Source organism: Diadema setosum, chromosome 6 (genome assembly GCF_964275005.1).
Source record: "Diadema setosum chromosome 6, eeDiaSeto1, whole genome shotgun sequence".
Taxonomy (NCBI): domain Eukaryota; kingdom Metazoa; phylum Echinodermata; class Echinoidea; order Diadematoida; family Diadematidae; genus Diadema; species Diadema setosum.
Window position 1 is genome coordinate 16,397,595 of NC_092690.1, and position 272,746 is coordinate 16,670,340.

Sequence of the window (272,746 nt, forward strand, 5' to 3'; positions counted from 1 at the left end):
GTGTATAGTCAATCTTTTTGTTTTATAACAATGTCAGTTACATGTAGATAAACCTTCTTATACATGTTGCTATATACTGCTTACAAGGACAGTCACTTCTATGCAGTGCTGCTGCTTGGCGATGCCAGTGTATTCCCCACTTCAAATGTATTATTTCTTTCCTTTTCTCTCTCTCTCTGCTGTTTAAAAAAAAAAAAATGTGGATTGATACTTGGTCAGGCACCATCTGATAGAGATGAACATTGATAAACATATAAGTGTCTTGTAAACATGCACATGATATCATTGTCTGAATTTGTTTAAATACAAAAATGTACAGATTTGTTATTGTTCTTGCTATATACTAGAATACACAGACATATTACATTGAAAATCAAGTTGTATCTTCTCCAGTATTGCTTTCTCTATGTGTACACACATGGTATATGGAACATCAGAGAATAATATACTGTAATGGAGTGTGTGTGTATGTATGTATTGGTGTGTGTATGTCTGTCTGTTTGTGTTAGTAATGGGAAAGGGTGATGAAACTTGATTCCAAAATTGCGAAGTTAATGTTGACAATTTCAAATACTACTACACACACATACTCTTAAAATCTAGGATAAAAATGAGCGTTTACCCATTTCTGATTGCTCATCAGTAACTTCTATTTTAGTAATAGTTTTCATTTTATTCAGTACACATTTGGCAGATGTGATTGATTCACTCGTTGCCTCATATTAAGACATGTGGAAGTAACAATTAGACCTGAAAGACACATACATGTACGTGTTGTGATGTTCTGTACAAAATGGTACTGTAGTTGAATAGTTGCCAGGGAAACACCTCGCAAAGTCGGAATATCTGTGTTGTCAAACCTGATCGTGCATTTTCTCGGTTGCATAGGGCCAGCATGCAAAATGATTAAAGTAGCTCTGTGGATCAAGAGAGTATTGTAGATTCAGGAATCCTCACAACAAATCAGAATAGCTACAGTTTGTATCTACAATGCAGTGTACAATGTACTGAATTCAGGCGTTCAGCTTTCAAGACGGATGGATTATTGTTTTGAAATGAGATCTTAATTCTACTTTATGTCAGGAACATTATGAAAAGTACATTAGAATGTATCTTTTTTCAAATGTCAATTCCAGAATAGAACGCTAAACATCAAATAGAACATTTATGGCATAAAGGTTAAAAAGAAAAGTATTACATCTACATGTACATCTCTTACCATAAATAAAAAAAAAAAACATGTACATGTACACGTACATTGAAGCAATAAATATATGTAACTGTAAACTTGGAAGAAAGTCGTGTATCTTATCAACATTGATACAATGCTAGCCTACAAAATCGAAATAGTATCCATGTCACATACGCTTGGCTATACATGACCGCCATGCCTCATTCGATGGCTACACAACGTCACCTGGCATCGTGCCATACGTTTGTAGTTCATAACATTGTGAGACAAAATGCAGTAAATTGATTATCAGTAGCAGGAATAATTTACAACTAAGAATGGGGGGGGGGGATTTTACACACTGCCTCACATATACAGGAGGTACACACACACATGCACCCACACAGAAACACAAATGTGTACATTAAGTTTTTCTTCTTTTTTTCCCATTACATGTCTGATTATAACGCCCATGTTGCTGTCTTCATTGTAGAAGTAAAGAACCTGATGCTGCGTTTACGCCATGTTCCTTTAGGCCACGCCGGTCACCTCCTACAAGCTTCGTTACGGCCTATACAGGGTGGCCCAAAAAGAACGGAACACCTAAGATCTTTAATTTTAGCTGTATTGTTGCTAACATGTCACTATTTTGCATACTATTGGAAAGGCCATTCCTTTTCCAATATAATGACACCAAGTTCTTTAATTTTGGTCAATGCATTATGATTTTAGAACAACTTTGTCAACCCTTGCAATTGTCAAAATGTGATCATTTTGCACTCTCAGAGATCTCAGAGATAGCGAAACCAGCGAGAATTCGGCTTGCCATAGAACCAGCAGCGTTCACAATGTGCGGAATGTGGGGCGGACGGTGTTATTGTCGTCAGGTCGTCTCATTCACAAATGGTAACCAATGACAACTACATTCCACACATTGTGAACGTAACTGGCTCTATGGCAAGCCGAATTTTCGCTGGTTTCGGTATCTCTGAGAGTGCAAAATCATCACATTTTGAAAATTGCAAGGGTTGACAAAAATGGACCTAAAATCATAACGCATTCACCGAAATTCAAGAACCTGGTGTCATTCTATTGGAAAAAGAAATGACCTTTACAATAGCATGCAAAATAATTACATATCTGCAACAATATTGCTGAAATCAAAGATCTTGGGTGTTCCCTGCGTTCATTCTGGGCCACTCTGTATTATGTGCTGTCGCGCTTTGTTGCGTACGCCCGTTTTATTACGGTCTACAAGGTTTCTCATTAGCACCGGGATTGCCGTGGCATTTTTTTTTTTGACAGTTTAAAAATTTGACACCGCATCCATGGCAATCACAGACTGTCACGTTTGCCTATCCCGTTCCACCGCGTTGTCTCACGTCCATTCCGCTTTGTTCACGGCGGTCTGAAAGTTCGTAGTTGGACGTGATGGAAAATATTTGTGTAGTCTAGCCTGACCAGACGCCGTGAGATCAGCGTCTGATAGCTACATGTTCACCGCAGCGAGGACTGGAACAAACAAGACTAGAATACGGAGGGTAAAAAAAAAAACAAACCCAAAAACAGAAAATCTCATCTACCCACGTCGAACTACGTTTCCGGCAAACGGGGCTGCCGTGGCTGCCGGGAACATGACTATTGTGTAAACGCAGCGTAAAGTACCTATCTCACCAGAGAAATTGCCGCTACCGCCCCCCCCCCCCCCCCAAAAAAAAAGGCTTGCGCTTCTCACCAAAAAGTCGACCCACTATATAGTCAAAAGCGGCCTAAGAGGAACGCTCTTCATCATGGAGCTGTAAACTGCCGCCATTTCTATTCTTGTTTTATGAGGGGTCCAAGTGGCTATTTTTACTATCCAAAAGAGAGATAGGATCGCTCACTTTTACGACACGCAGTAGTAAGTTTTGCTTTTAAAGAGGAATTTCAGGGCACATACACTGATACATGTTTGAAAGAATTAAATTCTATCGACACAAAATTGACGATTTGCCCGAAATCGGATGGATACACAGTTATGAAATTACAAAGTTTTGCTAATATTCACGAAACACTCCTTGCACAGTTCATATGAACACGCAAATGAGTGAGTTATGTCATCGCCTCAAAACATGCCATATAGTTAGTAGGCCCTACATGTATACAAAATCTTGAAAATTTCTAGCTGTTCAAATGCCATTATCCCCTTAGTCTCAGATTTTGATATAAGTACATGACTGTAATCATTATTTTTTCACCTCTTCAGCCATGACAGGAATAACAATGACACTATCGGAACGGAGAATTTGATTTTTTTTTTTTTTTTTTTTTTTGGGGGGGGGGGGGGTCAGTTTTGTTGTCTACACGATCAGTGGTACAGCAGCATGTTAGTGAGGTGATGACATGAGCAGGCACTCTCTTTGGCATGTTGGAATAGACTGTTCGATAACTGTTCTGCATGAATCAGCATAACTTCGCTATTGCATATATATATATATATTTTTTCAAATTTTCATCAAATGTTAATAAAATTTTCAATGTTGTGCTCGTTAAACCGCAGTATAACTCTTTCTTTTCAGACAATTTTTTTAACTGGTCCAGAGTATACCAATTAAAGATGGTAGTGTATATCTAAATAAGCATCACCTGATTTCTTGCCGGCTATATTTTGCCAAAAGGCATGTAACAAATAAATGAAACGGTCATTCTATTATGGAATATGCTCTTTCCGTTCACTGACATGCTTAATAAGTCTTTCCTATGATTACCATACGATAATCATTAATCTCACGATCTTGTAGGAAAAGGCCTAGTTCATTCTGAGAACCGCAATTAATTAGCCTATATTGTATCATGATTAAACGGAGTTTGCCTTCAGGTAGCCCTACTTTTTTAAGCAACATGAAATGGAAGGAGATGGAACATTTCGTAACTTTCACCTATCTAGCAATTACGTTGTTCCCCAGCTATATACTGTCGCTAAGTTCAACAGGCGATGAGGGGGATGTTTTCAGTAGGTATGCATTCATTTCCTCTCCGTCTCGTTACCGTCCGGACGCATGGCACTGTTAATAAGTCCAATGCTTTAGAAGTGATTTTACGGGACGTTTCTTGAGGATGAAACAGGAAAAGGGGAGAACAAAAATGAAATGATGTAAATGCTCTGCATAATCACGAAAATATGTACACTTAAGACATTCTAATGCAGCTTTACTATTGAAATTTGTGTGAAGTGTTGTGGGTTTCCTCATTTTCATTTTCAGCACATTGTATCTTGAATAAATATAGATGTAAATTCCATTATATATAACAAAGTTTATAAGAGAACAGCTCGTAAAAATAGCCACTAGATAAGAATTGTATTCACGAATCAGTAATGAATTAATTATTTTACGAACTCTAAAACCTTTTTCGGTTTAAAGATTCCCCCTAAAACTTAAAAAAGGTTTCGTAAGAAGTTGTGATACTTACAAGGAATATTGGTAAATCCGTATGGAACCTCTGTGGTTGCTTGGTCAGAAGCGCTTTCACTGCTCACTGGGATATGAGAAAACAAAGGTAAAGCTTGTTATTAGAAAACAAAAGTCTTTCACCGGTTCATTCCTGAATGACGAAATACAGAATGTACTATACAATGGGAAATTATAATATACAATGTAATTATACTTTGCCTTGAGAGTTTCTGGTTAAAACTATGGGCAGAGGTGACTCCACAGAACTATTCACTGAGCAATGCTGAGGGGCGCAGCCCCAGAGTGAATGGTTCTCCTGGAGGCACCGAGGCCTATCTAGTTTTAGTTTTTATATAAATATATAGATATTTTTATATTCTATTTTTACAATTTTTTGATATAAATATAAATATAAATGTATTTATATTTTGGATCAAAAATTTAATCAAAGGACAAAGAAAGGGGAAAATGGGGGAAAATATGCGAGGCGATAAGTCGTATGGTGAATGCGATGCTGTGAAGGGACCCTACACTGACCCTGCAGCAGCGCACGATATCAGAACTGTTTTGTAATGTTATCATTGTTTTATTCGAAAATGTTTATTTCACAGAGTGACGAAACGAAGCAGTGCGCTATGTCAAAATTGTTTTTGGCGTCACAACTGTTGATAGAAAGTGTTGCATGTCACGCAGTAACAGTGCGCGATGTCAGTATTGCTTCGTGACGTAATTTGCAAATAGTATACAATTTGCAAAATGTCGTCACAGAAGTGATGCAAATAGTACTTCATGTATGCCAACATTCAGACATAGCTGAAAATACATATAATGACCTTAGACTCTTTCAACCAATCACTAGAGGGTTATTTTTTAGATCCACAACATAGTAATGATTATTGTTGTCATATTGATACCCAGAAGCTTCTTTGCAGAGTATTATGTTTTCAAATTAAGCCATGGTTTTGCCAGAGCTTAATTGGAAGATGCCTTATAATTATAATTAGTGCAAACGTAAAACTTCTGGATAATACTTTATGCCTCCATTTCCCATTCCATACAAGCCATTCTCTGATTCTCACTGGTATGTTACTTATACAGTTCATTATTCTTATCGTAATTTGTTAAGTAACATTAATTTTCTACTGTTTTCTATACAAGACAGTTTACACCATGCACAGTGTATTAAAGACTCGGTAGCGTGGAGACATTTTGGAGTAGATCGAAGGCTAGCACGATTCGGATATATTAAGGAATTTTGTGCAGCTTAAATCACGAATCTCTACGTATTACAAGGAAACACACAGCCGAACAATGTCGACTGGAGTCGATTGTTACCGATCAGCATGGCGCTCTTGGTGATTTTCGAATGCCCTTTATGGGCAGAAATTCAATCGCACCACCCCTATTTCCCCACGAAACCGGGGCTTTGATGGTATCTGGTAGGCCGTGGTATATATCTCTCAAATGTGTAACTGGTCATCAGCTGTTTCGTTGCTAAGCAACACTTACCTACAAAATAGAAGACAAGCGTGACAACGATGATGGCAATGCAAATAAAAAACATTGTCATGCATAGTGGTGCCGCAGAGCATTTTTGTCTGTCTGGCCCGCCCTCTGTAGGCTGTATTTCTATGATTGGTAGCTGATCAATGTCTTTGCCGCCATTTATGGCGCCGCTATCCTCTTTGGTGATTTCATCCATGTTTACTGTGACTGAGTTGTATGTTGGTTGTGGAGAGGGTGGTGTATCGTCTTCGGATCCGTGGGTGGATACCGGTAGAGTTGCACTACTTCCGTCGGTAATTGTGTCGAAGGACGACAGTTGTGCTATCACCTCACTTTCCAAAGCTGCAGTGTCGTTCTCGTTGTATGGCGGTTGTGCGTCAGTTGCAAGTTTTTCAGGAATGTCTTCAGGATTTTTACCCTCTACAGTCTCTTCGGCACTGTAGCTTTCCGTGTCGCTTATTGCTGCAGATACTGCTTCATCTACTGTCCCGTTGGTACTGCCAGGGTCAGCTTGCGGAGGGTTTATCTCTTCTGTTTCTAGCGATTGCGACGACTGCTGGGCGCCGGTTTCATCAAGGGGATTTTTAGGAGGTGGCGGCGGGTCCTCTCTTGACTGCAACTCCAGATCGTTTTTACTGTCCTGTACTGATGCTGTATTAGACTCGGGGAAAGGAGAGTTATCTTGATCCTGAGAATCTGAGGGGGAAGACATGAAGTCCTTGTTGTCGTCGGAATTTCCGTCGTCCGGCTGAGCGTCGTCCGACTTGAAATCATCCGTCTGCTCTCCGCTTTCGCGCTCAGAGTTTGGAGCAGTGTGTTTTGCCGATGAGGAGTCTTCCTCTGACGTATGACTGAAGGTGGCACTAATGGTCTCAGTATCTGGTGGAGGTGGAAAGCCAAAGTCATTGACTATTGCCTCCTCATCTAATGAAGTCTGTCGCTCTAGCGAAGGGACAGTGTCACTTGCAGACGACTGAACATCTGGATCGCCGTCTAATCCTGAAAACGCTGGGTCCGCTGAGGGCGGCGTCACTGTTTCGCTCGGTTGTTCTAGTGCAGCCTGCGAATTTAAGAGCAAAACATGAAAACTTGTCACCATTCACAAGGGTATGTCACAACAGAAGTAGTAAAATAAGCAACAAAAAAGCTGACGTTCCTTCTCGTATTGTTACATTTAAAGTGGCCAGCGCGGTCTGACGGTAACCAGGAAATTCGTCTAAAAAAGAAAAAGAAAAAGAAAAGGATGAAAAAAAGAAGACTAACCAGTTAGTAATGGGATTCTGTAATTAACACTATGACGGAGTTCGTGACGCCCACGGTTCAAGTGTTCTCACTCGTGCATTTTTGGTTGATAATCACCCCTATTCTATTTCAGCAGACACTGACTGTAACTTGTTTTCAGCATTTGTCAATACTTGCCTGATAAAATTTTCGGTCTCACAAACCGAATTACCATACATTGTGTTGGAGAGACTATGATTTGTCTAACATTTGCTAATTTACAATTTTAGAAATATAACACCAAAAGTTAGAGTTCACCAGATCCTTGAATGAAAATCATAAATATGCAAAACTTCCTCGTGTGGGAGGGGGTATTACCCCTCGAACACACCCCGCATATTTCCCTAAATGTATGTTTCTTACTTTTTTGATACAAACAAATGTCTAATATTTTACCACAGGAGTACACTAGATCAATCTTCTTTCGAAAGTGATATGGTATCCCGAACATTTCCCAAAATATCTACTTTTCTCGCTTTTCATAGGAAAAACAAACGAACACTTCACAAAACGTGGGCAGCTAATCTCTGAATTTCAGGTCTGAAAATGCAAAATCTCCCTCCCACACCCGCCCATTTCCTGGAATATATATTTATTTAGCGCTGATTTTTCTTTTCACACACACACACTCACAAAATCGACAATTTTATGAGGAGTGTGCACCATATATATTTCTGAATTTCAGGTCTTCAAAATGCAAAATCTTCCTTTGTCCCCATCCCAGACCCACACCTCACCATTATCAATTTTTTTTTTTCAGTTTATAAAATATAAACAACAACCAAATATTTTACCAATATTACACTACATGTTGGAATGTATACATATTCAGAATTATTCTGAAAATGTAAAAATCTCCCTCATGATTGAGGCTATCCCCCTTCCACACCCCTCCCTGGCACATCAACCGAGTTTTTCCCCTTCCCCAACATGAAAACGGATCTACGCCCCTGAAAATGGTTGTTCTAATTAACTTTATTCAAGAAAGTTTAGAAAATAAGGAAATATCCACTTTATATAGAAATAGATATCGAAATTATCGATTTATATATTTCATTTCATTAAACGCGTGTGTTTGTGTGATGTTTATATTGGATTTTATTCATGTTAGTGTGTGATGACTATATCCCCGATCATCCTCCCACTCCTCGGTATGGATTTACGGCGTTGCTAACATTATTATTTGTCAGAATCGAAGCAGCTATCACAATGATTATCTGAAAACATTTTAATGAGTGTCGTCGGTATGTTTCTCGAAATTTCTGATTGTGCTACATGATCTGTGGAGAAACAAAACTTGAAAAGGAGACGCTTTCAGTAGTAAGACTATGCAGATTTTTAATACAAAGTTGAGAATGCAGTTCTTTTGTAAGTAATTCAAGTGTGCATTGCATTATTTCTACAGTTTGGTCTCAGACAGGAGCAAATCATTCTGTCTTATTAATCTAACACGTTCCGCCAAATACGAATTGCCCGTTTTGATGATTTTGCAGTTACATGTATGTATTTTGATTAGGTATGGAATGCAAAATATAGTGAGCGAATACTTCGAAGAGGGTCTGAACATCTACATTGCTCAATTGTTTTAGACAAGATACATGTACACTGCCCATGATTATCGGCATGATATTTGAAAATACATTCTACGAAATGATTGAACGACGGAAGAACTGACGGCAAACGAGGAAAAGGCGTTGGTCAGTGTTCTGCCTAAACTATCAGTATAACTGCACTTTTATGCATAATGACTATGAATAACTTTTTTCTTCTCCCTCCTTATTCTATACCTGTCTTCCTGACTATACTGTCATAAAAGGATTTTATTTCTTATTCACTGATATATTGATGATGTGAAAAACCCAACACAAAATGGTGAGGAAGAGAAAGTGTACTTGTGAAAGACAGTAACCTTCTTCCTTAAAAAACAACTATCTGGCGGATAGTTATTACAGCACTCCATCTGCTAGATCTACACTGGATATATCTAAGTACACATACATACACACACTTACACAGACAACATCACACCACACACACACCTACAGAGATATATGATTATATAGATACGTATTGATGTGTCTAAACATTGCGAGAAAAAAAAATAACGTATTTTGTCGCTAATGACGCAGCAGCCGCAGTACTGCCTTAGATTAAAGGGAAAAAAGAAGATATTTCTGACATAACTATACTGTCAACAGCCATGCATGTTGCAATCGAAGCGCAAAAGCAGCAAATCAGCATTCCTGCATGAGCAGCCTGGTGGTGATGGCTCACCCCACCACTTCCAGCGCATTAAATTGTGCTATGTAGGACAACTCTACAATGACGCAGAAAGTTGACATCGCAGTGTGTCTTTGCATTGCAATCACCAATTTTTGCACTAAATGCCTGCCCTTCAACGAAGGATGACCGAAAGACAGCTTAACATCTCCAGATTGTGACTTACCATGCTTTGGGAGATAGTAAATCTTTTTGGAAAGAATCTTGAGATATCTTCAACGTGTAGGTCCTCATACCATTCAATGACGAGGAAAGTTTGGGTAGCTACCTCATCTACACCACTAGACTGGAATTTGACTCAACTTCGTGGGAATCACTTGACGGTCTTACATGGGGGCGATGAAAGCTCGACGGGGAGTACATGAATGAAACGCTGCTGGTTAAGTGGAACTGTTTGCCGAGCTTTGTGGTCTTGGCTATTGTTATCAACGGAGCTTGAAGGTGAAAGGGTTTTCTCAGCCAAGTCATTAGTCTCCCGTGCTTAACCAAACAGACACTAACAATAAACACACATTCACCACGCACACCCACTCTACACACTAACACTCTCTCTCACACACACACACGCACACACACACACACACGCACACACACACACACATCTATGTTTAGGTACTTACATTAATGTTTATTGTCGTATGTGATATAGAATGATACGAGCAGCCTTTGTAGCAACACTGAAGGTATTTGGATTTGCTATAAGGACGCACGCATCATACACACCCATTTTTATGAGCACTTTTCAACCATGATCATTATGCATTAACCTAAAGTAGGAATGTGACGGCTTGATCTGCACTGCAGATCGTCGCTAGATTGCTATATTAAGAGAGAGAAAGAAAGAGAGTGAACAGACGAAGAAGAAAAAGAAGAAACTTCCTGAATGACAGTCTGGTAAAACAAAGAAAGAAAAAAAAAATGAGGGAAAAAAGAGCAACCAGTTAGTTTGTACTCCTATGCAGGACCCAACCATTTCAAACAGTACAATAGGTTCAATTGGAATTGTCACATGATCTAGTGGACTTGGAAAACTTTTGGAAATGAACTATAAGAGAAAAGAAAGAGGATCAAGGGAGAAAATGAACAGACACGTTTGAATTTAATGGACAGAAAAACAAATACAGGGATCAAAACTAAATCACACATCAACCGAAACGAAAATATGGAGGGAATAGACTATTGAGCAGCTCGCTCGTAGGTGGTAGTAAAGTGGCGTCTCGACGACATCGCCCGTGCAGAGTTACGGTAGAAAAAGGAGAAGGTTTCAGTCACAGTGTTAGCATGAATAATTCGGCCGGGTCAGCGAACAAGAGCAAGATAAAACGAATATTGGAGAATTGATAACTGTCTTTAAAAGGTGCAATATCAGGGTTTTATCTTAAACGCCAAGAGTAGGAAAGAGCTGATATCTTGAGTTGAGAAAACAAGGTATCATGTCAGATCAGCAACGAAATAGCACAGAAGGAAACAAAGATAATAACCATGTATCTGCATTAACGATGTAAAACTTTCCGTGTAGCTTGTTCATATTCAAAGTGAATAAAAACATTCTCGACCATTATCTCAATCTTTATTTCCTCCTAACACTTGTAACATGGACCAATATTAGCATACTGACGCCTTTCCTGTAGATTTATTGTATTGGTGTGTTTGATACAGGCTATGAGTTATATGATTCTATAGCTGCAATGAGTGATATGATGCGGGTGCTACGAGAACTATCCCTAATCGAATATTTCATGATTGACACTGTGGGCATACATCATGCACAAACGCGATGAAGAAAAAATGTCAGCTTTTTACTTCACATACTGGTGATGCACTTATAGAAATCGTCAGCTTTCAAATTTCTCTATTACTATCTGACTATATTATAACAGTCTTGCAATCATTTGGCGAAAGATGCAAGATTGCCCTCACAACGTTATTTATATTTCTTACACATAAATGATCATTTTGGAATGATTGCGTGTAGTCTCCATACATTCTCACCCTTTTCTGGAACTCGGATCGTCTAACCGAGTTAATCCCAAAAAGAAAAGCAAAGACTTTCAATTTAATGGGTCGACATCAAGCACATTAATAATGTAGCTGTGTAATTGCATCAATTACACAAATCAAGGCCAAATTACTCTTCGAATCCAAACGAAACAATCGGTCATATCCGAACTTACCTTACCGAATGACGATAGACAGGTACAGAACTTGTGCAAGTGAAGTTCAGTGTCACTAATAGCGTTAGATTTTACCCCCCATACAAATTATATGCTTGCACTGCAATGACACGTTCCTTTGCAATAAAAGTATAATGGTGTAAACGAACACACTGCATTTTTGCACTGGGCGTATGCCATTTGGGACATTAAACTGTAAGTGCATTTTTTTTTTTAGTTTAGTTTAGGTTTAGTCAAAAATTAGTCTGTGTGATGTTCATATGACAGCATTTGTTGAAAACCCCATTTAGCATTTAGTAATGCTTTACCAAATACGAATTGACATATTTTCTGTGAGAGTGGTTTGGCAAAAGTGTCACTATACACCCCACATTAATTGTCTGTACGTTTTCAGAAGACATTGACATTGAAACGTTCTTGTAAAATCTGCTAGAATCAAAGACTACACATATGTACTTATTCAAAGGTTTGGTATGCCCACAGTACAAAATGAAAAGCCAGATTTAAATGCCAATAGACTGGAGCCGGTAAATCTTGTTTGGTCACTGGCCCGTGAGAATATACGTGGCCCCCTCCTTTCTCCTCGATTCTAAGCAGCTTCATGCCAGTATTGTGTCCCTCTGTTGACCCTTTTGAACAGTATACCCCACATTCCATCTACACTGGGCCAAAATCATAAACATAAGCACGGTATTGTAAGGCAGTAACCTATAATCATGCAGCTATTATACACATGTATATAGTAGCTCCATGCTGTAAACCAGAACTGATCAGTATGCTTAATTCAGCAATCAATACCTGTGTATAGTATTCAAATAATCCAATCAGCTGAAACCTGTAGTATTATATCTCATTATGACCCGTGATGGTACTTCTGACGTGTGACCAAGGAGGCGCGTCCTTCGTGTGACTATGTACCCTTCACGTATCGACATTGGACATAAAGAGACAAAGGAGTTTTAGACAACTTGACATCAAATTTTATGTGTTGTATCTCAAGAGATGCCTTGTTGTAAGACGAGTGATGGCGCTGTGAACACAGATACTCATTTCATTTCAGTTGTATATTTATAGAGATACTCGGTAAAGATGAATAGAATTGAAATAAACTGTGCATGAAAACATATCATTTTTTTATGTTACAAAAAGATAAATCGCCATATATTGCATTGGCAATATTTATGAGATGAAGAATTATTATTAAAAAAGCCAGCAAAAAGGACAATTGGGTTTGTGCGTTTACAAAAATGGAAACAAATTGAAGATTTTTTTTTTTTTTTCACTCTAGTGGAATTGCTTTCTTTCTTGATGTGGAGACATATGAACCAGACCTGGATGAACGAATTTTCTTCCTTTGGGGTGTAGAAGATATAGGGGGCTTGTAATGTGAGGTATACCTCCCTTATTTAGGTATTGGGATGAGGAAATATGAGTTTACATCTTCCTTGACTTTGATTGTGTAAGTTATTTGAATTTGACGAACATTAATTAAGTAAAAAAATATATTTGTTATGATCATGGAATGATATGATTTATAAAGGTATATTGTGAGGGGTTTCTCAAACAGTGAATTGAGTTAAATTATAACTTTTTCTCGATAATTAAGTTAAAACCATAAAGTGCTTTTAGATTTATTCTGTATCGATGATGTTTCTTGTTTTATTGGTAACATTTTTTTCTTTTGTGTGTGTTGGTGCCTATTGAGAATGTATGTACTGTAAATATAATGGCAAGAGGAAGGAAATGAAACAATGTCTAAAAAACAAGAAAAACAATTTCATCTCATTTCATCAATATATTATAGTTTTCAACGAAGAATAGTGTGCAAAACACGACAAAATAAGAGCAATTTACATATTCTGCATTCTCCAAATATAACAAATTGTTAAGCTCAGATGCGTAATATTTCCTAAATCATGTTGAAAAAGTTGAAAATGAAGGGGCCCCTAAAACCATTACTCAAGGTACATAAAAAATGTCACCATAATGTAACAACACATCGGACTTTGAAGACCCTACAAAATCCTTCACAAGGTCGCCCTCTTGCTGCAAGAAATGGGGGGAGGGGGGGGGGGGGGGACTCGTCAGTTGACTTTGAAACGGATCATTTTGGTCTGGGCATGGACCTACGTCCATGGTCTGGGACAGGAAATTGCAGATAAAAAGTAACAAATGTGTACGGGAATGGCTCTCATAAGCGCTCACATACCCAAGAGCAACAGTGAATGTAATTACTTTCACGACTGCTGTGAACCCTAGCCCATGACATGTTGCTTCCCTCTTCATACCATTTGTGTCGTATGTCGTGTACCGCTTCGGAGGGAGAAGAATATTCATACCGGATGGTATCAGAATTGCGTTGGACGAATTCTTTACTAACCAAAGTACTAGGGTGCCAGGTAAAAATGTCAGAGGTAAAAAAGTCAGAGGTAAAAATGTCAGAGGTTAAAAAGTCAGAGGTAAAATGTTAGAGGTAAAAATGTCCGAGGTAAAAATGTCAGAGATAAAAATATCAGAGTACAAAATTTAGACGTAGAAATGTAAGACGACGAGGTAAAAGTGCCAGAGATTTTTTTTCTTCATGTTTCTGACACCCTTCTCTCAACACGCGCTTTCCGTGCCTTCTCCTGAAAAAGCATAGGGGAGACCGGGGAGTTAATGGGACACGATGAGAAATATGGGACACTCTTGGAACTTGAATAATGCTCGGCTAATCAACAATCAAATTATATCAGTAAAAAGATGAGCCTCGGTACACCTCAAAATAGACATATTAGCCACTATACAGCTCTACAGGTAAGTTGGAAAAAAAAACCACACAATTGTTTTATAACCCATTTTTGTAACTTTTTCATTGTTTCTTACTTGTCAGTAAAATATCAGACTTACTGTATAGATCTGGTAGGTCCTATACTATGTTAATTGGTAAGTATGCAAACTTCTGAAAAAAACAATACTTGGTAACAGACATGCAGGTATGAAAAATTGGCAGGGATTTTTTTTTATTGTTTCTGTTACCACTGGGAGAATTGTTACATTTCTTCCCGCGGCACATAACCCTACTTGTGTACCGGTAATACAAATTTTATTGCTGTGAAATAGAAAACGTTAGAAAATCCTTATTTGGCACTGAAGATTTTTTCCTGCTTAAAGTATTCGGAGTTGGCCTCATTTTTGTCCCAAATATCAATTTACAAACAAACCTACCATTTCCATGCAATATTTAGTCAATAAAAATATGCAGGCATCTTCAGCAATTTATTATTCTATCCCAATACGTGTCTTATAAAAAAGCCTTGTGTTTACAAATTATTCTCTTTTAGTCTTATATCTTAATTAAAATGTGTTTGTTTTATCACCAGTCTATTCTTTGCGATAATGTTACGGATTCTCCCCACGTTGTCCCATTTCCCCCCAGGTTCTCCCATTCCCCCCCCCCCCCCCAAAAAAAAAAAAAAAAAATAAGAACAAATCGCTAATTACACGAAAATGCCTGATGTATGTAGGGGTGTCACTAAATAATCAACTATAAACTTCAGAATATATAGTACATAATTATGATCATGACCTAGCTTGACAATTGTTTTAAAAGTTACAAGGAATCTTTCATGATGACGCAAAAATGCCCCATTTCTCCCCGGTCTCCTTTACACTTTCCTGCATTTTTTTTTTCTCGCGGACACCCTCTGCGTTTTAATGGAAGGGACCACACCTACCCCCCCCCCCCCATTATCTCTAAACTATTGCAAATGGAGCATGTACAAAAATTGTCCAGAATGAAAACTGCATTCCTTCACGTCCAGGACCTACATGTACAAAATATTTCCCTCGTTTTCCTCACTTACAGGTATATAGAATGCGTATCGCCTCACGTGGCCTCTTTCTTGTATATCCGAAACATATCCATCGGGTTATTATGAGATAAGAGTGCATAAACCGTGACCTAAATGATGTACGTTATTATTGGCATTAAGAAAAAATAATACATGCGCGAGAAAACACGCAGAAAGGTTTTATTGCACGTGTCATGTAAAGGGTGGCAAAATTGTAGGACTCGCCCTGTTCTCGAAAAGATGATCCTCATGCGATTAGCAATATCGACCTATTTATATCTTACCTAGCATTTCAAAATACTACAAAAAATGTATAATAGACCCGCTTACTTTTTGCAAACACCTAATATACTTTTCACTAAAGCGGTTCCAGATTTAAAAAAAAAAATCATTTCAAGGGCCCCGTTTCATAAAACTTGTTATCAGTGACAAGTTGTCATAGATGTGACAAGCTACTAAAATCCTTGCATCTGATTGGCTGAGAGCAGTTTGTCATAGAAATGTGGCAGTTGTCACTGATAACAAGTTTTATGAAACGGGCCTCTGATCTGGCACTAGTCCAACTATTAGACAGAGAAGATTCAAATTACTTCATACAAATAACACATGCTAGAATTTTTTTTTAACGGATTTATGGAAGACGTTGATACGCGGAAGCACAAAGTAAATCATGAATTAAATATTAAATGCATAATATGCTATACATCATACTTCTATATAGGTCCTGACGTGTGGATCACCTTTCCTGAATCATCAAAATCATTTCATGAATTATACTATTCAATAGTTATCATAAAAAGTGCTATCCAAAATGCAACTAGTATAACTATGGTCACACATAAGCGAAAACCGGTCGCCGACTATAATCGCCGACTACTGAAATGACTGGAAATCTGATCTGCGAAAGCATGAATTAAGCCAAGCAAGATACTCTAGCAACCGGTTGTTGAACAGTATCAACATATTGGCCGTCGACTTCAAGAAGCCCTTTTCAATCTCTGAAAACTATCTGGAGATGAGGTTATCATTAGTCGGCGACCAGTCGCCGACTAATCACTTTTACCATAGCAATGACGTACTTGTAATACAGTAAAATATTTTGCAAGAGCTTACTTACCTGCCGGCACATCTACTGTAGTTTGTTTGTTTGCGATTTGTATCTTTTTACTTGTACATTTATGTCGTGATCGGGTCTTGCGAGATGAATATGAAACCTGAATTTGAGAAAATAACATAGAACAGGTGGAAAATTAGAGCTTTGCTTAAACTATGCCTCATTCACTTCTTCACACTAAACAGTTGAAAAAACCTAGAATAATAATGACTATATACTAGCCTGGACGTAAGCAGAATTCGTTTGTGTAAGAGTGCGTATATGTAAGAGTAAGTATATCTGTAAGTAAGTATACATCTATATCAAAAGTGGGTTTGTGTGTGTGTGTGTGTGTGTGTGTGTGTGTGTGTGTGATAACTTCATTGGGCCTAACAACGTAGGATTATACTGTTTAAGGGGTTTACGGCATTGTTGGAACCCCCTAATAATAATAATAATAACAATAATAATAATAATCATAACAGTAATAATTATAACAATAATGATGATAATAATAGTAATAATAATAATAATAATTCTCCAAAGGCCTACTAGGCTCTTAGCTGGTTAAATATTCCTCCGAACAGACAGATTACGTCTCTGCACTGGAAACAAACTCAGAATATTGAGAGTGCTCTAATTTTGAAACACATAATTCCCTAAATATTCTCTGACATTTTTACCTCTGACATTTTTACCTTTGGCATATTTGTCTCTGACATTTTTACTTCTGACATTATATTGAATATTACACGGAACCAGTAATAAAGTGGAAAGATTTGTGTGACTGAAAATATTAAGGCTGGTAATGGTTCTTTAAAGACCCAGTATAGGAACGTAACAGAAAATATTTCAGTATAGATTTAAATGACGGAATACTTCGTGCTAATTCAACACTGTTATCAAGGAAATTCTAAAATTTAGGACCAGGAGATACTATGTCGGAAAATAGAAGGCAGAGTTTAATCTAGCTTTCACATAAATGATAATAACTTGTAGGTTACGACGGGAAAAAAACCCCACAGTAACAGGGTATCTTCATTTTCAGTCGTCTAACTGGAGTTTGACATTTTGGGGCTAGCTTTGTATGAAACATTCTTTTTTTTTTTTTTTTTTGCCTCAAGACAGTGCAGCTGGCATTACTAATGAGAGATGCCGTAAATTTTGAATAGACCAGTTTATTAACGCATATTTGTACTACTTTTTTTTCTAATCACAATGCATTATAACCGAGAATTTTCCCTAATCCTCCTTATATAGTTCTATTTCCGTTCTTTCATTCATAGCGAATAGTTGTATTTTTCGTGAAAGTAATCCCATACGAAGATCTGTGAGCATACATAGACCTATAGGAGAGAGCGATAGGTGCCGTTTTAACAGGCACGTATATAGGTCTATACACCGAAAACCACCTCCGGCAATGTCCGGGTAGGTTTCCATTTGAAGCCAAATATTGCTAGCTAATCAGTCATCTTGAGTGTGGCTGCATCATGTTACTTTGTTAGTAAAACTCCAACAGAAGTTTATTCACAAATCGTTGTTCCTTGAATTTAAATGAATGTATCAGCTTTATTCAAACGTTCATAGTTGGAATGATATGCTTAGCTGCGCGTCTATGACAGGACCTAAGTTGCATTTAAGTATAGAGGTTTTAAGATACATTCTGTAAAATGATGAAATAATTGAACGATTAATATCAATATTCATGTAACGTTTTAACATTACAAATCTATGAAATCTAAATAAACGTATTCACCAATTCTAAATTTGCCTAAATTATGTTACTTATATGTTACTTACTTCACATCACTTTTGATACCTTTACAAGCTTTATAGATCACTATTTTGTATTATAAACATGCCATAATGTTCACGCAATTATCCTGAACAATGCATTATTATATTGAATAGTTTTATACACAGCTATCAACTAAAAATCTAATTGTCAGTTATGTCTTTAAACTACATCGATTAACAAATAATAATCCATAATATGATTAGTTAACGTAAAGTTAAGCTAAAGAAATGTCTTTTCACAACATCATAGGCCTATATGGTTTGTGTGATGCGTCTTTCTTGTATACAAATAGTTATAAGTCATCGAGATCTAATCTAGTCTGAGCTAACTGTATGCATGGGACGCAGAAGTATTTCATTATACATTGTATAACACAATCAAAGTCAACCACCCTACAAATTTACATAATCGTTACGCATACTGACCTATATTCTACACACAGCAGCTATATTGCATGTAATTAATCATGAAACTTAATGACTTTTGATAAATCATCTAACACACAAAGCAATAAACATGTTTGTATACACGTATTAGCACGAAATGACTCCCCATCTCCTAGATAGCAATTGAACTGAACAATTACATCAACTATTCCTCTTAGCTCAATTTGCAAATTGATACAAATTACAGTCTCTAATGTGACATAGTTGCAACAATCACTACAAGATTCATTTCAATTCTCATCATAAACCAATGTTGAAGAAAATGTATATAATATGAAACTTACCAATTAGGGCATTTAAACAGTCTGTAGTAACTGCAAAGCGGTCACTTGCTGGCTTGAGAGCTTCAACACGGGCCACAAACAAACACGCCACAAAATGCAGGGTTGCCTCCGGTGAGCCTCAGGGTAAGATTGTTACCCGGGTAAGATCGTGTCTATTAACCGCAACAAGGTGGTCAGTATCCGGTATGGGTAGCTTACGAGTAAATCTCACCCTGCGATCGGCAAGGGTAGAGATGGCTGCAGGAGAACATACAGCTAAGGTGTCTGTTAAGACCCTCGTGGAGTGGGTCTTACCTGGATATACAGTTGTAGATGTATATACCTAAAAAAAAAAAAAAAAATGAATTTATGTTGTTACTCGTGATCATATGTATTTTCTCAATGTATTTTTTTTTGAAATTATCACAAATATGTTTTGTTAATGCATTGTTTATTTCCCTGTTTATTTAATAGAAATGAAAAATAAAGTTGAAGTTGAAGTTGCCAGATCACTTCATGTGGACCAAACACTGCGTTACATATATCCTGTGAACTCTCCCTATACAGGCCTACACTCCTCGAGTTCTGCGGGTTCAACGGTGTCGAATACAGTCGCGTTTAGATTGTAAAATACGTTGCTGATTTTCTGATCAACCCAAGGCAGATATGTTACGAACTGAGCCACATCGCTTGCCCTAAGTTGGAGATAGTGATTGTGCAGTTGTAAGATATAGGCGGTAGGTGGAAGAAAATGTATCACACTGAACCATCCCACTTCCAGGATGCTGGCCACACTTATTGGTGATAAGGCATTTTCATCTGCTGATCCTAAACTGTGGAATTCACTATATACCCCAAATTCTCCGCAACCAACAATCCCTCATCATCTAAAAAAAGCATCTAAAAACTCACTATTTTCATTAATGATATCTTTGTAAAGCCCACTTGAATATGTATGTGCATGGAAAATATATGTTCTTTCGATGAACTGTTATTATCATGATCATCACTATTATCGTCATTATATTTATGATTATTATTCTTATTAGATTGCTTTTATGGGAACTGGAGGCATACATGTGGACAGGTGGTCTCAAAGCACTTTTACTATCTCGTTACGAAAGAAAGACAAATTATTTGTGTCTGCATGATAATACAACATGTTTTAGAACCATGTCTGTGATGTTATTTCGGAACGGTTAAACAACATTTGGTAGCATTTCAAACCTTTCGGCTGGGTACATTCTTTCAGTTCCCTCCCACATCAATCATAATAGCTTTGTGACTGTATTATTTGCAGTAACAGAACTTAGAAAATATCTAAGAAAACTGTTCTTCTTTGACGAAGACAAAATAAGTAGCAGGCGTGGATTGAGAAAATCCGATTGCAGCTTATCACAGGTGTTCCAGAACCAGTCCACCTCATTGCCAGCTTACACATTCACAATATCATACACTGGATATATCCTGCCTAAACAGGTATTCAAGTTTAGAAGATCAGCTCTCGTTAGCCTTCTGCCATGTCTGTCATACCTACATTGTTTCTATGAACACAGTAGTGAAGAGGGATATTAGTAGTTTTCGTGTTTTTAACGTTTATGCCTATTTCAGAACAATACGTTAAAACCAACATGCTCGAAGTATAAGTTAGAATACCTGTCACTCAGTATAAATCTACTATTTAAGATTGGAAATCAATGTGCCTATGAGAAACGCGTATGATACTGTACTTTGAAATTTGTTTCCAGGCTATGTGTAAGTCATATCATGACAGGAACAGCAATGCATTACTTTTCGTTAATGTCAGTTTTGTAATAAGGCGGTTCCCAGTGACACTATTCAAGGAGGAATGTGATATCGCCTATCTTATGAGACATTATGGATTATCTTCTAAAATTTGAAACGATATAAGATAAATTCAATGGGTACATTGTGGCTGTAGAGGGCACTTACCCATTAGTTACGCTATCCTTGTTATTGCTGTTTGTTTTATTGTTGTTGTTGTTGTTGTTTTGTTTTTTTTTGGCGTACGATTTGTGTGCCGAATACTAGTATTGACGCCTCGTATAGAGGTTTCTGTACCTTTTTAATTTGCTTTCATTTTACTTTTCATGACGGTCTAAGGTTTTTTTTTTTGTGTGTGTGTTAGTCGGTCTAAGGTCTGGAGTCAGTCACGCTATATTAGGGAACTTTCGCAATTTGCTCGACGCGGCCGCTAGTTGACCGTGCCGTGTGCAAAATTTGGCTGCGCATGCTCAAATCCGAAAAATCTCCCGTCTTCCCGTCATGTAGCGAAAGAAGAAACATGATTTACACTCGTGCTCAGCACTTCAATAGTGTGTATGCAATATTAACTGTGAAGCATTACATTTAATATCCCGAACATCCTATACGGTCGGCCCAGTAGACAGAAAATACGACTGACAACGAGGAGGAGGAGCGACTTGCATCACACTATGTAATCACAGAGCGCAACAACTATACCGACAATATACAACCAAGGAAGAGAGAGTGTGGACTCCGTTTACCATGTTCCCGTTCAAAGGGGGAGGGGGTAAAATATCCACCATGTTTAACACAGGTTAAGTTTCCATTCACAACTCCACACGCGGACGCAGGCACCCATCACTACCCACGTGGACATATTATGTAAATACGTTCAGATATCGTGCAGGAAAGGATACTTAAAACTGGGGGTGCATGGGGAATCAAGTGAAAAGCAGGAGTCGTAGTATTTTAGCTCATTAATTGTAATCATCGAAGTGGAAAATAGTTCACGACGTATTGCGAAAAACACAAATTACTACTCCTATAATTCCTCCCCTCCTAAAGAACAACAAACAAATGAGGCGAACGACAAGCGATATCTTGCCCGCATATCGGAATTTGATATCATTGTATCTTTCATAAAAGCTCATTGAACTTTTGACCTTTGACCTTGTTCGACTTAACAAATATTCGAACTTGACCGGCATGTTTTTGTGATGTACCTGTGATGTGAGTTTTGTGGTCACAGCTTTAAAAGCTCTGGAAAGTTATTAAAAGCAGAGAACGCTCTCTAAGGGAAGGTTCAGTGTCATTTTATTTTTGACATCTGACCTTGTCAGGATTCACCAATATTCCAATTAATGGGCATCTTTAGGTTATGTAGGTCCTGCACATTTGGTGTTACTTTGGTGATTATAGCTCAAATCTGGGGATAGTTACTGAGAGTGCACCACAATACCATGAATACAAAGCTAATTAGAGCAAGTTCAGCAGCCGTGCGACCTTTGACCTCTTCGGACTCCACCCATATTCGAATGTGACTGGCACCTGTAGGTTATGTACCGTTGGTGTGAGTTTGGTGTCCATAGCTCAAAACTGTCAAAATTTAGAAAGAGTAGGGACTTTTCACAAAATTGTTGACGACACAGACGACAGAAAAAAGAAAGTAGCGACGCGTAAATATGTCTTACTTCCGTCATGATGGCAAGACTTCCCCTAAAAATAATAGTTAGATAAATAACTTACTTATCCATTTAGGCATATCAACTCTGTACGGTTCACTGATGTAGGACAACTCAACAAAGGAGAATTTTGGCTTTATCCTATCGTTCTTCTGATAATGATATATCGCTCTAATAGTGGATACTTTGTCGGATAGTCGCATAGTCGGATTGTAGTTGGATTGCAGGATGAGAAAGAATGAGCTGCTTTTGCATACACGTTATACAATTATGAAGAACAATGTACTGCTAATTAAGTTAGGTCATTGTAGGCGGATGAAATGGAGAACAGTTCTATATGGTTCACCAGAAACTGAAATTGAATGTCTCATCTTCTGAAGGGTCTATATCAAAACCAGCATGATCTCATTGTTGAAGAAAAAACAAACCCATAAAGCTCGTTTACGACAACACCAAAATTGAATAACCATTCGATTCTGTGACGCCAAGGCAGGCATATTACAGTTCTGCTGGTATGTCGGACGTTTGCGCCATGACCGTTCACGTAGTACCGTCATTTTCCATCAGAGTTCGTTCTACTTCCACTGGAATCCAAAATGGTTCCAATATCTATAAAATACCCAGTCTGCCATTATATAGCCTTGTTCGATTTTGGTGCTCTTTTTTAATTTAATGTCAATTTCAACTTTGTAACGGGGGTTTCAAGTATGCCTTAAGGTAGTTGATTTATGTGCTGACCGGTGTGCTGACGTAACCAATTAAATCAAAACTTCTTGTTTTGAAGCTCCCTAGTTTAGGTCGAGCTACAGCTTTTGATATTTATAACATTTTCTATAACTTGTTCATTGACTAATACATCGAATATCAGAGCTCGCATATTGCAATGACCCATCACAATGTCACACAAAAAGACGCAGTTTTTAATAAACAAACATAGCAAATGTGGCAGGAATGAATTTTATTTCATTAATGATCATAATTAATAATAGCTTTAAGAAAAATGTCGACAACTCGGCCAAATTCGGGATTTTTGTCTGTTGATGTCACTCAGTCCATACAAGTCCAGACGTGTACAAGACCTGTATGAAGTCGCTCTGTGCGATCTTTGGATTCTACGTAAAGAGCTCTCTATTGCTGACAAGTCCCGGAAGGTAATGTGAATTCTCGAAAGGTCAAGTCAAGAGGCATCGTAGACGTGCATGAGAGAGAGAGAGAGAAAGAGAGAGAAAGAGAGAGAGAGAGAGATCGCAACTATTTCTACTTTAAATGAGAAGTTACCGTGAAAGAAACGCTGGTTAGAAGTAACTTCACCGCATCAAGGAGTCAAACTTCAAAGAGTGGTTATGATTAAAATAGTAATCTGAATAAATATATTATAGGGAGCTGTGTGTTTATATACAGTAGTCAAGGGGAATTCTTGCTAGACTTGATAGCTAGCAGACGCCATGCTTTGCACGGCGTATGGTCAGACTATTGGACCTCCTATTATGTCTCCTATGTGGACAAAAAATTGTTTCCTTCCCAATCCTTCAGACATAAGTTACATGAGCACACAAGACCAAGTTGAGCACTGAAAATTAAAACTAGTTCACGGTTTGTTTGGCTAGCATTGAACTAGTACCGGTAGTTAGTCAAGGATGACGGACTATTTTCACAGCAGGCATTGAAATATGTCTGTCCTGCTAGACAAACTCAAAATGTGTCCATCATGATGACGAAGGAGGATGAGCTGGGCTATTGCCCACGAAATAACATGAAAGTATGCCAGCAAGTAATACACAATTACGAGAGTGAAAGTTATATATTCAGCGATATTTTTATATGCGGGTTATAAACTTATTCATGATTTCTTTCTTTCTTTTTTGACGGGAGTGGGGATATCTAACCCGTTTGTCATGCCTCGTGGCTTATTTTTGGATTCAACATCGTGCGACTTTGTCTTTACCGTCACGATATGAAATGTGAGCCTACGAGATTACCAGGAAATATTCGTCAACATAACATTGCCACGAAAACGCGGCGCGCACACACACACAACCCCCCCCCCACACACAATGTTGTATAATTAGTAAATTCATATCAAACAAAAGCCTGAATTAGATGTGGAATTATGATGGTCATAGAATATAACAAAAGCCTCAATGTTTGGATGGTCTTGCATAACTCAGCAAAATAATGTTGTATACTTCAGTGGCGGATCCAGGCGGGCCCCCTTTATTCTTTTTTGTTTAAGCAAAAGAAATTAAAAGAAATATAAGGGGGCACGTGCGCCCTCTTTAACTTTGTAAAGGCGCCTCCACTTCATGGAATTCCTTGATCCGCCCCTGTACATTCATCCAATGATTAACTGCCGATTGTAAGGAAACTGCGACATAACTATGCGTGTACCTTCTTGCTCTACCAGTAGATTCAGCAATACACATCGATCTATTCCCATTTTATTGGAGGCGTTATCCTTGGTGCTTCGCGGGAAACGAAAGCACTGTGAAACGCATTGTGTAAAATGCCATACAAATACAGTCAAGACACTCAGAGTGGTACAGATATACTGGTATTCATCTAGTTCGCTTTTAATAAGTAAATGCCAGGCGTTTGATTTTAGCTTCATTGTTGCTCCTTCCATTCTACTTTTGCGAGTCACGTGGAGAAGGTAAGATGGACGCTTCACAAGACGGCAGTAGTCATGAAGGCCCCATAGCCAGCTCACCGACACCAAATGAGGAAGCAAGCTTAGATGCAATGATTGCCACCAAAAGTAATCAGGCAAATTCATCCCTGGCTCTCAACATTTCCCCAGCTGGGTTATCCGAAAATCGATGGAAAAATCGTTCGGACCATGACCGCCCATGTCTCGTGTGCGGAGATCGTGGCACAGGTAGCCATTACTCGGCTTTTTCCTGTGATGGTTGTAAGAGTTTTTTCAAAAGGTCTCTTCAGAAGAAAATGTCTTATTCTTGCCGAGGACCATCAAATCTGCAAGGACGATGTGAAATCAACAAAGTAAGCAGAAACAACTGTCAATTTTGCCGGTTCCAGAAATGTCTAGACGTGGGCATGAGACCTGACGGTAAGATTCTCTTGGTTTATTTAAGTGCTTCCCATCAATAATTTTGTCTTTTTGTGTGATGAAGATAGTATAAATATAATACAGTATATATTATTTCAAGATGTATCCGAGGAAGCTGAGAAAAGATATTGTCATTAAGTACAGATTTGATCTATTATTCATTGTCGTTTCATAGATCGTAAGATCGAATAGCAATCAAAGAGTAAGTGCAATAAAACACGTCAGTGAAAAAAAAAAAACTTCAACAAATATGAATTCATAATGATGATAAAGTTACTCTTTACGAGTGATTTGCGAATTTAATATCATCTCGTGATGATCATCTGAGTTAGTTAAAACAGTTGCGACATACACTTTTCAAAATGTTATGGCTTTTGTGCGGCGTTTGCATGTCCTGAATCTGTGGCTGTAAGTTTGAGAAATACAATTTATGCGTGTGTGCGTGTTTGTTCACATCTATAAAAGAAGAACTCTCACTGACGTGGTACCGATACATTGCAGTAGTTTCGAACATATTATTTTTAAAGATGATTTATTATTGTGTATATGATTATGATTATAATGACTCGAATTTGGGGTGTGGAGCAGTACTATGTATAATCCTACATAAATGTTTAAGGTAACCATTCGTCTTCTTTCAAACATCTTCACATAAGACTCTATTTTATTACTAAAAAAAAATAATAATCTAGCGGCAGTACATGATGAATACACTTTCATTTTTTTATAGTCCTAAACAAATACCACTACAATACGACCAAAAAGGTTCAACAAGAAGGGATTTTTAATCGCGAGCTATTGCTCAACAAGCAGTTCATACTCTCAAGAAAGGTAACGCACATCATGGCAACAGGGCAAAGTCACAAGTGAAAATTACGCCAATTTTGAAAGCAAGCGTTGTCTAACCCTAACATTATTTGCTGGTTAACGTGATAAGAAATGTAAGACTTCTGCGATTTGATTAAAATATACGTGGTTCGACTTCTGCACGACGTTACTATCTAACCATGTGCTTGATTGAGCACTTCTACGTGCGATTAGAGCTCTAGCATCTGGTCAAGTCGGAAAGCAAACTATAGTTTTCGGAACAGCGGTCTCTAACTGACCTCCAGATGTTTTCACATTAAGAGACTCGCTATCTTTGTCCCACTCATTGTTACACTAAGTATCAGCTGTGTTACCCCCCCCCCCCTCCCCATCAGATAGCAAAGCGAGCACCCTTTGAGATAACTTGTCATAACTCTGTTGGCTGCCATATAAAGTTGAGTGCATGAAGCTGATTGGTAAAGGACGGATGACCAAACTTTACATCAATCTGAAGGTAAGTTTATCAAAGGCGACACACTCTTATCTGTACCACTATGTGTGACTACAATGCAGTGTTTAACTATTGCTACAATTGCTTGATGCTCTCTTTCAGCTGTAAGAGTTAGTCGTGTGTCGGAAGTGAACTCCAGTACCAAACGGTCACTGTCAGACTGCCAAACCAGCCCACAGCCCCGGCCAAGGTCGCCGCCTGATGTCTGCCAGAAGGGTAGTGAAGCAGCGGGAGCAGTGGGGTCCAGTCCTACTGATGTCTCATTCTATCTCAATCTGAATGAAGCCGAGGCAGAACCCTGGCAGCTCACCGTTAGGGCCCTTATCAATGCTAGCCCACAGACCTTCCCGTACGACGCCACCAGTAGGTTTGAGACCTTGCTTTCTCTTTAACCCTAAAAAGACTGGGCTATTTTGGTAGCTCGAAAGACTGGGGGGGGGGGGGGCTAAAGGGCCCCCCCCCCCCTTAAGATCTCGGCCGTGGATCACGCGATCGCCGCGAAAATTTGCACAATGGTAGTGTGCGATGTAATCTACAAGATCGTATATTCAAATTTTACAAAATAGTCTTCTTTTATTTTATTTTGATTAATTATGCTAATTTATGAGAGAAATCAGACTCTTTGATCTAAATCAGTAAATAAAGCTCCAAAAGTGCTCATTTTTGGTCTAATTATTCTTAGTGGCATTCTTAGCAAATGTACTTGAAAAAAAAATCGGTATAAAAATTAATTTCTTATCTATTTTATTGTTTTATGAATTTCTTATGTATTTCTCTGTTTTTTCGACCTTTTGTTTTTGTTGTTTTTTTAACAAAATTTGTGGCAGACACTCTTTGAAGCATAATACTGCTAAAACAAATTAATTTTAGCCATTGAGAGTAAAAATAAGCATATTTATATGAGCCATGTGAAAAAACTCAATTTGCATTGACTTTGTACACAAAATCACATTTTTGAGCCATTTTCGGCCTCACGTGCATGTACAAAAAGTTATGTAACTTCAGAACCGTACCCCCGGGCATCACAAATTTGGTGTCAAAATGTGCGGGAAACTCAAAAGAAAAAAGTCATAGAGCATCGCGGCGAGAGCATTGCGTGTTGCAGAATAATCGCGCGAAATGTCGAGGGGGGCCTTTTAGGCCCCCCAGTCTTTTTAGGGTTAAGTTTATGAGTAAAACCTGCTGAATAGTGTAATAAAGCTAAATAGCAAAATTTGACATACATGAACCATGTTACACCATAACGTCAAAAATTTGTCGATGGATTTAGAATTGCGACAATATTCATAATGCTCCCTGGGAAAGGTGATTTAAAAATTTTCCAAGATATGAAATTTAATGCATCATATATGTGTAGGTTTGTTGTGCCACAAAACATCTTATCATATAAAATTTTCGCGATACAGCCTAAAATATAAGGAGATATCTGTATTTTTCTAAATAAACCGTAACTGTAGACGGTTTAGTCTAGAAACACTTTTATCATAACTATTGTTCACGTTTTGTATATTTAGCAATACTTCACATCGATTTTATGGATTCACATTTTTTACAGTGGTTGTTTCTATCCCTAGCTTACATTCTAGAACTATTTTAAAGCACTAATGCTGGGTTTCTATTTCATCTGCAAATGGTAAATTATGCCTTTAATGTAAGCCTGCTATTCGTACAGATTAACCAGTTTCGATTAAGGAAAGACGTTTTCAGGGCAAACTGTTGAACGGAGATCTGTCTTTACATGGGAAACAATCCATTTATGCTCCACTCGTCATTTAACCCTATAAAGCCCAATCTTTTTCGACCCCTTCCAGACCCAAGAGGATACATTGTGCCCCCATCCCTTGGGCCTCGAAACGTTATCAAGAACACTAGTTTCTAAGCGTATTACCTCGTAATACAGGATGAGATAAATTGAAGTTGAATCTATTGAGAGTGGTAATGCCACTGATGCTCTCTTTTGACTCTCTCTCTTTCTCTCTCTCTTTCTCTCTCTCTCTCTCTTGTGGCAGACCCTGAGAATTTGTCTAACATACCCTCCACATCGGACGATATACTGCCCCCTCTATCAGCCATGCCCGCCGGCAGTGTCACCAACGAAGATCTTGCCAGGGGCGGTAACCAAGAGCTTCTTATGATCATCCAGTGGGCCAAAGCCACCCCCGGCTTCCGCCAGCTATGTCTTGAGGACCAGATGAGCCTCCTTAAGGCTACTTTCATGGATCTTATGATCTTACGGGTTGCCTACAGGTAAAAGAATTGAATTAAATGACTTTTAAGGAGTGTTGAAGCTTTTGAGGATGAGCTTGTTTCACTAGGCCTGCCAAGTTCATAGCGTTACACGAAGAACGTATATGATTGTAGGTTCTCGTTCTGGATTCTTGAACGCAAACATACATATCAAACTGTCTTGGAGTTGACATATCTGTTTTATGTGATTCTAATTCTTTTCCGCGATCTGTGCTTATTATTCGTTTTCGCTTTCTTTCAACAAATTCATTTCCACTATCTCGTTTCAAGTTAAAGTTATTGATGACGTTTTAGATAGTGCCTCGATAATGACTCCTATATTGTAAGAGGATCTCTAAAATGACATGAGAATCAAATCACGTGTTTAATCAAATTTTCTGTTCGAACTATTTGTGGATGATAACTTGACAAGAATCACGTTTTGTCTTTGCTTCTATAAAAGTCAAACTCTCTCTTTTCGTTATTGTATACTAAAGTAAATTGTAAAATTTATCATTTTCATTTCTCTGTATGAACTGAAGAGTGAAAGATATTTCTTTTGTCAAGAACGTCAAATCGGAAAATGTATCATTCGTGTATATGGAAACGGTTGTAAAAAAGTTGTCTCAATAATGTGTCAGGTCTATGGATTCGTACCCTCTCATACGCGTTACTGGAAAACATTCCCTCACTTCGGCGGAGTGCAAGAAGTTAGGATGGGGGGACCTAAGTGACGGCACATTAGCGTTCTACAGCACCCTGCAAACCATGAAACTCGACCTGCCCGAATTCTGTATCATGAATGCCCTCGTCCTTTGCTTCCCAGGTAACGTCCACTCAGTTTCATACCTCTTAACAATTTGACATGACTGAAACACAATTATCACTCTTTGAGTTGAGGTACATTTGGTATCTTTAACCGGAACCTGAACCGGTGGTAGCATAATAATGACAATGTGTTCGTAATCAGTAGGTGTGCTGTCACGGTTGCAGGGTTGTTCTCGTCTGAATGACAGAGCGGAAAAAAAAAATCATCCGATCATAATATCATGTCGGAATGTCGTTCGATCTGTTTTTTTTTTTTCTTCGGGAATAGAAGAACATTCTCTCGTTTGCTTCATTCACGCACCCACGCGCGCGCGCGCGCGCACACACACACACACACAAGGGAGAATGAGACTAATATTACTGAGAACTATAGAAATGTCGCTGTGGTGACTGGCATGCCTCCGCCATATCGCATGCATGGTTCTCCCCATATGTCTACAGTGCCTCTTGACAATTTCATATAATTATGATGTGTTTGAAAGTTCGGCACAACCACAAATGTGTTGAGTGTCTAGGGGCCTATAAGTATACATTCTTTAAACCACGTTCCAAGTATTCGAGAATTTTCACTTGACCCTTTCCCCTATGGCCCACAACTTTCTTCAAATAATCACCACTGGCAATATCCAAATTTTGACAAAATAGGAAATTGTGAAATAACAAAATTTTCATCTGACTTTGACCCAATGGCCCAAATCTTTCCCTGCAGACTTTTTGTATTGATTGCATAGTTTAGTATCGGAAATTATAGTAGAATCTTAGGATTTAACCATGACCATGACCTTTAACCCTTGACCCAATGACGCAAAAAAAAAAAAAAATCCCAAGAGAATCATTGTCAGGCAGTACATGCATAATGATATAGTTTCATGAAGATATCTTATGCCATTTCTTAGATATCGAAAAGAAAGTTAAATTTTAGCACTTCATTTGACCTTTAAAGGGGATGGCTAGTAACTGGTCAGTGGGAATGCTGGGGGATGATTGTTCCAACCCTTGTGGGATTCATTTAAGAGTACATTATAAACATGTATCTATTGTTGTGTGAAAATTATTTGCTTCAGAATGGTCTCATATTCAAGAAACGTGCAGTTTAATGTTCCCAGGTTAGCATGCCTGTACAGTGACGGGGCGATCGTTGACGGCCCGTTAACGATCACCCCGTCACTGTACAGGCATGCTAACCTATGGCGTTTTGTTTATTACATTAACCTAAACCACCGCTAGGAATTTAGAGGGGCTATAAATACATTGGACATTGCATAAGTTGATACTTCAGTTATACTTTATCATTTTGCAAATCAACAAGTTATCAATGAATCTCTATAAACGTTCAGATATGCCGTTTTAAGCCGTTTTAAGCCGGTACAAACCTTCAAAAAGTCCCATTAACCTTCTCAGCACCTTCACTTCTTTAAAAACTGCTCCGGCTGCTTATACAATGCGGATATCTAAAAATGCACCATCGTGTGGCGAAGACATTCGTCATTTTCTAGTTACCATGTTTCCCTCTTAAACCACATGTCCTGTTAGGTGTAGTTCCTTTGTTATACATGTACTGTACCATAAACAATAGGTAGGCTACTCGTTCATCATTTAATTCCTTGATACACACAAGAAAATTTACTTATACACTGTGCTGATGGAGGATGAAAATGGTTAGATATCTCCTTGAAGGTTGCATGTAATCAAATTTCTGTACCTCGTAATAACATCCTTTCCGAGTTCTGCCATAAGCTGGCAGCTAGAGTACATCAATAAAATATTGGTCAATTTCATGCCATATGCCTTTGTCCGATCACTGCTCTCACAGATGCCCCCGGACTGACGGAATTAGACAACGTGAGGGCGCTACAGAGGCGTTTCCTTGAATGCTTGCAAAATCATGCTCGAGACACCTATCCCAAGGAACCCAAGCGCTACGGCAAGCTCCTGCTGCGCCTACCGACCTTACGGAAGGTTAGCAACACGGCCATGGACCACTTGCTGAGGATGAGAGTAACAGGAAGAGTTGAGGTCACCAGTCTGGTTGACGAGCTAACAAACTGCACAATATAGGCCAGAAGGGACATCGATCTAATACCTTGGGTTTTGCACACATTCCGGTTTGAAATTGCTCGGCAAACGATACAAGGCAAAGCTCTCGAATTTTTAGTGGTTTAAAATTCCGCGTTAAGGCCTCGTGGAAGTCGGAAAATGAAATATAAGAAAATAAAATTAAAATGAAAATATAAGGCTGCCTAAGTCATGAAAGAATTTTTCAAGTACAGTCAACCTCGGATACCTTGACGTCGGATAAGCCGAATATCACTTACCTCGGGTGCAAACTGCTTATATTAAGTGACAATTGACATTTTGTGTATCCATAATTTCTGCATCGTATAGCTTCAACTGTGATATTTAAGATTAAATAGTTACACCTTTTAGCTGCACATTGAACACTGACCTTGAATGTGGCTTTTCTTATCTGCGACTTGTAACTTTGTCGTCTATATCGTAGTTTCCTCTTGAGATGGTATAACGTTAACCACGACGTTATTAGGTGATACGCTAACGGCGTATCACCTATGTGTTTGTACGGAATCTTCTTTTATTATTCCCATTTCCTTCTGACGAATTTTGTGAACGCAGTATCTCAACAATGACATGACCAACTACAGAATCACTCTGAGAGCACAGACCTCCGCCAAGCAGCTAATTTCCACCATTGTATGTAAGGTTGTCATTGCTTTTGAGTTTATGAGACAATAACAGTACTGCTTCAACTTCTAACATGAAGATGTTTCGATCACGGGCGACAGATATAATTTATCTGTCTCGTATAACAGTACAAGCTTACGCCAGCACACACTTGCACCGTGGAGTGGGTTTGTTTCCCGAATTCAACCGAACTACCTACATTTCCGCAGACATTGTATGAATTTTCTCTTTGCTCTTGTTGCATTCTCCGTTATGGAATGAACAAAAGTCTCACATTTCGTCCTTTACAAGATTCTTATAGGATGTAAACACAGCATATGAATTTATGCCAAATGTGATTTTCGTTGAATGGTCACTTTAAATTTCTGTGTTAGTTAAAAGTAACATTGCAATTTTGTTTAACATTATATGAAATAAATTTTCAAATTTTCTGTGTGCTTGTAAATATCTGTAAATAAACTGTATTATAATGTAAATAACACAGTCTGCAAGAATCTTCAGACTATTGAAGGAGGCAGACTTAATCAGAAGAAAAAGAAGAAGAAATGAAAACTTACCTCAATCTGGCTCGTTCGTGTGATATACAGCAAGTCATCTTCATTAACGACAGCCGTAATTGTTAATGTGCTCCAACGGGTTACGTCTTTACTTGCTAAAGCAGCGTCACCCCACAATATGATGTCTATTTCAGAACCTTGATGTTCCATTATTAGTGCCTTCCTTCATAAGATTCTCCTTCATCAAAGTCTCCTGCCTATAAAGAAAGGATATGAAATATCAAAACAAAGGATTACACCATTACACCAACCAAATGACAAGCACTCTCGGTTCTCACATCTCATTTCGCCTTCTTTAAACTGGGACTTTGTTACGACCAAAATCACTCTGAGAATGATCGCACAAAAGAAACAATCAACTAATGTTCAGGCGGTTTATTAACAGTGATATTGTGGGTACAGACTCGTAATCGGTTTTCACATCAGTACAATAATGATCAATAAAACAATTATAAATCAGTAGTGGAATCACTTACACGTATCTGATATTAGGTAATCCTTTAATTGAAAAGGTCCAAATGCAATGTTCGGTGCACAAATGAATAATCCTTGACGTGCCGATGAATGATTCCTCCGACGTAACTCCAGAGGCACAGGTTGCGTTAATCCACTTTATTAATCCGGGGTAAAAATCCAGGATATAGTATTACGTCCACAGCGAAACGTGCAGAATCCACAGGAAACGGGCAGAATCCAAATGTTATGATGACCACGTCCAGTTGATGCGTTGAATGAAGATTCACTTTATAATGTCCAGCAAGGAATCCAGCCCGCCACAGCTTTGCCGTAATAATGTCCGTTGACACTAAAATATGGAGTCTCTCTCCAATGTAGGCAAATTAATTCTCTGAAGGCAAAATGTCTCCCAGGCCTTATCTCCACAAACACAGTTTGTATAGCAGGTCAGCAGGTAACACAGGACTGACTATAACAAGTCGCTTCAGAGCCAGAAGTGACGTAACTCTCAGAGCAGAGGTGTTGGGTACTCTGCCTACTGCAGAATTTCTCCAGCTTATATACTATCCATTCACCCCTTTCTAGTACATTCTGTAATTTTCTCCAACCTGGGGCCACATACCTGAACATACTAGCAAGTCCAAATTCCAGGAATCCTGGATGACTCACTGCCTAATATGTGCATAACATCATTGCCAAAATTAACTACCAATCACATTGGGTTACAAGGGCAGTGCCTCACTCAGCCAGCACTTCCTAGAATTTTCTGGAATGGGTTAAATCATTCTAGATTGAGTGAGCTATAATGTATTTCCTGTCACATGCATACATGTACTGTAGCTACATTGTATACCATGTAGAAAATTCTCCACTGATCTGGTCAGCCTGTATGTACTATATCTATATCATATAGAATGTTCTCCATTAATCTGGTCACCTCGTGTACATACACATTAAAACAACCATACATACAGCCTTGAAACATGTACATAACAACTTGTGTGTACATTTGTGACAACTTGTCAAAAAAGAAAAAGAAATGATTGACAATAACAATGACAATTTGCTTGTGTGCAAGACAATTTGCCCGAGCAAACAATTCCCTCTTTCGATTTCCTTGACCCTGGACCCTCACTCTGATCTTTCCTCACCTTGTTTTGATCCCATGAATGATCAATTAAAAAAAAACCAAAAAAACAAACAAACAAACAAACAAACAAACACCAAACACCCACTTTCTCTAACAAAACAAAAACTAAAAGAATTGATGTGGAAAAAATCACAACATGTATGACAAAAAGCTACTGCAGTGTCACATTGCTTTCAACCGTAGCATCTAATGTTCCAGCAAATATTTTTAGCAGTTCAGCCATTTTCTTTTTGTAATAGTAAATTTAATTGTCTTTAATTCCACATGTAGATTTTGAATTATGGTTTAGGATTTCCCAAAAGTCAACAAAAATGGGAAAAAATAATGAATTTAAAAGACCTTTATGATTTCTGAACATCCATGAAATTCGTTGATAATTATTTTCAAATCAAAGCCGTGCAGGCCAGATTGGTGAAAAGTAATTTACGTATATATGCATGTAAATTACATGGGGTGAGGGTCCTGTGAATCCAAACAGGAGTGATTAGTGTGCGAGTCACCGAAGCAGACCCTTATTTTGCCAACATGTTACTATTTCGACTTTCTTTTGGCCTGAACAAAAACATCGAACATATCAGTTCTGTATCACAATTCTATATTTGTCAAGACTATATCTACCTAGTTCACCTATTAACACCATGCAATTTGCCGTTGACTTATGTAATTTCAAAGTCTGTTTACAAAACTTGACGTGAAATACCTCGAGATCACGTATAACTTCAAACCCCCAGATTGGTCATCTAACATGACTAATTATTCGAACAGTATATCAATAGGCAGATCCAATGATTGTGACTTTGATAACAAACTACACATAGCTCTTTTGGCTTGGTTCAACTGTTTCATCTGCGCTTTTTTAGATATGTTATGAATGTTGTGCCTAAATATACGTAATCATCTACTACTGATAATTCGCCATTGTTGAATGAAAGGAAGATAGTTTTCTCACTTGACCTCTAGAGAAGATAACAATCTTTGTCTTGTCTTAATTAACATGTAATGACTAGTTGTAACAGTATTCTCAGTGCATTTAACGCATTTTGCAAGTCACCCGGTGATTTTGCGAAAATCAAGGTGTCGTCTGCATAGAGTAAGGTGAAAAGTTTAATGTACACTTGGGTTTCATTTTGTCTGGCATCATTGTGTTGAGCTTTTTTTGCATTACATCCAAGCCATGACATTTGTATTTTAGAAAATTACTGAAATCTAATTTCTGAAAATTACTGAAATTACTGATTCTGCAAGAATCTTCAGTCTATTGAAGGAGGCAGACTTAATCAGAAGTAGAAATCATTGAGAAAGGAAGGTGGTATCGGTATTCAGGAAGGAAGGTGGTATCGGTTTGCGCGCGCGTGTGTGTGTGCATGTGTGTTGGTGGGTGTGGGTGTATGTGTGCTTCTGATTTTGGTAAATTGGGGGTTGTTGGGATTGGGATTTGATTTGAAGAAGGATAGTTATAGATTGTAAGAAAGATATTTGGTAGGATAAAATATATAGGATAGATGGAGATTTGTTTTGGTTGCATGGGGGGGGGGGGGTTGGTTGGGTTTTTATGAATGATTCCATTCTATATTTAGATTTGTATAATCTATTTCTTGTTTCTTTTGTTATGTATATGCTCTTATAAGTGGTGTATGAGTTCTATGATCCAATATATTTAAGGGATATATATTTCGCATATGTCAATATTTTCTAGTGAAGAATTTATCAGCGAATTGATTGATAATTGAGCTATTCATGTTGAAGACAGATTATTTGCAGTATAAATTGAAAACTGGATTGTTTGTGTTACGCGTTGTATTTTGATTGTTGTTTTTTTTTTGTTCATGCTACACCTAGATTCATGAATGATTTGAATGAAATCAACAAATTTCAAGGAAAAACAAAAATATTTTAAAGTGTCAACCTGAGAAGGCTGATATTCACTTACATTGATGCAGATAGAATGAGTCAGGAAGCAATTGATATTTTTCAAAATTTATAGCTAGCTTATCTAAAGTCATCCAGTCAATTAGATCCCAATACTGAGTTCATAGTCTTTTCTATTTCTTGCGGATTTGAGCTGCTTTAGAAAAATGCTGTACAATATCATCAGCATACAGCATAAACACTTTATTGTGATCTGGGGTAAGTCATTTATCATGATAGAGAAAAGGAGGGGTCCTAGTATTGAACCCTGAGGAACTCCCGAGTCAAGTTTACCCCAGCTGGATTCTACTTCACCAATTACTATTATGTCTCATATAATTCTCTTAACAGTTTTTAAACCAAGCCAATTCAGTACCTTGCAGTTCAATACCGTGCCATATATGTAATTTTTCTAAGCAATGGCTGTGACTTACGAAATCGAAAGCCTTCCGAAAATTGAAAAAAAAAATTACTCCAGTTAACCCTTGATCTATCTGTTTCAACAAATAATCAGTAATATCGTTTGGGAAGTTTGTCATTAAATATCAATCAAAGTACTGCTGTTCTCAGTAACACGGGTTGAATGCTTTATCATAAATTATGCTTCAATTATTCTGCCGACATAATTTGTCATTAAGCTTGTATTTATTTTTACAATACATATTGTAGTTGAAATCACCAAGCACGATGACTTCACAGTTCATTTCTGTTACTCTGGATATACATTCATCATTGTGATTTTGATAATCAACATTGGCTTTTGGAGGACGATAGAACGTTCCTACATTAGCACGAGCTTGGTATTGGTGTATTTAACTTCAGTCCATAAAGCCTCTATAAGTCACAAGATTCTGAATCGCATCTACGCACTTTATTATGTCACACTGTCCGCAATGTACACTTCAACCCCACCACCAGCGTACCATCTTTTTGGACGAGATTTTTACTTCTCATAGGTGGTTTTTCTGGTTCCGGTCTAGGGTTGGGATCCACATCTCCTGCTTACAACAGAAGCTGGAAAGTAGACACAGAGTTTGAATAGTATGGGGTCCTTGTAGAAGCATATTCCATCCATATTGCCTACAGCTTCTGTACATGCAGACGGCTACTTCATGTACACATCACTAAAATTATGCTAGGATTAGGGTTAAAAACTGACTTTACCGACATTAAACATTAATTTTTGTTTTGCTACTTTACCCAAGGAGGTTTGGAAATGGAGTAACAATAGTCTCGTTCCCTTTGATCCCATGTTTCATGCCGCCACTCAGAAATATTTGAAGTATGTGCTAAACTGGAGCTGCCTCACAGATAGGAAGACAATTGATTCATGTGGCATTGCATCATGACTCGTCACTCTCAAAGGAAGATATGTCTTTGTGATGGTAATTGCTTTTCGCCGTCCCTTCTTAGAAAACAAGCGGCACGTTAATAGTACAGGCACGGGGATGTGCGAATAAAGATTGTACAAAGATTGATGAAATGAAAATCAAAATTACTCGTTTTTACATGACTTTACACGAATCTAACATATTAATGAATAAAGAACTATACTCGAAAATTATACCATATCAGTTTCATTTGTCGGAAGCGATCGAAAAGATAATAAAATCGGCTTTGTAGTGAGAGTAGTTTCAAATATTTTCACGATATACAGCTCAGGTTTACATTTTTGCACATAATTTTGGACGGGATTTACTTTTGCTTCCATATGCTTTATCATTAAGAGAACATTCATTCTATTTGACAAATAAACAAGCAGAATATAGACGATATAATGTTTGAGTTTAAAATGAATCTTCAGATTGCTCAAAAAGACGGCGGCATGGAACTCTGATCATCAAAGGCACACGTGCACATGTGGAATTCTTTTGTGCATCAATAGAAAAATGGCAGCTGTTTGAATAATTACAGCCAGTTGGAACTCCATGTCTTACCTTGCTGTTTCCACCAAGGCGCATGCCGGCTGGACTTCTCGTGGCGTTCGTAATCATCAGTCGCTGGCCGACAGTGGCTCGTAGCAGGGTGTTATGTCGGCGCGTATCTTGTTCAGATAGCAAGGTACAAGAGTATATCTTTAGTGCTTTCCTCACTTTTTCAATCGTTCCGGTCAAAAACCGTTCCGACCACGAACAGTTTTGCTCCGCATCCCCCTCCTGTTTCTCTTCTCAAAATTTTCAACCACGTAAAAGATTTTGAATATGGGCAACATTTTCAGCTTGACGTAACTGGCCGATGCCGCACTGTCTCCACTACTTTCACAGATTATAGGCTATAGGCCTACAATTACAATTTGACCATTGACAGAAACGGCTTTCGCCAATGATTGACTGGTGTCAAAATGTCATTGATGCCGCGATTTCCCGTATATGTATCAGGAACAGGTATCGTAACAAACAACAACAAACAAACAAAACAAAGAATATATAGACGACACCTTCCGGATATAGTCGAGCTTGCACAATGTTCAATGGGCCGTACGCATAAAAGGTGCCAAGTTATTGCTTGCAATAACCATTGCTTCAAGCACAAACACCAGCTTGTCAAGCAGAAGATCAAGTTTAAGCAATGAGCCAGTTCACATTTAGCTCATGGGCACATTGGTACAAATATAACTTTTTTTTTTCTTATTTGGTTAGGCACTTCACTCGTTTTCAAAGCAGCATGAAGCATAAGCATGCCCCCAATTTACGGAATTTATGTTCAATGAAAGAATGAACTTGCGCAGAGCAGCTGACAAGAATGGTCTGTCGCGACACTTCGGCAGGCATTCATTTCATTGCTTTGTGTTTCATGCATAGTATACAAAGACTTTCTACTGCTAAATACCAGGCCTGCTGACAGGTGGATGTGCTAGTAGTAAGCACCACTTATAAGGGTTACATGAATAATAATTTCATCAGGGATGCTTACCTCAGTGAACTAAAAAACAAACATGCCTTATTGTACACATGACTTTTTTCTGCGCATGCGCAAACTGGAACTGTAAACTGGATTTTTGTTTAAATCCATATGCATAATCTTTTGCTTGTACTTAAAGCTTATTGCGTGCCCTGCACAAGCAATATTATACTTGCTTTCAACAAATGGGACGTCACACCATACCCTATGCGAAAACAAGAACAAAGGCGGGTGACAGCATGTATTTGAAAGGGCGAGTGTGTGCGGAAACATTTCCTGACATTGTAGGAGCTATGAAATGACACTCACATATCACATTTTAACGCTCACACGCACACACACACACACACACACACACGTACTGGCCGATTCCCATCACTTCCCCACCTGCTGCTTATATAGTAGTCCGGATCTGCCAGGTAGCAGAGAGATCTCCGTGCTCTCTACAGATGCAAGACATCCTTCCCGTTTCTCATCACAATTTGCATGCAATAGCCACATCGACTATATTCCCTTGTTGAAAAATTTTCTTATACATCTTAGGAGAAACTTCTTGTAGATTTATACCACTCCTGCACAACTTTGGCCTTTCTTTTATGAATATGAAAATGATGCATAAAGCGAACGTCCCAATTAAGCAAAAGCTCAAGCCCGTTTTACAGAGCTTGGAAAATCGTGAGCAAGAACAAGCAAAAATGTCCACTTTATGCAAACGTTTTTAAGCAAATGCTTGTGCTTGCTAGCAAAAGCTTTTACTCTCAAGCATTGCTTGTTTAATGCATACGGATTCGAGCAAAGGGCTACCACAAGCAATTGCTAGTTTTTATGCCCAATACTTTGCCTTTTTCAAAACAATGTTATTTACATCACTTTCACGACATTCAAATTACTGTGACTTATAAATACCACGCAATGCGAATGTACCTTGACTTTCATCTATTTAAAGTAACCTATATAGCCATTACTTTGGTATCGAAAAGAAAAACAAAATCTGAACCTGTGCCCCGTTCCCGGCTCGTTATACAGTATTCCCCGCAAAATCGGGTACTTCGTATGGGGCACCCTTTAATCGCGCACGCCTCTCAGTCGAGGTTTATATCAATGTAAGTGGGGAAAAATAGTTCCGATTCGTGTTACGAACGTGTACTGTACGGAATAATCGGGTGTACATTTCCGTTAAACGGGTGGAAATTTTTCTTGCAAACTTGATATATGTAACTTTGTTTAAAATTTGAACATGAATCCCATGCAGAAAGGAAAAAAAAAAAGGTGGCGATCGAAGATTCCATGGAAAATGCTGACCTATATTCAAATTGCCTTAGAAAACTATCAAAAGTGCAAGAAACAATAAAAAAACAAACTATAAATCACCAAAAAGAAGCTATGGATACGAGCGTATTCATACTGAATGATCACGAACTGATTTGTTAAAATTAGGAAGACATTAAATTCAAATCAAATCAGTCAAAATATAAGTTCACAAAATGATTATCTAGGCAAGTGTATGCATGTATTTCATAAAAGGTGATAAAAACAGCGGATTGAGTGGGTTTGTGGTGTAAACTATTGCAAAGATCAGGTCAACGAATCAATGCAATTTCTGTTGGAGCTCGACTGAAGCAAAGACTATTACATGTACGCTCAATAAGCTGGGATTAAGCCAAGGAATAAGATATGCTACAAATTTTGATGCTATATAAAGTCTGAAGTTTAAATGGTGAAAAACATCCATGTAAATCCAGATAATCCAGATAACTTCTGATTAAAAAAAACAATGTGACACACAAGGGTTTCTAAGTCAACATCGCGATACTTTATTTTGTAACATGTCTAGTGCTTGGTAATGCACATGTATACTATCCAAGCAGGATTCTCCAACATTGAGTGCTGGATTACAACTGTTGTCCAGAAACGAGGTGGTGAATGCCCGTTTAAAACTCCTTAAGAATGTACATGCAGTTCTCTCACCATCATCTTTCTACTCTTTTCCTACATTTTAATTTCTTTGCTTCTCATCATTTCCCTCTCTTTGTCATGTATTTATGCAGTTTGGGGTATTTTATTTCAGACATCATGGATTCTTTTCACAAGCACTTTTCACATCAATAATAGTATCACTCAAGCTGCAGTCTTCCTAAGTCTTCCTGGAGTTTATGTTCCGACAATAAGTATGAAATCAACTGATTTTACAGAAGACAAAGAAACACTTGTAACTATTTGGTTTTTATTGAATAAACTGTAGAATACAGCAGAAATAGGATAGTTTTTTAGGTCCATTTTAGCTTTTCTGGCCTTTTATTAACGTTTGTTAAAGAAATAACACTGCACTGTAAAGTCAAGAACGTGGTGATTAAATGGTAATATTCAGTATAAACTTCAACTCAAAGTATCTTTATTACTGATTGATATTCACTATGTGAACACTGTAGTGACCATACTACTGACTCGCGTGTTCCGCTTGTGTCCATGGGAATGATATTACTTTGCCATGTTAGGTACGTTGACAGAACGTAGTCACAGCCAGCTCCAAGTATGACTTCATTTCATACCACACCATCCTAGTGAATATCAACGTAGATTATGTGATCTATGTTCCATACAAACAAACCGGCAAAAAAACAAATCAACAAAACAAATGCAACATATAAAACAAAAAGAATCTCCAAATCGAACATCGCTCAACAGTTACATGGTTACAAGAGTTTTGTGTTTGCCTTTTTATATTTTCAGCGTCTAACAATGTCTTTGTCACAAATTTACTTTGACTGTGTGTGTACAGCAGGCTATTGTCATTTTTACATTATTAGAAGCCTTGTATTATTATGAAGGAGAAAGTCGCATCAGTGTTGGAATGAAAAGGACATCCTCCCCCCCCACCCCCCCCCCCCACACACACTCACAAACACACAAACTTGGGGATAGAAAGTAGTGAACCAAATGAAGTGATGTGCAATCTAGTTACTCGTAAAGGATGGGCAGAGATGCTATACTGTGAGGTTAACAGACTGTGACTCATCCCCAATCAGGTTAATTGCCAATGACTTCTTAAAACACAAGCAAACCAATTAATGCTGTTATTATTTTTCATGCTATGTACATTGTCTCATGGCAGCGAAGAATGAAAGGGACAGGGTGATATAATGAAGCCATATCTTATAAGCCAGTTCACAGTTAGCACTAGTCTGCAATGACCTCTCCAACCACAGACTTTGCAAAACATAGAATAGTCTTCAAGAAGAGCAGTTGAAAACAGCAATGCAGGAAGTGTTAATTTACATGTCAGTGCTGCATGAATGGCTTTTGTTAATGTTGCTGAAAAGAATGCACATTCACCTGTAAATGCCAATCTGCACCTGGTTCATTTACAACACAGTTGTCAAGAAGCCCTATCTAGGTTCTGAATGCCTCAGTAGCAAATCAATTTCAAGAGAAGGTCTGCAATGACCTTTATCTGCACATGCTCAGATCGTAACTGTGAACTGGCTTATTGGAATGCATTTAGTGTAGGCATTTCTCATTTACAATCAAAGAGTGAGTACAGTTATTTGTTAGTGTAAACAATCCTCATAAGGACCATGTTTCCATTCACACAGTACACTGACCATGGATATATGAAAACAGAATTGCTTTTTATAATTTTGCCAAAACATACCAAGACACTTTAGAATGGCAAAGATTCTAAGAAAACCAAATATCCATGAGATAAACACGAAATACGTCAGAACATATGCTCAACACAGATCTAAATATGATACTGCACACATAAATGTAATCTTTAACCCTCTGTGTGTTATGGTGATGTTCAATGTATGGCGTGAGCTGTTTGCATAAAGAGAGCTACAGCAATTGCTTAGATATCTCCTCTTCGTCTGACATGCAAACTATTATTCAGCTGATTTATTTTATTACATCATTACCATTACCAAATCCATTGCATCAGTTTGCATAAACATAAAACATTACTAGTCTTCAAAGCTAAACACAATCACCACTTTTGCATATGTAGCTGGATATGCAATGAAGTACTACATGTATGTTGACATCACTAGACCCACTTTTTGGTGTAAGTTATAATACAATTGCATACCAGTGGTAATCATTCTCCCTGTGAGGATACAGGACCACTGCTATACCAACACCTGTCCTTGCTACTATGAAATCTTCCTGTACTAAGCTGGCACTTGAGTCAAGACCCAACAGGTGGCATAGAAGGACTCCTTAACCTTTGAGGATATTTCTTGATATTACAGAAACTCTAATCTGAATACTCATGGCTCATGTTTGCTCAAGGTACTAATGATTTGCATGACCTCTCCGATGACCTCCTTCATCTCAGATGATGCCTCCACTGCAAGAGACTCCAGCAAGTCTAGTGAAAGCTGTGGAAATGAAGGGGATTGGAAAAAAAGTAATATTATTGTCAAGTAATTTAGGGGATGTTTCAGATTTTTTCATAACCCTTGTGAAATGGTGTATTCTTCTAAGATTAATTTGAGTTCAGAGCATGTCTGTTCATCCTATGAAATATATTAGTCCAATAAATCTACCAGTATAGGGACCTACTGAGCCTCAATTCACTACCTATACATTGGTGTTGGTAGCAATACAGACTAGCTAGCTGCTGCTGGTTCTTTTTCACCCTGTGCCAAGAAGATGTACATACACTAAGATTCACAATTAAGTATATAATGTGACTGCTGATATCACCCTGTCGTACTTGCCTGATCTCTGACTTCATGTAGGAGAGATAGGCTGCTGCCATCCAGAATGAGTGATTGAATGAGGAGCAATGAATGCAGCCTGATGTCTTGGCTCGTCTCAGCTAGTATTAGAAAGGAAAGCACAACTAGATTAGTGTTGCAGTCTCTCATTGATGGACTACTTACAATAAGTGAGCACATACACATACACATACACACACACACACACACTTTTTTTCCAGTGGTATTTGTTTCATTATCATTCATAGAATATGAATACAATCATCTAAACTGTTCTTTCTGTACAATAAAACAAGGTATTGACATGACTTTGAGGGAATTTAAGTGAAAAAATTCCTTCCTGTGCACTACACACACACACCCACACAAAAAATGCCTTCAATAATTTTGTCAAATGCAAATAAACATCCTCTTGAGAACCAATAAACTACCATGAATAGATGAGAGAGCAAGAAAAGACAGAAACTTGAACTAAACTATGAAATCCAAAAGAAAATATTGCAGTCTACATAAAAAACTGCAACTTCAGAAATGCTGGTAGCTGACCACAATCATGTAGTAGGAAAATGATGCATTTCATGGCTGGTGTAATAAAAACAAAATTGTCCATACAGCCATCATGCCAGTCAGGGTGTCGCATTTGGAAACACAAATATTTTTCCAGGCTCAGGGTAACAAAACTAAAATGCACATATAGAATTACTGAGAAGATGGTATGAATGCATGAAATATAAAATATGTATTACAGTATCAACATAAAACTAGAAATGTCTCTGAGGCTACTGGTATGGCTCCGCCATATTGCATCGTTCTCCCAATAAGTCTATAGAGTATATGGGCGCTGGCAATGGGAGGTGCATAACTAGGAAAAAAATGAGATAAATTGTGACATTTTAACATTTTCACTTGACCTTTGTCTCAATGGCCAAAATCGTCCTTACAGAATCATTGTGCAGCAATGCATGTTTATACCTCGTTTTATTAAATATATGCATTAAATAATCTCCAGGTATGGAAAAAAAGCACAAATCTAGCATTAAATAGAAGAATTTTAGGATTTTAACCTGACATTTGACCCTTGACCTTTGACCCAATGACGCAAATATTTCCAGGAGAATAATTGTCAGGCAATACATGCATGTGTACTAAGTTTCATGAAGATACCTTGAGCCATTTCTTAGATATGGAAGAAAAAAAAAAGAGTTAAATTTCAGCATTTTAACTTGACCTTTGACTGCATGGCCCAAGACTTTCCCTAGATAATCTTTTACTGGTAATACATGTGATTGTATACACTAACTTTTAAGAAAACACCTTCAGGCTTTGCATCGATATGGAGGAAACAGTGAAATTTAAGAAGTTTTTGACCTCGACATTTCACCTTTGACCTTGAGCATATGCATCCAAAAGCTGATTGGCACAACTTTATCCATTAACACATACATATGTCAAGTTTCATTAGGATACCTCAAATGTTTTTTTAAGTTACGCTGTCCACAAAACCGATAACAGATGGAAGGACAACTGGAAAATATATATGCCTCCAGTGTCTTTGGTGGTGAAGGCATGAAAAGGGGGATATGTGCACAAACAGGTATGTATATAGAGCAACACCCAACCACAGTAGTCTATAAACCAAGGACAAACATGGAGAACATCAATTTGACACAAGTATCCAGACACACAGTGAGTCTGGCAAGGTGCTCACTAACTCTGTCTCTCATGCCTTTCACTGTCTCAACCATGCTGCAGCATTCAATTATAATGCCCTACAAAATGAGGTTCTGAAGAAAAGTTTTCACTTATACTGTAAAATGCTGGCTGTAAAATTAAATCTCTGCACTTATGAAAATAAAATCAAAATGTGCTAAAACATATCATGGTCTTTTGACAGCATCATTATAATCTCTGTTGCACCAAAAGTCTACAATGCACAGCTCATGCACATTGTTGAGCCATATGATCCTATGTTAGACTGAAATTTGATCCAATTAAAGCTAGCTTTGCTATAGAATTGATGAGAAATTTTTAAATAGGAATGGCTTGAGTAGAAATTCATTACTACCTTGTACTAGCCATGCAAGAAGAGGGATGAGTCTCTTCGTTGAGATGAGGATGCCAAGTCCTTTCCGGTTGATGCTCAGGTTGTACAGGGCCATCAGGCTGAGACTATAAATGAAACGTATAGAAATTGATATCTTTTGTTTAATGCCTCGTATTAGAGTGGCAGAAAGCTAGTTCCCCTAGGACAACCCTTAATTCATGTTCAATATCTCTATGGGCAGAATTGGCCAGGATTGATTAATGCTGTGCTAGATGGTACTAGATGTGTTCTATCTGCTGCCATTGTGATGCATCAGACACTTGTAAATAGACAGGTTATCAAGAGACAATACAAGAGTCTTTAGCACTCCCGACATTGGATTACCTGCAGCTATTTTATGAAAGTCTTAAGTAATACAATGACCTGTGCTAAAGATCAAAACAATAGAAATCAATCTTCAAGGTTAGAATATCTGCATGTCTTGGCTGTGAATTGAATATGACTTTGCGCTGACCATAAACATAATAACTCCTTAGAAGTGACACATCTATTACAAGATTTGCAAACATGGTATCATTTGAAAAGAAGCATGATTTGATGGTATGAAACATGAGATACAATAAAAATCCCCCCCCCCTCACGAAATAATTTGTTGTAGTTGTAGATTACAGTATGTCATATCTTTTGTCCATTGCCACTTTTTTTTTCAGTTCATCTTTGAGCCATACCTTATTTGAATATCCACTGCAACAATATTTGTTTTTTATGAAGACTCCAACATTTCTTTTTTGATATTCTTAATGTTATTAGAGATGCCCCTTTCCTGTTGATCTCCATAAGAAAGACTCCACACTTGATTTGTATTATGACAAACACCAAGTGAGAAAAGAGGGACTAGTTGGGACTTAAACATGTCACTTACTGCCTACAGGGCAGAGGCATTGCTATCTGAACTGAACCCTGTTCAAGGCAGTGACATGATGAAGTTGGAACAAATAAACCTAAGGCCTTTTTTTCCTCTCCACTCTCTCTTTTGGTTGAATCTATAGTTTGTTAGCCTCCGGGAATGCAAAGTACATGAATTAAGATATATCTTTATTATTATCATTTATTCTTTTTTTTTTTTTGAGAGAGAGAGAGAGACTGCATGTGTGAGGTTATAGATGCTGCTTTATGCCAGGAAAGGAACAGCTGCAACATCTAATCTGTTAAACATATATAAAACATACATATATAAAAGCATACATACTCCTTCAACTTCACCAGGGACTTTGAAGATGGAGTTGAGAGAAGGCTTGTGAAAGTCTGCACCATCTGACCACATATCCTGTTTGTAGCTAGGTACTCCCTGCCTTCAGCTGATGCTGCTACATCTGATTGTGAACAAACAAGCAAACCAATGAGGGGAGAAAATCACACTGTTCTGCTTTGTTTTGGGGCTGGAAACACTCAGCCCTGGCTTTTCTAAGCAAAATGGCGCTTGCACTCCCTTTTCAGACTATATATATACACACAGACACACACACACACACATATATATATATATATATATATATATATACACATACATACATGTATATATATCTAATATTCTTTTTTTTTTCCTACAAAGCTACATCATTTTGATGTTAATTTTTATCGGTCAATATGGATAAATTCCCAGACCTTTTTACCACCACTCTGGTGTTTATCAAACAAGTAAAGGCAAGAATCTGTTTCTTCTTCTTTATTTCTCTGCTGAAAAATTCTGAGCAATTTTAAGCTTTTCGTGACAGGAAAATTAATCGCACTGCATGCATCAAATAATATATTGACCTTATAAAGCTTATTTGTTAGTGCTAGTTAGTGATATAGTGAACATCCAGTCTTTACTTTGAACTCAAATTCTATGATGAATGATAAGACACAACTAATAAAGTTATGCTTTGTCCAAAATGGAAGCTTGCATGATGTCAATGGTGACTCTACTGCATTGTGTCTTTATCAAATGTCTTACTTGTTATTGTTCCAACCAAAGCCAGCACAAACTGAAGTTCTTCACTCTGCTCAGAAGGAATTTCCTCTACTTGGTATGTTGCAACAAAGCTGTCCAGTGTGTGGCAAACAACCGACATGAAGTTCTGCATCTGGGACTAAGGAAAATGTATGATAGAAGTAATCCAGGATATCTCTATTGACACTTGTAATCATTTGAAATTACTCCATACCAGTTTGCCTCCTTCTACATAAAGAGAACAATACATGGGACACAGCCAATATAAAATTATTGCTTGGGTCAAGATAATCACATATTCCATCATGCAGCATGCGGTAAATGAACAGCCTGCCCTTTATGTTATCATTAACCATATCCTCACATGATTTCATGTGTTACAAAGTAGTGTGAAGCTGCTCACCCCTACAAGCAAGGTAGAGATGGTTCCTTCCAGCTGAGAAGCCTTCCAGAGCAGTGTGCAACAGACAGCGCCCATCCCAGCACAGTAATCTGACTGCATGAACATCCGCTGGTTACACTGAGACAACTCTCCCTTCAGCGCTAGCTTCTCCTGACAATGATGGCAAAAAAAAAAAAAAAACAAAAACAAAAACAAAAACAAACCCACACACTTTGTTTGCATTTATTCTGCTTCTTGAATCAAACTGAATTACATTGCTGTAAAGAATTGGAAAAAAAACCTGAATTACAAGGGAACAAAACAAAACTAAATTAAAAAGGAACAAAACAAAATTGTTTTAAAAAATAAAATACTACAGCAAATATTATCATGAAATATTTAGGTTTCCATAAATCATAAAAGGCAGTATGTTTGACTCAACAAGCAGGACACCATCAGCATAGCATGGCTTGACTGGGCTGATGGCCTTGTGAGGATTAAAAAAAAAATAAAAAAAAATTGACAGAGCCAATAATACTGGTGATATATATATATATATATATATATATATATATATATATATATTTTTTTTTGGGGGGGGGGATGGGTTTTTTTTTTTTTAGTGAAAAATGAAAAATCTTTCCTACCGAATGACTGCAGTGGAACAGTGCAAAGCAGTAGGCCTACATCTACAAGTATCATGCTGTGCTCCACCTTCACATATTAAAAACTAGAAATGTCGCCATGGCGACTGGTATGCCTCCGCCATAATGCATGATTCTCCTAATAGCTAGGTCTATAGTACATGTGGATAATGTGTGACTACATCTTCACAAAACTTTTTTTTTTTTTTGGGGGGGGGGGTGTTTTTTGTGTTTTTTTTTTTGGGGGGGGGATGGTTTTTTTTTTTTTAGTGAAAAATGAAAAATCTTTCCTACCGAATGACTGCAGTGGAACAGTGCAAAGCAGTAGGCCTACATCTACAAGTATCATGCTGTGCTCCACCTTCACATATTAAAAACTAGAAATGTCGCCATGGCGACTGGTATGCCTCCGCCATAATGCATGATTCTCCTAATAGCTAGGTCTACAGTACATGTGGATAATGTGTGACTACATTTTCACAAAACTGGCAAAATATTAAAATGACATGTTTGTCACAAATGTGTTGAATGTTCACCTTCCTTGACCTAGGTTTAATTGGATGAATAGGATAACACATATTTGGGGATTTAAGGACTTTAACTTGACTTTGACACTTTCATAAAATTATGCTTTGAGTAATTTTCAAAGTATGGAGAAAACGTGGAATTTCTGTATTGAATAGTAAATTGTCACCATTTTCAGCTGGCCTTTGACCCTAAAATTCATAAGAGAATTACTGTCAGGCAGAACATGCATAAAGGGGTACTAAGTTTCAAGATATCTTGAGCCACTTCCGAGATATGGAGGAAGAAGTAAGTTCAGCACTTTCACTTGATCTTTGACATTTTGACCTTAGACCTTTTTGGCAAAAAAAAAAAAAAACAAAACAACAAAAAACAAACTTCCCAGAGAATCTCTATTAGGTAATACATGCGTACACCAAGTTCTTAAAAAAATTAATCCTGCTAGCATTGCACAAATGAGGGAAATAGTGTTGCCCTTGACCTTTGACCCATGAACCCCAAATTCCCTAGATAATCACTGCCAGTCAGTACATGCATATGTACTATGTTCCATGAAGATACCTTGACCAATTTCGAAGATACGGAGAAAAAAGTGACATTTTACAATTTTTACTTGACCTTTTAACCTCTGACCTCATGACCCCAAGTTTTCACCAGAGAATCTTAATTGAGTAATTCATGTATACACCAGGTTTCAAGAAAATATCTTCAGGCATGGCATAGATATTGGGGAAATAGTGAAATTTTAAGCATTTGACCTTCACCTGTTGACCTTTGACCTTGCGCATGTGCACCCAAAAGTTGATAGGCACAACTCCATCCCCTAATACATATACATGCCAAATTTCATTAGGATACCTCAAAAGGTTTTTTAGTTACGCTGTCCACAAAATTCATTAGGGACGGACGGAAGGACGGACGGACAACCCGAAAACATAATGCCTCCGGCACCACAGCGTGGCGGAGGCATTAAAAAAAAAAAAAAAAAAAAAAAAAAAACAACACACAAAACAACAAAAAACTCTGACTGTCCTTTGAACTTCAATTATTCTTAAAAACAGTCAATTTTGTTTAAAAAATGCTTAGCATTTACATGTGTAAAGTGCATTACATTACAATCAAGAGAAGAAAGCAAAATTGTACAAGCTGTCAGTATTTTTTTTTTTTTTTACAAATGGCTGAACAATTTTGGCTAATCATCCCAGATTTGGCCTTGATCCTGACCCCCTGAACTTTGTTGCATCAAGCTGAAAACTGTCTAAGTGATTTGGTCTGGCACATTTAATGTTAATTTGTAAATATAATGCAATCTCTTTCATACTTTCTATGATATTGCTTCAGTGACTGAAAAAGAGCTATCTTCCCTCTTCGATTCAAGCATGTAATTTGTTACTTTGACAAATCTTTACCAATCAATAGCACATAGCTGGTTTCATATTCTATATCTTTTTACAGAGGCTTTGTTCAGGTTCTTACAGACAACTAAAATTTACCATAAACATGGCAAAATATTCTGAATCTGACTTACAAGAAGTCTGTCTGACGTAATTACCATGGGTAAAAACAGAACTTTTCAGTATTTGACACGGCCATAATTTTGTTAAAATCTCTTGTTATACCAATTAATACATAAAATGACACTAAAACTTCAAACCACACAAACAACTTTATATTTCTACACAGTGCCTTGATTTCTTCAGAAATCACTGCCCTCACCTTTCTCTCCTGTTCATACTCGCCTCTCGCTGCATCATGTCTAGATTTCCAGTGCAGACTCTCCTTCTGTGCTTCAGCTGCTCTTTTTCTTTCACAATCTAATTCTTTGTATTTCACGTAAATATGCAGAAACAGACCGAGAAAATAAAAGCAGTCTCTTACTGTATTATCATTATCATTGGTTTCCTTCACATAGTGTTTATGACAAATTTACTGCTAGCAATGCAAACCTAAAATTAATCACTGTACTGTATTTCTGCTAAAACTAACAGAAATAGTAAAAATAGGCAGTAATATTGAAAACAAATCCATCTGTGGGAAAAACAAACAGTTTCATGTTAACGTATCACTTCTGCAATCATTTTATAATGATTAGGAAATTTGTAGCAAATGAGTAGGAAATGAGTAGGAAATGAGTAGGAAATTCGACAAGATAAACAATGGTTTCTAATAAAGTAATAATTTTGATGTCATCACAAAAATCACTCAGCAGTTATAAGTAACATGTCATGTCTTTTCTTACCCTGCTCTAGAGCATGTTTAGTCGTGAAAGCCATGTGAATGTCTTCATTGACAATCCTTGGAAGATTTTCCTTCAATATTTGTAGTTGCCCCTGAAGGCTGGCCATTGCTGTTCTCTTGACCATTACAAATGAATTGTCATCTGACTGCAGATGGAGAGGAAAGGAATATTTCACAACTTGAATAATAATAACAAAAGAATAAGCAGTTCTCATGATAGAATAAGGCAATTGACAGAATTTTGAACAGGCTGTTCATAGTTGTTCAAAACATGTTGGGAAATTGCAAATCAAACTAACACCAACGGTGTTCCTTGCACATGGGGACTGCATTCCCTTTGAAGAGAACAGACTGCATCAAATATATGACATCATATTAAACTATGCCAAAGAAGGGGGCCTTAAAACTTCATCATGCATTGGGTCTAGAATCTATAACAAAGAAAATGTGGTAACATTGGAAAAGCTTTGATATAAAAATTATGTTTTCTGCTTCAAGTACCAAAGAGTAGTCTGTATGTTTCTAGAAACATTAAACCTAGGCCATACCTCCCCCCCTTTTACATCTTCCCCTGATATGAACAAACTGATGATGAAAAAGATGTTGAAATAATGATAACAAAAAAGCCTGATGTTGCATACTGTCCTACCAATTGTACTCCTTTTGAAAATGAAAGTCATTAAAACCCAGGGTAGGATATAAATCATACAGTATATCATTTTGGTAATCCAGGGGTTTACAACTTCTTGTTTTCTACTGCAGTAGTAGTAGTACTGTACTACACTCTTGACAGAATAAAAACATGCTGATCCTTTCTGGCTCGTCGTAGCTTATGCCGATGTGAGTGTTGACAGATCTCAGGCTCGGGTATTTACTGCTTGGATTTTCATTTTTGCCAGTAAAATGTGCTGTTGAGACACATGCAAGGAATGGAGCCAGAACCGAGGCCTGAAAGAAACTCTTAAAAGGTTTCACTTTCAGTTTCTCAAGTCATGCATTTTCTTCTTTTCTCCCACAAAGTTATCTACATTCACAATATTTCATGAGCTACTTAGCAATATCACAGGAGGGCACATAACATTTATAAAGTCCAGGATTGCAATAAACAAGTTCTCCAGTAGATCTAGTGGAAGTGGCAGTTTAATTCTTATCAAGCCATGTCTCATGTATTTCTTAAGTTAATCAAGCTCTTACCCCGTTGTGTCCTTGACCTTGTGTCTCAGATTCGATTTCATGTTTCAGTGATGTCCATTCCTCTGCAACATGCGAGAAGCTCTTCTTCACAAGATTCAGAAGGCCGTGCTACAGTCAGTACAGACAATGTAACGTTACACTTACAGGAGAAAAAATGTCTCAGAAAAAAAAAAAATCACCTCAGAAAAAATGTTTGGGAGAGGAGAGGGATCAGCCTTTCAACAAAGCTGAAAGTCTACTGTGCAGTTGTTCTCACCACGCTTCTCTATAGCTGCGAAACTTGGACTTTGTACCGGAGACATGAGAGGCAAATCAACCACTTCCATATGCGATGCCTCCGCAACCTCCTTCGCATCCGCTGGGAGGATAAAGTTCCGGACACAGAGGTACTGAAGCGGGCAGGCATCCCCAGCATCATTACCAAAATCCGCAAGGCCTAGGTGAGATGGGCAGGCCACGTCACCCGCATGTCTGACGACCGCATCCCGAAAAAGCTTTTCTATGGGGAACTCGCTGATGGGAATAAGCGTAAGGTGGGAGGACAAAAGAAGCGCTTCAAAGACAACCTGAAGTTCTACCTAAAAGACTTCTCCATCAACACCGAGTCCTGGGAGACACTTGCCGCAGATCGCCCTTCCTGGCGCCACGCTATTGCTGTAGAGGCCCGTAGAGCAGAGGAGCAGCGCGTCAAGCAGGCAGAGCACAAACGCCAGATGCGAAAAGCAAGAGCAGCCAACCCCAGCAGTGTAGCCCCTACCCACTTCTGCCCTACCTGTGGGAGAGGCTTTCTTGCCCAGATTGGCCTCATCAGCCACCTCCGAACCCATCGAGCCAATTGATGTCATTGGTCATCCTCGAGAACGAGGGACGAACACACACACACACACTTACAGGAGGAATCACCAAAAAATGCGGTCCTACTAATTGACGCAAACTAATGCAAACTAATGCAAGAATAATTGATTTCATTATCTAATAATTACTGCTGTGACGAGTACTTGTATATGAACGCAGTTAATGGGTATATTTTGTATTGCGTATTGCACATACATATTGGTTTTGTTGACCCATTATCAAAAATGATGATGAATATATTTGTGAACCAGTTACTGTGTATTATTTGTGTATAGTAGAATAATCAGAAATTGACACAATGACAGTCCTAAGAATTACTTTGTAATACAGTATTTTGTAATATGTTTGAAATGTCACGCAGCTAGCAACAACAAATGAATGTTCAATTGTAATCAAGGATGGATGATGGATGGAATCGAAATAAAATATTGTTTGAAACAAAAAAATCCTAGAGGAAGGAGAGCTATTACGGCATCTACATCCACAAGTTTCTGAAGCAAGTCCACCCAGATACAGAACTACCGTCACGTATACTTGCTACTTCAAGCATCTCACCTCAACAGTCAACAAAAACTTGGAAAAATCATTTTATATAAATATCATTAAATTCATATTTTTTTTCGACCAAACAGATGTCGTTTGCATTTTATTTTGCTTTCAAAATTCAGATAATGTAGAACAGAATGAGGCACAGAAATACGGATTTTAATGATCGATCATTCAAAGCCGAAATAGTAATTAATGCAAACTTAACGCAAACTCCAAGACACAGCGCTATCCTATGTAAAAACCACGTATATCGATTACAAATATCGGAAAATGACACCCCTTGATAGTGGGCCGAATGCATAAAACAAGCAATTGCTTGTAAGCAATTGCTTCAAGCAAAAGCACAAGCTTGTCTAGCAAAAGGTCTAGCTCAAGCAATTGTCCGAATCTACGAAAAAATTGCGCAAAGTGCGAAGAGATTCCGCTCCTTCTCTAAAGGCATATCGAGACAACGAATGCCCAAACGAATTAAAAAAATTGAGATGCGTTCGAATCCGTTGCTAATGCTTAAGAATGGTTCATAACAACCTCCGAGTTTGAAGTTCTTTGTTTCCAGTAGCTAGTTTCGCAGAGATACGCTGGAGCAGGTGTTTTTGTTTTTGTTTGTTTGTTTGTTGTTTGTTTGTTTGTTTTTTTTTGACGTGTTCAAAATAAAAGTTGGCTCTGGCGAATCTCTGCGAATCCCTGTAAAGCATAGCAACAACTCCGAGCTTTATATGCATTATTTGCATGATATTCGACGGTCGAAAGGCTTCATTTGAATAAAGAAACGTTACCCGCTCTGGCAAACTACGCATTACTTTTACGTGCCGGGATTACCCGTCATTGACAGTAGCATGGGGGTGTCAGAGAAGGAGAAGAAACGAGAATCTTTTTTTTTTTTGCCCATGCCCCATGCCGCCGAGATGTTATGCACTCTGCCGCAGGTGTTGATAAATACGTTATTGCTTTGACCCAAGATAGCACTTCTGTTTAAGTATGCATCATTCTTAAAATACAACATGCCTAGCCAGCAGCAATGCGCTGCCCCTCCAACATTTTCAGCAGCAACTGTACACTGTACAAAGAATATAGGACACGCGAAGGAATGTAGTAAAATAGGTACTTCTTTCACTGTAAAATGCGACTAAACAGGCAGAAACACGGAATTGACAAAAAATACTAAATTCAAAAGATCTGATAATTGAGTGTTAAACCCGGCAAACAACATACGCACTAAATATACGCAAGATTGTTAGATATTACCTTTTTTATGAGACATTGATATTCAGTCCGGAGGTATTAATAACAAGGAGATTTGAAGAAGAAGAAAAAAATATTATTCCATACACGATTACCACCAAGTTGCATATATACAAGATTTCAAAATTTCCTCTGAAATACAGTTCAAAATTTTTAAAATCAAAAACCTCTTTTTTGGTTTATATATCCAAACTCTATGGAAGAGCGGCGAGGAGCATGGAACATCAAAGCCAGTGAAATGCTAAGGGTTAGCGTTAGGGTTTGTCTTGCTATAGAACCCATATATGCTATTCGCACAAATTGCGAAGAGACTCCACTTCTTCTCCAACACTTTTTTTTGGGGGGGTATAGTAGTGGAGAGTATTCGCCATAACAGAGTGGTGTTTTGATTACGAAACTGTTGTATACAGTACATACCTGTACCTCTGTTTTCTCAGCCCCCCTGACATTCACAACGCTCCCAGATTCAGGAACTACTTGATTAACAAAAGACATTGGATTGCATCTTCACTATATAGTGGACATAACTTGGGTGTTCAACTGCAATGTCTTTTGAACAGAAGCATGACAGTTAGGCTAGGGAAAGCCACATTCCAATTTCTTTCATTAATCATCAGTACCGAAAATGACTGACAAATAAGGCCAATGGTATAGGATCTTGGTTTTGAAGTGTGTGTTGTTTTTTTTTAATGGGCGTATAAGAAAAATAATAGAAGACTATTATGAAACATAACATGACATGTATTTAGACATTCATTTGGTCATTGCACATGCCGTCGAGGGTATCATGAATCAACGCAAAGTCCACATGCATTTGCAATATAGGCCCATAGTTTATTTAAAGGAAAATCGAGTCTTTGTTCAACATGACTTTTGATAAGTAAAATAATGGCATCAACCAAGCACGTTAACGATATATGTTTTTTTTTTAAATTATGGAAAACTTGGAAATCAGGGCTTTTTTTCACGATTTTCCAGCAAAGTCATAATGAACAACCATAGACAAATCAGATGAGATGATGAATCCGTATAAAAGCTCATATTCCTCTCCTGCATAAAATGTTCGCTGTTTTTATTTCTTTGTTGATATGAATAGACAGGTAATGTATTAAAATATCATGCATGCTTATGATTCACAAAAGTTGCAAATCTTGCCGGAGGCTTGCCCTACCATGGACCTAATATGCATGGACTGTTCACTGCAGTCTTTCTTTGATGTATATGATCGTCGCCGACATCTGATTATGTGCATCTTAATGAGTACATTTTATTTCTAGAGGTATTTTAGGGGCGCTGATTTAAAAAATTGCAGGATCCAAGAGACATGACCATTGGGTCGGCCGCCATGAAGAAAGAATTAGGGCTTAAAGATTCTTGTCTTGGCTTCTAAGTTTAATGACTCGTACACAAGGGCTTTTGGACATGCTAAATTAAAATTCATGTGACGGATGGATTTGAAATGTCTGACAAACATATCGAATGGCCGCCATTTTGAATTTCAGTATGCCGCCTCGACCAAAAAGTTGAAAATCCCTATCTTAAGTTCTAAATGTCGAATGTCGCTGAAATTGGTCGCACATAAATATTATAACACGCTTGGTTAGGAAATGGAATAATGTGATCTGTCTGACGAATGGTTTGCCCGCCATTTTGAATTCCAATATGGCTGCTAAGACCAATATTACGACTAATTACATAAAATATAATAGGAGCTGGGGGGGGGGGGGGGCTGCTGATTCAATTTGCATTGGTGAAGAAAAGGATTTCGTCATGAGGGCATGGAGTAGGTCTACACATCTTGCCCCTTTGGTTCTGTCTACAGAAGTTGGTCTCAAAGGCAACAGGTGCCGATAATTGCTTGAGTAATCAAAGAATTCAATTTTTCAGTTTGCAGGATTCTTATGACAGGCCCCATGTAAAGCACAAGCTGTTTTGATTGCGTATAGCGTATGAAATCTGCTGAATCTCTGGTTGTTAGCAATAAAGACGACAAGAAATTTGTCTTGAAGGAAGAGACCTGTTTGTTTGTTTCCTCCTTTGTAATTCTCGCCGTTGCTTGCCTCACATAGCAAAAGGCAGTCAGAGTTTTCATGCACTTAAATAGAATTTAGCTTTGGAAAGCATTCACTTAAAGGGAACGCAAACCCAAAGAGCAATGTGGATCGAGTAAAAGCATTAACATTAATAGAACACATCAGTGAAAGTTTGAGGAAAATTGGACAATCGATGCAAAAGTTATGAATTTTTAAAGTTTTGGTGTTGGAACCGCTGGACGAGGAGACTACCAGAGGTTATGACGTATGAGTGGACAACAATATAAAGAAAATATAAAAGGAATTCCACAAAAAGTCACTTTTATAGCAAAATGAAAGAGTACTTGACTAACCGCTTTCAGAAAGCAGGGGTAATAAGTGTTACCCCTAACATATGTCAGTATCAAGTTGATGGAATGTGTAATTTTCATGAAAAATGAATTTCTATTGAATTCTCTTTATATTTTCTTCATGTTGTAGTCCTCTCATACGTCATACCCTCTAGTAGTCTCCTTACCCAGCCGTTCCAACACCAAAACTTTAAAAATTCATAACTTTTGCATCGATTGCCCGATTTTCCTCAAACTTTCACTGATGTGTTCTACTAATGTTACTGCTTTCACTCAATCCACATTGCTCTTTGGGTTTACGTTCCCTTTAACTAGAAAATGTTATCTGCACTCAGTTTGGTGGCGCAGGCAGGTGGTTACTAGAAAAGAAGTGATATCTCTTCGCTCTTTTGCAAATTTATGCGTAGGCCCTATAGCATATAGCCTTTCTTCTGGCTTTGGTGTTCCATGTTCCAAACCGCTCTATAACGCCTCCTTGTTTTTATCCAGGCAGGCTGTCATGATGGGATCCAAGTAGGAAAGCATGTTTAAAATGTTATTGCACCACTTTTGACAGAAACTGTATTAACGAGTGAATGTCCATGGTCAAAGCAATTCAGTATAAGACCTGCGATAGAGCGTGTAACTTCTAAGCGACACGGAGCAATCTGGGGGTATAAACAAATAAAGGAGAGATTGTTTAAATGATTGGGGGTTTTTTTTTCCTGTAACACCTCTCAGACGGACGTCGTGATAGGTATCTTTCAAGAACGGCCGATTTCGATGACACCAATGAAGACACGGGGTATTGTCCATATAGGGCACCCAGAGGACATCTTGGGTCCTTGGGTGACTTTGAGAAAGTGCTGATTTCGATAGCACTAATGAAGACACGGTATTTTGTCATTAGGGCAGCGAGTGATAAGGTTGCCTATTTTGTAATGTTCGTACAGGGAGGCAGTGTTGCCAGATGGTGATTTCGAGAACCAAAAAGGGTGAAATTTGGTGATTTTTGAAGTTGTTTGGTGACAAAATTTTAGCCTGGTAACCAAATCAAAATTTGGTGATTTTTGGTAATTTTTTGGTGATTTTGAGACCAATGAAAAATAATCACACTGATTGAAAACGAAAATGCATTTTGCCCAAAGTTTTCCCCTTATTTCCTGTAGAAACATAACATGTGCCCCTTTTTTGTCACTCAACACACGTCCACACAAACACTCTTATATCCCAATTAACACAAACGTACACATTTTGCATTTAGTGTGTGTGACTACTGCACACCGTAAATTGCACCAAGACTCGCGGAGAGTGTTTGATAAAGGTTTATTGACATAATTTTGTTTTGAAATTTTAGCCTTACCTACGCTTTTCCAAATTTGGTGATTTTTTATGGCTTTTGGTGATTTTTCACATGCCTTTTGGTGATTTTGCTCTGTTGGGACCTGGCAACGCTGCAGGGAGGTGCTAGAGAAGGAGAGACAACTACTGCTCTCCTTTGAAGTCATGCGCGGCACTGCCGAGAAGTTATGCGTTCAACTACAGGTGTTAACCATGTGCTTTGACAAAAGAGAGCATCAATATTCGGGACTAGCGCTCTCACATCTAGAAATACTTGCTCTTACTGCAATTCGCTCTTTCTTTCAATGTGATGGCAACAATGAATTTGTGTACCTTGAATTGGAGCAGCGAATCAAAATGCAGCGTAGGCCCTAAAACTCACAATTTTAACAGCAAGTAGTTTAAAAACACGCTGGAACACGCTTTAGCGGAGAACTTTATTTGAAAGATCAAAATATCCTTTATTAAAAGATAAAAAATCAACATGCGGAAATGTGCGCATTATAGAAAAATACTAGGTTTTTAAGAGGGCCTAATTTTCATTTCATTTCGATTTGCGAATTACGAAGAAACTAGAAATACACGTTTATAATATTGAATTCTTTCCTAAACTATTCTAAATCAATTCTTATTAATTCGAGTATTTCATTTAAACTTTTGCGGTGAAAAAAGCTTGTAATTCAACGAAAGGTGAAATGCGTTCTTCGTCTCCGAACTTCGTCTTGCAACTAGAGCGGTACCTTATACCGAGCATGACTTCAAAGCGTAGTGGAATGCTAGACATCCCATTGTAACGCCTTGAACCCAAACATGTGTTTGCATGAATTACGAAGAATTGCCACTCCATCTCTGTAACACCTCCCTGGTTCGTAGTAGCTTGCCTCACATAGCACCAGGTGGTGGGAGTTTGCATGCATTGGAATAGGATTCAGGTTTTGAAAGGGATCACGATTAGAAATGTTAACCGCACGCAGTTTGGATTCTTGGGCGACTTTGAAAAACTGCCGATTTCGATAGTCTTTCACTGACAGATCTCATCCATGCAGTGAGACATGCATTGTTTCTTCGCAATAACACGCAAACTTGGAAAAAGTGCAATTTGTCATTGTTGTCTTTAAGGTTCATGTGCTCAGTCATTCATGATGTTTGTCAACATAATTGGGTATCAATGGAAAGAGGAAGAGTTTCCCTTTCCTCACAACTAACATTGCGCTCTCCATAGCAGACAATTATAAAATAGTAGCCCTCCAAAGTTGGATTACCTTTTTTTTATACGCACTGTATATCTCAGCATTGTAAAGTGATTATGTGCAATACAATGGTGGAATGTAGAAAGAAATGTAGATGATGATATAATCACTGATATTGATTTCGTATGTGTTAATCAGCTAGTGTTGTATTTTAGGGCGAGTTGGTTTAAATTGTTTCAGTTTATCGCGGGCTGACATGGGGGGGGGGGGGTGAGACTGGGAAAGTAGGAACAGGGAAGGTTTCTGGAGTTTTTAACATCATGCCAATTGAGTCGGTTTTATGCCACGTTTTCATACGATTGTTCTTTTCAGTTTGACTTTGCATGCATGTTCAGTTATTTATTATTTATCATGTACTATTTCGTGTTCTCTCTCCCTCCCCCCCCCTCTCCCTCTCTCTCTCTCTCTCTCTCTCTCTCTCTATATATATATATATATATATATATATGTTATGCTTCGTATTTTAATCCTGCACTGAATTTCCTGTAATGTTTTTTTATTTTTATTTTATTGAACGATTAAAATGAATTGAATTGAATTGAAGTGAATTGATTATAAATATCTTCCAGAAACAGTTGGGATTTGTGATTAGCACAACGGAATTTGCATGAAAATTTCCTTGTGAAACATTCAAGTGTTTGAAGTATTTCATAAAATGAAGCTCCTGGTTCAAAATTCGATAGTGCAAACATTGAGGATTAAAATTTCTTCTACATCTACGCGCCACTCTTCCTTATAAATGTAATTTAATCTGCCGCTAACTAAACTTTTGCTTCTGCTAAAGTGAGATTTGATGCTTGATTGTTCCAACTTTCCATGAGACCTAGGTTGTCAATAATGTACATTTGTTTTATATTTTGGGGTATCATTTTCTGATATTTGTAATCGAATTAGGTCGTTTTTACACAGGGTGACATTGTGTCTTGAGTTTGCACTAATTAAGATTTTGGGGTGTCATTTTCCGATATTTGTAATCGATTTAGGTCAGTTTCATATAGGATATTGTTGGGTCTTGGAGTTTGAATTTATTACGCCAGTATTTCGGGGTGTCATTTTCCGAAATTTAGAATTGATTTATGTGGTTTTCTCATAGGATAGCGCTGTGTCTTGCAGCTTGCGTTGAGTTTGCATTCATTAGTATTTCGGGTGTCATATTCCGATATTTGTAATCGATATTACCGTACTTAGGTTTTCACATAGGATAGACCCTAGGATAGCGTTGTGTCTTGGAGCAGGGGAGCTATGGGTGAGACATTCCTGCTTGGAGTTTGCGTTGAGTTTCCATTGATCAGAAGTTCGGCCATCAATGATCGATCATTACAGTCCGTATTTCTACGCTTCATTCTGTTCTACATTTTCTGAATTTTGAAAGCAAACTAAAATCTAAACGACATCTGTTTGGTCAAAAAATATGAATTTGATGACTTTTCAATACAATTTTTTTTTCAGTTATTGTTGACTGTTAGAGGTGAGATATTGCTTGATATACTGAAGTAAACGTGACGTTAGTCATTCTTCGATAGGATGGATTTGCTTGATCAATATCAGTTTCGAGAGGGCTGGAGCCAGGTCCAGGTGCTGTAATTAACCCTAATTTTCACCGCTAGCGGTTTGTATTAGTTTGCATTAATTAGTAATTTGCGTTAGTTTGCATTGATTAGTAGTTTGCATTGAGTTTGCATTAAGTTTGCATTAGATTCTATCTAGTCTGCGTCAATTTGCATTAGTTTGCGTCAATTAGTAGGACCGAAAAAATAAGATAAAAAACATAAAAAAGTAGGGTCCTACAACCAAAGGATCCATATGATTGAGTGGATAGCCCTTACAGTTGTTTTAGTACACTAGGCCCTACCCTAACTTTAGCTGGTCTAGATAGAGCTTCTATCACAATCACGACGTAACACTAGAGGGCCCAGTTGGATCTACCCTAGGTCCTACTCCCTATCCTAACGTTAGATCTGAAGTTATCTAACATTGTTTTAGATTGATAACTATTAGACCCAACACAATGATCGATGTATTTGCATGAATTCCCAGATACCGGGTGACCGCGTACCGGCAACCCCAAGACGTAGCTGTTATATTCAGTCTGGTTACTAACCGTTAGTAAATTTAGGTACCTAATCGTATATTACTACTAGGCCTAGGCCTACTGCTAGACACCTCTCTATAGGGGCTTTCTAGTGTAACGTTTTAATAATAATACGATTAATAGCAGTGCATCGCTCGGCCCCAGGGCCGGGGTTATATTATTGTTAGCAGCCGGGGTCCAAATCGTGCAACTTCCATGCGTAAATAGCACAGCCACAATTACAAAAACTGTTTGCAGAAAAGGAAAAGGAAAAGGAAATAGCAAGATAACACGTCAAAACTTAAAGGTGCGACGATATCATAAAATCAATATTTATCACACACAAACGTCGTGTTAGGGTATTTAAACTCACAATCTGCAGGACATCCATAACGAGACAGCGTCTAGACTAGTCTAACTTAGCTAGCTAGGCGTTTTCGTGCTCTGTCTGGCCCTGGGTCTGATTTTTTTCTTTTGCTAGTGTGTGCGTTAGATCTAGACCAGACACCAAGAGGCGAGGTTATGTATAGAACCTCTTTGCCAGACACGCATATGGCAAGCCGTTTGTGTAAAAAGTCGATAAACTCTGTTTATCAGTGAAAAACAGTGTTTATCAACTGATAAACACAGTTTTTCTTTGATAAACTGAGTTTATCAACTGATAAACACAGTTTTTCTGATAAACTGTGTTTATCAGCGATAAACTCTGTTTATCAATCTGATAAACTAAGTTTATCACTTGATAAACTGAGTTTATCAGAAAAACAGTGTTTATCAATTGATAAACACAGTTTATCAGAGAAAAACTCTGTTTATCAGTTGATAAACTCAGTTTATCAAAGAAAAACTGTGTTTATCAGTTGATAAACACTGTTTTTCACTGATAAACAGAGTTTATCAGTTGATAAACATAGTTTTTCTGATAAACTCAGTTTATCAGTTGATAAACAGAGTTTTTCACTTTTGATAAGCAGAGTTATTTATCTCTCCACAAGAGAGGGCGTTTTCACTGTTTGATATGTTCCGCTCGTTGATAATAATCGCAGCGCTAGCGCTTGCAATGTATCGCTGCGCTAGTTATGCCTGTCCACTTCCCGGCAGCTGCTCGCTTCCCGGCTGGCCCCGCGTACATATACAGTGCCGTGTATGGCATCACTAGCTGTAGATCTACGTACATGCACGTATTAACAGAGCAGACGGCTCTGCGTATTAAATGCTGTTATAAAATGGGTTCAAGAATGTAGCCAATTGGAAGCGCTGAAATGAGTCACGTGTGCTTATATTAATTTCTCACTAACATCCGTATCCACGGCCGACGTACGTCACAATGTTTGCGCTAGCAGTGCGCATTCAATCAGTTGTTACAAGTGCGTCGCGCGCTACTATACGCGCTGTCAATCCTGTAAACAACTTCTAGTTCGGGTTGCCGGGCCGGCATTTCTTGTGTGCATAACATGTGTGGCGTACGTATACTCTTATCTGTACCGTGTACAGTATTTTACGTGCGGGATTTCCGAGTGCGACGTGTTTGGGACGAACATATTCGGACATCTTGATCCACATAGGTACGTGAAAAATGTTGTTAGTTTTCGACCCATTTTATAAAACAAATGATGCACAGGATTATTTCGTGGCGTTAGTGGAGGCGCAGCACACTCGAGGGTATTTACAATTGTGAAACATGCACGAGGCGAAGCCGAGTGCGTGTTGCGCTACATTGTAAATACCCTCGAGTGCGCTACGCCTCCACTAACGCACTCTATCCTGTGCATCATTTGTATACTAGCGCCCACTACCGAGAAGGTTTGAATAACTCTGCTTTTCTCTGATAAACTGAGTTTATCAAGTGATAAACAGAGTTTATCAGAAAAACTGTGTTTATCAGTTGATAAACTCAGTTTATCAAGTGATAAACAGAGTTTATCAGAAAATCTGTGTTTATCAGTTGATAAACTCAGTTTATCATTGATAAACAGAGTTTATCGGAAAAACTGTGTTTATCAGTTGATAAACATAGTTTTTCCGATAAACTATGTTTTTTCTCTGATAAACAGAGTTTTTCTTGGAAAAACAATGTTTATCAGTTGATAAACACAGTTTTTCTGATAAACTGTGTTTATCACTTGATAAACTCAGTTTATCAACTGATAAACACAGTTTTTATAATAAACTCTGTTTATCACTTGATAAACTCAGTTTATCAGCTGATAAACAGTTTTTCTGATAAACTCTGTTTATCACTTGATAAACTCAGTTTTTCTTGAAAAACAATGTTTATCAGTTGATAAACACAGTTTTTCTGATAAACTGTGTTTATCACTTGATAAACTCAGTTTATCAAGTGATAAACAGAGTTTATCGACTTTTTACACAAACGGCTTGCCATACACGCATCTTTGCTGGTGACCGGTGGGCGGTGGTGCGCGCATCATGATCATAACATGCAGAGCACATAGAGCTGTATTTACATACAGCTCTATGGCAGAGCATCAGTGTTTAAAATTATGGTATACCATTGGCTTCTCTTTTCAATTTTATCAAATGTTTTCAGAATTCACCTCAAATTGCCATCAAAATTTACCCAAAAAAATCGTCCCTCATTTTATTTTGATTAATGCCTGTTTGACAAAGTCTTCAAAATTGTTATTCTTACATAATAGTAAGAATATTATTTAATTCACACACAGCCTACCATAATTACAGTTAATCTTACAATAGTGGCCTCACGCTCCTAATTCGTCCTAATTCAACTCGCGCATTGCCTACAGGGAAGGCAGTACGAAGATGAGGTACAATATTGTGTTATTTTTTACAAAAAAAAATCATTAAAAATCAGTCAAGTGGAAAATTGCCACTTTTGGTGGTGTTTGACATTGCTTGAGGACAGGAGCTTCTGCAGGCTATGAAGAAGTTGAATGAATCAGGGTTTTTGTATTTTTAATGAATTTTTATTGATATATGAGGTAATTTGCTATTTTTATCGTTTTTGAGAGTGACTGGATGACTAGTCTCGTATGGAGGCTCTTAAACGTTTTTCAGAGCTGGAAAACATCCCAAAATATGTTGTTTGCTTAAAAGCAGAGAAAATTTCCCTTCATCTGCTTCAATAAAAAAAAAAAAAAATCTACGATTCGATTGATTTTTTATGATTTATGGAATATGCTGCATTTAACAGAGGTTTCTATGGGAGCCCGGAAAAGGAGCGTGAGGCCTAGGGCGCCGGAGTAGCTAGTGAGCTTTCAACCCCCTCCACCCCCCCCCCCCCCCCCCCCCCAAAAAAAAAGAGAGAGAGAGAGAGAGAGAGGCGTTTCATTTTCCTTTTTCTTTTCAGGTAACCAATCCCGATCTGTTATTCGTAAATAACAATGTTTAAGTTAGTGTTTCTACTGTAAAAATGCTCTAGGGCCCATGTTCGAAAGTCGCATTTTGAGAGCACTGAAAAAAAAGTTAATAACTTAAACATTGTTATTCAATGAATAAAAGATCGTGATTGGTTGCCTGAAAAGAAAAAAAAAAACAGGAGGAAAATGAAACACCCCCTGGTTTTTAATGACAATAGTAGAAGTATTGACTATGAATGGTGCGCTTTAACCCCCAGTCAAGCGGCGAGAGAGCGAAGCGACTGAAGGCCGTACGTGTCACACCTTTCCGGACAAGCTACGCGGGCTTGTTGCGAGAAGGAATTTCCAGTGCGTAGGACAAATTTCTGCGGGCGGACAAGAATGTTTGCGAGTTTCGCACTTATGTCTTACCTGCTAGACGTGTGCTACTTACCTTCTACTTGCGTGTATTCTGCGTGACCTGCGTGAGAGCTTTGAAACCGATCCATTTTCTGTTACGAGCGACTTATACGGGAACTGCGAAGTACCTGCGTTGGAATTGTCTACAAGGTGCTGCCGGTAAGGGTCTAATACTGGTGTTCTGCGTGTACCTCTGCGGACAAACCCCGCGTCTCACTCGGAACAAGTTTTGAGCATGCTCAAGGCCTTGTCATATCGTATCTGGGGAAGTTTTGCGGGTTGATTTGCTGGGAAACAAATTTGATACCCGCGGAGCTCTCCGCGGTTGGTCCGCACCTGACAGTACCTAGTGTGTATCTCGCCAGTAGTTGCATGGCAAGGAGGTGCGCACGCAAGTTCGATTTATCTGCAGCAAAGTTTTGAGCATGACTAAAACTTTTCCGGTTGAGTCGCGGGGATTGCCTGCAGAGGCCCACGCAAAACACCAGTATGATGCCAGTAGCTGCCGCAATTCACAAGCAGTTGACCCGCTTGAAGTACGTAGGTTGGCGTGGATCTATGCATCTATGCAAGATAATGGCATTCTGTGGGAGTTCTGCCATATCAAATTCCTTCAGAGGGATTCCTTCACCAAGTTGTCAGCCTCACTCGCCACCCATGCGCCTGACACGCAGGTTACATGGAATGCACGTAGAACGGATCCAGCATGTAGGACGCACGCGAAACTCGCCCAAATCCTTGTCCGTCCGCAAAATTTGTCCTGCCTGCTGGAAAATCCTCATAAGCAATAAGCCCGCGTAGTTTGCCCGGAAAGGTGTGACAGGGCCTTTTTTGGCTGCGGGTAAATAGGACCTGCGTGCGCAACTATACGGATAACAACGAGTGAGATACGTGCTATAGGTACTGTCATGTGCGGCTCATCTGGGGACCTCCGGGTAGCAAATTTTTTTTCTTTGTAAGTCGCACGCAAGGCTTGCCCGGAAAGGTGTGACACGGCCTTGAGCAGGGGAGGTGTGGGAGGGTGATCTCCCCTCCCAGGGTATATAAGGACTATTTGAAAAAAAAAACAAGTGTTCTGGACAAAGTCGCCTTTTGAGCACTTTTAGAGCAGAAATACTAACACTCTTATTCAACGAATAAAAGGCGGGGAATGCCGTTGCTTGTAGTAGAATAGAAAAAGGAGAATGATGAGTGAAAAATACATTGTCTTTGTGTAACAATCTGGAACCATAGTACTATCCCGGGCCGATTCATCAGATCAGGAAAGAGTGACAAAAGCGTATGCCCTAGGCCGACAGGGATGGTTTGATAGGAAGTATCCTATGTAGGGCAGCATAATTGTGACGACAGAGAAAAAGCGGTGTTTGTTTGTTAGTTTGTTTTTTCCAGAACGGCAAGAAATTTTGAGAATTTTCCAACTTTGGATCCAAAGGCAAGAGGGACAATCGTAACAGCAAAATAATACACTGTACATCGGGGTGAACGTATAGCAAGGTCATTTAAACCAGGATATGAGTAACTCCGGCCGCTGGAAAAAAAATAAAAGGACAACTTTTCTGCTGCAACACCATCCTTCCTATAGGCGCTCTATAATATCATACCCTAGAAGACATGCACTTAACGACTGGCGTACAACGCTCTCTGCACGTTGCGTTCTCGCTCTAGCACAGGCCTACGTTGTTTCGTTGTCAGTAACGCTGTTTGAATGTTAAGACTGCGCTGTTCCTGTGCTTAGTGCGCTTGAATCCCGCACTCGCCGCTATAAACTCGATCACCTTCGCCGATGCAGCCGATTGTTTCGCTGTCGACTAAACATGATCTGCCAAGAAAGGCAGATGCAATTCACGAGAGGCAAATGTCGACAAGGAGGATGAAGAAATTGTTCTTGCTACACTTGTCGAGGATGATGAAGTAGCAGATAAAACAGAAACAGAATATCAAGGAGAAAAAGCTGAGGGGAAGAAATACCAAAGCAGATACCTAAATACCCAATTACAGACCATAACAAGTAATAATATTTACCGAACATAAACAAAATGGGTTTGATATATATTTGGCACATCTATTTTATGTTATATTATACGATTATATTTTGTACCACATTAAAGCCGTCTTTGGTTGGGAATGGCAGTCAACAACGAAGTTTACGTATAGGCGCATCAGACACTTTTTAGCTCTCTGGACGGGCAAAGAGCGTGATTATCAGAGGTCTCACAGTGACAATTGCGATCATACATCAATAAGTCATATTCCTTCGTACACACACACACACATATATAAATAAATATATATATATATATATGTATATATATATATATATATATATATACACACTTGGTGATTCTATCCTTCTATGATGAAGAGTGCTCGATATCCTCAAAGGAAGAGCTTTAGACAGAAGTGGAGGTTGCATGAAACTCCGAGTATATAGCAATAAATACGGATGAACCTGTTGTCAACCGAGTGAACTTAAGTTCCAATACTTCTGTCTATACCGGGTGTCCCAAAAAAAGCGGAACGGTGGATTTTCAGTACCTGCGTTCTAAAACTGATATATTTTTGACATCATTAGAAAGAGCATCTTCCGCAGAAGACAATGATACCAAAATCATTGTTTCCTGATGACCCTGGAAGCGACACCAGAAGTCGGAAAAGCCCCCCCCCCCCCCTCTCCCCACTTTTGAAAACGTGGCGCCGGCCATGGTACAGTAACATAGAATCAAGGGAAGACCAATGGATTGCAGACATGCCTCCAGCTACTGATATTGCTTGTCAACTCAGGAGAAACTAAGTTTACAAGTACAGGCATCAAGAAAACCACTCACAGAGAATAATCTTACTAAAAACACTGATGAATGATGACATAATTATCTTTAGCATGTTTAGAATATCAGTTATAGTTTAAAATGGCATTTTATGCATTTCATTTTCTAGCTCGGAGGATGCACATTTTCATACAGTGTAATTGTATCACACAAATTCTTGAACAGTTCAGAAGTAGGTGTGTGTGTGTGTGGGCATGTGTGTTTTATGGAGCAGGATGACCAGGCACTGGTCATTCTCCTTTTCCAGTATTTATTTCACTGATTTTGTTGTTGTTGTTGCTTAACCTACAATATAAACTAGATATATCGCTACGGCGACTGATATGCCTCCGCCATAATGCATGGTTCTCCTAATAGGTGTATAGTACAATGTCTTGACAATGTGTGATGACAGTTTCACACAATTGGCAAAATATTGAAATAACAGGTTTGACACAAATGTGTTGAATGTTCACTTTCCTAGAACTAGGTTCAATTGGATGAATGATTAAAATGTCAGAGTGCAGGTACATGTATTTGGGGAACTGATGATTTTTACTTGACTTTTGACCCTTTTATAAGTTTATGCATTGAGTAATTTTCAAGGTATTGAGAAAAAGTATAATTTCAGTATCAAATTGGAAAATAGCATTATCTAAACCTTTCATTTGACCCTTGACCTCACAGTTCCACAGAGAATCACTGTTAGGTAGAACATGCATAAATATGTAAGTTTCATGATGATACCTTGAGTTACTTTCGAGATATGGAGGAAAAAGTGCAATTTAGCACTTTCACTTGACCTTTTACCTTTTGACCTTTGACCTTTTGGCAAGAAACTTCCCCAAAAATATATATTGGGTAATACATGCCATACATCAAGTTAAAAAAAAAAAAAACCTTCAGGCATATTGCATTTTAAGGAAAGTAGTGATATTTTGAGGAGTTGACCTTGACCTTTGACCCCCCTGACCTTTGACCCATGACCCCCAACTTCCCTAGATAATCACTGCCCATCGGTACAAGCATATATACTAAGTTCCATGAAGATACCTTGAACCATTTGCGAGATATGGAGAAAAACATGAAATTTCAATTTTTTTTTTCACAAAATAACCTGTGACCTTTGACCTTTGACCCTGTGACCCTAAAATCCACACAAAGTATTATCCCCCAAGGATATACCCTCATACCAAGTTTGATGTAAAACCACCACACGGTTCTTGAGATATCGACAAAAACAAAACGGGACGGACGGACGCAAGGATGGACGTACGGACGTACGGACGACCCGAAAACATAATGCCTCCGGCCACTTCGTTGCGGAGGCATAAAAACTCTACATAGGTGTGCATCATGTCAACAATAGTTTTAACATCCACACACCTTATTGCCGTGCAAGTTCATTTTACCATTTGACCCTGAAATTCTGTATTACACACAATTTGTACAAAGATTTACGTGACACATTTCAATAGTCGAAAATACATGGTAACAACTCTTCACTGACAGAAAAAAGCATGAAAGAATGATGACTGTATTATCAGCAAGTCTATTTATTGGTATTCCTGTAACAATAAAATTAAGACAATCACAATTATACAATCCCCAAAAACTAACTGATTTGGGGGACAAACCCATAGGAACAAAACTTGTTTGCATTCAGATTTGATCAATATGATTCCTTCTCCGGGGTCTATTGTACAGGATACTTCAAAACAGTAAAATATAAAATTGGGGGAGAGATTAAAATATTGGCAAATGATATGTAAAATTCAAAGAGGTTGGCAAATAGCTCAAAGTCTCTCTAAGGCATATCTATGTCATAGCAACCACACAGAAATACATGCTATCAAATGTAACCATCATACTTTTTCCTCTTCAAGCTCATTGCTCACAAACACAGTATGCAGACAATGCAGGTGTATACAGTTTCTGCAAAAACGAGAATGCCAAGTGCAGAAATGGAAGCAAATTCATTGCTGAATCCTTGTTTAGAGCTGATGTTGCACGCAGGCCTTCAGCATGCATTGAGATGATGAAAACAACACTGACAAGATACAGGCTTGTTATTACAACAGGGAAAAAAAAAGAGTAAGTCCTCATCTAATCTAGTGATTCATTCCACTAGAAAATTACAGGAATAAGTTTTTCAGAGCACACAAAAACTACCTTGCAGTATTATTAACAATATTTGCTCTTTATAGTTTATAGATATATACATATATATATACAACATATATATATACATACATATAGTTGTACATATCTGTGTGGTACAAACAAAGGGGGTTTGGAACAGTGGACTTGAAGCCCCAAAACATAACACAATGTACAACACTATCTGCATTTAATGCCAATGCCATATTTAGCCATTTACCCTTAAACTGGTCTACTGTTCTGATAAATGGCAAGTGACAAATGCAAACTGAAAATTATGCTGGCATTAATTAATTCGCAAGCTTACACAGTAAGCATGACCACAACAAGACATTTTCATGTGGTAGTCAACATATCCATGATAATGTGTGCAGTTTTCACCAATTTAAAATGTTAATACTAAATATTCATGACTGCAATACATTATCATGGAAATATTCATATACAATGTATTAATATCTATGATGAATATGGGATCTGTAGCATGCAGTAAAATACTATAGAGCCATCCAACACAGAGCAAGAGGTAATGATTTCAACTAAGTCTTAAATACAACATTTGAATGTACCTCCTCAGCAATGCAAATGATATTCAAAGCTATGCAATACTTTAGACGTACTTGATGTACACATGATCATTGCAAGCCAAGGAAATACGGTCACATGCACCTAAATTATGCACGCGAGAAAGGATACATCAGCACATTACAGCATCCTTTATTGCTTGCTTGCTGTTTACAAGGCTAGGATATGATCACGAGGCTTCAACACTCTTGAAACACAATTTACATTCCTGCTCATCATCAATAGAAAGGCTACACATCATGACAAGGCTTAGAACCAAACACAACCAAAGCATTGGGCTTTGGGGAAAATCCAGATAGTAATGCTAAGTGGTGAAACATTGCGATACCTCAAAATGAAGTACTGAAATCATAAATATAATCCCCTCTGTTCACATTAGGTACATTTGATTGTCTGTACATATAGGAAAGGACATTTACGGGTCTTGCTTTTCTTACTGGGATAATTAGCCCTCAGGGAGAAAGTTTGGCATTTTTATTTTAAACTAAAAACTTCCAAACACAAGCAGGAAGCATGCCAGTTAAAACCTGAATCAAATAGACGTACATAAGCTAAAATACATAACTTCAGTGCACTACCGTTATAACGAATTGCTCGGGACCGGCAGTTTTCTTTCATTACAACGAAATTTTGTTATAACCAAACAAATACAATATAATCAACATAACGAAAACAAGGAAGCCACGCATATATCATATTCTGTTTGTTGGATACTCATCATACACTGGAAAGCTATGTGAAATGGGATGGTACCTTTTTAATTTCGTTTAAATATTACATTCAAAAGAGAGCATAAAGTTGTTTGTATTGTAACACATGTATAAAATATGATGGTTTAGGATTCAGTTACAGTTCGCTATTCCAAAGGTTCGTTTCTTACTAAAGTTTGTTACTCCGAAGGCTCCTTATTCTTAAGTTTCGCCATTTACGGGATTCTGAAGTTTTGTTAATCTGAAGTTTCGCTCTTCCGAAGATTCGTTATTCTGAAAGACCATAATTTAGATAGAAATATATTGTTCATTTTCCGAGGTTCGTTGATCAGAAAAAATGAGGTTCGTCATTACGAAGGTTAGTAAATCAAAAACTGAGAAAGGTTCTCTATTCCGAAGGTTCCTTGTTCCAAAGGGTTTTTATTCTGAAGGTTTGTTAATCAAAAAATGAGAAAGGTTAGTTATTTCGAAGTTTCGGTTATCTTAAGATGATCATAAGGTTTGTAATTCCTAAGTTTTGTTTTAATAGTGGACTCACCTTTTTTACTTTTGGATTAACGAAACTTTTTTTTTAATGTTCTGATCAACGAACGTTTGGAATTTCTATCATTTTTTTATTAATGAACTGTCGTAATAAGAACCATATTTCACTGTCCCATTAATGAACCTTAATTGATAACGAACCTTTGGAATAACGCCAATAGTTCGTAAAAACAAAGCCTATTTCATTTCCAAAATAACAGACATTTTAGGTTATGAGAATCTGTGTGTTTTGTAATAAAGAACCTTCGGAACGATAAAACAAATAGTTATTTAAGTTCAGATTATTGTATTACAATAATGTAAGTTCCCCTCGGAAACTGAGCGTGACACACGGAGCGAACACACAGTAATTGAAGTGAAGCGTTCGCCCATGCAGAGACTCTATAAATGCTTGTTCCGCTACATATTTTTGAAAGTGATCCGCATTTTGATATAACGGAGCACATTTCTTTTGCTTTTCTTTGTCAGTGGTGCTCGGAAAAGACTCCGTTAGGCCTATAATGAAAATTTCCCTATAATCGTGTTCCTAATAAGTGAATTTTGTACCATAGACTTTAATGGTGATAATTTTGGGACCAGAAGTTTTACTTTGTTATAACAAAATTTCATTATAACCGTGTTTATTGTAACAGGAGTGCACTGTATACAAATTTGGAGCAACTAACAAGTCATCCTACAGGCTGTTAAGTTCTGTTGCATGGCACTTCTCATTTGCTTCATACTGAAATCTACCAAAATATATCTGCGCAGTTTGCATCACATAATAGAAATAATAATAATAATAATAATAAATGACACTTATATAGCATTGATACTGACATTTCAAGTACATTAATAAATATTGAATTAAAATACGGGATTAAACTCAAAGTATCTTCACTCCTTTTTTACGGTAATTCCTCATCTGGGGAATACATGCAGTGCTATGTCTATCATAGACAGTGTTAACATGACCCCATACACCTGTGACAAAATGCAGTATGACTTCAGTGATACTCAGCTAGTCCTTTCGTTTTTTTTTTTTTTTTTAAAGGAAGATGTTTCAGCATAATGTATGATGTATAGATCAATCCAACATCTGGCAGCAAAATCTGTCCATTACTGCAGTGTCCCACGTGCGCAAGCATATGATGACATAAATGGTATCCCGGGGTACCAAATAAAAATCAGCCATTTTGTTGAATTATTTATTTTTTTAAAAAGGTTGTACACTGCATTGCCAAAAAGTGGAAATTATTCTGGTGCTGGAGCTAGCGCGCACTAGCCACTGCACTGCACTGCACTGAAGCACACGCTATTGCTAGCACAGCGTGCCATGCATGCATAGTATAACATGCAGTGGCATGGGAATGACTATGTACACACACACACAGTGCATGCATTTCTCTGCGGCTGTCCTCAAGTGGACGTGAGGTGGCGCTACACAACGTGGTACCCCGGGGTAACGCATGATGCATCATATGGGAAATGCATAATAAAAATGGCAAACGTCTTGTGCCCACTGAAATACATATCGGGGGTAGCGGAAGGGGGATAGCTCCCCCCCCCCCCCCCTACTTTTTGGGATTGGGGGGGGGGGGGGGGAACACCCATGAATTTCCTGTCCTCACAGCCACCCCACCCTGAAAAAGTGTTGTGTGCTTTCAAATCTGTGAAGAGCACTCCACTCTTGAAATTTGCAAAACTAAAAAACCTTACAAAATATAGTGTATAGAGTGAAATGCATCAGCTTAAATTTCTTGTTTTCTCTGCATGCTCAGCACATCTGAAGGTTAAAAATAAACAAACATATATTCATATAACTGAATATTTCACAGAATGTTAGTGTCATGGTGAAGTCAACGCATCTTTGTTCCTGCCAGTTTCATGAAACAAACACAATGTAGAATTCTATAATTTGAAATGAAGCACACACCTATGCATCGTTAATAGAAATTAGACACTTCTTACTTACATCACTCATGAGCATATTCCTTACAGAAGTGATGCTGCAAACTGCCTGAAAGAAGACTACCACCATAAAACTGGAAATATCCTAGTTTATACCACATATAGATGATAGCTCTAACTAGGATGAAGGGAATTAAACCAGTTGCAATGATAAATCAATAACATCTTGCAATCACTTATTCTTTGAACAGTGAAATAATCACATTACCTACAAATTATACAATTATTGTTGATTTAAAAGTTTGGCACAAGATACATGCAGCAATTATTAAGCAAAGCTTGTTAAATTCACAACTGCACTACACTACACTGCATGACATACAATGCAGATGCAATTTGGAAATAAAGATATGAATCCTTTGAGATGCCTTGTGATTTGGAAGATAAGGAAAGGTTAAGATGGGTGTAATTTGGGCAATTTATATTCTCAAAATGGGGAACGCAGAAAAACAAATATATCGCAAGCTATTATGCTTAATTCCATAACTAAACATTTGTGACCGCTCGGCTCAGAACCCACAAAAAGTAGGCCAAAATGAATTTTTACTTTTCTACATGACAAAACTAAGCACTAAGCTTTAAAATAATGAATAACTTGTTAAAACTGGACCATCCTAACCCATTCAAAAAGTGGTTGAAATATGAGAGAGTTTGGAGGTGCAGTTTAATCAAAAAGGGTAAAAAGAGGATCTAAAGATTAGGGTCACTCAGGCAAGCTGTGCAGAAGTATCAACGATAATTAGAAAAAGCAATGCCTGACTCCCAAAATATGATCCAGAAAAACTGCTAATATCTCTACTTTGGTTTTGTTTTAAGCCACCCTATGGACAAGAACTTTTAAAACAATTATAACATCTTATCATAAAAGCCATGAAAAGAATGTCATATACTTTACAGCTTTACAAACACTGCAACAAATCAGCTTCTGTAACATAATTTAGGAGTTCACTGCTGTTGTCACAGGCATGAAAAAAAAAATACAGAAAGATGTAAATACGGAATGTATATTTAGAGTTTGATAAACAGCACTGATTTCCTTGTTTTGAAAGAAAGCAATAAGAAAATCCTACATTTCCACATGCTCTAATTCATCAACACCACCTCTACAAGACTGGTCTTATGGAGACCGAGCATTGTTTTTGTTCTATTACAGGAAATGATCACAGAGGGTTTAATGTGTAGCACTCTTGGATGTAGTGGCTGACTGCTCAACCTGTATGACATTTTGACTGCCACATGATTTATAGTTGAACTCAAACACAGGGCAAAGAAACATCAAGCTCTTACAAAGATAAACAAGATGATACAGTTGACTAGCCATAAGTGTAATCAGGCCACTGGCTACAAGTGGCATTCCATACACTTCACAGAAGCCAGGTGCATCATGTATAATTGCAAAATACTCTTGATCTATATCTCTGTACATGATAAAATATACCCATTTTAAAATTTCTTGCACAAATGATTCTTCCAAAACTGTGCAAGCAGTATAGAATACAATTGAAATAGGTATTCAGAGCATTTTTTTCAAAAATATCCTTCAGTGCATTAATAATCTTTATTTACTTTGTCAATTTACAAATGGTACAATATCATATTGCTCATCAGTATATTTCTCATTTTGAATGCCTCTGATTTCTAATCACAGTCCAAGACGAAGTATCACCCAATATATCCTGCTAGAATTCCTGGACATCAGACAAATGAATATTATGAACCATGTCAATTTCAACTTTACTATAATAGAAACAACCTACACACTGTACTTTTCAGTTCGTTGTGAAATGCTGAATTGCATTATGGGAATTCATCCCAATGAGAAGATTGCTTTGAATGAGACATGTGAAACTGAGAAAACAAACCATGGAAAGTATGTGAGAATTCAGTCGAAAGTGGGAATAATAACAATAAAAAAGGAAAACCTCCTGGAATTTGGGTACCATTCTACATTGTCTGGTAAAGACTGATTAAAATGTTGTCTTGTCCTAAAACTGTGTGTACAGAACATTCCGAGGTAATAAAACAAGCAACACTACATCCATATTATCTGTAGTTCAAAATACATAAGTTCTTGAAACAACATATTGTACACGATCTTGAATCAGTTTCAAGTCACCATATTGTAAGACTCAACAAAAAACTAAAATATAACCTTATCATACATTATTTTACTCACTTGCTTTGAAAACCAAACTTCAATGGGTATTTGAAACTGCCAAAATAATTGTCAGAAATTCAAAACTGATCACTCTCTTCTATTTCTTACATGGAATATTTATGCTGTACTGCAAAGCAGATGAAGCCTTGTGCACTTCCTAGCACAAACACCCAACATGAAATACATAGATGTGACTTTGAAGTTATGACTGCAGTTTGAAAAGTCCGTTTGTCTTCACAAGCTTGATGAATTTGCTGATTAGGCACGTAAAGTTTACAAAATGCACCCAGCCATGTCTGAGATCTCAAAGGCTTTTACAGTCAAGATATCTTTGTTTTTGTATATTGTTCATCTCTGAGCAGTAAGGAGGTTTGTGTGAATATCTTATGCCTGAGATGAAATGCACACCTTTCCAAAGCTGGCAAGATATCACATTAAATAAATACCAAATACAACTTATATTTTATGGAAGTGCCATTCATAGACATTTCTAGGATCATTCATGACATCATTAGTAATAGTGTTTGTTGCTGTTTTTGGTCCTCTTCAAAGTACTCGTAGTGAGATCACTGCTTGATATACTGTTTTGGGGTTTTTTTTCCATACATTGGCATACTGTTGTAAATACCTCTACTTCTTTATTCTACACAAGGAAATACATATGAATAACAACAAACTTCTTTTATAATATACTGTATATGCTGTTATTTTCGCATACAGATATTTTCGCAAATAGCGAGGTCATAGACATTTTCGCGTTATGTTATTTTCGCGATCCAACTGTGATTCGTGAAATTCGCGAAAATTAAACCCTTGCGAAAATATAACAGCTTATACATTATTTCAATCACTAGGAGTGGATTCATGAGTTCTAACCAATACTAATCTGATATTTTCCCGAACTACATAGAAACCACAGCAGAATCCACCATGAGATGGGAGTTAACACTCCATGATTATGAGCATTCATTCTAAATCTTAATATCACTTTCAATGAGATAGCTTACAGGGAGTGATAAAGATTTACAGATTACATTGCCTTCTGGTATTAAAGCAGTGACTTTTGGGGACTTTGAATGACCATGAATGATTCTTTTTTTCTTCATACTATGTATGAAAGTTCCCAAAATATATCTGTCTTAGCATACATGACAATCACAAATAAGATAAGTGGTTGTCTCTCTCATTTTCAATCTCTACTTCTCTGTATTTTGTAATGCATGCTGTGCCTTCAGTTGGCATTCTCTTTCATTCTCTAAGATGCAATAAAATCTTAGATACAAAGATTTTCAAGACAAGCAAATGTTTACTGTCAACACTGAGCTTGATGTTTGTTTTCAAGTCAGCAACAAACCATAAGAGGCAAAGTATGAAGAGCACTGTGGGATAAAGTTATCTCAGTTCTCAATAAACCAATTTGTATGACCTCTGACTATTTCTCTACATGTCTTAGTGCATACAAATAACTTTCTATGATTTTAAACCCATCAATCAAAAAGACTAGGCAGTCTAGAATGAAAGTCCATTCTACTCTTCATCCTTGCTATATTTCAATTCTCACATTGTCAGTGCCGCCGGTGAAGTCTGCAGAAGTAGTAGATTCTTTTGGAATCATAGTAGGATACAAGAAACATCGTTTTGTACTCCCCACTTTGATGAGAAATTGTTTAAATCGCCATTCTTCTTCTGAAGACAGTGTATTCATCTACCATGTACAAGCAAACTTGTTAAAAAAAAACTACTATGACATTATGTAGACTTCTCCTGTATGGACAATACAGGTATCATGTGAACAGGTAGACAGGGAGTAAAACCTAGCATATCATCTTTACCAGCTTGCTGCTTTTATTCTCTTTCACATCTCGTTCTTTGACGTCTAGGGTATGGCCAGTCAACATAAACATGACTAATACTTCATTTATACAAACAGGAGGTACATCATGAATTGAAGAGGTGCAATGATACTGTTCATGATTTTCTGAGATAAATCTATTCACCCATGATCACCTCATGGCTAAAACAAAATATGTGACAAACTCATCCAATATTCTCACTGTCTGAATAATCTAAAAGCTACAAACAACTTAACTGTGATCAAAGTCACGTGTATGTTGCTATATACTGGGATTAAATGATTCTCACACGTTCCAACTTTTACATGAATTTTGGTAAATTGAATAATGATCTCTGGCAAGTACATCAAAGATAAGACTTACTATTTCATATTCTATCATTCTCATATCCCATCAAGCCACAAGTAGTCTTTAAGATTGTCTGAGTTGCCTTGTTACCATTTTTCCTTCTTGTGTCCAATGCAGACCAGTTCTTTATGTCTTCTATATGTCAAAACTAATATGGTAGGCCAACTATGACACCTTGACAGCAGAAAGACATAGACTGGAGTGGTCCACTCCATTGCCACTGGTGGTGGTTGGGAAGGATGAGCTGTTTAGAGGAATGGAAGGAAGTAAGGTAAAAGAAAACATTAAAGCACTGGCACCAACTAACCAACCAAGAAATATGTCGGACCACTGATGCACATCTCTGAAAATTATTGAATATACAAGTTAAAGATCTTAAAAGTATACTGGAATGGAACTTGATTATCTCCGCAGTCATGTAACTTCTTCTTTGGAGGACATCACACTTCTTAATAATGCAAACTTAAAGCCACACTGAATTACCTGACAGAGCAAATGTCATGTCTATGGTTGAGTCAGATTTTGCGGCCAAAGTAAATCAATGACTGCATACTGCAGTCTCTTGCAGTAAGTACAATGAGGATTGACATGGTATCTCCTTCTGATGACTTTCACTGATTTGTGAGACAATGAAGAAAACATACCCCCACAGTAAATGAAATGATTAGTACTACAGGGTACTAAACATCTGATGGTTCTTTTTCAATCTATGGCTTAAGACATACCCGCAGGGCTTCAGCTCCATTGATGCTGCTTCAGCCAGGTCAGACAATGTGAAGGGCTGGGGGTCACTCTGTGACCTCTTGACCTTAGCTCCTACAATCACCTCTGCCTTGCTGCTTATGAGTTGGAAAGGTGATGACTTGAGGTTTTCAGCTGACACGGGAGAATTCTTGGAGCTCAGAATAATGCTGGTAGACTCTGCTGTGAGTTTCACAAATTAACAGAGAGAAAGTGTCATTTGCAGAGCATAAAGATTGAAGACAGAATTGATTCTATGCTGATCAAATGATAAGAACATAATGGCTGATATGTCATTTACCAATTTCACATGATGTGGAATTGCCACCTCATCTGGCACAAGCTATGACATGTAATTCTGATCATTACCTCTGCCAAAGAACGGTGTTGGTTTGTCTGTTTGTGTAATTACTAAAAGTTGAGAAAGGATTTGAATGAAACTTGCAGGAAAAGCCGGTAATGACACAAGGAACAGATGATTAAATTTTGTAGTGATCCAGAAATTGCTATGGATTTTTACAAGATTTGTTTTAATCTTTTGGCATATAAGGTCAATCAACTTGGAAGTTCTAGCTGCACATACTGGAGGCTTTAAATACACACTAACATGAGTGCTCTGCTTGGGCAAGGCACATTGCAGTTGAAAGCTGATGACATAGACAAAATGAGTTAGTGGGAAACTGCATGCATGTACAGGTGGAATGAGTTGCCAGCTTGGCAGAGGTCTGTGCTCTCTGAGTACTTTTCTAGTTGTTTCATCGGCAATCCAATTTCTTCTTGTGCACTAAAAGACCATGACTGCAATACTACTGTATTTAGAAATTTCTGAGCCAAACATACTTTAAACTTTGCAGAACAGATTTTATTTCCTACTAGATGAGGTACACTATCTACATTACAGTCATACAACGTTGACACCTAATATCTGTGCCATGTTATGAATATATTGAAATAATTTTCATGTACCAATTGTATCTGTAATTGCTTTCACAGCATCCCAAGTCTTTGTGTCTAAATTCAGCTCATGGAGGTTTAAGTGAAACAGACAAAGTGAAAGATATTAGTTTATATCTGGAAGATGCAGCTGCACCTTTCAGTTTGATGTCTACCCCAGGCTTCGTGTAGCCCTAACATTGCTGTTGCCCCATGCAAAATCTTTTTCTGAGAAAATTTGCAAAGCAAATTGAATGAAATCTTCCCTTCCTCGACACAGGACGAGCTAACAATGTAAGACTTCTTGTCAGTCTGGCCGTCTTGGTCAACAAACTGCTAAACCAAACATTATCACTAGAGAGGATCAGCCACAAAACAGTTACAGTCAAACCTGTCAATAGCGGCCACCCAAGGGAGACGGAAAAAGTGGCTGCTATAGACAGGTGGCCGCTAAGGCAGGTTTGACTGTATATGGAATCACACAGGATGCACCCATCCACATTCTTCAAGCTAACAAGGGAAATGCACTCTCATCATGGACAAGTCTGAATATGACATCAAATTTCCATTCCCTCCTCCCTCCCAAACAAACAAACAAAAATAAGGGGGGGGGGGGGACCTACTGCAAGGTTTCTCAAGATCCAACACATAAAAGCAAAAGAAACATGTCTACTGGATGCTTTGTGCATCCAGTGGGATGGTGAGTTGGAGAGCATGTGGTGTTTACTGGGGCCATTATGATCCCTGTGCTCTTGAACAACCCTTCTTGAGTGTGTAATAGCATGTACAGTGTACCTTTTCACCAGGTGAATAAAGAAGAAATGAAATGAAATAAAAAAAGCTGAATCCAGCTGAAATACCTCAGCTCTCCGCAAGCATATTCTATCCATGAAACCTCATCTCAAGGTCTGCTTTTCAGCTGCACTATGGCATATCTTCTCTGGTCACCTAGGATTCAAATGCCTACAACTCCTCCTCAGACCCATAGTCACCTTTGGAGAATCACCCACACCATACATCACCTGGCTAATATTTTCCAACTACTCATTGGAAAGACAACTGTAATCAAAACTTCTGTTGTGTGTTTCCCAAATCAAAATAATTATACTCAATCCATTTCTTTGTCAATTCCCAGACAAAGTCAAGGATATTAGGGCTGTGTCAGAGCAGAGTGGTTGTTTTGGTGTTCCTGCTCAAGAGCAAGACAAAGGGTCTGCTGACTCACCTTTGTTGGGAAGTAGGTGCATGATGGCAGACTTGCGGGCTTTCCTCTTCTGACTCCCTGTCACATTTTGTGCATAATCACTGGCAGACACTGATCTCACAACCTTGTGCTTGGCTGCTGGAATATCAAGAGTAGGTCACATTTGAGAGAAATTTGATGAACACCTGCCTGTATTCTTTTCAAAGGGGAATACTGGCATACTCATATGAGGTTATCAGAGGTTGCAGGTACATCATTTCACAATCTCACAGGTGCAAATCCACACCTATGAAGGCAGACTACAAACCCATGGTGAGCAGGTAAGTTTGGTAGAAATCATTGAGCAGAAAGAATCCTATGTGGACAAGTTGCACATTACCATGTGGATGAACAGAGTGCAGATTGTAAATAAAACAAGGCAAGTGCCATAATGTGTCTCACCCATTCGCGTACAAGAAATTGTACGCGAATGGGATATAACAGATTAAAAAAAAGAGAGATATAACAGATAAAAAGAGATATAAAAGGGTAAAAATTTATGGCAAAAAAGAAACGTGCCATAAAAACTAACATTGGGCCCTTCGAGTTCGTTGACCCCTGCCTGTGACCTTTGACCTTGTGGTGACCATTCACTCCCCAAGGGACATCTACCATCCAAGTTTGGTCACAAACGGACCTATGGATCAAAAGTTATGACCCATAATAGAAACGCACCATAAAAACTTAACATTGGGCTCTAAAAGTTTGTTGACCCATGTTTGTGACCACTGACCTTGTGGTGACCATCCACTCCCCAAGGGACATCTACCATCCAAGTTTAGTCATAAATGGAGTTATGGATCAAAAGTTATGACCCATAATAGAAACATGCCATAAAAACTTAACATTGGGCTCTAAAAGTTTGTTGACCCCTGCTTGTGACCTTTGACCTTGTGGTGATCATCCACTCCCCAAGGGACATCTACCATCCAAGTTTAGTCACAAACAGACCAATGGATCAAAAGTTATGACCCATAATAGAAGCGCGCCATAAAAACTTAACATTGGGCCCTAAAGTTCATTGACCCCTGCCTGTGAGCTTTGACCTTGGGGTGACTTTCATATATGGTAAAATGTGAAACTTTGTACGACCCCTCTTCCCTCGAAGTTTGATTGCAATTGAAGCCCAGAGTAAAGAGTCATTGAAGTTTTTGTAGTGGTACAGACAGACGACGGACGGACAGACGTCGCAGGCGATCCCTTAGTCTCCCCTCACCTCCGGTGGGCTCGACAAAAAAACAAGCAAATACAATGTATGAGGCATTCTTTAGATGCCATTGTTATTTCACAATAGTCTAGCAAAGATCAAAACATTGATAATGAAAGAAATTTGAAAACTGTAACAGCTCTACCAGACAACTACAGTGGTGTAAACTTCATCATCATCATCATTACTATTACATGTACTACAAATCTTTGTCCTCAATCACACAGAAATGCAAGCGCTGATAGTGATGATGAAATTACTGTAGAGAAGCTCAAAGATACCTTGGCCATTTTCCTTTACAAACTTGGCATTCTTGTACATGTCGCTCCTTTTCTTTGACTTGAGCACCATTTTCCTCTTGGGCCTGAATTGCTCTGGTGCATACTGGGGAAGATTGGCAAGCCTTGCTTCAACGTTGATCTCACCGTAATCACTGCCAGACAGGGAAAGACAAACAATAGTCATTACCATGCCTTAAATAACTGGAATTGCTTTCTTTTACAGTTTTTCAGCTTCTGGCTTTTCATAATGTCATGCATCACAAGACTGTAACAAATATGACTATGAAACATCTACAACATCTGATTAAATGCAGCAAATCCACTGACCCCACTGATGTGTATGGAGTTTGCACACACAAGTATGGTCAAAACAACAACTTTTGAAGTTGCAACTGGAAGAGGCATATAATGTCAGTTGTGATAGACCAGGGTCCTTTGACATTCACCACTGAACAACAAAGCAACTAACCATGGCTGCAGAGACTGTGACAGCAACTAGCCACCAACCAGCTAAATTTTTATCAATAATTGCTAAAAAGTTTGTATTTATCATACACATCTTCATTAAAATGGGCCTTAGTCAGGTACTAAAGGCATCAAAGTAACACTACAATGGAGTGAAAACAAAGATGACATCACTCACAAGTCAGAGGCAGTGACACTGGAGCCACTGCTAGTCCGTTTACGGGACCGCCACTTCTTGCTGCTCTTTTTTGGCCGGTCGTCGTCAGGCTCAAAGACTTCATCCTCAGCGTCACTGAAGCCACTCATCCCTTCGTTACTGTGCCGCCACACCTTCTTGCAGTTGAATGGTCGCTCGGGTCGCTGCAGTGATTCCAGCATTCCCTGAATCATAAAATTCCACATAGAAATGGAAAGGACGCCCTCTCAATTAACTCTGGATTGGATCATACACATTTACTTCATCCATGTCAGCTCACATGTGAACATTTGCATGGATTGCTTGAAACTCAAAATGTTTGCTACTTGTCTGAACTATTCACACTGTAAAATACTTGAGAGGAAGACATGGCATCAAGGCAGATCTTCATACAGAGGACAGCATATGAACAAACTAGAATTATCACTGAAGGTGATTAATACCCCCGCCCCTAGTGTTGCTTTATAGTATGTGATGTCATGAGGGCAATGACGTTAATACCAAGTTTGTGCACTTGTCGAATTGGAAACATAATAATTTTAGTTTATTGTACAATTACAGAGTTGACACTACTGAGTTCCACAAGGTTTGGGTAAAAAGTGTGGTTACCATGGCAATGTATTGTCTGATACAAACACAAGGGACATTTTGCATAACTACACTTAAAGACCATCATACACACCAAATTTGACCTTCATAGCTTGAATGGTTTACTTTGATCCAAAAATGAGTGGTTAAACTAACACATTGGTGTCTTGCAAAACTACACTTCTAGATCATGATACATACTAAATTTGACTTTAATTGCTTGAATGATGGAAAAGTTATTCGATCTGCAAAGGTTTTGGTAAAATTGTGGTTACCATGGCAACGGTTTGTGTGACAAACACAAAAATTATGTGTTCCACATCTATACCTCAGGGCCATAATGCCTACCAAATTTGGTTTCAATTGCTTGAAAACTGTGGAAGAAGTTCACTCCACAGGATTTAAAAAAAAACAACATACGGTTACCATGGCAATGCATTGTCCGATACAAATACAAAGGACATTTTGCAAAACTACACTTAAAGAGCATCATACACACTTCACCTTCATAGATTAAATGGTTCAATTTGATACAAATATGAGTGGTTACCATGGCAACACATTTTTCTTATATTAACACATTGGTGTCTTGCATAACTACACCTCCCGATCATCATACAAACTAAATTTGACCTTAATTGCTTGAATGACGTGGAAGTTATTCAATCCACAAGGTTTTGATAAAATTATGGTTACCATGGCAACGCTTTGTCAGACAAACACAAAAATTATGTGTTCTAAATCTATGCCTCAATGCCATAATGCCTACCAAATTTGATTTCAATTGCTTCAAAACTGTGGAAGTTGTTCACTCCACAAGATTCCGAAGAAAACATGCGGTTACCATGGCAACGCTTTGTCAAGTACAAACACAGAGTGTCTTGCATAACCACACCTATAGATCATCATAGATACCAATTTTGAAATTGATTGCTTAAATACTATAGAAGATATTCAATCCACAAGGTTTTGGTAAAATTATGGTTACCATGGCAATGCTTTGTCCGACAAACACAACAATTATGTGTTCCACATCTATGCCTCAAGGCCATAATGCCTACCAAATTTGATTTCAATTGCTTCAAAACTGTGGAAGTTGCTCACTCCACAAGATTTCGAAGAAAACATGCGGTTACCATGGCAACGCTTTGTCAAGTACAAACACAGAGTGTCTTGCATAACCACACCTATAGATCATCATAGATACCAATTTTGAAATTGATTGCTTAAATACTATGGAAGTTATTCAATCCACAAGGTTTTGGTAAAATTATGGTTACCATGGTAATGCTTTGTCCGACGAACACAAAAATTATGTGTTCCACATCTATGCCTCAAGGCCATAATGCCTACCAAATTTGATTTCAATTACTTCAAAACTGTGGAAGTTGCTCACTCCACAAGATTTCGAAGAAAACATGCAGTTACCATGGCAACGCTTTGTCAAGCACAAACACAAAGAGTGTCTTGCATAACTACACCTATAGATCATTAGCTATACCAATTTTGAAATTGATTGCTTAAATACTATGGAAGTTATTCAATCCACAAGGTTTTGGTAAAATTATGGTTACCATGGCAACGCACTGTCCGACAAACTCAAAAAACATGTCTTGTACATCTATACCTCAATATCATCATTTACCCTAAGTTTCATTTAAATTGCTTCAAAACTGTAGAAGGAGTTCCCGACGCAAGATTTTGCAACCGACCGCCCGACCGCCCGACCAACATCACGGTGATTCCTATATACCCCCTTCACACTACGTGTGGCGGGGGTATAAATACAAAGTTAGATAGTTGCATTCACAAATACTTGTGTTCAGTTCATTATTCGAGAGATATCACTGTTAAAATGTGTGAGGAGTAGTACATAACCTGTACCTCAATGAATTTACATCATTGCCGTCACAAATATATCTATTCATTGGTAGTATGGTACAAAGATTGGCAGGCAGCACAGGCTAAAAGTCTCTGTTTATAACAGAATAAGGCATTTTAATACAAATAGTTTAACAGATACAACATGTACACATTTTGATACTTATTGTGTTGTATAATAATACTTAAAAGCATGAAATAAACATTTCTATTAACAACACAGATATCTTTACATTATTACCAACTGACCTGGTCAACCAACTTGCGGTATAATTGTCCCTTGCATGACCGCCTTGATTTTCTCCTCACTGTGTTCTTACATTCCTCCCCATCACTTTTTTCCCCGGCATCCAGCACAGCTTCTTTCTCATCATCGTCTTCTCTTTCCCCTGTAATACAAGTGGTTTATAGTGCTAATTACAAGTGAATGGTCAGGATTACTATATCTAATTTGATAGATACCTGCCAAAACTGTTCAAATCATTTCCATTTTCAACGAGAGGGCTCTCATAGAAACTGACAAAAACAATAATTTCTGAGGTGGCTTTTTAAAGAGGCTGACAAAAGACATACAAATGGATCACTTTGGAAGGGTCTTTTCCCAAAAATTTACTCCAGCACTAATTTTTGCCACTACAAATCACAGGGGGTGATTAAGTGATAACATACGCAACACATACACACACCTATAGCTATATACATGCAATTATAATAGGTTCAATACATTATGTCTATTGCTATCATCATTCATAAGCTTCCCGGACATGTATGGGGATGAACTGTCAGAACATATCTACGGTTTAAATAATCTGATACAATTCTGTAAGAAACAAAATTTTAGCATCCAGCCTTTTCTTTTTGCAAATAACTACTTATCTGACATTTTCATGTGTTTCTGATTTCATGGTTGTGAGCATCTAGGAATTGTTACTTCATCTTTCAAGAAATAAAAAGAATGAGTAACAAGTGACAATACTAGAAATGAATGCTTTCACTCGGTAATTCACTGTACATAAATGAGCAGTGTGTTCTTGTCTTAAAAGTTCTGTTAGAAGTAGTAGCAGCAGCATGTGCTTATGCCCCAGATATCGCTATGTCATGGTCCACACAGCATGCTCGGCCCACAGTACTTGCAGTTAACAGTTGCATGCAATTCAGCACTGGCATGGCTTGTTTTCTCTCATGTCTTTTCTAGATGATATTTAACTCCGCCAAGGGGGGAGGTTATGTTTTCGTTACCGTTGGTTTGTTTGTTAGGTCATTCGTTCGTTTGTCCGTGTGCAAAATAACTCAAAAAGTAGTTAACTGATTGGGATGAAACTTGCAGGAAAGGTTGAGAATGACACAAGTAACAAACGATTAACCTTTGGTAGTGATCCAAGAATTTTGGGGGAATTTATGAAGGATTTTTGATATTTTTGCAGGTAGGGTCAATGAACTTGGGAGTTCAGGCTGCGCGTATTTGAGGTTTGCGTATGCGCACTAAAGTGGGTGTTCTAGTTTCTGCTAGGGCGAGGCACGCCATGCAGCCGAGGGTTTATGATGTAACAAAGGCTTCTATATTGGGAAATTGGGCAATTTTTCAGCATGTACTGTATACTGTTATGGATGGAAATCACTGATCTCTATGGAAGAGGTCAAAGAGCTTTTCCCCAGTGGTGGAGAGGAGAAAATCTCTTTGGGCAGACATCGGTGGAAAGTAGCTGCTTGGCGGAGGTCTTCGCTCTCGGAGTGTTTTTCTAGTTTCATATGTTATAGTTTTGTGCGTTGCTATTTTTGCAGTGCAAAGGTGATTCATGAAATTCGCCAAAATCAAACCATCGTGAATATTTCAGCTCATACAGCAACCATATCTTTGGCACTTACACTTTCAGTCAGCAAGCAGTCAAAATTGTAATAAGTCCTGAAGTGACAGTGAAATGCATCGGGGCAGATCCAGGAATTCGGTACAAGGAGGACGCCTATACAAAATTAAAGGGGGGAGGGGCGCACATGCCCCCTCCATTTAAAAAAAAAAAAAATTCTTCTGTTTAAACAAAAATAAAGGGGGGGGCATGCACCCTGTGCTCCCCCTCCTGGATCCACCACTGTGCATCCCCCAAAAATATGCCACTATGAAATCCCTTACAAAAAAAAAAAAGAAAAAAAAACATTGTAGATGCGATTATTGACTTGATACCTTTTTTTCTTTCTTTTTTTAAAAGTGTATGAGACAAATACTGGGGAAAGACTGAGTCAAAGAGAAAGGATAAACAGTACTGTTAACATGCATAACTTTCAATTTGGACTGTGACAACTATGTTCACAGTTTACCTGCATTGTCACTGACATCTCCATCCTTTGGTTTTGTTAGCCGTTTGAGAGCACCCGGCCAACTTGCTGACAAAATATCACTGGTGGTTTCCTTTTTCACAGCTGTGGTTTCTGTCTTTACAGCCACCTTTTTCTTCTTCTTCTTCTTCTTCTTGCCTCCTTTCTCCACTTTCCTGCACTTGGAGACTGGTTTTGTCCCCTCTTCTGCAATACGCTTGTCATCTTTTCTAGCTTTCAATTCAGCCTCTTTCTCAGTACGTACTCTATTTGGCTTGCTGGATTCCACCTCACAAAGTTTTTCCATGGAGAGGAGTCCCTTCTTGCTCTGTGATTTCTTGGAAGCTTTTTTGCAAGCCTTAATCGACTTAGTGGAGAGAGTCAGTTTGACATGCTTGGAGCTATTCAAGGGGATGGTATTGTTGTTCAAGGTTTTGGAATCCTTTTTTGAATCCTCTCCCACTGTGCCTTCTTGTTTAATGGCAAGTTGATCTGAGCACATCTGGAAAATTAAAATTTGCAACAACAATCAGCCATATGTATAAAATGTTATGGTAATCACTATACACTATAAACATCATTGATCCACAACAACATAGGGTCTATGCCTAACCTTGTGCACAATAACTATGAGGTTATATCATGGCTGGGTCTGCTTTGTATTATGTTGCTAAACTGTGACATATAATCACTGTTCATGAAAGCATGATAAATTTTAAAATTTCATTTCTTTCTCTTTACTATCTGCCTTTGATGAAGTTTTCACCGTTTTGTTTGTCCAGCTTTACTATACGTATCACCATTAGTATTATTCAACAAACTACTCATCTCATCATTTCAATACCACAGACAACATATGGATGTGCCAACAATAATCTGAAGGAAGTAGTAAAAATCATAATACGCACCCACAGTGTAAACCTACAATCATACATTCAAAAAACACAGAAGTTTATTGAAGAATGATTAGAACGGCAGACTGTTTGCCTTTACTGCCCATGACCTTCATAGACAGGGTCTATCAAATCACAAATAGTGTTGTGATTATCTCAACACTACATTACAGTAACTACAGACAAAACTGAATTTACCCAGATTTGCTCACCAAGTCCTGCTTCAGTGTACATTTAATTCTGGCAAGGCATTTAGTCTCATTGCTGATTACTTTAAATCTGAATTTAAAAGCCTATCACAACTCTCAGTATCAGGTAAATCAAAGCTATGGGTTTACAATGTCAAATCCTTCTGTTGGAAAGTATTTAGATTACTACTAATGATAATAATAATAAAAGGACATTTATATTGCGCAGCTACTATAATGATATGCTCTACTGCACATTACAAAATGACATGCATACAAGAAATTCAAACAGAAAATACACTACTTCAAGAGATGACTTTCAATGGTTTCCACTGGTAAGCTTAATCAGTATGGGAGAAATCACGGTCCATTTTCCACATTACAGGAATCTTGCAAGACTGAAAAATTAGTTTTCATTTATAAGCTTTACTTTTATTTTCACTGTTTGATCTATCTTCACTTCATATGAATAAAGAATAAGAGATACACAAGAGATATCAATGAGTAAAGAGAGAGATTACATGGATGAAAAGAAATGTGGGACAGAAAAGGGAGTGGCATTTCCCAGTGTTGGAACTTAATTATACAATGCCAGTTAAAATCCCCTTCTAGAAAGGTTTGAAGAGTGATGGACTGGCATGGCTAAATTGAACTGCATTATGTGCACTGTGGAATAGTCTCTTACTTCAGCAAATTGGAGGAGTTTTGATTGTGAAGCCAGAACATCAGAATCTTCCTGGGTATCCTCCCTGTTTGAAGGCATTGCAATGCTCTCCGGTTCACTACGCTTCGTTGTCTTGAGTTGGTCATGAGAGGGTGGGCCATTCTCTTCTGCTGTTGAAGTGACTTGGGCAGAAGGCTGTTGGGATGATGGCTGTGGGGGTGACGATGACTGTGGCTTTGAAGATGACTGTTGCTTGGCAGTTGCCTCTTGCTGACCAGCCAGCAGCAGAAGACTTAAGCCTCCCATCTGAGATGGATCTGTGATACCATCACAAATTGCATGTTACTGATACAGTCTTGAGTTTGGACAACAAATCTATGCCTGTCATCAATCAAGAGCCAATTGTTCTCTTGTTAAAGTGTTTTGTTTTGTTTTTTTAGCCATAAAGCCTGTTTCTCTCACTGCCTCTCAATCCCAAGGGCTTTTGCATTCATCTTTCATGACTACTTCTTTCAGTTACTAAATATTTTGGGGCATGGCACACAGTTCAATTGTCAGATTACAATAACCAGTTATATGTCTATCAAATTTGCACATCAACTATTTGCTTGTATGTTATCTGAGGGCAAAGCATATTATTTCAGTATTTACCGCATCATCAAGTATCTGATAATCATAAACATTTCTGTTGAATGATTTACGTCTCCCAGAAACAGTTCCAGGGCATCCTATTTACACTGGATGATCGGGTGCAGAGCCAGACCTCCGATAAATGGGACACTATTTTTTGTAAAGATTTTTTTTTCACATTTTACCTCCAAAAAGCTATTTTAAACCAATACAACTTTACAAAAGATTCTGTATAAGTTGCTGTTAATTTATCAATATATGCCTATAGTACTTAAAAAGCACGTTTCGAACAGTTTGGCAACCTCTATCAAGTACCTACAGCTACATGCTAGCTACATGCACATCTATGCAATTACAAACACAACACAATTCATAAAAGGTGTACAATGTGTGTTTTGTGATTTTCTTTTTTTTTTGATATTTGACATGATACTATCTTTTGCAAACAAAAATGAAACAATAAATGCATTCAAAATAATGAAATACATGTGCGGAACAAAGCAGTAGGCTTCTTACATTGGAATTTGAAAATAATCTGAAGTACACAGCAAACAAAAATCTGCAAGCATTATTTTTCCGTCAAGAACTATAGGTAAGTGACATATTTGCACAGTGAAAGCTAAACTCCAAGCCTCTGTGCACTTCTACTTCCGGATTAAAAATATTGACAAATTTGGGAATGTACAAAAATGTACAATCCTCATCCCCCACAAGATTTATTAAGGTGTAAATATGCATCACAGCTCATATATCAATCTATACACAAGCCAATTTCCCTGCATGTAGAGCCGACTACTAACAAGATTTAAGGGGGACCTACAACTTGGCAAATGACCATGAAGAGTTACCTGCTAGCTTGCCAACTGTGATACCAGCCTTACTGTTCCCCTGCTCTGCCTTCCCACCAGCCTCCTTCTCCCCTTTCATAGTTAGGTGTGGACGAGTAGTAATGCTGCCAGGATTGGTCACCTTCCCGCTGTGCCTGTTGGGTCCACTCCACCGGTAGTCTGGGTGGGCCTTCATGAAAGCTGCTTTGCACTGTGTGCAACACGGAAGACAAGGGAAGAATTGGAGTACAAGGCAGCAATAACAAAACAAGAGCTGTCAGGCTGGGTAACAAAGAAAATGCCCTCTTCTTCTGAAAATCAGTGGAATCACAACTTGGTACATACATGCACTGCAAGCTGAAGGAATGAATAGTTTATCATTATTTTTAGGTGATCCGAGTATCCTCTCGGATCACCTATTGTATCTGTACGGATTCTTTCTTCTTCTTCTTCTTCTTCTTCTTTATTTCTTTCTCCTCAAATGTTGTGCAGCGGTTAACTCTAAAAGTCATTCACCTATCACTTCTAAACTGATACCATATATGTATCACGTCATAAGGACGACAGATCTAATGTATCACTGTGATCAGTCAACCATGACGTCACTATGACGTCATTATCTGAAAACACGTTCACATTCGTATCTCATTAATGGAATGGATTTTCTCAATGAAATTTACATATCATATAGTTCAACTCAAGCTCTATTGATATATTTCATAAAATTTAGTCACGTTCATAGTAAACGAGCGCGTACGCGCGCGTTGAAATTTTCACATGCTCCAATCGAGCTCAAAATTGTTTTGCACACGTTTCAGGTCATTTGGAGTATTTCAGAAAAAATCGACGGACGCGTACGCGCGCGCGCATATACGCACGCACAGCTCATATGCAATAGAAATTTCCCGTCTTTTCACACGTATCGGATGTCTGAAATGTCATAGAATGTTTCTACCAAGTTTCAAGTCAATCCGACTCAATATGACGTCATACGGGCCCGTCAAAGTTGAAATTCCGCGCGCGCGTCAATGGCGATATACAGTGCAACAATGCCAAAAAACCGCCAAATTTAAATCCGATTTTACTCGTCAGGATGGACGGTGACCCCCCATTTTCTTTACATATTTTGAAAGTTGATGAGTTGTACATATCATTTCATGGGTTGGCGATACTGAAAAAATGATTAAAAGACATCAAATTTCTTAAAAAAGTAAAAAAAGTAAATTTTCAAAATGACGTCATCAAAATTCAAGTTCACTCGAGCGTATCTCACTTATCCTTTGCCGAGTTTCACCTAACTTTCAGTATGTTGTAGCTTATTTAATGTTCTTTCATATTTATAATTACAAGGTTTTGATTGGATGACGTCATCACCTCGTAAAAATGGATTGAAAGTATCCTTGTAAAATTTGACCAGTTTACGTGTTATCTCTATGGGAGAGCAGTTTTTCTGGAAGTGAAAATTGACATGACTATCTTTTTCGAGCACTAGCTCACTTATGCTTCGGTGAATTTTTCCCAGATTTTAATATGTTGTAGCTGAGACTTTGGGCTATCGTAAGTGTGCCCTACCTTTCTTCATACGATGTCGGGATCACGTCAAAAAAGTTACTTGAATTTAAAGTTTATCTTCGATGTATTGAAATATTTCTTTCTTTTTGCAACGTTATGTGCAATAACTCAAGAAAAACATACCCTATCACCACCATATTTTGCACATGTTTAGTTCATGTCACGAACATTATTTCATAAAATAACAACGACTTGATCAGACGCCATCTTGGGTATGTAAATTAGGGTCAAAGGTCATAGATGTTTCATCCTGTATCTTGGTGAATACATGTCCTATCTTTCCCATATTTTGCACACGTAAAGACCATGTTACAGGGATCATTTCATAAAATAACCACTTTTTGCTCAGATGCCATCTTGTCTGTGCAAAGTGGGGTCAAAGGTCATATTTTCTATTTTCGCTATGACGTGTTATCTCTATGGGAGGGAATTTTTTAGATGTGAAAATTGACATGACTCTCTTTATCGAGCACTATCTTACTTATGCTTCGGTGAATTTCTCTCAGATTTTAGTATGTTGTAGCTGAGACTTTGCACTATCACGACTCGAATCATTGATTAAAAAAGAAATCGGATTACCTTAATTTGTCAGTGATGACAAATTACAATCTCTAGTTCTTCTTCTTTGTTTGTTTCTTTATTTCTCCCCAAAAGTTGTGCAGAGGTTAGCTCAGAAAGTCCCCTGCCTATCAATTTCAAAATTATACCATGTATGCATCATGTCCTAAAGACAACAAATCTAATGCATCATTGTGATCAGTTGACCGTGACGTCACTATGACGTCATTATATGAAAACACATTCTCTATCATATCTCATTACTGGAATGCAATTTTTTAATGAAATTTACGTCACATATATTTCAAGTTATGTGCATTCTACTCATATTCTCAAAATCCATCTCTACCCTTAAAACGTGCGCGTACGCGCGCGTTGAAATATTTGTATACTCCAATCGAGCTCAAAACTTTTTTGCACACGTTTCAGACCATTTAGAGCATTTTTTGAAAAATTGAAAAAATTGGACGGACGCGTACGCGCGCGCACATATGTGCACGCACAGCTCATATGCAATAGAAATTTCCCGTTTTTTCACTTCGATCGGATACCTGAAAAGTCAAGGAATATTTCTACCAAGTTTCAAGTCAATCCGACCCAATATGACGTCATAAGGGCCCGTCAAAGTTGAAATTCCGCGCGCGCGTCAATGGCGATATACAGTGCAACTATGCCAAAAAACCGCCAATTTTGAATCCGATTTTACTCGTCAGGATGGACGGTGACCCCCTATTTTCTTTACATATTCTGAAAGCTGATGAGTTGTACATGTCATTTCATGGGTTGGCGATGCTGAAAAAATGATTAAAAGATATCAAATATCTTAATAAAGTAAAAAAAGTAAATTTTCAAAATGACGTCATCAAAATTCAAGTTCACTCGAGCGTATTTCACTTATCCTTTGCCGATTTTCACACAAATTTCAGTATGTTGTAGCTTATTAAATGCTCTTTCATTAATATAATAACAGCATTTTGATTGGATGACGGCATCACCTCGTAAAAATGGATTGAAAGTAATCTTGTCAAATTTGACCAGTTTACGTGTTATCTCTATGGGAGTGCAGTTTTTCTGGAAATTGAAATTGACATGACTATCTTTCTCCAGCACTAGCTCACTTATGCTTCTGTAAATTTCTTCCAAATTTTAATATGTTGTAGCTGAGACTTTGGGCTATCGTAAGTGTGCCCTTCGTTTTTTCATACGACGTCGGCATCACGTCCAAAAACTTGGTTGAAATTCAAGCTTATCTTCGATGTATTGAAATATTTCTTTCTTTCTGCAACTTTCTTTGCAATAACTCAAGAAAGACAGCCCCTATCACCACCATATTTTGCACATGTTTAGTTCATGTTACGTACATTATTTCATGAAATAACAACTACTTGATCGGACACCATCTTGGGTATGTAAATTAGGGTCAAAGGTCATAAATATTTCATCCTGTATCTTAGTAAATACATGTCCTATCTTTCCCATATTTTGCACACGTAAAGACCATGTTACAAGAATCATTTCACAAAATAACGACTTTTTGCTCAGATGCCATCTTGTCTGTGCAAAGTGGGGTGAAAGGTCATATGTACTTCTTCCTGTATCTTCGTTATTACGTGTTATCTCTATGGGAGGGAATTTTTCTAGATATGAAAATTGACATGATTGTCTTTATCGACGACTAGCTCACTTACCCTTCGGTGAATTTCTCCCAGATTTTAATATGTTGTAGCTGAGACTTTGCGCTATCGTTATGTGCCCTTTGTGTTTTCATACAATGTTGGAATCACGTGAAAAATCTTGGTTAAAATTAAAGCTTATCTTCGATGTATTCAGATATTTCTTTCTTTCTGCAACTTTTCTGGCAATAACTCAAGAAAAACACACCCTATCACCCCCATATTTTGCACATGCTTAGTTTATGTCACGTACATTATTTCATGCAATAACAACTACTTGATTGGACAATATCTTGGGTATGTAAATAAGGGTCAAAGGTCACAAATGTTGCATTTTGTATCTTGGTGAATACCTGTCCTATCTTTGCCATATTTTGCACACGTATATAGACGGTGTCGCAGGAATCATTTCACAAAATAACCACTTTTTCCTCAGATGCCATCTTGGGAGTGTAAAGATGGGTCAAGGGTCATATGTATTTGTTGCTGTATCTTCGTTATTCAGTGTATACAGAATTTGGTACCAAAGATGGCAGATATGACTCCCTTTTCTAAATGAGAATCCAAACATCACACGGCCAATGTCTCTAAACACAGACGAAACTTGTATGGTCATGCCTATTGCGATCAGGACTCGAATCATTGATTAAAAAAAAATCGGATCACCTTAATTTGTCAGTAATGACAAATTACAATCTCTAGTTATTATTGTTACAATACCAGGGGGTTGTTTCTATAAGCACTACAATCAATCCTTAAGTTCAATTTAACTGATCTCAGGGAAAAAATTGGGGGTCAATCAGTCCTCAGAAGTTACAAACTGTTTCAATTAGCCATTTGGGAACAATATATTGTGCCCAACTTTGCACTTTCTAGAATACACATGTTTAATGGGTGTGTACAGTTCTGGTCGAGGTGAGGATTTAGCTTTTAACGTTTTGCGAGATATTCAGAAACCACTCTATGAGATGTCAAAGAGCATGCAATTCTAAGGGGTGTCAAAAGTTTATATGATGAAAATCGGTTTTGAAATGGCTGAGATATCCAAAAACAAGGTGAAACAAAGAGATCCTAATAAAAGGTGTGGCCTGTCACCTTTTATTATTATCACTTTTTTGGATATCTCAGCCATTTGAAAAACAATTTTCATCAAATAAACATTGAATCCTTTTTAGAATTACATGCTCTTTCATATTTCATTAGAGGTTTCTCATTATATCACTTAGGAATGTTCAAAACATGAATCCCCACCTCAACCAGTACTATAGAGTCCCTTTAATATCTGATCTGAATCTGTCCAAACTGTGGTTTCATTGTTTGGCTTTATATAGTTTCCATGTTAGTGAAACAGTGTTTAGGTGTCTACCATACCGTATATGGACTCGTACCAGAGCTGATATCAGTGTCACCACAGTGCAATAACCTTCAGGATGATACCTGCTGGAGTGATCTAAACTTCTTATCCATTAAGAAGTATGTAATGAAGAAAATGAGATATTGCAGACGGCATCTGCTGAATTAAGGGACACTTTCAGGAAGGCACCTTCTTCATGGCTACCTTACATGTGACTGAGGCTTACCTCTCGAGCCAGCTGGAGGTACTTTTCCTTCTCTTCTCCATCAAGGGCACCCCACATGTCAGCCAGCATCTTGGTGCATGCCCGATTATCAAGCCAGGGATGCCTGGTCCGCACAACCTGCCGATGCCGCTTGCAGAAAAGTAGAAAGGCATTCATGGGTCGCCGAAGCTGGTGATCATCATGTGCAAGCGACTCAAACAGGGCATCACTCTCAAAGTGTGATTTGGTGATCGAACTTGACGACGATACAGAGGAAGAGGATGATGGTTTCCCTAGAATATCCTCCTGGCATTCAACATGAATGGAAAAGTTATCACTGCAGATATCTAGTTTGTTTACAAACTCAGATTGTTGTTGTGGTTTTTGTTTGTTGGTGTTATTGTTCATCCTCAAGACAAAATCCTGAAATCAGGTTAATACCAGTGCAGACCAGTTCCATCTACACAGCCATTATTTTCTATAACCATGACATTAATAGATTTTTTAATGTCACAATGTGTGTTTTTGATCAATGATGAAAGAAATAAAAATCATATGAGGAATAACTTTTGTTACATATGTTTGAGATTTTGATGTGAATGCCATATAACGCATCCCGTTATATTACTCACTAATCAGTTGTGAAAGCACGATATCATCTTTTGATGATCAAAAAATTAAATTTGTTTAATTGGGGAAAATAAGCAAGAAATGTAAATTGGTACAGTACATGTGAGAATTACACATTTGCACACCTTTGCTGAATGAAACAAGTTTATTTTGTCTTTGTTTCAAATTTGGGTAATAAAGTTTTCGAGCATAACATCTTCTTCTACAACCAAGAAAGGATATTTATACAGAGCAAACTCAAACATTCAAACCACAAACAACAAATTCAATGAAATTATCATTGTTTTATGATAAAATTTGACCATAACTGATAATGAAATATCTTTGTCAAGAATGCATCATTCACTCTGTTTAGGGATTAATCTTGACATATAATACAAGTTGCTATCCAGTTCCTTACCTTCAGTTTCTTCAGTGGACTTTTGAACTCGTAATCCTTTGACTTTGGCATGTTGGCTTGAAGTGGACTCTCATACCTTAAAGTTGAAAAATTAAAAGAAACATAAAAGATCAATAGAATAGTTAATCTAATTCATTTAATTATTCACTACAATTCAAGAAAATACATTTGAGGCCAGGTTCAATATACCTTTGTTTTTGGTGTCTGTTTTGATGTTTTGGCCTCTTATATCAGGTGTCCATTTCTGTAATGTATTCAAATTCTGTGCAAATTTTGTTCACAAAAGTTGCCCTTAACAACCACAAAGCTTGCACCAGTCTTGCCCGACTTAGCAACATCAATGTATTCCTGCCAAAGGAACTCAATGGGAAGAAACAGGTGAATGGAATGCTTTGTTACTAGTCTGTAGGAAAATATAATCATCAATAAATTGTGGGTATGAATCTGGATGCGTACAGAGCAGGACCATTGTGGTATAATTCACTGGAAAGAGAGAGGGCTAATGATAACTACTGGTGCTGGACAAACTGGTCTTCAACAGCAGCTTTGAAGCTTGTCACTGTTTGGGAGGTTGCTGTGGTATCTAGAAGATGGTTCCAGTCCACCTCTGTCATGATAGAAAAAGAATTCTTACACTGATCTGTATGAAAACTATCAACAACAAAACATTTTTTTTCCACTTGCCTTTCTACTATGCAGGTACTATGTTAGCTGCCTCAAACCAAGTAAATTTCTTTGCTTTGTCTTTTGGGTCTTGTGGATCTTAGAATTGTAATATATATTACAGAAACGGTCTTCTAAACGCTTGAGTTATATCCACTATTTTTTTTTTCTTTTTTCAAGAGACACTTTTGGGGTCTTCTTTTTTTATAGGATGTTATTGATATGCACAGTAAAAGCAAGGAAAGCAACATAATTCATGAGAGAGTAGCCACAACACACATTCTCTCCATTCAAACCCTACTGTATTACTTTGCAATACCTTATTTGCTAGTGGGGAGCTTGGTTCTTTTCACTATGCTCCTGCTCATGCAGATCAATTATATATTTAGAGGACATAATTTTCTCCTCACAAAGGGTCCATGAAAAAAAAAAAAATTCTACCAATTGAAAAAAGCTCCAGCAAAGTGGAGAAAATATTCATTAAATATCTTCCAGAGCATATCACATAGCAAATTTGTTTCACCAAAGCCAAATCAGTAGTCATCAATTAATGCATCCCTCGCATAGAATTTTAGGCAATTAGTAAAGGCCATTCTATGTTCATGCTTGACTTGAATAGATTGAAATTGTAGAATGGTAGTAGGTGCCTAGATGAAGTTTTGTCAAAGTCGGACATTACACACAATCTAAAACTTTCATAATTCTTAAGTCCCATATGCGGTTATATAGTTTAGAAATAGAGATTAGTTTCAATAACATTTCCAATGTTGATGAGATAATGAGGCTTATTATGAGGTCATCACATCACCTTTTTTTTTAATGTACTGTTTGCAGTGTGAAAATATCACCAAAATATGTTTCTGGTTGATGACTCTTCTGCTGAAAAGTCACCACTGCATAGTTATTACAGCTTTGATGATTATTCAATGACACAGACAAAAACAGATATTTTAGTTCATAATAGAAAGGAATTAAACTGAAGATTTGTTTGCAGGTCACCTAGACATTTCATCACCTCATTTAAATTTATTCACACATGATGGTAGCTCCTGTCCTAGTGATCAACTATATCACTGTTTCAAGAGAGCATCTATCACTTCAGGAATCGAAACCTTTCTTACTTACGTCATGAACCTTCACCTTTTGGGTGCATTTTATATTCTCTAATCATCACTTTACCAGACTGAACTTACAAATGAATTTAGGCTAATTTTAATTTCAAAATTAGTCAGCCATGTTACACTTGGTCCATCTCATACCCATCTTGCTCATGCAGTGTCCAGTCTAAATTCCCTATTTTACAGTTAGGAATCCTGCTCTTACAATTTTTGTTTTTTGTTTTTTCATTTTTGATTTTACATGTGAATAAAGGACAGTTTATATTTCGGTCTCAACCAAACCTTTCAAATTGTTTCTGATGAGCAATAACGAAAACGGCTTTGGAAACTTCTGAAATGTTAGAGGAAATCGCCTTCGCGCCCCGCACGCTGGCCACAACTGAGCCGCAATGGCATGCACACACAGAAGCAACACAAGGCTCCGACTCGGGCAACTCTCGCTCACCATTTACCAGCAGCAGCAGCAGGATCAGCGTGTTCAATGTAAGATGAAAGGTATACGCAACGCGGATGGTGAAATGGGTGAACTACATTTACATCCGCTAAATATTCTCGAACAACCGAGTCTAACAACTCTCAGAAGCACCGATTGACTATTTTGGCACTCATACCACAAAAATATCAAAAGTAAGGTCTTGTCGATAAAGAGAAATAACATATAACTGAATCAACATCCTACTAATGTTGCACTAACGGCGTTAGACTCGCATCTACTTATTTCTCTTCCTCTTGCACGTATCTCGCTTTGGTTGCTTCTCTGTGTGTATCATCCATGCCCTCCATCTGTAGCTAACAGCAAGTATTACGAGCCCTGCGCACACGGCCTACGAGACAAGTTCGCAACCGCTTGGCTTCGCAAAGCGACTGTGCGCTGTCAAAACATGTTTTCCGTTCCCGAACACAAAAAATACCACAAAATATTAGGATAAAACGGTATGTCACTCTCTACTCCTCACAAACTATCAAAATCCAATCATTTCGTGAAAAATCATCTCTTACCTCATTCAACAAAACTGCTATCCCACATCGGTACTGCGACGAACATGTTTCTATTCGTCTCATCCAGGCAAGTCGACGCAATGTAGCTCATTTGCATATTCTATCTCGCTCGACCTAAGATGACCTTTTCGTGTTCTGCAGCTTTGCCACCGTGGTGGCCCAGGGTTCCGACGTTCAGCTCCGTTGAAATTAATTACAACTGTACTCTCTCTATTTTCAATTTCATTTCATCAATTTCATTTTTTTTGTACTTTATGAGAGAAAATTTGACATTACGGTTTAAGTCTAGGTACATGTGGATGAAAGCCCATAGACGTTTTATTTGTAAAATTGTCAGGCTGACAATGCAAACATAAAAAAAAAAAAACCCCGGGGTTCATGACATTTACACCTGCGACAATTGCTTCCATGAAATATCTGCAGGGTATAACACAAAACATACATTCTACCCACAAAAAAAAAAAAAAAAAAAAAAAAAAATCCCTTGAAATTCAGTCTCGCACGAGTGTAAAACTGGGGGCATTTCGTGAAGCATTTTGTCTGACAAAGTTGTCGGACACATTTGCTCTCAGCCAATCACATGCAAGGATTGCAGTAGCTTGTAACAGTTTGTCAGAAAAATATTCGACCAAAATGCTTCATGAAATGCCCCCCCCCCCCCCCCCCCCCCCGGCGGGGACCGTTTCATGAAACATTTTGTAAGTGATTTTCACTGACAACTGTTAAAAGCTACTGAAATCCTTGCATCTGATTCGCTGATAGTAAATTTGTCAGTGAAAATCACTGACAGAATGTTTCATGAAACGGTCCTCCGATCATACATAAATTTCTGTGTGTATACAAATATTTATGAGAAATTAGTGGGGTTCAATTAATGTACACGCGTAAGTCTTTACTCTTAAACATTTTTTCCCTCACCATGGCCTCTTGACAAAATGTGTGGTGCTAAATATATTGTTTCATCTACTAGTAAATAGTATTGTTTTTGCATTACAGAGTAGTATTGCCTTTGTGGGCTTTTTTTTTTTTAACATGATGAACACATAGGCTATACCACATTTGATTTACACAAGCATGCACACATACATGTTTTCATACATGATATAGACCTAATTAAATAGATAATTTGTTATTTTGCATTAATTGTGGTGTCCTGGGTGTGGTATATAGTGTTTTTAGACATATAATACGCACATTTATTGCAGTCAAACCTGCCTGAAGGGGCTACCCAAGGGAGGCAAAAAAGTGGTCCTTATGGACAGGTGGTCACTAAGACAGGTTTGACTCACTGTCATTATATATATATATATATATATATATATATATATATATATATATATATATATATATATATATATATATTATATATATACTTATTTATAGCAATGTGTTCTTGCTCATCCTCATTTTTTTTTTCTAAACAAATAAGCTCCTCTCTCCTTTAAGCAGTCATCTCAAATACTAATTTTTAATTCTCTTGTTTAGAAACAATAATTATAATCCATATCCTCTGTTTTGGCATTTTTTATTTTCATTATAATTTTTTTTTTTTTTTTTTTTTAGTACAACACACACACATACACACACAACCTGCATTCATGGAACTGGCCTGAGATCTTGAGGAGAAATTATGTACAGAATGATTCTTTTTCAATTAAATCTAAAGAGAACCATTCCAATGATTGTGATACAAAGGTCAAGCAGTGTGACTATCAATCTAATGTACAAGTGCCAATGACTGCAAATGTATGTATAACCTTTTACTTGCATCACACAGACAAAATACAATGTGCACACCTCTCTAAGTACCAATGGTATGTCTTATCAATCACACATCTCTAAAGTTTTCAAATCTCTCCCCATCTGCCATCTCTGTATGACTCTCTCTCTCTCTATCCCTCCTTCTCTCTGTCCCTCTTCTCTCATTTCTGTTTTAGACAAGAACATAGTAGTACTACTAGTAGTAGTAATAGTAGTAGTAGTAGTAGTAGTAATAATAATAATAATAATAATAATAATAATAATAATAATAATAATAACAATAATGATAATAATAATACATGTAATAATGTCTTATTTACTCAGGGTAGCATCTTCAGTGTTGCCACTGCTCTACCAGAGGGCCCAGCCATTATTATTACCCTAGCGTTGCCAAGTACCCATTTATACACCTGGGTCGAGAGGACACAGTGGGTAAAACATCTTGTCCAAGGACGTAAGCACTGGGCGGGATTTGAACTCGGGTCTTCCGATCGGGAGTCAGGCGTCTTAGCCACTATGCCACAGCACCCCCACTATATATAAGCATTACTTCATTTCTTTCCCTTTTACATTTTGTTTTAAAGACACCTGAACTCAACCAGTCCGGAATATAAACAGGCTTTGTCTGAAATACATCTATAATTATAATTCTATGCACATATCATATTTATTGCATGGTATCAGTTATCTTGCATACAACTCTTCATTTCCTTTGATTCAACTTTAACACTAAACAAACCCACAGTTTGGGAAAGGAAGTGACAATGTGAGGAACAATATACTCTTTTAATACTCTATCTGTCCCATTAGTGATGCAATGAAATAATTATCAAAAGACTGTCAAACTGATGTTTCATAAAGGTCATCTTGACAGAATGTCATTTTTGTAACAGCATACCCATTACTTACAAAAGGACACAGCTTCTTCTTTTTTAAAGTTTTATATTGTCTATTAACAATTGAGACATTTTCTGACACGTGAATACACAGCCATTCATATTACTCTTGTATGAAGTCAGATACACAGTTTGTATGTACAATTCTGGCTCACTTTCATATCACACAAGAACAACAAAATTGGACAAAGTGATTAGGAAATTCTAAAAGTCCCAAGTCTCCTTTGGATTTCCTTCAAGGTTTTGTGGATAGCAAACACATTCCTGCCTTCTCATGTGAGAGGGCTCTCAACAGGCAAACTGAAGCACCTATCATGCACAGATGAAGTGAACAATATAACATGTTCACTTTATATTCTGTCATATGAGGTGCATGACATCCATGTATAAACTAATGGCCAACAGAGACAAACATGTTCTGCAAGAATGTGTACAGAATACAGGCTGAAATAAACAATTAAAAAAAACAGGTTCCTTGTGAGCATGCTAATCAAAACCTTCTTCTCAGTTGCATGAAATGTATTGTCCGAGTGAGTCTAGCCTTTTAGTTTTGATAAGGTCTCATGGCTGAGGCTTGGAAAAGAGACTAACTGGGATTGAATGAGCAAATGCGAGACCAAGTGGCATAGCCACAAGGCTTTTTTAAACCCGACATGAATTTCTGATTTTGAACATTGTTTCTTGTCAACTTTGCTACCAAAAAGGTAGCGGCCAATCAGCGACTGCATTGCTCGAGTGATGTCAGCATTTAATATGCATAAATAGTATGCGTATCAGCAGGTCGCTCATCCCTCCAGCCTACGCTGCCTGCTGTAGCTGCCAGTGGTACCTGTATTGACACAGGATTCATTGGCACAACTGCAGATTGACTATTAAAAGAATACATGAATAATTCATTTATCGTGTACATCACGAAGCAGCAGAAAAAAAAAAATTCAAATGGCTTTGTGGCTGCGCCACTCGGTCTCTCGCATTCACCCGTTTTATGCAATGCTCAGTGTGGCGAGTACGTTTCATTCATCAGCCATGAGGCCTTGTCAAGATGCTAGAGTGAGTCTTAAAAAAGAAAGCTTATATTATAAGAGTATCTCCATGACAATTTCACACATCAGAGTGGTACAGTTGATACCTCTTGATACCCTGCTAGTATTGCCCTTGGCTAATTTTTCATTAACCTTCAGGCTCACAATATGGTATTTACTGGGTATAGTCAGAACTGCACTTTTATTAACCATAACTTTGGGAATTTATTTCCTGTGCTTCACCAACAAGAAGTTGTGTGAGTTCCTTGCCATTAGTCTTTTCTGGACTAAACACAAGTCATCTGCAAAAGATATTCACTTTGGGAGATCGAGGGAAATAAATATGAAAATCATTAACAGCTACACAATACAAAACAGCAAATTTCATATCCAAACATGTGGGATTAGATGTTAATGACATTACCTTCCTATTCTTGTGCATAGTTTTTGAAGAGAACATGTAGTTTGTTTGTGCCCTGTAAACTACTGTACTGTTATAGAAACTACCCATAGTTTGTAGAACATAATACACACAGTTATCAGCTCAAGAATAATTTCCTTTATCCATGTAAACTTCTTTTAAATACCGATATTTGGTGATTGACAACACATATCCCACAGTTTGAATATTACAGTGTAGTCAATAGAGTTAAAACTTTGTCCAGCTCTGGAAAATTAGCTCCTAAACAATGGTTTAAAATGAGATTCAAGACATAAAAAGCCTGCAATGAAAGTCATGGGAAGGTTGGAAAATAACTTTTGTGACAATACAGAGTTTTAGCATGTCACTAAAGACAGCATTCTTTCAGCTGGTAAGACCTGCCTCCATGGCCACTGACCGATGCTGCTGAAGTGTGCTTTCTTCCTTCACTTTGCACTAAAATCATATGTGTGACAAGTCACCACGTTACTCTGATAAAGTTATGGAAACAATGACAAACAAGGGAAACTGTGAAACACAGTAGATTGGCTGAATGATGAGAAATTTGAAGTGTTTAAATATCACCATATCTTCATCACATCTTTGGCCAAAAAAAAAAAGGAGACAAAAACTGAAGTTCTTCATGAAGCAGAGATTTTGCTTTGACTTATTTGTTCTTTGTGTGCTTTCTTATGTCAAATCTCCTGCATGACTGACTGCATCATAACTGAAATTGTGATTTCTCTGGTAACAGAATGTTGAAAAATGGTTTATGGAAGTGGCTGACTTTATATATCACTAGAATACTTGATTGCTATGGATTTTTGAACATCAAAAATTAATGTTCAATAACTTTATCAGGCTGTTATGGTGATGAGTAACATAGAGTGGATGAAGGTTTGTGAAAACAGTCATTGACTGCATTCAGTCACAAGTAAGACAAACCATGCCAGAGTGTAACATGCTAAAGCAAATTCACAAATTCAGACCATACCAAGTCATTGTCTGGATCACATCTCGGTCGTGATTTGGCAAAAAGGTGTATGTCTGCCGTTTTACAGCGACTACAAAGCCGAGAAAATTGACTTTAAAGTTTTGGCAGTTTCCTTGACCGTAGAAGCCACCTAAACTGTGCAACGCTCAGGGATTCAATTCCATGATTTAGTATACACTTCAAATTTCATTTCCTGATAATTTTCTTGCATCTAACTTTAAAGAATACTTCAGAATTAGCACTTTTAGCATGTTTAGAGACATAAACCTTTTTGCCAAATCACGTTTACAGGGTCTGCGACCCACGCTATTTTGGCAAAAAGGTGTATCTTCACATACACCGTAAGAAATCATGCATTTAACTTGGCAAAAAGGTGTATGTATAGAGATACACCTTTTTGCCAAATCACGTTTACAGGGTCTGCGACCCACGCTATTTTGGCAAAAAGGTGTATCTTCACATACACCGTAAGAAATCATGCATTTAACTTGGCAAAAAGGTGTATGCATAGAGATACACCTTTTTGCCAATTCACGTTTACAGGGACTGCAACCCACGCTATTTTGGCAAAAAGGTGTATCTTCTCATGCACCGTGAGAAATCGTGCATTTAAGTTGGCAAAAAGGTGTATGTATAGAGATACACCTTTTTGCCAAATTAAACGATAACAAAATATACCAGAGATTTTGTAGGGAGAAGGGTGTATGTGAGACCATTTCTAATCAAATGTTAACTCTTGACAATCTTTACTTCATTATTACAAAAATATTTAAAAAATGACAATAAAGAAAAATATCAGGATGCACAACTTGTTCATCAAACATAGAAAAATGTGCGCAAATTACAACTCCCCCTAGAGTCTGAATATTAACAAAACATCGTCTCATGGATATGCATGGTTAAGGATTACAGCTGAAGAATTTTTCTTCTTCCTTCTCCTCCCTTTTTTCAAAAACTTCTACTTCCAATGAGATGATTCATTATATTTTTAGCTTTGTGCCCCTTTTTTCGACAAAAGGTTCGTTTGTTTTCTGTACTGAATGCTTTAGCAAACAAAAAGGCAGTTGTTTGCACATCATGTATCTGTTCTTAAAAACGCAGTTATCATGCTGCTCCCAATTTTTGCAATAAATTCAATAAATGTGAAAATTCAGGTAGGATCATTTAACTGTTTGCATCCACTGAGCACTTTGAGCAGTACATCCAAGTATCATTTCCAAAGACAGGGACACATCTTTCTCTAGACCTTTGTGTGTAACTGCCACTAAATGTCTGTTAGGTAACAGCCCCATACGCATAGCGTAATGGGTAGTCGATCTTACAGTCACACAGCACACCATTACACTATGTACAGGCTTCTACATGCACTGCACAGCACGGACAGTGCGGGGATCACTGTCATTTTGAAGCGTAGAGAACTCTCATCCCACAGCCACACTTGCCAGAAAAGCTGTCATTTCAACAGAAATGCTAGATTTTACGAATCTGCGCATCTAATGGCATAGAAGTGGCCGTAGAAGTCTAGGACAAACGTTAGATCTGAACTTCTAGATATTAGGTACTTATTCTACTCACCGACTAGCAACAAGGAGAAACTTCTGCAGTGCAACGGGCTGCCAGTTTGAGTCAGGAGCATGGCCCGCCACCGCACCGACCGGTGAAACGGTACACATACATGCCAGCAGCACGTCGTATAACAGAGTATATAATATACACAGAGCATAAAAGATACACCTTTCTGCCTTATCATACTTCGCAACTATAATTCATGATTCATTCGGCAGATGGATGTATCTAAAGATACACCTATCTGCCAAATCTTTAAGCTCTCCCCAGCGTGCACGGTTAGAGGTGTATCTAGAGATACACCCTTTTGCCAAATCATGTAGTTCTCTATCCTGGTACGTCATTGTACGTCAAGGGTGTATGTAAAGATACACCCTTTTGCCTAATCAAAAGCAGGAAAATTGATAAAATAATACAGAGATAGCCCCAAGTATCTCGGAAACAAAGGATCGATGACTTACGAAAGTTGGTCACATGAAAATTTCGGCATCGAAAACCCCCCCAAATGGTAAAAACCAAAAACATGATATTTTTCAGACATACACCTTTTTGCCAAATCACGACCGATCTGCTCAGGGACATTCAGTCTCATACTCTAAAGCATGCCACTATGAGTGTATTAGGTCCAAAATTTGGAGGCGTGCAAGAGCAAACCAGGGCAGTCCACACAATCTCTTGCTATTTTCATCTCTCTTTTTTTTCCTTTTGACACCTGGTAATATTTGAGGACACAAGATATGAAGAATACAATGACATAAATATCAGTCACACTGCCCACATCATTGCATGCCTCGTGAATGTCATTCAAATGGGTCCAATATCTTGGCACTTGTCAAAAACAAAAATAAAAGAAGCAATTGCTTTCATTTTTGCTCAATATCAAAACAACTCTCCTCATGGGAAAAATTCCGAGCATTATAAAGAAAATTAAGCTGATACACTTCACTGTGATTTCTTCTTCGCTTAACCAAGGGGTCACTTACATGAACATATAATCATAGTGTAATGTCTATAGGGTGTGTTTATTCCAGGAGCAATCTACAGGAGTCATTATGTGAAACCTAAAGGGATACAATAGAACTTCTGTATAATAAAGCTGCTACTGGACTAAAATCCTTGCACCACATACAGTGTATCACTACAGATAGTCTGGGTGAAAAACACACTTTACTAATTGATTTTGTGAAACTGCCAACATTCCTGAATTTGGCAGGACTTCTGTAAAGTTATTCTGCATTCAAATAAGTATATTGACTTTGAAATTAAGATGCAATGGCAAAAAGCAAAACCCACTGCCCCAATTTTAAGGTCGTTCTATGTTTAGGATTGAAAAAAAAAATCAAAGCAACAATTTTGCCTGGTGTGGAACTATGTTGTGGAAACAAGCTGTCAACTCACTTTTAAATTACCTTGGACTATATTTGAGTCACTTAAATAACACAATTAAATTTTTTACAAACATTCGATAGACCATATCTCAAAAGATTGGCGTATTTATCTTTACAGTTGTTATCCGAACCTAGAATTCCATTTCAATGTTTCCCAAATTCAAATATTGATGAAATAATACAAAATCAAATAGGATGTAACATTTAATATTCTAAACTTACTTCTTGTGTCAATGTGTATTGGGAAATCAATAAACAACAGCATGAATTCACAAAAACACTTTCCTACCTCTCCATTGCACTGACAAGGATCAGACACCATGGCTCTAATTTCCAGTGATAATTGATCCATCATCCAAAGAGATATCAAGGATGTATTCCATACAGAAGTTTACACTTGCTTTATGGAGCAATCATTGCACTTACTGTGCCAGCAGTTGAGAAATGATAATTCCACCTTGAGCATTCAATTACAGCTGTGATTACTGCAATTACAACAACTCACAACAACAGCAAACATCTTTCTGAAGTAGATATCTAGCATCAACATTTACATATAAATTTTTAGGCTCTGCTAATCAATATGAGTAGCTGGGAGCCACAGTAAATAACATACTGAAATTCAAAATACGTTAGAGCAAGTTAAAATGGCATCAAATTCGTAATCGACACAGAAAAGTAACACAGGTTTAATGAGTGAAAGCTGGACACTGTCATGCTAATGTTTAATCTTTTGCAATGAAAAGAAAAGGAGAAAAATACTCCCACTCTGCTGTTGAATCAGCTTATATTGCATCCATGTGGACATGACAAACTATGCAGCAAACTGTTTTATTGGTATCATTAGCCAAATCAACATGGATATCACTAAACTATTCTCATGCCAAGCTCAATTATATGCCATAAATAAATTTCAACATACTCAATACCAGTCCCTAATATCACATTTGGGCTTTGGCTTCTTATGAATGTGTCCTTTTTGACAAGATTGAATTTGACCTTGGATAAAGTCTCGCATAATTCTTCAAATAAGTCCATAGAGTACATATTTTGTTTTGAGTACACCATGGTTCAATAAGGTTGATCTTGGGTGCTGTAATGTTAATCATGAGCCTGTGAGCACTGCCTATTGGATATGCCCTGGATATCACAAAATTCCATGCTTTTTCAACTCACTTAATAGCATGTGCATGTTCACAGTGATGACTGTCTCATCTGTGGGATTGTTTCCCTGTCAAATTACATCTCTTTCTGATGGATATTTGCTGTCTACACTTGTGTGGAAGGAAAAAGAACCAAACATATTCTCTAGTATTGTCTAGACTTGTGTGAAAGGAGAAAAGAATCAATCATATTTTATCACATATTTTCCATGACAATAAATAGCAATGGAACCCTGACAATGTAGTATAAGAACTGAATACTTTTCATCGAGCCATGAGCACTAGAGTGATTTCTGCACTTTGACAATTTTGAGCCAATTTGCAGAGATACTTGCAAAAGCATGGAAGCTTTTGGCATATTGCAAGTAGCAGGAAAAAAAAAAAAACACACATCAAAATGCCACTGCCTATGATACACTTCATTCATAAAATTATTCTTCATTTTTTTTTTTTTTTTCTGGGGAGACACATGGAAAATTCCATTTCTAGAAAGTTTCTTGAGTAAGTATTGCAATATCTTGGATCATTTCTGCCCTAAGGTAAGCAATATCCTAACAAAGCAATCAATTTTGTAAATAATAATAAAAAAAGTCTCTCCAATCCATCATATTCCATGAAAACGTCAAGTAAAATCTCAGACTTTAAGCCAGTCAGTCAGTCAGTGTGAATAAATCTGCATCAACTGACCAAGTTAAGCAGCAGCTTGCTCCTGCCAGCCCTGTAGTCATCTTCATCAACATTCACTAACAATTTAATAGCTTCATCCCCTACGGCAGCACGTAGTGAATCAGTGATGAAGACATCTTTCAGTGCAGCTAAAAGAGATCCGTTTATGTAGTCTCGCCAGAAAGCATCTAGGTAGGTCAATTCTGAGAATTTGATATCACAAACAATGGAGCCAAGGTCGCGGGACTTCAAGATGGCACTTGCTTGAGAGAAAAGTTCTAGTTGTCGTCGCAGAGGATCTCGTTCGTTAGAGTGGATCTGGCCGATGAGAGCGCCATCATGACAGCAGTACTCTGCTCGCACACGTAATCTGATATCTGGTAAGATGAAGTAATGAATAATAGTTAACATTCACTGCAACTTTATCCGCACATATGACACTTTGAAATCATAGGACTTAGGTACATTTCCAGCCTGTACATTCAGAATGGAGTAAAGCTACATAACCAGATGTCTGTAGCTATGCACACACTTGGACAAGTACTGTACATGTATGATCTATGCAAATGGATACTGTTAGAGAGACAGCCTAAAATTCATTATGTGACAGAGAACAAAGTTTGTCTTGATTGATGTCAAAAAGTGTTTTAACCATCCAACCCAGTAGAAAACACCGAGTAGAAATATATGTGAAGATCAATACAGATAATTCTCACATAAACTGCTAATACTGACTTTCAGACAAAGGCAACCTTAATTAACGACTGGAATAGACCCCACAATTTATGCAATTTAGCACATGTTAATAAATGATAATAATAATGATGATGATGATGATAATAATGATAATAATAATAATAATGATAATAATTATAATAATAATAGTGGGCAAGTGTTCTGCAACAAGTTGGAAATCTATGTACATTGTAGCATTCTGCATATGTGTACCAGTATGTTGTACATGTAATACAGTACATTAATTGTACTATGTAAGGCCTTTCAAAATTATTGTGGTGCATCTCATTTTCACATGTACAATGTACAGTAGCTATGTTCAGACGAGGGCAGTTTTAGCCGGAGTAACTTCGGAGGAAGGGTCGGAGTAATGGCCGTCTGAACAAGGTCGTGGTAACTTCCTCCGGTCGGAGGAATTTACCACGACCTCTTCCTCCGACCAAGATACTCCTGAGTTTTCTCAGGAGTATCTCGCTACCACGACTAGACGGTCGGAGTAAATTGCCCATTCAGACAAGCACTCGGAGTATCTCTGAACTTACGTTGTACATACCTTGAACTTCCGGGGTCAAATCGCAATGTTGACATTTTGCAAGTGCAAGTGCGCGTGTAGCGCAATTCTAACCTAGTCGATCGCAATGAAGAATTTAGCACTCAGAAATTGCCATTAACAAGAATGGAGAAGACAAACACCTCTGGTAAAAACAATTGTATGGTCGACGGGCGCGGCGCTACCACTTCCGAAAGTTACATCGACCCTCCATGGTGATCCCCGCGAAGGCCGTGGTAAATTGGTCGGAGTTTCTTCCCACGACCGTCGTGTGGACACAAGGTCGTGGTAAGATACATGTAAGTATAAACTTGAATTTTAATTGCTGCGCCATAAAATTTTACTCCGACCAGAAATACGTCTGAACATGGCTTATATGACACAATTTTTATCAAAATACTGTCTTTATTCAAGGGTAGTCAACCTTTAACTGCATGTCAAAAATTGCATATTTCTTCAAACCATTTCAAAAATGTACCCTGGCATCATGACAACCATTTAATGAATATTAATTCATAAGATTACCACATGTGTGCTTGGGCCTTTCTCTAGGCAAGCCTCTTGCTTCTGGTGAGATGCCAACAGTTCTTTGGGATCTTGGTGGCATTCCAGTAGCTTGGGATGTACTCTCTCTACAGTTCCTTTCAGCAGCTTCTTGCCCAGGCCCACTTGGGTTTCTGGTCTCAAGTTGGTGATGCTGTCCATCTGGATGGCCCTGCTCCTCTGCCCCCGTTCCTCGATGTCTCCGACTTGATGCTGGTGCCGATGATGACGATGATGAGGGGAGGGATGACGAGTCACAGGAAGAAGAGGGTGCAGATGAGCTAGAACAAAGTCGAGGTTTAACTTTTGAAAGAGTTCTGGTGGGGTGGGATGGCGTTGACTTGGAAGTTGGACTAGCTTCTGCTGCTGCTGTTGCTGTTGCTGATGATGAGGAGGGCACAGGTGTGGTGGTCGATGGTGAGTTGAAGCCAGACCCTGAAGTACACTGGTCAAGGTATTGATCCACTTGGTCTGAAACAGCTGTCAAATTACATTAAAAAAATGCAAATATTTAAATATGATAAGTTGGAGGACATCTACTTATCTGACAGGCAAAATCCCTCAAAAGTAATACAAATGTATGTACTGTACGTTTACTTAGCGGTACTGGGTAAGCACTTTTTTTTTTTTCTAAAACAAATGAACAAATGAGAGTACCTACCTTGTGGTATGTATGTACAATATTGTACAAGTTCCACTTTTATATACAGCGTTGTATGCCATACATTGTATATGCTTACTTTCTAATCTGGTTTGTTTCTCCTAGATCTCCCATTGCCCACAAGTTTTGCATTATTGCAGTATCGTGCTGATTTTACATGCTGTGAAGCAAAAAAGAAAAAAAAAATCACTTGCAAATACTGTAAAACGAGGAATTTTCGCCTGCATTTTAATTTCGCGAATTTCGCGAGCGCCAAAATTCGCGAAATTAAAATGCACGCGAAAGTTTTTGTCTACACTACATGCATTGAACGCCAGTGGCAATTCGCGAAAATTTCATGCCACGAAAAAGGCTGTCGGCTCCAATTCGCGAAAATTTCATGCCGCGAATATATCATGTTTTACAGTAATCTAGAAAACAGAGAGTCTGGACCTCACAATTGTACAATCAATATATCAGGCAAATAAAAAAAAGAAGTAGTTTCTCATCCTTATGATCATCCAAGTTTTTGCTCTATGTCAATTCTTTTAAACTGTTTACTTCTTCTTTTTGTTTTGAAATGCCAATGAAAATTTGGGTTTCATGTCCCCGTTTGCATCTTTATATTTTTCATTCACTACATTGACTTTAAAAAAAAATATTTACTACACATACTTTTGAGCAGCCGAACAAAAAACAAAACATTGGAAATTAACCTACCAATCCTGAGTCATGCACACATTGTGTTAGAATCTCTGATAGTGCATATTCACTGTCATTCCACAAGCCAAGAATCCTGCAACGCAGCCACTATGTAATACAATTGTACTGTGTAAGCTGTTGAGAACATCAGAACGTACAATGTACATTGTACACAGTGTGATGTATGTTGTGAATGGACAAGTCTCCACACACACTCGCACCAGCGTACATGCATATCATGAACCTGGCTTGGTTTCAAAGACCATGTACATTGTACTTACATGCTGCTATTGGGCTAGGATGCACTGCAAGTGCCATTTCGCATCGTGTATGCTTTCAAACATGTACAAACCAACCATCAATATTTTACGACCTACACTTATTTAAACACGTATGCCCTAGTTTCCAAAGCTGCTAGTGGGCTAGGATGCAAGTGCCATTTCGCACCGTGCATGCTTTCAAACAGGTACAAACTAACCATTAATATTTCACAATCTAAACATGATGTATGCACTAGTTTCCAAAGTTGCTACTGGGCTAAGGATGCAAGTGCCATTTTGCACCGTGCATGCTTTCAAACGTGTACAAACTACATGTAACCATTGATATTTCACAACCTACAATGTAAACATGATGTACACTGTATGCACTAGTTTCCAAAGTTGCTATTGGGTTAGGATGCAAGTGCCATTTCGCACCGTGCATGCTTTCAAACATGTACAAACTAACCATTAATATTTCACAACCTAAACATGATGTATGCTCAGTTAGTTTCCAAAGTCCAGCAGAAAACACTTCACGATACTTTTACACCATACGCAACAACTCAACCGCTTGAACTGAAGTTGCGTGCTATACTCTTGAAAGCAGTCAGTCAGTCCAGTTTGATACATACATGTACACGGTAATCCAGCCGTTGGTATGATACAGTCAATTGTATATGCACACAGCAGCACTGTGAAGTCATTCCAAAATGTGCAGAAAGTGTCAAAATTAGCAGCATGTGTTCAACTTTTACCCTGAATTCAGAGACTCAGATGCAAGTATTTCAGGTTGAGAAATGCTTAGCCTTAAGGTTAATTTCTCCATGCTTGCACCAAGGTTCGACCTCCCGTGCCCAAATTTGACCGCATGCAAAAGCATCTACAAGTGTACATGTAATGTACTAGGTTTCCACATGTAGTCAGCTGTTTAATTTTGGAAGGCGCTATGGTAGCCTGATTTTATAGTGGTGCAAAACTACGCTAGCACCTCGTGCTACATGTACAGTAGTTTGTAGTTGCCCATATTGTACTGTATGCAGCAGCTTAACTTCTGCATGCTTAAAAATCATTAAAAAAAAAAACCGCACCAAGGTTCGACCTCCCGTGCCCAAATTTGACCACATGCAAAAGCATCTACACGTAATGTACTAGGTTTCCACATGTAGTCGGCGGTTAAATTTTGGAAGGCACTATGGTAGCCTGATTTTATAGTGGTGCAAAACTACACTAGCACCTCATGCTACATGTTGTTTGCAGCAGCTTCTGATAAAAAAATAGTATATCAAATATTTGTAACTTTTAGTAAGGACCTTGTGTATTATCTCTCTCCAAGCTCTGGAGATCTGGACGACACACTGAATTTTACTTTTTTTTTTCCTTTGTCTTACACAAATTACATTCTAGTACAATAATAAAAAGAAACATGTATTAATGCAAGCTGCCCATCATTCAACAACAATTGCATTGCCATCTAAAATTTGACTGCCTGCTACATTACATGAAAAAACCTATACATATGTGCTTTTGCGCACGATCAAACCTTGGCATGCATGGGAGGTCAAACCTTGGTGCAGGTGCCGATCACAATACCGGTGGTATCCGTTAAATTTATTTGTGGATTGCAGAGAAATCACAGCCACACCAGCCTCAGTCCAGGAGTAGATATCTAGTTGCTTTATTTATAGCACTCACTTTTCATTTATTATTGTTATTAATGTACATTGTATGCCTGGACTTGTCAGGTGCTTGATCATTTATTTATGTATTTATTTGAATGATGATTATTTCTGCAACTACTTGAACCCTTTGAAGACTCAAAAACTTGTTAGAGTCTAAATTACTCTAGACGGTAGACCTCCCCGAAAGTGACAGAATAATCAGCAAGTTGATTGTAGTTAAATTTACTCTCACTTTGAGTCTCAGTGTCACTGTCAGCAATCAGTCTCACTACGTTGCTCAAGGAAGCGCGAAGAAGAAGAATAACAACAGTTAGCAGTTAGGCCTATTGCAGCAAAAACAGACAGCAAGTAAATGAGCAACTACATTTTTTTGTAGCAACTCACGCAATTATAAAAAAAAAAAAAAAAAAAAAAAAAAAAAAAAAAAAAAAAAAAAAAACCAGTATCAGTAACACGCACTCTATCTGGATGTTGCATTTCACACCCCACACTGTCTTTTGTACACAACACGCATGTCGGGTTCTGCCCACACAGCACTGTACATGTACTAAAATAGTATACCCAGGCCAGGGAGGGCGTCGCGTTGCCGTTGGGCACCCTTCCAACTCCACAACGCTCCAGGCGCAGTGCGCCTTATCCCGTCACCACACAGATCTGTATATATCGGACTACCAAAGTTGATCTGTGCTTTTTTCTACATTCTTCATTACATAGCCAATAACTTACCTCTCCTTCTTTTTCGTCGGGATACAAATGGCATAAGATCGTGTCTCGTAATCATCCTTAAGACGTTAAGAATCTCATAGAAGTTCGAAGAATCGCACAATCGAGCTCTTTCCATCGCAAAGAAGAGATCTGATGGGCGTTTGATTCTTCCTCGATCTTCGTTCACGAGACTTCCGACGAACAAACTTTTTAGAGCACTGAAATCTTGCTGAGTTAATTGACTGGAAATAACGCCAAACATTTCGTGAAGAGAATAGAGTTCAGTTTCTTTGCTCTCTGACGCTGTCATACTCGGATTTTTCACTTTCTTAATATCTTGAATACTGCCGGTAGGGTGAGAAGATGATGACCTTTTCGCCATGGCTAACGTGGTAACGTGTATATTTTTTACGAAACTGGACTAAACGCAGCGTAACTTTGTGCCTTGAAAACATACTGGTACACTGTATACAAGCGAGTAGCGTTTATTGTACTGCGTGTTCATTATCCCGCGCGAGAGTCCCGTATCGGGATTTGTGTGCGCGCGCACTGTTCGAGGTAGCATTCGTGTACTGTATGTAGTAGACATGGTAGAGGTCACATTTTAAAATCATAAATGTGTTTTAATGATATTTACCCCTACATCATATAAGAAATTGCACATTGAAGGGTTGTAAAGCTTCTCAAAGGGACACTTGAAAATGATGCACATTGGTTTTTGGGTGTTTGTTTGTTGTTTTTTTCCAAAAATACATCTTGCAGTGTTGATATAGTTCTACATACCTAGATACATGCAGTTATCCTTGCATGAGGGGGTATCATCATCACCTTATTGTCTACGAAGTACTGTAAAAGATTTTGATTTATCAAATTGATTTATCAAACAGATTAACTTTATGTATTGGAACTGTTTCAGTGGTAGTCAAAACAAGGAAATACATTAAAATACCACAATCATTCAAAATTGTGTGATAATCAATGACTACTTTATTATTCATGAATTCAACTATTTTGTACTAAGCATGGGTGTATGCAAGGGGGGGGGGGTCGGGAGGGTCGTACGACCCCCCCCCCCCCAAATTGTCAAAAGGTCCACTTTTTGTAACAGACATTTTTGTTTTTCGAGGGCTTTTCACCCTATATATACAACAGGGGGAATTTAGTGACCAGGTAGTGTTCCAGCAAATTGTCGAAAACCACGTAAATTTTATAACTTAGTTTTAATCTGCCATACCTTATTTCTTAGGCTTAAGCCGCACTGCCATGTTTATTGATTTCCCTGCCTCCCATCAGCAACTCATCGAACTGGTTGACTAGACTACACACTTACAGCTGGCCTATAACTATTACTCGGCGCGGCCGTTTGAATTATGGCCTAACCTATATTGTCCTGTAAGGAGGAATGTTATAATTCATACTCATGTTTTCAACTCCTGTCCTTTTGGATTGAGACTGAAATGCATATTCTACTTTCTTACTACATTCGGAGGCAAAGTTAGGCAGGATTGACTAGCTCTTGAAATATCGTCAACCTGGAATACTTGTATTAAATGGTCTGCAAAACTTTTTACTATGTACTCTAGGATTTAATAGGAAGGTGTATAGGTAGTCAGCAACTTTTTTTTTTTTAAATGCAGTTTTCAACTTACCGATTCACGAACTTGTAAGTGACCAACTCAGGTTTTATCACCAGTTTTAACATTTTTTTTTAAAGTATGCCAAAAAGGTCACTTTTGTATGCACCAAATGGCCCTATTTTAAGATATAAAATTAAAAAACTCCCCACGTGGGAGGGGGGACAGCCCCCTCCCACACCCTCCCCCCCCCCCCCCATTCGGTCGCTCCCTCGCAAAGGTAAAGGTCCAAAAATTGTGATTACGACCCCCCAGAAAAAAATCCTGGATACACCCCTGCTAAGATCTAGTACAACAAGAACACAATAAGAAAACAAAGTGCAGAGTTAGAGCTAGAGGGAGATGAGGGAGGGGAAGCTGGGGGGGGGGGATGATTTGACAGAATAGATCGACATTGACCAGTAGAGCTTGTATGGGATGAATCGACTTGCACGTGTGCATTACATGGCAACCCTATATAGGGCTCACACGGGTAAATATTTCCACATAATTCTAGAGACCAGTGCTCGAATTCAAAATTCAAAAAAATCTGTGAAATAGCTGGGAGAAATGAGATGTTTCATCTTCGCCAGCCTGAAAAAGTGAGATATATCCTTTCATCCATCAAATTTCCAAGACAGGGTTCTTCGGCTCAAACTCTGTCCAAGGGTTCGCAAAGCCAGACTACGAGTTTTTTTTTTTGTTTTTTTTTCTACTCAAAAAATCACCTATTTTCTGTACATGCACCCAGTCAACGGGCCCTTCAAATGTTATGAGAAAACCTGTCATCTTCCAACCAAAATGTAGTCTACAGGAATTCATACTCAATGTCTTCAGCTATTCAGTTTTTGCCGAACTGCATTTCTGATTTTTTATTAATTGTTTTCTTCATTTATTTAAGTATCTTTGCATGGTTCGATTTTGCGAAGCGGTCAGGGACGTTCTAACAGGACGTGTGAGCCCTTTAGCGTATGATGAGTTGTGGTCACCAAGAGGACATTCGGTTCTTAAATCAACTAACAAGAAGACATTCATAAATCATCCTGTTGGTTTGCATATTGTAAATATTCGAAAACAAAGACAAACGCGAGTTCTACAAATCGCTGTAAAAGATCCCCGATCTACGCTCGGAAGGAATGTGACTAATAATTCCATTTTCGATATTGAGAGCACGTTCCATTATTTTGGATGAGCATGGATTCTCGAAAGTCCTGCCGGGGCGTTTGTGTATCCGTGCTCATGATATATCATGAGCATATAGCGCCTAAAATGTCTATCCGGTCACCACAGCAATGATCTACTCCCCCCCCCCCCCCCCCCCCGTAAAAAAAAAGGCAACATCTTGCTTTTTTTGTCGATTGTCACTTTTATGCATAAAATACTCTGTGAACGATCCTTTTTCACGTGATAAATTCACTTTTCTGGACATAGTAGCACCCCACCTCCTCACCTTTGCATCTGCAAAAATGCAGTAGGCCTACGTAAGTTTTCCCAGGAAAAAACGCAGGATCGGCATTCCCCAAGGAAAAAGTCAGTAAGGCCTATCTACAAAGGTATAATTAATCCGGCGGCATTAAAAATGATACAAGATATTGTGTAACGCGCAACACCTGGGTGATCGAGGTGCTCACAGTAAATGTTCATAGGAAACACACAGTCGGACAGTTTATACAGCTGCAAGATGTTCAGTCCAAAATAAATGTGAATTTTTAGTTTTCTCCTGATGTCACTGACAGTCTCCCAGTATCTCCAACCCTTCACTGAGTCCGGGAGTCTGTTCCATGAAAGGTAATGAATGATTTTTTTTGGAAGGTATTTCCAATATACTAAACCGAAATGTAAGAAAAGTGACTAAATTTATATTGATTTGGACTTATTTTGTTAATATTGTCGTTAATTCAATTTCAATAAGGCCAGTTTCGGGATTGAAGAACTATAGAGGCGGAATAAACAGAAGAAGAAGAAAGTCCAATTAAGAGAAGAAGAAGAAGAAGAAGAAGAAGAAGAAGAAGAAGAAGAAGAAAAAGAAAAAAAAAGAAAAAAGCCCCAGTTATTGTGGTATGTCTTCTAACGTTGTCATGGTAACGAATTTCTTTTTTAGAATGTATATCATATTTCCAATTCAGTACAGTAAATGATACTAAAATGTAATGGAAAAAAAGTGGCTAAATCAATAGATTCAGAATAACTCAATCAATTGCAATAAACGTCCCAGTTATCCACTCTGGTATGTCTTCTCTCATTACCATGGTAAAGAAATATTTTTGAAAAATGTATACGTTTCCAATTAAAAAATGACGCTAAACTGCAATAAAAGTGACTAAATCTATTAATTATCATTAGAATATCTGTAAAGCTCGTACCATCATTATTATCATAATGTAATAATGTTAATGCTTAATAGAAGAGACTGAGAATTCATGTCTAATTCAAGTTAAAACTTCGGTTACCATCAATATCTTGGTCAACCAAAGTCACATTAAAATTTTCCTCTAAAATGTGGTGGTTGCGATGGCAACAAATTTGCAGAAATTTCTGATTAAGAGAATTTTTATGTCAAAACATATTACAAATCACTAAACACTTATAAAGTTCCAGCTCTTTCTAAGCATAACATAAACCACTGACTTCACAAAGTTCCAACTCTGATGGCTATACATTTATAGACGTATGCGTTCAAGGTAAAGAACATGTCTGATCGGACAGATGCACGCCAACACAACTATGGACACGCTTAAGTACTATGTTTGGTTTATAAAGCAATACAATTTTATTGCACGTGCCAATGTATTTCGTATAGTGTAAACGTAATCCCTCTCCGACACAACATTATTCACTGTTCTCTGACTTAGTCGACTTTCCTCATATCCGTTTGTCCGAGATGTTTAACGTTAACATATTATTTATTAAACTATATAAAGAAGAATACAATCGTGAGTGTGTGGAACTAAATAATAACAACAAAAGCATGTCCAGTGGGACTTTCAATATAAACACCGTAAGTGTCAATTCTTATTTCTTTTTGAAGTGCACGTTTCATTGCCTATCCAAAATGTGTCTTTCCCTTTTCGTGTGTCAACATTCCCAGTAACATTATCTTCATTTGACATTTGACCTATACTGATGTGACCATTGACATCGAGATAACATCGAGTTCGATAAAAATACATTTCTCATATAATATTGAAAGCTAGGTTAGAATGATCTTAAAGCTGCTAAGTTTTGAACCCAAGATGGAACTTCCGGTAAATTTCAACTGTCGACCTCATTCGACCTTTGATCTACTCACGTGACATTTGAACTTCTAACATTGAGGTTCTTATAGGACTTCCATCATTAAGTTTGTTTTACTACAAAAAAAAAAAAAAAGATAAAGATTATTTCAGCATAGTTAAGTACCCAGACTGGCTTCAACGGTGAATTCTAACATTTTACCATAACTTGAAATCTGATCTACTTACGTGACATCTGACCCCAAAGTATAATTCAATTCAATTCAATTCAATTCAATTCAATTCAACAATTCAATTCAATTCAATTAATTTATTTTCATTCTTCTCTTTTTTCCAACAGATCACAACACAGAATGAATGATGAATTATATCACAAACGTATCCATTCAACTTTGCAAAGGATATCAAAATTTAATGATATAGATAAAGTTAGGTCCCAATAAGACTTGGCTGATCTACGACCAAGCTATTCAAATTTTGTAATACACTCGGAGAGACGACGGACGGACAACGGACGGACGGCCAAACGGGTATTCAGATCCCTATAGGCCTTGGTCCACCAGATCAGATTTTCACCAAACTTGCAGGGTGTGATACTTTGGGGGCTATGTGATCAAAGGTAATAGGACTCATAAAGGACATATTACCATAAAGTAAGCTCAATCTCCCAATGACTAACAATGGACGATCAGATTTTTAACCAATTAATGTGTAAGTGTAGATGTCCCAAGGAACCTATACCTCTATGTTTGTGTTGAAGATACTGCCTATCATACAAAATTACGATTTTAATCATGGGTTCTTTATGGCGGAGGTCTGCTCTCTCGGAGTGCTCCTCTAGTTAAACATGCAATTCCAAAGAAGGTTAAGTTAATCAAACGAATTGCAGACCTATTATGAAAGTCATACTGAACTTTAAAGGCTCATATCATCCCATATAACTATGCTAGATAGGATCAATGTCCTCATTAAACAACCCAGCGTATGCAGGATATTCAAGATTACCCACCGAAGGTTCACGAAGAGACTATACAATAAGATTATTAAGGGATTACTAAGAGATCATCTGGCATAATCCATGAGATATTCGAGAGATCAATATTAAATCAAGATTTCTAAGAGACTAGTATAGTCTGTTCCTTACTTGCTTTCACTTTTGGGATAGATGGTGTATGACAGGGGCCTGTTCATCGATTAAGGTAATGATCCCTCTGCAGTGATTTCTTATATAACGATGTAGCAATTTTTGAGGGACTGTCGAAAGATAATTGAACTACTTTACGAGACCCTTGAGCGCTCGCTGAGAGATAGCCGAGGGACTAAAAAGCCACTATTTTTGCAAATGGAAAAAAAAAACCCCAACATCGTAAGTGCGTCATAATGGTTTTAAATGTGAACTAGGGATAGAAACAACCAACTTTAATTGTTAATCAGCATACTCAATGTTAAGTAGGCCTATTGCAAAATATTATAAAAAAAGGAAGAATATCTTTTTTAAATTAAAATCTTTTCTATACAAAATAAATCGTCTACAGTTCTGGTTTATTGGAAAAATATAGATATTTCCTTTCCTTATATTTGCGACTTTATTGCAGACTTTTTGTGTGGTAGGATACAACTGAACTATATGAAGAGTTTGTTCGCAAAAACCGATAAGTCCATTTTTGAAGATTTTGAAATACGGTCTCTGTCATAAAGTACAAAATAATACCTTTTAAATGATATATTGGTCACTACATATAAAGGTACATAAAGTTATGGTCAAAAGAAGCAAGATTTTCTTATTATTCTCTTTATTTTTCTTGATCTTTAATCACAAAATAATATCTCCATTTGTCAAATATGGACTTATCAGTTTTTGCGAACAAACTCTTCACATATACATATGATAACTCCAACATTTTTTGCTAAACGGTGAAAGAATTTTTCTTGAAGACTGCTGAAAGACTCCTATTTTAAACCACTAAAAAAATGGAGACAATGGAGACCACAAAAGTTCACTAAAAGATCACTTAGGACCTTAAGACCTCGGAGATCACTGACAATTCATTTTTACAATGTTTTCAGAGTATTTGCCCTATCATACTGTACGACTAGAACTAGAAGTAGATTTTACTCGAACAGTGCAGCTGAACCTGTGGTCGAAATACAGTAGCACCCTCTTCGCTCGCTGAGCGATCGAGCGAGAGTCGATCTCCATGATCTCCAATTACATCGATATCTACTGTGTGTGGTGATGATGATGCGATCGTACGTATCACAATCGTATCGCGGTTATTGTGCCGTCGTGTTCGTTTAGGTAGGATTAGGAGTCATCATACGTAAAAAAGCGTAACTAATGAAAACAACTTGCTCCGAAGAGAAGTTGCGAACTACGTGATGAGCATGTCAAAAACCGCAAAGTCGACGTCATACGCATCAAATCGGAACACATCAGATGTCAGCAAAAGTAGAGAAAATGCAGCCTTTCTCAAGATGCGGGTGCAAGAGGTATCTAAGATTCTATTTTTTTTTAATTAAATTATTTACGCAACAAAAGTAAAGACAGTTGTGTAAGCCAGTCTGTACATAATAGACCCATCTATTGTAGTTCGTGTTGTGTTAATTTTCCGTAACCATTACCCAGATCACAGTAAATTTAAATATTATGTCCCCCTCCAAAACGAAAAAAGAAGAAAAAAAGAATTGCAATCAGATTTTCGCATTGTTAACACCCATAATATGATTAAAGTGTCTAAATACTACTTCAGCCATCAGGGTCTTAATATATAACAGCTTAGCTACAAGAGCTTGATTGGACCACTCTGGAACAGCGCAGAGAAAATGACAGGCTAATTATGATGTACAAAATACACAATAATCTTACTCCTCTTTCAGCACAGGACTATATCATCAAACAGGCTACTCAGTTAACGAGAGCCTCGCAACCACACTCCTATCAGGTACCATATTCGAGAACTGAATCGCATCGCCATTCGTTCTTCCCAAGAACTGTAAGGAACTGGAATTCCCTGTCGTCAGACATTGTTTCTGCGCCATCTGTGGGATCATTTCGAAACCGTCTAACGGTTGATCACAGTGGCTAGTTGTTTTCGTCAAATTTTCTATGTGCTTGTAAATATCTGTAAATAAATTGTATTATAATGTAAATAGCACCAGTCTGCAAGAATCTTCAGGCTATTGAAGGAGGCAGACTTAACCAGAAGAAGAAGAAGAAGAAGCTTAGCTCTATTTTGCAGAAATCCCCATTCAGTTTGGCCTTGGTTGAGCTGTCGCACAGAAGTGTAAATACTGTTACTGTGGATTGTTGTAAAGCATGTCATGACCGACATGACATGAGTTAACCGCACCAGCGACCCCAACCCGAGGTTACAGCGCCCCGCGCCGGGGTTAGTCATGAGTCTGATTCTTCTAAGTGTAGCTCTAGATGCTCTTGTGTGTGAATACAATAGACAGAACTTGGAGGGAAGAGATTCCTGACATCCTCTATAAAATTCCTCATTTATCTCTTTGACAAAAGACTTTGACCACTGAAGCAAATCGAATGGGGTTTTCTATAAGATGTGGGCAATGAGTTATAGTTTCAATACCTGAATTTGTATTTGGATTGATTCACTTATTTTAAAGATATCATTGCGGAGGGTCCCGTTGTAATTTTTTTTTTTTGGACATACAATATATCATATGCGCAAGTAGAAAATCAAAGCCTCTGTCTAGATCTAACGTTAGTCTTGTCTTGTCTTGTTTTGCTGAAGATGCCTACAATCAATAGGTTGATTATCCTGGCACTAGGGATGTAGACCAAGTGTGACCTACGCCTATCCTGTGTGTGTTGACCTGTGCAGTGTAATATACTGTAAAAGTGGAAGTTTTAGTGCAACTAGAAACTAGCAGGAAAATAAAAGCATGCGAATATTTTTGCATGCCATATGTTCCAGTACGCACTGTCTTGATTCCGCAGAATTAAAAAAACGCGAAACTCTTCTTACCGGGCTGAGCGAGTAAAATTAGTTGCGCGAAAATATCCACTTTTACTAGCTACTTAGCATAGCCACAGTACTGAACTGCTATTTTTTTTTACTTGTTACTTAAAACCAAAAATAAAAACAAACCACACACACACACAAAAAAAAGCAACAAAACCTAATGTTAGAACAGAGTTGAGAGTATCCTGATCTGCAATTTGTATTTACACTACAGTTCTAACTGTATATAGTAAGTGGTGACCATGAACATACCAGTCCCGTACTATCAGATGATAAGCACTATTTTATTAGGTCTAACATGTAAATTAGTGGTCTATGGTCATGGTGCTAATTCACTCAGCAGGGTGCTAAATTGGTGAAATGGCGCATGGCCCACGTCCACTGAGACCAGCCTATCCACACCTGAGATCGTCTTTGTGATAGACTGCATAGCCCTTGGCATTATAATGACACTAATAATGATGATGAAGAAAAAGAGAAAAAAATAGAAGAAGAAGATGAAGAAAAACAGAAGACAAAGAAAAGAAGAAGAAGAAGTAGTAGTAGTGTAGTAGTAGATCAAAGTAGTGCTAGTCAAGTGTTCAATCTGTATTGTATTGCCACAGTGAAAATATAACTATATAAAGCAAGCTGCCCATAATTTGACCATAACAGCGTCAACAATTTGACTGCTGGCTACATGTAAAATCTATGCTTCTGTGTGCTGTCAAATTTTGGCATGGGAGGTGGAGGTTGAACCTTGGTGCAGCTTTTTTTTTTTTCTTTCTTGATTTTTTTTTTTCACTACCAGAGTAGGAATAGGTAGGGGTAGGACTCTTCTAGTCTAGACCTACTTTACTTTAGTGTCTGTACTTTTTCTGTGATTTTGTTTGCTTAAAAAGAAAAGAAAAAAAAAAGAATAAGTGTAGAGCTATTGATAATCAAGATCTAGACTTCCTGCTGTAAGTGTAATGCCATCAGTTACAGGGAAATTCAATTGTTACAATTATTAATGATTAGAGGAAATATAGAAATGACCCTTTCCTGAAAAGCTTTGAATGGGGTAGTGTCACAGAGCCAACAAATGCTGATGCTGAATTCTTAGCAGACATCACTATAATTTTTTAACTACAATACAGTAGATCTACTAAATTTAAGATTGTAGAGATGGAGCAAATGAAAATAATGTTTTGAGCAGAATGCTGGACATCAGTTTTCATCAGTATGGTTATGAGCACTGTAATAATTTTAATCACACACCTGCACACCTGAGAGGTATGCCTGATCATGGTGAGCAATGCATGCATTCTATTTACCGTGTGTTGAAAATATGTTTTGCACGTAGATGAAATGTACAGCAGACAAAGCATATGCCCAGCTCGTAGCAAATTGGGTGAAATAGACCATGAACATTGTAAACATTTATAACAGTTTGTACATGTATCTACAGCTAGTTTGAGGACAAAGTACACATATTAGCTCAGTTCACATGTGCACCTGTTCTATGTACTTTGATGTTCTCATTATCTGTTCTTAGTTTTACATGTACTGGCTGTAGCACTTCAAATGGTTCCGAGTGAGTTGAATGAAGCTTATGATTTGTTGTATGTATTGCAGCTTGAGGCAGAGGTCATATCTCTCAAAAAGAGGTTGGATGACTTGAGGAAAGCAAAGAACACCACTGTGCTGAAGAAGGAGAAGGAGTATGTTTCAATTGGCGCATCAGACGCAAGTAGATCAAAGAGGTACGAATACACCAGTGCAGTATGTGTGTGTTTTTAAGATGCACAAGATAAAATGATCATTACAAGGGCTAAGTAGTCATTGCTTATTATTGTTTGATTCAGAAGAACACTCTATTCTAAAGAAATGTAATTTAGTTTTTACTTTCACTTTCTTAATTGAGACGTTTTCCCCTTTGTAAGTAGATTAAGGTTTAATAAGTGGAACCTGTATTGGAGTTTACCTGAAATGAAACTTCATCTCTGTATACCATAGAGATATTGGGGAACTAAACACAATGTATAAAGTCTCTTTGCCGTGTACTCTTTTTTTTTTTAAGGCAACCTATCCCAGATGAGAAGAGCACAGATCTGCAGAAAAAACTCAAGGACTTAAGTCTACAGCACGCTGGGGAGATTGAGGCTTTGAAAAAGAAGCATGATACTGATCTTATGAAGGCCAAGGTATAAAATTATTTATGTGTACAATACAACTTTCTGAAGCATGTCAATACTGTCTTTAAGAAAAAAAAAAAAAAACGCATTCTATCAAAAGTCATTGTAAAGATGCCAGTCTGTGCAAACAGCCCATATCTTTGATGTTTCTTTTTTAGTTCCTGTAGCAGTATTGATTTAGAAGCCATAAATCTCAGTCATGTTGCACGAGAGTAAACAAAAAATGTGTTTGTTTACATCTAAACTACATTTATGACATTTACCTTGAAATAGCTCAGTATATTTACCAGTACAGTGTAATTATGAGCTACATGTGTAGTTGTTGACGTGAGACTTTTCACAGATTGTATTGCAGTAGCTGTGAAGACCTTCATGTGTCTTCCTAGCTAGTGAATGTAAGTTTAGAGGATCAATGTCCGTGAATTAAGGGATATGAAATCCCAAATTCTTTTAGTGCTTTTTTTCTTTGTTTCTCAAATTGCCTCTTTAAATAAATGCTTTAATGTTTAATGAATATGATGGATAGTTTCATTGTAAATATTGCAGATACATATGTGTGTATATGTATATGTATAAATAAGAAGTGCAGATTTGATAGTTAGCAATGACTTAGACATAAGTAGCTTGATATTTGCATCAGTGTTCCCTTTCATGCTAATATTTTGTTATTTATTTCGCCCTGTGATCTTGTCTTTCCTGCGGAAGACCCAGAAGCCAGGCACTCCCCCTGAGAAGTGCAACCACGAGGAGGAGATCAAGCAACTCAGAGAGGACGTTTCCATCTTGCGGGATGAGAATGCCAATCTGGCTAGGGTGAACAGTGACTACCAGGCCGAGAATGTAGCGCTGCACGAGAAGTTTGAGGAGCTCTTCAATGAGCTGAGTCTAAAGGAAGCCCAGTGGTGTGAGAAAGAGGAGCAGCTTAACCTAAAGGTGAGATAATCTTTTTGAAGTTTTTACAATATACAATTGTTGAATACAGTGTATGTTAAAACAGATATATACACAAACTGAAAAGTAAACTTTCATTGCTTTTAATTAGCATTTAACAGGCTAAAGTAAGATCCTGGGCTTAATTTGTATTATGAATTAATTGAAATTAGACATTAATAATTCAATTATTTGAAAAAATTTTAAGACATTGTAGATTGCGACTTGGGTGTGGCGTGTGTGAAATTTCATCAAGTTTGCGCCTCTGATGGCAGAGATGGGGGGGGGGGGGGAGACAGAATCAGTCCATACTCCCCCAAATTTAGCAAAGCCCCAAAATCCGCCCTGTTTAGAGTTAAACCGCTGTTTACCCTAAGCCTTGTAAAAGTATGTACAAAGTTATTGCTGAGATAAAGTAGAAGCTGTGTATGTAGGAGTGATGAACAAATATGTGTGTTATTGTTTTAACCCGTTGATGACGAGTCCTGAGTATACTCGGGCAAGCGTCTATGGGAAATGTGTGTTGTAGCAAAATCAAACCATCCTCAACTGGTTATATCTCTATGTATTTGTGTGTGTAGCTGAAGCTGCAGTGGGGAGAAAAGTATCGGGAGTGGATGGAGGCAACTGAAAAGAAGATTGAGGAGCTGCAGAGAGCAAATGACTATCTGTAAGTGCTACTTTTATATGGGGTTCTATTTTAGTGTTATTGTTCTATATAACAGTCCTGCCACTTCTGCTACTCGTACTCGTACAACATATTACTCCTTGGTGTAGTCAATCATTCCTTGTGTTGTTCTTAACCGTTAGAATCAAGGTTGTTCCTTCCGATTAAATTGAAGTATTTAAACAATTTGCATCCAAAGCTTCTAGCTGCTCTTGTCACATGATAAACTGCTACGGAGATTAAGAGCATTGAAACAATCACTGGTCCAGTGAGTTGATTAGGTTAGCAAGAGTACAAAATGCTCTCAGAAATATTTCTGATGCAAATTTGATGCAAGTGACAGTGGTTATTTGATTTCAGTTTGAATAATTGTACCTGATACATAAATAGTTGTCCAATTTCGACAGGGATCCAAACATTAAACACTTCAGATTAATGCTCAGCATTTTTTTTTTTAAGTAAGTGCAGTTTTAAAACTTTAGCTGAAGCAAAAAAATGAAAAGAGTCACATCTTTTTTCTTTTCATTCAAGTTGTCTGGTTTGTATTTTTTCTTTCTCAGACGCACCTGCCTCAAGTCACCAGGGGATTGACACTAGTGGTCTCAAGCTGAGCTTGCTTCATCAGTAGCTGTAGGCCTACTAGTCTGTCACTACCTGTGATCACTAGTGTAGCATAGGGAATTTCTAGGGCTGCAGCCATGTACTGTATACCCATATATTTCGCAGGATTTTTATTTTTCGCAAATATTGCGAGTTGGGTGCTATTCATGTATTCAACAACTTGCAAAAATGTTTATTATATTCTGATCCTGACTTGAATGCCAGGTGTACAAGTAAATTTTTTTCCGTCCATTGCTGTACTCTGCGATTGTGAATTAACCACTCATGAAGTTGTCAGGAAATCCTGATTTGCAAGAAATTAGTCTCGCTGATATATACGGCATATGGAGTATCTGAAGGCTGTCTGCAGGATACCATTTAACATTCTATAATTGTACACTTGTATGTGCCATACTTAACATAATCCATTGCAATTGCGCAGCTATGTCTATTGCCTCTTGACAGACACTCAAATCAGCCAATTGGTTCATTGAAAGATGGATTAATGAAAATCATACATCACTCATGGCTGCCACCATGGCCAAAGTGACCTGATGTCTTCTCTCATGTCTTCCTGTCAAAGGTTTTCATCCATAATGTATCAACGGGATGGAATGATGGCTGACTCTCCCTTTCTGTACTAGAAAAGGCACAATTCACTAAACCAGCATCTTAATGGGAACTCTACCCCAGAAATACATGTGGATTCAATTAATGCAGACATATTAAATGAACGTATCTGTGAAGTTTGAGGAAAATTATATAGTCTTTTTAAGATTCTTGAAGTTCTTAGTAAATCCATGTGCTGCCATATTGATGGATGTGAGGGCTGCAAAAGTTATTGATTTCACAATAATACAAATTCATATTAAAAAAATATATGAAGAGAATTCCACACATTTTCACTTTTTGTGACTTGCCATACCTCATTCAGAAGGCAGGGAGACTGATATTATCCTTAGGATTAGTCATTGAAAAGTCAAGGAAGTGTGTACTTGGTGTGAAAAGACAACAATGAATTTGTGCATTTTTGCACTTATCTAATGTGCAAATTGAAAACACTCCTAAAGAAAATCTTATGAGACTGCATTAAAAAATCCTAATGCAAGTATATCTCGTATGTCTTTCGTTATCAGCAATTTCCAGAAAACATTTTACCCCAGTGATATACATTTTGTGAACTAGAACAGTGTGTCTGTTATAATCACTGTTCCCCACATCTGTCACACTGATGCTTCCAGTGACTGATTAATACACCTGAGTATAGTTTCAGACATTTGCATTGACTGTTTCCATTTAGTATTTAGTCTTCATGTCATTGTTGAAAAATATTGATATCCAGTAATTCATTCAGGAGATTTTACAACACATAGATTATATGTGGATCTTTCCAGGATATTGTATTCAGTCTCACTGCTTTTTTTCTTTCCATATAGTATTTTCAGAAGTCCACAGTACAATGCCATTGTTTGTATTTAATATTGCCTTTATTGATGAATCCCCAGTAAGCCTTATCCAATAGTGGTGATGGAATAAAATGGAGTCAAAGGGGGCCTGAGCTTTAAAATTGGCTGTTTTGCCTCTGACAAAGATTCTGCTGGGATCAAAAGCTCAGGCCCTTTTTAACTCCTCTTTAAAACTCTGTTGTCTGGTCATCCAATCTCTCTTTAATGACACATGTATATGTATATTGTTTGTCTGTTCAACAGCGTGCAAGAGCTTTTTGTGTCTTATGTCTCTCGGTATTTCTGTTACTACAGTATATTGCTATTTTGCATTCACATCACCTCAATCCTTCAACTCAACAAATTACTTTGATTTAGAATCAGTGGAGCATAGTATGTATCATTGGGCATACACCTTTCTGTATTAGAGTGGTAAATTGAGTAGGCCACAACAGTGTTGATATAATTCATTTTATGACATGATTTACAAGCCAACAGTACCATTTGTACAAAGCTACAGAACCACAAGAGAGTAGTTTTACCAGTTTGTTTAAGATGGCTTTATATTTCTTTAAGAGCAATGCATCGGGTGTAATCAGTGTATCTTATGATTGATGTAGTACAGTATGTTGTAGTTCATATTGTATGATTTGTGAAGCAATTCACACTTTTCTCTCACACGTCAACTACTGTTTAGTCACATTTTATTGTTTACTATGCTTTGAATTAGCAAAGACAAGTCACATGTGATGCAGTAAAATTTCTATTTTTGATGCAATGGTTGCAGCTGTAGTGAGACTGACCCTATCTTGAGGATTTGAATTTCAGAGACCTGAGTTCTGTAACGATATCCTAAATGCCTTTTAGATATTAGAATTACAGTAAAATTAAATTAGTATTATAATGCCGTAATTGCCTCTCTCTTGGTACCCAATAATGGCATTTAAATTTGTGTATCTGACCTTTTTTTTTTTTTTTAAATCAGCAAAGTGGCATTATTGTAAAGGAAAATGTTACAGTGAGTTTTGCATTTTGTATGCTTTATATTGTGAATATACAGTATATGTATATATATATATATATATATATATATATATATATATACACATATTTTTGTTTTAGTTAGAAGACAAAATTTGAAATGTATTGTAAAAGTAATGAAATGCTCAGAATCAAAGAGTTGTAAGCCATTGTACACGGATGATGGATGTATAGTTTATTCGAGACTGTGCTGTCTTTGGTTGTCAGTAATACATCAAGTTGCAATGTTACGAGAGTCAAATGATCAAAATTGGAGTGTAATTTCTGTTAAATGTGAGAATGGTACACAGTATGTTCACCAAGGTATGAAAAATATATATAATATATCACCGGCAATGATGATGTTGGGAAGAGAGCTGTGCCAGGTGTGTTGGTGTGGTTGCATCCTCGTCGACATCTGACTCTCCGTACAGACTGATGATACAGTCCACATACTCGCACTACTTTGACTATGAATAGAGATCTGTATTTCGAACCGGTGTCATTCTTTCCCTTGCTTTTCAATTTTTTATGAATTATCTTGTTTATTGGTGCACTTTGTAATAAGTACATGATTGTATATATACAGTAGTAAACTTGCAGGATTATTATTGCAGGCTGAGAGTATACAAGTACATATCAATGTCATGTACAAAATGTTTTAAACAATTTGAACAGTTTTTTACAAATTGTTTGTTTTACTTTCTTTTTGTTTTTTTCGAAATGTGAAGAACAGCAATTGGAAAACATTGTTTTTATGTAATTTTGTATACAATATATTGCAGTTTCAAATTGCTAGGACAGCAGGTTGTTTCAGTATTTTTTTTTTTTATATTGTGTTTCAATAGTTTGCATAATTTTGAGTTTATGTTGATTAGGTAATCCACGTGTTGGCAAGATAAAAAGATAAGTAACAAAACTGGAACAAAGTTCATGCTGTATCACCAACGGTTTATTTCTGCACACAAATTTTCGAGCGTCTTGCCGCCCTTTCTCAAGTGTTGAGAAAGGGCGGCGAGACGCTCGAAAATTTGTGTGCAGAAATAAATCGTTGGTGATACAGCATGAACTTTGTTCCAGTTTTGTTACTTATATATATATATATATATATATATATATATATATATATATATATATATAAAAAGAGAGAGAGAGATGTAGTAATACAGTGTAGTAATAGGATATTGATACCATACTGTTAATATACTGAGTAACTGTGGAGAATTTTAAGCACTTTCATCCCTGACAAAGGGGGAGGCCCCCCAAAATTTGGATTTGGAACAAAAATCAGTTGGCTTTTATAAATGCATTACTATATCATGACATTACAATTACTGATTTTTGAAGGAAGGCGTTTGCATGGTGTTGTACATAGGATACACTCGGTTTGCGATTCACCATGTGTAGTCCTTAGAAGGACTGTTGGAATGACGGGAGAAGAGAAGAAAGAAAGGTCGGATAAGAGGTAAGAAATTGGGTGAGAATATTCTTTCTGGAGTGTGTGTAGTCCTGAAAAGGAGTGTGAACCAAAGAGATAGAAGAGCTTAGGAAAGGACCCAACGTTTCGGACAGTTGACTGTCCGAAACGTAATAAAGGTAATACATGTATCAATATTGATAATTGACTTATACTTGTATGTTAATACTTTCATGAATGCTTGTTCACAACAATAGGTAAAACAAAGTGCAACGTCTAGGAGATTGATTGATTGATTGATTGATTGATTGAATGATTAATTCTATTCGATATGAAATTATTTCCACTTTGTGTTCGCTAGCACAAAAAAAAAACAAAAAAAAAAAAACCAAACATACACTGTAATTGACTTACAATGATTATACAATAGCATTTTTGTCCTTTTTTTTTTGGACGTACAAAAAATGATGAAGCACATGATACTTTTGCAACAGAAGAACATTTATATAAGAGTCAAAGGGGGAGCCTACGCAGCTTGTATTTCCTGGGCTCCAAAAATAAATCACATCGTTACTTTGATTGAATTGATGTGAATTCATTTCCACTTTGTGTTCACAAGAAAGGAAAAATATATTTTTTTAATGTAAAAAACATAATCTTAAAATAACTATGTTCAAATAACATACATGTACACGCTTTCAACAAACCGTAAATAACTAGTTGTTATGAGAACCTAAGTGGAGGAGTCTAAATCAAAAGCACAGTCAGTAGGACCTATATTAGATTGGCCCTGAAAAAATCCCATCATAACAGAACCGTAACAACAAAGTATTAATGCCTTTAAAAACAAGCCAAGAACAATAACAACTGAAACTAAAGCCCCGTTTGATAACAGATCATGTGATGGAAGGATAAGAAACAGAAGGAATAGATGAGACACTTGAGATTAGGGGAAAAAGAGATGGAGAGGGGAGCTGATATCGAACAGAAGATTTAACATTTCAAACATAACATTGTTGTGACATTTTATTCCTAAATTGTCTCTTAAATTAAACGATAGACTATCGATGTGTCAAATTAGTCGCATATAAATTTGTCTAGTTTTACCTGTTGTGGTGAACAAACATTAATGGAAGTACTAACATACAAAGGCAACTATTAATATAGCTAATGTGATTTTGATTGTTTGTTTCGGTACAGTAATTGTCAGTAATTTGTGGGAAATATATTTTACGATCAACTGCGCTCAGGAGTTTGCATTTCAGAACCTGTTAATCGATCGACATCTTCCTTTCACGCGTTTGCAGTGATGTGATTAGTGGAAAGTTAAAATTTTACTTCACTCAACAACCCATATTCTGGGTATCAGAGTCCAATGTTAAGTCATATTTCACGTTATGCTAACAAGTCAATAATGCAAACAGAGCTGCAAGTAACTTTGAAAATATACAAAATAGCTAAAATAAAGTAAATGAAAGTGAAATATGATTGATGAAAAGAACAAAGAAAATGTACAGAAATATAATAAATACAGATCTATTAATACACGATACAGGGAAAAAAAGGAAGGAAAATATGGCGGCGGGGGGGGGGGGGATATAAGGGAGGGGGTCAGTGAGAAGGACCCAAAACTGATGACATGAGCACAGCTGTACAAATTTAGAATGAAAGAAATACGAGTCACATATTATAGTTGAGAAAAACAACGGGAAAATAAAAAAACCCAAAGACTACTGAAATTATATGCATATGATAAGTGAACAAAGAATGAAGGAAAATGGAGATGAGAGCGCGGAGGAGGAGAAATGAAGAGAAAGAGGGGGAGAGTGAAAAGACACGTTACAGATAAAGAAGTCATGGCCTGGAAAAAGGCTTATGCAGTAACTACGAAAAGGACAAAATACTATAGTCATCTAAACATGTGTCATTATATAACTACAAAACTTTTTTTGGGTATTTCCTGTGATATCTTATTCAGTATTTCTTTCGATGTTCGCTAGGAGGCTGCAATGAAAAGGTAATGAAATTCATCACCACTTTTATTCTCATCGCAATGGGAAAAAAGTCTTTAATTTGTGTAGGAATTTGATTACTAGAAATTAAAGGAAAAATTCTTAGGAAAGTAGTGAATATCTTGAGGGACCCCCAAAACACCCCCTTCACCAATGTTTCTATTGGTTGAGATCTGGCAAACGACGGCAGTCTGCAAAATGCAAGACAAGATATCTTGAATTCTTTCATTCCATTTGCAATTAGATTTTTCAATAGTACCCGTTAACTCATTTATTAGCTGAACTACCCGAGGCCGCCCGTGATGACGTTGCCCCCTTTAGTGGGCTACCAGAGGCCTGCCCGTCCGTTATCTGATAATTTTGTGTTTAACTGTTTCCACTGTTTTCACGTGGAATACTACTGTCATTGAGTAATTTGAGGGAGGTTATAGGGGTCAGCAGGAGTGTGTCGGAATTGTTTCTGTGATGAGGGGGGGGGGGTCTTATTTTGGTGGAGTCTTGGGCTTTCAAATGGACGAATTGTGATAGATAGGGGACACATTTGCGGTGATTTATAGTTTCGAAAGTTGTCGGGTTGGGCGATTGTAAAACAGTGAAACTGCACTGAAGATCCCATCATGTTTGCTTGTTTTTAATCACCATCATTATCATCCCAACGACAACATTATATTGCCACCTTCATTATCAGCTTCAACATCATAATCATTGTCATTTTTACAGTCATTGCCTCAGACGGGTATCATTATCATCATCACCTGGGATCACCATCTTGGGATTTTCCAGTTTTTAGGATTTATGATGTAATTATAGCTGATGATGTTTGATATAGATTATGTTATATATGAGCTGTTATACCTCCGCTTCCTTTTCCATTCTTATTTTTCTTTCCTTTCTCTAATCCTCCCTTTATATTTTTTTTTCTGGCAAATTGACGTATAATTATATACAATATATTTGTTATCTTGTATATCTCAGTATTGTAAAGTGATTATGTGCAATACAATGGTGGAATGTAGAAAGAAGTGTAGATGATGATATAATCACTGATGTTGTTTTCGTATGTGTTAATTTGCTTATGTTGTGTTGTATTTTAGGGCAAGTTGGTTTGAGTTGTTTCAGTTTATCGCGGGCTGACATGGGGGGGGGGGGGGGTGAGACTGAGAACGTAGCAACAGGGAAGGTTTCTGGAGTTTTTAACATCATGCCAATAGCTGCCAATTGAGTCGGTTTTATGCCGCGTCTTTATACGATTGTTCTTTTCAATTTGACTTTGCATGCATCCATGTTCAGTTATTTATTATTTATCATGTCCTATTTCGCGTTCTCTCTCTCTCTCTCTCTCGAATATATATATATATATATATATATATATATATATATATATATATGCGTACCTGTGTTTTGGTGCCTTGTCTGCTACCGGCGGTTTCACGCTGTCGCGATCCTCAGGCAGACTGACAAAGTGGTGTGTTTCTGTGCTCATGTGGCGACGGATATATACCAAACGGATATATATATATATATATATATATATATATATATATATATATATATATATATATACTACATATATAGTATTTGTTATGCTTCGTATTTATATATGTTAAAATCACGCACTGAATTTCCTAGTAATGTTTTTTTTTCTAATTATTATTATTGAACGATTAAAATGAATTGAATTGAAGTGGATTGATTATATTTTCCAGAAACAGTAGGGATTTGTGATTAGCACAACGGAATTTGCATGAAAATTTCCTTGCAAAACATTCAAGTGTTTGAGGTATTTCTTAAAATGAAGCTCCTGGTTGAAAATTCGATAGTGCAAACACTGAGGATTAGAATTTTTTCTACATCTATGCGCCACTCTTCCTTACAAATGTAATTTAATCTGCCGCTAACTAAACTTTTGCTTCTGCTAGAGTGAGATTTGATGCTTGATTGTTCCAACTTTCCGTGAGACCTAGGTTGTCAATAATCTACATTTGTTTTATATAACCGTTTGGGGTGCTATTTTCTGATATTTGTAATTGAATTAGGTCGTTTTTACATAGGGTAACGTTGTGTCTTTGAGTTTTCACTATTCAAATTAAGATTTCGGGGTGTCATTTTCCGATATTTGTAATCGATTTATACAGTAGGTCAGTTTCGCATGGGATAACGTTGGGTGTTGGAGTGACCGCCACCGCCACGGAGCAGAGGTTGGCATTTCAAATAAGATGGAGAAGTAAACAAGCGCACAGTATTCAGCGATCCATGAACGTAGCAAGACAGCTCGCCGTGGAAATTCTCGCTGAAAATTTGTCCCTTTTTATCAAGGTTTGATTGGGTAAGAATAGCACTTTATCAAGAGATGGTAAGATTATCATTTTTTTTTTCTGTTAAGCTCTTTCTGAGGTGAAGTTGCGTTCGTTCGAGATCGAGTTTCATCTATCGATCCGATTTGTAATGACGCGCATTAGCGTGTGTGGGACTGTTTATGGAACACTGCGTTCGAGCTCGCCGCTAGCTGCATAAACTGCATTGACTTGCATGCTAAATTTGTTAGCTGTGAGAGAGAAACATCATCATTATGGCAGTGAGCTAGCTGCTGTTTGACTTTTAGGTTTGAAAAATAAGGTAGCTTGCGCCTTGCAATGCCAATGGTGTATCGGCAACGGCTTAACAGTAAGCTTAGTATTTTGCTTGGGCGGCTATTTTCAACCCACCCTTTCGGCACAAGCCCATGACATGTACAGTGCCGGTTTTCTATTCTCCACTGGGGATTTTAAAATATCCAGATATTACTGAAAAACCTGAAACAGGAAAACAATGATACTGTACGGCGTAGATTAGTTATGTTGGAAAAGCATCGTGCACTTCACATGAATTGGCAACAGAGGGTAGGGGCCTAGGCTAGGGTGTCGGTTTCGAATCAAAGTATGGTAGCCCTACTACATATCGACCACCCTTATTGAAACCGACCGCGTATATTAAAAATTCGGACACTGAACACTTAGTACGCACTTCTCTGCGCGCAAAGCACATAAAAATGGATTGGCTTTGAATGTAGATGAGGATGGTGTGGGAAAACGCGATAATTCACTGTTCATTAATGGTTTTAATCAAGGACAAAATTTCGAATGAATATTTTCACCGAATTGTAATGACAGCACAATGTAATGTCTATGGAAGTTTGTAAAAGGCTTCTAAAAAGCTTCGTACAACACGGTGTTCAATACAACTCCGTTTGCGTGCATTGTCAATGCAAAAACAGCGGTCGATCCTGATAACGCGATTTACCGCGGGGAGCTGAAACGAGGCCACGCAAGTTCGTCGGCGATATTTTTGCACTGAAACTTCGAATCGAAAAGGGAATAACGGCATTTGATAGAGCTGGATTTTCTCAATCACGTAGGTCAAGTTTTTTACGTGAATTTCAGTGTTAAATATTCTTATCAAGCAAATAAACATTAGGCAGTCGATTAGTAGTAGGTCCAACCATACAGCACAACTGAGTGCGGAAAAATAACATCCCAGGCGTTCGAAGCTGTTAATATCTCACCTCATCAGAGCGGGTATCTCAAATCACAAATACATGCTCTTGAATTCAGATTATTTTCTTGACATGTTAGTAAAAAAAAAAATAAAAATTCAGGCGTCTCATGATTGTGGTTTGAGACTTTCATCAGCATGTATCTTGGGGTATTTTGTAAGCCAGAGCAAGGCAGTATGTAAGTTGCAGACTGGCTCATTGTCTTGATGATAGTGACCTAGATAACAGTGAATACCTTTTCTTGGGTGTTTTGGGGGAAAAAAAAAAGAAAAAAACTTCTGCCGCCGGTCGATGCATATTTACTTTCTTTAGGTTTGGAGTCATGGTGCAGTATTTTATGAAATGAACAATACTTTCAGTTGCCCCTTGCTTTGTCACCTACTGTACTCCAGTGCAAGAAATGTTCAAGGTGTTGCGCCACATTCCATTTGGCCTTCAACCTCGTAGAATATGGCGCGCCAGACCATGGAGGCCAAATGGTATATATTGCACCAGATATATTGCAGTTGTCCATAGATATTTCATGTATTAAAGGTGTTATTTTTAGTGCCAAATTGTGTAACTGATAAAGTAATCTTCCTATTGCATGAAGACAAAACAAAACTGACCTTTCTTTTTCTGAGTCTGTCAATGATAGACTGAAAAGAGTTTAGGAAAACCAGATCAACACACCTACATTATGTAGGCACATTGAGATTAAAATTCATCAGAGGGCATGATTGTTCTATTTTGATGTGCCAGTAAATAAGTCAAACTTCAAAAAATTTGATATTTGAAGTACTAATGGTAGTGACAGCTTTCCTTACCTGTGGACATGTACCCTGTTGCTTTGCACTTGTTACAAATCAGATTTGTACACTGCTGTGATGATATTCATGGTTTCCTCTATTTTTTTTTTTTTTTAATTCAGATCAAATGAATAAGGTCCATAGAGCGTAAGCATGATGATGGGAGATCAGCTAATCCTCGAAGAGGATTATGACGAAAATTATCAGCCCACTGAAGCAGGTAAGATGTAGGCCCTATCAATTACTATAACATTGGTGACCAAAAATAATAAACAAGATACAGCTATAATGAATTGTTACCGCAAAATAGTTTATGACAAATTGGACTATGGAAAATACACTTTCATAATAAAAAAAAATATGATTCCATATAGGTGCAGATTATTATTACTATTGATGCTGACATTGAATGTTTCAATACATTGAAGTATAGTTATTGTTATTTATGAAAAGAAAATGATGCCCTATTTAGAAATAATTTGCCCAAGTTGAAGTATAGAATTACCAATAAACATTGGGCTTAAAAGCCCCAAAGTCAAAGGTTCAGCATGTGCATTTACTTTCTATGACAACATGAAAGAGAGAATTAATGTGCATAAAATGTATGAGTAGATAATTTAATCATCTACTTGTTGTACAATAAATTTATTACACTCTTGAAAAATAGGGAAAAAGAAGAATAAAGAGCTATGATGTATATGAGATGAGAAAGAGTTGATTTCAGGAGCAAATTTGTCTGTTTTCGGAATATCTGCTGACTCTATGCAGGTGAAAAATGAATAGCTACCTGTAGTGTAAGTGTGCACATTTGATGAAATCAGAATGCAGAATGCAGAAATAAATACAGTTACTTAATGGAGAAAATTATTTATTGACAGAAATACATGAGTATGCTACAGCAGTGATTGGCATTGACCCAGAGACTGAGCCTGAGTTGATGTGGATTGCCAGAGAAGGGATCAGTGCACCACTCCCAGCTGACTGGAAACCATGGTAACCATATTGCTTCATGCATGTTCCGAGACTATTAGTCAGGTCGCTTCGTGAAATTACTGTTACCTGGCAGATAAAAGCACCAAATGTGGAGAGATGATCACTCAGCACCTACTTATTGATATTAGAGTAGGAGCCCTCTCGAATTGTTTATTTTCATGGTATAAATGCTGAATTTTATTTTGCAGAAAATTTTGAAGGCTTGAAACTTTCAGAAATTTTACGAGGAGTCAACATTTGCAGTTAAGCAAAATGCACAGGATTGTAAGAAATGCATTGAATGCCAGTGGCAATTTGCAAAAGTTTCATGTGGCAAAAATAAAACTGCATTTATGTATCTAAGGAAGCATAGTAACAAAAAAGAGGTTGCAGATTGTTGTAATGTTTTTCATTGAACTAGAAAACTTGAACCCAATCTTTAATTCCATGATCAACAGAGCATTCAAAACATGGAGGTGGTTGAATCAATTAGTGGTTTATATAGGCTTAAAATGTGAAACAGTAATCTAAAAAATTTGACGTTAAACGACCTGACTATATCAAGTGCAGAATAGGAACCTTATTTTGATGCTCGGTGCAGTCACATCAAATGTTTTTCTGTCTCTGATACTTTGAGAAAGCCTCAAGGTGATGAGGGGTTTCCCATCCAAACTTTACAGTGCTGACACTCAAATAGATAGTCTTCCTGATTCCACAAATCTATTTAGGCTCGGGGACAAAAAATTATGTGCTAGTAAGCATTGTATAATAAGCATTGTGCTTGTGCATTCCCCTAATATGGCGGACAATGACGTACTTCCTCTACTCTTGTGCATGGCCCTCACTTTTGTCAGCACTGAATATTGTGAGCAAATTGTGCTGGTGCTTGAGCATGTGAGTGTGAGACATCTGGCTTAGGCTTGTCTGTAGCTTGGAGCTTGGCTCTGGCTGTTACTTGTAGTTATTACAGTGAGAGGGCCTGAAAAAAGGGCTAACTGTTTGTAACCTTTTTGTTTGCTGTTACCATGTACTCTATGGGATGATGAAGACAAGTGCCAGTGTTCATGAAACGAACAAACAAACCCAAATTGAAAAGAGATTCTCTGGACTGCCATGGAGTGTGAAAGATTAATGTAGATATGCAAGGGGGATGTGAATAGATAGGCTTACGTCAAAGTGATGCATACTGTAAAACAAGAAATTTTTGCTTGCGTGAAATTTTAGCAAATATTGCAGAGAGCCAAGATATGCAAAATTAAAATGCATGGAAAGTTCTTGTCTACACTATGCACTGAATGCCAGTAGCAAGTTGCAAAAATCACATACTGCAAAAAGACCATTTGCTCCAATTCACAAAAATTTCATGTTGTGAATATTTCTGGTTTTACAGTAAGATTTACAATGTTGTGTGCTCCTTTTTCCTCACTGATGAATCAAATGATACACCAAGAAACTTTGAAGTGCTTGCAAACATAATGAATTTGATTCTGCATTTCAAAACTTCACTGAGTCATGATTTTGATAGTTGTTTTATAGATTTATTCTTATTTTTCTGCATGCTGTCCCTGTGTAACTTAAAGTTGCTCTTTGTTTTTGTTGACATTACAGTCAGGACACTTCAGGGGGTGATATCTACTACTTCAACTTCACCAGTGGGGAGAGTACTTGGGACCACCCGTGTGATGAATTCTACCGGAAGATGGTACAGGAGCAGAGGGAGAAGAACAAGGCTAGTGGAGGAGGAGGAGGAGGAGGAGGAGGTGGAAAGAAGGAGGGAAAGAAGAAGAAAGACAAGAAATCCAAGGAGAAACAAGACGGGGGAAAGAAGAACCAGGGTCTAACTTCAGTATGTGGACATTTCTATGGAGTTTGTAATAAAATGCATTTTAGATGGATTCTTTTTTATTCTTTTTTTTTTTTTTTTAATATAATGCCTTTTAAATGCATTTTTCATGACTTCACCTTTTTGCCTGTTCTGGACTCAATAACTCAGAGAAAACTGAATTATTTGAGTAGATAATTGCATGGTTGGTGAGGATATGTTATGGTAGCCTAATTGGACATTATCTCTCTGTAGTAATATTTTCATGTATACATGAAGAGAACCCATAATTGTGCTTCGTTGCTTGTCAACATTACTGGGCAGCCATAAAATAGAAGCAGTAATGTACCAAGTATTGCACAGAATGCATGCTATATGCAATGCCTTCAGAAGATTGTTGCATGTTAGTTTATTTGTTGATTTATCTATTTAGTATATTATATTATATTGTGTGTGTGTGTGTGTGTGTGTGTGTGTGTGTGTGTGTGTGTGTGTGTGTGTGTGTGAGGGGAAACAGATTAGTGTGCATGTATCTGTTACTGTTACCTGTGTGTAATTTTTCAAGTCTCCCATGTTTTACCTCGACAGTCTCTTGGACCACTGAAAGGAGAGAGCAACCTAGGCTCATCCCTTGGTAGCCTTAAAGGGACAGGTCACTTGAGTACTCTGGGCTCTATTCAAGACCCAGGGCCAGGTAGTACCCTTGGGTCTACCACTGGGGTGAGTTTAGAGGATGTGAATCATGCTACATTTTGCTGAAAAGTTCATAAATATACTGTCTAGCTGTGTGCAGGCCTAAATATGTAAATGGCATGAAACCCCCAGTCATTGGTACATGTAATAAGTTTAGTGAGTACTGAGTAAGTGCTGTAACAGTGCAGTGCATATATGATGCATAACATTTTGGCAGATGTTACAGCATGGAGTAGATATCCTTGCTTTAATCCAAATTTCTGTATCTAATCTGAGAAAGGTTGTACGATTCCATTTGCACATTGATATAACAACTATTTGAATTCTGCCTATTTGTTGTGATTCTATGTGACACGACACACCATAACCATTTACTATCTTTCAAAATAGCTTTCCCAGTGGCCTCTCATGTCATAGATTGTAAAAACAAAAGTTAAAGACACACTTAGAATATTGTACTCGACAGTAGCTACATGTACAATGTTTATGCTGATTATGCTCCATTTGCAATAAGTAATATTGCCCAGGGACTGTTCTCCAAATTACATGCCATATAAGTGTCAACAAATTTAGCTATAAAATCTTTTAAGACAGAGATAACCATACTTTTCTTGTTGAATGTGTGTTTGTGTGTGTTTGAGTCAGAATTTTGTGCTAGAGAAAGAAAGAAGAAAGAAAACATGAATAGGCTGTTTTGTTGGCAATATGATTATTCATATTTTTAATACCATGTAATTCTAATTAGAATGTAACACTTACTACAGATGTTTCAGTTCTTTTTTATGATAGATACATTTGCCATTTGCAGACATATAAGAAAAAAAATAGTTAGGTATAGATTGTCTTTTGCTTCTCTTTTGATTCTACCAAGGTCATCTGTGAGAGCTGTAATTTGCATTTTCTCCATTTTTCTCCTTCAGAAGAAAGAGACAAGCTTTCTGAAGAAAGGAACTCTTGATGCTAAACCTCTGTCTGTGACAGGTACCCGGGAGGAAAATATCCAGATGATGCCAGACTTCTCAGAAGATGTGAGTTTGATGGAGGGAAGGTGTGACTGTAGAGATAGTCGAAAGTCACTTGTTCTGTCATCATGCAGTATAGGGCCTAACAAATAATACCTGAACAGTGTTATTTGCTTTCCCGTGTTAATGCTTTGTCCATATTGATGTAATGTGCACAGTTGGTGATTTAGTACTTTTATATTCGTGAAATTAGTTGTAATATCAAATTGAATTGTAGGAAAGAAATGGATCCACATATATAAAAGTACTCATTTGAGTCAGTTGCCACTTGTTTCCCTGGAAAGATCATGCTTTGATTGTTATCTTCTTCTTCTTCTTCTTCTTCTTCTTCTTCTTCCTCTTCTTCTTCTTCTTCTTCTTCTTCTTCTTCTTCTTCTTCTTCTTCTTCTTCTTCTTCTTCCTCTTCTTCTTCTTCTTCTTCTTCTTCTTCTTCTTCTTCTTCTTCTTCTTCCTCTTCTTCTTCTTCTGATTAAGTGCAGTCCACCATCTGGTGTATAGTGCCATATGAAATAGTCTTATATGTTGTTCAGATGATTGGGTCATTTGATAAGTGGTGATTATATAAATCTATATGTAATTTACATATCTCTCTTTGGATTCTACCCAGGAACCAACCCCGAGGCTGAACTTGGATCTGGACCTGCAGGATATCGGCACTCTTGGATACGAGGTTGGTGTGACATTTTAGTGTTAATCCTGCACATGTTTGTGACAAACTGCAGACAATTTTACACATTGCAAGCTTGTAGGGCCTAACCGTTTCAGATGTAAAAAGACCCCAACCCATACCGATATATCCCAATAGCTGTGAACAGCAGTCCTAACCCCTCTTCTGAACAAAGGTCACATGTATATTAACATGGTATCTCTCAATATTTTTTCCTAATTATTCATGTAGACATTTTAACATAATCATTAACTAGTTGAAGACTTGTAATTTTAGGTCACACAAAGCTGTAATTCTGTATACAGTTCTGTATACAGATTGAAATGCAGTTGTGGTATCTTGTATTATGTCCCACAACCATTATACTTTTAGATGCACACATGCTGAATTCAACTACAAAACATTTATGAAGAGATTCCACTGGCATAATTCTTTTACCCATGAAATGATGTTATAATCACAGACGTCAAATCCAGTGTTTTCAGGGAAATCTTTTTCACAACCTGCACTTTGCGCTCCACATTGCCTTATTGCATTCCTTAGGTTCCCCTTGTACTTATATTACATGACAAAGTCATGTACATACATGGATAATTGCTACAGTACAGACCTGTTTTATTTTGTGTGTTTCGTCAGGAATCTGAAGCTAGTGAGCCCGCCCTCAAACATCTCCATGCCTCCGATGATGATAGTGACGATGATGATGTCAACGTGGTGAGAATGTGGTTTGATTTGAGACCATCAGTCCAATGTTCAGTAAAATGCACACATTGAAAGACAGTGTGCACATTGACCAATCCTGGGATTTTGTTCCCTCCAATTAATTACAATAACAAACATGTTAGTGTTGATATCTATACTTGATGGTAATAAGGGTTTGAGCCTCACTGATTTCCAGGGTAATAAATGAAGCTGATCCTTTTATGTTGGAATAGGTGGAACATTCATGATTTTTGTCCCCGCCGAACGAGTTCGAGCAGGGGACTATGAAACGGGCTCCGTACGTGTGTGTGTCCGTGTGTCCGTGTGTCCGTCCGTGTGTCCGTCCGTGCGTCCGTCCGTGCGTCCGTTTGTGATCAAAATGTTCAAAATGCTACTCCTTCGCCATTTCTAACCCGATTTTGATTCTGTTTGCTTTATATGATAGCACTACATGGGAGCTTTGAAACTTCTATAAAGAATTTCAGTTCTGACCTTTGACCTTGACCTTTGACCTATATTGTACATTTTGCTTCAAAATGCTACTCCTTCACCATTTCTAACCCGATTTTGATTCCGTTTGCTTTATATGATGGCACTAGGTGAGGGCTTCAAAACTTCTACACAGAATTTTGACCTTTGACTTCTTTGACCTTTGACCTTGATTTTTTGCCTATATTGTACATTGGCTACAAAATGCTACTCCTTCGCCATTTCTAACCCGATTTCGATTCCGTTTGCTTTATATGATGGCACTAGGTGAGGGCTTCAAAACTTCTACACAGAATTTTGACCTTTGACTTCTTTGACCTTTGACCTTGATTTTTGACCTAAATTGTACATTTTGCTACAAAATGCTACTCCTTCGCCATTTGTAACCCGATTTCAATTCCGTTTGCTTTAAGTGATGGCACTTGGTGAGGGCTTCAAAACTTCTACACAGAATTTTGACCTTTGACTTCTTTGACCTCTGACCTTGATTTTTGACCTGTATTGTACATTTTGCTATTAAATGCTACTCCTTCGCCATTTCTAACCCGATTTCGATTCCGTTTGCTTTATGTGATGGCACTAGGTGAGGGCTTCAAAACTTCTACACAGAATTTTGTCCTTTGACTTCTTTGACCTTTGACCTTGATTTTTTACCTATATTGTACATTGGCTACAAAATGCTACTCCTTCGCCATTTCTAACCCGATTTCGATTCCGTTTGCTTTATGTGATGGCACTAGGTGAGGGCTTCAAAACTTCTACATAGAATTTTGACCTTTGACTTCTTTGACCTTTGACCTTGATCTTTTTACCTATATTGTACATTTTGCTACTAAATGCTACTTCCGGCGGGGACATATATTACGCACCGCGTAATTTCTACTTTTCCTTGTTTTTTTTTGTCTTGTGTGTGGTAGAAAGTTTTTGACAAAATACATGTACCAGAATGAATATTTGAACTAAACAAGACACTTGAATGGTAGAAATATTTTGCTATTGTGAGTAACGTTCTCCAAGTTATTCAAATTTATTACAGTACGTTTGGTTGTTTCATTTTTCTGAGACTTTGATGCTCAATAGATCTCTTTCTCTTGTCTGACCTCTCATCTCTGCCCTGATTACTTTTATTTTCTCTTTTCTCTACATTTGTTTTTTTTTTTCAATTTCTCTGTCTTCCTTTCTTCATGTTTGCGCTTACTTTTCCTTCCTTTTCATTTCTTGCTATTCTGCCCCCCCCCCCCCCCTTCCCCTTTTCCACTCTTCTCCATGACCTGACAGGACTTTGGCATAGATGCAAACCTGTCTAAACGGCTCGGTCTGATGGATGCAGACAGCCTCATGCCTGCTACTAGTCCAGAGCTCCCAAAGTCCAGGGTATGTACTGCAGACCCACCTATCTACACATGGGTTGCCTATTCACACAAGCCTTTGTAGGCTGGTCCTTTGCACCTCATAGTGGGTCAGTGTGGTTGTATGACTGTGCCTGAGCTGAAAAGATATTTTGTTAGGAATGGTAGGAGACTATTTGTGACTGTGCTCTATGAAACCAACAAAAATCACTTGCCAAGATTTTACTTGAGGACTCAAAATTGGTGAAATGGGTCAACCTAAACAATCTTTAGATTTTTGTATTTTCTGAAAGAGCAATTCTTCTTCTACATTATTCAAAGTTTGGGAACATAAAAGAAATGGGAAATTGTATGTTTTGCACGTTTTCTAGAACACTTTTTTTTTTTTTTTTTTTTTTTTTTGGGGGGGGGGGGGGTAAAATAGTATAATTTGGTATGTCTTAGAGACCTCTAAGAAAAACCCTTTACACACTCCTCACTTTCAACTCTCATAACCTTTGAAAGGATATTGCTACTGCTTTGAAAGTCTGTATTACTAAGGAATAGAATGTGTGGATGGAGTGTGCTCACTTATATCTTAATCTGATAATTCCCTTCTTTATTATTGCTATACAGTTTGACTTTCTGTCTTTTGTCCCATTTATTGGACAGAGCACAGCTTAGTGAGGTTATAAGCACATGAATAGCCCCTGAACTTCAGAGGCTCTTTTCTCAGTAAGCACTTTTCTAGAACGTGTACATATCTTTCCATTCTGTAGAGAGGTTAAGAGAGTCCATTTGAATTTAGTTATGAACTACTCTTAAGCTTAGGGTCTGCCCTTCAGGATCTGCCTTCAAGTAAAAATACATGTTTGGTGAATTTTGGGTGCTTTTGTGATGCAGGGTCACATTTGTTGTGAACGGAGAAATGTGTAGATGGACAGTGTGATAGAGCAGGATGATGATATATAACATTCAGTCTAATTCTTATCATTTTTGTTAAAAATTTTGATTAGTGATATTTTCTTTGTGAATGATGAATGACCACACTCAATGCTTACAACTGGAAGTTATTTTACCACACTATCTAGATGCTAGTATAGAATTTTACTAACGTGTATCACATTTATGCTGATCTATCCTGCAACTAAGAGTTCCTTGTGAAAGACTTTTGTTTGTAAAAAATTTGTTTCATGATGTATTTCTGTTTGTTTTGTTTGTTATTCTGCTCTGCTCTGTGTCTTCTGTGCAGTTTCTGAAGAGCTCCAAGAAAGAAGATAAAGGTCCCACCTCCAAACCAGCTGTAACCCTGGATTCGTCTATAGACAGCACGCAAGGGCGCCCTCTGGAATCATTAGACTCAAACCTTGGACCCAGTGCTGGGAAGGTATGATCTAGACTTCTAGAATATGACATCATGCATTATGGCACTGATATTGTGTGTCCTTGCTGAATTTAATGGGCTGGTTTTACCATATAAAAAGATGAAACTTATGTATCAGACTCATATGTGACCCTTCAACATCACAAAACCAACAAAAAGTCACCAGTCATGACGTTTTGTATGTAAGGGCAGATTCTAAAAAAAAAGACTTTTATGCTGTAAAATGATGTGTAACTCAGTACAAATGGACTTTTGTACCATCTAGATAATGGGAAGAAGGTACACACTCTGGAAAGGTGTTTACTGAGAAAAGGGACTTGGAAGTTTAGAGTCCGTTCGAGTACTTAATCTCACCAAGCTCTGCTACAAGAAAGTGTTCTAGAATAGCTGCAAAAAAAAAAAAAAATAAGTAAAGAAGGGCGGGAAGAGACAACACAATTTCTCATTTGTTTTATAATTCCAAATATGTGACCCTGCACCTCAAAACAAACAAAAAGTCGCCAGACATGAATTTTTAGTTAAGACTATATTCTGAAAGAGCAGACTTTAAGCATTAAAATGATGTATAACTCAAATCAAATGGACTCTCCTAACCTATCTAAATGTTGGAAAGAAAGCACAAACTCAGGAAAAGTGTGAACTGAGAAAAGAGGCTCTGAAGTACAGTGTCTATTCAAGCGCTTCATCTCTGCCAAACCGTGCTGGCTGTGCGATGATAGGGACAAAAAGCAGGAAGTAAACCACCAGAGTAACAACAATGAAGGGATTAGCAAATTAAACTGAAATTAAGCATGCCTCATTAACACATTCTGTCCATAATACATGCCAATTTTCAAAGCAGTAGCACTATCCTTTCAAAAGTTATTAGAGTTGAAAGTGAAGAGTGAGGACAAGGTTTTTCAGAAATGAAAAAGGGATTCTAAAGACACACCTAATCACACTATTCTACCAAAAATGTTCGGGGTAAACTGCTAAAAAACACACTTTCCTGCCCGTTTTATGATACCAAATTTTAGCATAATGTAAAAGACTACCCGCTCTTTCAGAAAATATAAAAAAGTCAAGTTCGGCTAGGTTGACCCATTTCACTTATTTTCAAGCCTCACGCAAAATCAGTGTGTGCGACTTTATGTTCGTTTTGAGGTGCACGGTCACATATTAAAATTGCATAGAAGAAAAGTTTCTCTATCAGAAAATAGATGTAAATGCACAAATGACTAGGTTGACCCATTTCACCAATTTCAATCTGCTCATGAAATTAGGTTATGTGATTTTTTTTGAATGCATAGTCACATATGACATATAGTCATTCAGTGTTTGTCTCATTCAAGTGCACTGGGAGGTGTAGAGACATAGTTTTAGTAAAAATAAATGTCGCTTTGTTTGTAGGTAACTCTGAAATTACTTCGCAAATTTAGTAATGATTTAACACTTGTGGAATCACTGTGCAGATCTAAATTCATAGAAATGTTCAAACTTATCAAAAGGAGTGATTACTCTAAATTGCAGTAACTATGTACATTAACCCCATCATTCTAACAATACATTTAACCCCATCATTTTAAGTGTACACAGGTAAACTCGGTGTTTGTTTCCTATATGTCTAACTCACAGCTAAGCAGTACTGTACCCGCCATAGGATTGTCATCAGGACCAGCTGCTGTACCCAAGATTGATACAGCAAAGCTTCAACGTGAGATGGAGGAAGAGGAGGCAAAGATGTCTGCTGAGATGGAAGCAAAGCTTAGTGCAAGGTATCAGTCTCATCTTCTCGTAACTCCTGGGGACCATTTCATGAAAGTTGTCAGTCTCTGACAGTAACCATAGTAACAGTCAGTGACCAGAGCATCTCAGCCAATCAAAACCAAGGATTTTGCTGAAATTGTCAGCCGCTGACTAAATTGATGATCCCCCCCCCCCCCGATCTTCTCTTCACTCATTCAGCCAGTGTGCCTTTCTCAATGTACAACCTTTCTTCTAGTGAAATTGCATTGCAAAAGAATGTGATATCATATAGAAGAAGTTATGCTTTTTTTTTCTCCTTCCAAATGACTCTATTATCCTGTCTCCATTTCAGCATAATTTCTTCGAAGAAGAGTTGTTCTTGAGAGATGCAAGTGTTGTGATATTATTGGTAGCTAGCAGTTGTCACATTTTAGACTACAGCAGCCAAAGGAAGTTTGTTTATAATCCAGTCAGCTGACTATCTTGCGACTGCCATGCCATATGGTAAAGTGATGGAAAGTGGCTGTCTTGAAATCTACTCTGATTGGCTGATTTCCCTAGGAGGGAGGAGCTACACAAAGAATTGAAGGACCAGGAGGCTGAGCTGCGCAGGGACCAGGAGCAGGCAGTGAAGGTGATGAGGGAACGGCTGGAGAAGGAGCTGGAAGATGCCAAGCTGGAGCTCCTGGAGGACAAAGAGGACAACCTGAGGCAGCTGAAGGAGCAGGTGAAGAAGGAGGAGGAGAAGGAGGAGGAAAAACTCAACAAGGAGAAGGAGAAGAGTCTTAGGTGAGGGATTGGTTTTCAACACTTCTACTTCAGTAAATTTATGGTCGTAATCATTGCTGTTTAATGTCCCATTTATACAGGGTGTTTACAGTGCTCAACAAGTACTCCTGAAGTGCTCTAAAGCATTGCCTCTATCAAGGGTAGGTTCAGGAGCACTCTGTAAGCACTTTAACTCATATTGAAATAGTCACCAACGTTTGGAGTTCTTCGGAAGTGGTTTGTGGTGTGTGCTTTGCATATATTTGAATTCCGTGTTGGCAAAACTTACCATTATGCGATCATATTGCAGCATTTGAACTGTTTGAATGTGTATATTCTTTCAACAACTACCTTCTCAAGAGTGTGTCTGTTTGCATTCATAAGTTCTGTGATGTGAATTCTTTCTTGTTATTCCTTGACAAATGATGCTAAGTCAGAAATCAAGGATTTGTTCTGTTATATCATTACAAATTTTAAAGTTTTTGCTTCAAAATCTCAACAGAATTTCTATCAGTTTCATAAAACTACTTTACATATATATTGCATAATAATAATAATAACGTGAAGAATTTATATGACACCTGTTACAAAAAGTTTCAAAGTGCTTTACAGATTGTAACACCAATGAACATTGACAACTTACAAAGGAAACAAACAAAAAGATCAACTACCAGTACAAATAATACATAAATTACGTAATCATTGATGATGCATTAATGATACATGTATTAAGAAAATAGGTTCGTAATCGCAACTATCTGTTGTATAACTTGTTGTGCATCTTTAATTTTTTCTGTAGCAACAATATAATTCTAGATTCATTTTCTGTTTTACTGTTCTGATATTCCTTGTCTCCTGATGTGGAATCAATCAGTGAGATGAGGAAGAGAGTGAAGGAGGAGACAGAGGAGGAGGAGGCACTCTTGATGGAGGGAAGGTCTGATGCCATCAGAAAGCTGAAGGAGAAAATCAAAAAGGAGCAGCAGAGTGAGGAGGACAAAATCAGGTGCTCGTAAAGTCAAAACTTTCATGTAAATTTTTATTTTTGTTTAAACCATTGAGGACGAGTCCCCAGTATACTCTGCAAGCGTCTATGGGAAATGTATGTTGTAGCAAAATCAGTACGTCTTCAACTGGTTAAGTGAGCCTGTTTCAGGAACTGTTAAGAAATGTGAGATGATATCATTTTATTTTACAGAAAGCTCACATGTACCAGTGACAAAATGTGCGGACTACAGTAGGTATTGGGGTGGTGCGATGATTTGTAGTTTGCAATACATATTTCTGCCATCAATTTAGGATGCAGAGATCAGAGTCAGATAGAGATGCATGATGCATACTTGCCAACTAGTAAGATTTTATCAGATTCAGTAAGATTTTTTACATTAAAAATAGCAAAATCAGATTTTCTGTCAGAGAAATTAGATTTTAAAAAAATATTTAGAAATACCTTTCATGTGTATTTTCTGAAGATTTGACTGAAAGTAAGATTTTTAACTTCAGTTTGCATATAAAATAAGATTTTTGCAATCCACAAGTAAGATATTTCGTCTTGAAATGTTGGCAGGTATGCACGATGGTTCACAAAGGTTGATACAGAAAGAGAGTGGCCTACCATGCTGTCAAATATCTAGTGGAGTTTCGTTATTTCATGAATTTTCAACAGACGGAAGAGGAAATCAGGGACTTCACAATTCTACCTTAACTTGGTTTTAATACCTGGTATAATTATTCTTATTACATTTCTATTCCCCATGTGAATTTTTAGATAAATCTTACTCCAGATTTTTAATGAACTGTACTTATTACTCTATGAAAAGGGATGACATGGAGACGGCCCTGAAGGCTTTACGGAATGAGGTCAAAGACCTGAGGGAAAAAGAGGACGAGAAACTTGAGGAAGAGAAGAAGAAGGCCTTGGAGAAAATCAAGAAAGAAGTGACAGCCTTCCAAGAAGAAAAAATGGCAGACCTGAAAAAGGAACAAGAAAAGGTGCAGACTTTGCAGTGTAAATGTCTTGTCTGGAGCTAAGTTATGATGCAGAACAGTGCACATTACCATGCTCAGTATAAGCAAGGAGGTTCCACCTACCTGGTATAGTTCTAAATAGTTCATTATGAGGCAACATGGATACAGGACAAGACAAGGCATGACATGACATGACTTATATCACAATAGTGCCATTGGCTTTGATGTTGTAACTCTGAAACTAGCATTTGGAGAAACACAGCAAAGACAGCAGAAGGTGTTAGTCTTGATGAGATATATATACCACAGAAGAAGACAAAGCATGTTGCCCTCCCTTGCTTAGCTTAGCTGAAATTTACAGATATCTACCGAATTCAGACCAGGAATTACTTGTCCAAGGATGATTAAGCCATAGTTAAGTCTGTCTGAGACTTTAAGAATGCAATCTATAGACTAAGGGTTCCATGGAGTAAATCTGAACTTCATTATGAACTTGAATTTGAAATTTTTTGTCTACGATATGCACTGAACTTGAGGATTTTAGTCATTGCTTTATTCATTTTGCCTTTGTCGGGCTTTCAAGTGATTCAACTTTTCCTACTTTTCCTAGTTTTTTGCTTAAAATCCTACTTTTTCCTACTTTTTCTACTTTTTTGGTTAAAAACCCCACCCAAAAAAAAAAAAAATATGCAAGGCTAATTGAATAGTTGATATTCAGAAATGATGAGTAGACTCTAGTTGCAGATTCTTCCTGGTGGGGAGAGCCTCTTCAGCATAAAAGAGGGATAACACAGAGCTTTCTATAGCTTTCCACAGTTTCTATATCTCTTTTGTTCCCAGATCAGTGTAGACCTTCTCATTTGGCAGGACAGTTTCTACAACCCTTTAATTCTCAGCTCAGTTTGGACCTTTTCATTTGGCAGGGCACTTTCTATAACCCTTTTTTCTCAGCTATGTGTACACCCTTTCATTTGCCAGAACAGTTTCTATAACCCTTTTATTCCCACCACAGTGAAGACCTTGTCATTTGGCAGGACAGTTTAAATAACCCTTTTATTCCCAGCTATGTGTAAACCCTTTCATTTGGCAGTACAGTTTCTATAACCCTTTTATTTCCAGCACAGTGTACACCTTTTCATACGCCAGAACAGTTTCTATAACCCTTTTAATCCCAGCTATGTGTCCACCCTTTCATTTGGAAGGACACTTTCTATAACCCTTTTATTTCCCAGCTATGTGTACACCCTTTCATTTGGCAGGACAGCTTCTATAACCCTTTTTATTCCCAGCTCAGTGTAGACCTTTTCATTTGGCAGGACAGCTTCTATAACACTTTTATTCCCAGCTCAGTGTAGACTTTTTCATTTGGCAGGACAGCTTCTATAACCCTTTTATTCCCAGCTCAGTGTAGACCTTTTCATTTGGCAGGACAGTTTCTATAACCCTTTTATGCCCAGCTCTGTGTAAACCCTTTCGTTTGGCAGGACAGCTTCTATAACCCTTTTTATTCCCAGCTCAGTGTAGACCTTTTCATTTGGCAGGACAGTTTCTATAACCCTTTTATTCCCAGCTCAGTGTAGACCTTTCATTTGGCAGGACAGTTTCTAGAACCCTCTATAACCCTTTTATTCTCAGCTGTGTGTACACCCTTTCATTTGCCGGAACAGTTTCTATAACCCTTTCCTTCCCAGCTCAGTGTAGACCTTTTCATTTGGCAGGACAGTTTCTAGAATCCTTTTATTCTCAGCTCACTATAGACCTTTTCATTTGGCAGGGCACTTTCTATAACCCTTTTATTTTTAGCTATGTGTACATCCTTTCATCTGGCAGGACAGTTTCTAAAAGCCTTTTATTCTCAGCTCAGATTAGACCTTTTCATTTGGCAGGGCACTTTCTATAACCCTTTTATTCTCAGCTATGTGTTTGAGTTTGTGAGTTTGGACTTCCAAGCTTGAAGCACTGGTCAATATGACATATGTTTGTTTGTTAATTTATTTCCTCTCTTCAGGATATTGAATCTCTGAGAGCAAGTCTAAAGTCTGAGCAGCAGGATGCTCTGGATGAACTGAAGAGAACTCATGAGGAGGAGCTTGAGAAGAAGAAAGCTGAAGCAATACAGAAACACAAACGGGTAAATCAGTTTGGGATGTTGCTAAAGTAAACAGCATTATGAGATGAAAAATTGATTACATGGTTTTGCTAACATTGAACGATCAAGAATTAAAAATGATAAAAAAGAATGAGCAGCTCAAACCATACACCAATGTACCCCCAAAAGAAAAAGAAAAAAAAAAAAGAAGAAGAAGCTGAACAAACCACAAAAAAAAGGGTCTGCATTCAGTTCCTTTGAACATTAGGCTTGTTTTTGTATATTTGTTTTCCCATTGAATAGTTAACATGTGATTCAGAAACTGTGTTTCCTGATAGTATGACCCTTAACCCTTCACCCCTAACAGGACATGGATGACATCTTGTCAGAGCTGAGGGATGCACAGGATGAGGAGAGGAGACGGGAGGAAGAAAAGCTTCGACTGAGCCGAGAGAACCAGGCAGCCATCAGGGACATGGAGTCAGGGGTGAGCAAAGATCACTCACATTACATCTCTCTTTATGTCTTCATCTAACCTTGGAAAGGGTGGGGTGGGGCAGTGAAGTCATAGAAACAAATCTGTTAAGGCTGGAGTAAAGTTAGGCAAACTTTTCAAAAAGGAATGGTCATTTGAATGTCACCATTGCTATCGTGCAGACATCCTAGTGTAAATGCTATGGACATTTTATAGTTATCTTCTTATTGTAAAATAGGAAGTAAGTCTCTTAGTTTATTGCTTTCTTTTAAGTGTCATAATGTGTGTATTAGATAGCAGAGACTCCAACCCCAAGCACCTTCAGATCTGGAGATTCTCCCGCCTGAAACCCCTAGCAAACGGGAGACTCCAACTTGATGTGCATGAAGCGCGAAGTTCCTTGTTGCCGGGGTCCAGCTCTAGGGTTCTAGATATTATCTCGTGCTATCTAAGGCTTATTTTTCAACATACGATGACACTAAGTAAGAAATTGTTTCAAACGGGAGAAATTAAATCTCAAGCGGAAGAACAGGAGATTTTGCAAAAATTGGCTGTCCGCGGGAGATCTCCCGTCGAAAGCGGGAGAGTTGGAGTCTCTTAGATAGTACTCTTACGTCCAGCGATACATTTCACCTGTTTTGACATGAAGGTACAGGTGAATATGAAAGGGCTGTGTATTGGGTCACTATTCTTTCCAGTTGATATAAAGTTTTGTTGTTGTTTTTTCCGATACAACTGACTGCAGGTGTGCCCATGGTTTCTAAAGTTCCCCAAGTCAGAATGAACTGTCATAATATGTGTCTCTAATGAAGTTCATATACATCATGTGGAGACATAGTTCCACTGGATATGAGTTGGGGGTTGTCAGTAAAAGTTAGATTAAAGTGTTTGTCAAGTGGTGATAAATGTGAGACAACGAAAGATCATGTTGGTTTCACCCAGATGGAGAACATTCTCCAGGAACGAAAGCAGGCTGTGAAGGAGGAGCAACAGAAGGAGCTTGAGAAGATGAAGAAGGAACATGAAAAGAAAGTCAGAGATATGACCAGGGAATTCAAGGAGGCTGTAAGTCCATTTCTGCATATTTGGTTAATCAACAGTCTGCACATGTACTGCAATGAAGGGGTTGTCCATGATGTCATCTTGATTATGTTCGATAGCGACTTTTGTACGGTAAAGTTGCAAATATTGCACTTAGCAAAACATTAAATACTAGCAGCTTATTAATTGTTGTCCAGCTGCTACTGTTGAATCTACAATTATTGAGGAGTGCAACTGGCTGTAAGCTGCTGTATTAAAAGGGATTCTGGCCAATTCATATAAGTTTTTAGATATGGTAATATGTGTGTCATAGGTTCATATTTCTGTAATTTGATATTACATTACTAACTTTTTGGAACAACTGAATAACTGATATTGTTCAAATCACTTTTAGGACATACAGAGAATATTAATTCTCGAAGTAGCTGATGATTTTTTGTCAATATCAATATGACAATTTTGCCAACTGTGATGACTTGAGATATGTAATTTACTTCTCTCAGCAGGCTGAATGTGTGAATCCCTTGCCTAAACTGTTGAAGACGGTATGATTTGCTTTTAACATGCATTTCCCATAAACATCTGCCCGAGTATGCTAAGGACTAGTCTTCAATGGGTTAAGATATTTTTTTTCTGTTACTCTGAGTTTACATTATCCCTTGTTATGTTGTACAGGAGCAAGATGAGAGGAAATCCTTAGAGAAGAAGCTGGAGGAAGAGAAGGAGAGACTGGTTAAAATTCACAAGTCAGCTTTGAAAGTTTTAAAGGATGAGTTTGAGCAGAAGAAGGAAGACTTTCATTCCAGCCATGAGGAAGAGGAACAAGCACTAAAAGATGTGAGTATGTCTCATGACTGTGACTCAAAGTGGTGATGATGGTCCAACCAGGGTTACCTCTTGATACAGCCTGCAGACTTTATTCATCATCTTCACGGAATTTAGTTTCTTTTGTGTTGATTCTGAATTTTGTGACTGTAGGTTCTGATGTGTCTCCATGTTTCAATCTTTCTGAATTATTTGTTATGAACCTCATACTCTCAAGAAAATAGAACAATGTATTTTTAGATATTTTCTTGTTCTACCTGAGAAAAAGTATGGCAAAAAACTGTAGCTATTAAACATCAGCGATGAAATTAGGATGATTATTGTCCCAGTCAGCAAATGGTTACATTCATGTGAGTAAAGGAGAAATGAATGTTTATCACACAAGCTACACACTAAAGGGATGATCTCTAATTAGGTCTACAAGTTGTATCATTGATGACAAGCAATATATAAATGAGTTTTGGTTAATGGATCATTTTCCCTTATAATCATTAGTTATTTTTGATGCAAGGATACCATCATAAAACGCACCTATTGGCAGCTCCCTACTGATAACCACCCCAATGATATCATCCCCTCAAACCACCAGGTGAGTGATGCCTTGAAGGAGAGGAGGAAGACCTTGGAGAAACAGAGCAAAGAGATGGAGAAGGAGGAGGAGAAGCTGACAAGGAGGAGGAAGAAAGTGGAGGAGGAGAAAGAAAAGCTTCACCAAGACCAGGAGGCAAGATCCCATCTCTAGAGTGTATTTGTCTGTTGTGCCATGCAAAATGTACAATTAGCATGTGATGTTGGAAGGATTTTGTTCAGTTATTTGTTATTTATTTTTGTTGCTTTTTGGGGGTGGGGATGTAGGATATGGAAGTTATCTAGAAACTGAAAGGAATCTGTTGCCATTGTAGAGTAACAGCAGCAATAAACGAACATAAGATTTTTAGGATTTTGAGGGGCTTATCCTCTGTAGGATTCATTAAGTCTAGAATTCTTTTGCATCTATGTAAATTGTGAGAGACTCTGCTGGAATGTATTCTATGGAATAGTGTAAGCAGCTAATGTATAATAACTGTTTTTAAAGGGGATGGCTAGTAACTGATCAGTGGGAATCAGTGGGAATGCTGGGGGTGATTGTTCCAATCATTGTGGGATTCATTTAAGAGTACATTATATGTCTATTGTTGTGTGAACATTATTTGCTTCAGAATGGTCTCATATTCAAGTAATGTGCAGTTTAATAATGTTAACAATCGCCCCGTCACTGTACAGGCATGCTAACCTGGAAACATTAAACTGCACATTACTTGACTATGAGATCAATCTGAAGCAGATTATTTTCACACAACAATAGATATATAATATACTCTTAAATGAATCCCACAAGGATTGGAACAATCATCCCCCTGCATTCCCACTGATTCCCATTGATCAGTTACTAGCCATCCCCTTTAAAATCAGAATTGGTAGCAGAAAACATTCAGTATGTTCATCTTGGATCAAACGTAATTACTTATAATGAGCATTGTTAGTATGTTTTACACTATTTCTGTTCAGTTTGTGTGATGTCCATTTCTGTTTCATGTTGACTAATTTTGTTGCATGATGTGAAGTAGTCTGTAATGATCATTGGGGGAAAGGACTCCTTAGTGATTGCGTGGGAAATTCAACTCTTTGCACATCCCCATCCCAAAAGGATCCCCTTGTTACTATACAAATACAACTTGTACAGGGGAAAAATAGTAAATCATTTTCAGTTTTCAGGTTGATACAAGAGTATGTGGGAATTCTACTTTTCTGCTTCTACTGCAAAATGTGGTCAATATCTGTGAATGTTAAACAATCCTTATTGTACTGTTTTAAAGGGAAATTCCATTCTGACATGTTGCTTGGAATGAAAACAGAAAATCAGAAAAAGTAGGTCAGTAAAAATTTTGGAAAAAAAAATGAGACACAAAAAATTTATGAACTGTATTTGTAAACGTTTAAGGCAAGTTGGTGACTCTATGTGATGTACATGTTGAGCAGCTCTCAGTGTAGTTTGGACAAAAAAAATCCACCAATTATCATTTTTCACCCAAGACTATTTTTTCTGTTCCTGGTATGCTATAAGAATGACATATTTTCTGCATGTCCACCTCAGCAGATAAGTTCTGTATGTGCCCAAATATTTGAAAAAAAAAAGAGAAATATATAAGATTAGTCAAATTTTGTTTACAAAACAAATGGGAGAGCTGGTGAACTCCAACATCACACAGAGTTGCCAATTCGTCTTACTCTCTGAATTTTTAAAATTCGTATGTTTTTGTGTGTGTGCCTGTTTTTCCCCATTTTTTTTTTCTGAATCACATCACTGATTTTTCTGTTTTTGTTCAAAGCAACATATTTGAAAGCAAGAGATTATAAAAGCAGAGGGGTAAAGATGTGCTACAAAGGGAGACAACCGATAAAAATATGTCATAGAACATGATATCTGATTGGAATTTCTGGTTAACGGTGATCTGATAGGAGGTGCTGGAGCTGAAGGCTAAGAGTGGAGATGTCTCCCTGATGGAGGGAATGGAGAAGGAGAGGCAGGAGCTGGTGGAAGCCATCAAGAGAGAACGACGGAGACTCCACGATCTAGAGAAGGAGAAGGATGAGATGGAGGGTAGAGTGAGGAGTCTACATGAGCTTTCCAGGTACATTGTAGGCAAGGGGTATAAGGGAGCAATCTTCAGTCCTGACATTGTGAGATGTGGTTCTATAGCACCATTTTGTCATCTCTGACTGCTCTTACCCCAACACTTCATGCTTTGATGGCATGGGTGACCTATCTGATCCAAAGTGTGCCCTGGTCAACTGCCTCACCCAGCTTCAGGGTGTACCTTAAGATTACCTAACAGATCTTCTACTCATACGAATGACAAAAGAAGAAGAAGCGCCATTACAGTTTGGCAATCATCAACTAAAATGCAAAGTGCAGAAACAGGACCATCCCTGATTGATTCACCTTCAGACATCAGAATAAATGTGATTTGATAATGCTTTGTGAGTTGTTTTTTGGAAATTGACACCATGTCAGTGAGACTGATTCATGATAGTAGATAAGTCTATTACATCAATGGTAGATTTTGAAGGTGAAGTTAGTGTTGAGTCTTGGCTTACTGGCACATTCAGTACTGGCAGTGCAAACACCCCAGATATCACCGGAGCAAAAGATGAAAGGTCACCTATGTGAAAGATAAAAGATTAACACCTGTATCGCAATCTCACATCACTTATTGCCACACAATGTGGTTTTTCTTCTCTCTATTCTAAAATATACAGACAAATTCCTACCAATGAGGAAACTGACCTTCCAAATGGTTACCATGATAACCATGTGACTCCTCGTGACTTGAGGCGGAGGCGGCAACGAGATGTCCGGGACACACCAGGTGTGGATGTGATGGAACTCAATGAGCTAGATCCAATGACACCCTCCCCTACAAAGAATGTCAGACCAATGGTACATCCCAGAGACTTACCAAGAACACCAGGGCAGTGGGATGCTCCACTTTCAAGAGGTAAGGTCAACTTCCAGTCTCTGCAAACAAGGGCCACTAAGGTGATGACAGATGATATCACTTCAACAGATGTTGCCTTGATCAGGAAAACAGATATTTGTTTATGCTCTGCATTTATTACAATATGTTTATGATACATTTAATAGCAGTATGTGTGCAACAGTACATAGTACACATATTGTTTGGCAAAGTTCAAAAAAAAAAAAGCCACAAAGATTATTATTTTGAGATGGAATGTTTTGAAATGACAAACTATATATGTGACAAAATTAATTTGATTTCCTCTCTCCGCAGAGGCCAACCCTTTGAAGTTTTGCAAATTTTCATTGTCTGCAAATTATTGCAAAAGAGCATTGTGTCAAACGTCTGATCGAAGACCTGCTTACATAACCAAATAAAAAGCTTTCTCTTCATTGCTTAGAATATCACCTCCTTGAATTATTCTTCCTCTGTGTCCTGTAACAGGATGTTGCCAGCTGTGGAGATGGGTAGTCTTTTACAAGGCATCTAAGCTTTTTTTTAAATCCCCTTAAGTCCATCCTTTCCATCCACAAACTCTGCAGATAAAGGCTAACACCTTAAATATTGTGTGTCCATCACTGTTTGACCCTGTCAGAAACTGATGAAGATGAGGAAGACTACCATGACCGTGGTGGTAACCAGGTTAGGAGAGGAAGGAATAAGAGTGGAGCTCAGAGGCATGCAGGGTACAGCCGAGCCTCATACGACATTGACAGGGACAAGGTGTGTATGCATGCTATCGTCTGACCACAGGATATCTTGCGACATGCTTCTAATTCTATAGCAGTGGTGCTAGAAACTATGCCATGAAACTACAAACCTTGGTGACCTTGTGCCAAGCCACAAAGTTTATGTTTTTGTATGTTTACACTCTCACCAGTTTCAACTTTGGTCACAAATAATAATGGTAAAGGTGAAAAGGGGAATTTGCCATGTGAATGCCATACTGAAATCTTTCCTTTTGCAAGCGGTGTGCTGCTTCCATACACCTCATGTTGTTTACTCCCGTGTATTGCATTTTACTGCTGCTTTATATAAGGAAATAGCTTACATTCTTTAAAAAAAAAAAAGATTTCAAACTGAAATATCCTTAAGTTCTAGTATTGCAGGAGTTCCTATATCCCTGTCTTCAAGACCCTTCTGCACTCCTTTCATGTACCCTACCAGAAATCATCACTGTACTTAGTTTTCTCACTCAGTGATTTCCTTATCTGTGAATAACAACGCACAATGTGAGAAATTAATAAAGAGAAAACTGATGTTCATACTCAAGACAGGAGCATACAGTGGACTCCCATTATAATGAAGTCCTTGGGACCAGCAGTTTTGTTATATTAAAATTCTGCTATAACCAAATTGCCCTGTACAAGCAATGTGCTGCCACCACTATAGTATCTTTTAATGTGGTCAGCTGCAGCAAACACATGACATTCATACCAAGTCCCTGTAATATGTCTACTCCTATCTGTAGCTGATTTATGAACATCCTCCGTCAAGACACACAGGGAGGCGTGCATGGCCTGATGCCTTCCCAGAATCGGACACATCAGAATTTGATGAGACAGCTGCACGGCAGCAGACTTATCACAAGTAAGCTGTGATACCTATCTCTCTCTCTCTTTGTATAGTTTTGTTTTGTATTCATACATACATGTACATATTGCTCTTGCGTGCATGTCATTGTGCCTGCTTGTGTCTTTGTGCATAGTTGGTTGCTTCTCTTTGACATGTAATTAGAGTCGATATGAATAGATCCTTCATTATTGCCAGGTCATTATTCAGCACTATATGATTCATGCATGAATAATGCTAATGGATAGACTCTCTTTTTACTGAAAGTTTTCAAAAACCTGTTATCCCTCAAAACTGTGGAGAATATAATGAATGGTATGCTGAATGACTGGTTTATTTCAACACAATTAAGTGCCCTTGTTTCAACACAAAGTTAACAATATTTTGAAAACCAGAGTGCTTTTAGCAAAGGAAAAAAAAAAGAAAGGAGGAAACTATTTGAAATATTTAACGCTGGAGAGGCTGCTGTTTTCTTGTTGATTAAGTTACAACAGAAGGTTGCTTCAGCATCAGAGCTACTGGAGTGTATCTAAGTTTACCTCCAAAGTGAGTAAAATGCCCTCTATCCTGAAATCAAACTGTGTCAAAGAAATGTCAGGGTCTCAATTTCAAAGGGTTTTACAAGAAGTGGAATATTGCTCGTGAAGCTGAAACAGCACAGTAGGTTTGGCAGTAAACTGACTCCTGTCTTCCCACAATCTAAACCAGTGATCTGCGTCTGCGCCTAGCAGAGGAGAATGGTGCCATCCGACGGGCCAAGGAGTTCCTCAAGAGACAAAAGAGACAGCTCCGCCAGCAGCAGGTGGCTCTGGAAGATGCCAAGGTAGAATGGAGGCGGGACCTGAGGCAGTCCTATGATGAGGAGCCAGATCCAGTCCCTGGGGGAACATCAATGCTGTATGAGGATGTCAGACTTGGGTTGGAAAGGGTAAGGAATGACATTGCAGTCAGCGAGTATTATGTAGAGATGGGAGGGTATTATCATTTACCACTCATGTACGTATGCTAGCCCAGCTGTTTGTCTATACTGGCTCATAATGTGGGAGTGCCCTATTCAAGTAGTGTATACCAGCAAATGTTATATACCTCATTTCTAGAATCCTCTCATCTGATTGGTTAAAAGGGGAGTCATGAAAATAGCTGTGCCCTATTTTTGAGTTACTGTGACCGGGGCCCGGGCACAGTTAGTAAATAGGTTTGGAGACAGCCGCGACCCCGTACACATAGATCGCTCATATGTACGCACCAATGATACGACCGCTGCGCATTCGATCAGCGTGCTGTAAAAGAGACTAGCGAACTGGTTTGGAGACAGTCGCAACCAACCCCGTACACTGTACACATATAAATGATCACTCATGTACGTACCAATGATACGACTGCCGCGCTGTCGATCAGCATTGATTACATGTGCTGTAAAAGAGAGTAGAATCTATATTTTCGGTATATAAAACAAATAATGAATGCTTGATATTCGGGGCACAGTTAAAATTATGTAGGCCCTCGGTAATGTGAAAACCATAACAATGCCCTCAGCTTCGCTTCAGGCATGGTTACGGTTTTCACATCACTGTGGGCCCATAATTTTAACTGTGCCCCTCATAGCAGTCATTATTTGTATATTATTTGAATCAGTGAATTCATATTTCCAGGATGCCGTGTGATATCAGTGGAGAGAGGGCCAAGTTATGCAATGTGTGCAGAAAAAATATTGCTTCATGAACCCTATCGTTAGTACATCAATGGAATTAGTGGGTTATGTATTTTCTTTTCTTTTAGGTTCACTCTATAAATAAGCAGCTGTTAGATTGTGAGAGATAATGAATGATGAGACCACTGTTTGTATGTTTGGGTGACACAGGAGGCTCTGGAGCTGGATAAAGCCATGGTGAACTTCACCACAGGGCGTCGCCTGGTGAGGGAGAAGGAGTATAAACTCAAACGCTTAGAGGAGTCCCTCAATGACAAGGTAGGAGATGTGGTCAGTGAGGGTCATCGTTCACCTCATGTTGGCTGCTGAATTGACAGCATGTCCAGTCATTGATGTATTCTCTTTTAGTATAGTTCACATAGCTACGTTGCAATATCAACATAATTCCAGCATCAGTGTCATGTTTTGTGAACAGGTGATTGAACATTTATATTAATAATTTCTCTGTGTTTCTGTGTGAATCAAAGTTTTCCCACATTATTTCCATGTCATTTTTATATCTATGGTGTTGGTGATGTTCGATTTAAGGATAAAAAAGACAAAAAGAAAAAACCTATGCAATTGTAGAGTGCATTTTGATTATAAGGAACATAGTAAGAGCAAAAGTCTTGGACAACGAAGTAAATCCAGGGCTCAAAAGGATCATCTGTTTATCTTTATATACTAAAATGTTCGACTATAACAGATTTACAATATAATGAAAGAACACTGCTGGTCCCAAGGACTTTGTTACAACCAGAGTCACCTGTATTGCATAAGGAATCAAAACAAGCCATTCTCTAAATTAGAGAGGAGAAAGGGCCTTTCATTCTCCGAGTCAAGCATGATAGTGAAGAAGGGGGGGGGGGGCAACTCATAGGTAGTAAGAACAAATTGAATGATCATTCTCAATGTTGTGAAAGAAATCAAATGTAAAATGAATGGACATTTCAAAACTCTCCACACTTCAGTTCTTCAGACAGTCACTTTCCCTACCCCACCCTATTCAAATTTAAATATCCTGCATTGTAAAAGGCTGTAACTTTTTATAAGATTTAATGCGATTACATCTGAGGAATGTGTAGTCGGAAATGTCTAGTAGAGGTCCATCTCTTTCTTTTCTTTGCCTTTGTCTGTGGAATAGAGCACGTTTGGGGTCAGTGAGATAGACCCCCACCCAGAGTCTACTCACACTGCAGGGATTCTCCTTGATGAATCATCTGGAAGCAGTGATGGAAGGAGTAGCAGTGCCAGTGGGGAGGACCTCATCAAACCAGGTTGCTTGTCTGAATCAATACCTCTGTCCATCTATATTACAGCACTTCATTCTTTATGACTTCTCTTGTGACATTTTTTTTTTTCACTTCATACATGTATTACCGTGGTACTAGAACACTGTGATAATGGTTTCTTGTATTCAATCTCACTTTGTGTTACTCTGTTGCGATTGAACCATAAGCATTTTTCCCCCCTTTTTTGTCCCTGCCGAACGAGTTCGAGCAGGGGACTATGAAACGGGCTCCGTACGTGTGTGTGTCCGTCCGTCTGTCTGTCCGTCCGTCCGTGTGTGATCAAAATGTTCAATTTGCTACTTCTCTGTCATTTATGAGCTGATTTTGATTCTGTTTGCTTTATATGATAGCACTACATGGGAGCTCTGAAACTTCTACACAGAATTTCAGTTGTGACCTTTGACCTTGACCTTTGACCTATATTGTACATTTTCATTCAAAATGCTACTCCTTCGCCATTTCTAACCCGATTTCGATTCCGTTTGCTTTATGTGATGGCACTAAGTGAGGGCTTCAAAACTTCTACACAGAATTTTGACCTTTGACTTCTTTGACCTTTGACCTTGATTTTTGACCTGTATTGTACATTTTGCTACAAAATGCTACTCCTTCGCCATTTGTAACCCGATTTCAATTCTGTTTGCTTTATGTGATGGCACTAGGTAAGGGCTTCAAAACTTCTACACAGAATTTTGACCTTTGACTTCTTTGACCTTTGACCTTGATTTTTGATCTGTATTGTACAATTTGCTACAAAATGCTACTCCTTCGACATTTCTAACCCGATTTCGATTCCGTTTGCTTTATGTGATGGCACTAGGTGAGGGCTTCAAAACTTCCACACAGAATTTTGACCTTTGACTTCTTTGACCTTTGACCTTGATTTTTGACCTGTATTGTACATTTTGCTACAAAATGCTACTCCTTCGCCATTTCTAACCCGATTTCTATTCCGTTTGCTTTATGTGATGGCACTTCTACACAGAATTTTGACCTTTGACTTCTTTGACCTTTGACCTTGACTTTTGATCTGTATTGTACATTTTGCTACAAAATGCTACTCCTTCGCCATTTCTAACCCGATTTCAATTCCGTTTGCTTTATGTGATGGCACTAGGTGAGGGCTTCAGAACTTCTACACAGAATTTTGACCTTTGACTTCTTTGACCTTTGACCTTGACTTTTGATCTGTATTGTACATTTTGCTACAAAATGCTACTCCTTCGCCATTTCTAACCCGATTTCAATTCCGTTTGCTTTATGTGATGGCACTAGGTGAGGGCTTCAGAACTTCTACACAGAATTTTGACCTTTGACTTCTTTGACCTTTGACCTTGATTTTTGACCTGTGTTGTACATTTGCTACAAAATGCTACTTCCGGCGGGGACATATATTACGCACCGCGTAATTTCTACTCTTCCTTGTTTTTGTTATTTCAGATGTTTTAGAGATTGGTGTAGATCTCAAGCTATGGCTATACATTATGGTCAAGAGACTAAATCAGCCACCTGTTAGAGTATTCACAAATTGATCAGAGAAGATATCATGGGTTAAAGGTACATAGTCCCGGTAGTGTAGAGGGCGCTGTTGATGATACTGCCGATCACCGTTAGCTTTGATATGAAGATTGCCAAAGTTGAGCTGTCATCAAGAGTAAAGCGCGTAGGTGTTGCTAAGTAATGTTGCCTTTGTTGTCTTCTCTGCGCATCACGCAGTCTGTAGTAATGCCAGGGTGCGTGCATATGTGTTTCTTATTATGACATCACAAAAGAAGTTTGCTAAAGCTGTCATCCCCTCAGCCAAATCTTGAGCCGAACTGTGATCGGACTTCTTCGGACTCGGGGGGGGGGGGGGGGGGGGGGGGGAGTGGGCCACAGCGTAAGCGCTAGAGAGGAGTCGATAGCATAGGTCTCTATAGGAAACTTGCGCCGTTTGCCCGCGTACGCATTTGACTACACCACCGGGACCATGTACCTTTAGAAAGTACTCAATGTGGAGCTAATAGAAACTGAAATGAAAAGGAAAATATGTGTGGCTTGTAATTCAATTTGATATATCTCATAAATTACAGGCTGTAAAGAAACAATTACTCTTTATGCAAATGTTATAGAAGAGATTTTATTATAATTATTGCATGGTGTTGTATTGTATCACATGTGTAGAGTACTATTCAAGAAATTGTTTCGTATTTTATTGATTGGGGGAAATCGTGGCTGTGCAGTATGCAGTGCAGTTTCTTTGCAGTCATGGTTTTCAACCAGTGCTTTTTGCCTCTCACAATCCAGATCCCAAAGCACACAAGTTGCTTTCCAAGAGAAGGGAACGACCCGGGCGTGGGCAGAGTGATGACCCTGCTCACGTGGTCAAGTCCCTGAATAACATCAATGCTCAACTTCAGAACGTCCTGGGTGTTTTGCAACAGAGGGATGTATTGCCTACAGCCACAGGTATCCTGTACATGGTCTTACTTTGATTGATGTCTTCTTTTTTCTAGCAGTACTCTACAAACCATGCTTCAAAACACCCCCCTTTTATGAAATCATTTGAAACAGTATCTTTTTCAGCTAGTTTCCATAGTTTATCTTTTGATTAATCAGATATTCATTTCTGTGACCAGAGTCAATAAGCACTGAGCTAGAAACCACAAGAGCCTGTTTACTAGCCTGTTCACTAGAGCCTGTTAGCCTAGTGTAGGATGTTGTGACATGTACTACCTGTGTACTAGAACTCTGTGATAGTGGTTTAGTTCATTCTTTGGTCTTCATGATTGTGATGGAATAGAGGAGACTCTACAGAGACTATCGATATGATTTCTAAGGTTAAAAAAACTTTTCAGCTAGCTTCTTTCCTTACTGTAAAAGTGGATATTTTCGCGTGATTAAATTTTCGTCCTTGGCTGGGTAAGAAGAGTTTCGCATGTTTCTAATTCCATGGAATCAAGACGTCATGCACAGGAACAAATGGCAAGCAAAAATATTCGCGTGCTTTTATTTTTGTGCTAGTTTCTGGTTGCGCGAAACGCGCGAAAATTTCAACACCGCGAAAATTTCCACATTTGCAGTATTTGAATCCTAGAACTCGCAGGGAATCATGTGATCATTTTGCTTCTTGTAGGAGAGGTTTTACTCTCTTTTGTGGCAAGAAGACAACCTATACAATAATACATTTTCAATTATGGACATTGATTTTGTAATATTTGTGTGCATTCACTCTACGGTGAGATAAATTTGGACACAGGAATGAATATTTTGTGTGAAGATGTTCCAACACTGTCTCCATCTATCTTGATTTGGTTTGACAGCCCTCCTCCAGGGCCCCTATTCACAGTCACCCCCAGCACCATCACACATCCAAAATGGCCATACCTATCAAGCACCACCACAAGAGACAACACACAGATCTCACATCCCTTACTCCGCTCCTCCACACAAGTATTCAAATCCTTCACACCCCTACTCGCAAGCCCCTCCCCCTCAGACATACTCAATGCCCAATGTGAGGAGTGCTCACTATGGAGATGTCAGGCCCCACCCAGCACCTTATGAATATGCAGCAGTCTCTAGACAGGGCAATACACCCTCTAGGCCATGGACAGGAGGAGGAGGTGCATTTGATCTGGTCAATCCAGGCTACGGGGCGGAGTCTGCAGAGCAGGCCATGAGTCGGAAGTGGAGGAGATACTTTGGAGGTAAGAACAAACATCACAAATTTTATTTTAGAAACCTTGATAGACTTACATTTGAAATGGCAAAAACTGTAAATCATAAGTGTCACAATGAATACCAATCATGATTACACACCATAGCCATGTTCATCATCTCAAAGGGAGTGTAATCATTTTTTTTTTTTTAAGTAGCCAAAGTTATCTTGAAACAAGTGCTCGGAATACCAGTGTAGAGATGGATCATCGCTAATTTTGTTTATTATTTTTAATTTGACTATGTAGACCAGCGATCAAGGGGGTCCAGTGTCAACCCTGGCTTCCCAGTTACTAGGGGACAAGAGCAGCCCAGTTTTGGTGGATACATCTCTGCAAGGTAGGATTGATTACAAGTTAACATGATTTTTTTTCTTTCTTCAATCTGTGGTTTATGTGGAATATTTATCCTTGTCTCTTTTCAATGTGCAGGTGTAATTATGCAGTGTAGAATGTCTGCCATTCTTGTAAAGATCTGTAAGGTGAAGACACGACTATATACATTGTAGGATGAAATGGTTGGCTCAACAATTAGAATCTCCAGCGTCTTCTGTGTGGATTCATAAGATAAGAACTCATCTTCTAGCACAACCTCAGTTCTGTATAATTCCATGTAGGACCCACCAAAAAAAAAAAAAAAGATAAATAAAAAAAAAAATAAAAAAAAATAATAATAATAATAAATAAAATCTCTGAACAACTGGTTCTCTGGTGACTTTGAATTTCAAGATATTATGCACATTTTTAGGTAGAAATAAGACTATGAAAACTTAATGTGTGCAGTTCAATTTTGTTTGATTGTTTGTTTGTTTGTTTTGTTTTTGTTTTTGTTTTAATTGAAGCATATACCATGATGTTGTCAAGTGATTAATGCCCCATTCTTTGTTGGTTCGTTGCCACCCTTTGCCAGAGACCAGCTGCAAGCATTCAGAGATTCTGGTTCATCTAGCCTAGGTGGTGTTCCCATGGCAACCAACCAGGGTTCCTCCACCCAGAACAGGCTGATGGAACTGAATGACTGGCTGAAGAGACATCGAATGACAGGCTTGATCAACGGAGCAGACCAAGACCCCACCAGTGCCATGGATCCTTCAAGTCTAAAAGGTACCTTCCTTATGAGCAAGCTATCTATTGCGATTTAAAGTCAGTCAAAAATTAGCTCATAGTGGTCTAAGTTGTTTCCTCCTGTAGTTGACTTGTAGTACTGGACTTGTGATAGTCAGTTAAAATGGGGGATCTGAAATTAATATGTGATAATAACAATTGCTGTAAGCTGTGGCTACACTTATGTGTTTTAAAGAAATTTGCGTTCAAGCCAACCAAGTGTAAAGGAATCCTATTATAATGCCTGGGCCCTCGTCGTACATTGTACACTAGAAAGACACTCACAAATATACACTGTATGAACTCATTCTGCTATCATAGGGATACTGTTACATATAATGCAATATTGATGAACTCGAAAACAGGACATCCGGCAGGAAAGTACCATTATTCTCAATGAATGTTGTTCAGTGTTTTACATTTGAAAATAACCATGTATCAGGAAGGACCCACCTTTTGTTACATTCAAAGCCACTATGCCGACGGAACTCCCAATAAACATCTGATTAATGGAACACATGTATGTATGTGGAGCTTGTGACTGGGGTAGTCACTTACTGCAAGCACACAGCAATAAACCATATTCCAGACGAGTATACACTGTATAAACAGTAGTTTGCTGGTTTGAACAGGACACATTCTTTTGCCCACTGTGTGATTTAGGACCAAAAATTTTCCTTCTTGTATCCACATAAATTCTTCTTCTTCTTCTTTTGATTAAGTCTGCCTCCTTCAATAGGCTGAAGATTCTTGCAGACTGGTGCTATTTACATTATAATACAGTTTATTTACAGACATTTACAAGCACATAGAAAATTTGACGAAAATATAACTAGCCACTGTGATCAACCGTAAGACGGTTTCGGAATGATCCCACAGATGGCGCTGTAACAATTTCTGACGACAGGGAATTCCGGTCCCTTACAGTTCTTGGAAAGAACGAATGGCGATGCGATTCAGTTCTCGAGTATGGTACCTGATAGGAGTGTGGTTGCGAGGCTCTCGTCAACTGAGTAGCCTGTTTGATACTACAGTCCTGTGCTGAAAGGGGAGTAAGATTATTGTGTATTTTGTACATCATAATTAGTCTGTCATTTTCTCTGCGTTGTTCCAGAGTGGTCCAATCAAGTTCTTGCAGCATTTTGGTGACACTTAAGGTGTTATGGTAGCAATTTAACGTGAATCTCGCAGCTCTTCTCTGGACCATTTCCACTTTGTGGATTAGGTTCTTGGAAGATGGAAATTTTTCTTTTTATCTTTGTCCTTTGTTTATTGCCTAGAATTATAATGCAGTAGAAACTAAAAATGTTAGTAATGATCTAATGTTTTATCTTGTTAAAAGCAGTTTTTCGTTATATCTGACCCTTCTGTAATGGGACTCCACACTGCATACTGTTGCCCATGACACAACTGACCATTACATTGACCATGTCCATGCTCCACAGGTCCCTCCCTGAGTCTGACCAGTGAGAGTAAGAGCCAGTCTTCCCGCTCAGCAAATCTCTCTTCTGGGGTTCATGCTGGATTCCCGTCAGATCGCCAGAAGCCTTCCCAGACCAGACTGGAACTGGATGCCGACAATCAGATCAGGATTAGAGAGGTCAGGTGATTGGTCACCTGATGGTTCCTTACAGCATCTGGTCATGTGACAAGTGTATTGGCGCTTTCGACGTAGCAGGTCTCCCCATACGCATTTACTGTCCGTCTACTACATGTGAACACAATTTCTTGTTCTTTTTTTTTTTCTTTCTGTCCTTCTTCTTACTACAGTGGAATTATCAGGAAACATACTTGGCTTCCTTACAATAAACATTGAACCTATTGTATGTCTAACATGCTGACCTATGGAATATCTTCCCAGTTTTCTTTGCACATTTCTTTTACATGCCAAGGACTTAGCCAGGCTGTGATAAGCTGCCAGTATGTATCTCTGTGTTTGATTCTTGTGAATAGAATATAATTTAAATCAATGGTGAACTTTCTTCTGAACATGATTTTCCCTGAAATAATTAAATACTAGTCACTGTTACTAACTCTTATTCCTTTTTTTTCTTCCTTTGAATTGATCACTTCCAATGCAAGAAATCTTATATGCATCAAGGGACTGGCTATACCATAACCTCAAGGAACCCATGAGTATGTGAAAATTCTGTGTGCAACGTGCATGTATTCCAATTTTGTCAGGGTTTTCACGCCATTTGATGGCTGATCATTTTTGCATATTTTTCAGTTATGATTATCATCAATTTCTTTTACAAAGTGACAAATTTTTTACTTTACAAAGTTGTATAAAGTTTGATGTAGAGTGCTGTTAAAAAAGTTATCATTACTGTACTTTAAAAAGTGGAAATTGATTTACACTTGTATTTAGACCATTCATGCAAATTTTCCATACCAATAAGTTTTATACATGTGTCTTTATTGTATTCATTTTGCCCTCCATGTCCATCATCTACCAGTATACCTCAAAGTTCAAAGTAATATACAGTAAGGGCAGCCCATGGTGTGTTGGGTCTGTATGTGTGTATGTATTCAATGTCACATATATATGTATGTATGCATGCATTTATGTATGTATGTGTGTATGTATGTATGTACCCGTATGTATATGTGACCTGCTACAACAAAAGGATCCTAAAGTCGCTGACGGCTGAGCTGAGAAAATCGGGTTTGAAGTCAAATCATCAAATTCGATCAAAACGATCGGATTTCTGTTTTTTGGCATAATTTTGTAGTCTTAAAGTATCGTCTATCATTTACCGAAATTTCGAAGCTAAATGATCAAAGGAAAGGCAAGAAATCAGCATTTTTCTGGGCCATGATTTTCCCACTTTCAACAGAACGAAAACGTGTCCGAAGGTTTGGATTTAGCGCCGCAGCTAGACCCTGCCCCTAGCAACAAGGGAGCGATCTTATTGGTCAGTGCGTGGCGCATTCTGGTTACTAATTGGTTGTGCGTAGACCGTTGGCACTAAGTTTGAATGAGCATTGCAGAGGTTGCTAGGAATGTACCTTCTATTGTCCAGCGGAGAAAACTGTCTGGTCTCCCCTTGATCATGATAGCGTCGGAAGGAAAGTTTGAAGGCATTTTTCTCGAAACGCTGATTTCCTAAACCACTCGTCATGCGGTAATAAAATCATCGATATATATCCGCAGCCGAGTACTTTAACGAGTCATGTTAAAATGAAATTAAAGTGGAAGAGTGAAGGAATAATGTCATGCCATTTTCAGAAAATTGTCCTTCTCCCCCCTCCCCCCCCCCCCACCCCCCCAACTTTCGGATCCTTTTGTTGTAGCGGGTCACATATATTATGTACATGTGTATAAATACTTAAAAAAATATTTTCCCCTTGCAATAAAAACACATCATATGTTACCTCGGTTTGTGTATGGTTAATGTACACCATACACTCCAACTGGGGAATGATGATGATGTGATTGGTAAAGAAGTTTATACAGGTGTACTGTGTTGCCAGTTTGTTCAATTCTTTTTCTTTATAGAATCATTGCTTGCACACATATTTGATCAAACCAGATGGTAATTCTGACAGAACATTGTGAGTAATCTACTGTAAACACCACATTTTAAGTGCGGTTTTTCTTTTCATGAATTTTTTCATGAATAGGTGCTACAGAAGTCTCCACTTAATTGGGTAGTGTCTGGCAGAACATTCCATACTGGATTAACCTGAAAGCATGTTTTATTCATTCACAACACAGATACCATATACTAATCATACACCTCTCTGCATCAGACACACAGCACAGTTTGTCACTTATGACCACTGTTCATCTAAAGTCACACAACAGCCTTAGTTAGTGTCTGCAATGTAGTTTTGCAAACAATCTGCATGCAGCCCAGAGTCCTCATCAAGCTACATGCATACTTCTATTAACATTTGAGAGTTTATGCATACATGTATATGCATATGCAGCCAAATGCTGCAACTAATTCTGCTGCGTCCCTGTGTGTTTCATGGTGACTGAAAATTTGTTTTCAATTAATGGCCTGAAGAAAGGTTACACTCTCAGTGGAGTTTTAAATTCTTCGTTTTTCTTGAGAGCAAGCCATAACTGTCAGGCCCTATAGTAATTAGTGTGTCACTGTGTGTGTATGGTACTGATGTGCTTCATACATGGCATAACGTGTCCATTTGTACTAGTGATATGGCGAAAGAGCGAGTTTACAGTTAGCTCGTGGGCACATTGGTACAAATGACCTTTCTTTTTTCCCAATAGGGTAGGCACTTCACTCGTTTTTAATGCAGCATGATGCATAAGCATGCCCACTATTTATGGAATTCACATTCGAAGTATGAACTTATGCAGAGCAGGTGACAAGAATGGTCTGTCAATTGACACCTCGGCAGGCATTCATTTCATTGCTTTGTGTTGAATGCATAAACAAACTTTGTCTACCAGCATTGCTAAATACCATGCTTGCTGTCAGGTGGATGTGCTAGTAAGCGCCATATACAAGGATTACATGAATAATCATTACATCAGGAATGCTTATCTCAGTGAATTAAAAAACCAACATGCCTGATTGTACAAATGACCTTTTTCTGCTCATGCGCAAAGTGGAACTGTAAACTGGCTTATTGGTCGTACACTGCACATTTAACACTTTAAAAAGTCAATCCAAGCTCTCTATCAACTTTGAGCACCTCGCAGTTTCTTCAAAATTTATATTGACACAAATTCTAAAGGCTTTCTGTGGGCAACTATGAAAATAGATCAAGCTTATCTGGAAATTTCCCACTGGTTTATCTAGAATGCCTACCCAACTATCCTGTAAACATAAAATGTATCAGGAACTGATTTTCCGTTATGTGAGCCGATTAAGCGTAGTACCCAATTACGGTAAGCAGAGAGTACTTAATTCACAAACATGAAAATATGACATGAATTTAACATGCACATAATCCATACACTTTTCCGTCCATTGTTGTACTCCAGGATAGCGAATTACTGCAGTTAGCCACTTGCAAAATTGTCTGGAAGTCAAAAAATTAGACTTACTAAATACATGTATGTGCTGGATATAGTATTTAAATACATGTATGTTGCGTACCAAAATAGAGGCAATTGAAGAGTCCTGTAACAAACATGGAAGTAATGAACTCTGGACAGATAGGGCCAGCTTTTCATGCAGACAACCATATAAGAAAACCATACAAGAATACTTTATACAATGAGCATCAGGCAGTGGTTCTAAGGAATGTTGCTGTAAAGACTTTTCTCTCATCCATCCTGATGTTTCCTGAAATAAGTCTTTATTTCTTGTAAAATATCAACATCAACAGCATTTTATTATGCATTAGTGAAACATTTGGATTTGAAGTACATTGTATTGTGGAAAGTATAAAAAAGGTGTGACAATACAGTCAACCTTGCTTAAGTTGACCTCGCATAAGTCGAATAATGGCCAAAGTCAAAGGTCTTTTCAGGGTCTCTTCTCTTTACATCCTATTGATTGAATTTTCTCAAAGTTGAAGCTATTTCTTCAGTCCAAATAAATTCAACTTGGGTGAGATTGACAGTAGTGTAAACCCCTTGCAGACATAAAATGTATAGTGATGGGCACATCATACACAGGTTTACTCTAGGAATTGTTCAACTGTGCCCTTGCTTCATGTAGTGTAAGGCAATCATTTGTAAATTACTGTGAAAGTATGCTGTACCTTGCAAAATTGAACATGAAACTGCCTAACAGAGAAAAGACATTCAGAGAGAATGCGTTTTCAGATATCTGTAATGTTGACCATTTGAAAATAATCACATTGTTTGCCTAATTGTCAGTCTGCCTAATGTTTGCCATGATTAGTATTCACACATTCCTTGAAAGTTTCGTCACGCCCATAAAATGCACATTCCTCAAGCGTATTCATCTCTATTTCATAGATTTAATGTTTTTGTACAAAACATCTTGTAGATAACCGTCCATGTACATAATATATGACTATGTAAAGTGTACAGAAGATACAGCAGAGTGGTGTGGATTTTCATTCTATTTTTGGTACGTTGTACTTGCATAACCCTATTCTGTAGTATGTAAATCTGATTTTCCTCAATGTTCATTGCAGTTTTTGCTGGATGCATTTAAGATTGTTATGTTACTCAAAATAAATATAAACATTCAAAAGCAGAGAAGTTGGAATGATGTGTATTCTATCACTACAATTCTGTATTTTTTCTTTTCATTTGGACTGTGCATATTGTTTGGGAACCAGCAGAAGAAATGTTAATCCTTTCCTTGTCTATCACTGTCAATAACAGATACCTTCTAGAATTTGAATAAAATTATACATCTCGTATTTAAAGTTGTTTGAACCAAAAAGAAATCAGAATCTTAGATAAACTGTGTGCCTGCAAAACGAGCAGATATTTCAAAAGTAAGCCAAGGCTTCTTCAAATACATATTGATGCAAATCTCTAGACCCTGTCACATAACAAAGTTATACACATACAAAATAATGCATTTCAAAACCAGTCGAAAACTCAAGCGAAAGCCCGTTCTGATTGACTTGAATGCAAGTCATCATCTCTTCAGTCAATTGTAGGTATTACATGGACTATAGAATGCATAAACATGCTACAACTGAACACCAGATTTTTTTTTTTTTTTTTTTTTTTTTTTTGTGTACCTCAGTCAATATATGTATAGAGGGATGAATTTCCATCACATCTGTTTGGGTATTTCCTCTTCGAGAAATACAATGAATGGAAGTTGTTTTGTTGTCCTTCAAGTAGATACATGTAGTATACAAAATACCTTCTTTTTTTTTCCACACTAGATCCTACATAAACTACGAGAATGTCCAAGACTTGTAACTAAATGTAGAAAAAAAAAAGCTGTTGAAAACTGTTTTTATCAAGTACCGGCGGGCCAAATGGAGTCAAAAGGGGCCCGAGCTTTTGCTCCTAGCAGAATCTTCGTCAGAGACAAAATGACAAACACACAGGGAAAGCAATCACGTAGGACTACACACAACAAGCACAGTCAAGGGAGGGCTAGGAACAAAACAAAGAAAACAAAAGCGATGGATGTCATGGGCAAGGAGCCCAACAAGTAAGGGAGGGGGATTACAGCAGGAAGGTGGAGAGACAAAAGGCAAGATGGGCGAGTGATGATCCCAAGGAAAGATAACGATGTATAGGGAGGGAGGCTGCCTGGTCCCTATGATCCTTGGGGTCATCAATCACCTGCCTTGCCTTTTGTCTATCCACCCTCCTGCTTTAATCCCTCTTCCTTACTTGTTACTCTCCTTGCCCATGACTTCCAACCCTTCTCTTTTGCTTTCTTTGTTCTGTGTCCCAAGCCTTGCCCTGACTGTACTTGTTTTGTGTCGTCCTTATATGTGATAATTGCTTTCACTGCCTGTTTCTCATTTTGCCTGTGATGAAGATTCTGCTAGGATTGAAAGCTCTGGCCCTTCTTGACTCCACTAGGTTTGTAACTGACACATCTGGGCAAAAGTAGGAGCTCAGGGAGGTTTGCTCTGTGTGTGTGGTGCTGGGGCCTTCCTTTGCTCGCCTTTTTTCATTCTTTCCTTCCTGAATTGATGTCTGTGTGAATGACAGAAAAGAAAACAAGGAAAAGAAAGGAGAAGTCAAATTGTAGCTTGCAACAATTGCCAGCTCCTTAATGACATAACCCCATAAAATTAACAATTAATACTTTTTCTAGAATTATTTTACTTTGAGATAGAGGTATAAACTTTGAGATTGCAATGCAATTAAAATCAACTGCAATTTCTGTATCACATAAAGCCTGGAAAGCTGAATACATATATTGCCAAGGCCTTTTTGAAATCTGAGTAAAATTGTTACTGTAAAAGTGGAAATTTTTGCGCATTTCGCGCAACCTGAAACTAGTGCGAAAATAAAAGTAAGCAAAAATGTTTGTTTGCCGTATGTCCCTTTGCGTGATGTCTTGATTCCGCAGAATCAACAACATATGAAACTCCTCTTATCCCGCCGAGCGTGAAAAATTATGCGCGCGAAAATGTCCACTTTTTGTACTGTAACTCACTGGCTGAGGACATATATCACATGCAGTATGATAATACTCGGATTAAGGTACTGGTACATTTGCATGCGGTATACGGAGGGGTGGGATGAAAACTATAAGAAAGGAAAGTTACAGAATGAAAGAAAGGCTGCATTCACAGGATCAACAGGAATATGATTCCTGATCACAGACTGTGTGTATCAGTGCCTACCTTGATTGCCAGCGTCTCCCAGAATTCCATACACGACCAAAAGAAGGCAGCCATTCCTCACTGGTTGGAGTCATGTGATCAAAGTTGGCGCCAACGCGGTTTGGATTCAGTTTACGTTTTTTCCTCCGCTCCACTGCAAACCATGACAGCATTAAATTCATCATTTCATTACAACAAAATAAACCAATAATCTAGTGAACTTGATCAATCTCTATCAGTAAAAATTGCACTTAATGCCATATCGGGATAGAAACAAGTTTTTAAAAGCTTTATGATTTTGTTTTCCAATTGTCGTGTAGTAAACTCTTGTTTTCTATAGTGAATTAATCTTTTTTTATCTTTATTTCTTATTTTCTTTTTCTTTTTTACCTCACGTTGCACGTTGTACAACACAATTTCACTCATAGTGAATGAGCTATTTCTAAGGTCCTACATCAAGAAATTGATGTGATAGTTAACAAGTTTCATAACTGTATCAAGTCTACATGCATTTTTCAGTGACCACAGTCACAGATACACCCATGATTTCAGCAATCTGGGAGGAAGGATCATGCTTTTTAGACATTTATGGCATGGACTAATTAAAGGGACTGACTGGTTGAGGCAAGGATTCAGCTTGAATAAGAGCATACAGTTCTAAGGAGAATCAAAAGTTTATTTGATGAAAATCGGATTTGAAATGACTGTGATATCTAGAAACGAGGAAAATCAATGAGATCCTAATAAAAGTCATGGCCTGTCAATTTTATAAGGATCACTTTTTTTTTTGATATCTCAGCCATTTTAACCCTATTCTAACTGGGCTATTTGAGACCAAATTTTTACTGAGGGGGGGTCAATTTGACCCCCCCTTCAGATCTCGGCCGCCGATCGCGCGATCGCCGCGAAATTTTGCCTGACGATAGAGCTGGATGTCAACTACAAGATTACATCATCATACAATAGAAAAATATTGCCTTTCTATTTTTAATAAATTAATTATGCAAATTTGTGCATGAAATCATATTTTCACCTATAACTCCCTTAAAAAGACTGGAGGATTGCTAAATTTTTGTGTCAGAATTCCTCAAGACACATCAAACAATTTTTGTGTAAAAAAATAGCTCAATTGAAATTAATTTCTCTTGTTTTTTATTGTTTTGTTAATTTCTTATGTATTCTATTGTTTTTTCAACCTTTTGTTTTCTATTGTTTTTTTGCCAAAACTTGTTGCAGGCACTTTTTCAGGCTTATCTACACTAGAATTGATTAATTTCAATGGTTAAAAGTTGAAATAATCAAATTAACATGCATATTAACATGCATAAATTAACATGCATATAAAAATGCAAAACATTACGTAACTTCATAACGGTGTACCCGGACGTCGCAAATTTGGTCTCAAAATATGCGGGAGACTTCAATGAAAAAAGTCTTGAAACGACGCGGCAAAAGCTTTGCGCGTTGCGAAATCATGGTGCGAAACGTCGAGGGGGGGTCAATTTGACCCCCCCCCCTCCCAGTTAGAATAGGATTAAGGCCAATTTTCATCAAATAAATGTTGAATCCTTCTTGAAATTACATGCTCTTTCATATTTCATAAGAGGTTACTCATTATCTCACAAAAAATGTTATAAACCTGAATCCTCATGTCAACCAGTACTGTGCAGTCCCTTTAAGCTAGGTAGTGCAAGAGATCTTACAATCTTTCTGGAAGTCTTCAGCTGTAGGCCCAATGATCCCACCCACTTCACTCTGCTTGCCCTCCTCATCTCTAGCTCTCGTAGGATCTGAGCTCTCCCTTAGCCAGGGGGGTGTGGCCCCAGAGTGGACATTCCCCTCACGTGCTGCCGCAGTCTGTCACACGAGGGAGCCCCACAGGCAGAGGACAACAGATTGAAGGAAAAACAATGACATCTTATACTTTTTTATACTGTACGTATTGACCATCTCTTTTTGGCAGTTGAGTGTAAGATATGCATGGAGGAAGGGGGCGAGAGAAGAGAAAATGAAAAAGGGGAGAAGAAAAGAGAAATACAACTTCAGTTGCCCAGAAATGTACATGCTTTTTGATGTAAGCTTTGAAAACATAATTTTTCTATCTTAATTTTAAGTTGTTTTTTTTTGTTTTATTGCAACTACATCAAAAATATGTGGTTGCTAAAATATCAGAAAGTTGTGAAAGAACTTATCATTTCAGGATGGCAAATTTCTACTGAGCAAAGTAGAAAGGAATATAAATCATCATTATCATCGTCATCACTATCATTGTCACAATTAACCATTATTTATATGGTAAGATTTTTTTCAGAGTCACTGTCCATTTTAAATGGTATCACTGAAAACCTCTTTAGGGTTAGATGTGCGATTTGTCATGTGCAGTATGTTATACAGGCCTCTGTACCTGGTACACCCATAGATATCATACAGTTGTACAAAATAAGAAAACAAACATATGCACTTTTTTTTTTAAATTTTGTGATGAAAGTATGCCTAATTCTGGTTGTTTTTACTTTGAATATAATGATTGAATGGTATAAAAGAGCAAAATAAAAAGGGGTATACATTGCTAAAATTCTTAAATATGTGCAGCGATATGGAGCTGGGCCTACATGGTGACTGTCAAATAAAATAATGTGCTACTGTGTGACGTAGGTAAATCTAACTGGAGGTTGGGGGGGGGGGGGATCACTACATACATGAGTTCCAATGGATGCTAGGCCTCCAGATGACACAACAGCAATGGTGCGAACTTTGTTCAACACTTTGGGCCGTCCAGCTGCATAGTTCAGTGACCTTTTAAAGATGATAAATAATAGAAAAATTGTACACTTTTTGCCATTTCCATTAAACACTGGCTCAGAAAAACTAAACAAAGCATCCTACATAGGCTAGTCAGTGAACCTGCATTTTTTATTTCCTCACTGCAAAACAAACCACAAAAAATATTTGTCAAATGGGATACACGTGCAATATTTTTTGTTTGTTTGTTTTCAAGTATCACACACACACACACATACCTAGCAATGGCAATAATAATGATAATAATAATAATAATGATAATAATAATAATAATGATAATAATAATAATAATAATAATAATAATAATAATAATAATAATGATAATAATAATAATAATAATAATAATAATAATAATAATAATAATAATAATAATAATAATAAAGAAACCAAAGGTACATGCAGAGTCACTTTAAAAATTGCTTTTTTGTTTTTGTTTTCAAAACCATGAAAAGGTGTGTTCTCTCAAACATTACATGGTTCATTTACCATACTAACTAGTACATCAACCAATCAAGAAAAAAAAAAGAAAAAATTTAGAGAAATATATATATATATACATATATATATATATATTATATGCTGCAATATCTGCGAGCAGTCATTCCTCCATCACACCTATACATGATAAAATATATATATATGAAGAGTTTGTTCGCAAAAACCGATAAGTCCATATTTGCCAAATGGAGATATTTGCGATTAAAGGTCAGGAAAAATAAAGAGAACAATAAGAAAATTTTGGCTTCTTTTGACCATAACTTCAAAAATGTACCTTTATATGTAATGACCAATATATAATTTAAAAGGTATCATTTTGTTCTGTATGACAGAGTCCATATTTCAAAATCTTCAAAAATGGACTTATCGGTTTTTGCGAACAAACTCTTCATATATATATGTGACCCGCTACAACAAAAGGATCCTAAAGTCGCTGACGGGTGAGCCGAGAAAATTAAGTTTGAAGTCAAAATACCAAAATCTGTCAAAACGTTCGGATTTCTGTTTGTACATAATTTTGTAGTCTAATGTATCTTCTATCATCTGCCGAAATTTCAAAGCTAAATGATCAAAGGAAAGGCCAGAAAATAGCAATTTTTCTGGGCCATGCTTGGCTCGCCCGTCAGCGACTTTAGGATGCTTTTGTTGTAGCGGGTCACATATATATATATATATATAGATATGTATATATATCTCATAGGAAATTTGACACTGAAGTCATATTTACAACAAAATAATGAAATCACTTTTCACATATTCAGATATCTCGAGAGAAAAATGTGTAGTGGTTAATGTAATTCACTTACACTTTACATATAGACATTTTTGATGTGCCAGGGCAGGGGAATGAATCTTATCATGCAGCTCTAGCAACGTCTACCTCATTGCCCATGCATTTTTGGGAGTTAAAAAGGATCAATACTGTCTCATGCCTATATAAAGTCTTCACCACCTGGAAGTTTAAAAGTTGGCACATTTCTTGCATATATACATATATATATATATATTTGACACTGAAGTAATATTCACAACAAAATAATAATGATTATGATGTGCCAGGGCAGGGGAATGAATCTATCATGCAGCTCCAGCAAAGTCTATCTCATTGCACATGCATTTTGGGAGTTTAAAAAGGATCAATACTGTCTCAAGCCTAAAAGGTGTACAACAGGACTTTTTACTCCACCTGCTCAAAGCAAACTTGTCACTGCCCTCTCCATGTTCCACAGAAGCTGTGCCCACATGTGTGTCTACTCCACAACCTTTGCTGCCAGGGAAGGCCTCACGGTTGTCCATGATTGCTTGCCGCTCTGCTTCAACTTTACGAATCTTTGCCACACTCTGCAGTCATCATCATTCAAAACAAAAATACATAAACCTTCCGTTCTTGCAATGGTGAATTAATTAAAACATTTCAAAAGCAATAAATTCATGCTTCTACTTTGATTCTTATCATTTGTTCAGCTTCACCTGTTTGTTTATGCAGACTTGTATGAGAGTTTATCTGCTCACAACTCTTCCTCCAGGGAAGAAACCAAAACCAACCCTGTAAAAACCTTGATTTCCTGAGAGGCATACTTTAGACATTTATTCAAATAAGAACCAATATATGAGAACAATAAACTACTTGTACTCAGTAATTGAAGGGTGACAATAAACCACATTGCTTCTTCTACAGCTGGTTCTTTTGGTTCAGGGCTAGATTGACAGTGCAAAATAATGTTTGCATTTTAACAGGTTAAATATCCAAAGTGACTTGAACTGTGCTATATATCTACAACTAATAATGTTTGCTATCAAAGACTTCTACAGAAGTTTGAGGAGGGTTTGTGTCAGAACAAGAAGTCATTTATCATCATTATGTGAATGGGGCATAATAAAGTAAAAAAAAAAAAAAGTAATATCTGCAAGGATAACAATACGGCTTGAGATAACCCAGTATGGTGGAGTTTCTGTAGGCCTACCTCTTGAAGCTTGGCATATGTTTTGTCTTCATATTGGTCGAGGGCCTGGACTAATTTGTTCTTGAATCTCTCATAGTCCTCTTGAGAAAAGACCAGTCGCTGCTTGACCATGCCTGGTTCAACATGATGAAGTCGGTAGAACTTTGGAGCAGCCAGGCTGTGGGATTCACTGTGTGAACGTGTGTTAGCAAAACATCAAGTGATGGGTTACAATTTCTGGTGTTGTTTCATGTTTGTTTTTCTTTCCTATCATTTTTATTACAGTGAGGAACATTCGATACACACATTTGATTAAGAAGTACATACTTATCACAATGTTCTATTACAACAAATGGCATTCCAGACTATTTTCATAATTTAACATCATGTAGTACATAAATTGACAGCTCCATTATGTGGAATTTATTGTCAGGTGGTCCTCATGCAGAAAAAACTAATACATGTGTACATGTACTCGGAAAATCTGAAATTTACATTGAACAATGTTGATGACCTATAGGAGCTTAATATATTTAAGAAATGTAGCAGTGTAATTCCATTCCAGCAGTACCGCTTGCTTAATATAACAAGACTTTAGTGCAACTGTGTAGAATCTATGCATACCTTCTGCTTTTGTTCGGCTTCCTTGAGCCTCAACTCATGCATTCTTTTAAGGTGAGGCTGCCATGACATCATCCTTGTTCATTGCAATTTGTTATAAATTTAGAAAACCTAATTCTTATTTCTCATCCCAATCACCATATATTCTAAAACTCTGTGGCGGCCTACTCACTAATGTATAATTCCTTGTCTATTGACGACAGTCATTAACTAGAAAAGCACTCGAGAGCGCAGACCTCCGCCAAGCATGCAGCTCATTTTACCACTGATCGTCATTTTCCTGATATCAGTGAGCATTGTGTGCTGAAAGTCGCCCGATTTCCCAATATAGAAGCCTTTGTTACATCATAAACCCTCAGCTGCACAGTGTACCTCGCCCTAGCAGAAACTAGAGCATGCACTTTAGTGCGCGCATGCAAACCTCAAATACGCTTAGCCTGAACTCCCAAGTTCAGTGACCCTACCTGCCAAAATACCAAAAATCCTTCATAAATTCCCCCAAAATTCTCGGATCACTGTACCAAAAGTTAATCGTTTGTTACTTGTGTCATTCTCAACCTTTCCTGCAAGTTTCATCCCAATCCATTAACTAATTTTTTAATTATTTTGCGTCACAGACAAACTAACGAACGAACACACAAACCAACAGTAACGAAAACATAACCTCCTTCTTTGGCGGAGGTAATAATATAGGGGAAAGTCGGTGCCGAATAAATAGTGAACTAATGCAATTAATGCAAGGGGGGGGGGGGGGTCTACGTGCGTGTATACACGTGATAGACAGACATACATGCACCATGAACAGTTGATGTGGGCCTATGTATATTTAGGTGTAATATACGCTCCCTATGCAGTATGTTTATGTACCTGCACAAGTGCTCTATGAACTTGGCCAACTTGAGTGTAACCTGGCCATCATAGGCATGTCTCTCCACATCACAGGAACAAAGGTAACACCAGTAGTTTGTTCTCTTTTCAAATGACCCTTCTATGACCTCTGGACAGCCAATCAGGCTCTCCGCTGCTTGGATCTGAAAGAAATAAGCGAATGAATGCCCAAAATCACTGATCATTCAAATGCAGTCTATGGATGCAATACATGCTGCTTTTGCTCTTTACATGCCCCTCTGCTACAAAGCTTACAATAACCATTACAATCACACTCACTCAGACATGCACACACACACACACACACACACACACACACACACACACAAATACCAAAGTTATTATTTTTTTTTTCTGTTCATTTTCAGTTGTCATGATGTATAATGTACAATGCATATGGATGGATCATTTCCGCATGTGGTTGGGTTTGCACTTTGGAATCACTAAAAGCCCAACACATACGAGCTAGGTGAGGCCATTTAACATGGAGAAGTTTGATTATACAAAGGCATTAAGTGCCCAGACATGCCATCACATGTGTATGGGCACACACACACACACGCACACACACACATACAAACTCATATGCATGCAACTTCTGCTTTACAGATTAGTCAACTCTCATCAACTTATTCAATTACACGCAAAAACCAAAATTTCATCTTACATACATGTATCTACTCTTTCTCCCTTTCTCTCTTTCATTACAGTACTGCTGAAGTGGAAATTTTCGCAGTGTGGGCTTTTTGTCTTGGTGAATTTTGAGCAAATTGAAATAACTAGGGCAAAAAATAAAAGCACACATTTTGCTTGTTAGACATGACGCTATTTTTCAAATTTTATTACTACGGAATTAAAACCAGGCAAAATTCATCAAAACAGGCTCAGCCAAGAGAATAACACAAAATTTCCACTGTCACACTAACTTAGTCACATTCTTCATATATCTTATCATGACAGCAAATACCATTTATGTACACCATAGTCCAATGAAGGACAAGATCAATGCCAAAGGTTTGTTCAACAATGCTGAACAATTCTTCTTTTAATATCTAAGCACCAATGTACAGCATTAATTTTGTTGGACACACCTTTCTCATACTTTCCATAGAAAGAAATAATGCATCTGACACCAATTAGGGCAGAGGCATAAAAAGAGAAATACAAATTTGTATTCAACAATAAATTGGAAGGAAAATTACATGAATGTCTCATTCTTATATGTACAACTGTAAGTTCAAACATAACACACAGTACAAGTGTACTACACAGTCAAACAGTGTGTTACAATGTACTATATATTTCAAAAGTAATTCACTCGATAGCCCCCAAGCACTAACCACAGAGTGGATGCTTGCAGCTCGGTTTGCTGGGCATTTCTAAAAAAATTTATTTCATAACAACTAAATCCCATTCAAGGCAAGAGGTAAGGAAGCAAGATTACCATGTGCAGATTGTTTCATTTCTTGCAAGATAAAATAGAGAATGTGAATCCCTGCAGCTCAGCAATTCTATTTGTTTTAGCAGTGATTACCTTTTGAAACAACAAGTTACATTGATGCAAGAAAGGACTTCCTCTCTCTGAGAACTCACTTTTTTTTCTCTCTCTCTCTCAACAACCACCACATCATTTGAGGATCACAAAAAGCTGGGCAGGGGTTCCAGTTGGTTACTTTAATTATCCTGCCACAATCTCCCATATCATTTTTCGACTGAATGGTTAAATTCAAGAAATCAGAGCTTGTTTCGCAACGAGAAAGAGAAAAAAAAAATCAATGGCTGCTAAAAACAGCACATTAAATATCACAAAAAAGTATGTGAGTACTAAGGTGAATTGTATCCATTAATTGAGTGGATGTCACTTTTAATATCACCTACTGAAGACATTTTTCTTTTTATCATCATAATACTACTATGCTTTGAGACAGCCTGAGTGCCTGGACAAGATATTAGCTCTACCAGAATGCTCAGCTTATTTGGAGGACAGATCAATTCTCTCACTTTCTTTTTCACACTAAACACATACACGTGTACTTGATACTGACAAATAATTCAACCTCACCAAAGTTGACCTCATACATTGTACAAGCTAAAAAATTGGCAAAGTAGAAGATGATTCTATGCTGGCTGGATAATTCATTTCTATTGTGCAAGTCAAAATTCACACAAATCTCTGACTTCTTTGGATTCAACTTCGACGAGGATGACTGTTTTTATGAAATCTGTACCACTTAACAGCTATTGCACTACATATATTTATCAAGGAATATTTCAATTAAAGACCAAAAGTCAGTCAGAGCTAATGAAATCTGTGCTATAGCATGTTGCTCATGTCTAGTATCTACAAACTGAAGTCTAAAAGTCTGGAATTTTGTTACATGGTAAACAATATTGGATTGAAGTGTACCTGCATCATTCACATTTGTTATCAAGGTATACAATGTATTCTGGAAAAAAAAAATGTACATGCATGCTTCACTTTTTTTTTCTTGCTGCCACACTGTGCTTTCCAATCTTTTTTTTTTTTTTTTTTTTTGCAAGTCAACTGATTTGCACAAAATTAACAAGCACAATACTGCCTCCCTACTACTACTACATGTACTGTATAAGCTGTTATTTTCGTGTACAGATATTTTCGCAAATGCGGAGGTCATAGACATTTTCGCGAACTGATGCCGACGCTAACGTAAATGCGCTATTACCCTAGCGCATGGAGACATTTTTGCGTGTTGTTAAATTCACGATCCGAGATTCGCGAAATTCGCCAAAATTAAACCCTCGCGAAAATAACAGCTTATACACTACTTTCTCATACTACTACATGTACTTTCTCATTCCAAAGATGAGTTTCTTCATCAACAGTCCCCATGGAATGATATGCTCTTGAACAATATGCAGTTTATAAGCTATTTTTTATTAGCTGACATTCTCTCGCATACATGTACAGTTGTAGATTCAGTGGATGCATACATGAGCTTGAAAAAGAAGGCCAGGCCTATCTCTATAATGCTTCATGGTTGTCTCATGCAAAATTTTTGTCATCATTACATGCACAACAGTTGAATAAATCAGAATATTGATAGATTTCTTTTTTTTTTCTCTTATAATCATTTTTCAGTGGTACTATGGTGTGTAAGTTTTCCTTTTACAAATTCTCACTGAAATGGACACAGATGTCTACAGTAGCTCTTCTGTTTGATTTATGCATAACAGACATGTGTGTCTCTTCTATCATAAGTAAGGAGCTATGACAATTTCACTCATGAATGGTAAGACTTAAAGATGATTTTGAAGACACAATAAGACATTCTATACAAAACACCATAGGTCACAACCTGAGACCACTGTCAATTCAGATTGGTAATGGTGAAAACAGTTTGGATTATACGCATGGACACCATTTGTTAACCCGATGAGGATGGACTGATTTTGCTATAACACGCATTTCCGGTAGACACCTGCCCGAGTATACTCAGGACTCATCTTCAACAGGTATACAGATTGTACCTCATAAGAGGACAAAATTTCAAGAAAACACCTATAACATAGGCCTACTGTAGTGTGCAAAAAAAAAACTACAGCTGTATTACAAGTTTCCTCTCACTGAGTAAGCACATGAAATGACCCTAAAGAGTATGAATAACTTACATCCATTTCTACCTACATAAAAGAAACTGTACATAACATATTTATTGGACTTGGGTTTGTTGCTAGGCAAAATGAAATTGTAACTTGCTGGACTACTGTGCATTTTTTTTTTTTTTGAAACATACAATACCATACCTACATGTACAATGAGATTTGCAATATTGCACTGGAGTGCAATATGTGTACCATGACTGCTTACTGTGCACATATTTCTCTGTTTAACTCTACAGACTATCTGATAACAATGTTTGAAATTCATGACACAGTGTTAATACAATGCAAATTAAAAACTTGTGGAGAATAGTAGTTTAGTAACACATTCTTTGTTTCTCTTTCTTTATAACTAGGACAGATTCCATAAAAGTGCTACTATGCCCAACAACTGCAATTATCTATAAAAATAGAATGCTGGGATAAATCACTTTCAAAAATTGATGCTTGATATCTACTCATATACACCTTTAAAACGACACAAAATGACAATCTTTCTGCATTTCAATTGTTTAAAGCTTGCAAAGACACTGTTAATCATGAATACACAGTACAGAATTGAACATAAAACCAGACATGTTTACCTAATGAACTGATACACATCCACCACCGAGTTGCCAGCCACATTCATACCGTTGTGCATGACCAAACTGCAGCTTTTAAATTTTACAACTATATTACAAGCAATGCAACTAGAAGTTGTTCAAAGATTAAATTTTCTCTTCATGCAAAGCAAACACAAACATTTTGCTACCTACAAGCATACTTTGTGACATCATAATAGCAGGATCACTCTGAGCTAGAGCCCTCACCAGTGAAGATGGGACCTCCTTTTAAAGTCACCTCACTGTGTACATCATATCATGCTTTCACATAATGAAGTTCAGTGTCAACTTGTCTTCTGAAGACAACTTGCAGATCCCCAAGTATAACAACAGTCACTTATGACAATCCCACAATCTAATTTTTATAAGACCGACACATATTCAACTTCAATGGTTGAAAAAATACCAGCAAAAATCACGACAAAATAATACAAACAACAATGTCATGCAAAATTTTGACTTGACACATGCCACATGTTATTCCTGTCCAGTAGAAACTTTTCTGCTACAACTATCAGTAACTGTAACATGACAGGACAAGTTCACTTTAATATACATAAGTATTGAGAGAATGCAACAATATTTGTAACATACATCAGTGAAAGTTCACAAAAATCAATCTGTTCATAAATTATAAAATTTTGAAGTTTAAGTAATGCCATCTCTGAAACAGAAGACAACCACAGCTTGTGACGTCACATGCATACGACATGTATAAAGAAAATCCAACGTATTTTTGCTTTTCTACGCATGTGAATTTCAGAAGGAAGAGGGAATCATATTACCCTTAACAAACATCAGTTACAAGTAGCAACAAATACAGGGAATGTGTTGTTGTTTTTTTTTTCAAAAAATGTTAATGTGGAATTCCCTTTATATTTTCCTTGTATCGTTTTATGCATGTGACATCATAAAATGCGGTAGTCTTCTCATTCAGCAGGGAGTGCATAGAAAAATGTAACAATTCTTAATTTTCGAACGAATTGTCTGATTTTCCTCAAGCCTTCACTGATGTGTTCTACTGATATTGCTGCTCACTCAATCCACATGTATATTAAGGTAAATTTGTCCTTTAAAAATATCAACAATGTCAAGAAAACGTTCCACTTATGATAGTCATCCTTAAATGGGGGAAGACAGGAATTTGGTCAATGGGAATACTCATGCAGAAAAAAACAATTTCATAGCATGGCAGGTGCACACTTCGCAATCACAATAGCTAACTTGCGCCATGTATATAGCTCAGGTAAGACTTCTAGTGAAGAAGAGTTTTAAGGATTGCCAATTTCAGGGCACAGGGGTCATGGTGCCTATTTGTACAAATAGTACATCTCCCTATAGCAATAGTAAAGGTGTTTGGTGAAAATTTGATGATGTGATTTGAAGATGAAGAAAGTGTAAAATCGGTCCCCAATTTGATGCCCAAGTTGAAATCGTACCATCCAAAGGATGTCACCTGCCAGGTTTGATGAGCCCATCATGGTTATCAGGAAGCTGAAAATGTATAGAGTTTATATGTATGATATGTGACCAACAGTTTAATGCATGGCAGACATGGGACATTGGATGCCAGAGAACAAACTATTAGTTACAGCAATAACCTTTAGCTCGAGTGAACTAAAAAGTCTATCCGCTGCGTGTAAGAGTTCCGTAAGAGGTGGGGTACATCTAAACAGAAATACCGGTAGTAAAGTAAGATTACAGATATCTTCTTCTATGGGTGAATTTTCCAGGGTGTTGTGTGATTCCTTTGTACATACATAATGAGAAGAAAGGGATTCCCAGACAGAAACTACTCCTCCGTGATTTCTATGGCACAATCTTGAGGTCACCCTTTCGCCAAGCAACCTCTAGCGCCTCATGACTAACATCAGTATACTCCTCATATTTTACAGCAAAGATGGTAACCAAGTTATTCAAGTGTTGAATGTGTTCCTGGCCAAGTTTGAGCAGCTCACTGGCAGTGCTCTTTCGCAGGACTTTGCCCTTGTACCACTTGAAGATATCTGGATGGCCCAAGCTGCTGCGGTGTCTCACCTGTTTTCCAATAATACTGTCTCCTGGGAAGGCCGGCTTTGACACTTTGTTATTTTTGCCCCGCTCATTCTTCGCCTTTTTCTTGCGTTGTGAAGTGCCGTTCTCAGCTTTCCTGTGTGATGAAATGTTTTGAGATTGTTGTACTGATGACTCTTCACTTTCAGAATGGCCTCTTGCCTTGCCTAAGCTACTTTCAGCATTCTCCTGCCCTTCTTCCCCTTTGCTTTCAATTGACCCAGAATCCTCCTCCAATCCATGATAATCACAATTATTATCTCCCCCTTCCAGCACATCCGTTTTACGTACATCCTCTCCCTCCTTAATTTGTCCATTTACTCTGTGATTACATCCATCATTCATATCCCCTTTCATTTTGTCTTTGGAGTTACTGACCACTACTTCTTGTTTTTCATTGGAAATAAGGCTTTCATATACCTCCATTTCTATTTGGGAATCAAGACTCGATTCTGGATCTTGTCTTTCTCCATCTCTTGTGTCTGCATCTGTTTTGTCTTCTTCAATTTGCTTTCCAACTGAAAGAGGGCTTGTATCTACTTCAGTGTCCATCTGGGGATCAGGACTTGGTTCTGAATATTTTGAGTCTACAACTTCTACACTGCTCATGATTTCCTGTTCTCCATTTACATTCTTTCCTGTGTCAGAATCAGATTTTGATGTTACCTCTACAATATTTCTTCCTCCTTCTCGGATTTCATTTAAAAGAGGATTTTCAGCTCCCTCAACTTCCATGTGAGGATCAAAACCTGATTCTGCACAACTTGCTTTTACAACTTGTTCACTGCCCACCATGCCTTCCTTTCCTCTGTTGACCTTGGCTTCTGTACAGGAATCAGAACCTGCTACTTCCCGTACACTATCACTTCTTTTTTTATCTACTTGATTTTCAATTAAAGGAGGACATACATCTACCTCTGTATCCATCTGAGAGACATTGCTCGACTCTGGCTTGTCTGTCTTTACATCTTCTGTACTCTTAACTGTGGCATTGTGTTCCCCATTGACTATAGTTCCTTCAAAACCAGCTTCTTTCTGCATTCCTTGGCTTCTACTGCCAACTTCCTCTTCCTTCAGCCTTTGCAGTTCCTGTTCGGTTGCCTTCTCAAGGAAGTCATCATCCTCGTTGTCTTCGTGGTCAGAGTCATCTTCATTGGTAGGGCTTTCCTCCACAATCTGAATGTCCTTACAGCGTCTGCCTCTTGCATTCATTTTTGGCATTTTCTTCTCAGTGCCCATTTTGATTCTTTTTGGTGAATTCAGTGCCTTCACAAAATCATCCAATGACCGCTTTTTGGGCTTCTCTTTGGAGGGAGGGGGTTCACTGCAGCTCTGCTTATTCCCTTGCTGTCTATCGCCTTTCAATACTTCTTCACGTTTTGAAGAACCTGAATTTGTTTTTTTCTGTTCATCACTGGAGGTCTCTTCAGATGACTCTGCATCCTTGTCAGCATTTCTGGACGTCCTTGACCTACTACCTTTCGAAGCAGCTGCCTTTCTGGTCTCTTTCTCTCCAGCTTTATTCTTCCGAGATTTGCTTTTACCAGAGGCAATCCTAGTTTTGCGTGAGGATTTTCTGGTTGTTGTTCCTTTGCCGTGGTCCTCACTGGAGTCTGTGTCTGTGTGAGTTGATTTTGCCGACTTTGCAGGAGCCCAAGTCATGTCATCCTCCTCCTCCTCCTCCTCCTCCTCCGATGGCTCAGTCTCTGAATCATTCTCTGGAGTCTTCTCCAACCTCTTGGCTCTAGACCTACTCTTCTGCACTGTTCTTTGTCTGCTGCTCTTGAGACTGGAAGAGTCATCCTCACTCTCCTCAACCTCAATCATTTCATCATTTCTTCTTTCTGCCTTCTCCATTTGTTTCCGGCTTAGCTTGGTAAGGCTGACACAGACTCTACTTGAAAACAATTTTGCTTTATCAAAATCGTTCACATCATTTCCTGGACTTTCACTACTCTCACACTTCAATTCTGTGGATTTCTGTAGCCCTGCTGTTGAACTACACTGTGCTGATGGTGAGGACTCGACTGCATTGCGATTACGAGTAGCTTTTGGCTTGGACCTGGACCTGGCACTGCTTACAGAAGTACCCTTACGTGGTGAGCTTTCTTTCACTAATTTGGTGTGGGCCATAACTTTTTTCTCGGCCCTGCTCATCTTTGACTTCATGTCACTATCACTGCTGGATGCCGAGTCATGCAAGTCACTAATATCACTGCCATCTCCATCTTTTTGACAGGGAAGGGGTCTAAGTCTCACTAATGACTTCTTCAGGGTATCTTTAACCCCTGGTTTTACTTGTACTGTGATCATTTTGGTGTTTTTGGAGGACCTACGCTTATTCCCGCTTGCCCTTGTTTTTTCCTTACTATCATCGGCATCTTCTTCCTCTGTTTCCTCTCCTTCACTGACACTGCTATTATCTATGAGTCTCTTTGCCTTTTCCAGGCGTTCTTGTTCATATTTGAGATCATCACACAGCTTACTGGCTTCAGTTTCAAGATAATTCATAGTCACATGCATTTCCTTTTTCAGTCTCGACACAACACGTAGTACTGTCTTGATGATTCTGTTTGCTTTAGCTAAATTTTTATGCAAGGTGGCTTTATCTAGGGCAACATTCGCAGGTTTTCCACTGGTCATACTAGTGACTTCATCTTTGTCAGAAATCTCATCATTATCTGAGTCATCACACCCACTGTTTGAGAATTTCTTTCTGTTTCTGCCAAGAGCTGCTTTTTTACTTCCTTTCAAACTTGGTTTTGGCACATCCTTTTTGGCAATTTTCTTGCTGTCATTTTTCACTTTTGACACACGTCCTCCTGAATCTTGGGATTCATCAAATGTTGACATCTTTGCTACACTTTTTGGAGACTTAGTGAAAGAATGCTCTGCTCCTGATATGTCTTTTGAAATAGCCGTCTGCTCTTTCTCATTCTGCTCAAGTGTGGAGTCATCACAGGTGACAGCGGCAGAGTTATCCCCATCCTGTCTGGTGATATCACCAACCTGTATATCACCATCTTTGTCCACTACAGCTGGATGAGAAAGCTTTTTTACACTCACATCCTGTTCCTTCTGGCACTCTCCTTCGTCCAGAATGTCCAGTGCTTCAGCTATAATGCCAGTTACAGTTTCTGCGCTGCCATTTTCATTCCCTGAAAAATCAGCTTCCATTCGGTCATCCCCTGCCTTTGCCGTAGCGCTTGAATCTACAGCTGAAACTTGCATTGGCTGATCCTGCTCATCTGGCGGTGCAGGTTCATTGGCATCTGCATCTGTCTTTTCAGATGCTTCCTTCTGAGGATCCTCAAATTTGAAATCAGTGAAGGAAAATTTTTCCTCTAAGTACTGCTGAGCTTGAGACATGCTAGAACGTCGTTTGCGAGATGTTTCTTTGTGGAGAACACTGCACCATTTTGTGATTAAGTCCACGGAAGGAACATGGTCATCTCGCAGGTGCAAAATCTTCTTCAGCCACTTTGCCATACTCTGTTGGTTCTCAAGGACACGTGGTAGGAACTGACTGAGTTCATACATTACTCGGTTTGTGATGCGATCCACAGGAATAGGCTCCTCAAAGGATTTCTCCTCATCAAATAATATGTCTCCTGTAATACCCAGAGACTCACACTCTGGACCAATGGGAAGGCACCCAGGCATGAGACGTTCCACCTGTTGCTGAAGCTCCTCATCAGTTCGGTCCACATGGTCCTCTACCTGAAACTTGACGTATTTGCAGAAATCGTAGGTAGATTGGTTGCGAATCTTGGACTTGCCATCAGACAGGACATCAATGGCTGTGACCAGGTGTGGCGTACATGGTTTGTTTTCCTCACGCAGCATCTGAATGATCTTGTAGACTCGGAAGTAGGACACAACACCATCCTCCCAGTGACCTGACAGAAGAAAAAAAAAAGAAATTGACAAAGAAAAAAATTACTTCAAATTCTTTTGTGTTCTCTAAAAAGTACAATCTTGCAAACATTCTGGTACAAATGAGTGCCAGGAAGAGCTATGCTACAACAATCATGATTTGGCTGCTTCCTTGACTTACACATAGGACAGAATTAAAAAAACAACAACAAAAAAACAACTTAATCTACACGTACATCAAAATTATCAACTTAATTTGGTTGCATGCTGATTAGAATGTACAATGTATGCAAGCTTCACACATACTACATAAGCTGTTTTTTCCCAAGGGTTTAATCTTTGCAAATTTTGCCAATCAGAGTTGGACTGTGAATTTAACAACACGCAAAAATTTTGTTATGCGCTCAGGTAGCAGTGCACTTGTATGATAGCTTTGGTGTCAATCTGCAGAAACATCATTTTGTGAAAATGTCCTAGATCTCCTAATTTGTGAAAATAACATTATCCTAACTCCGCTTGAGTGGATATCCTTGGAACTGTAGAAAGTGCCTCCAGTTACGGTACTTTAGACTATAGAGTGTAATTTTGGTTAAATATCACTCCCACTGGGATTACATTGAACAAGGACATTATAGAAATGCAGGGTGCGAATGTGCTACAAAAAGAGTGACAAAACTGTGTGCCCATGTGTCACTGCTGTTTATTCATGGAACACTGCTGTTAGCAAATGACATTGAAATATGACACAAAAAGCTAGTCTGCATTTGCAAACAATCTTTAATACAGTCACAATCTTCACTGTTTTCTTGACAAAGAAATCAAAAACTTGATGCAGACACCACATAAAGATACCAGATCCAGTCATTACACCATGACCTTATCTTTGGATATTATGCAATTCTATTACACACAAACATACAGTGCACATACGCACACACACACAAACACACACATACAAAACTTTGACTTCATATTAAACAGGTCTGACAAATTACACGGCATGTGGAACCAATGAACGCACACCTGAAGAAAACAAGGACAATGCATTGGAGGTGAGGAGAAGTTGTGACGCAAGTGTGCCTTATGACACTTTACACAGTAAAATAATTTGTAGTTTGTAGTCCCGATTCACAAAAATTTAGACTCACGAAATATATGGCGTAAACATGATAAGAACATGCAGATTTACAAACCAGCAAACACAGGCGCATGCATAAACACACAAACACACACATACCTGTAAATTGAAAACTGATTACGCTCTTTTGATATAATCATAAACACAGTATGTGTAAGTATATGTGTTCGAAAAAAATAACGTCGGGTGATTAATGAAACAAGGTCAGAGAGCAGACGATCCTCCTATAGTGTGAGTTCTATCTAGAATTGTAACTGCTATTGAAGGTACAGGAGTCAAGACATATAACTGACAAGGTAAATTATAACAAATTACAGTAAGTAGACTAAGAGTGGTAAAAATAGCTCTTGAACGATGAACAGTAATTTCAATATTTTTGTTGATATTCAGGTCACTGTGAGCCATAGATTTCAAGATCTCACTCTGCTAAGATTTGTTATGAAATGTGTTGCAAAGTGCTCATTAACCTGTTGAAGGCTAGTCCCTAGTATACTTGGGCAGGCGTATATGGGAAATGTGAGTTGCAGCAAAATCAGCTAACAAGCTGATTTTGCCGCAACAGTCGATGGGTTAAATTAATGAATCCTTGTTATATGAGATCATCAAATCACACTTTTTTTTCTTTTTCAAATGAAAACAAGACTTTGATATTCAGCAGATTTGGAACACCAAATTCAAATGAGTCATATTTTCAAATACAAGAATCTCTTCAGTTTAAATCTACCTTTCATTTACAAATCTGCCAGCTGTTTCCTGGTCTTGTGATACAAGTTCAAATGACAATGGTAGAGGGTGTAGTGCAGCCTACACTGTACACTTACCAGGCTTTTTACGGCTGTGGATGAGATCATTCAGCTGGTCTTTGGTCAGAGTCTCCTCAAAGAGTCGTAGGATTTTGGGTTTGTCTTCTCGGGACATCTTGGCCGTGATAGCTGACAACCATTGAAGTTTGGCCGAGCAGTGAGTTGGAAGTCTCTGCCTCTTGGGTGACAGGAATCTTTGACAGGCTTGTCAGGGGTTCATTGGCAGCTGTGCAGGGAAAGATCATGTGCTGTGAATCAGATCAGAGACATGTGCAGTGATCTCCAAGCTCTCCTCTAGATTCGTACACAGCTAAGTGACAATGCTTTTCTAATGCCGATGCACACCATGTCACGCTTGTCAGTGGAATATCATAATTTCCCCTATTGAAACACTTGTCTATCAACACAGTAGGAATTTGACATTTGAATTATGATCAGAGGATATCCCCTATCACTTGTGGTGCACACAAGTGTCATTATATGGAGTGCTGGAACATTTTGATGGTTGATCTTTGGAGAAATTATACCAGGGCCCCGTTTTATCAAAAGATAAAATCGATTTTAAATTTCCTTATCACACAGACTGTCATAGACTTACAGTTGAAATCAACTATATAATCAATTTTAACTCTTCATAAAACAGGGCCCAGGTATTCCAGAGAGATGGACAGTGTGAGCAGACTCTCTTTATTTACCAGTGGGTGATACAAAATATGTGAATGATGTGGCATACACATGGTTGTCACACTTGATTGTACTGTAGAGGCTGGTATTTTCGCAAATTTTGCAAACCACTGTTGGGCTGCAAATTTAACTCTTTACGTACATGGTACCATGGTGTGAACTCCCTGCATGCCACACTATTCTGTGATGACAATCTGTACATGTACAATGTAGTCATGCTTTGGGAAACATCTTATTGTTTTTTTTTTTTTTTAAATCTACTATGTATAATGACTATATAGATTTCTGTTTCTCTGAACATGCAACGAGTAAAGTTGTAGAGAAAATGCCAAGCTTTGCTTTGAAGTACAATTGTATGATGAATCTATGATTGTTTTTCTTTCAACTGACTAGAATCTACATTATTGTGAAGGTATAGCTTTTGCACAAAAAACATTGACAGGAACTGAGAATTTACTCGCAAAGCCAGTAGGGACCACTCTTCATACATGTACAGTCAATCACTATGTACAATGTACATACAGTGTACAATGTACAATTGTAAAATGCAAGGTATACGATGTATGTGACAGGAATAGAATCGCAAGAAACACTTTCATTGTACTGTAGCATTGGGCGATTTATTGATCAGTAAGGAGCACGCCATTGACTGAGTGGGGCATGCAAACGTGGCACATAAAGAGTCAACAACATGTGAAAATATTGTGAACAGACAGGCATGAGTGCATTAATAACTTTCTGGTGTCAAATTGCAAAAATCTTGTGAAAATGTATGTTTTTACTTAGTACATCCTCATTGGTGAAAAAAAAAATCAACAAGGCAACCTTGTTGCATACACTAAAGCAAAATACTTGCTGTACATTGTACATTGTACACTACATGTACACGTTGACCTTACTTACATGTACCCGGTAATAGAGTGTAAGTGTGTGTGTGCCATTTTAGACGAGATGAAAATACATCATGTGTGATATGTGGTCAACAGTTGGTACAAAGTTTGTAAGCATTACATTTGTAAGTCACTGAAATCCAGTACTCTACTATCAATAAAGGCAGCCAAATACCATTATGAGAAAGATATGTATGTACCGGGTACTTGAAATCTTTTAAAGGGAATCTCTCCACTAAAATTTAAATTTGAGAGGTGTGGGAGCATGTCCTAAGAACTCTAGAGAAACTTCTGTCTCATCACAAAAAATGCCCAAAACTGTGAAATATTAAGCGCGAACTTGCAATAGTACATTATAGCCAGATGTGAAAATAGTAGTCGCGCGTAGACCATCGGTGTGTGCACGTTTCCTTCGTTGGCCTCCGTCTGCACACAGCTATGTCCAATACTGTATATCGGTATCGCCTCATCGAGCCATATCAATATATGCATCCGCATGAGTAGACGCTGCCGTGGCTGCCTGGTCAGTGGCCCGGCGCGGCGCAGCAGCACCAACCTAGCTGCGTACGTGGACATTTGCATACATTTGTGCTGTGTTTTAACCCTATTAAGCCCAAGCTATTTTGACCCCTCGCAGGCCCAAGGGGGGGCACATTGTGCCCCCCCTATATAACTTTTTTATTATTTGATGTATCATCGTCATATTTGGCACGTGGGTAGAGTAACTGATACTCTACATGACCATACATTTGAATTTTCACAAGGTCACCCATGGAGGGCGCTATTTACAAAAATATAAAGAAATACATAGGAAATATGCTAAAAACATGATTTTTCGGTATAATTTCTTTATCCCCATTATATATGTCTTATTATAGACCAATCATTTTCATATTTACCACAAATGATAAGCAAGTGGAATTTTATTGTTTGTTATGTTTGAAATTTCTCAAGGTCATCACATGGGGGCGCTATTCATATCAACATAGTGATACATTATGAGACCTGAGATGAAATGTTTGGAGTGGGAACATGTATAGTTATGACATTTCATATTTGCATAATAGTGGAATTTTGAGATTGCAAATTGATAATATGACAAACTTATGATATTAGAGGCATAACTTGGGTGAAGGAATCAAAATAACTCAAAATATAAGGGCAATCTGTAGAAAATATTATTGTTTTCAATTATCTCTATTACATCTATTGTTTTATGCCTTTGTCACATAAAAACAAAGGAAATAATAAGAAAAACTTTCCAGGACCATAATTACTTCAGATTTTGCTTCTTCAACAAATTTCAGCCAAGAAACACCCATTTCAGACACTGTAATGCTGTTAAATGAAATGGGAACAGAAAAAAGATGCAAAATCTGACTGACATGGTTGTCAGTTTATGGTTGCCATGGCAACCAGCAACATCAAATATAGCTAAATTATATATCAAAATGTTTGCAATAAGATTTTAGGAAAAGTCACCAAATTTGGTTGAAATCGGATTAAGGACGAAGGAGTGGCAAACGAAAATCTGGTAGGGGGGCTTTATAGGGTTAAGGTTATTGTAGTACACTGATCATACAAAAAATCATCGAATGATGCAATCGAATGCAGTCGATAACGCCATACGACTACTCTTGGACCCCGTTTACAGTGAGTGAAAAGGCCGGGCTCGGCCTTGGCCGAGCCCAGCCTTCATTTCACTGCAAAAGGCCAAATGTGGTACCAAAATCGGCCGTGCATTTGGCCAAGCTCTGGAGGTAGTCTCGGCCGTGGCTCGGCTGCGGCCAAGCCCGGCCTTTTCTCACTGTAAGCGCAAACTTGGCCGAATGCGGTACCAAATTTAGTCTGGTTTCCAGACCCTCTGCCTGTACTATTTCTCTATTCAGGATAGTAACGCCCTCAACGTCGAAAAATAGTATAGTTTAAGGTGGTTTTGTCCTGCAGAAGCCTTTGCCAAAGGCAAAGGCTGCGACTTCATTAAACATGGGACGCCTACTATGTAGTATTAGACCACCTAAACAGCATTGCGTGTTTACGTGCATGTGGCTGTACATACTGGTACATACTGTATCCAGCGACTTGGCAGGCTGTGGCTAAAGAGCTTTCCCCCAGTAACTAATGTATTAGAGCAGGGGTGGATCCAGGAATTCCATAAAGGGGGGGGGGGGGGGGGGGAGAGGGGGCACAAACAATATTTCTGGTACAACTTCTGGGTTTCATATCTTTTTTTAAAAACATTAACAACAAATAGAGGGGGCGCGCGGCTGGTGCGCCCCCCTCCCGATCCGCCACTGTAGAGTGCCGAGTATGCATACGTCCTGTACTACTGTATACGTTATAGAGTAAATGTCCCAGTTCGTGGTCAGGCATCGGTTCATGGCCACTACAGCATATTTGGTAATATAATGCTGAACACAGCGACACACTCTGTATACCACACATTCACTAACACACTGCTAATCTACAAAAATCAACCGATGACTTGGGCAAAATCTTCAATCAAAGTGACAAGTGAAATATTCTCACCGAAATGACGACATCTCGCATCCAAAATTTCATTTTTAGTACTTTTTAACACAATTAAGGAACAAGGGGTCTAAGAAACTGGATTTTTTGTCATTTTCCCGATGTTCATGGATTTTGACTACATGTCCTCATGTAGAAATAGAACTTTTGCGAGCCGATGTGGGCTGCCATTTTTTTCCAGAAGTGGATGTTACAAAAAAAAAAAAAAAGGAAAAACATGAGAAAGACAACAATAACACCGCCATGCATGTTCGCAGTCGGTGCAAGCGCGCAAGCCCTTTTCACGTGCTTTTGCAATGGGACTTGACGCTTACACAATGTTCGCGAGCCAAAATGAAAGAGTTCAGCAGATCGCGGAGCACGCGCGTATCGCATAGGAATTGTACATCAGGCTGCAAACCGAACTACCGCGGTCGCGAACTGGCGGAGGCTGTACCGGATCGCAGTTGTGGTTATTTTTTACTATCGCGATGGACATTGGTACTGCGATTTTGAAAATATTATAAATTGGTTAGTGGTCAACCTTTATGTTATTACCTGGGTTAAAGCAATTTGCAAGTTTGCGTTTCAGAGTGGAAAAACCCTTATGTGACCGTGAACCGGGACTTTTACTCTATATTTCGCGAGTCTCAATTTTTGCGAATCGGGAATTCCTGACGATTTCGCGAGTGATTAAATTCGCGATCGTGGAGTCCTGTACTGAAAGGAAAAATGTACATGCGAATGTCACACCCACATAGGGATCAGAGTCAATATAATATATTCGCGTGTTTTTAATTTCGCGAATAGCACGAGACTCACGAAATTCGCGAAAATGCGAAAACCTTGTGAAATATCCGCTGTATACAGTGGGCTTATACTATTGTTTTGTGAGCACACAGGGAGCACTGGAAGACGACAAGGCGGTACGGCGGTAGCCTCACCCCTCATGATCATGCTAGCAGTAACACGCTAGCTAACGAGCAACCGAGGAGCAGCCAAAATGTAAGAAGTGCGTACTCACGTACTGTAAAAGTTCAAATACGCCCTGTAAAAATGGTACTTCGGTACACAAAGTCTGCTATTACTACGCGTAAGTGGGTAATGGCAGCCCTTGACCGAAAGATCAGTCTGTATCTGGTCGGCGGGGAAATGTTCCGCGGAGACTGCATCTGGCTTCACGGATCCCCTCCTATACAGACCGAATGCAATGATGCTGGCTCCTGTAGGGATGCGCTGCCAGCGGTCGCGCACAGATCAAGCGTTACGACAAACCAAAGTTCAGACAGCTTTTTTACATTCAAACCAAGTTTGACATGACATGACACATTATGCAGCAATATTTGGGATAACTTTCTCACATTGTGCAATCGAAATACAGTACTACAGTATTCATCGCATAATCGGGCATCTGATAATCGGGAACCTTGCTTAAATGACATACGCTTCCCAGAAACATTTCCAATGCATGTTATTTTCACTGGATAATCGGGCGGGGACCTCTGATAAACGGGACAATTTTTCTTCAAGCGATCTTTGATTTTGTTGATATTTTACACAAAAAATCTACCAAAATACCACAACAATATTTCAAAGATTCCCCATCAGTTGTCGTTTACATCGAACTTACAAAGCAAGCTTCGGACTGGTGTGTTCTGACCTCCGTCCATCCAGTACACATAGCCACGAAAGTGCCGTGTATAAGTATCCATGCCATTGCGAAACACATGCTTTCGCGACATTCTTCTCCCCTACATAAGCAAAGCCATGTGCTCTACATCATTGCGAGAATGCAGGGAGAGCTAGAGGGTCGCGCCGAGGGGTAGCGTGGTTGTGTATTCATGTACATGTACAGTACATCTGCGTGCATGTTTGTGTATGTGTGTGTGTGTGTGTGTGTGTGTGTGTGTGTGTGCACTACATGTACATGTCGTATGCCGTGTATGGTGAGTGCTCATCGCGAAATCGGGCACCCGCTTAAAGGGGCCGTGTTTGCTACTCCCAACCACTGGTAGTTGCATCTTTTTTCCATGAAAATTCTACCACAATGTTGGATATATCATTAATCTGGTGAGTGCAATGCATACTTGAAATGTTGATTTTGCTATTTTTATAAGTTTAAATTTGCCAATCTAACGTTAGGGCTGTGAATAAGATGCAATCGAGAAGGGTGAGGTACCTCACCCAATTCTCCATTGAGACAGTGGTTAAGAGCTTCCCCACAGCGATGCATACTACCAGCTTCCATCTGTCTACGGAGGAGAGCGATAACGTCAAAAAAATAAAAGACTCCTCCGGACAGACGGATCTTTCTTTGGCAGCCCCAATGAACTCTTAGCTCAGACACCATTGTATATTAAATTTGCCCTCTAACGGTTAGTGGTGGAGAGGAGGAAAATCTCTTTGGCGCACGCAGGAATTGGCCGGCCGGCCGCGAATATTTTTTTCGTACATGGAAACACTATGGCAGGGACATGAATTACTCATAAATTGAGCTGAAAGACTGAAGAGCGCAAGCGCGTGGACTTCGCTAAAACTGTATAGCTTGGCCAACTTGTACGTAATGAACGGACTCGTCTTGCACAGGCTGTACTCTCTGTGTACACATGGAACGTATTTATTATTATACGTATTATTATATTGTGTGGATCACGTGTGTGCATGCAGCGCACGCCCGATGCAGCATATGTGTGTGTGTGGGTGTGTGGGTGTGTGTGTGTGTGTTGTGCATGTACATACGTTCGTGCGTAAACATTAGTACTGCACTCACGAGGTTCTTCCGATCAATGAACAACATGCAGGAAACTGAACTGTCGCTTGCGATAGCTAGCTAGCTAACACTACAACACACATCACATTGCACACACATAGCACTCTGTACATCCGATACAATCACGCTCACATATCACGTACGTCTAATTGACTAATCAGCTTGAAAACGCAGAACTAGATTCTACTGAAGTTCGGTCTACTATTATTAGCTTACATGTGGATTGGTAGGCCTAATCTTATCGTTGTAATTCGAAAGTGCACTCGAGATGCTCAAGTCACTGGCGGCACTGAGAAGTCGATTGTGAATACATGTCCGCTTCATAAATCATAGCCAAGTGCGGAGTAGGCCTACTGTGGTAGCGGTGTATTTATGAATACTGGTACCCGATCGACAAAAAGGTCGTGCAAAAGATTTCGGAAGAGCTCTTATTTGGCCATTTATGCGTGTACGGATATAACGAATAGTGGTAATGTGGCATCAATTCCTAGCCTATGGCTGTATAGCCCGACCAGACGCTGTTAATACGCTGTGCGAATACAGCGTCTGACCAGCGAGCGGGCACCTTCAAAGTGGGGAACCACAACACAACTACAAAACTTATGAAAATTTATACGTTCTTTATAAACAATGTAAACGTTACCAAACGTTACTCACCTTAAGTGCATGCTTGTATTACAGAAGGTTCGTAAGTCCATTGAGAGCCCTCGTGATAAGTCCGAGGAACAAAAAAATGACACTTTCTGGCGGATTCCCTGACACCGTCTGGGTTCATCGTTGCAGAATTCAAAATGGCGCCTTGATCTCTGCGGAGATATCATTTGCGTGCGTGCGATGCGCTGCTTGAGTGTTGGTGTAGCAGCACGGTCGACAGCGCGACCTTTTGAAAGGGCATTCAGATCATGTTACCTACCTCCCAATATATTCGGAATGGCCTGGCGTGACAGACGATATACCGTTCGCTACCCGTTCACACATGCTGCATATAACCATCATTTTAGGTAAGTTTTTAAATTCAAATTTCAATATTGATAGCATAGATATGAAGTCTCATTATCATTTTGTTTGTCAGATGAGTTTGAGGTGAAAAAAAATATTCTAAAGTATCAAAATTCAAAGCGATTGCATGCGATCGTTGAACTCTCTTCATGTTTGGAGGTCCGCCGGTACAGCCCTGTCGCGCTACATATGTACAGCGACTGGGCTGTGTATAGTTAATGGCTGTAGAGGTAGTGACTTATAAAGTTGTACATTTCACGCAAGCTACGCGTGTACCTGCTCTCCTATCCACGCCGCCGGCTGCCCTGGCTGACAATCACGATGCTCTCCGCTCCCCGCATATTTCCAGTGGGGTTACGTAGGGCACCCATGAACTGCAAATCGAATGTAAACTGAATAGCGAGCACGTACGTACGCACGCAGTGATCACACGTGATCATGTACACTGTGTATGTACATATAGTATGCGAGTCCGTTCATTCTGTACAAATTTGCGAAGTCCACGCGCTCGCGCACTTTAAAATTTCAGCTAAACTTATGAATAATTCATGTCCTATAGCATTTCCATATATACGAAAAAAATATTCGCCGGCCAGTCGGCCGTGTATGCTTGGGGCTGGATGGTGAATTGAAGACATAAGCATGTGTAATAGAACATAGAGCTGAAATCAAACACCTCCCTTCCCGATTCCGTGCTCTTCGACTTGAGAAACTCAGCCATTTCATAGCCACAGGTTACTTTACTAGGCTCACACCTGTAAATAAAATGGAATGTCCCAGACCCCTTCACAAATTCGTACCAAAGATACCAAAATAAATGAAGAAAAAAATTAATTAAAAATCAATGATGTAGTTTGGCAAAAAACTGAATAGCTGTAGATATTGAGTATGAATTCTTCTACAAACTGCAGTTTGGTTGGAAGATGAAAGCTTTTCTGATGGAATTTGAGGGGACTATATTTCATCAGGTACATTAGGTGTACTGAAAATAGGTGATTTTTTGAGTGACAAGAACTCGTAGTCTGGCTTTGCGGACCCTTGGACAGAATTTGAGCAGAAGAACCCACCCTGAAAATTTGATGGATGAAAGGGTATATCTCACTTATCCAGGTTAGTGAAGCTGAAACACCTCATTTCTCCCAGCTATTTTACAGAATTTTTTGAAATTTGAATTTTAACACACGTCTCTATGGGGAGTTATTTACCCGTGTGAGCCCTATAGAGAATGCACGCAATGCACACAAGTCTATGGGAAGTATTCATCCCATACAAGCTCTGCTGGTTTATGTTGATCTCTTGTGTCAGATCTCTTCCTTCCTCCCCCTTCTCCTTCCTACCCCCCCCCCCCCCATCCCTCTCCTCTACCCCCCCCCCCCCAACTCTGCTTGGCTACAATTTGTTTTCTTTATGATTATTATGTTGTTGTGGTACTAGATCTTTGTACATAGCAGTCATCAGTATGACACAACTTTGAATGACTGTGTTATTTTAATGTATTTCTTTGTTTTGGCTACCACTGAAACAGCTCAAAATATATAAAGTTAGTCTGTTTGACAAAACAAAGTCTTTTAAATTACTTTGTAGGCAATAAGGTGATGACACCCCCATAATCAAGGATAACTACCTGCATCTATGTATTCATCTTATGAAGAACTGATCAACACTGCAAGATATATTTTTGAAAAAACCCCCAAAGGGCATGATTTTCAAAAGTGTCCCTTTGCTTTGAGAAGCTTTATAACTCTTGAATGTGTAATTTCCCATATGATGTAGGGGCAAATATCATCAAAAAGACATTTATGATGTTAAAAAGTCAAATGAGAAATATGACCTCCACTATAGGGCTCACACCTGTAAATAAAATGGAGGGGAAATTACAGAATACCGGTTTTGCGTCATATAAATTAGCATATTGGTGCGTATAAGAGCCGCCTCCGGCGGCTCTTATACGCACCAAGGTGGCTCTCCCTTAGAGAGGAATTTCAGCCCGAAGGGCTGAAATTCGTCTTTCCGGTCGTCTGGGGCCCCCAAAAACCCCGGGAATGGAATGGCCGTCAAAAAGTAGGTTGACCACATAATTTTTATGAAAATTGAGTGGTTTCGGAGGAAAACTGCTCTAAATCAAGATAACTCGAGTAAATCGACGATAAAGAAAATCGACCCGATTTTGACGGAACTATTTTAAACGTGATGACGTCATAACAGCTGGCAGTCCTTCTTCCTTCATCTCTTTTCGACACAAGTCATCACGATACAATCACACTACACTAGGAAGAGAGATTTGCGGTGACACCATGTGTATGTAGTCCTTAACCGGATCGTAGTTTGGAAGAAGAGCTTAGAAAGAGGAGAAACAAAGAGGGAAGCGACATATGGGGGTTGTGAGGAGGGCAAAACGTGAAGAGTGGGAGACAGTAATGGGCTGGAAGTTGAAGTTGCACTAGTGGAGACAGTAGAGAAAGGAACACAGAGAGTGGTAAGGAAGAATAGTGTGAGAATCAAGTAAGATGTTCGGACATCGTTAGAAGGGGAAAGATGAAATAGAAGGGAAGAGGAAGAGGAAGGAGTTGAATGTTGGAGAATCATGGAGATAGGGGAGAGCAGTGAAGATTACAACCCCCATATGTCGCTTCCCTCTTCGTTTCTCCTCTTTCTAAGGTCTTCTTCCAAACTACGATCCGGTTAAGGACTACATACACATGGTGTCACCGCAAATCTTTCTTCCTAATTAACTTCACCATGCAAACCTTCAAACAACACACACTACACTAGTTTGGCAAGGCAGCGCGTATACGCGTATTGTCAAGAGACAATTGCGCGCTCAACTGCTATACGTACTGTACACTGTACAAGTAAACATGCGCGCGTTGTGCAGGCTCAATACGCGCTACCACTGCCACAAGTACGCATAAGCTGTTTGTTATGTGTGGATGATGTGTACTGCATGCATAGAGTCATCATGGTGGGCTGTCAAGCGCACCCACACAGTGCGTAAGCTCTACTGTAAGCTAGCACCAGCAATTAGATAAGTGATTGTTTTCTAGTCTCACCTTAAATTTCTATCGTTTTCTAGGATACGGACTATCCTCAACTCCTAAAAACGTGAGTATACATCGTAAATTTGGGTAAATTTTAACGGCTAGACTAGCATCGTCAGGATCTAGAACTACATTATTATCGCTATCGGGGGACACCCCCGAAACCCCCGTAAACAACGTATGAATACCACACTTCTCACCGCACACAGCAAAGAAAACACACGTAAACAAATGCAATCGTCGACAGCCGAATCACGGACCGTATCGCAGATCGGATTAATATTTTAATGGTTGCTATCGGCAAGCGTAATTACGCTCTTTTCAGAGAGATTTGCGCTATCCGTGATTGGCTGCCGGTATTCTGTAATTTACCCAAAATGGAATGTCCCAGACCCCTTCACAAATTCATACCAAAGATACCAAAATAGATAAATGAAGAAAAAAATTAATTAAAAATCAATGACGTAGTTTGGCAAAAAACTGAATAGCTGTAGATATTGAGTATGAATTCTTCTACAAACTGCAGTTTGGTTGGAAGATGAAAGCTTTTCTGATGGAATTTGAGGGGACTAGTTCTATATTTCATCAGGTACGTGTACGGAAAATAGGTGATTTTTTGAGTGACAAGAACTTGTAACTTGTAGTCTGGCTTTTTTGCGGACCCTTGGACAGAATTTGAGCAGAAGACCCCACCCTGAAAATTTGATGGATGAAAGGGTATACTTGGGTGACCCGCACATCGTCATAGTTAATGTTTGCGCATATTTGAATCACATTTCGCCACTGAAATTCTTTGAAATCCAACTCACATACAGGAAAAATGCTGAAAATTCCAATGGAACCACAATTTCACTGATCGATATCGAAAATTTGCTGCTATCGTTGTCAAACGCGAACAATGCGAAAAAGTTGCGCACTAAGGAAGGGGCCCGCAACTCGTCACCCGCGCTCCCATAGACAAAGCACATAAAAGACGTGTGCGGGTGACCGTGATGCTCCCATAGACATACACGTAAAAGATGCGTGCGAGGACAGTGGTGATACTTAACACGTATTCCGATTAAATTTCAGATTTTCGCGAAAAATTGTTCGGTTTTCACAATTTGCTTGGTTGTGGTAGCCCTGCCAAGTTTCCACTTCAAGCTTACTGAACACAGTCCCAGGCATAAATTTTTGTTTAGTGCGCTTAAAACAATTTTAAGCGGGGTGACGGTATTCGGGCCCCTGACGAGGTGCGGGCACCTCGCTATATATCTCACTTATCCAGGTTAGTGAAGCTGAAACACCTCATTTCTCCCAGCTATTTTACAGAATTTTTTGAAATTTGAATTTTAACACACGTCTCTATGGGGAATTATTTACCCGTGTGGGCCCTAACTTGGTAACTTGTTCGTAATAGGCCTAGTGGGTAAATTACTTCAAGAACCGTGATTGAGCTATAGAGGTGCACGTGCACGTGCGGTGCGTGCGTGTAGTTTGTGCATCCAATATGCGGGCCATCAATATGAGTTACACTGTGGATAGGGTCGGTATGCCATTTCGTATGAATAGATTCTAACGTTAGATACATCACATGAAAACGTAAATTCTAGTTCAGTTCACTTACTTTAGCTCCAAATTTGTGGAGAACAAACGCCAAACGATTCTTGTGTTGCTTGCTATACACGTGTTTCCGTCCTCTGATGTCACTTTGACGACATAAGCTACAATAATAGAAGTCTTTCGAGGTCATTTCTCGTTACTATACTAGGAGCAGTTTCTACTTCCACTCGAAGCATCCCGATTGAAACGCGTTGAATTTACCAGTACACAAATGCTGGATATGGGGATTGTGAGGGCGCCGGGCGCGCGTGTGTGACCAGCGGACGCACGATCCGTGTGTGCGTGCTTGGATTTTGTTTGTGTGCGTGTGCACGTGTGGCGCGATCGCTGTGTGAGCGAACCATGAGACCTGTCCACGGCCACACACCACTGAACAGTGGGTGACTGTTAGTTCACTGTAGCTCCCTGGGTTTTCCCCAGGCCACCTTGACAACAGTGGGTTCCCTCCAAAAAGGTTTTGTGTTCTCTGGTGCGTGGACACTGGAAGAGGTACAGGTGATTCTGCTGAGCAAAGTTCTAGTGCTGTGCCGAGACTAGCACTTTGGAACACCCTTGGTAAAGACCAAAACCGTCGTATAGACAGGGTCAACATTCATAAAAAAAAAAAGATATAAAATGATAATATATAATAAAGATAATAATAAACACCGTTTTTTTTCAAGTTCATACTTCTCATAGAATATTTAGCTAAATACATGTATTGAGGTTTCATGTACCATAGATTTTTCTAACTTTAAGGAAACCAAAACCCCAAGGGAAATGTGGATTGAGTGAAAGCAGCAACTTAAAGGGATGGTACAGTATTGGCAAATTGGTGGAGATGAGAATTGGGCTTCTAACTTTTTGCGAGATACCAAGAAAACACTTATGATATAGACATAGTACAGATCATACCATTTTAAGAGGAATTCAAAGTATATTTGATGAAAATCGGGTTTGGAATGACTGAAACATCCAAAAACAAAGTAAAACAAAGCGATCGTAATAAAGTGTGTGTCCCACACTTTATCAGAATCGCTTTTTTTTTTGATATCTCAGCCATTTCAAATTTCATCAAATAAACGTTGAATTCCTCATAGAATTACATGCTCTTTCATATTGTTACGGAAGGTTAACTTGGCCTAACGAACCATCATAACCACCAAAAATACCCAGACTCTCAAACAAGGTGTTTGGTCGATCTCGGTCATCTTGTCGAACTCTTTTATTTACATATTCCTCCGCGGAACAATAAAGTGCCCAGAAATGATAGTACAATGCACATGTATCCATAACAATATTTCATAAGAGGTTTGTCATTATCTCACCAAAAAATGTTAGAAACCTGAAATCGGGTCTCAACCAAAACTATACGATCCCTTTAAGTAGAACACGTCAGTGAAAGTTTGAGGAAAATCGGACAATCGATGCAAAAGCAGGGAAGTGAGAGGAACCTCCCTGGCAAAAGTTAGGGCTTATGAATTTTTAAAGTTTTTGTGTTGAAACCGCTGGATGAAGAGACTATATGTACTTCGAGGTTATGATGTCAAGTGTGGACAACAATATACTAGTAGAGAAAATATAAAGGGAATTCCACAAAAATTCACTTTTCTTGCATCATGAAAGAGCACTTGACTAACCGCTTTCAGAAAGCAGGGGAAATTGTTAACCCTTAACATAATTATGTCAGTATTGTATTTCTTAAGATTATCTTATTATTGATGGACCGTGTATTTTTCATGAAAAAGGCATTTTTGTGGAATTCCCTTTATATCTCCATTATATTGTCCACGCATGACGTAATAATCTCTAGTATAGTCTCCTCATCCAGCGGTTCCAACACCAAAACTTTGGCGTCGATTGTCCGATTTTCCTGAAACTTTCACTGATGTGTTCTACTAATGTTGCTGCTTTCACTTAATCCACGATTTCTCTTGGGGATTTGGTTTGCTTTGAAGGTAATTTAATTGGCTATCAACCTTATAGGTCAATAAAAATGGAAACTCAAGTTACGCATGATGAGTGAACAATTGTTTTTCTCTTTTAAGGCACAAAAGTAAAGCTTGCAAAAATGTACAATATCATGATTCTTATTCATGCATAAATGTGCTCTTCCATATAACAATGAGAGCAAAAGACAAATTTAACACAAGAAGAAACAAATTACTTCGCAAAAATCACTCATTCATCTCTATAATGTCTTTGTAGCCCTCAAAGATAAAGGCAAAAATAATGGAGAAAATTAAGAATGTCAAATCCATATTCAAATGACATTAGAGAAGAGGCATTCAATCTTAACAAAAATGGTAGAAATTTGAAATGGATATCAAATTAAGAAAACTGAAAATAGTTCTAACGGCTACTTGGTTCTTAAATTTGTCTCACAAAATCTAAAATTACTTAATTAGAATAATGAAATACAGAAATTCTGCCCATTTTATGATATTTGCTGCTTACATTTGAATTTGAGTTGACAGAGAATTATTATTTCCCCCACTTTGTTTTTGTTTGAGGATATAAAGACATTATAAACTAATGAAAACTGAATTGTGTTTGCCATGTCTCTCAATGTGTTGAACTGGCTTTTGTTATTCTTGTTATCTTGAAGGGCATTTGCAAATGAATGACAAAATGTCAATTTCTGCAATTTTTACATTTGCGCCTTAAAAAAGATAAAAAGAATTTGTTCATTCACGCGTAAATATCCCTTTGTATTAACCTATCGAGTTGATAGCCAAGTTAATAACCTTTAATAATTATATATGGCACAAAGATTTTTTTTTTAATCAAAATCTTCTATGAAAAATATGTATACTTGAAAAAGTGTTCTCTTTCTCTTTCTTTTTTGTTGTTGAGTGTATACTATAATAAAAAAAAAATCGACATTTTTGGAAAGTACGTAAGAGATTTTAAGCTTACTATACCTCACCATCAAGTTATTCCTCTTTGGCAGCATACCAAAAAAAAAAAAAAAAAAGACGTCATATTATACTATTATTATAGTAATGGAATGAGAGGTGTGGAAAATCGAAAGCCTGTCAAGTTCAACATTTGTTTACTTCAATTCTCAATCATTAAAATCTAAATAATGCAATTAAAGTCATTTTACATTGAAGAAGGCATTCGACAACAACAACTACAACAACGACAAAAAGCACAGCTTGTATCGGGCTTACCTTTTTTTCACATAACCGAGTGAATTGAATCACAATCTAATTAGGCATGAGATTTTCAAGTTGGTTGACAATGAAATAGCCGCAGTCGTCAATATGCAAAGATGAACGTGACTTTGAAAATGAAACATTATCTTTAGGATTTTTTTTTTTGTTTCAAAATAATCAATCACAACTTAAAACTAAGTGTCTAGAATCTAAGCTATTGATGTCAAATGGAAATCATTCAAGCAAAAGTCAAAGCCAACTCCCCTCCCCCACAATTTTCAAACATTTCAACAGCAACATTGCTGTAATTACGATCATTAAATAACATGACTTACTAATTGTGATATGGACATTACACAATTGAAATGACAATAATGATAGTAACAATAATCATCCTGGCCATTCTACAAATACTAATACTAATAAAATACTACTACTATTGCTACTACTACTTAATAATAATAATAATAATAATAATAATAATAATAATAATAATAATAATAATAATCGTAATAATAATAATAATAATGATAATAATAACAATGATAGAAACTCTTACAAAGCGCTCATTCTCCCTCTAAAAAGATATACTCATGGCGCTGAAGCAGCATCGTTGATTTATCTGTTAAAACGACAAATGTTTTTTAACAAGAAAACAGCTGAAATGAGATAGTTAATGTAATAAATATATATATGTATATATTCATCTCCCTTAGCAGTGGGCACTTAATAGCAATAATAGATGAATAATATGTTTTAAAGAAAAGGAATAAGAATAAGAAGAATCAATAAATACATGAGAAGATATTTGTTTTAAATCTATGATATATTAAAGAGATATTTGCTAAGAGAAATTTAAAATTCCACTGCACGAGGATGTCTGGCGACAATATTGTCAGGGATATCATTCAAAACTTTTAGTCCAATGTAGGGAAAAAGAACGAGTTCCCCATGATTGCTTTATAACTTTAGGTATCTGAAATGTAATAGAACTAAATTATGGAATTTATGGAGAGGATTACAACACTAGAGAGAATTCTGAACTTATCATACGGATACTCAGGTCCGTTTGAGTAAACCACATGATAAACAAAAAAGCAACTTTGAAGATATTATTCGCTTTTCAAGCAGCAGAGTTTTGAGGACGTTGTAGAATGTTGATCTATTGGTGTGACCCGGTTTTGACACACACACACACACACACACACAGACAATCTGAAACAAAGAATCATAATAATTTACGCAAGAAATAAGGGCATGCATCGAATAAGCTGTCCGGCTGCTTTTTTAATGAGATATTTCCGAATGAAACCAAAGTTACGCAACTGCAACCTTGCAGATTGTGACACGCCCGCTTATAGGCCTCGAGCAACATGATACTGTAAAACACGATATTTTCGCGACATGAAATTTCGTCAATTGGAGCATTTCAAGGACACTTACTATCAAATACTATAGCGCCAAGACTGCGTGCCTTTTCAAAAGAGTGAATAACACTGTTACAATAAAGGATTATTCTCAACTGACACTTTTTCAAAATTATAGCCTTTGTTAGTATCGGGTACCACCAGTAACGGCTTGTTTCTAGCACCAAAACACGAGCTCAAAACTTCCTTTTACCGTTCCAAAGAAGTTCTGTATGATTGTTTGTTTGTTTGTTTGTTTTTTGTTTGTTTTTTGTTTTTTTTAGAAAATTGTCTTCAATGGTCATATCATACTGTTATTATAAATTAGGCCTAAATTTATGAAATCATTTGACTGTATAATACACTGAAATGATTTGGGTTAATGGTTAGTGATTAATAATTCTATTAACAATTCATTTACTTACAAATCTGCACCCGAACTGAGTGTCTCTTTAGTAATCAGTAAAAAGTGAATCCATTTTAAGTTTACGATAATTGTAAAAACCGAACACCTAAACAAATAAAGAAATTCTTCACCAGTCTTAGCTAAAGAACAATTTTTACAAATTCTTTCATTTCTCGGGATGTTTGAGTACCGTCCCGTTATATACACCCCACTGCTGAATTTGTTATAAAAACACATAAAGCGCCAGAAAAAAATTCTATCAATGGGACTTAACGATAATGATTAATGATATTCTATAATCGGAGTATCGCCTCCTTGCTGTAACTGTACCACTAAGTCCCTTGCCGTGACAGGGGACATGAAATTACGTGATTGAATTGAATTGAATGTATTTGTTTCATTTCCATTTTACATTGCATTGTTGTTTACACATTGACACATACTGCATAATATTACAGTACTATATCGGCATGAATTGACAGAATATAGGGTACTTATACAAACGGAAATGGGGTGACCATAGCTTGTAAAATTTGTAGGTCACCATGACGAGTAATATTCATAATTATGTACAGAGTAATTGAGAATATAACATATATACAGACTCCTGAAACATATTTGAATAGCTTGTACATATTTACATCTTAAAGGTAGAAAACATGAATGAGAAAGAGAGGGAGAGAAGGAGAGAACGAGAGAAATAGAAGAAATAAAGTGAGAACCGAAGGGGTGAGAGAGGGGGAAGAAAAAGAAAGAAAGAGAAAAAACAGTGGAATTAAAATGAATAGGATTTCCACATGAATAATATACCATGTAAAAGTTGATATAGAATTACCTTATAGGGTAAAAGTGTCGATCCAGATAACAAACATCTTGTATAGAATTATAAAGGCTAGTTACATCGTAACATATTTACTCAGAAATAGTTTTAATATGTATTTGAATGTTTTGAGGCTTGTGGTGTGTTGAAGAGAATAGGCTAAAGAATTCCAATATTTTGGTCCAGCAAAAATTGTGTTTAAAGTTGGTTCTAATGGATGGCAGGTGGTAAGAAGAAGACTGCCGAGTGTAGTAATTGTGATGCGACCGCACTTTCCATATTCCATCACCACATTGAAACTATAGTAACTGCAAGAGATCATCACAAAGATAATTTTTTTTTTCTCGCAGATGAGATCTTTGGCTCATCGTCAGCAGAGCCCTTATCGTCAGTGCAGAGCTCTGCTGCATGCTGCGTCACTCTGCTGCGTCAGTGCAGAGCGAAAGAAAATAAACCCGGGGCCCTGTTTCATAAAGCTGTTCGTAAAGTTACGAACGACTTACGAGCGACTGGTAATCAGTTCTTGTGCTGAATTATGAAAATTTTGATAAGTATAGCACATCAGAACTGATCACCAGTCGCTCGTAAGTTGTTCGTAACTTTACGAACAGCTTTATGAAACACCACCCCGGGGTGTTTCATAAAGCTGTTCGTAAAGTTACGAACAACTTACGAGCGACTGGTGATCAGTTCTTGTGCTGAATTATGGAAATTCTTATAAGTATAGCACATCAGAACTGATCACCAGTCGCTCGTAAGTTGTTCGTAACTTCACGTACAGCTTTATGAAACACCCGTTCGTAAATTTACGAACAGCTTTATGAGTTTACTGATGAAACACCCCCTGCTCTGCATCAGTGGCATGCGCGCCCCCACGCAAGTGTACGCGCCCTCTGATAGCTCCACAAGCTTAGCTCTGTGGGCAAACTTCGAACCAAAATGGCGACGTGCATGGAGTATGAAAAACGTGATCGTGAAGACAGCATGACAGAAAACGCATCTCCCAGCGAGGAATGTAAAACCCTTGCTTCGGCTGGTTTACACAACACTGACTCCAAGCCGCCATGCTTGATTGTCTTAGGGATGGCTGGGTCGGGTAAAACAACGTTTGTACAGGTGCGTAAACTTACTTTATTTTTGACGCCATTGTGACGCGTTTCGTTACTTTGCGCATGTAACGTTACTGTAGACTCCTTGGCTTAGCCTTAGTCCCATATATTTCTTCGTTTGTAAGTTTTGTGTAATATACATTGTAGAGAGCCTTGGCATCATATCACGTAAAAAGTGACGGTAATCAGGGGGCTCTTTCACCTCCCTGCGGTAATCAAACCAAATGTACAGTCAAACCTGTCTTAGCGGCCACCTCTCTAGAGCGGCTACCTGCTTATAGCGGCCACTACTGGCATTCATTGCATACTAGACACTCTATATCATGGTCTAGAGTCTAGAGTAAAATATCCCGTTTGCGGCAGTTTAAGCATTGTTAAGGGTTTTTCCAACTTGTAAACAAATCAGGCAAATTATTTTCAACCATTTCATATATCATAGACAAGATTATTCATTAACGCAATTGTTTTCATAAAAGAAATTTACCACTGACCAACGCAGTTTTCATGATTTACCAGGGCAAAACCCGGCACAATTTTCGCCGATATGGGCGATATGCGACGTAGTATTTCTGCTTGCGGCACGATGTACAATCCCTATGCAATACGCGCGTGCTCCGCGATCTTTCGCTGAACGCCTTCACATGTCTCGCGAACATTGCGTAAGCGCCAATTCCCATTGCGAAAGCGCCAATTCCCATTGCGAAAGCACGTGAAAATAGTGGGCGTACATGCATTGGCCGCCAACAAGATCGCAATTCTGGCGATGTTGTTGATGTCTTTCTCGTGTTTTTCTCATTTTTTTTCGATGGTAACATCCACTTTCCGAAAAAAATGGCGGCCCACATCGGCTCGCGAAAGTATGCTTTCGTGTATGCTCGTGTGTATGCTGTACCTGCCGCGAACGGCTGCACGGCCGCATACTGCCGTAGTTACTCTAAATCTTTAAATATCAATAATACTAACTGTTAATAGTGTAAAATTAGACAAGAACTCCCGGCTTCGCGTGCATTTTAACATGTTTAATTTCGTGAGTCTCGGCGCTCGCGAAATTTGAGAAATTAAAATGCACGCGAACATTCCTCATTTTACAGTACAGTACCCTAACGCTCTCCACGGCCACGGCGGTGCTGATGCGAATTTGAAAATGCGTTACACTTGCATTTTAATTTGAATGCCCTTTTTTACACCCTCTGGCTCTGAGTGAGAAACTCATGAAATCGAACGTAAATTTACTAGTCGTATAGTCTAGAGAGCTCTTAAAAGTCTTACGTTAGTTACCTCTTCTTTGAATTTCTATCTCAGTGTTCATTCAAATTCACTCAAACTTGAATGACCGCATTGTTAAAGGAGAAATCCAGTCCAAATATAAGTTAGTCTGATAAGAAAGAGTAAAATATTACGAGTTCAAAGTAAAATTTTGATTGAAATCGGGTAAAAGATAGGGAAGTTATGACATTTTGAAGTTACGCTAAGTTTTCAAGAAACAGTTCTTGATCTTGAAATCAATATAATGGTCAATATGAATATAATGCAAATGGCAAAGTGAGCATGTCATACCCTCACAACTTGCCATAGCGGTCTTGACTATAGTTTGTACATAAAATTTTGGAATTTTCAGTTTTTCATTCAAATTCAATTAATAATTAGACTCGGAATTTGTCAACACTGACAAATTTGGTGATCCGATCTATTCGAAAATCAATGATTTGAGTCCTGATCCCAATAGGCATGACCATACCGGTTTCATCTGTGTTGAGGAGACATTGGCCGTGTGATGTTTAGATTCTCATTTGGAAAAGGGAGTCAGACTTGCCATCTTTGGTACCGAATTCCGTATATACTAACGAAGATACAGAATTAAGTTTTATATTTGACCTTTGACCCCACTTTGCACAGCCAAGACGGCATCTGAGCAAAAAGTGGTTATTTTGTGAAATGATCCTTGTAACATGCCCTTTTGCGTGTGCAAAAAATGGGAAAGATAGGACATGTACCGGTACAGTATTCACCAAGATACAGGATGAACCATTTGTGAGCTTTGACCCTAATTTACATACCCAAGATGGTGTCTGATCAAGTAGTTGTTATTTAATGAAATAATGTACTTGACATGGACTAAACATGTGCAAAATATGGGGGTGAAAAGGGCTGTTTTTCTTGAGTTATTGCAAAGAAAGTTGCAGAAAGAAAGAAATATCTCCCTACATCGAAGCTAACCTTCAATTTCAACCAAGTTTTTTGATGTGATCCCGGCATCTAGTAAAAAGACAGATGGCATACAGACGATAGCCCAAAATGTCAGCTACAACGTATTAAAATCTTGGAGAAATTCACCGAAGGATAAGTGAGCTGGTGCTCAATAAAGACAGTCATGTCAATTTTCATATCTAGAAAAATTCCCTCCCATAGAGATAACACGTCATAACGAAGACACAGGTAGAAGTACATATGGCCTTTGACCCCACTTTGCACAGCCAAGATGGTTTCTGAGCAAAAAGTGGTTATTTTGTGAAATATTTCTTGTAACATGGTCTTTGCATGTGCAAAATATGGGAAAGACAGGACATGTATTCACCAAGATACAGGATGAAACATTTGTGACCTTTGACCCTAATTTACATACCCAAGATGGTGTCCGATCAAGTAGTTGTTATTTTATGAAATAATGTATGTGACATGAACTAAACATGTGCAAAATATGGGGGTGATAGGGTATGTTTTTCTTGAGTTATTGCAAAGAAAGTTGCAGAAAGAAAGAAATATCTCAATACATCGAAGATAAGCTTTAATTTCAACCAAGTTTTTTAACGTGATCCTGACATCGTATGAAAAAACAAAGGGCACATCAACGATAGCGCAGTGTCTCAGCTGCAACATATTAAAATCTGAGAAATTCACCGAAGGGTAAGTGAGCTAGTGCTCGATAAAGACATTCGTGTCAATTTTCACATCCAGAAAAATTCCCTCTCATAGAGATAACACGTCATAACGAAGATAGAGAAAGAGGTACATATGACCTTTGACCCCACTTTGCACAGACAAGATGGCATCTGAGCAAAAAGTGGTTATTTTGTGAAATGATTCTTGTAACATGGTCTTTGCGTGTGCAAAATATGGGAAAGATAGGACATGTACGTATTCACCAAGATACAGGATGAAACATTTATGACCTTTGACCCTAATTTACATACCCAAGATGGTGTCCGATCAAGTACTGTTATTTTATGAAATAATGTACGTGACATGAACTAAATATGTGCAAAATATGGGGGTGATAGGGGCTGCTTTTCTTGAGTTATTGCAAAGAAAGTTGCAGAAAGAAAGAAATATCTCAATACATCGAAGATAAGCTTTAATTTCAACCAAGTTTTTTGACATGATGCCAATGTCTTTTGAAAAATCGGAGGGCACATTTACAATAGCCCAAAGTCTCAGCTACATCGTATTAAAATCTGGGAGAAATTCACCGAAGCATAAGTGAGCTGGTGCTCGATAAAGACAGTCATTTCAATTTTCATTTCCAGAAAAACTGCACTCCCATAGAGATAACACGTAAACTGGCCAAATTTGACAAGATTACTTTCAGTCCATCTTTACGAGGTGATGCCGTCATCCAATCAAAATTTTGTAATTACACTTTTGAAAGACCATTGAATAAGCTACAACATACTGAAATCTAGGTGAAAATCGGCAAAGGATTAGTGAGATACGCTCGAATGAACTTGAAATTTGATGACTTCATTTTGAAAATTTACTTTTTTTACTTTATTAAAAAATTTGATATCTTTTAAGCATTTTTTCAACATCGCCAACCCATGAAATAACATACAACTCATCAGCTTTCAGAATGTGTAAAGAAAATGGGGGGTCACCGTCCATCCTGACGAATAAAATCGGATTTAAAATTGGCGGTTTTTTGGCATAGTTGCACTGTATATCGCCATTGATGCGCGCGCGGAATTTCAACTTTGACGGGCCCGTATGACGTCATATTAAGTCGGATTGACTTGAAACTTGATAGAAATATTCCTTGACATTTCAGACATCTGGGCCCCGTTGCTAGAAACTTTGCGTTTAAACGCAACTTGCAACTGATTGTCACTGACCATTCTGATTGGCTCAGGGTCTGCCCTATTAAGAAGACATGCATGCAACAATGATTTTGATTGGCCAGTGACAATCAGTTGCAAGTTGCGTTTAAACGCAAAGTTTCTAGCAACGGGGCCCTGATCCGTGTGAAAAAATGGGAAATTTCTATTGCATATGAGCTGTGCGTGCGTATATGTGCGCGCGTGTACGCGTATGTCCAATTTTTTCAATTTTTCAAAAAATGCTCCAAATGGTCTGAAACGTGTGCAAAAAAGAATTGAGCTCGATTGGAGCATGTAAATATTTCAACGCGCACGTATGCGCGCGTCTAAAGGGTAAATATGAATTTTGAGAATATGAATAGAATCCACTTGACTTGAAATATATGTGACGTAAATTTCATTGAAAAATTCCATTCCATTAATGAGATATGAATGCAGGGTCTCCAAAGTCATGGAAAATCCTGGAAAATCCTGGAAAAATTTGTGGTCATGGAAAGTCAGGGAAAAGTCATGGAATTGCATTTACCTCTTGGCTATGGCAGCTTTCCAGTTTGTCGTATCTCGCAACTCTCATACTCTGTGATCATACTCTGGTATTATAATTGGTGTTCATGATTTCCATTTTTCCCAGTTTTGTGACATCCCAAATTCTACATAACTCCCGGGACATATACTAATGATAATAGATGTACATGTCATGAGTAAGATAGTGGGTGGAACGGATGGCTGTGATGGGAGGTGGAGGCCATCATAACGTCTCTGATTTTGGAAACCATGTTTTCATATAATGACGTCATAGTGACGTCACGGTCGACTTATCACTATGATACATTAGATCTGTCGTCTTTTGGACATGATACATATACAGTGTATGGTATAAGTTTGAAATTGATAGGAAGAGGACTTTCTGAGTTAACTGCTGCACAACTTTTGTCCAGAAATGAAGAAAGAAGAAGAAGAAGAAGAAGAAGAAGAAGAAGAACAAAGAATCAGTACAGATACAGAAGGTAATCCGAGAGGATACTTGGATCACCTTATTATGCCCAAGGCTCAAATCCTGATATAGTGGTATATCTCACTGATCACTGTTATGAAGTTATTCAACCAAGAATAACATCATGTTTTAGACTTCAATGACAGAAACATTGAATTGTTGTCATTTTTTGTGTGTGTACACAATCAATGGAATATTGTGAGGGTCAACAGCTCACTAATTTGCATATTCATAACCACTGTACAAGAACTGTTTTGCAGAAATTTTAAAGCAAAACTTCAACATTTCCTGACTTCCTTATTTTTCATCCGATTTCAGTCAAATTTTCACAGTTGAATTCGTAAGGTTTTACTCTTTTTTATGAGACTAACTTAGTTTTGGACTGGATTTTCTCCTTTAAATCGAATGCAAATATGATGAAATTGGGCGGGAAAACTACAATTATTATTATTACCTATACCAGGGGCAAGGTACTAATGAATAGTGCTAACTAAGCTAAAACAAAAGTTGCCCAAGGTTGCTAAGGTGGCAACCAAGCTAAATTTACCCACTACCCCACTGCAACATGAATTGATAAACTGAAGAACTTTAAAATTTTCATAATTAATGTTTGTCATGCATTTACAATTGTATAAGCATTAAAATTGATTCCAAGTCCTTTACTCAGTATGAATATCTGCCATCTACTGGACTAATGTACAATGTACCAGTATGTCTTTGTGTCTGTCCAGTGAATGCTCAGGGGAAACACAACAGTGGTTATTCTGTGATAGACAGGGGTCACAAATTTTTCATGGTTTTGTGTGTTTTGTTAACCTGAGGTAAGATTTATCTTTTTTTTTTTTTTTTTTTTTTTTTTTAGGAGGCACATTCTGTAATAATCAATATGATCAAGGATTATTTTCAAAGTGTGAATATAGAGTATCTTATGGAGTCAGGATTTTCTGCTTAAAGTAATGTAACTTACATTTAGTAGAGCAGATAAGCCGAAGAATTGTGCAAAATTTGACTAAAGCATGAAACTTTCACCATTGTTAGTACATGCTATAAGATTAATTTTAAGATCGGGAGGTAAGTCTGAATTGACCTCTGATGACCTCTAGAGGTCATTGACCTCAAAATCTAAGAAAATTGATATTTTGCGTCATTGGTTAATGATAAACACAGTAATGATGTACTAAAACTTAATTTTTGTCACAGTGAAATCGTCGTGCGCATGGCAGATTGTCGTTAGCGCGCTTCCGTGCGCATGGCAGATTGTTGTTAGAGCACTTCCGTGCGCATGGCAGAATGTTGTTAACCCTACGCGCACTCCCACACCCTAACGACAATCTGCCATGCGCACTCCCAAGCTGTAACGACAATCTGCCAGGCGCAGGGAAGCGCGCTAACGACAATCTGCCATGCGCACGACGAAATTGTCTTTATGTTCCACAGAGCCCCGACAGGTTTCTACCTTTGACCTCTGATGACCTCCAGAGGTCAATGACCTCAAAATGTCAGAAAATTGATATTTTGCATCATTGGTTAATGATAAAACACAGTAATGATGTACTAAAACTTAATTTTTGTCACAGTGAAATTGTCTTTATATTCCACAGAGCCCTGTCAGGTTTCTGTCTTTGACCTCTGATGACCTCCAGAGGTCAATGACCTCAAAATGTCAGAAAATTGATATTTTAATGCGTCACTCATAACTGAAACACGATAATTATGTACTAAAAACAAATTTTTGTAAGAGGAATTGCCTCAATGTTCCACTGAGCCTTTCGAGTCAGATTTCTACCTTTGACCTCTGATGACCTCAGATGACCTATGGTGAGGCCAATGACCTCAAAATGTCAGAACATTGATATTTGGTGCAATTGGTTGATGACAAACATGATTTAGATGTTATATTCATTTGTATTACAAATGAATTGTTTTCCTATTCCACAGAGCAAGAGAAATTACTCACGTGTCTCTACCTTTGACCTCTGAGAAAGGTGACAGGTCAATGACCTCAAAATATCAGAATATTGATATTCTATGTATAGTCAATGGTCAACTTTGTAATACCCGATGTACAATCATTTATGCTATAATAGAAGAATCTTGTCATTCCATGGAACATTGGTCATTAGCCTGTGCATTATATCCATCTTTGACCTCTCAGGACAATGAGAGGTCACTGAGGTCACATGTGTAGGCTTACCTTTATTGATGTTTGGCTTCATTGGTGTAATCGTAAATGCTTAATCATGTACAAATCACGCATTGACGTTTTGATCAAAGTATGTATGCATATTCCACAGAGCATTGGTTTATAGTAACAGGTCTCTGAAATGTGAGAGGTCAATTACTTCAGAAATAAAGCTTAAGTTTCTTGAGTGATGGCAGTGACCTCAAATATAACTGTTATGTTTGGGTTAGTTATGTAGACTAGCAAATATAGGCAAATATGGCCATTATCTCGACACTCGAGGAAAACAAGGCCCACGAGACTGATATACAGAGTGTTTAATCTAAGTCTCATAGATCTTTTCCCCCATTTGTCGGACTCATTATGGGACTGGTTTGCCTAAGTGTCAAGCTCATGGGCAATATTTGCATAGTTTCCAGCTGGTGGGCTTGTATTGGCCAGTGTAAAGCTGGTGGGTTGTTACAGTATGACTGCGATGAATGACTCATGGTCCTGGAGTATACAGTCCACAGCTGCGACATCATGAACCATCTTGAAAACTTCGTCATACTGTGAGGCCCAACATGCATTCCACGTGAAGCAATCCTGTGTATTGCAACTAGCTATTGCCATCAGAGACCTACCCAGGGAATAGATAAGCATTCATGGCAAACCATGGAGAAAGCGGATTGTGCAAAACAAGCAGTGTTACAGCCATACTTGAAAAACAAAACAAAGCAAAACAAAACAAAACTATAATGGCAATCCCTGTAAGAAAGTACATCACAGGCAAATTCAGCGATGATGTTCTGCATCAAGAACCCCACAATATCCACTCCGCAGGAAGTTGTGGCTCTATTGCTGCATTCTTCAAAAAGGGCCAATGACCAAAAATGTCAGGCATCACTTGCAAGAACACAAAGTAGGCCTACTCCCAAAAAGATGGCCGCTACTCTAGGCCACTGTCTCTTGTATCTCTTTGAAACACTTCAGGAGAGAGATACTCAATATTCAGCTCTGTTATTAAAGATACATATGTCTCTCTTTTTGTTTTTGCATTTGTTTGTTGTTTTTTGCTTCATATAGCTCTTTGGATACCTTCTTTAACCAATTAAGAAAAGGCTCCATGGTAGATTACAGGATTACACAGTATAATGAAGAAGAAGAAGAAGAAGAAGAAGAAAAAGAAGAAGAAGAAAAAGAAGAAGAAGAAGAAGAAGAAAGAGAATAGGAAACGAGATCTGCTGTCAATGATGCAGAGCCAATACCAATCAGTTCCATGGCAGATCTTAGTCGGCACTGCAAAGGTTTGGATGTCTCTCTCTGGTGACAAAGGATATTCTAAAGCTCCAAGTAAGTCCATGGAGTGGTTTACATTGTCTGGGCATAGAGGGTTGGGTTGGGTATATGAGGATATGATGCTTTGTTATAACAATTAGGTCTGAGATATCTGTTTTTTATGTTTGTTTTGACCATCCCGCGTGGATCTCCAACGAAATGGAATGATAATGTGTTAGACCCAGCCGCCACCATGTTTTTTTCAATAGATTTTTGATATTACAGTGTAGTTGAGAAAAAAGTAACCGCTCATTGTCCTAGATGGAAGTCAAAATTGAACTGTGTGTGGAATACTCTGCATACAATTTTGGACACACACACATACACACACACACACACGCACACACACACACACACACACACACAATGCATACTTTTTATATAATTATTATTTCATAAGCAGCTGGCCTTACAAACAAATGAGACCAGACATCAATATTCTTACATTTTGATGCATATCTTTCAATATCTTCCAGAGGTCAGAGGATCATCGCTAATGTTCATGTGAAATGAGTACACGCCTTTTGAATTGCTCACTTTTATTGCTATAGATATACACAATATGTGCATCATGTCAATCGTTAAATATTGTATCAGTTTCATTTTCAGTCTTGGATTATTTTTTCTATGTACAAATAAAATCGTGGCAAAGTAAACAACTTTCACAACAAAATATAAACGAGGATACTAAAAAAGAAATAGATGTAATAACGTGCAAGGCAAATACCAGGCCTACATCATCTTAAGGTATACAGGTGAAGGAAATCACCTTATCGATAAACAATTTACATGACTGGGATAGCGACCGCTGAACAATATTGTTTCTTAAAACTCTCTCTTCTTTTCAACAAGTGGAATAAAACACATGCACATACCGGGGCATCAGTTTGGAGGAGGGGTGGGGTGGTGGCAGGGATAGTTGACCCCCACCCCATTAAATTCTGAGAAGTGGAATATGTTTTGTTGTTGTTAGTTTTTGTTTTTGTTTTTTTGCTTTTTGCTTTTTAGACAGAAAACTGCCCAAGTTTTTCACTTTAAGTGTGCATCTGATTGTTAAAATTTAATTCTGAAATACAAAATCTCCCTTCTGTGAGAGGGGATATCTCCTTTCAATAGACTCCCTCCCCCTGCTTGGTTCCTTCCACAGATATAACATACTTTGGGGAATGATAATTTCCCTTATTCTATGAAAAATGTTTTTAAGAGATATTTTTATTTGAATTCCAAAGATGAAAAGGCTTTCCTATATATGCACGATTGTTCATTTTGGAGGGCAAGAGGCATTTGCCCCGCCTCCCGAGAAAATATGGGAGGGGGAATGGTGGGGACATAGAACTTTGCCTCCAAGTATTTCCTGAGATGGAGATTTTTTTTTTCTTCACTTTTTTGACAGAAAATGAATTGTCACTGAACATTTCAGCTATAGTATGCACCAGATTAAAAGGCAGAATCTCCTTTGCATACCTCCTCCCCCACACTATCTTTCGTTATGTCCCCTTCCATATACGCTCAGTGCTTTTGTCCCATTTTTGTTCTATATCATCACAAAGTATGTACTAGATCTTTAATTTCAGTTCCGACATATTAAAGAAAATCCCTCTTGTTGGAGGGGGTAGTGTATCTTTCAATAACAATCCCTCCTCGGTTTCTACCCTTAGATTTGGAACACTCCCTTTACTGATAATTTCCCAAATATTCATAAATGTCATAAATGTGTACACTAGATTTTTTTTTTTTTTTTTACATTTTTATTCTTACTGCAAAGGCTCCCTCGCATGGGAAGGATTGGGGGACAGCCCCTTTTTAATACCCTCCTCTCGCTGTATCAAGCTCTCCTCCATACATTGATTATGGCTACACATTTGGGTATGGACTTTTTTTTTTCAAAATGGTAGTTCAACCAAGAGTGGCACGAGATCATTGAATTGCAAACAAAAGAATGCAAAAGCTCCATAATTCCTTTGCACCATGAACTTATGCGTTTATATATTTTCCAAGTTCTCCCCCCCCCCACGTAAAAACAGATCGACACCCCTTGCTCTGTGCACATACCCGACTTAGATAATTACCTGAAAAGTTCTGCAGAATGAGTAGCAACTTTTTTCGTAACAGAAATGCATGGTTTGTAAGCCCTACATTATAAACAATTATTAACTATTAACTATCGCAATATCAATATTAACATCCTCACATTTCATTCGAGGTATTTGACCTTGTGTGATTTTCATAGGTGAACGGTAATGGCTCGTTAATAAGCAGGGCCTACGAGTGCTCTCTAGAACATCATCATGTTTACCATTGGTGATGCCAAACTATTCTGATACTTTGAGGTCATTGACCTCTCGAGATCATCAGAGGTCAAAGGCAGAAACTCGTCTGTGTGCCTTGGAATATGAAGACGATGTCATTGTACACAGATATGCTTGTTTTGTACATCTTTACCATGTTTGACCTTTCATCAATGATGTCATACTTCAATATTCTAATATTCTGAGGTTGTTGACCTCTCAAGGTCATCAGAGGTCAAAGGTAGAAACCTCTCTGCTCTTTAGAATATGAAGACAATTTCATTGTAAGACAGATATGCTTGTTTTGTAAGACAGATATGCTTGTTTTGTATATCTTAACAATGGTTACCATTAACCAATGACATCACAGATCAATATATTTTGAGGTCATTGACCTCCAAAGGTCATCAGAGGTCAAAGGTTAAAATCTGTCAATGCTCTGTGAAATCAGAAAATGGTTTCCCTGAAGTATAGATACATGTTTAGTGAATCATAACCACATATATCATTCACAAATGTCTAAAAACATCGATATTTTGATATTTAAAGTTCATTGACCTCTGGAGGTCATCAGAGGTCAAAGGTAAAAACCTGTCAGTGCTCTGTTGAATCTGGAAATGATTTCTCTGTGGTATAAATGCATGTTTAGTGCAACATAACCACATATATCATTCGCAAATGTCTAAAAACATCGATTTTCTGATATCTAAAGTACATTGACCTCTGGAGGTCATCAGAGGTCAAATCAGACTTACCTCCCAATCTTAAAATAAATCTTATGGTATGTACTAACGCTGGTGAAAGTTTCATGCTTTAGTCAAATTTTGCACAATTCACGTGATTTTGAGGGCTTATCTGCTCTACTAATTGTACAATTGTAAGTGATAAGCTTCAGATTTTCCTACTACCCATCGTACTTGCTTTTGTTTTTTTTTAAAGAGGTCTGTGTCTGTTTGTTTAACAGAGGTTGACAGCATACTTGTATGCCAACCAACAGCCACCGTACATAATCAACCTTGACCCTGCAGTACATGAAGTTGGATATCCAACAAACATTGGTAAGTGGACTGTATGTATATTCTCTAGACGCATCTGTTTTGAAGGTAAATGCTATAATGAGGAAATGGTTAATATTTAAAGTAGAGCTGCTTTCACTCTCACTTACCCTGCTCCTAGCTAGAATTGTGATGATATTGGGTTATCGGGGGGTGGGGGCGGTCTTGGGACCCCTCTACTTTTTTTTACATTCTTACATAGGAATACATAGGTGTCACCCTCACTTTTTTCTTTTTTTTTTTTTACACTGGAAGTGGCACAATAAAAAAAAAAAAAATCGAAAATGAAGCCTTTGAGCATGGTAAGGCATTTGTTTTTGCACTGAAGACTTTTTTCAGAAGTGGAATGAGAAAGATGTGCTGAAGACTTTTTCTTTTTTTGCTTGTCAGCTGAAGAAAGGTAATAGACCATGGTCGAAAATAAGCGTGAAATAGGCTTGCCTGTATCAATGCGCGTTTTCTACTGGACATCTGTTGCAGGCGTTTGCAATCTGTCAATCATATTTACACTGAAGAAATTTGCGGAAACCATGGTTTCAACCATGGTTTCATTTGTACCACTTTGTGAATCCGTGAATTCAGGAAAGGTCTAGATTTTTGGCAGTTACCATACTCACTGGCTTAGTGGCCTGAAACCAGCCATCAGTGTTTAGGGGTTAATGTAACACGGTTGTATCCTTAACCAATAATTACAGTATTACAATGGCCTTCAGGGAGTTGCACATACACTTTGTGTGAAGGATCTGTCTAATTTGGTTGTGTTGTACTTGTACATATTTGTTTTTTATTGATTTGCTGTTGTTTTTTGTGTGAGGGGGATTGAAATTGCTGTGCAAGTTGCAACAAAATGCTGCATTGAGGGTTAAGCTGTGCACAGGTCTATGTCTGTATGTGTTCAAAATCATGCATTATGTGTGTACATACGTGTTATATGTATATGAATGATGCATATGGCTGCCTCTGTGGACTTGAATTTGAAGGTTGGTCAAAATATTTTTAATTTGTTATTCTGAAATTAAGTGAATTGTGTTTATGAATGTTCCATTTCTGTAATTTTGTAAGCACTCTGAGAAACATTGGAAGAGTGTATCAAACATAAATTGTATCAAGAGAGTATGTAATGAATCCTGCTTTAATTTTCAAATATTGCAGATATTCGAGACACTGTTAAATACAAGGAGGTGATGAAACAGTATGGTTTGGGTCCTAATGGAGGAATCATGACATCTTTGAACCTGTTTGCTACCCGCTTTGACCAGGTTATGACCTTTGCAGAGAAAAGAAGCAAAGAGACAAAGTAAGTATTCTTATGAGATCACTGGGATAAATGGTACAGAAAGTAATGCTACAGTCATACACGGCCAGATTTCGAACCGGGTCCATAAGGAATTACAACCTTATCGACCTGGTTCGAGCCGTAGAGACCAGCATTGACCCCTATCGCAACCTGTGTCAATTCCTGATGGATTCCGGGGGCTATGATACAGCGGTAAAAAATTTGTGGTCATGTTCGAAATTTTCTCACTGATTTCAATTCCGTATTGATATCCAAATTGACCCGGTTTGAACGGCATTGACTCGCATCGACCTGCTGCAGCCCGCAGCGTAAAACCGTATGGACCCTTGCCGTGTACCACATTGCCTTCATGCAAAGGATGATGACAAGGTTTACATCCGAGTCGGTAAGGGTCAAAGCTGGTTGATATGGGTCGATAGGGGTCGAAAAGGATTCAGTTAAGGATTTAAAGCAGATTTTTATATGGTTTGATACGGGTCAATAGGGGTTTCTACGGCTCGAACCAGGTCGATACGGTTTTAATTCCTTATGGACCCAGTTTGATATCCGGCCTTGTGTGACTGTAGCATAAATTACCTTCCATTCCGGGACTTATCCCGCTCATTTTTACCTGGATCTAATCCGTTTTGTGACCCAGCCGTGTGTGACTGTAGCTTAACAGTAATCAGTGTAACTGGTTAAACATAAAAACAGTATGTCAACTTCAGACAAGATTGATTTCTGTTACAAAGTATGTCAACTTCAGACAAGAATGATTTCTGTTACAATGTACATGTATGTTGAATCAGCCCATTCACCCATTATGCAGTAAGTTCATTGACCATTGAGAAAAAATGTTCTCTCTGTCTTTTGATCATTTTTTTAGAACAATAAAGAAATCTTATGATCTATGTGACATTAATTTTCAGATAACATGCCGGATGCTCAATGATAATTTTTTTTTTTGATATTGTGAGAGAAGTGCTAAGTCTCAACACCACAAAACAATGTGCTATACCTGCATAAAAGAGATTCAGTATTCAGATGTGTCATCAATCACTAGACTGTCTTTTGTTGTTTCTTGGTTTTCTACACTGACTTGCTCTGTGTTTCCTAAGGTACATCATCCTTGATACTCCAGGCCAGATAGAGGTCTTCACCTGGTCAGCATCAGGAGCCATCATTTCAGAGACACTGGTAAATGACAACTAATGGTTAATAGAAACTTTTTTTATGCCTCCGTCACAAAGTGGTGCCGGAGGCATTATGTTTTCGGGTTGTCTGTCTTTCCGTCCTTCCGTCCGTCCTTCCGTCCGTCTCTAATGAATTTTGTGGACAGCGTAACTAAAAAACCTTTTGAGGTATCCTAATGAAACTTGGCATGTATGTGTATTAGGGGTCGAAGTTGTGCCTATCAACTTTTGGGTGCACATGCTCAAGGTCAAAGGTCAAAAGGTCAAGGTCAAATACATAAAATTTCACTATTTTCACCATATCTGTGCAATGCCTGAAGATATTTTCTTGAAACTTAGTGTATACATGAATTACCCAATTAAGATTCTCTGGTGAAAGTTTGGGGTCATGAGGTCATGAGGTCAAAGGTCAAAAGGTCAAGTAAGAATATTCAAACTTCACTTTTTTCTCCGTACCTTGGAAATTGTTCAAGGTATCTTCATGGAACATAGTATATATACATGTACTGACTGGCAGTGATTATCTAGAGAATTTAGGGTTCATTGGGTCAAAGGTCAGGGGTCAAAGGTGAAGGGCAACACTTCAAAATTTTACTATTTCCCTCATATTTATGCAATGCCAGCAGGATTTTTTTTTTTTTACACTTGGTGTATGCATGTGTTACCTAATAGAGATTCTCTGGAAACTTTCTTTTTTTTTTCTTTTTTCTTTTTGCATTGAAGGTCGGTCAATAGGTCAAAGATAAAGGGAAAGTGCTGAACCAACCTTTTCCTCCATATCTCGGAAGTGGCTCAAGTTATCTTGAAACTTACTACATATTTATGCATGTTCTGCCTGACAGTGATTATCCTATGAATTTTAGGGTCAAAGGCCAGATGAAAATGGTAACAATGTACTTTTCAATACAGAAATTGCACTTTTTCTCCATACCTTGAAAATTACTCAGTGCATAAACTTATGAATGGGTCAAAGTCAAGTTAAAGTCCTTAACTCCCCAAATACATGCTCTCCTATTCATCCAATTAAAACTGGGTCAAGGAAGGTGAACATTCAACACATTTGTGACAAACTTGTCATTTTAACCCTAATCAGGCTGGGCTTTTTTGGCTATGCTATATCGGGGGGGGGGGGGGCGGAATCCGCCCCCCCTTCAGATCTCGCCTATGGAACGCGCGATCGCACCGAAAATCGGCACACGCGACGCCCGCGACGTATCCTATCAAAATGTATGGTTGCTTTCTCCGAAAAATTTTTCTTATATTTTATATTAATTAATTATTGTAATTTATGCATAAAATCAGTTTTGGGCTCTAAATGATCCAATTAAGCTAATTTCTTTTTTAAAATGTTTCTTGTATCATTCTTCTGAGACATAGGATTAAAAAAAATCTGTATCGAAATTAATTTCTTATGTATTTTACTGTTTTTTGAATTTCTTATGTATTTCTTTGTTTTTTGACCTTTTGTTTTTGTTTGTTTTCTGGCCAAAATTTGTCACAGACATTTTTCAAAGCATTATTATGCTAAAATAAATTAATTTTGGCCGTTCTAAGTGAAGATATGAATTTTTATGTGAATTAATTGAAAAAACACAATTTGCATTGGATTTGTACACAAAATCACGTTTTGGAGCAATTTTGGGGTTGACAAATTTTTTTCGAACGGGCGTCACGTCAAAAAGGTACGCGTGGGCGCAACAATTTGGGTCTCAAAAGTTGCGCGATACTTGAAAGAAAAAAGTCATGAAACATCGCGGCGGGAGCTTATCGCGTTGCGAAGATATTGCGCGAAACGTCGAGGGGGGGGGGCGGATTCCGCCCCCCCCCCCAGCCTGATTAGGGTTAATATTTTGCCAATTTTGTGAAAATGTAATCACACATTGTCCACGTGTACTATAGACCTATTAGGAGAATCATGCATTATGGCGGAGGCATGCCAGTCGCCTTAGCGACATTTCTAGTTTTTTTTTTTGAATTGCGCACATTCATACATTAAAAAAAAAAATCAAACTAAGAAAGTAAGAAAAACAATCATTGTGTTCTTACTCTCTCAGAGTTTTGCAGAGTGGTCAGGAATGATTTCATCACAAGTTTATTAAAGACCTGACAGCTTGAGGATTCATTGGTTGGTCCAGTTCATTCACTGCTTGCTGGGGTACAGTAAAAAACCATGTACTATATAACGCTGGGCAAATTATGCATCAAAGCGTACTCTCATTGAACTGCACCAGCCTTCCAATTCCATGAATCTCCATGCTACATGGTCTTTAACAGCAAAATCAACATCATTACGGAGACTCCATCCCCAAAACAGCTTTCAAACGGGAGATTTTCCCGCCTGGACCTCATGGCAATCTGGAGACTCTCATTGCGGGAACATGCACAAAATGCCAAGTGCTTTGTGAGGGCCCTAGGGGCACTAAAGATATAAATGCTCTCTGGTGCTATCTCAGCCTTATGATTTGACACATGGAGCAAAACTTATGTTTGATTGGAGAAAGCCGAGTGTTAAGCGTGAGAAAATATTGTATGAGTGTTTGACACATAGCTAGAATGAAAGAAATTCAAACTTCAAACTGTTACGAATGTTACAATGTTGTAAACACTTGTCATTTTGTTGCTTTCTTTATTCATTACACTTTACATTTTAATGAAAAACCATGGATTTGTGTGAAAAATATTATTTCCTGCTATAAATCGTATGAATGAATTAATGTACTATTGAGCCTGCAAATGTATTTGGAGGATCACCCACATTCTTACCCTCTCCTAATATCCCAATCTGAACATTCAATTAAATCACTGTGATAGTACAGTGTTTTTATTTTTCTGTCTTTCTGTAACTTGGTTCTTTCCCATTGAATACTGACAACCCTCAAATTGAATACTGTAAAAGTGTAAAATTTTCGTGGTGTTGAAATTTTCGCGCATATTGTGCAGCCAAATAAAAGTGCCCAAATTTTTTTGCTTGACATATGTTTCAGTAGTTGATGTCTTGATTCAGCAGAATTAAAAGCATGTAAAACTCTTCTTGCCCAGCTGAGTGCAAAAAATTAGTTGTGCGAAAATATCCACCTTACAGTACACCTTTTGTGATGATATGGTACACTGCAACTGATTGACAAATTGCCCTACATCGACGTAAATAAGCACTGAATTGATCAGTGTTTTATAGTAGTAGCCATGATAAAAAATCATGGGCGTACATACCCGAGCAGGATTCAAACCTACGACCTCCTGATAAGCGGACAGGCGTCATCTCCACGAGACCACCGAGCTTTCGCCAGACAGCAAGTGTTGGTTCTAATCCTTATATAGCATGCAGCGGGTACTGCTTTATTATTCAAATTCATGAAATTCTTCCGTCGAGATGTTTTCATTGCAACTGATTGACAAATTGCCCTACATCGACGTAAATAAGCACTGAATTGATCATTGTTTTACAGTAGTAGCCATGATAAAATATCATGGGCGTACATACTCGAGCAGGATTCGAACCTACGACCTCCTGATTACCGGACAGGCGTCATCTCCACTAGACCACCAAGCTTTCGCCCGACAGCTAGTGTTGGTTCTAATCCTTATATAGCATGCAGTGGGTACTGCTTTATTATTCAAATTCATGAAATTCTTCCGTCGAGATGTTTTCATTGCTACAGATTGACAAATTGCCCTACATCGACGTAATACGTCAAAGTAGGGCAATTTATCAATCAGTTGCAATGAAAACATCTCGACGGAAGAATTTCATGAATTGGAAAGATATGGTACACGTATCTAGAGAATGGCCAAATCTTTCTGTGATATATGCTCGTGTATTTGAACTAGAGGCCAATGTGCCATTGCTCTTTACTCTAGCAATTTTGAGACATTAGTGCAGTCAGCATCCTCATCATCGCCATTGTCATCACCACGCTCTGATTAAAAGCTCTGTACACTAGCACAAAATCATTATTTCATGACCTATCTGACATTTGCATGCAAGGACTTTTGGCCACTATTCTGCGACACTTGATTTATTTGCAGGCCTCCACCTTTCCAACAGTCGTGATTTATGTCATGGACACTGCCAGAAGCGTCAACCCCATCACCTTCATGTCCAACATGCTGTATGCCTGCAGGTATGAGTGAATGAACACAGATGCAGTACTACCTCTTATATTCAAAACATTGATCTTACGTCTTTGAATGTTTAACTCATAGAGTAGCTGCATGGGAGCTTTGGTGATATGGCATACTTTTGAGAGAACATTTTTCATTCAGCTTGAGTCACAATGTATGTGACACTTCTTGACTTTATTTTCTGTATTTTTTTCCTGCTCATTCTATTGTTAAGTTAGTTCCATAACCTCTGCTTTGTACAGTTGCAAATCATGAATCAAGTATGTCATATGTAAAATAGAGATTAGCAGAAAATAAGAACCATTACCATTTCATCAATATCCTCAATGCAAAATTTATGTTAGTGTTAACCTTTGAGCATTCTCTGAGAGTTTATGTAATAATCTGGACATGGCACTGAGTGACTTTATGAAGTTGTTCATAGTGTGTTATATCAGATAATTTTGAATAAATACCGGTAGCGTACTGAATTAGTGCAGAACAATAGAAAGGGAACGCACACAGTTTGCATGAGAGTAGCAGAGGTATTCAAAATGCAAAATTACACTCGTTTTCTGCTATTTGATGAATACAGTATTTCCATGGTTCTTTTCAAGAGCTGCAATTTTTTACATAAGATAAAATTGTATATCCCATGTGTGTCATGGCTGAATATTATGTCTTCAAAATTGTATTTCTCTCCAGCATCCTGTATAAATACAAACTGCCTTTCATTGTGGTCATGAACAAGATCGACATTGTTGCTCATGACTTCGCCATGGAGTGGATGAATGACTTTGAGACGTTCCAAGATGCCCTGAACCAGGAGACTTCCTATGCCTCCAATCTGACAAGATCCATGAGTCTTGTGCTGGATGAATTCTACCAGAATCTAAGGGTGAGAATGTTATCACTGTCGGTTTCAAACCATAGTCTGTCGAGCTGCGTTTACACCATGTTCCAGATGGCCACGGCAGCCCCATTTACCCGAAATGTAGTGCGCCATGGGTAAATGAGACATTCTCCTGTTTTCTCCCCTTCGCATTCTAGTCTTGTTCGTTCCAGTCCTAGCATCGGTGAACATACAGCGATCAGACGCTGTTCTCAGGGTGCCTGGTCAGGCTAGATTATCAATATTTTCTGTTGCGTCCCGCTACAGACCACTCCAAGTTTTGTTACGGCCTATTATGTGCCGTCGTGTTTCGTTGCGTTGACCCCGTTTTATCACAGCATAAAATATTCCTCATTAGCACCAGGACTGCCGTGGCAAATTTTTTGACAGTTCAAAAATTTGACACAACATCCATGGCAATAACAGTCTGTCACGTTTGCCTATCCTGTCTCACTGCGCTGTATCACGCTCATCACCTTTTGTCCACTGTGGCCTGAAACGTGGTTGCCGTGGTTCCGGGAAACGTGGTGTAAACACAGCATAACTACCATTACTTATGTATTGTACTCTCTGTGGCTGTGACATATTTGGGCGTGGTTCAGAGTTGGTTAATGAATGAAATCAACTGCCAATAGACAAAATCAGGCCAGAATATCATATGACTGACTAAAAATTACCCCTTGATTATTTTCTTGAACATTTGCAACATATTTTGAATCACATTAAATGAATTCTACTTGGCATCAAATTCTATTTTATGCCATTATACATACATTTGTATGTTATTGATAAGTAATACATGGCACATTTACGTCATATCTCCTCTGTGTAGTGATGGCAAATGTGTGATGTTTCGGGTTGTCTGTCTCCCTCATGTAAATATTCCTTGGAGCTGTAATTGCTTCAGAAAGACCCAAGATATTGGATGATGTCTTGAGTTTAATGAAATTTTCACCATTCTGTATGTTTAGTTTTCAGTGTTTATCAAAGTGAAATTTAGAGATGGAGTAGAATTGCTCTGTCATTCTGTCTCGTTTCTCTGTTCAGGCTGTTGGTGTGTCGGCTGTCACTGGACAGGGAATGGATCAATTCTTTGAGGCTGTGAAGGAAGCTGTAGAAGAATACGAGACGTAAGAGCAGATTTTTTTTTCTCACAACAATGAAGAGGGGGTACATTGGCTTTTGCATGGTGATTTTAATTTCACAAAGTTTGCCAATTATCAGTCACTCCAAGCAACATTATTGTTTGTATGTAGTCCAGGATAATGATGTTATGCATCGTACAAAGTAAATGTATTACACTAGTTAGATCAGTCTTGAAGTTGTTTTACATCTTTTATTGACAGACACAGACAGTTAGAAAACATTTTGTGAGAAAGCATGTACTTATACTTTTAGAATGAGCATGTTGAATTATCTAATTGAACAGCAGGTGAGGATGATGCTTTCAACATACAATTCTTTCCTGTTATCATTCATTCCATGTATATCATAACACGGGAAGTTGTGTTTGGGTATTCTGGCACTGCTTGATTGCAGTGGATAATGTAAACCTGATTCAAATTGTTGGTTTTCTGTCCTTGTGAGTGGAGTGGTGTTTTCTGGCAATGGGGGATATATTTTTGAGTTTATGGCAATATATGAATATTGCAGAAATAATGTCATTTTCCACCAGTGTGTCTGCATTCATTGTCGAAGCTGTCAAAACTTCAAACTGTAGGACGAGTCTATATTATAGGAGTAAGAATATTGTATAGTGTATTAATGAACACCGAGATACAGGTGGATGGGTTGAATGAGATGCAAAATATCTAATACAATTGCTTTTGTAGTGCACCAGAACTGTTTAATGATTAAATATTTGTTATGGGAGCACAGACCACACCCAAGCAGCCCATTCTCACCCCTACTGTGATTTTCCACAGAAAAAAGAAAAAAAATCGACAAATTTTTTGGCTCCAGATGATGATCTGGATCATTACCAAAAGTTAGGTGTCTCTTCCTTTTGTCACTATCAACTTTTCCTGAAACTTTTATGAGTTATTTGGGAGACAGATAAACATATAGAAAAACAAACAGACAAACTAACCAACGCTGGCAAAAACATAACCTCCGTGGCAGAGGTTATGAATTGATCGAACATTGTACTTATCTCAGTATCTCTTAGATGGATTTCAGCTCACACAATATGTAAAATTTTAGATCAGTCATGAACTGAAGGGGCATTTGGAAAATGTTGATACAAAAAGTATTGCATATACTTCTATTACCCAAAGTAACAATATTTTGTATTCATTGAACACAAAAGGGACAATTTCTAGTAATATTTGTTTCCCCGTCTTTCGGAAAAATTTCAGCCCAATTTGAATATGAAAATAAATTATTGTGTCTATTGTTATCACTATTCTGATAGATGGTTTGACTTTCTTTGTTATTTTCTGTAAACAGGGAATACAAACCCCAATATGAAAGACTGAGAAGAGAAAAGGTGAGTCACTTTTACATCAATTTCCATCATATTGCAAATGTATTGGGTATTCATGTGTTATGAATTTAAATAATGAAGCATGTAGTGTGCATAGGAGCTTTGAAAGTGAATGCTTCTTGTCCCATAATATATTCTGCACCTGTGATGGTTGCATGAAACAGCATGAAGCAATGGAGCAAGATGATGCATTACATACAAAAGAAAAGTTTATACATATTGATTAATGTGTGCAAGTTTAAACCAGACAAATGTTCTAAATGACTCATCATTGTGTTGCATTGCATCGTTGGATTAATACATCTGTTATCATTACATGTACTGGCAGCTCTCTAAACAATCTTGAGAGAAAAATAAGTGGTACAGATAGATAGGTCTTGTCAGGTAGCAATCCATCTATAGGATCATCTGTTACCTCATGTTTGAGGAAGTACTAGTGTGTTTTTGAGGAGATGTTTGATGTGTTCTTAGTTACAAAGTCATTATTCTATATTCAAGCTGATGATCACTCATGACTAGATAATGGGGGGGGGGGGGTACTTTAAATGCCCCCTACTTTCCTACCTCCTTCAATGGGTGAAAAATGATATTCATTAGATGCTTCATTTTTCTGTGTTGTCTCTGATTGGTAGCTTGAAGCAGAGGCCAAGCAAAAGGAGAAAAAGCTGGAGCAACTGAAGAAGGGAAAGACCCAGGGATCAACGGTAGAGTGGAACAGAGGGTCTGGAAATGGTGAAGGTAACATAGTTTTTTTTTTTACTGTATAGTTATTACCATAATATTTTAGCACTCATTCACATATCTTTTGCCTTCGTTGAGTCTAGAAGAAAAGCTGATTTTGTGTTAGACAGGTCAGTTTGATATATCACTCTATCCCATCCCATGTTAAAGAGTGTAGAGTTCACTGAAAAAGAAAAGAAAAAAAAAGCTCTTCTTACTTCTGTCTTGAATCTAATGCCCCAGCATATAATGCTCTGTGTCCGGCATTGTGTCCAAGAAATTTCAAAATTTCGCACACTTGATATTGTGATTTTGCATTTTACTACGGATCAGTCATAGACGGTTACGTCTACTCACAACCCTGTGGATGCCTATGTCCAGGCTGTGTCCACTTTACGGTATTTATCTGCGGTGAATGTAACAATGTAGGTGAATGTGTGATTTTAATGATCTCATACAGCAATTCGTACAGAAAATAAGTACCGGTAGGCAAATTATAGTCTGTGAACAAATTTGACAAAAGAAATTAACTCACTGCTGAAATTACAGCAGCAAACATGCTCAAAGACATTTGCTCTTGTCTTATTACTTTTAAATTGACAACTGGAATTATGCTTCGTTTTTATTCTTGTGAGGCGATTGCAAAAATTGGGTCAAACAATACAGGCATGTCTTGCGTGATATCAACTGCTATACTGCTATGTGTTAACTGAAATGACTATAATAATGTGTCTGTGTGAATGAAAGTAATTGAATTAAGCAGAGATAACTTATTATCCACCATTGTTGCAGAGGCGAAGACAGCAGTTGAGCTGAGGTTAGGTGCAGATGACGATGATGAGGATGACAGACAAGATTCTGATGATATGGGTAGGTACACCAAGGAGATATCATCATTCGCCACCTTCAAGCACTTAAAAGCAAACCAAACAATTGTGTCATGCATCAGGATCATGTATCTGGCGTGCTTATACTGCATACAGGTGTCCTGAATGCATCTTAAACAAAGAGAATCAACTCTCTGCATTGTGATGTAGTGCCTCTTTGGGGTGTTTTTCTGGTACAAGTTATGGTACGCTTTTAGAGCACATCAGGAGGTTGTCCACTTTTGGCTTGGTAATCTAACATCTGTCTTGTGAAAACAAGTTCCAAAACTACCATTTATTATGTTCTATTTCTTTTAAAGGTAGGGAATCCCATTTGCATGCCTCAAATGAAGAGTTGTATAAATACAGTGGTATGTTGAAGAGAGTATCATTTTAGAAACTCCCATAAAGTATTGAAAGTGGTAGGTAACATTTAGTACATTTTTATTGACCGTTAGATTTTGAATTAAATTTTTTTTCGGGGCTCACCGTAAATTCCAGTACATTACTAGGCTACCTTTGCAGACCGATGCACTGCATGTGTGTCCATCATATATATTTTGTGAAGAAAGTTCATCAAAACTTACAAACATTTCTATATACATTCTTGCCACACACTCTATATGTTATTACATCAGCTCTTATACTTTTAGATTTGTGTCTATACATAAAAAAAATACAGAAGACTGCAACAAAAAGGCTTAAGTGTGGCTGACACACAGAACTACTGAGTAGTTGAGTTTTGTGCATTATTCAAATTGTAGATAACTGTTGACTTCCAAATTTCTCAGCAGTGGCCTAAACAAGTCCCCTGAGGTTCATATTTAATGTTTTGCTGCATTTTGGGAGGTCTGTAAAAGGTATCCCCTACCTTTAAAGAGTTGCCAGTTTATAAGTATAAATTTACAAACATAGAAAATAAACAGAGCACTTTCAGTAGATTGCAGTGATAGTGTGCAGTTTATTTTTGAACTCATTTGATTGCTGTGTGACATCCATTGATTTTGAATTCTGTACATCTCTTTCTCATCCACACAATGTTCTCAGATGAAGAGGAACTGAAGGAGGCGGAGTCCTTCCAGAGATTTCTGCAGAGTCAAGGAGCACACAAAACCACCTGTTCCTCTGACCAATCAGGACCCTCCAAGCAGTCGGGTGACACGTGACTAGTGATACGGGAAGGTTCATGACGTACCGACACTTTTTGCCTCGCGAAAATACTAGCCTCCCAGTGTTTGTATGGCTGACTCCAGTTTGACAGAACTTTAGCCACTGGATGACCAAGCAGTGGACAATGGACATCCGTGAATAATGGTCAGCAAGTACTGTGTAGAAGATGAAAGGACATTGCAAGTCTTGGGCTGACCTCAGCACAATGTGAACATGTGTGGACATCAAAATTGTTTCTTATGATGTATTTACGCAGAATTATGAATGGTTCCAATGTTGCTATTTATTGTGTAATTATGCATGTCATAATGATTACAGTGTTATCCATTGCTTTGTGATTATAATCTGCTCTTAAAGACCCAGTAGTGTGCAGACACCATGGATTGGGAAGGCTGGCCTACTTCAGAAATGTTTAAGAATCCCTGTATCAAATTATGTAAAGCATTATCACTAGGCGTTTTCAGCCCGATAAAAATCCAAGCTTGAAATATTTTCCGCGATTGCGAATTAGAGCGCTATTTCATCTCTTATTCACATCAGCCCAAAGAGGGGGTAGCCCGAATAGTTCAAAATTTTAAAATAGCTAATTCAACAGCTGAGTGTGTGCAAACAGCATCAGTAATGTGTGTGCCCTCTCAAAAATTCTCATGATTTGTGTGCAGTTTGCCTCGGTCGATCGGGTCACACACGCTAGGCATGATGGGATTCATCGCGCTAATTTCTCGAGTCGTTTTCACATTATCAAATAGCGCGCTACTATCCCGCTATTTCAGAAATTTCCCGAGTTGGACTCGAGAAATTTTCTCGATCAGAGCGATACAACTAGCGCGTTAATTTGTGTTCACATTATCAAGTAGCGCACTATTTTGCTATTGGGAAAATTTCCCAAGTCAGAAAATAGCGCGCTATTTTGAAACATCGGGCCGATGTGAAAACGCCTACTGATATATGTGTAAGTGCACACACAGGCGAACAATCTTGACTGGAGTTGAACAGTACCAATGAGCTTATGCTTCGATGCCCATATTCCCTCATGCATACGTTAGCTGACAGGTGCTACTCATGGTTTATGAATGCCCCCAGTGAGCAGCAAATTCTACTGGATCTCCCATGTTTCTCCATGGCATGCTATCTGGGATTCAACACCATGTGGTAATGTGCAAATATCAAACACAAGAGTAGCCACTCATCTTTAGCTGTAAGTGGTTTGTATGCCCCCCCCCCCCCCCTCGAATGTTTCTGTTGTATGATTTGTGTATAGTACAATGGCTGGCCTATCTAATGTGGCCAGCAACCAGTAATTATTTTAATGAACCCCCCCCCAACAAAAAGAATAGGAGGAAATCTCTTCATCAATATTTCACTATTTCACAGCATCTAGTAGATACCAGTTCATTTCTGAGCCAAAGCAAAAAACTCAGATGCCTGTATATAAAACCAGCAGTGGGTATGATACAAGGCACAAACCAACAATGTACATGTATGTGTATTTTAAAATACACTGAGACTATTGTTTGCATGAATAACATTGTGTGCTTGTTCTGCTCTCCCATGCTGTTTTCTATGATGTCCCGTTTGCTCTTCAGTGGCATACACTGTTTCTCTTCACTTCAGAATCCTGTTGTCATCTCAAGCTGTCTTGTTCATGGCTTCATAACATATCAGTAGGCCTACACTGTGTATCGGACATTCATAACATAACTCATTCTGAGAAAATAATAGTCAACCTCACCTCAGTTGACCTGGCAGAAGCCAAAAAAGTGGCTAAGGCAACCAAGAAATTATATCCCAGATCGATATGTATATGTGTGTGTAAATTTATTATGTATGTCAAGATTTATGTAAGTCAAAGGATTTTCTTCAGCTTAGTGGATTCAGTGTAGGCAGGGTTGACTGAATGTGATTTTTCACCATTTTGATAACAGACATCAAGGAATACTCCTTTGAATCAGGATGTTGTTTTTATGCATATGAAAGAAGTCAGCATATATTGCAGTAGCCATGCATGAGTCTTAGATGTCTGCTTGCCATTAAGAAAATACAGACATCGTGCACAATGCATGGTACAAATACAGTGAATTACAGGCAACAATGCTGCATAAACAATCGTATTTAATGACAATGTGACAACATCTCGCTGATGAATAAACACTTTTAACTGCCAAAACAACCTTTATGTGATGGCACAATTGTACTCTGCATAGCAGAGGAAAATGCAGACATACAATGGTAGTATGAAAGGAAAAAATAAAACCCACACTTTAAAGGAAGTAAAGGCAGTATAGACATTGCCATCTTATGAATACTGATGCTAAATGCTCAGAATGACATACCCATAATAAAGAGTGGTTGCTGAGTTCATATGAAAGACATGTTTGTAATGTTATGAATGGTAAATTGAAGCACAAAGATGATTACTGTTAACCTCGCATAAGTCACATAATCTCCTAAGTCAAAGGTCTTGTCACATCTTCTTTATGTTCTTTTGATGTTAATCTGTCATAAGTCAAATTTTCTTCAAGTCAAAGCTATTCCTTCTGTGTAAATATATTCAACTCGGGCAAAGTTGACTGTAATTAATGCAACAAACAAAGTTAAAAATATTCAGCTTGCCAAATATTTGTATCTGTGTACCAATGTACATACTACATTTTCTAGTTGAAGTCATCAGTGATTTCAAATTTTGAATGATTCAAGTCTGCAAGATCACAAACAGATTTGTTTTTCCTCTCCTGAAACATGAACACTACCAAGGACAGGAAGCTAGACTGTCTTCATGTGTACTGACTCACTAGTCCAAGGAAAGCCAATGACACTCATATAATTCACATGGACCTACATGTATTTGCTTGTGCTGCGTCCTTCCTGCTACATGTATACATGTAATGTCTATCAATTCCTGTTTGTAATTGCCATGTACACTGTATAAGATACAGTATAACACTGGAGAAAATGAAGCATATCTCTAAGTTCAGATACATTGTACAATGTATGTGGCTGCTGTATTTATACATGTGGTCGGATTCAAATAAACTGACCGTTGTCTAATAGTCTACAGAATATGAAACAATGAATATGTGTTTACTTCATTTCAGATGTGTACAATTTTCTCGTGCATTCAAACATAGCAACAACAAAAAAAAAAAAAATCATTTTTAATCATAAATTAAGACAATATTGTTAAGCTTTCTGTGGAAACAATAATCTTTTGAATCATACACCTATGAAGCATAGTGTCCTTATAGAATAAGTCAGAAAATTGGACAATAAAACTGTACTGTGCAATCAATTTATGAAGGTCAAAAGTGCATGCAGCATTTTCTAATTACAGATTAAAAGTCAAATTCCTTAATCAGAGACCGTAAAATGCAACTTGCACTGGTTCAGTTGCATACATGTATAACCCAAAGCCTACACCCGAATCAATACACGTAGATGTGACTTCTGCGCAATTAACTGTACATGAATTTTCTTAAACATGTATAAAATGACCATGCACACAATAAATCTAAGTGATGTGATATCAAAATACAGGCACCTATACGCTTGTTCTGTGCTGAATTTTGATAACTAACTTTTGTCTACAAATTTATGCTAAACTAATGTCAGTCTTGATGACACTGATGTCACGTCATATCACTTGTTTTGCAGCTGATGAAGAGTCTTATGTTTCCGTTTTCTTTTCCGCCTGGTCCGCCTTGACCCGCTATGTGCCACTTCCTCACTTCTGGTGGCAACCTCCCCTCCACTGCACTTGGCGTGATGAGATACTGTCCCTATAAGATGTGGTGAGTGGCTTTCAGTGTTCTCAAGATCTCTCCTTTGTGGGATGTGAAGAGTGGATTGGTGCATCTCCTCCAGAGTGCTACACTCTCCTGGAGCGGAGAGTGTTGGAAGACATCCAGGACCAACACTAGGCAGTGGTCCTAGGGCATCGGTTGAGAATGGCCCTTGTGGATCTTCACCTGTTTTCTCCAAACCTGAATGGTAGGATTCCCGTCTGTCAGTGGACCAGCAGCCCCCAACATGCCTTGTCCTTTCCCTGGATCCCTGAGAAACGTCTTCGCTCTGAAGAATAACCGTATGACTGACTCTTGGATGTGTGTTGTGTGTCCTGACTAGAAACGCACAGTCCCCAGTTGTTCTGTCTTTCAAACTCTGCTAAAAGAATAACAAAGTTATGTGAAACCATGGTCATGGTCATGTCTCATAATATGAATCTTTAGCACCAATTTAAATTCACTCATATTTCAATGATCTTTAGTTTTACTTTTGTTTGTGTCGAAATTCAACCTGAGAATCTCAAAATTTGATATTATCTATTAATAGGAACCTTTGTTTGTCCATGTGCAGCTGTACACATGTATTGCCCATGCATAATACTGCTTTGAAGACTTTTCTCGATTGCTCGAAATAATTTCATTATGAAGTGTTGGTGTTTAACTGAATAAAAGACTAACAATCTTTGACAATACCTTGTGTTCAGACACCATTGTTCCTTCCCCAGAGGAACTCTTGCTTCCTTTCTTCCTCTTCCTCCTTCCCTTTGGAGACCTGAGATGGCTTCCCGTTCTCAGTGGAGGTAATGAGTGAACCTTGCTTCTGGTTGAGGAATGCTGTCCTGGTCTTTCCTCCTTGTTCACAGACTGCACAGCTCTCCCCTCTCCTAGCGTCACAGTCTGTTGCTGAATGGGTGCCAGTTGCATATGCTGCAAGACGATGTTCCTCCTTCGAGTGGAACTCCGTATTGTTCCTGCTCTCGAACCTTCTGCACTCATCCCGGTATCAACCGCAGCTTCTGAGCCACGGGGAGTCTTTGACAATGACCGTGACGAATTACGGCAGGACACATTCTCAAGTGGAATGCTGAGAGTGTCAACAATTTCTCCACATTGCGGATGACCTGCACTGCATTTGCTGCTGTATTGCCGCGAATCTGTTCCAATTGACGTGGACTGCGTTCTACGGCTCTGATCCGTGCTGCTAACTTGCGTCCGTCTGCGCCAGTGCTCGATTCGCCAGCGGAAAGCGGAGCTCTCGCTGGTGTGAGCCGTGACTTCTGACTTAATGCGGCTCAGCGCATCTTCGCTTCTCCTTGTCGGCCGTCTTTTCCTGTAGGCAGCGCCTGGATCACGGCCACGGACGACGGGCAAGGTGTCAACATTCTCGTTCAGACCTCTCGGCAGCTGAGATACCGTAGTAGATGTTGGTATAGATTCCCCCAAACGATTGTTCTGATATTGAAACCGTGATAAAAGTACATGTATATTAGAATATCGGCTGTTGCTAATACCCCTCCTTATTGTCAGTTCTGAATCTTCCCTCATAGCCATTGTTTCATGAATTGAGACGAAATACCATCCATTAGTTTTAGTAGTTATATGAACAAAACACATTTCAAGAGAAACTAAGATTCAATATATCTCTGGTGTGACGGGTTCAACAGGACAGTGTAATTTGCATTCTAGAGACCTTATCAATCGAGTGGGATCTCGGCCATATTCAATGTTTGTCATTATATGAACTTCACGGCCATTGAAAGGTAAAGTGGAATTCTTGATGGTCTATAGTTGTGGTCATGAGCACTTTCTTTAAATATTCAACATAGCATGAAAAGTACGTGTATTGATCAGAAAGCGCAAGCGTAAACCACGATATACACTTAAATTTAACTCTAAAAATAGCTTTACAAAATGATATTCAAAGTCACCGTCATTCAAAGTTAAATAACAAAGCTAGTGGTCTCTCTTTTTAACTATCTTGAACTCGGACATAGACATTTAATTGACTCAACATTTCTTTCAAGTCGTTCTCTTGTTTCTACAGGATTGTGTGTTTGTTATTTAAAGGAACTAATAATGGTCTTTGAAAGCGTGAGAATATGTTGATTGTAAGAGCGACGTACCCAGCTGGCATTACGCGAAGCATGTTTCAGGGCCATCCTCACGTGAACACAGATGACATTGTGGGCAACGAAAAAGGCGATACTCTGAAGATAAATGTTGGAATAAAATTTTTTTTTACGACCAGTAAATGCAAAATAATGTGAGAGAAGAAACTCAAGTCAATTTTTATCTTTCTAATGAATTACAGCGAAATGTAACATGAATTCTAAGATGCAATGGCATATGACACATAAGCAGCACTTGATAATATACGTGTTTCAACGACATTCACACACAAAAAAACTAAACTTAAAAGTATGATATCTTTCCTGTAGTCTTGTTTCATACTGACATGTAAAACTCGGGGTAAAGTAGGGATACAATCAAAATAACTCAAAACTGCAAAATCACATGCATTCTAGTGAGAGAGCAAGGTGTTCTACTCCACCCTCTTTGTTTGAAGAAAATATCGTGTACCTGGTGAATAAGAATCTGGTAAATCTTGATAATGAGGAACTTGCCTGTAAAACTGCTAAAGTACAGAAGATGATAGCAAACACATGATGTGTTCTACAGTGCAGATGAACAAAACCGAAAGTCCAACACAATGTCAACGCAGTGAGACAAACCCCGTTGCAAGCCAGTTCTGATCTGAGGAAAATCATAGAGTGATGACAAACACTAAGTTACACACCAGCGAGTATTATATGATGCATGCCATTGCCAATGTCAAGCGACTGTGCATAACATCGTGCAAAGTTTTTGATCACAGAATGAAAGAAATATCAACTGTATTGGTAATCAAAAGTTTACATGTGTGTCCTGTCCTATCACTATAATTTGGAAACATTACTAAATGGGAAACGGTGTGGGGTATAGGTTTGACTTTACGGGACATTTGTTGCAGTAACTTGAAGGGAAAACGCATGTGGTGAAATGAGATTGTACACCTGTCTCAAATATGCCAAGGTACTGTTGTTGTTGTTTTTTGTTTCAAAAGTAACACCAATTACTTAATTTAGCAGATTTCAGTGCAAACTGTTCAAAATCATGTACAAATCATGAAAGGTGTTTAGGTCATGAAAAGAAATATTCATATTCCAGTCATGATTGCACGAAGATGGATTTGTCAGAGCCAAATTTATGTTATTCCATGCTTTATGGCTGATTCAAAACAATAATCAAGTTGATTAGACAAGTTAAATTGTTCTTATTGCCTGTAGAAAGCAATGTATTACTTCAAAACATTGAATAGTCTCGAGGTTTCACATAATACCTCAATTGTCTTGTCTGTGTTTTTCTTCGAAAGTATCCCCTGGGAGCTGTCTTTCTCGTTTTCCTCACAACCGGAAGCAAACCGATGAAAATACAAACATTGACCTACCGGAAGAAGAGAGAAAAAGGTAACGAATAGCTAGTGTGGTATCAACTTCAAACTGAACGAAAACTAGAATTATGAAATCAAAGTTATACTTCAGTCAGTTTGTTTATGTAGCATTGCAGTATTCAAATCAGTACATTAACATCTGGGCCCAATTTCGTAAACGATGTTAGAGGATAGCAACTCTTGCTGGAATGATAACTTCCCATAGCAACAGCCAATCAAGAAGCTTGATTCTTGTCATTACCATGATCATTGCCATTCCGACAAGAGTTGCTATCATAATTATCAGCTTTTTATGAAATGGGGCGCTGAAGTAGTTATAGCATTGACAATGCATCCTCCGCAAATATTATATTTTGTATCTTATTTCTCTTTACTACAAACTGACTATTAAGGGGCATATCTCACTGGAGAAGATTTCGCCGCGGCTGCCGCGACTCTTGCGACTCCTAAGGCCTATACACAAGTGACTAGTGCTCTCATAGCCTCTCATTAAGATGGAGACTCCGGGGCGATGTCGAAAAGGTGTCCAAATGAGGTGACAACTTATTCGCCTGGAAGTCGCGGAGACGTCTCCACGACGTCTCCGGTATAGGTCGCCAATAGGTCTCTGCGTCGTAGCGGCGACGTCTCAGAGACCTCGTGGACAAAATTAGCTTCTGCAACTTGACTGCGTCTAAGGAGACGTCGAGGAGAGGTATGCCAGACCAGCTGGAGACTGGATAAAGTCTCCGAAAAAATCGAACATGTTCGGTTCTCTCGCGACTCCCCGGTAGGCTAGTCTCCAGGAAACTGGAGACGTCGCCGCGATCACTCCACGACCACCACTGATGTCACATGATATTGATGCAAAATGTACAGTGTAATGCGAATTTTATGTTTTTACAGATTTAGACATGTTCAATGCATTTTACACGTACCACAATCAATATGGCCGATGCACACATTGCTGATATCTCTGCATCGTGTTGTAGCCAGCAGTCACTATTGCAGGAAAAGTAGGCAATATAAAATCAAATATTTTGTGATAAAGATTATAATGTAGTCTTTGAAAAGCAGCCTCACAATTATCTTTTTTTTATATCGTTTTTATCTGTCTCTTAAGGCCCTATGTTTCATATAATTTGAGGAAATATTCATTTGAGATGAAAGATCTCATCTAATATTGATTGATAAAGAACAAAACAATTGGTACTGACTCTACAGCAGAATATTTACGATATATTACGAAACATTCGTGGATGCTTTTCCTCATCACCTACTGCAGTGAAAGAACAATATTGAACGTTACCAGTGTTCCCAACCACTTGTTGACACGGTTATTTACTGTTTGGCCTCTTGCCTGTCATAGAAAGTGACTATTACGAAAAATATGCTTATATTCACTAATTCTATCTTCGATTACGTTTTACTTTTGGAGAATGTCTGTACCTGTCGTTTGTACCAAAATCAGTGCGACGAACTGCCAAAGTTACCCCACATGGAAGCAAAGGAAACACTGTAAAGAAGACAAGGTAAAACCACGTTGTATAATTATGTTGATTAATGTAACCTGCTGCAGCCCCCACGCTTCTGGCTCTTCGAAAAAAAGACGAAAAAAAAAAAACACACGCAAACAAACAACAAAAACAGAAACAAAACCCAAAGGAAAAAAAAAACCCACACACAACAAAACCCAAAGAATCTGCCAGAAAAAAAGGGGATGGAGGAAGGGGTCTGTTCCACTATCGGCCCGCAGAACTCACCCCCTCCTCATTGAAAGGAAGTCGGGCCCCTAACATATAAACTGTATAATATACATATGTGTGTGTGTGTGTGAAAATTACTATCCTTTTTATCAAGTCTTGATCGATTTCGTACATGTATAGTGTATACCATTACTTGGTAGAATTAAAAGTTGTTAACTTAATGAGTGCACTCAACATTTCGATTGCATTTCACATGGTCATGAGCCATTCAAGAAATTCATATAGAGGTATATGATCTAAACTCAGTGCCAAAAATAATTTGCCGTTAAGCTTGCCATATACACTGCCAAACTATTTCGAGACTATGCATGCTCACATTATCAGACAATCTTACCTCACATCACTTTTCTTTGTCGGGTTGTAACACATCCTGGGTTAATGTTACAGGAATTAAGATTTCTTAGCGATATTAAAAAACAAAGAATTTCAACATTTCGATTGCATTTCACACGGTCATGAGCCATTCAAGAATGAGCCCTTCAAAACCAAACGAAAAACAAACACAAAACCAACGACTTCGTAGAATATTTTCCGGGAACATTTTGTGGGAATACATGGATAAGTTTGTTACACTTACACCATCCGAGTAATTGCCACAGCCAGTAGCGTACTGCCATGTGGCCGCCCCGGCTCGAGCCCTTGATACAAAGATAGCAGACCCCCTCCAAGGACTTCATAAATTGCGTCACAATGGTGTAGTATGCCACTCCGCTAATCACTGTACATGGGACCTTCAGGAAGAAAAAAAGACACGTCTTTAGATAAACAGCAGTAACAACACAATAACTTGAGACAAGATAAGTCGATATAAAAGATGTAGATCAAAGAGAAAGACCGAATTAGCAAATTGATGAAAGGAAGAATGAAGAAGTAGTTATCTACATTCCATCACATAGACAGAAAATGAACAAGGAAACGTATATCATAATGTATAAAAGAAGCAAAATGGAATACAAAAGACTACCTAGATTTACAAGTAAAGAAAAAACGAAAGCAAGTCGAAAGTTTGACCCTTGAGCTGTGTCCGAAAGCGGGAGGCACGACTGATTTTTATTTGACACTTGATTTCCAAGGCGCTTACCCCAGAATAGAAATTATTGGATGCCAGTATGGTTGCGATGAAAGCCATGATACTTGCTACGTCTTGTGATACGTGTGAACAAACTACACCAACCTCAATATATCTGAAAAGAGAGATTTGTAATTAAAATAAAAATAACACGCGTTTATAAATGAAGGTAACAATAATGATGAATAGTTGTCGGTAAGCATGGTAAGAACTCTTATTCAGCATCTAATAATAAACAAGATTAGTCCAAAAACATCAACATCATGCGAATACATACATGATACATAACTTTGTGCCGAGGAATTGAGTACAATTAATTCATCGAATTAAGTATGAGTGATGCAATCGACTGAAAAGACTAAAAGTAAATGAGCATTGGCATGACTGAGTAAGAGTTTGAGAAGGAGGGCTAGCTGCTTCAAAAAATATGTGTCCAATTTGTCATGAAATGGGAATGTCGTTGGAGCTTGATTGACAAATTGCCTTTCATCGACGTAAATCATTAAAGCAGCGATGATTTAGTGTATAAATAATAATAATGATAATAATAATAATTGTTTTGGATATAAACTCCAAATTTTATTGTCCAAGAATGGAAATTCTCTTTGCCCAATTGATCGTGGGCCCGGCAGCCACTGAGCAGCGAGAGATCGACGTTGCTCTAACCTTTTCAACTGTTGAACGGCAAACAAGGTAGCAGCAACTCCCATCTTTTAACGTCTTTTGGTATGACGCGGCCGGGGTTTGAACCCACGACCTCCCGATTGTGAGGGCAGCCGCTCTACTCACTGAGCCAACACATCGGTATTAGTAGTAGCCGTTATTTAAAAAAAAAAAAAAAAAAAAAAAAAAAAAAAAAAAAAATCATGGGTACACATACTACGGTTGGATCGTATCAGGCTGTGGAAATTGTCATATCTTAGATTAGTGACTAAATTTAACAAAGGCTCAATATTTGACAGGGTTACAGTACACTTCAATTTTATGCATTACGTGATCAAGAAATATAGTAGAGCAATGCAAATTCTTCACGGGTAAATAACGTACCTTTGAGAGTTTGGTACAAACCTGAATGCGAAGTGCAAGAAGACATCGGTGGTTAGGATGAAACAAGCCACAGAGATTAAGATCGTTGGAATCAATGAGGTGTTTCCGTTCGTTGTCATCTGACGGATAAAAAAATTTAAGACATCACAGTTTGTACCCTATAACTGATAGATTATCGTTTCATTCTCGGAATCACCTATGGTCACTCCATTGCCACATGTCGTGCCCGTGGGATGTCGTGACACATCCCCATTGATCATTTATCGTGACATATATCACGCTATTGAGAGACAAAAAAGCGAGTAGATAGCATAAAAATAGTGCACGTTTACACAGGTTGTTAGTAAGAATCATCTACCCGATTTGTAACGTGATAAAAGACGTAAAGATGATGAAGAAATAGTCGTGTACTGCAGGCCCGTAGCCAGGATTTTTCAAGGGGGGGGGGGGGTGCGGTCACTAAAAAAACGGACCTTCGGTACCAATACCAATGATGACACACACACACACACACACACACACAATTGTATATATATATATATATATATATATATATATATATATATACACATATATATATTCTTTGGACGACCGAACTACAAAAGTTGTATAAGAATTTGCGCGCGAAGCGCGCCGCAAATTGTGAATTTTGACTGTTTTAATGACGTTTTAAAGTCTCGAGGAAATTTGTATTTTTGTCTGTTGCATGCAATGGCGTTACGGTATTTCATCTAGGAAATAGTAAAAACTCATTTTGCCAGGAAGTTGCAAAGTTTAATTGTGTTCGAGACTCTGCGCGCGTAGCGCGCCGCAAAATTGAGAATAGTGATTTTCCTGGTGTTGTTTTAACTTTTATTTTTTCTATTGTATACCCGCGTTAGCAGGCCTGAAGCCAGGATTTTTAAAGGAAGGGGGGATTGCGTTAATTAACAAAACGGTCCTTTGATACTGTCCCGGGAGGGGTAGCGACAATTAAAAGGTGGACACCATGCTCATACATGGACTTTCAAAATGGCCCCTAAACGAGTAATGATCATATGATTTTTTCGGGCCTTAAAAACAAGTATTCCTTAAATGTTTCCTGCACCCTAAAGAAGTACTTCATCATGATTGAACAATATACCATTTTCCCAAATTTCGGCCTTTTTGATACCCTTTGATTATATACGCTCGTACATCACACTTTCCATCTAATCCGTGAGAAAAAACGACCCCTATTACGCGTTTTCTTTAGCGAGTATGGTCACGGTGTCCACCATTCAGTTGGAGTTTTCCATCCCATTGGATGCTGTTTGGAAGATGAAACATTCACTTTACTATACAGTATATCAGCCGTTGGTATGCGAGTTTGTCAAAAACGAAAATAAATAAGAAAATTTTTACAAACAAAATGAATTGTAAATGTGAACCATTTATATTTTGCCTCCTTGTGGTAGGATATTTCCAGCATTTCCGAACTTTCAAATAATCATTTTAGATTTAATAATATTAAAGATAGTAGATCCGATTCGCATACATCTCCAATATCAGTCAAATGTCATAATTATTATCCATCATGCTAAGAAGGTTTTCTTTGTGAAATTTGGAGGTCAGTAAAATTCAAAAATTAAACATCCGTTAGCCATTGGAAGAAGTTGAGTGCAAATTCAGACCTCAGGCTTAGTGCTCAGATGTTTTCCTATTTGATTTGATCTGTCTTACTGTGCACACTAAGATACATACTGGAATGGTTATTTCTTATTTATTAAATTATAGTAGCATGTTTGGTTACTAGCTGTCTCTAGGCATTTTCGAATTTGGGCTGCAAAGAGATCCACTACCTTTAAGTTAGAAGAGAGATAAGTAAATAATGATAAAATAAACAAACAAAAAAGAATGAGTTTCTTTTGTAATACTATCTGACAAACTTTTTACTTTACCATTTTACTTCATAGCTCAGCACTTTCCATTCTCTCTCATACCCTCTTACCCATTACATTTAAATGAAATACAACTAAAATGAGTTTGCGTGCCTGCATAATACTCTTTGGAAATTATAAGTGAAAATGTTCTTAGGTTTTGGCTCACTTTAAAATGAGAACCAATAGAACTGTCACAACATGAGAAAATGTATAAGTAATAATCAACACTACATTTCCGAATTTGGCCTGCAAAGAAATCCGCTACCTGTAAGTTAGAAAAGAGATTAGTAAATAATGATAAATGATAAAATAAATAACAAAAAAGAATGAGTTTCTACCGCCGTATCCAGAGCAGAGCCTGAAACGGTGCAGGCTCAAGAAATCGTTTGTACTAATACGTCTTGAAGTACTGTGTGATACTGTTGACTCAGACTTCTACAAAGCTGTAAGTGAGAATTTTAACCCAATCCGGCTCATTACCTGTGTTTTTTATGAAAAATATGAATAAAGAATGTAAATTAAATAACGACGCGTCACAATGCAGTCTAACGCTCTCACAATGTTATCATACATAGGGTTTTTCCCTGACTGTTTTTACTCCGAAGCTCTTGCAATATTCAGGCTTTTGTAATACTATCTGACAAACTTTTTACTTTACCATTTTACTTCATAGCTCAGCATTCTCTCTCATACCCTCTTACCCATTACATTGAAATGAAATACAACTAAATTGAGTTTGCGTGCCTGCATAATACTCTTTGGAAATTATAAGTGAGAATGTTCTTAGGTTTTGGCTCACTTCAAAATGAGAACCAATCGAACTGTCACAACATGAGAAAATGTATAACTAATAATCAACAATATATTGAGACAGGCAAGCAATCATCCAAGATAGAAAATGATGATTACATAACAGGAGTTAGAGGGGAGCATTTGCCGGCCCTTTGAATGTGCACTTGTGCAGTGTGATCTTCGCTTAGTCTTTTTCTAGTCTTTAAGCATTGTTTGAAGTTCCAGTCTTCTGGGATGCTTTCTGGCGAACAATTTCACCACCCTCTCGTTATCAACGTCAAAGTTGTAATGGATAATCAATGTCATCCACGAATCGCACGTACTCGGGCGGCCAGTGGGGAAAAAAAAAAAAAAAAAAAAAAAAACACCGGTCACACGCGCCAAGGGCCATGGCATGCAGTGCCAATATAATAATAGCTCGCACAAATTGATACATAACATTTGTGTTTGTGTGCATGGGGACGATCCGATGGTTCATACAACAAAAGGGTTTCGTACAATTATTTTTAACATTGTTAAACGTACTCTTCCACATTTACGTAGCATATAATGTGTCTTTATATTTATTTGGATTGTTATCTTGAGAATTGCTAAAAACCGTTATTATGAAAAAGTGGACCTTTCAGAATTTGGGGGGGGGGGGGTGCGTACGCACCCGACGCACCCCCCCCCCCCCTGGCTACGGGCCTGTACTGTATGTTTTGTGTTGTTGTTGTTGTTGCAATGATGGAAATATATATCAATAATTGAACTGAACTGAAACTGAACTGGACGTGATTGCTCTTTGCCAATCATTCTATTATGATCCACTTCACCATCAATTTTGAGAATGAACATCTTTGTACCACCATCTAAGATGTTCTCTGTATGGCCTCACCTCTTCGAGTTCCAGCAGTGCAAACGCTGACATGTGGACGCAGCAGCATGTCGCTGATTCCGTGTCCGACCGATCCAGCCAGCACCCGTCATAGAAAAACTGAGATTCACCGCTATAATAGCAAAAAATATAGTTGAAAATGCAGACGGTGAATAGAAGTGTGTGTGTGTGGGGGGGGGGGGGGGAGGGGCAGTTAGGCCGGTTGGATAGGTATTGGGTAATATAGACAGATGTAACTTCATATGGCATTCTAGAGATGACGAACAGTAAGATGCGAATTTGTCCAGTTTGTTTCTTTGTTCTTCCTTTAGCTAGTTACTTCTTACAACCATACTGTGTCATATGCTTATTTCTATTGATCGGAATTATCAACTCTTCATTCAACGTCAATTTATTTGAATCTATTCTTTACAGACAAACGGCACTATCATAAATGCTGTTCAATATCAAATCTTTGCTATTTATCTTTTTCGTTCATTTCACCATTTTGGAACTATAACACTGGAAATGTATGGCACTGATATCAAATTCTATAAAAATGTTGTCGAAAGAGATGGCAGATTTGATCAATTTGGATTTCATTATAGGCGCTTTTATGACTCCGACTGGTTCCTTGAAAATCGTTGTAATCTGAAGTACTATTTTATACCTTGGTGTACATTCTTTCTTTTTTTTTAGGGAGATGTTTCTTATGTCCTAAGTACAAAATCTGAAGTTATATCCATAAAATATCTCTTGTCTCTTAAATTTGATGTTTATATGAATATGTCTAAACAGAAAAAATAGGTATGCGTTCAAAGAATAATTGTTAATGTATAATATGTGTTGTGCATTGTGATAGAAATTAAAAAATGTATACATATTACCTGTCGGCCCTTCCTATGTAAGCACATTTGCGACTGGAGTTCGTTTGTTCCTGTGGAATAGAGATGGGATGGCGCAGTGTGTGATATGATATGAATTATTCAAACTGCCCTTTATACTCTCCTTTATTACGCTAAATCAAACTTAACTGTTTGTTATTCTCACCCTTTTACCTAATTCATTTGATAATGCTAAATGTTAATCAAGTATTCCTGTTGAGAGGTAAATCATATTATATACTTAAGCATCAAACTATGTAGTTTAATAGGAAATGTTGCCTTATTGTGTTTACCGAATAAGAACGATAAAAGATAGAAAAGGGGAGACATTTCCTGAAAGGTATACCTTTTAACCCCGTTCTCGTTCATAATAGTTGATTTTTTGAAGAAAAAAAAAATGTGTAAGATATATTTACTTTATCCGAATTCCACTACTTTCAAATGCATCCATCTGGGGCCTGTTTTATAAAACTCGTCATCAGTGACAAGTTGTTATAAGCTACTGAGATCCTTGCATCTGATTGGCTGAGAGCAAATTTGTCATAGAAATGTGGCAGCTGTCACTGATGACAAGTTTTTATGAAACGGGCCCCGGGTGTCGCTCCTTACTTATCTGGACTCATGTAACTATCAGTCAACCATCCCGGTACCCCCTCACAAGGTATGACGCTGAACCATCCCACTTCCAAAATGTTGATCAATCTTGGTGATAATGCTTTTATACCTGCTGTGCCCAAACTGAGGAATCAACTACCCCAAATTCTTCCCTACCAGCAAGCCCTTAATTTCTACAAAAGAATCTCTAAACTAATTTTTCCATTGACAATTTCATTGCAAAGAACATTTGAACAGCATTTGAACATGGAAAATGCGTTGTAAAATACATTATCAATACAACAATGTATTATCATTTTCAACTGTGATGCGTATACGTCAGCTTTGTCTTTTATAATGCAACGCTGGTACACGTATATTCCTTTAATTTCATCGGTACCTTTGCTTGGAAAGTTAGACAAAACGGAGTCTGGTATTCGTTTCCTTGGGTACGTGCTCTTTGTTGGATTATAGACGTAGTCACAACTTCTATCCCTGCATTTGATATTCTGGGGAGAAAACAAAATAGTTAGAATACATCTTTTACGTCACAAATTTCGCACGTCGTGCTAATTTTTGCGCAGAACTGACAGTAAATATCACAATAGTCCAAATGTGCCCAAATTTTGGCTGAAAGAGCTTCAATAGGTTTCCGGAATTAAAAGCACTATACTTTCAATATCAACATGATGAAATACGCACAAATGAGTTTAGTTGTCAAACAAATAGAAATGTACCATTGAGTTTCTTTGTTGCTAGTTTGTTTTAGTGCGTTATGACACTAAGACCAGTCTTGTAAGTGACACTATGTATGAAAAGTGGTTTACTCCTGAAATTAGTACTCCATTTACACAGTGCGCTTTTACGTTTGGATGTTTTACTGTATCAGCAGTAAAACGGGTTTATCATCTCATAGTATCTGACTGTACTGGATACTATCATTACCTGTCTGTATCGGCTGTTTCCAAGCTTTTCACCAGCTCCGCAATGGTGGCATAGAATACAATGACCAGCGTCACTGGACGAGAAATGACATGAACAATGAAATGCAGTATGAAAATGAAACGGACATTACATCGAATATGAGATATTATAGACGGTACGGGAGATTTCTAAGTTTGCTTACTCTACACTCCGATTCTCTCGTTCTTTCACATTCTTCAGCGGAACATGAGTTCGAGGATTTCCAAGAAATAATTATGATGCATGACTTTTAAGTTTGCCCTGTCTTTTCATTTTTCATCTCTTTTATTTCGGTGTCATATATCTCATCACATATTTTCACAGCAATTGCAAAGTCTTATGAAATTCGATGTTGTATGTGCGACATGCCGTAGGCTGTTGCAGGGTTGCATGGATCAATTATCACGGTATAGACAATAGAGCATCATAATATACCCGTAGTATTGGTGAGTCCATTCTCCACGAAGAAATCTGGTTCAAAGGTTATGTTGGCAGCTCTCCCGAGAAAGACCTTCCCAGTGAACTGTTGGGTGTTGAACTGCACTTTTCTGAAAACTGAGAGAAGGTTAACTGTCATCCAGAGATATTAAAATGGATACATTTTGATTTAACTTTTTTTTTTCAAAGTATTTCAAGCGTTACCTCGAAGATGTCATTTTTTTATAGTGATACATGAAGTGCAGTTTCTTAACACTTTCAATCGAACGAGGAAGTTGATGTAAACAGATCCATTTTTTAATCCACAAATCCAGTTTAAAGAAGGTTGAAGTTTTCAAACGAGAAACTGTTCGATCACACTTGCCGAGATTACAGCTAAAATTTGTTTTGTTTACGTGAATGAAAACAAACACATAAACAAACAAACAAACAAACAAACAAACGAACAAAAGGCAGGGAGGCAGTCACTGTAATAAATGATTTGAATAAAAAAAAGACCTTTTATGTAAATTTGTAACTTATATTACAACATTATGGTGTTCGGTTTGTGGGTATGCTTAGAATCAATGGTCGAATGCAGTCATTATATCAATAACAGCAGTCAGAAATTTATTCAACAATCGTGCGTGCATCCTTTATTCTGAATTTGTTTCACAAAGGAAAAAGCGCATCTCGACTTTCAATCTTTCTAAGAGATTCAGTTTGACTTAGTTTTATTAGGACACACCAAGATCATTGACCCTGTCATTTTTGTACGCAAGAAGTACACAAGCCCCAAATATTTCTGTCGTAACGCGGTCCATGAGAATGATAAACATCTTATACACAATACATGCAATATGTCATTATTGGGACGCTTCGAACAATACTGTAAACTCAGGAGTACACATCAGAAGAAGAAATATGAATACAGTACAATCATGATTGCCAATTTTGTGATGATCGTTGGGAAATCAGATGACAGGGTTAATGAAAAAATATTTACGAATGTTTTCGAAGATTCCTTCGAATGTCGCTGATGCTTGTCCTGGGTTCAGACTCAGCGTGCACTGGCTGCCCGAAGTCCTGGCTGCAAAGTTCTCTACCGCCTCGATCAATTTCACTGCCTCCTCTCCAGCCTATATATAACAGGAATTTCAATGAAGTTCAACACAATAATTATGATATCGTAAATCAAGTGCAAAATAAATGTCCAGGCGCTTTTAGATACATTTGTAAATAATTCCTCTGAGCTGTTGCCAACAGATGTTTGGCCAACATAATGGACAGTTCAAAATATATAAGCGATCCTATTTTATTGTATTTCATTTATTTAATTGTTGTTGTTGTTGTTGTTGTTTTGGAGGGGGGTGGTATTGCATGAAAAAAAAAATGATACTTCATTGTGTTAATCTGTGTGCTACATTCAGATCTGGATTAAGTCACCATTTAGTCAGGCTCTTAGCCTGCGTTAATTAAAAAACTGGAATTCACATAATACAAACAGAAATCTACCGTGTATTTGTCCTATAAGATCCACATGACAGTTATAGCTTGCTTGACTTATTAGTTCCTGTGTGATTAAAATGTTGTATAATCCTCATTATAATCACAATCATGTTACGTACCTGTTGTAAGTGAGTCCATCTTGCCACATTTGCTTGACGGAGAAGAGCATTCACAGTCTGCAAGAATAACTGCAATAAAATAGATTTTTCTTTTCAATTCAAGAAATGATCTTTCAACTAATTGATGATTTATGTTGTATTTCCATACATCATTTAGTATCGAATCCAGTGGCGTATCTAGGGAAACGGCGCCCGGGGCAAGCGCGAAAACTGCGCCCCTAATTTCTGAAAAAGTGTTCAACCCCAACCCCATCCCGGTAGGGACTTAAAAAAAGGTCCACATGATATGCTTTTTCAAGCACTTAAAAGGGTCTTTTTGAGGGTGATTTAATGTAATAAATTTTGATAAATTTTGGCGAGCGAGCCGGTAGCGAGCGAGCCGAAAATGTTTGTATTTCAGCTTACAAAACATGGAATTCTTGTCATTTTTTGGTTATCAAATCTTACAATTCTAATCAAGATATAGTGGCGGCCTTATAGATAACGATTTATACCAACAAACTGAGGACTTGAAAAAATACTCTAAATTACATGAATTAGTACGAGCGAGTGAGCCGAAATTTGTATATTCCTGTGTAGGAAACATTGCACTTATCTCATATTTCGTTGTATTGGTAAATCATACAATGCTGGCATACTGTTATATGATGGATTGCCCTGTATATGAAATAACAGATCACGCGACAATAATATTGAATCTAAAAAACTTGCTAAAACTTACAAATCAGTGTGAGCACTTTCTGAACATGTTCGTATGTAGGAAGTACGGGATTCTCTTCAATATAATATGGTTGATATGATTTTGCTTTCTAAATATAGAATGACATGTGTGAACAACGCCAGCAATAAACATTGTCATTTTGTCCGCGTCATCATGTTTTGTTCTTATCTTGTTTGATTTGGTTTTTCTGCGCCCCCCCCCCATGTTCGAAACCGTTGGCGCCCTCTTTTGATCCAATCGACGATCGCTTCAGAACGAAAGAAATTGCAGCCGCTGCTCCGTGTAACATTTTGCCTGCTAAATTCAAATGACATGTGTGAACACAATAAACATTGTCATTTTATCCACGTCATCATCATGTTCTGTTCTTATCTTGTTTGATTTGGTTTTCTGCCCCCCCCCCATCCCCCCCCCATTCCCCCCCCCACCCCCCCCCCCCCACCCCCCTCGTCCGGGCGATTTTTTTTTTCGTGTTTTTTTTTTTCTTTCTTTCTTTTTGCGCCCCCAAGGAGTGGCGCCCGGGGCACACGCCACTGATCGAATCCAATTGTTTTATGAATATGACATGCGTGTCTAACGATCAATCCGTGATGGCAAATGAAAGGAGAGGACTCAGAGAAATCCGATCTTGGTGGAACTTATTCAATCACTGAAATTAGTATTTTCACCAATGATAGGAATTTTCTACCATTCTAACATTTTAAAATAACTTTGATTTCATAAGTCAAAGGAGCAGCAGATAATCAAGCTATCCTTCTATCGCTCTATACGAGTCAATGCTCAGAGCATATCAAATGAGAGTAAACATAATATACACATCCAGGCCCGTAGCCAGGGGGGGGGGGGGGGGGGGTGCGTCGGGTGCGTACGCACCCCCCCCCCCCCCCAAATTCTGAAAGGTCCACTTTTTCATAATAACGGTTTTTAGCAATTCTCAAGATAACAATCCAAATAAATATAAAGACACATTATATGCTACGTAAATGTGGAAGAGTACGTTTAACAATGTTAAAAATAATTGTACGAAACCCTTTTGTTGTATGAACCATCGGATCGTCCCCATGCACACAAACACAAATGTTATGTATCAATTTGTGCGAGCTATTATTATATTGGCACTGCATGCCATGGCCCTTGGCGCGTGTGACCGGTGTTTTTTTTTTTTTTTTTTTTTTTTTTCCACTGGCCGCCCGAGTACGTGCGATTCGTGGATGACATTGATTATCCATTACAACTTTGACGTTGATAACGAGAGGGTGGTGAAATTGTTCGCCAGAAAGCATCCCAGAAGACTGGAACTTCAAACAATGCTTAAAGACTAGAAAAAGACTAAGCGAAGATCACACTGCACAAGTGCACATTCAAAGGGCCGGCAAATGCTCCCCTCTAACTCCTGTTATGTAATCATCATTTTCTATCTTGGATGATTGCTTGCCTGTCTCAATATATTGTTGATTATTAGTTATACATTTTCTCATGTTGTGACAGTTCGATTGGTTCTCATTTTGAAGTGAGCCAAAACCTAAGAACATTCTCACTTATAATTTCCAAAGAGTATTATGCAGGCACGCAAACTCAATTTAGTTGTATTTCATTTCAATGTAATGGGTAAGAGGGTATGAGAGAGAATGCTGAGCTATGAAGTAAAATGGTAAAGTAAAAAGTTTGTCAGATAGTATCACAAAAGCCTGAATATTGCAAGAGCTCCGGAGTAAAAACAGTCAGGGAAAAACCCTATGTATGATAACATTGTGAGAGCGTTAGACTGCATTGTGACGCGTCGTTATTTAATTTACATTCTTTATTCATATTTTTCATAAAAAACACAGGTAATGAGCCGGATTGGGTTAAAATTCTCACTTACAGCTTTGTAGAAGTCTGAGTCAACAGTATCACACAGTACTTCAAGACGTATTAGTACAAACGATTTCTTGAGCCTGCACCGTTTCAGGCTCTGCTCTGGATACGGCGGTAGAAACTCATTCTTTTTTGTTATTTATTTTATCATTTATCATTATTTACTAATCTCTTTTCTAACTTACAGGTAGCGGATTTCTTTGCAGGCCAAATTCGGAAATGTAGTGTTGATTATTACTTATACATTTTCTCATGTTGTGACAGTTCTATTGGTTCTCATTTAAAAGTGAGCCAAAACCTAAGAACATTTTCACTTATAATTTCCAAAGAGTATTATGCAGGCACGCAAACTCATTTTAGTTGTATTTCATTTAAATGTAATGGGTAAGAGGGTATGAGAGAGAATGGAAAGTGCTGAGCTATGAAGTAAAATGGTAAAGTAAAAAGTTTGTCAGATAGTATTACAAAAGAAACTCATTCTTTTTTGTTTGTTTATTTTATCATTATTTACTTATCTCTCTTCTAACTTAAAGGTAGTGGATCTCTTTGCAGCCCAAATTCGAAAATGCCTAGAGACAGCTAGTAACCAAACATGCTACTATAATTTAATAAATAAGAAATAACCATTCCAGTATGTATCTTAGTGTGTACAGTAAGACAGATCAAATCAAATAGGAAAACATCTGAGCACTAAGCCTGAGGTCTGAATTTGCACTCAACTTCTTCCAATGGCTAACGGATGTTTAATTTTTGAATTTTACTGACCTCCAAATTTCACAAAGAAAACCTTCTTAGCATGATGGTTAATAATTATGACATTTGACTGATATTGGAGATGTATGCGAATCGGATCTACTATCTTTAATATTATTAAATCTAAAATGATTATTTGAAAGTTCGGAAATGCTGGAAATGTCCTACCACAAGGAGGCAAAATATAAATGGTTCACATTTACAATTCATTTTGTTTGTAAAAATTTTCTTATTTATTTTCGTTTTTGACAAACTCGCATACCAACGGCTGATATACTGTATAGTAAAGTGAATGTTTCATCTTCCAAACAGCATCCAATGGGATGGAAAACTCCAACTGAATGGTGGACACCGTGACCATACTCGCTAAAGAAAACGCGTAATAGGGGTCGTTTTTTCTCACGGATTAGATGGAAAGTGTGATGTACGAGCGTATATAATCAAAGGGTATCAAAAAGGCCGAAATTTGGGAAAATGGTATATTGTTCAATCATGATGAAGTACTTCTTTAGGGTGCAGGAAACATTTAAGGAATACTTGTTTTTAAGGCCCGAAAAAATCATATGATCATTACTCGTTTAGGGGCCATTTTGAAAGTCCATGTATGAGCATGGTGTCCACCTTTTAATTGTCGCTACCCCTCCCGGGACAGTATCAAAGGACCGTTTTGTTAATTAACGCAATCCCCCCTTCCTTTAAAAATCCTGGCTTCAGGCCTGCTAACGCGGGTATACAATAGAAAAAATAAAAGTTAAAACAACACCAGGAAAATCACTATTCTCAATTTTGCGGCGCGCTACGCGCGCAGAGTCTCGAACACAATTAAACTTTGCAACTTCCTGGCAAAATGAGTTTTTACTATTTCCTAGATGAAATACCGTAACGCCATTGCATGCAACAGACAAAAATACAAATTTCCTCGAGACTTTAAAACGTCATTAAAACAGTCAAAATTCACAATTTGCGGCGCGCTTCGCGCGCAAATTCTTATACAACTTTTGTAGTTCGGTCGTCCAAAGAATATATATATGTGTATATATATATATATATATATATATATATATAATTGTGTGTGTGTGTGTGTGTGTGTGTGTCATCATTGGTATTGGTACCGAAGGTCCGTTTTTTTAGTGACCGCACCCCCCCTTGAAAAATCCTGGCTACGGGCCTGACATCGGTCTTACATTTCCGTAGGCTTGTTGGGAGCCTACATCGCACTCCTCAACACGGGCAGGGAGCTCGGAGAGTATCTTCAGCGCTTCCGTGTATGAAGCCAACAGATCGTCGCTGTTTATGACGTCATCTGAGAGGAAGTCGCTTTCAGCGGAGCGTGACAAACGATAAGCCAGTCGAGGTAGATCACGTGACAGAATCAGTGGTTGAAAGGACACAGAAATAAGCTGCCAGAAATGCGAAATGAAAAACATCTACTGCGGTGATAAGTATACATGGTTATATATGTTACGCGAAATGTTATGGCGCACCTTGTCCAAATCTTCTTTAGAAGACGAACAAGAAAAAAACAACAACACAACAACAAACAACAAACAAACATGTAATACATTCATTCATCATGATGAATTTCACGTATCCATTTATCAGCAAAGAATACTAAAGAAATTCCGAGTACTAGTTATAAAAAGAATACTATAGATTTAAAACATAAGACCAAGGGATCATTCATTTTGACAATTTAATAAACGAGTTGTGCTTACATCATCTAGTTGTTGTCCTATTGGTGGTATCACACATGCCGTTGAATCGGGATTCCCCCATAAACTGTTTGACTTACACATCCGCTGTATCGTCTCTGTAACATAAAAAGCAAAAACAATGTGTTCATACAGAGCAGCAGAAATGGATCATTCACAATCTGTCCGAAAGCTAGATTACAAAGGCAACCAGGTACAAATGCACCCTTACGAATGTTAAGTATCAACTGAAAGGCAGTTTACAGCTAATTCGACAGAGTAATTATCTAGCCTAAAGCAATGACGTTTACATGAATTCAGATAAACGCAAAATACGTAATGCATAATTCAATTCAATTCAATTCAATTTTATTCGGCACAAAATAAATCAAAAGTACATTATGTACACAATGAAAATAAATGCAAAGTATTGTCTTCATATGTATATATGTAATTACATATATATATATATATATATATATATATATATATATATATATACATGTATCATAACACACACATGTGCTTGTTATTAGGTAACTGCGTAATAATAAACTTACCGTATGGGTTATTAGGGCACACGATTTCCGCCGACAAACCGACCTCAGTTTGGTCCCACTGTAAGCCCGCCAAAATCTCAGCCTCACAAACTTCCGATGCTAATTGATTTAAAAATGAGAAAGAAAATCTTGTATCAAAACGTTTAAAGTGTTGCGATCTCGACCGTCAAACACTGATTTTATGGCAGGCTAATTTCTAATCATACCATAAAATATATTACGAACGATAACTGAAGTCTGTGATTTTTGTAAAGAAAACTTAACTTTATTTGTTTGAAAACTGCGTGCAGTGATAACTGTAATAACTGACAAACTCTTGAAAAGTTGATGTGGTTCACTCTAGACTAGAGTCTCTAGTATATTTTTACGTATGTTAATTTTACGATGTGAATAGAGGCCCGCAAGCAAATGCACGGGTGACTTGTGTCACACCGCTTGCTCTTTAAAGTGACGCGTCAGTTATTTACTTTAGAAAGAAAAAGTATGTGAATAGAAATGAAGGTCGGATAATGTTGTCATTAATGACAAATACTGAACGTGATATAGTGTAAAAAGAATTTACGAATCAATGAATTTGTTTGAGGAAATACATTGTCAATTTAAACATGTGATTGTTGTCATCTTCTTTATTACCCCAAGGCGGCAAAGTAAATTGTATGGTGTTTGTTTAACAAGAAACAGCCAACTTTGTGGAATGTAGACTGGTTAAATATTATCACCCACCCGTCGTGCTAGGTCAAATTATTGTCATAATTCTACAAGATATCTTACCGGGCAAGAGCTCATCTCTACGTGTAAAGATCCCCTGTGAGGTGGAAGCTACGCTAACGTGGGTGGTGGGAAGTGTGCTATTCGATGGCCATGGTGCAAGCGTGATACGGGGAGTGGTGAACATGGTGGAAGCGCCCCCAATGCGTGTTGTTACAGGATTTATCGTATGCAAGGATGTGCTCCGTCTACTGACGATTGTTTCTCCGGGAGGAGTGGCGACAGTGTGAGATGTGTGTACATGGCTAGTGTCTGTGGAGCTAGGTGCAGTAGCTGCCGTTTCCATAATTTCTGAAGGCACGCTTCTTGAAGAATTGATAATATTTTCAACAAAGGTAAACATGGTACCATGGGAATCTATCATGGTTACGCCGGGCGTGTTGGTTGCTCTATGAGTACCTGTAATCATTCTTCCTATGGTTCTATATGACTCGGTTAATGGCTGCGAACTCATATATGGATGTAACGTTGTAGATCCACCTATAAGATGCGTTAGAGTTATTCTGTCCAGAATTTCTTCTTTACGATTGGACGACTGTAAATTTTGCGTTAATGTGGTCAATGTTACGAATTGATGTGTTTCGGGAAAATTAGTTCCGGGAAGATTCCCTCCTTGTGTTACCCAAACTTCATCATAGGTGACAGATTTTGCGGGATAGACCGGGTTAACTGACCTTTCGTCTTCTGTCGACGCTGTTTGGAAAGACACAGGGATATCAGGAAGAGGGTTAACAATCTGCCTATTCAATATCAAATCATGTGTGTGTGCATGTTTGTGTGTCGTGTGTGTAGGGATGTGTGCGTTTGTTTGCTGGTATTTGTGTGAAAGGTCTGCCAGTTATATTTAGTTAAGGTCAATAATTCAGCAGAAAACAGTGCATTCTTTAACAAGAAGTGGTGACTCTGTGCCTGGGTGAAAAGTGTACGGTGAGAAGTACCTTTCTGTGTTTGGTATTGTGCGTTACGTGCAATGACCCGAAAGAATTTGATAAGAACTTGATAAGGCAAAGAGTCATACCAGAGCAAGATTTAATCTTTTATGTTCTTCTACTGACGCCAGTATATGCAGGTATTAAAGCCACTATACAGATTGGAATCTGAACCAGCAATTGACCAGTAACTGATAACAACAATTTGTGTGGGTGCACTTAAAGCTTCTTTCTTGTACCCGTGGGTCATGTTTGGTGTGACTATGACATGATGGTGTGAGTATACTAAACTCGATTCTAACATCGATGACTTTGTGTGCCCCCGTTTACACGAATGATGGAAACGGAAGAGGATTATCTGGCAGTAGATTATATTAACCTACCCTCTGTAGCTGCCGCGTGGTAAGAGGAGAAATCCATGCCTGGAGTTGGAGACCATGTCGATGACACAGGCAGTGGATAGGAGGGTGACAACATAGGTGCCGGCATCGTTGACGAAAGCAAAATATTTGTTGTTTTTGTCGTAGACGGCGTCAGCGATGGCGGTAAAGATGACGAAAAACCTGAGGAAAGAGAAAACACTTTTTGCCTTCCTGTGGTCGCTGACTGAGAGGGCAGCAATGTGAAAGAGTGCACTGGTGAATCTGTAAAATCTTGAGGCATCACTTTGGAACTTGGGAGTCGGTTCTGTTTGTGAGAATTGGTCACGGAAAGATTTGACGACGCGTTGACGACACTAGTCGATAGAGACCAATGCGTGACATTCATATTTTCGCTTGTCGTTGTGTTATGGGTAACCAGTGACCAACTTGGAGTAGCAGGAGATATCATATTCGATAGGGATATCGATATCTCAGATGATGTTTCAGACGTTGGCACAGCAAGTGCTGAAGGTAAAAAAGAAGCCGCCGTTTGTGAGGTTAGAATCATTGTCTGGAGTACTGAGGACATGAGGTACTCTATAGTTGACGTGTGGCGCCACGTCTCCATCGGAGACAATCTCGAGCTCCGAGATATTCCAATGTGGTCGGAATGTGTCGTCATGATGTCACGTGGTACAGCGCTCAAGGATGGTGACTGCCAGCTGTAGACAATGGATGTCAGAGTCAGAAGAGCTTCGACAGACATGTCTCCTCTCGAAAATTCAAGTGTACTGTATGACGTCAGTGGGAAATAGCCGTTTTGTATTTTCACAGATTTATCATTTGCTTCATCACTGTAGAAAAGGGTAAAAAGCCGCGAATTGTACAAGTATGACGTTTCGTACACCACCAGTGATTGGTAGAGTCCATTCGGGAACAAAGTCGAATGTTTGCTCTGCACGTCAAAGGGTGTTACTACCGATGTTTTGGCGGAGGCGTCAAATATGTTTCGCCCATCTATCCCACTGGTGGACACTCCCGGTAGTGTAAGAGAAGTCCAGAAAGATAAATCAACAGATATCTGTATTCCAGAGGTGAGAAATTGGTGCCTTCCCAAAGTTTCTATACCTACGTCATGTGATAACTCCTTCCGGGTGACGACAGGCAAGGGAGACAAATGGCTGTATGCATGATGTGACGTCATCAATGCAAGTGAAATATCTGCAGTGAGAACAAGAGTGAAAGGCGATGTGGGCTTAGACCTTCTCTATTCATTTCAGTGATTCACGAAACAGCACTATTAGAGACTGTGTTTCCTATCTCTTGAAATCTATTTTACACGCCAACAATTTAAAGTTGTGAACTACAGCAGAACCCCCCTATAATTATGTAGGCCTACTACAGCCTGAAGCGCTTGTTACAGTAAAGCGACTCATTAACGATTCATTAGAGACATAATCAAGACTTATTTAAGATGAATTATTATCCATACAGAGGATTTTTGGAGCCCGAATACAAGTGTTATTTTGTCGACGCACCTCATAACCTCCGACCCACTTAGAAAGTTTGTTGAACTCGACCGATATTTTTTTTTTTGCCGAGGCGACCAATATTTAAAATATTGGACGGCAAGAGGGGGATTCCCCAAAGTTTTTATAAACTGCACCGTGATTGGCTGAGATATATACGAGATGACCTGAAATATGAAGTAAGAACGTCTCTGATTGGTCAATCACGAATTAACTAAAATATCGTTTCTTCTAAAATTCTGTGTTTATACAAACAAATTTCATATATCAATTAGTTGAAATTGTTTTGCATACAATTTTTCAAAATATCACTTTCATACCAGGAAATTAAATTTAAGTTTGATGAAAACAAGTTGCATTTTTTTTGTGCAGGCCGGCGACGATTGATCAGCTCAGCGCTACTGCTAGATAGCCCGCGCGCGATATACAAATTACATGAAGCCGGCCGCCGCCGCTTGCATTTACATGCATAATGTGTTATTACTAAGTACAGTAGGCCATAGAACTACAGTACTACTGAAGTAAATCTTTCACGATCTACGGTAGATGTGACGTGAATTGTGTCTCAGATCTCGGATACAAGAACATCTAATTCTGGTCTTAATTAGCTATTGATAGATCTCGGCCTAACAGTAACATGACGACTACCATGGACACATATAGATCACTGTTTTATCAGGGAATGAAGTAGATTAACTTGCACTGAAGAGTGTACCGGTACCATACCCCATGTCAAGATCAAGTACAGTAGGAGACCATACAGCACTCGAAGACAGAAAGGGTAAGTGAAAATATTCTTTGCTAAAATCCTCTGTAGGATAATAATGATAATATTGGATGTCCTCTTTTTGATTAATACAAGGAAATATTGGACTCTCTAAGCAAAATATTGGACTCGTCTTCGACTCGTCCAATATTTGTGCATAGCTCGTCCAATATTTCCTTGTATTAATCTCAAGGCCATCCAATATTATATAAATAGTTTGCAACAACTTTAATGGCAAGATATTTGGGACTTTTGTGTCCAGCCAATGCCAGCT

At 38.1% G+C, this 272,746-nt stretch overlaps 10 protein-coding genes across 13 annotated transcripts; 4 read left to right on the plus strand and 6 right to left on the minus strand.

Moving 5' to 3' along the window:
- Positions 1-4,129: 4,129 nt before the first annotated feature.
- On the minus strand, positions 4,130-7,568 carry LOC140229571 (uncharacterized). Its single transcript, XM_072309818.1, has 4 exons — positions 7,554-7,568; positions 6,112-7,168; positions 4,622-4,687; positions 4,130-4,260 (listed from the first exon to the last, which is right to left on the minus strand). Coding segments are annotated over exons 1-4 (1,140 nt in total). The 3' UTR covers positions 4,130-4,258.
- Positions 7,569-25,380: 17,812 nt separating this feature from the next.
- On the plus strand, positions 25,381-32,222 carry LOC140229572 (estrogen-related receptor gamma-like). Its single transcript, XM_072309819.1, has 5 exons — positions 25,381-25,600; positions 27,213-27,473; positions 29,120-29,357; positions 29,978-30,162; positions 31,978-32,222. Exons 1-5 carry the CDS (start codon positions 25,381-25,383, stop codon positions 32,220-32,222), a joined length of 1,149 nt encoding a protein of 382 aa, XP_072165920.1.
- Positions 32,223-42,725: 10,503 nt separating this feature from the next.
- LOC140229983 (heat shock factor 2-binding protein-like) lies at positions 42,726-67,032 on the minus strand. Of its 3 annotated transcripts, none has more exons than XM_072310180.1 (10): positions 67,022-67,032; positions 53,578-53,685; positions 52,385-52,529; positions 51,862-51,965; positions 48,998-49,147; positions 48,598-48,733; positions 47,851-47,974; positions 46,623-46,726; positions 44,558-44,658; positions 42,726-44,215 (listed from the first exon to the last, which is right to left on the minus strand). In XM_072310180.1, exons 3-10 carry the CDS (start codon positions 52,506-52,508, stop codon positions 44,105-44,107), a joined length of 954 nt encoding a protein of 317 aa, XP_072166281.1. In that variant the 5' UTR covers positions 52,509-52,529; positions 53,578-53,685; positions 67,022-67,032; the 3' UTR covers positions 42,726-44,104. The 3 variants fall into 3 exon arrangements, with proteins under 3 accessions (XP_072166281.1, XP_072166280.1, XP_072166279.1); XM_072310179.1 differs by lacking the exon at positions 67,022-67,032 and adding an exon at positions 63,621-63,776 and having other exon boundaries at positions 48,998-49,141; XM_072310178.1 differs by lacking the exon at positions 67,022-67,032 and adding an exon at positions 63,621-63,776.
- An 11,700-nt stretch (positions 67,033-78,732) lies between these two features.
- Positions 78,733-102,379, minus strand: LOC140229984 (uncharacterized). 2 transcript variants are annotated; one of them, XM_072310182.1, is made up of 12 exons: positions 102,318-102,379; positions 99,538-99,613; positions 98,529-98,813; positions 93,167-93,356; positions 91,710-92,005; positions 89,947-90,445; positions 87,883-88,022; positions 85,147-85,349; positions 84,504-84,655; positions 82,998-83,111; positions 80,824-81,022; positions 78,733-80,342 (listed from the first exon to the last, which is right to left on the minus strand). In XM_072310182.1, exons 1-12 carry the CDS (start codon positions 102,320-102,322, stop codon positions 80,264-80,266), a joined length of 2,238 nt encoding a protein of 745 aa, XP_072166283.1. In that variant the 5' UTR covers positions 102,323-102,379; the 3' UTR covers positions 78,733-80,263. The 2 variants fall into 2 exon arrangements, with proteins under 2 accessions (XP_072166283.1, XP_072166282.1); XM_072310181.1 differs by having other exon boundaries at positions 82,998-83,114.
- A 9,749-nt stretch (positions 102,380-112,128) lies between these two features.
- LOC140229446 (death effector domain-containing protein-like) lies at positions 112,129-118,403 on the minus strand. The gene is made up of 3 exons (XM_072309699.1): positions 118,033-118,403; positions 114,005-114,502; positions 112,129-112,571 (listed from the first exon to the last, which is right to left on the minus strand). The coding sequence occupies exons 1-3, from the start codon at positions 118,391-118,393 to the stop codon at positions 112,207-112,209; spliced, it is 1,224 nt and encodes a 407-aa protein (XP_072165800.1). The 5' UTR covers positions 118,394-118,403; the 3' UTR covers positions 112,129-112,206.
- Positions 118,404-125,219: 6,816 nt separating this feature from the next.
- Positions 125,220-132,250, plus strand: LOC140229985 (uncharacterized). The gene is made up of 6 exons (XM_072310183.1): positions 125,220-125,347; positions 128,440-128,567; positions 128,885-129,008; positions 129,705-129,932; positions 130,511-130,599; positions 131,157-132,250. The coding sequence occupies exons 1-6, from the start codon at positions 125,237-125,239 to the stop codon at positions 131,185-131,187; spliced, it is 711 nt and encodes a 236-aa protein (XP_072166284.1). The 5' UTR covers positions 125,220-125,236; the 3' UTR covers positions 131,188-132,250.
- A 9,287-nt stretch (positions 132,251-141,537) lies between these two features.
- Positions 141,538-174,584, plus strand: LOC140229987 (uncharacterized). Its single transcript, XM_072310184.1, has 30 exons — positions 141,538-141,630; positions 142,289-142,403; positions 143,991-144,228; positions 144,793-144,924; positions 145,818-145,925; positions 146,527-146,589; positions 147,223-147,300; positions 149,056-149,151; positions 150,358-150,492; positions 152,104-152,243; positions 152,776-153,003; positions 153,857-153,988; positions 154,803-154,974; positions 156,959-157,081; positions 157,407-157,526; positions 158,457-158,579; positions 159,231-159,392; positions 159,970-160,104; positions 161,880-162,052; positions 162,681-162,919; positions 163,536-163,663; positions 164,412-164,530; positions 165,221-165,440; positions 166,374-166,481; positions 167,347-167,479; positions 169,781-169,942; positions 170,797-171,183; positions 171,442-171,532; positions 172,103-172,296; positions 173,742-174,584. The coding sequence occupies exons 1-30, from the start codon at positions 141,564-141,566 to the stop codon at positions 173,903-173,905; spliced, it is 4,485 nt and encodes a 1,494-aa protein (XP_072166285.1). The 5' UTR covers positions 141,538-141,563; the 3' UTR covers positions 173,906-174,584.
- Positions 174,585-182,181: 7,597 nt separating this feature from the next.
- LOC140229573 (centrosomal AT-AC splicing factor-like) lies at positions 182,182-190,907 on the minus strand. The gene is made up of 6 exons (XM_072309820.1): positions 190,902-190,907; positions 187,233-187,396; positions 185,766-185,934; positions 184,988-185,142; positions 183,201-183,297; positions 182,182-182,358 (listed from the first exon to the last, which is right to left on the minus strand). Exons 1-6 carry the CDS (start codon positions 190,905-190,907, stop codon positions 182,182-182,184), a joined length of 768 nt encoding a protein of 255 aa, XP_072165921.1.
- On the minus strand, positions 188,078-211,997 carry LOC140229447 (uncharacterized). Its single transcript, XM_072309700.1, has 3 exons — positions 211,862-211,997; positions 199,385-199,592; positions 188,078-197,448 (listed from the first exon to the last, which is right to left on the minus strand). The coding sequence occupies exons 2-3, from the start codon at positions 199,479-199,481 to the stop codon at positions 193,307-193,309; spliced, it is 4,239 nt and encodes a 1,412-aa protein (XP_072165801.1). The 5' UTR covers positions 199,482-199,592; positions 211,862-211,997; the 3' UTR covers positions 188,078-193,306.
- Positions 211,998-218,574: 6,577 nt separating this feature from the next.
- LOC140229988 (GPN-loop GTPase 1-like) lies at positions 218,575-243,536 on the plus strand. Its single transcript, XM_072310185.1, has 11 exons — positions 218,575-218,745; positions 230,575-230,668; positions 231,818-231,962; positions 233,060-233,138; positions 237,161-237,255; positions 237,941-238,133; positions 239,175-239,257; positions 240,576-240,615; positions 241,245-241,350; positions 242,125-242,202; positions 243,246-243,536. The coding sequence occupies exons 1-11, from the start codon at positions 218,581-218,583 to the stop codon at positions 243,362-243,364; spliced, it is 1,197 nt and encodes a 398-aa protein (XP_072166286.1). The 5' UTR covers positions 218,575-218,580; the 3' UTR covers positions 243,365-243,536.
- The last annotated feature ends 29,210 nt before the right edge of the window (positions 243,537-272,746 follow it).

Bases quoted from the DNA above. Each gene is read 5' to 3' on its own strand.
- LOC140229571 (XM_072309818.1), bottom strand. The intron at 4,688-6,111 runs GTAAGTGTTGCT...CTCATATCCCAG, and splicing joins GCTTGTCTTCTATTTTGTAG to TGAGCAGTGAAAGCGCTTCT.
- LOC140229572 (XM_072309819.1), top strand. From the start codon at position 25,381: ATGGACGCTTCACAAGACGGCAGTAGTCATGAAGGCCCCATAGCCAGC. The intron at 25,601-27,212 runs GTAGCCATTACT...GCTCTCTTTCAG, and splicing joins GTGCGGAGATCGTGGCACAG to CTGTAAGAGTTAGTCGTGTG. The intron at 27,474-29,119 runs GTAGGTTTGAGA...CTCTTGTGGCAG, and splicing joins CTTCCCGTACGACGCCACCA to ACCCTGAGAATTTGTCTAAC.
- LOC140229983 (XM_072310178.1), bottom strand. The intron at 48,734-48,997 runs GTGAGCAGCTTC...CATTTTCCTTAG, and splicing joins TCTCTACCTTGCTTGTAGGG to TCCCAGATGCAGAACTTCAT. The intron at 44,216-44,557 runs GCAAGTACGACA...TCATTTCCACAG, and splicing joins TACATGAAGTCAGAGATCAG to CTTTCACTAGACTTGCTGGA.
- LOC140229984 (XM_072310181.1), bottom strand. The intron at 90,446-91,709 runs GTAAGAGACTAT...TTAATTTTCCAG, and splicing joins AACTCCTCCAATTTGCTGAA to ATGTGCTCAGATCAACTTGC. The intron at 83,115-84,503 runs GTATCTTTGAGC...TTGATATTCCAG, and splicing joins TGTAAAGGAAAATGGCCAAG to CAGCCAAGCACAAGGTTGTG.
- LOC140229446 (XM_072309699.1), bottom strand. From the start codon at position 118,393: ATGGCGAAAAGGTCATCATCTTCTCACCCTACCGGCAGTATTCAAGAT. The intron at 114,503-118,032 runs GTAAGTTATTGG...GTAATTTGACAG, and splicing joins CCGACGAAAAAGAAGGAGAG to CTGTTTCAGACCAAGTGGAT. The intron at 112,572-114,004 runs GTAATCTTATGA...TCATCTTACCAG, and splicing joins AAGGCCCAAGCACACATGTG to ATATCAGATTACGTGTGCGA.
- LOC140229985 (XM_072310183.1), top strand. From the start codon at position 125,237: ATGAGCATGTCAAAAACCGCAAAGTCGACGTCATACGCATCAAATCGG. The intron at 125,348-128,439 runs GTATCTAAGATT...TATGTATTGCAG, and splicing joins TCAAGATGCGGGTGCAAGAG to CTTGAGGCAGAGGTCATATC. The intron at 129,933-130,510 runs GTGAGATAATCT...TTGTGTGTGTAG, and splicing joins AGGAGCAGCTTAACCTAAAG to CTGAAGCTGCAGTGGGGAGA.
- LOC140229987 (XM_072310184.1), top strand. From the start codon at position 141,564: ATGATGATGGGAGATCAGCTAATCCTCGAAGAGGATTATGACGAAAAT. The intron at 147,301-149,055 runs GTGAGAATGTGG...ATGACCTGACAG, and splicing joins ACGATGATGATGTCAACGTG to GACTTTGGCATAGATGCAAA. The intron at 153,004-153,856 runs GTGAGGGATTGG...GGAATCAATCAG, and splicing joins GAGAAGGAGAAGAGTCTTAG to TGAGATGAGGAAGAGAGTGA.
- LOC140229573 (XM_072309820.1), bottom strand. The intron at 185,935-187,232 runs GTACATAAACAT...ACGTTCACACAG, and splicing joins TTCATAGAGCACTTGTGCAG to TGAATCCCACAGCCTGGCTG. The intron at 182,359-183,200 runs GTATGTAGTGAT...CTCGTGTGACAG, and splicing joins TAGCATCCATTGGAACTCAT to ACTGCGGCAGCACGTGAGGG.
- LOC140229447 (XM_072309700.1), bottom strand. From the start codon at position 199,481: ATGTCCCGAGAAGACAAACCCAAAATCCTACGACTCTTTGAGGAGACT. The intron at 197,449-199,384 runs GTAAGTGTACAG...TTCTTCTGTCAG, and splicing joins CCACAGCCGTAAAAAGCCTG to GTCACTGGGAGGATGGTGTT.
- LOC140229988 (XM_072310185.1), top strand. From the start codon at position 218,581: ATGGAGTATGAAAAACGTGATCGTGAAGACAGCATGACAGAAAACGCA. The intron at 233,139-237,160 runs GTAAATGACAAC...ATTTATTTGCAG, and splicing joins CCATCATTTCAGAGACACTG to GCCTCCACCTTTCCAACAGT. The intron at 240,616-241,244 runs GTGAGTCACTTT...TCTGATTGGTAG, and splicing joins AAAGACTGAGAAGAGAAAAG to CTTGAAGCAGAGGCCAAGCA.